The 288,358-nt window shown below is 37.5% G+C and overlaps 1 long non-coding RNA gene, 1 other non-coding gene and 1 pseudogene across 2 annotated transcripts; 1 reads left to right on the top strand and 2 right to left on the bottom strand.

Moving 5' to 3' along the window:
* Positions 1-14,891: 14,891 nt before the first annotated feature.
* LOC111172926 (heat shock cognate 71 kDa protein pseudogene) lies at positions 14,892-17,304 on the bottom strand (annotated as a pseudogene).
* Positions 17,305-62,633: 45,329 nt separating this feature from the next.
* Positions 62,634-207,356, top strand: LOC149748556 (uncharacterized). Its single transcript, XR_016394117.1, has 2 exons — positions 62,634-63,533; positions 198,796-207,356. It is a non-coding gene; the product is annotated as an uncharacterized LOC149748556 (long non-coding RNA).
* LOC115802191 (U6 spliceosomal RNA) lies at positions 122,724-122,831 on the bottom strand. Its single transcript, XR_004022590.1, has one exon. It is a non-coding gene; the product is annotated as a U6 spliceosomal RNA (small nuclear RNA).
* Positions 207,357-288,358: the final 81,002 nt, after the last annotated feature.

The following is a 288,358-nucleotide window of genomic DNA, read 5'->3' as shown; positions in this document are numbered from 1 at the left end:
ATTCCCCTCTATGAAGGACAATTTTTATTTTCTTGGTATTTTTTTTTCTCTTAGAGAAGTCAGAGACAATTGAGGGTAGTGAATGGGGCTGTTATTGAGGCACAGACTCAAGGGAGAAAGGAATCCAGAAGACCCATGAATATTTGTGCAGATCAACACAGCACATGGCTTCACATGGGCATCATAGCACAGCCATGATGTCACTCCAGAAACTTCTGAGACATTCTTTACATTTCCCAGGAAACTCCTCAGGTCTTTCAGTCAACTTAAACTGGATATTTGTTTGAAGCCATTTGACATCATTTTCTCCCAGTTCTCATACTTGGCCCTCAACTTGCCACTAGGAGAAGTTGAGCAGTCACTTCTTTTAAAGCAATTTTTGAAGCCAAAGATGGCTCATAATTGAGGCTCTAGAGTCTAATTAACTGCAATTACACATTGCTTTGGCTTTCAGATCTATTTACCTTCCCTAATACTACCAAGAATTTAATGTTGTCTTTGTATGGTTTAGCTTTTCACAGTTAGCAGGGATGCTTCATAAGGCAGGATTTTGGCTGTTTGGTTATGAGTATCCCCAACATCTAGAACAGTGTCTGTCATACAGTAGGTGCTTAATAAATATTTGCTGAACAAATAAGTAGTTACAGTACATTGTCTTTTTAAAATTTTATTAACTAAAACTGCTATTGGTATTACAAATAATGAGAAATTTTATGTCCAGTGGGTTTCCTTTTAATGCTGATACTAAAAATCTAGAGTATATTATAGGAAAAGGAGTTAAGATTGACTTTCTTCTGAATATTTTTCAAGATCATACATAAAGTCACCTTTAAAAGTTATTAAATTATGGTGAGCACATTATAAGAATTTCTCATCAAAGGAAGTTACACTGAAGACAGTATTACAAAGTGGTTGGTAGTAAGTAGGGTAAAAATGATTTAGGTTCCAATCTCAGTTCTACCATTTACTGACTTTTCATGTTTTCCCTGATCCTCAGCCTTGCTCTGCTACCAACCCTCTTACAAGGCAAGTTTTTCTGCACCTGTTAACTCGTCTCCACTGAGAGATCAACTGGTAGTCCTCTCAGTCTCCTCATCTGTGAAATGGGAATAGCAATGCCCCAGAGCTGCTTAGTGTAATTAGTTTCAGTTGCATAGTCAAACACCATCATATATTTCTAGGTACATGACTAGCCCTAAATAAATACTGGGTATTATTAGTAAGTAGACATGAATACCACATATTGGACCCATGTCTAATCTTTATAAACGAGGTCACTTTCCATATGTTATTCTGATTCTCAAATAGAGATTATTGAAATCATCACATCAACATTCTAAATGTAAGAAAAAGTTTGGGAAAGGTATTTATTGAGGAAAAAAGAAATCTGAAATTCAATGAATATGAATTGTTTTTCCTCATATATGTTAATTTTAGGCCAAGGACCCTACAGGTTGTTGAATTTAGATACTTTTGGGGGACATTTCCCAGTAGAAGTAATAGATTTCTCTTCTTGTTCTTCTTTAACTCATATAAAATAAATTGCTCCTAAATCTAGTCAGCGTGACTGAGCCTTCCCTGGATATTATTGACATTCTTTGTTTGTGACCTTTGTCCAAAAACTATAAGATGTAAAATTATAACTTTCTTCCTATCAAAAATTCTGCCTATGTGGCGGGGATGTGTGGGGTGGTGGGTTGAATTGGGAGACTGGGATTGACATGTATACACTAATACATATAAAATAGATAACTAATAAAAACCTGGTGTACAAAAAAATAAATAAAATGAAATTCAAAAATTCTGCCTGTGGAACATAGGACATAGAAATATGGTAGCTTATGGGAAAAACTGTGAAGCAGACGAAATTTAGACTTGAGAGTCTTCTCTTTTCTAATCAGCCCATGCTGGTGTCTTTCACTGAAACCTGGTGCCCACCATGCCAAATTCATATACTGTTATCAGTTAATCCCCACTGAGGTGTTGGCTAACAACCACTCAAGGAGTTGTTCTCCAATGCAGTATTTGTGTGTAGCAGGGACTGTTGAATGCTCAAAAAAAAATCAAGACCCAAATAAATAAATCGGTAATTGTGTGCTTATAGGCCTCTGACAAACAATAGGGAAGATGATGGCAGTGTGGGAGTGCGGCAAGATTGCCACTTCAAGGTGCCCTTAAACATCCCTCGTAGTTAGCTTTCAAATAATAATGAATATTGTCCTGTAGTTTCCCATCTCTGTTTTGACATGCAATATTTCATGTGATCTCACACTCTTCCAGTGTAGTAATTAGGGAAATGTTATTCTCCTTATCTAACAAATAAAGAGTCTAAAATATAATGGAATTAAACTATTTTCTCAAATTCACCTATTTGAGAAAATGACTGATTTTGTAAAGTCTGTAAGCTTTTTACTCTACATTCTTGTAGCCATCATTGACCCTTTCTTTTTATCATAATCTTACAAGACCTACCATGAAAATATTGCCAGAACTCAAACATATAGTTTGAGTTCTGCTAACACCCTCATCTAAGTCACCGTCACTTTTCATCCAAATTGTGCTGTAGCTCGCTAACTGGCTTTCTGGCTTCTGCCATTATCCCTTATTCCCCACAAATCAGCCCAAAGGATTCTTGAAAAAAATAAGTCAGGTCATGCCACTGATTTACTCGACAGCTTCCAATGGCTTCCCATCTAACTCAGAGTAAAAACCAATGTCCTTATAATGATTTTCAAGTCCTGGGGTGCTCCATGTGGTTGATAGGCTCTACACTGCATATGAGCGCCCCAGACTGAAGCACCTAATAGGAGCTGAAATCCACTCATCAAACCATGTGTTCTGGCGTTGACTGATGTGTACCTTTTTCTAAGTCTCATAGAATTGCCATATGGGCCAGCAGAAGCCTTTCACCTAAATCTCCGAGACCTTATTAGTCATCGTGGACGCCCACTCCATGCTCAGCCAGTGCCAATCACTCCTGCCCGGCCACATTGACCTCCTTGCTCTTTCCTGAACATACTAATAACCAGGCATCATATGAGCAGTGTCCTTTGATTATACACATATAGGGGAGAATTTGGGGGAAAGTTTCATGGCTTTATCAAGATTGCCACTTCCTGAGACCCACATGCAACATTTATATCTTGCTGAGAGAAGATAGATCAATTTCCATAAATACCCTACAAATATAGTTTCTAGAGGGAAAGGAACCTGTAGGAGTACCTGTCCAGATAAACTAAAGTGGCCCCAACAAAGGCCCAGTGACAGGAAAGGCAACGCAGCCACTGAAACAAAATGATCTTGAGATTAATGAGGAGGACTTATTACAGTACAGTCTTCAAGACAACCACTTTGGCATGGTGTGGTATTCAGGGAAAAAAAGTACTGAGCAAGTGAATGTCACGTAAGACAACTGATAACCCTTGGAGCCCAAGCACACCATTATGACCCTTGCAAGAACTTGAGTCAGTTAGCAAGAAGACTGATAACAGAATGAATAGAGTCCACCTTGCTGTGCAAGAATCAGCTCCAACAGCAGCACCATGTGGCAGCAATGTGCAATCACATTAGTAGGCTAATTAGATCTTCATGTAGCTATGGGAAGTATCCCGAAATAGGAAATAAACCCCTTTGTATTGAACAAAGTACAAAGAACCTACTATTTGAAAGAGTCTCAAAGACTCATACCTGGACCTTACTAGTGAGCTCTGTTAGGGACTTTGCTACTCAGACCATTGTTTAAGAACTTCTTAGACTCCTAAGAGGGAAAAATATGGCAGAGACCCAGAAGATATATGTTTTAAAAACAATAAGTGTCTGTATACAAACATATACACACGTATATATAATTATATATAATAAACTAAAGGAAGTACATCTACATCTGCCTCTTGGTATAAAAAGTAACAAATTTTCTTAAGATTGTGGAGCGTGCATATGTGATCACATATTTTTCAAGGGCTTCATGGTCTACTGAAAGCCCTGCTATAACTCCTGTGATACCCACTAAGACATGATGTCCTCTTCCCCTCTGGTTGTTTCTGTGTCTCTGCACAGGGTATGAGAGGAATCAATTTTGAGATTTGATGATTTAAGGCAGGTTTTCCTGGTGTTAGGTGGTGAATAAGAGGACTGTCAAGCATATGATCCTATAGTTAAAGTAGTCAACAAGACCTTTGGAAAAGGTCTGCACAATTTTACTTTCTGAAATGTACCAAATTAACAAAATAAGAATGAAACTTAATTTCCATTGAAACAGATGGAGAGCTCCAACTTCAAATCACAGACCCCAAAGAATACTTTCTGACACAAGATAGCACTGTGAAGGAAGTTTAGTGAACTTACCTAGTTCACAAATTTTAACCATTTCCTGCCCAGACTCTGCTTACTATCTTCTACCCTAAAATAATCTTATGACTAACCCTGGCCCCAAAACATTATAAGTACCTTTCTCTAATCTTCTGCATATGATTTTCTACTGCGACTTTGTCGAGGTGGTACCTGCCCTTGCTCACCTATTTAATAGACCCAGCTTTGTGAGATCAGTACATATTCCCTGTGGTCGCTGCATGGGGGTTTCGATAAATTATCTTTGGATGGAGTTTGCCCTTTGTCCTAGTTCAGGCTGCTATAACAACAATACAATAGACTGGGAGGCTTAAACAACAAACATTTCTCACAGTTCTGGAGGTTGGAAAGTCCAAGATCAAAGTTGGCAGATTCGGTGTCTAATGAAGGCGCATTTCCTGGTTCATAGGAACCAGGTCCTCTAACTTTCTTTTCATATGCTGGAAAGAGGGCTAGAGAGCCCCCAAGGTCTCTTTTATAAGAGCTCTAATCCCTCATAACCTAATTACCTCCTCCTAACACCATTGTATTGGGGGTTAAGATTCCAACAGAGGATTGCAACATAAATGCTGGGGGGGTCACAAACATTCAGTCCATAACCATAATACCTTTTATATCTAAAGATTCATGCCTTCCTTAATTTCATAAAATTTGTTTCATTACATTTTTTTAATATTTTCCCTTTTTCTGTTTTCTTTCCAGTTATACTTCCGAGTTGAGTAGTAGTATCTTCATAAATGGCATCTTCTCACTACTTGCTCTTATTTTTGTCCATTTTTTATTTTTTACCATTAGTATAATTTTTATCATATTTTCCCTCCACGTTTGGTTTTTTGCAACGTTGATTCCACTCTTTGCACTTCCTAAAGCATTGAATTTAAAATGTTCTTCAATGCCTTGGAGAAATTTTTTCTCCAAGTGTATGTTTTGACTGTCTTTTGCGTGCCATATTCTCTCTTTACCTTGTGTTTGCAGAATTTTTTCATAGATAGCATACTGATTTTTTTCTCTTAGTTATTTTTAACATATTCAGTCCTACATGAGTTTCCTACTTGTGCCAAAAGAATCTGAGTGGGAACTTTGACTCTGCTGCATCTTTATCTGCTCTTTTAAAAGTTTTTCCCTTAAAGCTGAAGTTGAAAATTTGAATGTTGAATTTCTTTCTTCTCTGATAGGATTTTGGATGCCCAAGGAGAGTAGGGTGAAAGCAGGGACCATGAGTACTCTTAGTCTGGGAACTTTGTCCCTGTGTTCTTTGGGCTTGATGTTATGATTTGGCTCCAGCAAGGCAGATTAGCAAGAAGCCAGGTGAAAATTTTAAGCTCCCAGGTCTTTTCTTCGGTAAGTCAGTACATTTTTTTTTCAGTTGATAGTAATCTTCTGAAATTCAAAGTTGGCTGCAGGATATTGTTTCATATCTTTTCTTTGCCTCTTATAAGCTTTATTTTCAGCATGTGCTTAAGTGTTAGGATGCCAAGTCAGTGAAAATGCCACCGGTGATGCTGTTTCTACTTCAGTCCTGGCTGTCATTCCTGTTTGGCAGTAGACAGACACCACAGGTACAGTGTTTTCTATCACTGTCTTGTCTTCAAAAAACAGGAGCTGTGCACCATTACTGTTTTTTTTTTTTTTTAATTTATTTATTTTTGGCTGTGTTGGGTCTTTGTTTCTATGCGAGGGCTTTCTCTAGTTGCGGCAAGCGGGGGCCACTCTTCATTGCGGTGCGCAGGCCTCTCACTACCACAGCCTCTCTTGTTGCAGAGCACAGGCTCCAGACGCGCAGGCTCAGTAGTTGTGGCTCACGGGCCTAGTTGCTCCGCGGCATGTGGGATCTTCCCAGACCAGGGCTCGAACCTGTGTCCCCTGCATTGGCAGGCAGATTCTCAACCACTGCACCACCAGGGAAGCCCCACCATTACTGTTAATTCGGTTTGAGGTCTTCTCTCACAGCCTATTCAAACTATGAGCTGGAATGAGATGAAAATAAAGCCATTTAGCTTAGTTTGTGTTGCATATCAATATTAGGTCCATTTTATCTGTCTTAAAAGTCATAGTGTTTTCCGTTCCATTTTTCTGTATAAAGGAAACAGTTTAAGATATAATCTGGTAACCATTTTTAGTTAAATATTTTACTGAAGAAAGGAGCTTATAAGCATCCATAAGAAAAAGAAATGTGTCACCTATAAAGGGGAAAATGTTACAATCGTCTTTGAATAGTAGATGTTAGTATAAATGGAGCATTTTGTACATTATTTGGAAGAAGAAAAAAGTGTGATTCAATAATTTCTCTACCCAGACAAATTCATGAACATAAAGTTCATGAGTCAAAGCAATAAAATGATACTTAAATATACAAAATTTTATGAAATGTGCAACTCAAGCATGCTTCTTAAAAATGGCTGTGTCTTGTATTCCAGACAGTTGAAAGACAAATCAAAATAAAGAACTCATATGGGGAAGTTACAAAAGGATAGGGAAAAAAAATACCTGTTTTGCAAGAGAGAGATAAATAGAGAGTGAGTGAGCAAGAATGAGAGAGAGGGAGAGATAGAGAAGAAAACATAAACCAAGTGAGTTGTTACTTTTAAAATAGTTTACTATCTTTAATTTTTAAATGGAATTTGTCAGGCAGAGGGAAGATAGCTTGTAAAGTTCTTTGTTCAGGTCAGAAAAGACCAATAGGAGGTACTTAAACAATAAACATTTGCCTATTGAAGGATTACTAGAACCTGCTCTATGATCAGAATATGAAAAAAAAATCTTCCTGAAAAGTTTATTTATTCCCCTAAAAACATAGTATCCACTTATAGAATTATAACACTCAATTCATGAAACATCTCCCCAGTGGCAAATGATTGTTTTTATATCTTATAGTCAACAGAAAAGAGCAATGAAATGTGATGTCTCCAGATGCCCTGCTGGCTTTATGCTTGTATAAAGTTCTCATTTGCCTTCTTTGGCAGCTGTATTTCTTTCCTGAGAGACATTGCTCCTGTCAGATTGGCTCAGTTTTTTCCATCCTTCTTTGAAGTGTTAGTGGTACTCACCAGGGGAAAAGAGGACAGACTAGAAAGTTCTCAAGTGTGAAATTGAACTCATAGCCAAACGCTGAAAATACTCTCTTTGTGGCTCAACGAAAGTTCCATTAACTTTTGTTTATTTCTGGGTAACACAGTATTTCTTCTTGATTATATCCAGCCCCAGCTGTGGAAGTAATAGAAATGTCTTCTGAATCAATTAGTACACGGGAAACTGTTGTGCTATAAAAAATGTACAAGCACCTGAGCTTGGGAATGTTTTTCTCATCTGTACCTTAAATTATACAAATTCAACCATCCTTATTGAAGATTAGCTTATTTTCTAAGAACTTGTAGAAGCTAGGCCTCAGAACTAATGAACTGAGATTTTGTTACTATCTGTTTTCTCCTACAAAACAAAATTTCCCATGGAATGGCACAGAAATGGCTGTTTGAAGGAACTCTTTTTCATTTACAAAGAGCTTTTTGGGTGTATTTGTTCATTATATTAAAACCCATGTCCCCCAATACTATTTCTGTTTGCAATCCTGATTTTCAGTACTTAAAACTGATCATAATCTTTGATATGGTGTTTCTAAGATGGAAGAACTATCCTTGTTAGGCAAATCATCTGAGAAAGTGTCTGGCACAGTTTTTGACACGTAGTTCATTAGTTTCTTTTAGTTTTAGATTTTTTTCAACTTAAAATATTTTCTCTCCTTGACAAATATTGTGTCTAATGCAGCTACTGTCCCTCTTTAAAACAGATTGTGCTACATCAACAACTCATAAAATAGAGATAGATTATTTCACATATTAAAGAAAGTTTGGTTTAAGGGCAATGTACAACTGGACAGAGAAAGCTTAACTCTTTTCCAGGTAGTCAGAATTTTCAATAAGTCCCACATAAGCAGTGAAGTATAATATAAATGTTTCAGTATCAAGAAGGATGAAACCTCAGTTAGTGGAAATGAAGTATATAAACCAGTTATGATTAGTGTTGTTCATCTGACCTTTCTGGAGTATGGTCCATTCTCCTGTATGCTGCATGACTTTAATTATAGGATGCCAGGCTCCTATATATACACACCCAACTTTTTAATTATAGGATGCCAGGCTCCTATATATACACACCCAACTTTCTGTGCAGAGTGATGTATAACACCTAGCACGCTGGTGGCCTTCATTAAATATTAAATAATAATAATGCATATGCCGCCTCACTTAAAAAGTAAATACTGCCTTATTTTAAAAGGTCGTTGCGATGGTAAATGGGAGTGTTTTCTTGATTTCACTTTCAGATTTTTCATCATTAGTGTATAGGAATGCCAGAGATTTCTGTACATTAATTTTGTATCCTGCTGCTTTACCAAATTCATTGATTAGCTCTAGTCGTTTTCTGGTAGCATCTTTAGGATTCTCTATATATAGTGTCATGTCATCTGCAAACAGTAACAGCTTTACTTCTTCTTTTCCGATTTGGATTCCTTTTATTTCCTTTTCTTCTCTGATTGCTGTGGCTAAAACTTCCAAAGCTATGTTGAATAAGAGTGGTGAGAGTGGGCAACCTTGTCTTGTTCCTGATCTTAATGGAAATGCTTTCAGTTTTTCACCATTGAGCACGATGTCGGCTGTTGGTTTGTCATATATAGCCTTTATTATGTTGAGGAAAGTTCCCTCTATGCCTACTTTCTGCAGGGTTTTTATCATAAATGGGTGTTGAATTTTGTCGAAAGCTTTCTCTGCATCTATTGAGATGATCATATGGTTTTTCTCCTTCAATTTGTTAATATGGTGTCTACCTAAGGAGACAAAAGACCTGTATGCAGAAAATTATAAGACACTGATGAAAGAAATTAAAGATGATACAAATAGATGGAGAGATATACCATGTTCTTGGATTGGAAGGATCAACATTGTGAAAATGACTCTACTACCCAAAGCAATCTACAGATTCAATGCAATCCTTATCAAACTACCACTGGCATTTTTCACAGAACTAGAACAAAAAATTTCACCATTTATATGGAAACACAAAAGACCCTGAATAGCCAAAGCAATCTTGAGAACGAAAATCAGAGCTGGAGGAATCAGGATCCCTGACTTTAGACTATACTACAAAGCTACAGTAATCAAGACAGTATGGTACTGGCACAAAAACAGAAAGATAGATCAATGGAACAGGATAGAAAGCCCAGAGATAAACCCATGCATATATGGTCACCATATCTTTGATAAATGAGGCAGGAGTGTACAGTGGAGAAAGAACAGCCTCTTCAATAAGTGGTGCTGGGAAAACTGTACAGGTACATGTAAAAGTATGAGATTAGATCACTCCCTAACACCATACACAAAAATAAGCTCAAAATGGATTAAAGACCTAAATGTAAGGCCAGAAACTATCAAACTCTTAGAGGAAAACATAGGCAGAACACTCTATGACATAAATCACAGCAAGATCCTTTTTGACCCACCTTGTAGAGAAATGGAAATAAAAACAAAAATAAACAAATGGGATCTAATGAAACTTCAGAGCTTTTGCACAGCAAAGGAAACCATAAACAAGACCAAAAGACAGCCCTCAGAATGGGAGGAAATATTTGCAAATGAAGCAACTGACAAAGGATTAATCTCCAAAATTTATAAGCAGCTCATGCAGCTCAATAACAAAAAAACAAACAACCCAATCCAAAAATGGGCAGAAGACCTAAATAGACATTTCTCCAAAGAAGATATACAGGCTGCCAACAAACACATGAAAGAATGCTCAACATCATTAATCATTAGAGAAATGCAAATCAAAACTACAATGAGATATCATCTCATACCAGTCAGAATGGCCGTCATCAAAAAAATCTAGAAACAATAAATGCTGGAGAGGGTGTGGAGAAAAGGGAACACTCTTGCACTGCTGGTGGGAATGTGAATTGGTACAGCCACTATGGAGAATAGTATGGAGGTTCCTTAAAAAACTAAAAATAGAACTACCATATGACCCCACAATCCCACTACTGGGCATATACCCTGAGAAAACCATAATTCAAAAAGAGTCATGTATCAAAATGTTCATTGCAGCTCTATTTACAATAGCCCAGAGATGGAAACAACCTAAGTGTCCATCATCGGATGAATGGATAAAGGAGATGTGGCACATATATACAATGGAATATTACTCAGCCATAAAAAGAAATGAAATTGAGCTATTTGTAATGAGGTGGATGGACCTAGAGTCTGTCATACAGAGTGAAGTAAGTCAGAAAGAGAAAGACAAATACCGTATGCTAACACATATATATGGAATTTAAGAAAAAAAAAATGTCATGAAGAACCTAGGGGTAAGACAGGATTAAAGACACAGACCTACTAGAGAATGGACTTGAGGATATGGGGAGGGGGAAGGGTAAGCTGTGACAAAGCGAGAGAGTTTGTCTCTCTCTCTCGCACTGTCCTACCAGAGGATATATATATACTACCAAACGTAAGGTAGATAGCTAGTGGGAAGCAGCCGCATAGCACAGGGAGATCAGCTCGGTGCTTTGTGACCACCTAGAGGGGTGGGATAGGGAGGGTGGGAGGAAGGGAGACGCAAGAGGGAAGAGATATGGGAACATATGTATATGTATAACTGATTCACTTTGTTATAAAGCAGAAACTAACACACCATTGTAAAGCAATTATACTCCAATAAAGATGTAAAAAAGATAAAAATAAGAATAAATAAAAGGTCGTAAGTTTTCATCTGTGTAAGGGAGTATACCCTGAATTTTTAGTGCTGCTTTTAAATGATTTTCTTTATGGTGCTAGTTTTATAAGTGAGCTAAATTGCCCAGGTTTTCAGTGTCCTATCAGAGCAGTGGTGGAAAAGCAACCTGGCCTATTCAGCATCAGTGTCACAAGGGGAATTTATGCAGGTGAGGCTCTTGGGATAGAGTCTTCTACAGGTGATGATATGATGGCTCATTCTTATTTTTCTCCTGAGGTTGATGATGTCAGAAGACATATAGGTTGATTTGATCACCTTCCTTTTCTCCCTCTGTGGTGTCCAGCATGAAAAAATTAAAACTAAAAAAGTGACCTCACTCTATGGAAAGAGATGATCCAGATATATTTCAATTGGCTCTACAGCAGCCTTCAGTAGTCAGAGGCCACTCAGGCACACATCTCATCACAGATGTCTCAAACTCTTTTTATTTTTCCTTTATTGTTAAGGACACATTCATACAGGTGATAGCCCCTTGTATGCAATTCTTGGTGTCTTAGCTTTAACTTCACACTTTCTCTCCCTCTTAAGAAAGTAGATATCATAACTCCAGTGGGGTGTTGACTCAGCATCACCACTACTCCCTTCTGACACTGGGGACTTGTTTCCCAGATCCCCTTTCCTGTCTGGTTTCAGACTAGCTTGCTGAAGAAATGTACTTGTGGAAGGTTTGGGAGGCAAAGGGAGAAAGGAAAGAGAAATCCATTATCCTGGGAAGCCACCAGATGAAGCAGCATCAGAGACTTTCCCACCAGCTCCCGCTTTGCAGGCCAGGTGGCCAGACAAGACATATTCTTGGACTGACCACAAGCCCAACTTTCCCAGCCATTCCAGGGCTTTGAAATCACTAGTGATTGTTTCTTTGTTCCAGTGCCTACAACTGTCCAGTTCCTGCCACATTTGTATAAACCTTAATTTCTATATTGAATCCTTTATTCCTAGAATAATTGCAGGGGCTCTGTTTTTCTGACTAAACTCAGACTGACCAAACCCAGAGAGAGCCATATTATAGGTATAACCTTGTATCTGCTCTGATCTAAGAAGGAAACTAAATTATTCAATTAAGTTTTAGTACTTTATTATTAGTAACAATACATGTGGTACATTCCATGAAAGAATATGGAAAACCTATGTGTTTTGACATTACAGTTAAAAATTATTCCTCTATTACTATTGTTATTATCACTCCTCTGTCATATATTAGCTATTGTAGTCCCCTCTTATTTGTGGTTTCTCTTTCTGCAGTTTGAGTTACCAGGTTTGGTCAACCAAGGTCTGAAAATATTGAATGGAAAGTACCAGAAATAAATGATTCATAAGTTTTAAATTGTGTGCTGTTCTTAGTAGTGTGATGATCTCTCGCACTGTCCTTATCCATCCCACCCAGACAAGAATCACCCCTTTATCCAGTATATCCTGCCTGTTGGTCACTTAGTAGCCATCTTGGTTATCGGATGGACTGTCACACAAATCCTCCTCAGGGGATACACTGCACACTCCTTAGTTCTCCACTTATTTTTGGTATCCAAGTACTTGTGTTCAAGTTATCATTATTTTACGAAATAATGGCCTCGAGAGTTGTGATGCTGGCAATTCAAATAAGCCGAGGAGAAGCCATAGTAAAGTGCTTCCTCTAAGTGAAAAGGTGAAAGTTCTAACCTTAATAAGGAAAGAAAAAAAATTGTTTGCGGAGGTTGCTAAGATCTACTGTAAGAATGAATTTTCTTGGGACTTCCCTGGTGGTCCAGTGGTAAAGAATCTGCTTTAATATGCAGGGGACGCAGATTCGATCCCTGGTCAGGGAACTAAGATCCCACATGCCGTGGAGCAACTAAGCCTGCGTGCCACAACTGCTGAGCTCGTGTGCCTCAACTAGAGCCCGTGTGCCATAAACTACAGAGCCCACGTGCCCTGGAGCCTGCATGCCACAACTAGAGAAGAGAAAACCTGCACGCCAGAACTAGAGAGACGCCTGAGCGTCTCAAGGAAAGATCCCGCATGCCTCAACAAAGGTCCCACATGCCACAACTAAGACCTGACACGGCCAAAAATAAATAAATAATATTAAAATAACAAAGAATCTTCTATCCATGAAATTGTGAAGAAGGGAAGAGAAATTCATGCTAGTTTTGCTGTTACAGCTCAAAATGCAAAAGTTATAGCCACAATGCGTGATGAGTACTTAGTTAAGATGGAAATAGCCTTAAATTTGTACACTCAAATATTTTGAGAGAGAGACCACATTGACACAACTTTTATTACAGTATATTATATTTTTTTCTATTTTATTATTAGTTATTGTTGTTAATCTCTTACTGTGCCTAATTTATAAATAAACTTGATCATAGGTATGTATAGGAAAAGACACAGTAAAATGTGGTTGGGTGCTATCCGCTGTTTCAGGCATCCACTGGGGGTCTTGGAACGTATCCCCTGCAGGTAAGTGGGACCACTATACTGTACTGTACTTAGTTAGTAAAGCAGTAGTGTAAGAGGATGCCTATTGTTCACTTAAGTGATACTATGCGTATATGCACACTTGCATGCTGGCGCACACACAGACACACATTATGCTCATTATACAAACCCCTACTCAGGGGCCAGCCACACTGCTCACTTCTTAAGTCTCTGTTTATTTTTGGTAACCTGAAAGCTGACACAGTGACCTGCCCTCTCTCTTGTCTGGCCAGTTACAAATAAGCAATACCCTTGCCCTCCCATCATCACTTTGTATTAATTCTTCCTCTTTTCTGTCAGGAGCCTGCTGGGTGAAAAGTGATTGTTGATATTCTACCAAGCGGTGGAACAAATATGGGCTTTGAGTGGAAAAACCTGTATTTGAATCCATTCCTTTCTGGTTACTAAACATAGAGTAATGCAAAGCCCCAGCGATGTGTCTACCACGTCACAGGTATTCAACACATGTTAGTTTACTAGACAAGAGTTGGCCCCTCTATGCTTTGGTTTCCTCAGTGGTAAAAGGAAGCACTAGTGATCTTAACCCACAGGGGTTTTGTGAGACTAAATGAGGTTATGCTTAGCACGGGGCACAGCGTAGTGAGAAGCTAGTCAGTGGGGTCTGCTTCTGTTGTTCTTGTTAATACCTCGCCAGAGATACAGTATATGAGATTCTCAAATGCAGCTCTCTTTTTAAAACCAATCCCAAGGTAGATCTGCCTTGCTTAAAATTACATTGTGTATCTAGAAAACACTCCTTTGCTCCTAGAGTCACCCTTGCCACTCTGCAGAGGCCTTAGTGTTCAACCTTGCTGACTTGTTATTCCAGCTCTGCTAAGGCTTTTTTATTTTTTTATTCACCGCACGTCGGTGATGGTGAGTTTTATGTGTCCACTTGGCTAGTTTTTCAATCAGACACTAATCTAGTTGTCCCCTGAAGGTATTCCTGTAGAGATGATTCATATCTTTAAATAGTTGACTTTAGGTAAAGGAGGTTATCCTGATCCTTTAATAACAAATAACTAGGGCTTCCTTGGTGGCGCAGTGGTTGGGAATCCGCCTTCCAGTGCAGGGGACACGGGTTCGAGCCCTGGTCCGGGAGGATCCTACGTGCCGTGGAGTAGCTGGGCCCGTGCTCCACAACTGCTGAGCCTGCGCTCTGGAGCCCGCAAGCCACAGCTGCTGGGCCCGCGTGCCACAACTACTGAAGCCTGGGCACCTGGAGCCCATGCTCCGCAACGAGGGAGGCCGCTGCAGTGAGAGGCCCGCGCACCGCAGCGAGGAGTGGCCCCTGCTCGCCACAACTAGTGAGAGCTCACATGCAGCGACGAAGGCCCAACGCAGCCAAAAAAGAAATTAAAGAAATTAAAAAAATAGAAAAACAAATAACTAATAGAGTTTGTTATTATTTAACAGGTAGCATGTTTACATAACTAATATTTATGAATTGCCCCCTTTTTTATGGTGCCAATTTTAAATACAGTTTTATTTAAGACATTGTATTTTCCACTTATAATACAGTGCTTATAAAGTGCAATGTTATTTCCTTTCCCTGTGTGCACATTCCATGTTCAAGTATCAAGAATGCCCAGTTTGCTATAGCAGCTCAACTTTAAAACTGCCATGGAATTTGCTACAAATTTGGGTCCTTCAGTGTTTTGTGGAACAATGCTAAACCTATGCTAGGCTGACTTAATCAACCTCTTCAATGGCGGGCCCAGAGGAGGCGCCACCAGATGGAGGAACTCCACCACCAGGGAAGCCCCCAGGCATTCCTCCTAGCATGCCTCCTGCACTCTGGTACAGCTTGGTAATGATGGGGTTGCAGACTTTTTCCAGCTCCTTCTGCTGATTGATGTTCAGATTCTTCCTTCTCTGCAGTCTGATTCTTATCCTTGAAGTTTCTCATCCTCAACAGTAGCTTTCACGTTGAAAGCATAGGATTCAAGAGAATTCTTCGAAGACACCTTACCCCGCTGCTTCTCATCTTCAGTTTTGTACTTCCCTGCTTCCTGAACCATGCGTTCAGTGTCTTCCTTGCTCAAATGGCCCTTGTCATTAGTGATGGTAATCTTGTTCTCTTTTCCTGTGCTCTTACCCACAGCAGAGACATTGAGGATGCCATTGGCATCATTATCAAAAGTGACTTCAATCTGAGGAACACCATGGGGGGAAGGAGGCACGCCTGTGAGTTCAAAGTTGCCAAGCAAGTTGTTATCCTTGGTCATGGCACGCTCACCTTCATAAACCTGAATGAGTGTACACTGAGCTGGTTGCCAGAGTAGGTTGTGAAGGTCTGCATCTGCGTCTGCTTGGTGGGAGTGGTGGTGTTGCGCTTGATGAGGACAGTCATGACTCCACCTGCAGTTTCAATTCCAAGGGAAAGAGGAGTGACATCCAACAGCAGCAAGTCTTGAACATTTTCGTATTTGTCTCCAGATAAAATGACTGCACCATAAGCAACAGCCTCATCAGTAGAAGGCTGTAGAAGTCTCAGAATCTTGGGGATGTGGGTTGAACCACCCACCAGTACAATATCATGGATGTGACACTTGTCTAGCTTGGCATCCTGAAGGGCTTTCTCGACAGGGTCCAGTGTGTCACGGAACAGGTCAGCATTCAGTTCTTCAAGTCGGGCACGGGTAATTGAGGTATAGAAGTCAGTTCCTTCACAGAGGGAATCAATCTCAGTACTGGCCTGGGTGCTGGAAGAGAGAGTGCACCTAGCATGCTCACAAGCAGTATGAAGGCGACGGACAGCCCTCTTGTTCTCACTGATGTCCTGCTTGTGCTTGTGCTTGAACTCTGCAATGAAATGGTTGACCATTTCGTTGTCAAAGTCTTCTCCACCTAAGTGGGTATATGTAGATTTGACCTCAAAGATTCCATCCTCAATAGTGAGAATTGACACATCAAAAGTGTCACCACATAAATCAAAGATCAGCACATTTCTTTCTGCTCCGACCTTTTTGTCTAAGCCGTAGGCAACAGCAGCAGCAGTTGGCTCATTGATGATTCTAAGTACATTGAGCCCAGCAATAGTTCCAGCACCTTTGGTAGCCTGACGTTGAGAATCATTAAAGCAAGCGGGTACTGTGACAACAGCATTGGTAACAGTCTTCCCAAGGTAGGCTTCTGCTATTTCCTTCATCTTGGTCAAAGCCATGGATGACACCTCCTCTGGATAGAAACTTTTTGTCTCTCCCTTGTATTCTACTCAAGCCTTAGGCCTGCCTGCATCATTCACCACCATGAAGGGCCAGTGCTTCGTATCAGACTGGACAACAGCATCGTCAAGTCTTCGTCCAGTGAGGCGTTTGACGTCAGAAACCGTGTTGGTGAGATTCATTGCGACTTGGTTCTTTGCAGCATCACCAATCAATCGTTCGGTATCAGTAAAGGCGACATAGCTTGGGGTAGCTCGGTTCCCCTGATCATTGGCAATTATTTCCACCTTTCCATGCTGGAAGGCACCCACACAAGAATAGGTGGTGCCAAGATTAATGCCAACTGCAGGTCCCTTAGGCGTGGTTGCTGGAGCGTAGGCCCAGGTCCGCTGCAGGAGAAAATGGCAATCTGGAAAGCTGCTGCCGCATTCAATGAGCCTGCCCCATATTAACAAGCATGACTGAGTGCCTACGTAATACGTCCTGAGGAGTACTAATTCTCTGATCTTCGAATCTTCATTAATTAACCTAATAATATTATGACTGTAGAGAGCAAGGATCTACAACTTGTGTGTGTGTGTGTGTGTGTGTGTGTGTGTGTGTGTGGTTCGTTCTGTTTGGTCATTTGCCCTCACATGCCTTCCTCCAGCATCTTTCTTCCTACATCTCAGGTCTCTTTACATTCTATCCTTGACCACATCTCCCTCTCTGTATTTCTTGGCATTCAAATTTCCTTCATTCCTTCCTACTTTTTTTTTTCTTTTCTGTTATTCCTTATTCTTCCTTGAGACAGTTTCACAAGCATCTTCACCATCTCTTCTCTAAGCAGATGACCAACCCCAGAGGGAAGATCCTATCACAAGCCATCATTTTCCCTGGGCTCTGGGCTACAGTTTGTCAGTTTGTACGACTGCATTTGTTGGTTCAGCATGGCACTTTGTGTGGCAAGCATTGTTGTCTTTTAATTCTGCCTAGCGCTGGAACTCATTTCCTGTTCCAGGAGAATCCCCGGCTCCCTGTTCATAGAGGTGGTGAGCGTATGAACTCAGCTCACCCACTGTCCACAACTTCAGGGCATTTAGACTCCTGAAGGCACTCAGACACTGAGAGAGTTTGGTTCTCCCTCTGTGATGGAGAGCAGGTAGAGGGCAGTGAAACAGCTATTGTAGAATTTACAGCTGGTGGCCCAAGCAGATCACGGCTGCAGTCTGAATCTGCTGTGTTCTCTTTTCAGAGTTTGGTTCTTCACACTTTTGATGAGTTCTGTGAGCTATGCAAGAGCTTTCCAACGTGTTCCTTTTCTGCTCAATTTAGCCAGTATTGTTTCTGTTGTTTGTAATCAGGAACTGTGACTGCCTAGAACACTTTAAATGGGTTATGTAGTTTTAACTGTGGTGTCTCTGCTAAGTGATGTGGGAGGATAAGGGTGGATGGGCAGGGACTATGTCTGCAGTTTGAAAAGGCCTCTTTACCCCTGGATATCCTGATCCAGAGACCGGTACCACTTGGCTTGCTTAATAAATGGTAGTAACTTGATAACTGATTGAGTTTCTAGAAACTTTGCCAGTGGTTTGCTGAGAGGATGATGGGCAAACATTCCTAGGACCACTCTGCCATGGGTTCCCTGATATATTATTATCAAGTTACTCTTTATGCCTATGAAGTGAGAATAAGTCAGTTCCCAACCTAGCTGAGAAGCGTGTCAAATTACAAATGAGTGAATATGTATGATGAACTTGCAACCCCATGAAAGAAGTGACATAGAAATGACAGATTCTTGTGCTGTTAGTCATTCATCAAAAAATTATAATTACTTTTTCATAAAATTAGTAAATATCTAGACCATAGAACTTAGAACATACAGAATATCATAAAGGAGAAATAATAATTTGTAATTCCAGGACTTAGAGTTAATATTTTGTATAGTCACTAAAAATTTTCCAAAGGCAGCAATATTTCTTTGCTGTTCTGATTACAGAATCATATGAAGGTTTGAGAATTAAGTTCATAGTTTTTAATTCACGTAGAAATTTCCTTGATGTATTAATCTAGAGGCTATTGGGGAAGGGAAAATTTCCCCCTTTGCTTCTTGGTTCTTTTGGCTAGTCTAATAATTAAATTGACACAAGGCATATTAACAGGAGAAAAAATTAGTTTCTTATGTATAAAGGCCTTATAGGTATATGATTCAAAGTAGTGACTAAAGCAGGTACCTTTTATACCAAGAAACAATAAATTTGTGAGGAATTGACAAGAAAAATAAGTTTGGGATTGCAAGAAACAAGGTTTGTTTATACAGCCTTCTCAGATTTGAATTCCCCATCTCTGGTGATAAGGATGTCTCTGTACCTCCTGGTACAGGGAAGTTACCTTTCACATGGGAGATTTATTTTCTCCTTTCAGGGGGGCAAAGGAGGGTCAGAGTATCCTTCTTGCATTGGCTGTTTCTCAAGTAACTTTAATTTAAACTAATCAGTACACCAAGTGGCATATTGGGGGTGGCCTGCTCTGATCCCCGTCATGGCCAGATTATGATTCTAGAGAATGAGTAGATATTAGTCAGTGTTCTTTGGTGAGTGTTTGGCGCTCCAAGCAAAGAGAAGGGCAGAAAGCCAAGGTCTGTGGATGTGGAGAAATGAGTTTTGTCCAGGGATGTGGACATAGTTCAGGGTGGCTGGAGGTCAGTGGAGAAGTGGATCAGTAGGCAGGTATTCCATCACAGATGGCTCAGACATTTAAATTTTATCCTGAAATTAGAGAAGATCTTTATAAGGACTCACAGCAGAAGAATGAGCTAATCAGATCTGCTTTCTTGAAATCTGATTCATCAGCAGTTTGATGCATCAGAGAGGACTGGGGATGAAGAGTAGGGCAAGACCACAAGCAGGCTACTCCGTTGCAATAGTCTAGCAGCAATGCCACGACTAGAAACAAAAACGGTGGTGGCATGGAGATAAGGAAAAGACTATAGCATCACTGAGTAAGGGAAACCAGACAACTCGCTGACTATTTGGGTATAAGGAGTGAGTATGAGGAGTGAAGAAGGCCACCTTACTAAGCTATGTGGTTGGTCACCATGTGCTTAATCACAGAAGTAAAAGAAAGACGCTTTCACATCTACTCTAAAATTTACTCCCTTAGCCACGTCTCTGAATAATGAGACTGGGAGGAAAAGGCAATGGTTAAGCTCACGTTCTCACCTACGCTGTTCTTTCTTGGTTCCATTCAGGAACTCTCAACTTTTCCCAGAGGAAAGTAATAAACCACGTTCATACTAAGATGTTGCAAAGAAGTTTCAGTCAATGTGGACCAAGGATTACCTGCATCAAAATCTCAAGGGGCAGGGCTGGATATCTGCATTTTAACAGGCATCCGAGATGATTTTTATGTCCAGTAAATTTTGGTAACCACCGTGACAGAGACTTAACATCTCAACTCTCCCAAGAGTATTTTAAGAGAGGAACACAAAACAAAATAGTCCAATTCAATAGGTTTTTATTCAGTATACCTAATGCCTTTGCTAAACAGTATCTGCTCTTCCAGATTATATCTATCTACAGGGAAACAGATGGGAAGGGAGGGAGCGAGGGACATAAAGATCTGCCCACAGGTCAAATAAGTAAATAACTAATGCTAGAATTTAGATATTCCTCTGCAGGTCAGGAGAAGAGATATTTTTACAGTACGAATGAGGTAATTCCTTTCAGGAAGCCTTAAATCCTAATCCTTGGGTGAATGCCTACTCTCTTTCCACCACTCATAAATGCTGTCTTTCCAGGAGAACTCAGAAAATAACTTTTTGTAATTTTTTAAAGTAAATCCTAGAGATTTCCCCCAACTATTGTTAGAGCCTCAAATAGGACCCACCCCAACCCTTCCATAAGCTGTTATTGCCTTTGTATTTGCAATTGTAAATGGTTTTATAGTGTTGTTCTAGATAGTCTAAACATAATTGATTTTTAACAAGGAATTGGCAATAAAGCTCATTTTAATCCTTTCGGTTTAAGTGGAAATTCATAAAAAGTGAACTAAGAGATATAAAAAATTGATTAAATCTTGCAAACCAATGTATAATCTAAAATAAAAATTCCATATCACAAAACAATTACCTCCAATGATTTAAAAGGGAAAATTTTAAAGTCTGATAATTTCATTCTCAGCTGGATGGGAAAAAGTTGTTGAACACACTGTATTGACAGTGATTAAACCAGAAAACATATTCAACATCTGTTTAACCTCAATTGGAAAGAGAGCTCCTTGAAAATATTTTTTATGCCTTTTAGATTGCTTTATATCATCGAGGGACTCCATTTCCACTATATATAACTACCTATTGAATGTGATGAACAGCTTTACAGGGGGATTGGGCTATAGCTGAAAATACAAAAAATTCAATAGGTATAAAAACCTGGCTTAGTTTTTATTGCTATTGTAATAGAGTAATGCTAGATCATTTTAGGTTAATAGAGCAAAGTATTTTTAGAAACCACTGGACCTTAAATAGATTCTAAAGCAGTAGAAATAAGATTTGAGAACTTTAAAAAAATGAGAAAAGATTCACATTTACAGCTTTGTCATAATGTGAAAGCAAGCATTAGAAAAAAATGTGGCTTATTATGATTTTTAAACAGTAAACACTTTATTGAGTGTAAGCTGAGCTCGACAAAGAAAACTTATTTCAAGAGTAATAGCTGATTTTCTGTAACATTAATATGAGCATCCATATCTAGCACCCTCCCTCACAGTTGACTAGTGAAATGGAAAATAGAATATTAGGATGGGGAAAGCCTTATCAAGTGGAAATTAGGAGGAAGAGATATTCATGCCCAGAAACTTTGAGCAACTTCTGCAAGGTAAGTACAGACATAATGTAGCTAAGAAAGGGAAGGACAATTTGTAGATCCCCACCTATGAAGTCATGATGTAAGTAAGAGATTCCAACATCCTCCTATCCCACCCCACCCCAGTGCCCATGGTCATCCCTAATTCGTAGGGGCAAAGGCTGGAGGCAAACTCCCATATGGCTGTGGGAAGCTGGGGAAGCCTTGGTGATGCTCACCCGTCCACCCCCCATACAAACACACTTGATGTGGACTACCAAGTCAGGCAGAGAGCTAGCATTTGGCCATGGTCACCTTGCATTAAGAGGAAGTGGACAAGGTTTAGCATACAGGAGAAATGAGGGTAGGAGCAGAATATTCCAGCACATTTCTGGCTGCCATACCTAAGAAGAGAAAGACACCTTCAACCAAAAGTAAAGTTTGCTGCTGCTGCTGCCTCAGCCTCAGGTGCCTTCCAGACTGTCCCAGAGAAGGGAGATTCTGAAATAGCAAAGTAACACTATAGCAATTCTGAATTTTCTTTCTCTTCTTTTATCTAGACCTGTCAGGTTAGAGTAGGAATCCAAGCACTCTTACGAAACCAGTCTCAGCTCCTGCCTAGACAGTAATGGAACTTCCTCTGTAGTAATTGTAATGATGCTGATTATGATGGTGATGAGAACAATGATTATAATGGCAACTACCATTCATTAAGCAATTACCATGTGCATGACACTGTGCTAAGCTCTTTCTGGTATTAAATCAGTTAATTATAACTGAAGTTAATAAATAATCATTTATTTTTAATTATCATAATCATAGTCTTTATAGCATGTGCCATTATTAGGAATATTTTATAAATGAGGACTCTGAGCTTAGAGAGACTTACTAACTTGCCCAAGCTTGTTTATCTAGAGAGAAACTGAGTTAGGATTTGAATTTAGGGTGAGAAAACAGAGAAACATTGATGAATTTAAGAGACGGTAGGTATCTACCCTGAGAAATCAGAGCAAACAAGAGAATGAAGAATACGGAAGTTTGAAAAATCTCTAACTCATGTTCTTTAAAGGATACTACGTTTATAAAGTTAGAGGAAGCAAACATGAAATGAGACTAATCTAAGATCTGAAAGGCCTGAATGTAGTTTAAAAGAAATAAAAAGATTGCTTCCATATGAATTAAAATATTCTTGTTCTAGTTCTGTGAAAAATGCCGTTGGTAATTTGATAGGGATTGCATTGAATTTGTAGATTGCCTTGGGTAGTATAGTCATTTTAACAATATTGATTCTTCCAATCCAAGAACATGGTATATCTCTCCATCTGTTTGCATCATCTTCAATTTCTTTCATCAGCGTCTTATAGTTTTTGGAGTACAGTTCTTTTGCCTCCTTAGGTAGGTTTATTCCTAGGTATTTCATTCTTTTTTGATGCAGTGGTAAATGGGATTGTTTCCTTAATTTCTCTTTCTGATATTTCATTGTTTGTGTATAGAAATGCAACAGATTTCTGTATATTAATTTTTTATCCTGCAACTTTACCAAATTCATTGATGGGCTCTAATAGTTTTCTTGTAGTCTTTAGGATTTTCTATGTATAGTAGTAATATGTCATCTGCAAATAGTGACAGTTTTACTTCTTTTCCAACTTGGATTCCCTTTATTTCTTTTTCTTCTCTGATTGCTATGGCTAGGACTTCCAAAACTATGTAGAATAAAAGTGGTGAGAGTGGGCATCCTTGTCTCGTTCCTGATCTTGGAGGAAGTGCTTTCAGCTTTTCACCATTGAGTATGATGTTAGTTGTGGGTTCATACATATGGCCTTTATTATGTTGAAGTATGTTCCCTCTATACCCGCTTTCTGAAGAGTTTTTATCATAAATTGATATTGAATTTTATGGAAACCTTTTCCTGCATCTATTGGGATGATCATATGGCCTTCTTCAGTTTGTTAATATGGTGTATCACATTGATTGATTTGTGGATATTGAAAAATCCTTGCATGCCCGGGATAAATCCCATTTGATCATGGTGTATGATTTTTTTTTAATGTACTGTTGGAGTCAGTTTGCTAGTATTTTGTTGAGGATTTTTGTGTCTGTGTTCATCAGTGATATATGCCTGTAATTTTCTTTTTCTGTGGTATCTTCATCTGGCTTTGGTATCAGGGTGATAGTGGCCTCATCGAATGAGTTTGCAAGTGTTCCTTCCTCTGCAATTTTTTTAGAATAGTTTTATGGTAGGTGTTAGCTCTTCTCTAAATTTTCGGTACAATTCACCTGTGAAGCCATCTGGTCCTGGACTTTTGCTTGTTGGGAGTTTTTTAATTACTTATTCAATTTCAGTACTGGTAATTGATCTATTCATATTTTCTATTTTTTGTTGGTTCAGTCTTGGGAGATTGTAAATGAAAACAGATTGCTAAATGAAAACACAATGGAGGCAGGACACATTAGGTTAGATAAAATTAAACCAATACTATAGAAAATAAGTGTAAGAATTCTCCCAAAATTTCGGAAAAGAAGTAAAATAATGAGAGAAAAGACAAGAGACCCAAAGAACAGATCTGAGGGATGTAACATACAAAATAGGAATCTAAGGAGTAAAGAACTGAGCAGATAGAGAAAACAACATAAATAATAAGAAGAAAGTTTTCCTTAAAAAAGATTTGTGTCTTCAAGGCAAAAGAATTAGAAAAGTTATAGACAGGAAACAAAGATTTCCTACCAAAAACAAACAAACAAAAAAGGATAGTCTAGCAGAGAGAAAGAGAGAGGGGAAAGATCATTAGTAACAATCTAGAGGGTGAAAGAAATAAATGATTGTGACTTGAACTGTCAAGTTGCTGTTTATGAACAGGGGTAACTGGAAGTTATTCTCATATATAGAAGGATCTAGAAAATCACACAAAAGGGCCCTTCCTAAAAAGAAAAAGAAAAAAACAAAAACTCTCAATCAGTTCTTTAGGCTAAGATTTTAATCAAAATAGAAAACACAGAAACAGGGAGCTAGTAAAATTAAGAAAATTATTAACGTACAGCAAAACCAGTGAAACATAAACGTTGTGATAACTATAATGCATTGATTTTTCTACTGCAGTAACAAATCACCACAAACTTAGTAGCTTAAACAACACAAATTTATTTTTTTACAATTCTGCAGGTTAAAGGTCTGACACGTGTCTCTTTGGGCTAATATCAAGGTGTCAGCAGTGCTGCATCCCTTTCAGAAGACTCTAGGGGAAGTTTGTTTCCTTGCCTTTTCCAGCTTTTAGAGGCTGTCAACATTCTTTATCTGATGGTCTCCTTCCTCCATCTTTAAAGCCAGCAACGTTGCATTGTTTGGACCATTCTTCTATAGTCACATCTCCCTCTAACTCTCTTCTTATGCCTCCCTCTTTTTAAGGACACTTGTGATTAGGTTGGGCCCACAAGAATAACCAGGAAAATCTTGCCATCTCAAGTTCCTTAACTAAATTACATCTACGAAGTCCCTTTTGCCATGTAAGGTAACATATTCACAGTTTCCAGGCATCTGTTCTAATTGGAGGGAAGGGGAATTTTCTGCCTATCACACGGTAATAAAACAATGTAAACATCAAACCTATTCTGAAATTACTGTAAAAATTAGTATTTTAACTCTTGTTCTAAGGTTTCATGATTATGTGTTTTCCTCATATATTTCTTTTGACTCTGGCCTTAAATGTTGCTATTCTTAATTTTGCAAACCGACTTCTAAATTCCTATCTTTGGCTTTTGAAACCTGACACTGATTTTAGTTTCTCCTTCTGAGTTGGAGTGAGTATAGGACCGCTCTATGGGAGCACATTATATAATATTACACTCCTGTGTAAAATCTACAGGTAGAGATAAAATTAAAATGCTTATTATCTCCACTGTTCCACCCTTGGATGGATGTGTGAAAGAAGGGAGATGGGGGTTGATATACTTACAGAAAAATGAAGACATTCAGGAGAGCCAAACTTTAGAATATGGGGAGAGTAATACAAACTCATATATAAAATATAAACTAAGTATAAATTACAAGATGATTCTTAAATTTTTTTTTGTTTGGTCTATATTTGAAGCATGAAGTCATGATTTTTAAAACTATAAAGTGATAGACAAAGTTTATATGCATATAAAATGTAGACATATACATATATATTTACACATATGTGTATGTAGATATGCATACAACATATCTGTAAGTTATCAAGGAATAAATAAGCTTTCACCTCAGAGAAGCTGTTACTTGAAGCAATTTTTACATGCTATTGGGCAAAGTGTAGAACTAAGAGGAATGTAAATATAAGTTACGCTTGAAAACCTGCTTTGGCTAAAACCCTGAATTCTTTTTAAATGATGAAAGACAAACGGGATTACAGTAGATATTTCCAATCCAGTTTTTTAAAAGTAGTGTTAATGTCTGCCTGTTAAAGGAGGTCATTATTTGTAACCTAAATCTGTTGATGTTTTTCTTGGACATTGATTCATTAGAAGAATATTCATAGGCAAGACATTCCTGCCAGTTGTCTGAAAAGCAGATTGAAATAAATTGGCAGGAGGGGTTTAGGCATGAATGAGAACTCTGCTTGCCTGCTTCCTTTCCAACATGTATAGGGAAAAATTTGCGACATTATTTCTAAACTGGAAATTTTGATCAGATTATACCCAGGCTTCTGAATTTTAAAAAAGTAACTATACAAGAAAAGTATTGGCAGGAATTTTAAGCTATTACATATATTTGAATGAAGTATATAACTAGATCTATTAAGTTCAAAACCACATTTTAAGAACGATATGAATGAACTCCCAGGTAGTTGTAATTGAGGTGGTGGGAACCATGCCATAAAACAAATGAGTGAATGAGTGGGAAAAGTATCATTTCAAAAAAATAAGTCCAAGAAGAACGTGGAGCAGAGTTATTCCATGTTGCCCTCTGGGTTAGGTACCTCCTAATTGCCACTTCAGACCCAGTCTCTACCTTTCTAGACCCTGGGGCCTACAATTCCTGCAATTTCTATACTCTACAATTTCAAGACCAGGGTCAGCAAACTTTCTATAAAGGACCAGATAGCAAATATTTAGGCTTTGTAGGCCATATGGCTTCTGTTACAAATACTCACCTCTGCTGCTGTAGCACAAAATCAGTTATAGGCCAACCTTATGTATTAAAAAAGGCTGTAAGCAAAAAAAAAAAAAAATCTGTGGGCCTGTTCTAGACTCCAGCCTTCAACTCCCTATAGGTACATGAGGCTGGGGGTTATGTGGTTTATAGACCACAAGTCTTGTGATATGAGGAGATCTTAGAAAATAGGATTCTTAGGGTGTGGGGAGAAAATATCACAAATAGTACAAAGATAGAGCTCTCTTTCAAATCATAAGAAAACTATCAGACCTGTGAAAGGACTCAGTTGTCTGGCAAAACAGGGAATCATTATGATGAATTATTTTTTAATGCCCCCCAAATAGAAGTTTATTTATGAAATAAGAAAAGAAAACATAGTAAGGGGCAGTATCATTGACAACCCTCCAATTCTAAGGCCAGGGACAGCCCTGCTTAAGAATGAAGCTGGAGCAGGACAACAGAGGATTCCCCTACCACTGTTGTCATAAGGTTAGAAAGTACCAAATAACAAGCAACACATATCTGTCCCTGAGAAAGAGCTAAGAAAATTGAGATACAAGCACAAAGGGAAGGCTGAGAGCTGAAGGTGGGACAAGAACATTGAGGAAAAACCTCTGGCTGCACAGCTCCCAAGATTAACACGAGATAACTCTGAAGGGGACAGTAGCAGCAGCAAAAATCAAACCAGCTCAGAGACTGCATAAAGTGATACAATCTCCCACACTACTGGTCTAACAGAAGAGGCATACCCATTCCCAGGCATAAATATTATGTGACTCAGTTCCTGCTTATGCTACACACAACGACTGGCATTCAAAAAAAAAAACTATGAGACACAAGCAAGAAAAAAGAACCCACTGTCAAGAGACAAAGCAAGTAACAGAACCAGACTCAGAAGTGACCCAATCATTGGAAATATCAAACAGGGAATTTTAAATACTATCATTTATAAATAATAAATTATTATTATAGTGGAAAACATAGTCAACAGGCCTGAACAGATATGGAATTTAACAAAAAAGATGCAAGCTATAAGAAGTAGTCAAATAGAAATTCTAGAAATACCTTCCAAAAATGAAATCGAATTTTTGAGACTAAAGAATGAGTGAATGAATGAAAATAAGAGAATTTAATATCAGCAGACCTACACCACAGGAAATTAAAAAAAACACAACAACAATCCACAGGTCTTTAGGCAAAAGGAATATGATACTGGACAGAAACATGGATCTATACAAATATGTGTAAATGAGGAATTCTAGGAGCAGTTAAAGTGCAGGTAAATATAAAAAACATTTTTCCTCACTTGTATTTGCTCCAGAAAATAATCGAATGTCTAAAGAAAAACTAGTAGTTATGCATTAGGGTTTATGGCATATATAAATGTATCATGGATGACATCATTGGCAGTATGCTGTTTTAAGAATTACACTCTAAGTAAGGCAGCATAACACTTGGGGTACACTGTTATTAATTAATGATGTACATTGAAAGCCCAGGGGCAACCACTACATTTTTTAAAAGAGGTATATATAATAAGCTAATCATGGAGATAAAATAGAATTGTGTAAATTAATCAAAAGTAAGCCATGAAAAAGAGACAAGGAAGAACAAAGAACAGATGGAACAAATGGAAAACAAATAGCAAGATGGTAGATTTTAATTAAACTGTATCAGTATTTAGTCTTTTAAAAAATGGCTTAAATACACCAATTAAAAGGCAGAGACTGTCAGATTGGATAATGTCTTAGTCTGTTCAGGCTGCTATAACAAAGTACCACAGACCAGGTGGCTTCTATAAAACAGAAATTTATTTCTCACCGTTCTGGAGACTGGGAGTTCAAGATCAAGGCACTGGCAGATTTAGTGTCTGGTGAGAGCCTGCTTCCTGGTTCCTAGACAGTTGTCTTCTCACTATGTCCTCACATGGCAGAAGGGGTGAGTGAGCTCTCTGGGGTCTCTTTTATGAGGGCACTAACCTTATTCAAGAGGGCTCTGCCCTCATGACCTAATCACCTAAGGCCCTGCCTCCTAATACCGTCACATTGAGGGTTAGTATTTCAACATAAGAATTAGAGGGTGGGAGGTGGCACATACAATTTATAGTAGATAAAAAGCAAGACCCAACTTTATTCTGTCTAGATGAAACCATTTAAATATAAAGAGATATGTAGATTAAAAGCAAAAGAATGCAAAAGTGTATGCTGTGCCAACACTAATCAAAAGAAAGCTGGAGTGACTATATTAATATCAGACAAAATAGACTTCAGATCAAGGAATACTACCAGGACCAAAAGAAGGACATTACATCATGATAAAGGGTGCAATTAAATAATAAGGCATAGCCTCCCTAAATGTGTATGCATTTAACAACAAAACCTCAAATTACATGACGCAAAAACTGATAGAATTAAAAGGAGAAATAGATAAATCCACAATTAGTTTTGGAGACTTCAATGCTTCTCTGTCAAAAGTCAATAGAAAAGTAGACAAAAAAACCGTAGATACAGAAGATTTGAAAAACACTATCACCTAACTTCATCTAATTAACATTTATAAAATGCTTAGCAATAACATTAGCAGAGTACACATTTGTTTCAAGTAAACATTCACCATATTCGATACATAAATCAAATATTAACAATTTTAAAAGAATTGAAATCATATAACATGTTATCCATAACAGAAGTCAACTAGAAATCAATAAAGACATTTGCAAAATATCCTAACGTCTAGAAATTAGATAATACACTGTTTTAAACAATTCATGAGGCAAAGAAGTCACAAGGGAGATCACAAAATACTTTGAATTGAATAAAAATCAAAACATCACATCAAATGTTGTGGCATGTTGCTTAAGTAGTGCTTAGAGAAAAATCTAGACATCAAATGCTAACATTAGGAAAGAGGGAAGGTCTTAAATCTATTATCTAGGTTTCTACCTTAAGAAATTATGAAAAGAAGAGCAAATTAAACCTAAGGAAAAAGGGGAGAAAATTACATTTAATCTGAAGCATAAAAACAGTAGAATGAAATTAAAAACTGGGTGTTTTTTGGACAGATCAATAAAAATGATAAAACTCGAGCCAGCCTGATCAGGAAAAAAAGAGAGAAGTCACAAATAACCAACACCTGGAATGAGTAAGGAACATCACTGTAGAACCTATAGATATTATAGGGATAATAACAGGCTATCAGTTTTATGTCCTTAAATTTGACAGCTTAAAAGAAATGAACAAATCCCTTACAAGACACAAACTACCAAAGCACACTGAAGAAGAAACAGATAATCTGATTAGTCTGACATCTATTAAAGAAATTAAATTTGTACTTAAGAAGTTTCTAAATAATAAGACTCCACACCTAGATGTTCTCACTTATAATTTCTATCATACATTTAAGGAAAAAATTACGACAATTCTACAAAACTTTTCAAAGAAATAGAAGTTAAAAGAACACTCTTTGTTTTATGAGGCCAGTATTACCCTGATATCAAACCAGTTAGAGTACAAGAAAACTATAGACTAGCCTTAATGAATATATATATATATATACACTTTTTTTTTTTAGGTGACAGGATCGAGTGAGATTTGCCCCAAGAATGCAAGCCTAATTCAACATTTCAAATTTAATCAAAAGGCAAAGCTATGTTGATGAAAAACCAATCAGTGGTTGCCAGGGGCTGGGCTGGGGCTTGGGGTAGAAACTGACTACAAAGGGGCCTGAAATAACTTTTAGTAGGGATGAAACTTTATATATATCTTGATGGTTGTGGCAGTTACATGAGTTTATACATTTGTCAAAACTCATAGATCTATACACTAAAAAAGGTGAATATTGTATGTAAATTATACCTCAGTGAATCTAACTTCAAAAAAAATTGTCACCCTACATTCAAGCAAAATAAGAACAAATTTTTTTATTTCCTCAAATATTTTTTGAATGTTTGCTATGTAAGTGACACTGTTTGAGGGCTACTATCTAGATATACCTTTTGCTTTTCATTTTCTTTTAAGTATAATGTGAGTTGTGTGTGACATATTGATTTTTTCCAGTAAATATTTTCATTGACATAAAATAGTACCTTAATGGCCCAATTGAAGTATTATTTAAGAAAGCTTTTTCTACTTTTTTTTAAAAATTCTGAATTCCCTTTCTTTTCATGATAAATCTGTAAGCAAGTAGGTGAAATCATGAACATAAAACAATTTTGTTTGTTTCAAAAACTATTTCAGGGGCTTCCCTGGTGGCGCAGTGGTTGAGAGTCCGCCTGCCGATGCAGGGGACGCAGGTTCGTGCCCCGGTCCGGGAAGATCCCACATGCCGCGGAGTAGCTGGGCCCGTGAGCCATGGCCGCTGAGCCTGCGCGTCCGGAGCCTGTGCTGTGCAAGGGGAGAGGCCACAACAGTGAGAGGCCCGCGTACCGCAAAAAAAAAAACAAAAAAAAAACTATTTCAGAAATTCACAGTGAAGTAAATGATGTTTTTGTTCTTGTTCTGTTACTTGGTAAGGACAATTGTTAGTCTAACCATCATTTTAAAATTAGGGTAAATAAAACTTTTTCTATACAATGCTTTTGACAGTTAGCATGCTGTTGTATGGAATGAGAAGGAGGAGTGAAGGAGTGTCAGGAATGATGCTGGGACTTTGAATTGCTTTTTTTTTTCATGAAGTACATTGATAAATCGCTTATCTCATACAATAACCCACAATCAATATGCTATAAAACTCATTACCATGAATTAGAGAGAAGTGAGAAATGTTAGCTTATCCTTTAAGTGTTAAGGCTGTAATACTTAGCATCATTTTAATGAGTTGCCTGTGATTTATTCACCATCTAGTATTAATTGAAAAAAAGACATCTCAGATAATACTGCTCATTGAAATAGATAAAGGAGCATTTTTGGAAATAAAGCAATACTTTGTATAGAATTTCTTTCTAGACACATATTTGGGGTAACAAATCATTGTAGAAATTTAGAGTTAAAATGTATTTCTAAGAGAATATATGTGTTCTCAGGCATGAAGCCCTCTATGCCATATGCTTTGGTTGATGCAGGCTGAAATCTGCTCAAAGGGAGGTAAATACATTTAATATTCACTAGTGTGAACTGGGCCATCTCACTATTTCAGAGTACGTAACTGATTTTGCTGTCCTGTTTATAATATTCCTGCTTTGCATGAACAGGAAGAAAAACTCTCTCCCCAAACTTTCACTTATTTTTATTTCTTATTATACAAATATTTTAGAAATTATAATTAAACACCAAATAAAAGGACAGCATTTGTTCACAATCTTGTCACCTCAACAATCAAATTTTAAGTTTTCTATTATCCTTTTGAAGCCTTGACAGTCTGTCTATAAAATTTTTTTTTTGAAATGTGTGTTAGGGGACAAAATCAATATAATTTTAATACTATAACCATGTATTCAACTTCACAATGTCTCTGGTGGTTAGGTTTCGGCACACGTGTTTTTTTTTTTTTTTTACATCTTTATTGGAGTATAATTGCTTTACAATGGTGTGTTAGTTTCTGCTTTATAACAAAGTGAATCAGTTATACATATACATATGTTCCCATATCTCTTCCCTCTTGCGTCTCCCTCCCTCCCACCCTCCCTATCCCACCCCTTTTTGACATAGTAGTAAACATAGCGACGAAACTGTTTATTCATTCATTCACCAAATATTTATTAAGTGCCAACATTATTTTAGGAGCTTAAGATATAGCAGACCAAAAAAAATCTCTGCTTTCTTGAAGATTAAATTCCAGGGGATTGAAGACAGATGATAAAAAAAAAAAGTACGTTATATTACTGTTAGAAAGTGATAAATACTTTGGTTAAAAAATAGAGAAGATATGGGGGGTGTCAGGAGTGCCAGGGCAGGGGGAGATGCATTGCCATGATAAATACTAGTATAAACTGAGTAGGTCTCCTTGAAAAGGCGACACTGGAACAAAGACTTAAAGGAGGTGAAGTGGTTAGCCTTGTGGATGTCCAGACTGGGGCCAGAGCCAGGCTGAGGCCCTAGGGAGAGCAGGAAGGGAGGCCAGCGTGGCTGGAGTGCAGGGACCAATGTGGAGAATGGTAGGGGATGAAGAGAGAGAGCTGGTGGGGGAGGGGCAGGGGAGGGCTTTGTGAGCCACTGCAAGGCCTTTAGCTTTTGGGTTGTATAATTATCTTGTATTCTTGTTGCTTATTTTTTCCCCACTTACCATCATATCAGAAACATTTTCCATATCATTTCATCCTCTTCTACATCAGGTATATGGCACAATAGAAAGTAATTCCCCCAGTGATGTTAGCCTGACCAATGGAGCATAAACAACCTTCTATGAAAAAGAAAACAGGGAAAGATACAAGTCAGTTAGATTTTATTTTTGGAATCTCTCATTTTTCTCACAATTTATTTCCATTTTCTTCTTTCTCATCCCCATTACCACATATAGGTGCCTAGAGGGAAAAAAACCTGTTCTAATATTTGTATATCTTAAAATATTAGAGACTTGATATATATATATATATATATTTTTTTTTTTTTTTGCTGACACTTCTTTATTTTGGATGTGGAAGAAGCAATGTTTAATACAAAAGGAAACTGCAAAGAAAGAATTTCAGGCATTGGAACCTTCTCCCATCATGTGTAAGGAAGACCTTGTTTCAGGGGTGGCTAGGATATCGACTCAGTAGTGGTTGATATAACAGATGAGTCCTTAATAAGCCAGTGTGTTTACCCTCCTGTGAATGCATGTGGCTAGAAATGGAATTTGGTCCAAAGATGACTATTTAAAACCATATAATTCTGAGGCACATATATCTTTAAGAAAGTCTGTCTTCTTCCCAGGAGATAGTGTTAGAATTGACCTGTCTTCACATCTCTGTGCTAGCTTTTCTGCGAGCCTTACTCATTTTCCCAAAACTCTTGTCAGTGTCCATTGTATATGAAATAAATAGAAACCAGAGCCTGCTCATTACTATGAGATACTGTCATGCACTCACATTATTATTTCTTTTTTGATGCAACTGCCTAAAATGTGTTCTTAAAATGTGGCAGTTAAACAACAGATTCAAATTTCTGTTTTTGCTTTCAAGTGACTAGCTAATTAGATGATTTATATTTAAATGCTATCCAACCTATGCAGTTGTTCATTATATTTATTTCCAGTGTAAATACAAACTTTAAAACAACAAAACTTAGAATAAATATTGGTTACCTAAAAATGAATGCACTCATTTCATTCTGTGTTATTCTGCCGATTTCACATTAGATTTGTTTCTATGTAGAAGCACATTGGTTAATAGAATTAATTCTCCCACGTGTTCACCATTTGTTCCTTACAGGAATAGTTAATCCTAAGACTTAAAATGAAATATTTCAGATGTTGTTTTGCTTGATTGCCATGTTATATTTAGGTAAGCATTTGCCTTTTAGCGCTCTCAAAGCTGTGTAATGTGATATACTATGAGTTTAATTTCTCTAAGTCCATACTTTATTTCATTGACATAAATGCATGGATTTCAGCAAACTGAAACTCCTATTTATAGGAGGCAGAATTAGTTTTAGTTATGTAGTGTAGGTATCCTCCTTTTTCCTCATTTTTGCTTTCAAACCATTTCTCCTCAGCACTGCCTGCTTCTTTGAAGTGCATTTTATCAGTTTTTCTTTTTTTTTATTATCAGTTTTTCTTTTTACTATCATCTACCAATGCCAGGAAACTGTCCTCCCCACGTGGATCGTATACTTACTGGTTACTTTAATACATGGGTCACTGTACTCTTCATTCTAGTGATTTATTGTCTACAACAGTGACCCCCACTCCTGGCATCCAGGTTCATTGGCACTTCCCCTGCAAAAGATGTTTTTCTCCTTATCTGCGCTGCCTTGAAAAATTTCAGTGTCAGCCATCTCCCTCTCTGACCTCCAGTCTTTTCAGTTCTGTGACTCTATACCACCTTAGGACCTCCAGTCCATTCACTCCACTGTTTTTCACCCTCAGTCACCTCCATGCCCCCACTTAAGCTTCTGGGTCTATCAAAATCAACACAACCTTCCCCTCAACACCTTTGCCTCTCTATAAATCCCCCAATTCTCTTATTCTTTACCTATATCCATGAATCTTAATGGCCACTCATATACTGCCAGGTAATAATATTATACCTCTCGAATAAACTGACTTCCCTAGTCTGTGAAATGAATACTTCAGACCTGTTCCTTTCTTCTTTGAGTTTCTAACACGTGTCCCTATACCCGTCTTGGCCAATTACTGTCTCATATTTAGAGAGAAAATTGATGCTATCAGATTAGAACTACTCCCCTTTCCCACAAACAAATTCACCAACCACCCTACATCTACATCCACATTGCCATCGAAATAGAAAAAAATATCTCTCTTCCTTTCTAAAGTTAACCCTCCATTAGTGTTCTGGATAACCTCCATTCGGTTCTGTAGGATAGTACCATGCAGTCACTAACAGTGAAGATAAGTTACTTGTGTGCCTTACTTTTTTCATCTATAACCTGGGGAATAATAAGAGTACCTCACTCAGTGTTAATGAGGTGTAATTAGTAAGTGCAGACTAACCAGATCAGAGCTTGGCATAGCAAGTGCTTTACAAAGTTTAACCATTTTTATTTTTTCTCCCTTTCTATTCCTGGAATTTCCCCCATTATCTCCTGTATCAATTTCTCACTCTCACCTAGATCACCCCCATCAGTACACAAGGATGACTTAAAACTTTCTCTAGACACCAGGAAGGTCTACCTCCAACTATGCCCTGTATTCACTGTATATATTCACTGTCTGTACTCACTGAATCTACTTCCTCATTTTCAGTTCTTTCTTCAACTCTCTTTAATCAAATTTTCAAACCCACCGCTGAAATAAATCTACTAAAGGTCATCACAGCTGCAGTTGACATGGTTGTCTTCTCCTTTTATCTTCAGACTCTTAATTTTATAGGATTTTCTTCTACTACACTCAGTAGTACTTACTACAAATTTACTCACTTCTTCTAATATACTTTTATTATTTATTTCCAGTTGGGAAACATTTTCCATGGGTCTCTTGCTATTTTCTGCACATCTTGCAGTCAGAGGCACTGTCTGTCTTTGGTCCATACCATCTTTTCAAGGCTTTTTGTGTAGCAGATAGCCTTGGAGGATATAGATAGTGTCCCTCCCCAGTACAAAGAGTAGGTTTGTTTACTGCCCAGTATAATAAAATAATGTGTCCCTCGGGGCAAAAGTGGAAAAGGCTAACTGTCCATTAGAAAGATTGAAGTTTCCTAGGTTCACAGTTCTTTAGGGTACAAACCCACTGCATGTACAGCATCTACCAGACTCCTCTGTGTCACCCACCATGGAAACTGGGATATAAGCGTGATGTAACATGCTGATGCTCACTTTACCTGTTATGCTATGAATACAATTCTTTGCCTCTGATCTAGGAGCCTGTCTTCTGCTAAGATTCATGAAACTTTAGCAAGCTAATTTGTTAGCTTGAAAGAAGGGCAAAATCTCAGACGTTTCACAATTCTTGCCACTTCTCAGTCGCCAGTTCTTCCTCTTAGAATGTTTTAAGCTTAACCCTTGTCATTTTCTTTTCTCTATCAGCATGTTCTTCCTTGGCAAGCTTATGCAATATCCTTATAACTCCCAAATGTGTAATTGTAGCCCTGGTCTCCCCACTGAGCTGCAAATTCTTAGATTCAATTTACCTTAAACTTTGACTTAGCTATCTAATAACCATCTCAAATTTAGTATAGTGAAAATAAAGTAATTAATATTCATCACTCCCTGTTCTACCCCAAATTTATTCATCCTCAAATATTTCTCCTACCTGTAAATAGCACTAGTATCTACCCAGTCGTTTAGTTTAAAAACCTAGGTCCTGTCATATTTAGCTTTAAAATATATCATAAATCCTATCACTTCTTATCACCCCACGCCATCACCCTGATCTGAATCCCTTAAAGCTTACATCTGCATTACAGCAGTAGATTCCTAATGATGTCCTTACCCCTTACTAATTACCTATTTGTCAACCAAAGTGTTGTTTTAATCATAATCAAACAGAGTCCCTGCTTAAAAATCTTAATTTTTTATTCTCAGAATAAAATCCGAATTTCTTACCATGAATCATACATAATCTCAAAATCCAGAGGCAAACATGTTTAATAATTGTTTCCTTCTAATCCTTTTAACAATTATGTTTCCTTCTAATCTTGTTTGAATTCCCTTATGCCATTAAAATGCTTTGTGATTCATATTTTTATTGGCAGCATGATATTCCATCACATGAATGGATCATAACTTACGTAACTAATGTGCTAGTGTTGGACATAATGATTTTCCTGAAGTCAAAGAATAGGATCTCAGTTTGGCTTATTGATAGAAGTCTCCTGGCAACTATGAGAGAATACATTTTCTAGCAGAGTTAGGAAAGGAAGGTATGGTTTAAGAATGAGCCACACCTAGATAATTAGTTCCCAACTAAGGCTCTGTAGGTAAAATAAATTTAGCCTATTTTATGCCTAAGTAAATGCGTAGAGTTACGTAGTTTTATTGCATTTAAACTAACTGGTCTGAAAATAAATTTTGGAAGAGTTAGCTTAAAAAAGAGGTAAAGTGATAAGAGGGGGCTGGATGGATCCATTTCTGAGACATAACCAATGTAAGACGTAAAGATCTTTTGGATTAGTGTCTAAAACAGCAGAGCTTGCTATTACACTCAAACTGAATCATGTCAAAATTGGGGTGATTTGGAGAGAAAGGATCTACCAAATATCTATGTATGCTGCAGGTAGTCTTCAAAATAAAGATGGATGATTCAATAATATTTACAAGGAATAAATAGTTACATTAGGATCATATGTATCCAGAATTTAGGTAATCAGTTTCAACAAGCAGTGGTATTTTATCTAGGACAAGATTTATTACCTCTTGGCAACATGGATTCCTTTCTTGATTTCGGATATAAAATTTAAAAAAATCTCTCCAGGAAATGCATATACGTATATAAGTATAAAGTTTTGTGTATACATTTGGGCAATTCCGAGATGCTCTGAAAAACACTGTTTCATTCTAGCTTAAGAATCACCAAGATGAGAATTAATAAAAAGTATTCAGAAGAATTCTCACTGACAGTATCAAGAAATGTAGCCTATTAACAAAGGAAGAGTTTAAAAAAAAGAAAAAAGTTACCAAATAATCACAAGATCTCAAAATACATGGGAATTTACTGCAGTGGCAAATGGCTCTATATATCTCATGTGAAAAATCCATAATTGTATAATTGGGTCTAAACAGATTGTTACGAAAGATGTTCACAGCACATTCTCTAAGTTATAAAGAATAGCTAAATCATCTTTAGAGTTTCTAAGAAGGCACTTAATTTAATAAGGGTTTCATCAAAAAAGACTTAGTATTAGAAATTTAAAAGGTGATATGTCCAGCAATTCTGCTAAAGAGACCATCTCATTCCCCAATGATGCCAAATAAGCAAGTTGCTATTATAACAATATCAGTCTTCTAACAGTCTTCCTCACATACTTGAAACTTTTCTTAGTTATAAGATCACTTCAGCTAAGAGGAGCATTCAGGGCATCACCTTCTAAAAACAATTTCTTTTTCTTCAAGTATAGTTGATTACAAATATTAGTTTCAGGCATATGGCATAGTGATTCAATATTTTTATAGATTATACTCCATTTAAAGTTACTGTAAAATATTGGCTATATTCCCTGTGCTGTACAATTTATCCATGTAATTTATTTATTTAAACATATCAGTTTGTACCTCTTACTCCTCTATCCCTAGTGGTAACAATTAGTTTGTTCTCTATATCTGTGGGTCTATTTCTGTTTTGTTATATTCTTTCATTTGCTTTATTTTTTAGATTCCACACATATGTGATAACATAGAGTAATTGTCTTTATTTGTCTGACTTATTTCACTAAGTGTAATACGCTCCAGGTCCGTCCATGTTGCTATAAATGGCAAAAGTTCGTTCTTTTTTACGGCCTAGTAATATTCCATTGTAGACAGAGATAAAGACAGAGATAGAGATAGAGATATAGAAGTGAGCACAGGGCACATCTTCCCTGGGGTGTGCTGGCAGCTGTTACCTTGGCGGGAGTTAGGGCTGGAAATGGAAGGGCTAGAGCCAGAGCCAGGTGTGAGCCTGGGCTTCTTCTGTGCTCAGTGGCCATCACTGCCTTATTGGCCATGGGGTTGGGGCCCAAGGTGCTAAAGCAGAAGTGCAAAGAGTCAGGTCTGAGCTGGTTTCCTTCTCTCGAAGTGTGCTCTCTCCCTCCAGCAGTGGCTCCTCCACACTGCTTGAGAACAGCACCAGAGCAAAAAGGGCTGGAGCAGGTCCCTGGCATGGGCTGGGGCACACTGGGATGGTCCTGACAAGTCAGTTACTGCCCCAGGCAGCTTTTAATCTGCTACCTCTGTACCTGCAATGGCGATGGCTGTTCAGATGCAGTGCCAGGTTTGAGCCGGTCAGTTCAAGTGTGCACACTCCCCTCAGCAGATGCAGCCTTCACCCTAGTGAAGAGCTCACCGGAGTAAGAGGGGCTGGTGCAAGTGCCTAGTGTGGGCTGAGGTACATGCTGGGATGGTCACAGGAAACTGGCCAAAGCCCCAGGCTGTTTTCAATCTTTTTCATCCACCTTGTTTCCAGGAGTAAGCAAGGGTATGCATGTGCTCTTCAGGAGTGGAGTTTCAGTTTCTTTAGCCCTCTGGTAAGTTCCACTGGTTTTCAAACCAGCTAAGGGGACTCATCTTCCTGGTGTCAGACCCCAAGGCTGAGTTGCCCAATATCTGGCTCAGACCCCTTACTTCCCAGGGAGGATCCCCAAGCCCTTGATATCCCCCTCCACTCTGTGTCCCCTGCTGGAGTTGTGGGTCCTGACCCAATTGCTTCCCCTCCCTGTCTGTCCAATCCCACATGGATCTTTCTAGGCTTGGTTGTAGAAGAGCCTTACTGTCAGTTTTCAGCAAGAGTTGCTCCACAGGTAGATGTATTTTTGATGTGTTTGTGAGGGAGGTGAGCTCAGCGTTCTCATATCCTGCCAATCTTGATCTCCCTCTCCAAAACTCCGTATCATTCTTTTTTTTTTGCCACGTAGCTCGGCTTGTGGGATCTTAGCTCCCCAACCAGGGATTGAACCCGGGCCCTCGGCAGTGAAAGTGCTGAGTCTGAACCACTGGACCGCCGGGGAGTTCCCCGTATCATTCTTTTTAAATGTGTCCAAGGGATATATTATGTTTTCATGATTGTTTGTTGTTTGGTCCCACCAGTGAAGCTTCTGCAAAAGTCCAGTGTTTTTTTGTTTGTTTGTTTTTGCCTTCTCCAGCAGGGAAGGCAGCCAGTGGGCCTGGGTGTCCCTGCTCAGAGAACTAGGTGGGCATCACCTGGCCTTGAATGTGCATGGTGTTCGGCTGGGGATCACTTTCTTATAGTTAAGAAACCTTTACAGTTTTGCCAAAATTGATTGTAATAGATTGTTAACAGATTGACATAATTTAAATGAACAAGAGAATTCATCATTTAAAGAAATCCTATGGTGAAAGATTTATTTAATGTGAATTTCTTTAAAACTCATTGACTTTACCACTTCACTCACATTAGGATGGCTGTAAGACAGACAACAAACAAGTTTTGGTGAGGATATGGAGAAATTGGAACTCTTGGGAATACAGAATGGTACAGCTACTTTGGAAAATGATTTTGCAGTTTCTTTTAAAAAGTTAAAACATAGTTACCCTATGACCCAATATTTCCACTCCTAGGTATATGTCCAGGAGAGCTGAAAACATATGTCCACATGAGAACATGTATGTGATTGTTCATAGAAGTCAAAACATGTTCATAATGGCCCAAACGTGGAAGCAACCCAAATGTCCATCAACTGATGGATGTGTAAGCAAATCATGTATGCTACATGTACACAATAGAATATCATTCAACCATAAAAAGATTGAAGTATTGATTCATGCTACAACAAGGATAAATTTTGAAAACATCATACTAAGTGAAAGAAGCCATACACGAAAGGACAAATATTATATGGTTCCATTTATATGATATATCCAGAATAGGCAAAAGTATAGAGACAGAAAGTAGGTTGGTGGTTCCCAGGGCCCGGAAGGAGGGGGGGATGGGGAGTAAGTGCTAAAGGGTATAGAGTTTCTTCAGGAGTGGTGAAAGCGTTCTGGAATTAAGGGTGAGAGTTGCACGCTTTGTGAATAGACTAAAGATTTCTGAACTTTACATTTTAAAGGGGTGAATATTATACAGGTGAATTATATCTCAATAAAAAAGTCATCCTCTTTATAAATTTGGATATTTTACGCATCAGCTCTTGAAGTGAGCCACACCCTGGATTTGATTTTCCTGGTGTGTGACACTTCTGTAACTGAGCCCAGATGCTTCCAAATAAAGGGATGGCTCTAATTAAGCAAAGTTATAAAATAAAAGGGACAGTGATTTTTAAGGACTAGGTAGCCCCTCTCTTCCCTCCTCCTTCTTTTTCCTCCCTCTCCCCCCACCAATTACAGACTCCTGAAGGATATTTCTATTGTAAAGTAAACATCTCTGTCAAGAAGTTGCAAGAGGGCGCTGAGTACTTTCTTTGGTACTCTATTTCCTTACTGATTTATACAGTTCAAAGTAAGTATTTGATCTTTCAGCTACAAAGCAGATGCAACCCAGCCTGGGGATGCTGAAAATTGTTAATTAGGAAAATGAAAGGGGGAAGGAGAAGAAATTTAGCAAATACACTTAAGCTTTACATGAAGGAAAGTAATAAACTTCTACATAAACATCTGTGGTTTATGAGAGCACCATATACTTTATTATTAAGCAGAAATCATGAGGTAGCAGAGAATACACCAATGATGGTATATATTTGCCAGAACTAGATAAATTGCCTGAGAGTATAAAGGTTACATTTGTTAATAATAGCACCATAAGGTTATTTTATTATTTTCCCTCGGGGAAGGATTTTTCAGTATTCTACTGAGTATGAAGGATTCCCTTTCTCCTTTCATGGTTTCAAAGATCTTGTATGTTTTTATCTAATGGAGAAATAACACTCAACAGTATAAACTATTCTATAAACTCTGAGGCTTTTTCCTGCTGGACCTTAGCATCTGAACCATACGTAATTTGTAGCCCTGTCATTAAGCTACTGAGATTTCCTCTCTTAATTCTCAGCTGACATGAGTAGACACAGAATCACAGAGTTCTGGGTAATTATTGCATTGAAATTTTGCTTCTTTCATAGAATATTTTGTTATTATGATGAAATGCTTGGTCAATGCCCAACCTATTTATTTTGAGTTTGACCAGGAGGCATTTCCTTTTAGAAGAAAAATAGTCTTTTGAATCTTTGCATCCATAAAATTTTGATGGTTGCTTATAACATGGCCAACATGATTCAGCAAGTTATGTAACAATGTTCAGTTTTCAGTTGTCTATATGGAATTGTAACAATGATTGACATGCTCAAGGCACTGAAATCGCAATATAGAACTAATTTCAAGCAGTAGGAAGAATTTATTTCAGAATGATGTGTTTCTTAGTATGGAGGATTAATGGAATAAAGAGGGTCTCTGGAGGGGATCAGTCAAATATCAGTATTTCATGTTAGTTCACACTAGTCATGTACAAGGAGAGAGTAGAATTGAGTTTACCAAATGATTAGGCTTGGCTCTAGAAAAGGCCAAGGATTTCATATCATAGAAATTAGATATCGTGGTAATAACAGATACAAGAACATTTAAAGTCGGTGATCAGGGGACTTCCCTGGTGGTGCAGTGGTTAAGAGTCCGCCTGCCAATGCAGGGGGCACAGGTAAGAGCCCTGGTCCGGGAAGATCCCACATGCCGCGGAGCAGCTAAGCCCGTGTGCCACAACTACTGAGCTTGTGCTCGAGAGCCTGCGAGCCACAACTACTGAGCCTGCGTGCCACAACTACTGAAGTCCACGTGCCTAGAGTGCATGCTCTGCAACAAAGAGAAGCCACCGCAATGAGAAGCCCATGCACCGCAACGAAGAGTAGCCCCCGCTCACTGCAACTAGAGAAAGCCTGCACGCAGCAATGAAGACTCAACACAGCCAAAAATAAATAAATTTAAAGATAAAGTAGGTGATCAGTGTATAGGTGGTGTATGGAGGCAACAGAAATATCTATCACGTGAATATAGAGATTCCAATAGTGCTTTATCCAATTTCTGAAACTCTTTCCACCCTGATTGCTTTAGTCATTTCTTTTCAGTCTCCATGTCTCTTGTATGGCTCCTTTTCGTTATCAGCGTAACCACCTCAGGCTAGTTCTACCAGCCCAGTCTTACTCTTCATGATAAGAATGTGACCACAAATCCTTCTGATGCTGTCGGAGAAGATCAGGCACTACCAGGTCTCAGTTCATGGAATTGATGTAATAACTTATGAAAAATGATGACAGTATAATACTTGTGTCAAATATTTTGTGAGCTAGTCACAGTTCTTTGAGCACCTAGGAAATAAGAGGGTATATTAATTCAAGATATTGATGATGTTATTATTTATATCATCATCACTAAATATTAGGCGACTTCTCAATACTTTGTGAAGTTTTGTCTTTTTAGGTATGACTGGTTCTATTATCTTTTAACTTGTGATTTTAATTTCACATCAAATTTGTGATCCTTTGAAAATAAGGAAGAATAAGCGAACTATATTCAAGAAAAATATCCCTAAAATAGAACACTATATTGTAGTATGGGAGATTTGAAGAAAATATTTCTTAACATTTTCTTCCACATTAAGATATTTAAATCTAGCCCAATTACAAGTTTTGTTTTGGTTTCTTTAATATTTTCTATTTAGTTCTCCTGTTCTTATTTGCTAATTTGCTTTAAGCCTCAAAGGTATATGAGTTTGTTTGTATTTTTAAGTAGATCTCCGGTGCAGAATTGAGCTTCTTACTCCCCAGATCTTTGCACATTGTCATCATTCATTCCAGTCAATTCAAGGCTTCAAACTTGTCTACTGTATTTTTTTTCCTTCTTCCCAGTACCCTTTCCCATTCCCCTCATGCTCATGGGCATCATCCTATCTGTGATACAGGTCTTAAATATGCACATATCCCTGTAGTATTGTTTTGTGGGAGGGTATTTTTAAAATTATATATAGGATATTTTGCTGTTAAGCTCTCTGTGTTCTACTTTTCATACTTTAACACATTTGAAATCTCACCACTCTGTGGTATGTACATTCACTTTCTTTTTTTTTTTTTCATTGTAGATGGTTATTCCATTATCTGCATGGTTTATATTTTACACATCCTTGGTTAGCAACAACCCAGGTTGTTTCTAGCTTCCTGCCGTCACTAACAGTGCTGCAGTGAACATTGTTATACATGTTTCCTTAGGAAGCTGTGTGAGAACGTCTCTGGTTATGTATATCTAGGATTGGAGCCCATGGGTTATAAGGCAAATGGATAATTTATCCCAGTGTATATAATAACAATTTTCTTTCAGAAATATCTATACCAATTTATAGTATTCTTAACAGCAGTAATGAGAGTTTCTCTTTTTTCTTATCTTTGTCAACATTCATTATTAAATGCTTTTCTTATTTTTGCCTTTCTGACTGATGTAAAGTGATATCTCATTATTGTCTAATTTTGCCTTTATCTGATTAATAGTAGCATTGAACATTCGTTCATGTATGTTCTTGTTAGCCATTGCATCTTCTCTTTCTGTAAATTGCTTATTCATCTATTTTGCTCATTTTTTTCTATTGAGATTCCTGTCTTTTTCTTGTCAATTTATGAATATTTTTCTTAGTATGCCATCTGTCTGTTGACTTTGTCTATGTTGTTTTTCATTAGATAGAAATTTTTTTTATTTTTTACTTATTTAAGAAATGTTTAATTTTAATGTAGTAAAATCCACTTTTAATTTTTATTTATTTATTTATTGCCTAATAGTTTGTATGTTTGGGGTTTTAATTAAGAAGTTTTTTTTCTATGCCTAGGTCACAAAAAAGTTTTTCTACATTTTTAAAAATCTTTTTAATTTTAACACATACATTTTTAATCTGTCTGCTATCTGTGCTATGGTAACATGAAAGTTTAGCTTTACTTTTCTTCATATAGTGAACCTGTTTTCCGAATACCATTTATAAACGGTCCTTTTCCCCATTGCTTTGTAGTGCTATATTTTCCTTCCATTTTCTATTCCGGTCCATTTGTTTGCTTTTCTGTTCCAGAGTTAATACAGTATCAAATTTTTTATCACTATAGTTTTGGTCCTGTCTTCATATCTGTTAGAGAAAGTCCCTCCCCTCCCACCCTTTTATGCACCCTTTATTTTCTCTTTCGAATCTGACTTAGCTATTTATGGACCTTTATTCTTCCATATAAATTTTAATATGAGTTTTCCAAGTTCCTCTTCAAAGATCTACTTGTAAATATGTCTCTTAATGACCATATATGGCAGCATATTGCTACATTTTGATTGTTATTTAAAATCAGGAAGCTATTTCCTTAAACCTTTTGAAAATGTTATTCTACTCTTTTCTACACACTCAGGTGTACTTTTATCAAGCCTGACTTTTTCCGGTGGTCCACTCTTCTCTCTAGAAACTTTCAAATTTTTTCTCTTTGTCTTCAATATCCATGCATTTTACCGTAATGTTTCTAGGCTTGGCTTTCTTATTCTCCATGCTTTATCACTCTGAAGTTTTCCATCCTCTTTCAGTTAGGGAAATTCTTGGACATCATTTCTTGAACTAGCTCCTCGCCTGTGCCTACCTACATATTTTCTCTCCAAATGGGACTTCTTTTTTATATATATTGATATTTCTATTGCTGATTCCATATATCTTGACCTGTTTACCCTTTCCCTTTCTTCTTTCCAATTGCTTTTTGGGAAAATATTGTAGGCTAGTTTCCAGTGCCCTATTTCATTCTTCTCCTGGATCCTTTTAGTTATTTATCCATTGCATTCATAATTTATTTAAACTCACATATTTTTCACACCAAGTATGCCTGCCTGGTTCTTGTTTAGAAGTGCTTGTTCTGCTTCATATTCCAACGTATTGTCTCTTAATTTGTTGAAAATTAGTTTTATTAGTTTTATTTTGAGTAACAAATAAGATAGTAAGTAAATAAATGATAAGAACTGGTAAACCCAGTATTTGCATTTGGGTTTGTTGTCTTTGTTTTGTAGCGGTTATTAACGCTCCTCGGATGTCTAGTTATTTTTGCCTTTGAGCTTGTTTCCCTCTGGCTGGTTTTGTAAACAGGAAGGCCCAGGTTCTAGCTTGCGCTGCTCCTGAGGGCTGAAGGTGGGTGGCGGGATGATGTTCTGGGGCAGAGAGCCCACCATGCTACACACTGGGCTTGGCCATCCTTTGCTCTCTCCTCACCAGATGATCTTTAATGCTTGGTTGTAGTAGGTTAATGCTGGGGATGGGTTTGGTGATGCTGTGGGGTTTGCTATAATCACCAGCCCTTTTGTTATCCATCTTAGCCTTTGTGAGTCTCCTGTGCATCCTGGGTGTTATCTGCTGATCCAGTGACCCTAGGTAGGCAGTGCTATTTTTCTGTCCCATGAGTTATCATGTGGCCAGTATAATTAAAAAAAAAAAAAAGAGCTTTACAGATGCATAGATATAGAGAACACAAACTAATGGTTACCAGTGGGGCAAGGGAAGGGAGGAGAAGCAATATAGGGGTAAGGGGGAAAAAGGGGGGTTATTATGGGATTATATAAAATAATATATGTGAAGTTTTTGAAAATTGTAAAGCACTATAAAATTTAAAGAATCATTTAATTTTAAAAAAGAATAAAAATAAATAAATAAAATTTTAAAATACAGCTTAAAAGCCCTCCCCATCTTATTCCCCCACTGTGGTACCTTGTTCCTCGGACACATCTGCCCAATTTTCAAGCACTTCTCTCCATCTTTGTCTGTTTTTTTCCTTCATATTCACTTTGTTTTTCCTCTAGGACAACTTCTGTGATAAAAGGAGAGGAGAATGCCAACATCTAGGCTAATGCTCAGTTTTGTTGAATCCCATCCATATTTGTTTTCAAATGATGGATATCAAAATAGTACCAAATTTAATTGAATGCTCTCTTTGTGCCAGGCCTGTGCTAAGTGTTTTTCCATGCATTGCATCATCTCATCCTCATAAACATTCTAAGAAATAGGTGCTTTTATTATCTTCATTTTACTGATGAGAGAATTGAAGTCTAGATAAACTACTTCACATAGGTAGTAACAGAACTAAGGTGCAAATTTAGGGTGTCAGATTCCAAAATCTTTTCCTTTTAGGCTATATTGTAATTTAGTGTTTTGGTTTAAATTATGTTTGTTCTGGGTGGATGGACTTCATGGTGTTCAAGAACCTTCTAAAAATGTGTCCAAAATTTGGTGTTTGTACATACAAGATATTTTTACCTTGGATTGAGTCCCTTGCTTTCATTGGAGTCTCAAAGGTGTCTATGAGTTCCCACAAGGTGAAGAACCACTTTAAGAGTCAAAACTTACATGAGGGCTTAGGTCCTAAAGGTAGCCAGTAATGCAAAACAGTGGTGTATAGTGATTTACCTCTGAAATTTGTTAAATGACCCCACATTTAGACTGAGCCGATAGAAGCTCAGAAGCCAAGAATTAACATTTTTTATTTCTCTTCACTTTTGGTGCGGGTATTTCTTTTCCTGGAGCAGTGGAGAACAAGTTAGTTTGAAAATATGATAGGGGTAGAGGAAGGAGGGTTAAATAAAGGATTTTATCTCAATAGCTTGTATAATTGCATTCATTTATTTCAGTGCTCAAACAATGGAAGTTAACTGCAAATTGAAAAAAAAAAAAATTTAAGACAATGTCAACCAGGTATGAAGAATAGGAGTTAAATAGCCATATGTTCAGTGACAGGTTCTCCATGCCCTAAAGCTGTGCAGTCATGTACCAGCCCCAGGAGCTGAGTGCCCCAGTGACCCTATTCACTCTAGTCAGAACCTGGTGGATTTTCCATTCATAGGCTCTCAGGAGGATGAGGGCTGTTGAAAAAACTTCTGACACGTCTTTCCGGCAAATAGAATCCTCTGTGATGAAGCTTAGATAACAACCTCTCCAAGGTGTCAGAGGCTTAACTTGGCTCACCTTCAGACCTGACCCGGCCTCTCAGGGCTCCTTTGTACCAGGGGTACCCCTGGTTCCCAAAGCCCTTTTTTTTTTTTTTTTTTTTTGCGGGCCTCTCACTGTTGTGGCCTCTCCCGTTGCGGAGCACAGGCTCCGGACGCGCAGGCTCAGCGGCCATGGCTCACGGGCCCAGCCGCTCCGCGGCATGTGGGATCTTCCCGGACCGGGGCACGAACCCGCGTCCCCTGCATCAGCAGGCGGACTCTCAACCACTGCGCCACCAGGGAAGCCCCCAAAGCCCTTTTTACAGCAGCCAGATTATCCATGCTCAAGGGAAGCCTGAACTGAATTGGCCTCTGGAAACAGATAAATAAATTGGGGAATTAGATCAACCTTTGCTCTTCTGAAGTAAGCTCTAAAGCATAAACATATTTCATAGAAAAATACTTATATGATAGACATGTAAGACTTTTAAAAATGTATGTCCTATCAGAGTTAGAGTACAGTGCTAAGTAAAATGAGAGACGATCTAGTTTCTGTATCTATATCAGAAAATGAGAGGTTAGAAAATGTCAACATGTGCCATATGCTACTTTCATAGTTCAGTCATTCACTTAAAACAATGGTGATTTATAATACTGAAACTTTTTAAAAGTCTGCCAGTTTCAGCCTTGAGATGTTCTGTGTTCTCTAGAAAGTGTCAGTTTACTGGGGTTTCTGGTCTCACATGGACCTTAAATAAAACTCCTCTGTGAAGTGTTAGCTGGTAGCTTGTAGAAAATGTTTTCTTGCCAAAGACACAGAACGTGGATCTCGAGTTGCCCCCAAATGAGTAACTGACTCTGAAGATGTCAGGAGTAAAATGACTCCATTTTACAATCTCTCCTAGCGGCAAGGAGCTTCTCACTTCCAGAATAAATTTATGGCAAGATCTGTTCTTTTAGCTGGTAGGATGTTGATCAGCAAAGCTTTCCTTCCAGCTCGCTGACAAGGGGAAAGGCCCGTCCCAGTTGCGAGGTGTATGTGACTTGTGAAATGCAAGTCTGTATAACTGGGCATGCATGATGGTTCCACTGAAAGTCTTTGGATGTTACAAGCACAACTATTTGTCGATTGCACTCACGTGGGGATACCACACCTCCCTCCTGTATGTGGGGTTTTGATTCTTCCTTCTTGCAATTCCCCAATATGATACTCTATTTGATAGTCCCTAAGCATCTCATTTCATTTAAAACCCCAGTCTGGTATTCTCATGTGTAAACCATAGTGCAGCTTTACATAAACTGTAAAAGGCTTTCACATTTGTTTTCTGTATCCATTTAATTCTGAGCAAATATCACCATCTTATTTTACAGCTGAAAACTCAGAGACACAAGATAGGAACAACTACTACGCAATCTGGGCTCCCTATATTTCTACTATTTTCACTCTTTTCCTTGGACTGGAATTCTCAAACTTCAGTGTATGTAAGACTCATTCAGGTTGCTTGCTAAAAATAATAGGAATGATAGTTAATGTAGTACTTAATATGTACCAGGCATTCTTTTAAGCACCTCACATATATCAACTGATTTTTTCCTCAGAACAACTCTAAATTAAATATTATGGTTATGCCATTTCACAGGAAAGAATATGGAACTACAAAGAGGTTTTGTCAGTCGTTCAAAGTTTAACACTTAGTAAAAAGCCTGGAACTAGAATTCAGATGAAGGGAGCCTGGTTCCAGGGTCTGTGCTTTTACCCATTCTGCTGGTCCCTAGAAGATTCTTTTTTCCCTTTCCCTGAGATTTTGGAGTCAGAGAGTCTGGGGTGGGGCCCGTGAATCCTAACTTTCAACGTGCAATTCCCCCAGTTCCCAGATGGCTCTTGTGCTGGAGGTTCTCACATCATACTATGAAAAGCATTGACTTTGGGATTCAAAGACATAGTTGGTCTTCAGTAGTCATACATTGCAATGAGAATTCCTCTAAGGGACATTATAAACGAACAGTTTATAATCAGTAGAGAAAAATATAGAGGGGATGTGACTGGAGATAGTGCTTAATGGTTAGAAAAAGGTAAATGGTATCAAAGGAGAAGACTGATGGTGAGAAAAGCCACAGAACTACAATAGACATCATCTACCTTATTAACTTTCCTTGGAGCTAGATTTACACCAGACTGCTCAATACCAAATTTGATATTAGAATGTAAGTTTCTTTCTCAAGTGGTTTTGAGAAAAGTCAGTGGAAATAATGGCAGAGGGCTTGGGTTAGAGGTATTTACTAAATGATAACAATTCAAGGTTCCTAACTTGTAGGATCTGTAGCTTCACTGTCCGAAATGGTAACCGCTAGTCACATTATTTAAATTAATTAAAATTAAATAAAATTTAAAATTTAGTTTCTCAGTCATCCTGGTCATATCTCAAGTGTTTAATAGCCATAGTGGCTACAGTATTGGACAGCACACAGATCTAGAATCTTGCCATCTTTGCAGAAAATTCTATTGGGCAGTGCTGATCTGAGGACTTTTCCCAACTCTTATCATAATTTTTTTTTCTTACCATTAGCAAAATCTACCCTGTTAAAGTAATTAAATGACAGAATTTAGCATTCATAGTTAGGCCTCGTTCAAGAACACCCGAATGTTCAATGTGTAATTTTGCAGTGCTGGTCACTTAGCATCACATCTCAGTAAGGATTTGTTATTTTCCCACTGTTTTATACGGGGTTATGTGGGTTGGAGGGAGGGTGGTCTGTGAATTATAAACCATGATAGTCTTTCCTCAAATGTTAATAGGCTATCTCCCATGCAAATATCGCAAGGAGTTTCAGATGAACTTGTATCCCTGGATGAATGCACCAGGAGGGCCAGGAACCATATCAACATCACAAATATGACCTCTTATATTTCATATTTAGCTTGGTTATGACTTTACCTTCCATTACTATTGTAACTCATGGGTGGCAGATTTTTAAGGCTTTCTGCCCTGATAAAGGTCAGGAGTGATTTTATTAGATTTACGTACACAACCCATTGTCCCACAAACTAAAACGTGTGCTGCACACACCGTGTCGGGGCTCAGTGCGTCTTCAAAGACTCCCGAGCAGCCAGTTGTCTCAGTTCCAGTCCCCTTTCTCCAGCAGGAGAATGTGATGTTGGCCATGATTCAGTATCCCATAGATGGACTGCTCTGGCCTGCAACTGGACCCCAGAGCTGTGAAATTGTTACAGTTCTGGCCTGGCGTTCCAGGGTCAGATTCCTAGAGTTATTTTAGACATTTTCCTAGAAGTGTGGTTCACAACATAGATATCCATTCCCTGGAGTGAGTTTTATAAGAGATCCAGTTAGCTTGAATCAAGTGGGCTCTGTTCGGTGATCTAAGTGCCAAATAATCAGAATAGACTTTGGTAAAGAATAGCTCTTAGCCTTCCTGTTAGCTAAGTCATTATAAAGTGGTTTTCCTTTCAGCTTCAGATATGAATTATTATATTACACATGCAGTTATTAGCTATTAGCAGTCATACTAACCCTCCCTCTCTCATACTGAATAGAACTCTAAACAAAAAATCAAGATCATTGAAACTGAGAGCTGAAAGGGAATTGTGAGATTACCTACTCTAACCTCTTTTATTTTCCCATACGAGGAACTGTGTCTCAGAAAGGTTAGGAAAATTACCCAAGATCCCCAGGCTAATTAAGGGTATCAGTACTGCCAACACATATCTCCTAATTCCTTGTTCAGTACTATTTCTACTGTGTCATCCTTTTCTGTAGGAGTAAAGATGTGTACTGCCACATGATAGTATGAAAATCTTTTCCTCCTACTGAGAGAAGATGCTTGGACTCCAGTTCCAGAAAAGGCACAACTTAACAATAGCTAATGCACATATGGCACTAAGTGTAATATATGCTAGGCACTGTCCTGAGCCCCAGTGATCTATGATGTCATTTAGTCTTCATGGCAACACTTTGAGATCCTATCATTATTCCCATTTTACAGATGAGTGAGCTGAATCGCAGTGAGGTTAAGTAACTTGCCTGAGAGCACACAGCTAACACTTGGCAGAATCTCAATTCAGAGTCAGGAAATACAGTTCCAGACTCCACATTCTAACGACACTGCTTTGCTACATATAAGGCTCTTATCTGGAGCCACCAACCAGGATGAGTAAATGTATACAGATGATGTTGGAAAAACTTGTGTGTGTGTAGACTGCTTAGTTCTAAGGCAAGATTTTAACAATATTTTCTAATTAGCATTTATGAAAACCAAAACTGTTATTTTCATTAAAGCATTCATTATTAAAGGCACTGTTTTTGTTGTTGTTGTTTTTTAACTAAAACCTTTCAGTGATCTTAATGAGTCCAGCAACCAAGTAGCAAGTAGGCATAGCAGTAAAACCTGCTCCTTTGGTGGCAACACTGAGCAGTCATTTCTCACTGGTAACAGCAGCGCTGGCAGGCTAATGCCATTCTCTTGCTCTCTGGGGTGCAGCCCTTCTGAACAGAGACAAGGCACATAATCAGGAGGGATTTCCATTTGAAACAGTGAAATGGCCAGGGGTTGTTAGTCTGGGAAATATTATTCCTGCTTTCTATGGATAAGTGTTGATATCACAATGAAAAGGGAAAAAGTGTTCTGATGAAAACAGACTCACTTATTTTAATATAAACATGCTGGCTTATATACAGAGCAAGTCCCTGGGCCCATCACAGAATAAGTTATTGAGCAGAGGTTAAGGAAAAGCGATTCCCAGAAATGAGCCCTCACCCTGTGTGGGGTATGTCATGTTCATAACAGTGATAACATGACATATTGAACTAAATAAATACAAAATTTGGAAAGAACAGTCTGTCTAGATTGTGAGCTCCTTGTCGGTGAGTACGCGTGTTATGTTTCTGTTTTCTGCCTGGAGCCCCGCACAGTCCCAGGCTTAGGTAGGTGAGATGGACACATGGGTAGGTGAATGGGATTGGAACCAGAGATGGAGACCCTGCGAGGAGGGAAGTCATAAGAATGGTTCTTCCTGGCTTCATCTTGGCTATTAGTGCAGAAGGAAGCTTTGACCCATAGTCTCATCATTGATTAGCTCTCCAAGATTTAGCCAGATGTTAACTTCTCTGAATCATAGTGCTTTTAATTAAAATCCTTATCATACTGGGTGGTGGTAAAGATAAAATTAGATATTTGTAAAATTCTTTATAAAATCAAAAGCTACATATAAGTGTAAGTTATGAATAAATCATTTCATAATCAGATAATTAGTGATGAACAAAATTGACTAAGAAAAACATATCTATCCTTAAGCCCCATCATAACTTTTCTATCTCTGAGTACTTCCTTTTTCCACTACCACTGAGGGTTAATTGTAGCCCAAGTTTCTTCTTCCTCACACCTGTCTCAGACTTCCCTCTGTCTACTCCATCCTCCAAATAAGTTATTTATGTTCTTCTAATGTATATGTATTTTTAATCAAAACGTCACAGAGAATAAATCCTATTCAAAATTCCCTGGAGTAACCAAATGTCTGTCATTGGACTTCAGTCACTTCTAGTTATAGCATAAATTATTGCCATTCAGAATACTTAAGAGAGGTACTAAAAAGTCTTGATAATATGGATGAAAAAAAATCTCTGGGTAGTGAATTGTCAACCACACAAGTACCTGTGAAACTTTAATGTTCATACAAATCCCCTGAGATCTTACGGAAAGGCAGATACTGAATGAGTGACCTGGGGTGGAGTCTGAGTTTCTGCACTGCCCAGGTGATGTCGACACCGCTGGTCTGTGATGTATACTTTGAGTGACCGGAGCCTACACTGTGATTCCTAATATTTCCAAGTATGAGGACACTCTTAAAATTTTAAGTATTGGCATTATTCTGATAATAAATTTTAAAATACATGTAAGCAAAAAATCATCTCACCAACCAAAGACAACTAAACTGATTTATACATGGTACATATAGATACCAAATCAAACTTGGGGTCCTTCTATCCACATTGGTTTGTTTGTTTGTTTTTTAGTTGAAGTATAGTTGTTGTACAGTCTATCCACATTGTTTTAAAGCTGCCTTTAAATAACTTTAAAACAAATCAAGTAACACATATTAATTTTAGAAAATTCATAGAATAAAAGCAAGCAAAAAGAAGATAATTTCATACCTGGGTACAAGGCACAAACAATGTGAGCACATCCGTCTATTCTGGCCTGCTGAAGGTCAACATGGGTTTCCCCTTTATCCCTTCCCAGAAGTTCATGATAATTGTGAAAACTAGCAATAGGTATCACAATAAGACATTCTCTCACTAATTCTAATTACTTTAAATAGAGGTGAAACAGCCATATCTCTGCAGTTTTCCAATTGAATCAATGTCAGTCAGGAAGCGGGAGGCCAAGAGGGCAAATTTTCCTGAGTGCTAATAGTTGAATCACCGTCTGTTTCCTCATATGAATTGATTACCTTTAATGCTCGTTATTGTCAAGTTGCTCTGAACTGGAAATAGGGGTTTGTGTGCATGAATGGAGGTGTTGATATATAAATCAAATTCTTACAAATCACAAAAGACACACACACACACACTTACACTCACACCTACGTGCTCACTCTTGTACGAAGGATATTAGAGCCTTTCCTTGGCACCAGAGATTTGTATGCAGCGTTTGTGTTCTTGTGAGCATCAGAGGGATAGAACAAAAAGGGCCTTGAACTAGGAGTCTGATGGCCCAAGTTCTAGTTTCTTTTTTTTTTTTTTCATTTAGTATGTCACCATAATTTTTTGAAATTTCTAAGTAATATGCTTCTGGGTCTCAAAGGCTACAAAGTGTCATGTGGGGCTGCAGTCTTATTCATGTGAGGGTCAACGGGGACGTCTCCACTTCGAAGCTAACATGGTTGTTGGCAACACTCAGTTCCTTGTAGATTGGCAGACTGAGGCCCTCAGTTTCTTATTGGCCGTCCGTCAGAGGTTGCTCTCAGTTCCTTGCTAGGTGGGCTTTCCCATCACAGCCATTTGCTTCCTCAAAGTCAGCAAGAGAGAGACTCTCTCAATAAGACTGTAATCTTATGTAATATAATTATATGTATATATAGTATATACATATAATATGTATGCAATGACATATATCCCATCACCTCTGTTAGTTACAAGTGTCAGATCCTGCTTACATTCAAGGGGGCAGGATCACAAAAGGGTGAGAATACCATCTACATATACTGTATATGTATATATATATAAATATTATATATATATGTATGTGTGTATATACACACACACATATATGATTTATTTTAAGGAATTGGCTCATGCAGCGGGTGGGGTTGGAAACAGGGTAGGCTGACAGGCTGGCAACTCAGGCAGGAGTTGATGGTGTAGTTTTTTATTTTTTGCTTCCAGTTTTATTGAGATATAATTAACATGCAGCACTGTGTAAGTTTAAGGTGTACAGCAAAATGACTTGACTTATATACATTATGGAATGATTATCACAATAAGTTTAGTGAACATTCATCACCTCATATTTTATATCTACAGAATTAAAGAAAGAGAAAAAAGTTTGTGATGAGAAGTTTTAGGATTTACCCCCTTAACAGCCTTTATATATAATGTACAGCAGTGTTAATTATATTTATCACGTAGTACATTACATCCCTAGTACTTACTTACCTGATAACTAGAATTTTGTACCTTTTGACTGCCTTTATCCCATTTCCCCTCCCCCTCCCCATGGCCTCTGGGTGGTGATCTCTTTCTCTATGAGTTTGTTTGTATATTTGTTTGTTTCGAAGTACAAGATGGTATAGTTTTGAGGCAGAAACTCTTCCTCTCTCGGAAACTTCAGTTTTTGCTCTTAAGGCATTCAACTAATTAGGTGAATTCACCCCTGTTATTAAAGGAAATCTCCTTTGCTTAAAGTTAACCACATCTACAAAATACCTTCACAGCAACACCTAGATTAGTGTGACTAATAACTGGTACTATAGTCCAACCAAACTGACTGTACTAGTTTCCTAGGGCTGTTGTAATAAAGCATCGCAAACTGGATGGCTTAAAACAACTGAAATTTCACACTTCTGGAAGCTATAAGGCTGAAATCAAGGTGTTAGCAGGGCCATATTCCCTCCAAAGATTCTAGGGGAGGATCCTTCCTTGCCTTTTCCAGTTTCTGGCAGCCTCAGCTGTTCTTTGGCTTATGATAACATTACTCCATTCTCTGCCTCTGTCTTTGCATGGCCATCTTCCGCCTTTGTCTGTTGGTATCCAAAATTTCTTCTTATGAGGATACTAGTCACATTGCATTAGAGCCCACCCTAATCCAGTGTGACTTAATTTTAACCTGATTACAGCTGCAAAGACCTCATTTCCAAAATAAGGGCACATTCACAGGTACTGGGGGTTAGGACTTAAGCGTATCTTTTGCAGGGGACACAATTCAACCCATAACACTGACCATAACGGGCGTTTATGCACCATCTCCTGTTTCGCATCAGTTGAGGGCTGCTCCAAGGGCTGTTAACTGTCTGGAAATTCAGCCTGGCTTGAGAGTGGGCCAAGAACACTGAGGCCAGACAAAACCCTCAAGCAGAACTTGCTGAGAAAAACCATAGCATGTGTGAGAACAGCGAGTGTGGAGGGGTTACGGGAATGTGGGTGGGGTGTGGACACCATTCACTGCACAGCACTAGCCAGGGGACATCTAGAGATGACATTTACCTAAGAATTCATGCTGTGTCCCCAGAAAGTTTATCAGTCTCACAGTAACTAAACAAGGGTACAGAGTGCATTATACCCTGATGCCCAAGTGACTGGAAAGAAGACAAGCTGCTATTTCACACCTCTTTTCTGAAGTGATAAGCAGAATTCAACCTTAGAAAGAAAACTTTTTTTTTTAAATTTTGGGTAAATGCTTCATAGGCATCTTTGGTTATGCAAAGGTAAAGCCGAACATTATCCTATAATGGTGAGGTTTGAGACAACTTCTCTCATTGTGATTAGAATTACATCTCAGCAGAACTCATTTTGATCTTGACTGTGAAACAGACCTTATGCAAACTGTAGAGAAATAATATTTACTTTCTTTTAATCTTTCAGAGGGGACACAAGAAGGTTGGTTGTCGGGTAGGCGGTAGGTAAGGAGAGCCCAACATCCCTTCCACAGAGAGTTACATGTTTATCTGTAGGTGATCTGGGTCTGCAGTGTGGCAGCAGGTGGGGGCCTAAGATGAAGCAGGACCCATGCAGGGGCCTAGTCTGAAGTTTGAAGGAGCTGCTGTAACAAAGTACCATAAACTAAGTGGTTTAAACAAGAGAAGTTTACTGTCTCACAGTTCTGTAAGCTAGAAGTCCAAGGTCAAGTTGCCAACAGGGCCATGCACCCTCTGAAAGTGCTAGGGGAAGATCTGTTCCAGGCCTCTACCCTAGCTTCTTATAGTTCCCTGGCTTGAGGAACCCCAGTCTTCAGGTGGCATTCTCCCTGTGTGTGTGCCTTTCTGTCCAAAGTTCCCCTTTGTATAAGGACACCAATCATATCGGATTAGGGGCCCACCCTACTCATATGTAACTTCATTTTAACTTAACTAATTACATCTGCAACAGCCCTATTTCCACATCAGGTCACATTCTGCTTTACTGGGGACTAGACCTTCAACAATTTATAACAATACTTTCATCTAATAGCAACGCCTTTGTCCAATTTTAAGAATTTTTTTTTTTTTTGGTAGTTACTCTTTTTTATAAGCCCACATCTTTAGTGAAGTAAACTAGGTTTGTTTTCAAGCCTATGCCAGGTCTGTGGTGACACTATATAGGAAAACTACCGAAGTATGGTAACACTGGTTAGGACATGCAAAAAGCAACTGGCAAAGAAATCTGCTGGTGGGGAGGAAGACAGTTGACAGAGATGTTAAATGACAACCAGGATGGGTTTTAGGACTTGTAGATATTCCTAAGAAACTGAGAAATACTCAGAGAGGTGAAAAGACAGGATTCCGTACTAATCAAGCAGGAGAGAGCCTGGAACTTTTGTTACTTACATTTTGAAAAGAGTGAATCTCAAAACAAACGAATAAATATAACAAAACAGAAATAGACTCAAAGATACAGAGAAAAAACTAGTGGTTATCTGTGGGGAGAGGGGTGGGGGGTAGGGACAAGATAGGGGAAGGAGGATTAAGAGTAACAAACTACTAGGTGTAAAACAAATAAACTATAAGGATATATTGTACAGAGAAAGAAATATAGCCGGTGTTTTATAATAACTTTAAATGGAGCATAATCTATAAAAATATCGAATCACTATGTTATATACCTGAAACTAATCTAACACTGTAAGCCAACAATACTTCAGTAGGAATAAACAAACTATAAAAGTTGGCAATTTCATATGGTTCAATCTAAAAAAAGAAAAAGAGAGTGAATCCCAGGTCCAGAATACTTGGGGATATGTGGCTTTAAACCTCATCTTGTCAGAATCTTTAGAAAAGAGTCATCTCCCAGGGACAGATTCCCATTAATAAATCTCAGTGAGATTGGTATATTTCCACTACAATGTCAATTAATCAATTAATTTAGAATGGGAAGTACAATTATTAGGTAAACTAGAACATTTGAATGGTCCAGTTGATATATATATCCCCTGAGGTCCGTTTCTCATAGAAATTCCATCAGAATGCAGATTTATTTATTTCCAGCAAGAAACATATCACCACAGGCAAATTGGATATCGATGTCAGTCTTCCCAGTGCATTCCCTCCCTGTGAGCCAAAGGCCGCCTCTGAAGTGCAGAATCAGATCGAGGCAAGTGAGTATTAGCCCGTTGAAACACTCAGGTGCATCAAGCTCTGGAGCTCTGGTTTTCCCATCTCCACAGAGGGAATGCCTCTCACGCACACTCTCAGACTCAGAGCTGGATAGGTAAGGAAATCATACATAAAAATACATCTATTGGGGCTTTCCTTTTCCGTTTTCCAGGGCGACTGCGCATCCTCCATTTACATTATCCTTCTCCAAAAAAAGTAAACACACGTGTTTAGATGTCATCATACTCAGACATCTCCATGTTGCGTTTCTGGGCTCCTGAGTTGCGTGTGTTCCCAAGCCCTTTGATCACAGAGTCACATGCATTTTCCCAGTTAATTCCCCCTAATGCCTGGGCCCAGCCATAGTGTGTGAATTTTACTTCTTTATCTACCAGGGAGCGTGATGTCCCTCCCCTCCAAGTTTTGTGGAAGGGAGCACCTTCCTGTGACTCACATATTCTAATAAGGCTCTAGACACTGGAATTCTCTGACATATGTGCGGGTTGAAAAAGATCTTGTACAGACTGAAAAATGATCTTGTGATCTTAACTGAACCCTCTCGTTTTATAAATTATTGCTTGGAAAAGCCCTGTGAGATACTCACATACACAGAGGTAGTGAGTGCAGGGTTGAAACCCAGCCTGGCCTTTCAGACTCTCACTTGCTGCCCCTGGCTGCTGGGTTTTCCAGGTTTTGGTTGCTTCTGCCCAAGAGTGCTCACTGATAATCATCTTTCCTTTTCCTTATTCCTTTCTCCCTTTTTTCCCCTCACAGAGGATGGACTGTCACAGAACCGAATCACTGAAATGTAAAAACATTTAGAGGGTTTAGATTTTTTTTTTTTTTTTTTCATTTCTTGTCAAGGGAAGAACACACCTCTGTGTCATCAAGACAAAGTAGATTCTTTAAGAGAATTGTTTTCAACAGGGCTGCTCTGTAGTGGGTACTGGCCATGACCTGCTAGAAAGTGAATGGAGCCATTCAAATGTGTTAGTAGTCTACTACTTAAAATTTATTTTCTCATTCTAATGAAAGGTGATGGCGTCTTCAATCATAAACTTAGTCTGGTTTTATTTAAATATTGTGTCATCAGCTTAGGATCTATTATGCTGGGCTTCTGAAGAGAGAAGCAAATAGTCACTTACTAAGCTTGATTAGACTTGATGTGCTATGACATGCAGGATAATTTATTCTTGCTTTAAGTCCAATTAAGGCGAAAGAATCCCCAGGACAGCAGAGATTTTGGTGGCCTGTGTTTATATGGATTACAAAGATGACTTTTGGAAGGGAAATTTACTTTTCAACGGTCTATTCCACTGTTTATATTGGAAAAACTATTTTTTCTTAGAAAATGTACTGTTACTGATAAATATCAGAAGCCAGTGCCTATCTTTGAGTTAGTCACAGCAACTCTACGGCTGAATGCTCACCCATCTTTTTCTGTTCCACAGGCGTACATGTGAGAGGAGAGTGTGGTACAGAGAAAGGGGGAGAGCACAGGCTCTGAGGTCACCTCCTTCACTTCTTAGCTCTGTGACTTGGGCAAGGTACTTGACCTCTCTGGACCTCAATTTCCTCATCCTTAAAATAAGAATGATGATGAACAGTGTTCACATTCAGAGTTTGTGTAAGGGTTGAATATTTTAATACCTGTAATATGTAAGAAGAGTGCCTGCTGCTAATCAAACTAAATAAATATTAGCTAGTGTAATTGTTATCACATCACATTTTACAGACAACATTCAGTATAGAGCCCAAAGTCTACTATCACTCAGAATGGCCAGATATGAATTATATATCTACCTTTAACATTATTGAAGCAACTTAAAATCACTTCAGGTTTTTATTTACATCAACTATGGACTTACATACGTGTAATAGACAGAAAATGTGTCTTGGAGCCTTGTAGTTCAAGAGTTAAATCATGGCTCTGCCATTTACCATCTCAGTAAACAAAGGATTAGCATCATCATCGTGTCTCATGTTCTTGTCTACAGAATGGAATAATAATACTTATTCGTAGCTAATATTTATCCAGAGTATCAGTAAGCTGATACTTGCTACATATCAGGCACTGATTTAAACACTTCTGATGTAAGAATTCATTTTGTCTTAACAACCACCCTGTGAGGAATAAGTCCTTGGCCCAGTTCATACAGTTAATGAATAGCCAAACTAGGGTGGAAATCCAGGCAGCTTGATTCCAAAGCCCAAGCTCTTCATTACTGCATGTATAATGCATTCATTCACTCCACAGATATTTATTTCATGCTTCACATGTGTCTAGGTGGTTTGGATGCAGCAATGTATAAAATAGAGAAAACAAACAAATGCCTCCTGACAAATTTAACTCTCTGTGATAACAGGTGAATTAATATAGAGAACAGTATGGTCCATCTGAAATATAACTCAAGCCACGGATGCAAACCACAGGTACAATTTCAAATTTTCTGGTAGCCACATTATGAAAAGAAACAAGTAAAATGAATTTTAATAATATATTTTATTTAACCCACATACTTAAAATATTATCACTTCAGCACATGGCCAGTAAAAATTAGCAACCAAGTCATTCTTTTTTTTATATACTGAATTTTCAAAATGCAATGTGTATTTAACATAGCACTGCTTAATTCACACTAGCCACATTTTAAGTGTTTGATAGCACATGAGCTAGTGGCTACTGTACTGCACAGAGCACTTCTCCAGGATAAGCATGTGCCCTTGAGAAGAGCCCAGTGTGAACGCTCTGAGTGGAGAAGGGCTTGGTACTCCACCTGGAGCAGAGTGACGAAGAAGTAGAGTGGTCAAGATGAAGTTTGATGGGAAGGCAGGGCCCAGGTCACGTAGGACCTTGTAGGCAATGATTGTAGGTGAGTCATCTGGGAAAAGGCAGGGATTTCTTTGCCCTGTTACTTTAAAGCACAGCTCCCTTTATCTTTCAAAGTCTGAGTCCTAATTCAATGAGTGCATAACGAGTAACTAAGTCACCCCCAAATCTTGTTAGCAAAAAATTGCTTGTGTTAGTGATCTTTTCAGTGCGGCTTATTTATCAGAGCAAACTAATGCCTCTTGTCATCTGAAATACAAGTGGCTGTAATACTGACTTACAACACAGCTTTCAGTGTGTGAGCCATTTGAATTTCACCATTGCAAACAGCATACATGCATAATCAGCTTTGGGAGTTGAAGTAAAATGAAGAATTTTCATCCAAGGTTGGTTTAGTTCATTTAAAACTGGCTTTGATTTAAATTCCAAGTGATGCTTTTAGCTCACGCAACAGTTAAAATGGAATGAAGTTATCTAATTCCAAATCATAATCCCTTCCCTTCAGTAACCTTAGAATCCAGTGTGTGGCATTGGGTCATACAAAGCGTGAGTGTTGGTACAAGAACGGCATGATTCGTGTATGGTTTTTCTTTCGAATTTACACAGCATGTTCAAGTTGAAGGGTGACTTTGAAATTTTATAAGCTGAAGAATCTGGAAGCACTGGAGTCCACACAATCTTTTAACTCTAATAGTAAGCCTTAACTAACTGCTAGACACAATTACAGGGACCTCTCCAGAGACAGGCAAGAAGGAGTCTTTATAAGCTGTATATAAATTTTAAAAGATCCTTACGTCTGTTTTGTTAAAACTTTGTATCCTTCACAATCTACTACCAAGTTATGTTACATTATAAATTTGGAAACATTTCCACATGGAAATATTATTTTGATCTTGGTAGATAAGTTTAATGATGTTGCATTATATATCAACAATACCCAAAGACCTATTCTCTTCTCTGAAAATGCTGATTCTTGGATTTCCCTGCTTTAATAAAATCCTGCCTACACGCTCCACTCCTGTTACACAGAGCAGAAGGCTTTATATGTAATTATCAGAAGACCAAGTTCAAGTCTGTATTCAGTAAGTGAAACTATTTGGAAATCTAGTTTTTGCAAATTGAAAAGTTTCTGTCTTTCTTATCCTCATCCTTGCATTCTCCATGGTTCGTTCATTCACTTGTTCATTTATCTGATATACATTTATTGAGCTTTTTAAGGACACTAAGCTAGGTGCTCTGGAGTGGATTTTTTTTAATGTAAGTGGCTCCTCATTGAAAATGTTACGTATGTGATTATAACATGATTTACAATGTGCTGAATATACCAAAAGGCATATACAAAATGATATGGGAATTTAGAGAAAGGAGGAACTATGGGTGAGATTCAGAGATGTAGTTAGTTATTGAGGTTGGTTCTCAAAAATGTGTGGAATTTCAACAGGAAGATCTTAGAGGGAGTAAGCATTTAAGAGAGGGAACCTGTTCAAAAGAATGGTCACGTTATTCTGTTCTTAAGTCAAAGTCTTCAAAAAAGAGCAAGAAGAGAGTAAGAATGGGAGACAAGGCAAACTGGGGTCCAGGGCAAGAAAGCTTTTAGTGGCAGCCTGAGTATAAACCTTATTCTGTGGAAAATAAGAAGACTTAGAAATTTTTTCAGCAGAGAAACCATTATTCTTTAGACTTCTTTTTTCCTGGCAAAACATTTAGGACGAATTGTAAGGGAAGTGGACAGGAAATAGGGAGACCAATTGCAAAGTAATTGCAACAGTCCAGTGGTAAAGTAATAGGGGTTGAAGCCACCAATCTTAGTGACATTGTGGAATTTTAATCTCAAGGCCCAGATCTTTGAGACAAGCAAGTGGAAAATGTTGATGACACTTAAATTTTTAATCTGACCGGTGTGAGGAATAGGAGGGTGAGTGAGCAGCTGGTTTGTGGGGAGGATGATGTGTTTTGGACAAATTAAATTAGGCATTCTATCCATTATCCTCTCTAGATGGCTGAACTAAAAACCAAGCTGACGTGAAAAATGGAGCCAGGAGGCGGGATAGCGACAGGACGTTCTAGAGGTAAAATGTAAAGATCCATGACACTCAAGCTCTTTCTCTCTACATAAGACTAAGCCGGTTCTAACAAAATCCATACGGGCCAAGTTCAGATTGTAGCTATTGGTTTTCTTCTTCCTTGTGATATTGCGACTTATAATAAGAAATATATATTTGGTCTTTGTCGCTGTTTCCGCCACAGAGACCCCCCCCAAAACCTTGGAATTTCCTAAATGTTGAGAGTGATAAAGGTGCCTTTTGTCATGTTAATGACTTTGGGAAAGCAGCTGAGGATACGGGCTGTTGCCTGGAGCCAACCCTGCTTGAGGGGTTGGAGTTTTCATTCCCACCCTGACCTTGGGGAGGAAAGAAGAGCTGGAGACGGAATTCAGGCACCAATGGTCAGTGATTTAATCAGCCATGCCTATGTGATGAGGCTTCCATAAAAACCCAAAAGGACAGGGTTCGGAGAATTTCTAGGTTGGTAAACAGGTGGAGATTTAGGGAGAGTGATGTACTCAGAGAGCATAGAAGTGCCATGCCCTTTCCCCATGCCTTGCTCTATGCACCTCTTCTTTCTGGCTGTTCCTAAGTTATATCCTTTTATTATAAACCAGTAATCTAGTAAGTAAGTTGTTTCTCTGAGTTCTGTGAGCCTCTCTAGCAAATTAATCAAACCCTAGGAAGGGACTGTATAAACGTCTGATATATAAGTCAGTCAGAAGCACAGGTAAGAACCTGGACTTGTGCCTTGCACCTAAAGTCCAAGGAGGCGGTCGTTGGAACCCCCAATTGATAGGCAGTCAGTCAGAAGCCCTTTTGACTGGCATCTGAAGGTTGGGGAAACATTCTCATTGGACTGAACCCTTAACTGGTAGAATCTGATTGTTACTACCCCTGGTTATGGAGTTGAGTTCTTGGACACCCTGCTGGTGTCTGAGAATTGCTTGGTAGTGTGTGGAGAAGCCCCCACACCCACACACCCACACCCCCACACACACCCACACCGACACACACACACACACACTTTGGGATTGTTCTCAGAACACCAATAGGCATTCCTTATTAAAAAATGAAATCATAGTTTTATTGCTTCCTGAAAAATTAAATGTACAATTTGATGTTTGTGGAAGATTTGGACATTGAAATGCTTGGCCTTAATTTTCTTCTTTAAGAGAGAATTTTCATTAGTGACTAGAAAGACGCTCTGGGTGTTTGTCCAGAGAATGGTCAGTGTACCGACTCTAGAATAGAGAAAGACCCTACATTTCTCAGAAGTGATTTTAAGACTGTCCCACTGTTTTATCTATCCAGGGCAACAAATTACTTCCCACCACCTTTGCTCTGCCTCTCCAAAATCCATCCACCCATCCAAATTATGTCTAAACACACCTCATCCATTAAGCTTCCCCTTGTCTACACTCATATGTTTTCAGTTCTTTAAATTCCCTTAGCAATACATTTATGACCATTATTGACTTCTAGTTAGTGATGTGCGAGCCTCCTCGTTAGAGTGTAATACCTTTGAGAACATAGAGTGTTGCTCATTTTGCCAGCCTGCAGGTACCTTTCACGTGGCTGAGGGTTGACAACTGATTGGGGAATGAATGTGTGTGCAATCACCTAGTTTGCTGAGGACGTCCTATACACCAGGCAGTGTTCTAAGCACTTTACATATGCTACTTCATCTAATCTTTGCCACGACCCGAGACAGAGACTGTTCTTTTGCCTAAGAGAAGGTGAGGGTAAGGACTTGCTGGCCGCTTAAGTAGCAGAGCCAGGACATGAACCCAGGAAGCCTAGCTCCAGAGCTTACGATCTTAGTTACCCGCTTCCAGATACTATATATTGCCCCTTCCAAGTACTATAGTACATGTCCCAATTTGCTTACCATATACAGTAAAGAGGAGAAAGGAGGAAAATAAAGTTTAGAGGACTGCCTTTCTAATTACGGATATATGACTTTGTACAAGACATGGGTCAATTTATCAGGTTCCTCACATAATGTGGATTAACAGCAGTATGTATTTTATGAAATTTTGGTGGTGATTAAATGAGACAATGTACATAAAATGTACATAGTGAAAATGAACTTTTGTGTTGATGGGGACGGAATTCCTAAGGTGTGTAATTCACATTATCTCCTTCTAGATCACCATGTTACCTTCCATCTGGGAGTGATATCTTGGCATCTGCCCTTTTGTGTTTGGTGCTACAACATTATTTTTCCTGAGAGCAATGATTTCTAGCCAGTCTGAAGCTACCCAATAACAGTTGTGAAAATACAGAAAATAGCAATCATGCACTGTAGAGAGAATATGCAGCAGGACAAAAAGAAAATTAAAGGCCTTATAACTTTAAAACCAAAAATTGAGTCTCCCGCGAATGTTAAATTGTAGGCATTTCTTAGTATTTTATTATACTTTACTCTGTGTGGTAGCATATTTATGCATTTTTCTTTTTCAACCAACCTATCATGTTGTACGTTGTCTGTAGCACTTGGAGTGCATAGTTAAATAAACATAGGGGTAGAAAAGAAAGGTCATTTAAAAAAGATATTGTTTTAGTTTATTTTAAAAGAGATCTTTTTTTAGTTCTTTGGGATTTTTCTGAAAAAGAAGTACTTAATCTCACAATTACAATAAGAAACAAAAAAATGCTAACTCCACTGAAGAGAAGAGATAAAAGTGGTTGAAGAAGAAATATATGCTTTTAACTCCCTTTTATTCCTCAGATAAAATAATTCACCTAATGCTACTATACAAGCCAGGCAATGACAAGAGAAAATGATCATTTTATTGCAGTGGATCTTTGTGTACAGAATTTAAGGACAGGACCTGTTCTTATCCTTGGGGGGGAGAGGGGGAGGAGTATTTGATTTACAATACCTACTTATCTCCTTAGAAGAATGTCTAGCATAACATTCGCAAGACTTCATGTAGCATTAATAAATTGAGTGAGGATTTATCAAAAGGTCTGGGATTCATATTAGTTTTTCTTTAACTTTTTTCTTACCTCTTTTGAATTACGGACATGGGAGCAATTTTTTAAACTATTTGGTGGGTCTGTCCCTTTTAGCAGTAGCATTGGCAGTGTATGCCTTGAATTTGAATGTGTATATATGACAGCTACAACCAAATGGCCTATAAGATATTATTCATTTCTTTATACTGTATCTGCTAAGATATGACAGTTAAAAATTTTACAGTATTAAATACAAACTTTCCAAACATTAATTGAAACTCAATAGGAAGTGAAGTAGCATAAAAGAAGTCTAGTTTACTGCTTTGAATTGTGGTCTTAATAAATCTCACTCTGCTAAAATGATGACTCTTGTATTTTGCCTGCATTAAAATCATTTTAGGAGGTAATTGGTTTAGCTTATTGTAATACTGCCTGATAATATTTCTTTTGCTTTTCAAGCAGAGAATAAGGTATCATTAAATTATTGTTGCACAGGGAAGTCATGTATTACAAATGTAGAGTACAGAATATAAAATGGACTCAAGAGAAATAAATACCCTTCACAGAGGAGACTCACTACAGGTTTCACTGGATTATTTAACTCACTCAATGGTGCTTCTACCTGATAGGCTAGAATTACTTGGTAACTCTTTTTAGTTATTTTTATTATTTTAAATTTATTGATTGAAAATATATACAAATACATAAAATAAAGCATTAAAAGGCATATTTTGGAAAAGTTACCTGATTCTACTTTAGTACTAAATGAGATGTGTTGTTATTGTTTTGAACATTTAAAAAATGTTCATTTGATAAAGTATATCAAAGTTTAATTTTTGTTGAACCTGCATTTAGAGAGAGAATGCCTAGGTTTTTATAACCTTATTGTGATTTTTTGAACATTAGAATTCCCATAACCAGAAAAATTAAACTTTTTTTAAAACAAAGATTCTCACAAAGTATATATAAGTATCAGTATATAAATACATATGTATATATACATATATGTATGTGTGTATATATGTACACATATGTAACTGTATTTTCCAGTGGTGATTCTTTTTAAATGACTTAAAACATGCTATTTAACTAAATTGAGTATATTTTTAACTAATTCATCCAATCAGCTAAACGTTTTCCTCCCATAAAAGAAAAAAGTCAATAGCCTATAGGTTTTCTTCCAGGCTGAGGTGAATTGGCTGAACTGACCAGTTCTGGGGAAGCAGGTGGTTCATGAAGTTACAACCAAGGAGTCTAAAGTTTCCCTGGCATCTGGCTTGATGTCATGTGTACCAGTTGTATCCAGTCTTTTTAACAGTCCTACCTTGTGCTTTGCACTTACTGAGCTTGGTATTTTACCACAGTACCCAACTGTAGGTTGGGGGCCTAGTGCCTTGTGAACTATTGGCAAAGTCTCAATCAGCTGAGCACACACAGTGTGTAAATATGTCGGAAGAGAAAATGGACGCATTGATAGATGCCTCCCCAGCAAGAAAAGCAGAGACTGTCATTCAGCCTGCCGCAAGAAAGGAATGGAAAGGAGCAGGCTGACAGCACTGAGCAGGGAAGAGAGAGGTGGACTAGCTGAAGCAAGGAGGCCGGGGTTAACAGCCCTGGAGGTAGTTAATGGTCGGCTGCTCTATAGCTCCCAGGACATAAATCTAAGCAATTCACCAGCTGGAGATGCTTGAGAAGGGAAAGGAATAAACTCACCGTACTTTTATTGCAACCTGGGTAAAATGAATGTTTAATTTTGAGAGCCAGTAGAAGACTATTCTCTAACTACCAGCATCTGCTATAATAAAATGATTTTATATGTAAGTATCCTACTCTATAGTTTGGTTGGTTTGTTGGTTGGCTGTCAGGTTGTGGAATATGTGGGTTGAGTTTTTGTTCTTGGTTTTTTTTTTGAGGTATAGTTGATATAGAGTAGTATATAAGTTTCAGGTATACACATAGTGATTCACAATTTTCAAAGGTTATATTCCATTTATAGTTGTTATAAAATATTGGCTATATTCCCAGTGTTGTACAATAACTCCCTGTGGTTTATTTATTTTGTACATAGTAGTTTGTACCTCTTAATCTCCTACCCCTATCTTGCCCTTCCTGTCTTCTCTCTTCCCACTGGTAACCACTAGATTGTTCTCTATATCTGTGAGTCTGTTTCTGTTCTGTTATATTCACTGGTTTGTTGCAGTCATTAGATTCCACGTATAAGTGATATCATACAGTATTTGTCTTTCTCTGTCTGACTCATTTTGCTTCACATAATATCCTCCAAGTCCATCCATGTTGTTGCAAATGGCAAAATTTTGTTCTTTTTATGGCTGAGTAGTATTCCATTGTATGTGTATTTACCACATCTTCTTTATCCTTTCATCTGTTGATGGACACTTAGGTAGCTCCCATATCTTGGCAATTGTAAGTAACGCTACTGTGAACATTAGCGTGCATGTATCTTTTCGAATTAGTGTTTTCCTCTTTTTTTCGGATATGTACCCAGGAGTGGGATTGCTGGGTCATATGGTAGTTCTATTTTTAGTTTTTTGAGAAACCTCTGTATTGTTTGCCACAGCGGCTGCACCAATTTACATTCCCGCCAACAGTGTACCAGTGTTTCCTTTTCTCCACATCCTCGCCAACATTTCTTATTTGTGTTCTTTTTGATGATAGCCATTCTGATAGGTGTGAGGCGATGACTAATTGTGGTTTTAATTTACACGTCTCTGATGATTAACGATGTTGAGCATCTTTTCATGTGCCTGTTGGCCATCTGTATGTCTTCCTGGGCTGGGTTTTATGAAATTAAGTGGACTTTAAGATTGAAGAAACTAAACATCTTAGTACATGGAAATTTCAAAGCTAATTCATTTGTGACAAGCAACAGTCAATACCTCAGTCAAGAACAGGAGGAAAATGTCAAAAAAACCTGAAATATAAACATGAGAAGCATGTGCAGATATAGTAAGCTTTAAAGGAGTTGGCCATTTCAGTTGGTAAGACAGGAAAGATTATAGAAGCCAAGTCAGCTTAAAGCAAAAAGTTCAAGTACCAATTAAAATAGGGCCTAATAGAAACTATTTGTCAGCTCTTGACTCTGCAGACATGGAAAGTCTTTTTGCTATGGACCTGTCTTTAACTATATTTAAGTAAGAATTTTAAATATATTCTGGTTTCAGCTTAGAAGAATTATTAGAGGTTAGAAGAAAAAAATTGCTATCATTAAATTTAATAGATTGTCTAGGCCTTTGATTTCTTTTCTTATTTCCACAGTTTTGATTTTCTTTCTGCTTTAGGATTCAGTTCTTTTATCTGTGGAAATTATTGCTTGTGGGAAATTCTAAATGCTATCTTTCTTAATTATTATTTCTAATGAATGGAAGTAGTGACAGTGATGTAACTGGATAAAAATAAACCAGAAATATTTGATTTTGACATATATTATGTGGTATTTTTAGAAAATTTTCCCGATTTTTTTGGTACACATATACTGCATATCTATAGCAAAAATATTTGGTTGCACATTGTGTTTTGTTGCCATCTCTCTCTCTACATATATAGCTCACCATGAAAATTGTAAAACACCATGTTGACCCTGACAGATAAGCCTTGAACTAGAAACAGGTATCCCAGCTTTTCATATAACTCCTTGTCTTATTACACACATGGTCTTGAACAAGGCATGTACTTCTCTGAGTCTCAGTTTCCTCGTTCACAGAAATGAGGAATATCTTTCTTGTTAATCTTGCTATGGGAAGCAAGTCAAATAAGGTATGTTACTCTCCTTCGATAAACATATGAATTAAAAACTCAACAGGCTACAGACAAATGAGCTTGGTCTCCATCTTAAATAAAATCCTAGAATGAAATAGACAGTACAGTTTGCTTAGCATAAGAGGTATCTAATCTCTTTTCCTTGTTTCAGAGAATTCTTTTATTTCTTGGTCAGGAAAATATAAAAGATAATATTTTATCTAAGCTTAGACTCATTTAATAGATCTCTTTTGACCTCTTTGTGGACAAGTTTTATAAATACAGAGTGAATTCAAGAAAAAAAATAACTAAAATTTGCTGAGCATCTCTCTGTGTCAGTCACCGTGCTTGGTGTTAATGTACTTTATCTTGTTTAGTTCTCCCAACCTTGTAACCAACCTCTGGGGAGAAGTATAACATGGGTGGATGAAAGTGCATGCTCTGGAACTAGCATACTTGCTTTAAATTCCAACTCCTTCACTTTCAAGCTGTGTGACCTCAAAGAAGCTATTTAACTTCAGTGTGGCTTAGTTTTTTCACCTGAGGCACACTAAGGTTGTAAATAGAATAGTTTATACCTTCATAGAGTTATCCTGAGGATTAAATAAATAAATACCTGTAAAACCCCATAGAATACTGCCTGGCACTTGGTTAGCAGTTAATAAATAATAATTGCTAGCAGTTTTTTGAAAAGCAATTATTAAACGTTAACTCAAAAAACTGCAGCTCGTTAAGAAATTTGCCCAAGGTGCCAGAGGAATGGAAAAAGTGGAGCAATGAATCAGACCCACTGCCCTTTATGGCTCCAACACTTTATTTTTTAAACACCTCCATACTATGCTGTATGGACTATTGGATTCTGCTGAAGGTATGAGGTGATGGAGCAGGTGTGTATCATAGCATTGCAACCAACTAAGAATGCAGTATTTGGTATTTCTGTGCTTAAAATTGCTTTGGCCTCCCCACCCCTGGAAACTTCCCACTGGGCATGATTTTCTCCAATCCTGGCTTTCTGCCATATACTCTAATATTTCTGTCTTTATCTCCTTCTTTTCTCTCTCTTTCTCCTCTATTCTTAATATCCCTCCTCTCTTTTGTGATCTCCCCCACATTTACATTCTTGATAACTTCTTATGCAGAGTGGATTTGCTTCTACTTTGCTTACTTATCCTTTTTCAGCACATTTCTTACATAAAAGAAACTTTGATACCAACTGTTAAGGTATGTTCCCAGCTATTCATCTGACCGTTTTGCTTCCCTGCTTTAAAAACCTGGGATATTTTCCTGTTACCCCCAGGATAAAATTTTAACTCTTTCATATGGCGTTAAAGGCTCTTTTCAATCTGTGCTTTAGCTATTTTTGTAGTGTGACCTTCATTATCATAAAAAAGTAAAAAAATAAGTAAAGAAAAAAATTTCTCATACCACTTATAATATCCACCACCAAGAGATGACATGTTACTCTTTTAATGTCTGTCTTACAACTACATCTTATGTATCTTATACTACATCATACGTATCTACATCTTATAACTACGTTATAAAAATTTAAACTCATTTTGTGTTCTTTCTTATAACCTGTTTTTAAGAAATGAGCAATACATTGTTTTCCAATATCAATAAAGTCATCTATAATATTGTTCTTAATGGCTGAAGAGAATGTTGATAGAAACCCCCAATATTAATTTTATAAATAATATACCTAAATATTTAGGCTTTTCCCAATTTTTGAAATTATGAGCAAGAATGTTATAAATGTCTTTGTAGCCAAAGCATTGCATATCTCTTTATAATTTTCAGTAGTTTACAAATGCGGGATTGGTGGATTAGTATATTGCTGTAAAAATTGTGTTGCACTCAAACCTTGGGTAGGACATGTTATCAAATTGTAAATATTTGTCAATTTTTGGTGAAAATTATATTTTACGGCTATACCTAATGTTGCATAACTTTTTCCAGCACTTAGCATATTTGGGTAGTTATCATATTTAAAACTATTAAATATTTAAATTATTACATATATTTAAATATCTCACTTTAGGGCAATGAAAATATTCTTCTTATACATAACATGTAAGAAGTCCAGTGAATGAATGCGGCCAGTATTTTATAATGACAATAAATGGAGTATAACCTTTAAAAATTGTGGATCACGGGGCTTCCCTGGTGGCGTAGTGGTTGAGAGTCCGCCTGCCGATGCAGGGGACACGGGTTCGTGCCCCGGTCCAGGAAGATCCCACATGCCGCGGAGCAACTAAGCCCGTGAGCCATGGCCGCTGAGCCTGTGCGTCCGGAGCCTGTGCTCCGCAACGGGAGAGGCCACAACAGTGAGAGGCCCGCGTACCGCAATAAAAAAAAAAAATTGTGGCTCACTATATTGTACATCTGTAACTTACATAAATTGTACATCAATTATACTCCAGTTTAAGAAAATTTTAAAAAGAAGTCCAGTGATCACACTCTTGAGAGAACAACTTATAGCTGACCACAACTACAGATATCAGAAAGTAAAAACTGATTTTATTAAAAAGTCTGTCTTTGTGACAGTTTCAGAAGAATTCAATTAGAATTCTTATACATACTCGTGTGATATTAAGTTAAAAATAGAGGAATTTTTAAAATGTTATACCTTGTTTTCATGCTGAGATCAGTTTTAGAAAGAATAAAGAAAGAAATACTAAGAAACACATACATTCTCATTAGTCACAATCAAAAGGCCTTGGCTTATTGCCATTGACTATAAATTAAGAGTAGGTGATGGCTGCATAATCATTAGATGATGGCAAGTTATAACTTGCAAATAATATTCTGTTGATCCTTAGAGAGCCAGTGTTTTATAAGATGGAAGCATATTATATATCTGGATAGAAGGTAGTGCTCTGGGCCCTGTATTTGACTTCATCCTGACCTCCCTAGGATGCCTGGAGTACTGGGACTGGTCAGTCAGACTGGGTGATGCACAGTTTACAGTGGTCTGTTGGCCACCGGAAGCTCTAGAATGGTTTATCTCTCTAGGAAAGCTGGTATGTTGAGAGTTGTGATTGTGACCAGCATGTTAGGAAACTCCAAAGCAGTCAGGTTGTGTCTAGTGTGTCTAGAGTGCCCATGTGTCTAGAGTAGTTCCTGCATTAGTGTCCAGACCGGTCCTCCTCTGAGCCATCAGTGTCCATAGTAGCTTGCATGTCCTGTAGCCAGTATGTCAGTCTCTGTTCACGTGCCTGGGGCTGTTCAGGAGTCCCAGGACAAGCTCTAACTGTCTCTAGAGTACTCAGTATATCTTGGCTGTCGAGTTTGGAGAACTCTCCAGGAAGTAAGGGTGTCACCCACATCTTTCTTTTACTCCCACACCTCCTCTCAGGTGTATGCAGAAACTGATTTCTCTAGTTGGGAATGCAACTGTTGTCCAAGGGAGGATACTAGAAATGGATTCATCTCCCCTTTCATGTTTCTAGGAGGTGAGCAGGGAGTGAGGTTCTATCCATAGCCTGACCTCTGCTAAATGTGAGTCCTGAAAATGCTATGGAAAAATGTCCTCCCAACACTTTAATTATACTGCTAACACAGCACTTTAAATTGTATTTTGATAGACTTTAGACTCTTTAGTATGGCTTATTAGGATTTTTATTGCGTGACCCTGTCTTAGAGTGGGTTCCGCAGAAGTAGACACTGAAATAAGGATCTGAGCAGTTCATTTGGTGAGTGAAGACAGCACTGGAAGAGAAGTGGGGAAATATACATAGAAGAGAAGTCAGTAAGGGCTATCTCATCAAGGCAGTTACCACTAAAGGCAACTAAAGCTTAGTCCGCTGAGGAAAATTCTGGGGGCCATTTTAGAGCATGTGCTACAGAACTATCCTACTAGAGGGGCAAGGGAGCTGAGGTACTTATATACCAACTCTCGTTGGTCTTTGGTTGAGGGCTTCTCTTGTGGGAGAAGGGAGGGTTGATTTCCCAGCACTTCTGATCTGCTTCAGGAACAGGCAAAGTGGCTTCAGCACTGTTTGCCAAAGAAAGATCTACAGGGGTTATCCTAAAGGGACGTGGGTGGTTCTCACAGTATCTGCCGCAGGTCCCTTTTTATGCCGTAGCCTCACTTTTTCTATGCCACACGCTCTAGGAATTCTTACCTGTTTGCTGTTCCTCTCATTATTCAGAGTATTTGCAGAATACATACTATATGCTAAGCACTTCGCTAGGTACTGGGGACTCACAAGGGAGCAAGATAAAAATGGTCTCTGCCTCCAGGAGCATAACACTCTCCCTTCTTTCTTTCCTTTCTCACCGAATGTGCTTGAATACAAATGGCTCTTTAACCTGTCTTTATTCCCCACAAAAATGAAAGCTCAGTGAAGGCAAAAACTCTTCCTGCCTGGCTCACTGCTGAATTTCCAGCCCATGGCAAGGAGTGTGCCATAGAGTATGTTCAATATATGTTCAGCATTTCAGTTGACAGTGTTGTACTATAGTCATAAAAATAAAGGTTGGCTTGACTAGTATAGGAGCTCCTTGAGGGCACTCATTGTATCTCCGGTACTAGCACTTCTCTGACACTAGCAGATATGTAATACTTCTTAATAGAATTGAATTCAGTTTACTCAAACTGAATTATTGTTTGGTATAGCGACCCAGATATACCAGTAACTTGAAATCAGGTCTCGTGAAGAATTGTTGAAAGAATTGGAAACACTTTATATGAAAAAGGCAAGACTTGGGGAGGACTTGTCTTCAAATATCATAGAGACTGATAAAGAAAAGAGACACTGGGCTTGATGTGTCTGTCCTGAAAAAAAAAAAAAAAAGATTTTAGCACTGAATTAGAGAGAACCATCAGATTTAGTATGTTAGTGTCAGGAGCAGTGAGCTGCCCATCATTGGAGGCACCCAAGCAAAGTCTGGGAGTGTAGGAGACAAAATTTAACAATAATATGCATGGTTGATATAAGTGCCTGAGAACCGAGATTCTATGAGTTTTCTAGATAAGTGCAAAGAAATATATTTCTTCAGTCCCTTATAATTTTACAGAGTTTTCTGTAGGAAAATTAACTCTACCTTTCTCACAAGGAGGTTGTGCTTTCAACTAAGAGTTTGATTGCTTTATACCTTACAGGTTGTTTTTACATAATCCTTGCAGAGATCCTTTGAATAGGCAGACCAAGTATTATTATTACTGTTTTACATGAAAGAAGACAGATGCTTATAGAGGTTTACTCATTTGCCAAAGGTCACACATGTACTAACTGATGTAAATAGACCTCGAATCCAGGTCTTTGTGCCTCTTTCTCCAGAGCTGTCCACCGCACCATGCCACTTCTGTTATTACTGAGATGAGAGGGGAAAAACACAACCTCCTTTGAAAATACTAATGCAGACCCTCCCTTGCAGAAGAATGCTGCCAAGCCCTCTGTAATTTATACTTGAGAACAAATTTAAGTGGTATGATCAAGAAGAGCACATGGACAGTGAGAAACAGGATCCGGTTAAGAACGCAGCGCTCTGGTATCCCATGATGCTATTTACCCCACAGAATCTGACTGCTTTTCCTGGGAAGGAATTATAATGATGCTTTTATGTTCCTGGCCAGGAAATGTTTATAAATCGTAATGTACCATTTGCAAGTGATGTTACCTTATGAATATTAAAAGATTAGGAAATGACATTGGCTTTTGTTGAAAACCTTGAGTGACCCTGTAACAGACACAATAAATGATTGCTTTTATTGCAGTGCCCTCTAAATATTATTAAAACTCTTTATAGTAGGCAATAAATAATGGCAAATGAATGCTTGATTTATAGCAATTACAGTACAGATGAGTTGGATTCATGTGCCGCACTGTAATGAAGATAATAGCTCAAAACACACGAGAAACAGTCAGTGAGTGAAATATGAGCTGATTTACATGATCCATGTCCCTTGAGTAACCTGTAATTGGCTATTATGAAAGGGACTCAGAATGATTTGGTCTGCAAATAAGAGAAGTAGTACAAAATTACCATATAATCTGTGTGAATATTTTTTTTATTTTCAACACAAAACTATTTTTGTGGCATATAGGATCTGTGCCCCATATATAACATGTGAGTACTCAACAGCTAAGGACCATTCTTGTCTAACTCCTTTGAAAATGTTTTCTTTGAAACTGGTATCACTTTACCTTTATTCATAGTAAACATACAAAAGTGCTTTCTTTTAGCTCCAAGGTATACTACATTCTTTCATAGTCACCCTTTTAAGAATAGATTTTGTGGGTGAGGCTGGAAAAACATGGAATTTCCAAACAAAGGAATTCAAAGGATATGTGTAACTTATTTTATTCATCAAAGCAAATTTAGGTAATTCATATTAATATTTTAGATTTCAGGAAATTTCTAATGAAAACTTAGCTTTCTCAATTTTTGTAATGTTTGCCTAAGTCTCCTTTTGACTCTCCCCAATAGAAAACCACACCAAAACAATAATAATCCACATGAAACTTCTTTTTTTGGTGGAATAAGCTGCTATTTTTGAAAGGCAACGAAGGGAGCTGTGCCAGTACAGTATTTCATGCCTAGACCGTCTGTCATGCTCCTGAAATCTCATTCTCATTATCACACAAATAACCCAAGGGATAGAGCTAGTCCCACTGGCAAGAGGGATCTTCAGTGTTTATCCTAAGCTACTATTACAGTGTCCATAATGGGAAAAGGTATACCATAATTAAGAGCTATAGCCAACTAATTAAGTCAAATTACATCTAATTATAAATCCGATAATCTATGCCAAAACTAGTTGTTGATAGCTAAGGGAAAAATAATGTTTTAATTAACCTCTATTATGAATCACTGTTTGAATGTTTTTCTATTAAAAATATTTTTATAAGGTAAATACTGTAGCTCTCTTCTATCTAATTTTGGTTTAGGAATGGACAAATCAAAAATCAAAAACTATTTTAATAAAACTTTGCCTTTAAAGGTTATAACATAATTATGTTAATTATTAAATATTCCTAGAAAATTTGAAAGGAAAATATGAGCTAATACTAGTGCTGAAGAATTATGTAATGAACTATAATAAAATATTCTTGAAATAGATTAAGAAGGATAAGTAAAAACTGGAAATGGTCAACAGTGGACTTATTAAATAATAAGGTGGAAAATAAGGTACACATAATGAGAAAATTTGAAGCTATGTAATCTCCACGTAAGTTAACTAGGGACAAATTAATAACTGTCTCCAAATAATCGAAAAATGGAAATAAGCAAAGTGCTGACATGTAGTTTTGAATATTTACCATGGATTTGAGCAAAATTACATAAAAACATTAGTTTAACACAAGGAGCTTACTAATCATAAAGGTGGTTAATAGTACATAATTTCCTGCAGAAAGCTGTGAAATTTTTATCTCTAGATATCTTTAAAAATAATATATATGTAAATAAAACATTGGCATGAAACATCTGGAGCCCCCAAGCATGAATAACAGCTCTAAATGCCTCTTTCCCTCTAGTGTTGCTTGATAATTTAAAGAAAATAAAAACCTAATTTTGACTTAATGGTATATTTATTTAGATATAAATCCAATGTGAAATATAAGTACATGAACCTATCTTCTTCTAGGTAAGAAATGTGATAAGCTATATATAATGTAATCATAGAAATCTAAAAGAATGTGAGATTCTCAAAATTTGTGCATCACTGCTCCTAGGATATGACAAGGCTATTATCCCAGGACCTGGGATTTCACAACTGATTTGTTACAACAACTGATGTCTGAGCTTAATGACACATTCATGTATTTATTAAATAAGCACTTATCTACTTATCTACTATGTGTCAGCCTTTGTGCTAGACAGATGTGTAGAATATAAAATATAAAAAAGACTTAGCTCTTGGCCTCAAGGAAGTTATGAAACAGAAGGAAAGGTAAGACTTGTACATAAATTACTAAATTAAAAAGAAAATAGAAGTATCACAACAGATACCAACAAGGTACTGTGATTTTAAGGACTAAGTAACCATTTCTTGGAAGTGATATATCATGAGATTTCATAACAATTATGCTATGTAATAATCACGAACAGTAGCTAAGACTCGGATAGGAAAAGAGGTTGTTGGTGGTAATTCTCTGCAAACCAAGTGAGAATGATAGATTTTTTGTTTTTAACATCTTTACTGGAGTATAATTGCTTTAAAATGGTGCATTAGTTTCTGCTGTATAACAAAGTGAATCAGCTATACATATACATATATCCCCATGTCTCCTCCCTCCTGTGTCTCCCTCCCACCCTCCCTATCCCACCCCTCTAGGTGGTCACAAAGCACCGAGCTGATCTCCCTGTGCTATGCGGCTGCTTCCCACTAGCTATCTGACCTAGAATGATGAATTTTAAAGAGCTTTACGATTAGTAATTGTTGTCTTTGTTGTTTTTGTTGTTCAGTTCATTCACATATGCTGAATTATGTGCCAGGCTCTATAGTAGAGACGAGAAGTTTATACTCTTATCCTTATATAGAGTTAACCTTTATTGAATTACAAGTTTTGCACTGGTGAGCCTTTCTTCTTGAAGAGTATAGGCATCTTCTCTCTTCACTCTCTCCTCTCTTCTGAGGTGACTCAAACCATACCCATGACTTTTATTATCATCCACATAGCTTGTAAATTTGTTTCTCCAACCTAGAACTCTCTTCAGAGGTCCAGGCCATATTTCAGCTGCCTACTTGATATCTCATGCACCAAATGAAAACTGTCTAAAACAGAATTTGTAATCTTTCCCCCAAAACCTTGCCTTCCTCCTGTATTTCCTATCTCAATAGATGGCACTAATACCCATCTAGCCTTGCAAATCTGAAACCGAGGAATCATCTTGAATACCTACCTCTCATTACATGCCATAATAAATTTACCAACAATTCCAATAATCCAACTTTACTATTAAAAATCTGTGATATATATTTATCCATTTCTCCTCATGTTGCCTGATCACCAACCCTCATTACCATTTCTTTCATATGGACCACTGCAATACATTATTTTTTGTGCGTCAATTTTTGTCTCTTTCCAATTTATTCCCCATACTTCAATGGGAGTGATTTCTCTAAACTGAATCTTATCATGTAACTTCCTTGTGTAAACCTTCCAAAGGCCATCAGAATTAAGTCCACATTTCTAAATAAGTGTCCAAAGTCTTTCATAATACGACCTCTGCCTAGTTCTGCAACCTGGTCTCGGAGTGGACTTTCCTCACTGCCTTGGGTGAAGCTTTCATTCAAGTTCTCAAATGTGCCATTCTCCCTCTAGCTTCATAGATTCTCTGCATATGCTTCTCCCTGGCCTGGATGGAGTGCTTTCTGCCATGTCCACTGCCTTACTTTCAATTGATTTACTTCTACTTATTTATCAGATCTCAGCTCAAATACCACTCCATTAAGAACACTGTCTATCACCACCAGTATTTTTCCTTTGTGATCTTTTTTACCTACTCATGTACAATTCAATGGTGAAAAATCAAGTTAAATAACATGAAGATGGATTCATAGTTTAAAACAGTGAAAAGCATATGCATGTATCTCTTCTCCAGCTCCCAGAATTCTCATTCAAAATGTATAAACACACAGGAACAAAGAGAATAGGACATAAATCAACAGTAGTCTAGAGAGTTAAACCAAGCATTTGGGGATCAAAAGTAAACTGAATGAGTAGAATCAGTTTGAGGGATTTCTATCACCTAAGTTCTGTGAGAGGAATACCAAAGAAAGTATGCTAATTTGCACCTGCAGAAATCCAGAAAGTCTGAAAATTGGAGGTACCAAGTATCATGGGGCAGGTGAGGGTCTGAAAATAGTGGGATTATCAAAAATCTGTATAAAAAAGATGTTGGACAACCCAGATACCACTTCTCTACCCCATGCACGTTGAACTACCAGATGATGAAGCCTCTCTCTACCTTCAGATTAAACCACAGGGATATTATCTGGATAAATCAAATCAGAAAGTTTCTAGACTCAGAAATACCAAACAGGAAAGATCAGAGATGAGGCACTGCACTGATAATGGAAGGAGTAAGTAAGAATCTACATATGGAATTTTGAGAACCCTATGCCTCTTTGTTATATTCAGCTCCCAGAGTGAATATAACAGAAGTGGATAGAATAGAATACCCACCAGGCAAAAGATGGGAGTGTTCTATTCTAGAGAAACTGATGAGCTCCACGCAAAAAGCCTGCATAGATGGACCTGTGTGGATTCCTGAAAAAAAGAGCTTTGTCTCTACACAGTCATGCTGCTGAAAGCTCGGGAGCCAAGAATTCACATTCATGAATACGTAGATTCTAATCAGCTTTTTGATGCCTTACTCTTAAATTTGATGGATAAACAAGAATAAGCAAATAATCAAGGAACGTCTATAAAATGAAAGACAAAGAACAAAGGCATTCATAGGAAACAAACAAAGCAGGCAACATAAGAAAATGTTTTAGAAAATTCTCTAGTTAATTCAAAGGGAGAATATGATGGGTTTTTTTTGTTTTTTGTTTTTTGTTTTTTTTTTGGTATGCGGGCCTCTCACTGTTGTGGCCTCTCCCGTTGCAGAGCACAGGCTCTGGACGTGCAGGCTCAGTGGCCATGGCTCACGGACCCAGCTGCTCTGCGGCATGTGGGATCTTCCCGGACCGGGGCACAAACCCATGTCCCCTGCATCGGCAGGCAGACTCTCAACCACCGTGCCACCAGGGAAGCCCATGATGGGTTTTTTTAATTTGAATTTTATTTTATTTATTTTTATGCAGCAGGTTCTTATTAGTTGTCTATTTTATACATATTAGTGTGTATATGTCAATCCCAATCTCCCAATTCATCCCACCACCAGGGAGAATATGATGTTGCATATAGGAAATGAGAAAAGAATTCAAGGAACATCAGTGCATCAGGTAATGAAAAGCATGATATCCAAACTGAAAAATTCAATAAAACTTTTGGAAAATAAAGTCAAAGAAATCTCCCCAACTCTAGAGTAAGAAGACAAGCCTATGGACAATACATAAGAAAAGATTAATTTAGAGAAGTAATCCAAGAAAGACTAACATCTGTCCAAGAGGAGTTCCAGAAAGAGAGAACAGAGAAATTGGAAGGGCAGAAATTATCAAAGAAATAATACAATACTGTAAAACTGTCTTTTGAAACAAAAGAACATGAGCTGCCAAGGTGAAGTGGTACACCAAATGCTGGGGGGCGGGGGGAGGGGGGTCTAGGAGTGGGGGGTAGGTTTTAAAATAAAATTCTTTGGAATTTCATAATACTAGGAATAAGAAAAGTTCATAAAAGCCAGATCACAAAGGATTGGTCCAGCTTGCCAAGAATGATGACTCATGATTTAAGGTTACCCTCACTTTATTTCTTGAACTAACCAATAAACAAGCAGTGCAAACATATAAAAGACGAGGATAGATAGGCCAGGTAGATGGTGGCATAGAAAGACCCTGCGCTCACCTCCTGTCAGGAGTACACCAAAATCAAAACTATTTACAGGACAACCATTGATGAAAAAGACTGGAACCTACCAGAAAAGATTTTCTACAACTAAAGAAATAAGGAACCACAGCAAGATGGGTAGGGAGGGTGGACTCATGATATCGTCAAGTCTTATACGCTGCAGAGGGCAACACATAAAGTCCTATACCCCAGGGTGGGCAGCCCACAAACTGGAAAATAATTACATTGCAGAGGTTCTCCCACAGGAGTGAGAGTTCTGAGCCCCACATCGCACTTTCCAGCCCAGGGCTCCTGCACTCGGAAAACAAGCTCCCAGAACATTTGGCTTTGAAGTCAGAGAGGCTTAATTTTGAGAGTCCCACGAGACTGGGGGAAATAGAGACTTCACTCTTAAAGGCTTCACACAAAACCTCACATGATCCAGGACCCAGGGAAAAAGCAGTAATTTGGTAAGAGCCTGGGCAAGACCTACCTGCTGGTCTTGGAGAGGTTCCTGGAGAGACAGGAAGGAACTGCAGCTCACCTTGGGGACATACACACTGGTGACACCCATTCTTAGATGCTCCTTCTGCCACATGGACACACTGGTGTTGGTGCGTGCCATTGTTGAATCCTCCCTCTAGATCATTAGTGCCAAGACCTGGATCCACCCAGCAGCCTGTAGGTGCTAGTGCCGAGCAACTAACTGGGTGGGGACACAGCACACAGGCTACCTAAAGACATCCTGAGCCCACAGCCACCTCTAGACAGGGCCTGCCCACCAGAGGGCCTAGGATCCAGTGCCACCCACCAGTGGGCAGGCACCAGCCCGAGAATCCCCTGGGCCCTGGCCCTCCAGGAAGCCTGCTCTAGCCTCTGAACCAGCCTCCCCAACCAAGAGGCAGATACCAGATGTAGGAAAACCAGAATCCCACAGCCTGTGGACCCATCCTACCCACAGCAATCCAGACCCTTTCCTGAAACCAGCTATGCCCTGGCCCTGCCCACTAGCAGGTCAGCACAAGTTTCAGGATACCCTGGACCAACTATGTCAGGAGCTGACCCCCACATCCAGTGATCTGACACCAGCTCTGGTATCCCTGAACCCTGCAACCAGACTCCAGGACCCAGTTCTGTCTGCCAGTAGTCTGACAGTAACCCCAGGGCCCGGATTCAACCACCAGAGAGCAGGCAACAGCCCCAAGTCTTCTGGAACCTGACTTTGCCCGCTAGTGAGCCAGCACTAGCCCCGGGGCCACCTGGGCTTCTCTGACCCTGCCAAGCAGCAGCTGGTAGCCTCTGCACAAGACGGGCCTGGCGAACAAATGGATCAGGGGCCAACCAAGTCTACCAGACTGCCCACATAGTCAGCCCACCACAATGGAAGGATGTATGCAGCCCTCATAGGCAGAGCATATAGCCTGGGTAATGAGAGGAAAGTTCACTGCTGGGATGCATAGGACATCTCCTACAGAAGGCCACTTCTCCAAGGTGGAGAAACATAACCAACCTACTAGTGAAATAAAAATACGAACAGCAACTTGGGCAAAATGATACAACAGAGGAACATGTTCCAGATGAAGGAACAAGATAAAACTCCAGAAGAAGAACTAAGTCAAGTGGAGATAGGCAGTCTACCTAAGAAAGAGTTCAGGATAGTGATTATAAAGATGATCCAAGAACTCAGGAGAAGAATGGATGCACAGAGCAAGAAGTTACAGGTTTTAAACACAGATTTAGAAAATATAAAGAACAACCAAACAGAGATGAAGAATACAATGACTGAAATTAAAAATACACTAGAAGGAATCAACAGTAGACTAAATAATATAGAGGAATGGATCAGTGAGCTGGAAGACAGAGTAGTGGAAATCACTGATGGTGAACAGAAGAAAGAAGATGAAGGAAAAAAATGAAGACAGGTTAAGAGACCTCTGGGACAACATCAAGCACACTAATATTTGCACTATAGCGGTCCCAGAAGGAGAAGAGAGAGAGAGAAAGGGGCTGAGAATATATTTGAAGACCTAACAGCTGAAAGCATCCCTAACCTGGGAAAGGAAACAGTTGTGCAAGTCCAGGAAGCACAGAGAGTCCCATACAGTATGAACTCAAAAGGTACACACCAACACACACTGTAGTTAAAATGACAAAAAATAGAGATAAAGAGAGAATATTAGAAACAGCAAGGGAAAAGCAACAAATAACATGCAAGGGAACTCTCATAAGGCTATGAGCTGATTTTTCAGCAAAACCTCTGCAGGCCAGCAGGGAATGGCACCATATATGTAAAGTGATGGAAGGGAAAAATCTACAACCAAGAATATCCAGCAAGGCTCTTGTTCAGATTTTACAGAGAAATCAAAAGCTTTACAGACAAGCAAAAGCTAAAATATTCAGCACCACCAAACCAGCTTTACAACAAATGTTAAAAGAACTTCTGCAGGTGAAATAGAAAAGGCCACAACTAGAAAGAAGAAAATTACAGCGTGAAAAATCTCATCAGTAAAGTATAACATGCAGTAAATATAGGAAATCATCCACACAGAAAACTAGTAGGAAGTTTAAAGGACAAAAGTAGTAAAATCATCTATATCCACAACAAGCAGTTAAGGGATAAATAAAACAATTAGATGTAAAATGTGATATTAAAAACAGTAATTGTGAGGGGAGGAGACTACAAATGCAGGGTTGTAAAAATGCATGTGAAATTAAGAGATCAACAACTTAAAACAATAGAGTATATATGTATATATGTATGTGTGTGTGTATATATAGCTATATAAAAACCTCATGGTAACCATAAACCAAAAATCTATAATAGATATACACACAAAACAAGAAAAAGGAATCCAAAAATAACACTAAAGATAGTCATCAAATCACACACACAAGAAAAGAGAACAAAAGAAAAAGAGGAACAAAAAAAGACCTACAAAAGCAATCCCAAAACAATTAACAAAACAGCAATAAGAACGTACATCTCAATAATTACCTCAAGAGTAAATGGAATAAATGCTCCAATCAAAAGTCAAAGAGTGACTGAATGGATGCAAAAACAATACATGTAGGTATGCTGCCTACAAGAGACTCACTTCAGATATATAGACACACACAGACTGAAAGTGAGAAGATGGACAAAAGGTATTCCATGCAAATGGAAATCAAAAGAAAGCTGGGTGAGATATGTACATAAAACAAAATTGACTTTAAAGTAAAAACTACTACAAGAGACAAAGAAGGACACTTCATAATGATCAAGGGATCAATCCAAGAAGAAGACATACCAATTGTAAATATATGTGCACCCAACATATGAGCATCTAAAAACATGAAGCAAATATTAAGAGACCTGAAGGGAGAAATTGACAGTAACACAATAGTAGTAGGAGACTTTAACACCCCACTTACATCACTGGACAGATCATCCGAACAGAAAATCAATAAAGAAACACTGGCCTTAAATGATTTAATTGAAATGTGTAGAGCAACCCATGTGGAAGCTTCAGAATACATTCTTTTAAAGTGTGCATGGGCTTCCCTGGTGGCGCAGTGGTTGAGAGTCCACCTGCCGTTGCAGGGGACACGGGATCGTGCCCCGGTCTGGGAAGATCCCACATGCCGCGGAGCGGCTGGGCCTGTGAGCCATGGCCACTGAGCCTGCGCGTCCGGAGCCTGTGCTCTGCAATGGGAGAGGCCACAACAGTGAGAGGCCCGTGTACCACAAAAATAAATAAATAAATAAAGTGTGCATGGAACATTCACATGCTAGGTCACAAAACAAGCCTCAGTAAATTTAAGAAAATTGACATCATATCAAACATCTTTTCCAACCACAACACTATGAGACTAGACATCAACTCCAAGAAAAAAACTAAAAAACACAAACACATGGAGGCTAAACAGTATGCTCCAAAACAACCAGTGGGTCACTGAAGACATCAAAGAGCAAATCAAAGAACACTTAGAGACAAATGAAAAAATGAAAACACGATGATCCAAAACCTATGGGACACAGCAAAAGCAGTTATAAGAGGGAAGTTTACAGCAATACAAGCTTACCTCAGGAAACAAGAAAAATCTCAAACAACCTAAACTTAGACCTAAAGGAACTAGAGAAAGAACAAACAAAACCCAAAGTTAGTAGAAGAAAAGAAATCGTAAAGATCAGTGTAGAAATAAATCAAATGGAGACTAAATAGAAACAGAAAAGATCAATGAAACTAAAACCTGGTTCTTTAAAAAGATAAACAAAATTGATAAACATTTAGCCAGACTCATCAAGAAAAAAAAGAGAGGGTCCAAATAAATAAAATCAGATTATGGAAAACAGAGACACCACAGAAATACAAAAGATCATAAGAGACTACTACAAACAGCAATATGCCAATAAAATGGACAGCGTAGAAGAAATGAAAAAATTTTTAGAAATGTACAACTTCCCAGTACCAGACCAGAAAGAAATTTTAAAAATGTAAACAGACCTATTACCAATAATTAAATTGAATCAGTAATTTAAAATCTCCCGAGAAAGAAAAGTCCAGGACCAGATGGCTTTACACGTGAATTCTACCAAACATTTAGAGAAGAGTTAACACCTATTCTTCTGAAACTATTCCAAAAAATTGCAGAGGAAGGAACACTTCTGAACTCATTCTGTGAGGCCAGCATCACTTTGAAATCAAAAGCAGGCAAAGACATCACAAACAAAGAAAATTACAGGCCAATATTACTGATGAACATACATGCAAACATCATCAACAAAATAGTAACACACTAAATCCAGCTATACAATAAAGGGATGATACACCATGATCAAGTGAGGTTTATCCTAGGGATGCAAGGATTTTTCAGTATTCGCAAATCAATCAATGTGCTACACCACATTAACAAATTAAAGAATAAAAAATCATATCATCTCAATAGATGAAGAAAAACTTGTCATAAAATTCAACATCCATTTATGATAAAAAAAAAAAAAACTCCAGAAAATGGGCATAGAGGGAACATATCTTAACATAATAAAGGACATAAATGACAAATCCACAGCTAACATCATTTTCAATGGTGAAAAGCTGAAAGCATTTCCTCTAAGATCAGGAACAGGACAGGATGCCCACTCTCACCACTTCCATTCAACATAGTTTTGGAAGTCCTAGCCATGGCAATCAGAGAAGAAAAAGGAATAAAAGGAATCCAAATTGGAAAGAAAGAAGTAAAACTGTCACTGTTTGCAGATGACATGATACTATACATAGAAAATCCTAATGATACCACCTGGAAACTGCTAGAGCTCATCAATGAATTTGGTAAAGTTGCAGGATACAAAAGTAACATACAGAAATCTGTTGCATTTCTTTACACTAACAATGAAACAGCAGACAGAGAAATTAAGGAAACAGTCAAAAAGAATGAAACACCTAGGAATAAACCCACCTAAGGCAGTAAAAGACTGTACTCAGGAAACTGTAATACACTGATGAAAGAAATTGAAGATGATACAAACAGATGGACAATCCATTTTCTTGGATTGGAAGAATCAATATTATTAAAATGGTCCTACTACCCAAGGCAATCTACACATTCAATGCAATCTCTATCAAAATATCAATGACATTTTTCACAGAACTGGAACAAATAATTTTAAAAATTTGTATGGAAACACAAAAGACCCTGAGTAGCTGAAACAATCGTGAGAAAGGAGAACAGAGCTGGAGGAATCACACTCCCTGACTTCATACTATACTAAAAACCTACAGTAATCAAAACAGTATGGTACTGGCACAAAAACAGACACATAGACCAGTGAAACAGAATAGAGAGCCCAGAAATAAACCCATGAACTTATGGTCAATTAGTCTACAACAAAGTAGGCAAGAATATACGATGGAGAAAAGACAATCTCTTCGGTAAGTGGTGCTGAGAAAATTGGACAGCCAGATTGTGTAAAAGAATGAAATTAGAACATTCTCTAACACCATATACAAAAATAAAGTCACAGAGGATTAAAGACCTATATGTAAGACCAGAAACCATAAAACTCCTATAGAAAAATGTAGGCAGAACACTCTTTGACATACGTTGTAGCAATATTTTTTTGTACCTGTCTCCTAAAGCAAAGAAAATACAAGCAAAAATAAACAAATGGGGCCTAATTAAACTTAAAAGCTTTTGCACAGCAAAGGAAACCATCTACAAAACAAACAGAAAACCTATTAAATGGGAGAAAATATTTGTAAATGATATGACCAATAAGGGGTTAATATCCAAAATATATAAACAGCTCATACAACTCAACATAACATCAAAAAAAAAAAACGAACAACCTGATTTTAAAAATTGGCAGAACTGAATACTAGATATTTTTCCAAAGAGGAAATGCAGATGGCCAACAGGCACATGAAAAGATGCTCAACATCATTAATCATCAGAAAAATGCAAATCAAAACCACAGTGAGATATCATCTCACACCTGTCAGTTTGGCTATTATCAAAAAGAGCACAAACAACAAATGTGGGCAAGGTTATGGAGAAAAGGGAACCCATTTACACGTGGGAATGTAAATTAGTGCAGCCACTGTGGAAAACAGTATGAAGGGTTCTCAAAAAACTGACGATAGAACTACCATATGATCCAGCAATTCCACCCCTGGGTATGTATCTGAGAAAAATGAAAACACTAATTTGAAAAGAAATAGTAACCCTAATGTTCATAGCAGTATTATTTACAATTGCCAAGATATAGAACTAACTTAAGTGTCCATCAACAGATGAATAAATCAAGAAGCTGTGGCATATATATATATATATATATATACATACACACATACACACACATACATACATACACGTGTATAATGGAATACTACTCAGCCATAAAAGGAATGAAATTTTGCCATTTGCCACAACATGGATGGACTTGGAAGATATTTTACTAAATAAAATAAGTCATATAGAGAAAGAAAAATACTGTATGATACCACTGGCATGTGGAATCTAAAGAATTAACTAATGAATATAACGAAGAAAGAAACAGACTCATGGATATAGAAAACAAACTAGTGGTTACCAGTAGGGAAAGGGAAGAGAGGCAGGAGGTAAGATAGGGGTAGGGGATTAAGGTGTATAAACTATTATATGAAAAATAACTTCAAGAAAGTATTGTACAATACAGGGAATATAGCCAATATTTTATAATAACTATAATAATCTAAAAATTATGAATCACTATGTTGTACACTTGTAAGTTATATAATTTTGTACATCAACTATACTTCAGTAAAAAAGAAAAATATTAATATAGGCCCCCCCAAAATACATGGATACAAGTAAACAAATATGGCTTCTTGGCTCTTCACAGGGGTGTACTGGAAGTTACATGGTCAAGGCAGTTCATGAGGAGTAAGGAGTAAGCAGGTGAGAGGAGGTCAAAAAGTACAGGCTCATTGATTTTGCAACACCAGGTAGAATAGGGCTACATTAGCACTCAAAGCTTTATAATTAATAACTAATAACACATGATGGAAGCCTTGCTGTGCCACAGTCCCATACTTCTGTGTTCTATTTCTTGTTCCTCATTAAGCCAGCATCTGATCTGGTCATGGTCTTCCAAACAAATGAAGACACAGGAACTCAAAAAGCATCATACATCTCAAAAACAGTGTTGGAAAGAAAGAGGAATTGAAATAAAATCTTCAAAGTTCTGAGGGAGATTGCCTCTGACCTAAGTTTTATATCCAGTGTGACAGGCAATAAAGTGTGAGAGTAGAAGAAAAAGACATTTTCAGACGTGTAAGTCCTCAAAAATTTTACCTTACATGAACCCTTTCTCAGGAAGCTGGACGATATACTCCAAGAAAGAACAAGTTTCAGGATCTAAGTAACAGAGGTTCCTACACAACAAAAACCAAAGGGATTTTCCAGGAAATGACAAGGGAAAACCTTAGGGCAAGAGCTGTGCATAGATTCAAGAATGAGGACAGAGGGATCCAGGATTAAAGCAGGACTGATTGATTATCTAACTAATTTGGCCTTGTGGAAAACAATATAATTGAAAATAATGAAAAGACATTTTTAATTTCAGAAAAAATAAAATGAAATACAACAAAGGAAATGTAATCATGTCATTTTGCTAAGCTGTCATATTATTGATATTGTCATAATATTATAAACATTGGGATAATTGGGCAAGAGGATGTAAAGTGTAAGAAAGCCAAATTTTTATCTTGTAAAATATGCATTTATCCTTTGACCTTGCATTGTCAATTCTAGGAATCTATCTCAAAAAATATATTGCAAAATTTAAAAAATTACTCATACTCAAGGTTATTTACTCTGATTTTATTTATAATAGCAAAAAAGTGGATATGATTCCATTGTTCTTCCATAGAAAATTCATTCAATAAACTATGGTACATTATCACAATAAAATATAATGCAGCCACAGAAAAGGAATAAGGAAGATCTCCTAGGCATCGTTAAATGACAAAAATCAAGGTAGAGTATTATTATTTAACAGAACAGTTATGACTAAAAAATGCAAAGCAAATAACTGAATCACCATTTGATAATTCCTCAAGAAAATGATTCAGACTAAAATCATCATTGCATGAAACCATTAGAATAAGGTTTAATACTGAATTCTACAGTTGAAAGATCAGGGTGTCATCCCCTGCATCCACCTTTCAACCATAGCATCTACTAAGTGTGGGAGGACCAGATTTTATCCAGATATTATATACCTTTGGAGGTCTGGAGGGAAAACTTAAGCCAACATCTTAAATTCAATTTTTTAAACTCTTATTATTTATCTTAAATTTTTTACATAATTAGTACATTCTACTCTTAATATATGCCCTTTTTAAATAGAGCACTCTCACTGTTTTATTTACATGCCACTGAGCAAAACAGATGCTCCAGAAATATGCACCTTATCTCTTCTGTATTTTTGCATACTTTCTGCCTTTCTAGCTTAAAGTTTTTCATCATAACCTCTTTAGCATGTGTGAGTAAATGTGTGCGTGTGTGTGTGTGTGTGTGTGTGTGTGTGTGTGTGTATGTATGTATGAGAGAGAGAGAGAAATCAGCCAGTGTAACTAACATTTCTGAGATGCTTGGTGGTAAAAACATAATTGAGGAGAGAATATGATACTAGGAATGGCTTTTTGTTAGGTTGGTGAATTTTAAGATAAATAAGATATCATTAGGATTTTTATCAAATAAGAAAAGGTAAGTGCCAGAGTAGGGATAGAAGATGACAGAAAGCTGGAATGTTTAACGGGGCGGTACGGGAAGGAGAGAATTAGAAAACACAGGAAAGGTTGCTGAAAATATAGTAGCTCAGTAAGCTGGCTATGGAATGCAAATATTTGGTCAAATTATCACCAAATCAAAATATGTGGGACTCACTTCTATCTCCAACTCCCAAATTCTAATTTACCCTCTGGATTTACCTTTCTAGACTGTCTCAATGCTTGATGCTTGAATGCTTAATCAACTGTAATATGAGCAGTCAGTTTTGATACCTTTTGAATTATCATTGTTAAAGCTTTAAGATAATATTCTTTTTTCTGACTTCTAACACATCTTTAAAGCAACGGCAAACTGAAGCAACTTGAGTAGATAGAATGAACAAGGAGTCGAAGGAAAATCGTTTTTTAAAAGAAAAATATTTTTTAAAACTTCTTTCTTAATGTAGAATATGCCGTTCTTAATAGAAAAACAATACTATTCATGTGTGGTAATTTCCTAATATAAATATAACTGGTTAATCTCAGAGTTATACAAGATGACTGGTCAAGGTCCTAAATGATCCATGGAAAATTAGTTTCACGTATAAATTCAGTTGTGTTAATAGTGGTCATTAATCAGTGTCAGCAATGGAAAATGGAATAAAATTGTGACTTCTATTAATAAGTAAACAAAACTGGTATTTTCTATTACTGAACAAAGATTATGCTAAACATTAAATTGAAAAACCGATTTTAGTCATTATATGCAGAGTTTTTCATCCGGTTAGCCCTAATATATAATGATAAAAGGGCTAATATTTATCACTAAATATGTGCTGGATATAGTAAATATCCTGCTCTAAAAACATTATTCAAGAGAAATTGTTTAATTGCATTTTAGACATTTTTCTTATTTGTAGAAAAAAATATTTTTTACTTCCTTTTTTTCTTAGTATACATACTAAAAACTAACTTAATTGCTTGAAGAAAGCACAGGAACGTATGATTTCCTTTTAAATAGAATAAAATGTTCATATGTTCTACTTATGGTGCTATCAACTAAATCTCTTAAGAATAATATAATTGAACTGACATTTAACTTGGCAATTAAGGAAATTATCTTAGCTTCATGTCCGATTTACGTTAGGAAGTTGATGTTTTTAGGTTAACTGAGAGTTGGTATTTTAAATGATGGCAGATTTCCAGAGACAAATGGATTCTCTCATGGAAGACTTCTGCTTCAAGCTGGAGTAGACTAGCTGGGGAAGACAATATGTCTACCAAAATCACCAGAATAGCTAGATTTATCTGCCTATAAATTTATATATTTGAGGCATCGCAGGGCTGCTGAGGCAACCAGGTCTTGAAAAACTGAGATCCCAGAAGGAGGAGAACCACGGAAAGGTGAACCAATATTCTGTGAGTTACTTCTTCCCCATAAGCATCTGTGTATCTTGGCTTTGATTCAGAGACTGAATCCAGGCAGAAGGTCATGGTGAAGGGGTAGAGATGCCAGCAGAGCACAATCTCACAAGACTAGAGAGACAAATGTCAGGGGTCAGGACCCTGTGATTAAAGGGACCAAGATCCATGTGAGATGGGAAGACACAGAGCAATAACTCCAGCTCTCAGCGCTTTTCTCCTCTAGACATTTATCCTATTTTTAAGCTTCTCAGAGAAAGTGGCTAAGAAGCTAAGCAGAAAACCACTGAAAAGCAGAATGGAGTTAGAAATAATAAAATTAGCAACTTGCGGGGTACAAGGTTTATCAATGAATTCTTAGATTATGGGATGAATTGTGTCCCCCACCAAATTCATGTGTTGTAGTGCTACCCCCCCAGTACCTCAGAATGTGACTTTATTTGGAGATGGAGTCTTTAAAGAGGTAATTGAGTTGAAATTATGTCATTAAGGTCAGTCCTAATCCAATATGACTGGTATCCTTATAAGAAGAGATTAGGACACAGAGACACACACAGGGAAGACCATGTGAAGACATAGTGAGAAGCCAGCCAACTACAAGTCAAGGAGAGAAACCTCAGAAGAAACCAACCCTGTGACACCTCAGTATCATACTTCTAGCTTCCAGAATTGTGAGAAAATACTTTTTTGTTGTTTAAGCCAGCCAGTCTTTACGACTTTGCTATGGCATCCCTAGCAAACTAATACATTCTGTATGCCAACAATGAATTAAAAGTGTACACTTTCAAACAATGACATTTCAATAACCCCCCAAATCATTAAAACCTAGGAAAAATTATTAAACCATTATTTCCTATGTATGAGCTGTATCCCATTAGCCAAAAAATACTTCCTTGAATCCTGCTTTTTGGGGGGTATTTCATAGTTCTAGTAGCAGTCCTACATCACATATTGCCATTAATTCACTAAGCCTTCATTCTTCCAGAAGTTCTGAGTCATGGAAAACTGAAATTGTCCCTATAAAGGTCAGAGGTTTCAGCTTCTTTTCCCTAAACAGTGATGATTATAAAATTCTCCAATGTTACTGTAATCAAAACGGCCATTAAACAATGTACTGTTCTTAAGAAGACTGAAAAACAAAAATAATAAAAGTATTGAAAGAAAATACAGAAAAACATGTTCACAATTTTCATATAGGAACAATCTTCCTAAATGAAAAATGAAGCACAAGCCATCATGGAAAATATTGGCAGATTTGTCATCATGAATATTAACATTTTCTGTACAGCAAGAAACACCCAAAACAAATGAAACATCAAGAGAAAACATTTGCAATATGTACAAAGAGTTCCAGTGAATAAATAAGGAAACTCTCAGTTCTCTATTTCACACACGACTTATGTAGACAAGGTATCAGTATACAGAGAAGAAATGTGTTATGCACTGGAAATACAAAGAAAAATAGGGCAGAATTACTGCCATCCAGAGACCCGTAATCCAATAGTGGAATGTTTGAATAAGCAAACAGTTAAAAGATAAAGTGAATTATTACAATGAAATTGTGAACAGATTTTTATGGTTACATAGAAATGGGAGGGCCAAATCTGAATAGGGGTCAGTGAGATGTGGTGTGGAGAAGAAAGCAAAAGGTGAGGGATGATATTGCCCAGAAAGGAAAACATCAGTGATCTCCCAAAGGGAAAGGAAGAAGAAACTGAGCAGACAAGAAGTTGGAAGGAGTTTGGGGCAAGGCAATGGAGTAAGGAAAGACATGTCAAGCAGAGAGAATAACTTATAAAATACCGTGTGTTTGGGAATGTTTTGGAGGGAAATTAAGAAAAACATGCATAGATTTTAAAATACCCTCTATGAGGAAACAAAGCACATTTCCATAATCTGGATGTAGGAGTATGGGCATTCTTCATTGTACGCCACTCATGTTAAAGAGGTAGGATCTGGGTGCTAACTTATTTCTGTGATGGGCAGAACCATAAAGGCCTTAAATTGATGAGTACTAAGTTCTGACATGACTTCAGGTTCATTAAGTTGTTATTTCTCATATTACATTTCTTCAAGTGCTGACCCATTTCTCCTCTCCTTAAACCTTTAGTTCCAGCCCTGTTTTCAAAATTCAGTCTCAGGGCTTCCCTGGTGGCGCAGTGGTTGAGAGTCCGCCTGCCGATGCAGGCGACACGGGTTTGTGACCCGGTCCGGGAAGATCCCACATGCCGCGGAGCGGCTGGGCCCGTGAGCCATGGCCGCTGAGCCTGCGCATCCGGAGCCTGTGCTCCGCAACGGGAGAGGCCACAACAGTGAGAGGCCTGCGTACCGCAAAAAAAAAAAAAAGAAAAAAAAATTAAGTCTCAAATACTATGCCACTTACTATATACCCGGAATCTACATCCCTGGCAGAGTAGGTAATTCTTTCAATCACAGCAATTCCTAGGGTGTTTACTTTAAATGTGTCTATATAAACACAAGCTGCATTAGAAAAATAAGAATAATGGCAATTATAGAAACATCTTTTCATTTTGTTTCAAAATGATTCATCCTATCTGATAAGTGGACCTCAGAGAAGCAGATTGTGTCACTGGTTACTATCCAACTGAGTCTATTAAATTACCATTCTCTGTTGACACAATGTTTACTAAAGTTAAATTTCATCATGGTTGAGTTCCAAACAATTCTTTGTGAGATCTAATCATAAGCACTTATCAATAGATAAACAACCACTGGAGACATCCACAAACATAGGTAAATTATGGCTTTTTCCAATTTTTTTTGTATTAAATTATCTAGGATATTTCCTAAAGTTTGCATTCTATAGTCTATGCTATTTATAATTCCCCAAAATTATAATACAGAGAAATAGGAATTGGAAGATCCTCATAAAACCCTAATAATGACCTAAATTATTAATGAAATGTAAAGCCCTAAAATTGATTGAGTTAACAGTTCTTTGTTAGTTATCTTCAATTCAATTGTCATTGGAAAATAAATCCCCTAGAAGAGACATTTCCTTCAAGAATAGTAAACATAGTTTATATGCAGTTTCTTTTCTACAAACACAAACATAATCAATTTCTTAACACTATATCTGTGAAGAATTCAAATTGCCTAATTTTAAAATGTGAAGATCAACTATAAGAAAGAAAAATGCTTATAATATGGTTATATTTTTTATTCTTTCATTCTGATGCATAATCAAAATATTGCATGTACTCAAGCATGTGTTTTCTGTAAGAATACAGTGTACAATTAACATAATGAAAATCTGAATTGACCAAATGTTAACATTATTCTACCTTTACTTTGTAAATGGAGCTGAATATTATCAAACTAAAAGTATTATCAAAGTATTATCAAATTAAAAGTAATTTTACCATGATTAAAAGTTAAAAGTGGCATGCCAATTTAGCTGATTATCACCTATCAAAAATGAATAATGAATGTCAGTTGTTAAAACATCCTAACTTATTTGCATAATACTGTGTTTAGTTTCTCTTAGTTTGTGATTTTATGTCCACTAGAGCTATAAATTTTGTTAAAGGTCTAGATATGGATTTGATGGATTTAGTAATCTAATCTTTAACAAGTCAGTTTCCAAGTCAAATTAACTCCAACATGTTGGAGTACATACAATTTACATACATTTAAAGAGTGGTCATATTGACAAAAACAAAAGCATTTTGTTGCTTCAAATCCATGTTTGTTGTTAGCATCAGTGAATTTAAACTCACATAAACACATGGTCAAATAAATCAATTTACCAAATATTACAAAAATAAACGTATTTATATCAATGTACTGTAAATGAATTCATTAAGAGGGTTTTGGACATTTAAAATTCATTTTCAAATTGAATGAGTTACCATTTTTGCCTGGGGAAATGTAAGTCTCTAGGGACACGTAGGCAAACAAGTCTATTTCATTTGTGCCCAGCATAAATGGCAGAGCTGGTGTTTTTCTAATTCATCTTGTTTCTGTAGCTGTGAAGCAAAAATTTTTAGGATGGTACCCTCATCATCCTTACAAAACAAAGTAGATGTATTTTTCTATAAATTAATAATGACCAATCTCAAATGGGCCTTCAGTACTGTTCAATTACTCTTATATCCTAGTCAACTTTTTCCCTTTTTGTATCAGCTATTTGAACTGATTGCCCTTTCCTCAAACATCCAACCCCTGTCTCACCTTTCTCTATTATCTTAGCAAATAATCTCACCACCTCTTTTACAAAGACCATATTGAGCTACTTGATGGGTATTCATTCCTTCATTTTCAAACATATAATCTAACTACATCAGCACCTATTTTATTTCCCTTCCTCCTATTACAGTTAAGGACATTTCCCTCCAGCTACCTAAGGCCAATGACTCCATCTGTGCTTAGACCTCTGCCACTCTGCTTTTTCAAGGATCCACACTGTTGGTTTTCCCTTCTCTCTGTGGAACGTTCAACTCCCACTCTGAACCCAATCCTTTCAAGTTTTTGGACATTTTCCTATTAAAAAACTAAACTAAGCAAAATTAAAACCTTCCCTGGACCCCACATTCCCTTTTCCCCCATCACAGCCAGCTTTCCCAGAAGAGTTGTCTACGCTCATATCACTTTATTGCCTCCTATCCCACACCCTTCTCAACCACTCCAATTCCACTCCCTCATCTATCACTCCATCAAAAGAGTAATGGCAAAATTCACTCATAACCTCGTAGTTGAATCCAAAAGAGACTTTTTGGTCTTAATCTTACTTTATTCAACATTTGATAATTATTTATTGAGCACCTACTATGTTCTAGGGACGTTCTGAACACTTGGGCCATATTAGAGAAGAAAACAGATCCCTGCCCAGTGAAACTTATGTTCTTAGACATGACTCAGCAGCAATAATGTTCTTGACCACTCACTCCTACATGAAGCACTTTCTTACCTTTGTTTCCTTGAAAAAGCAATCTGCTGGTTTTTCTTCTACACTGCTGGGCATTTCTCCTCTAGTTCATTCTATTTGAACGGATCATTAAAGGTGAAATTCTTCAATTTTCAATCCTAGGCTATCTCCTCACTTTTATGATACTCTCTCCTCTGAAATCTGGAACCATATATCCAACTGTCTAATTGACATCTCCTCTTGGACTGTCAAAATTACCTCATATTCAACAAATCTCAAATTGAATTGATATTTCCTCTCAAATCAGCGTTTCCTAGCTCAGAGAATGTCACCACCATTTATCTATTTATACAATCTTGTCATCTTCTTTTCTGATCCAGTATCAAGTCCTGTCATTTTTATATCTTAAATGTCTCTCTTTGCCCATCTCTACTGCCATCAGTCTAGTCCTGGCTTAATGACTCTCATCTGGATCAATATCTGTAACATTGTGATTTATAATAAGAAATGTATATATTCTGGCACAGACCTCCTACAACGCTTAGGATTTTCTAGGTGATAAAAGCAATACAGGTGTCTTGGTATTCATAATAAACCCCTGTCAGCTACACCTGAGTTTATGTTAATGAGGCGACTTCTGTAAAGCACCTAAGGATGGGGGCTGGATGCCAGGGAAACCAGCCAAACTTTCAGTCCCACCCTTCTGACATCTGGGAGGAGGAGGGGGGCTGGAGGTTGAATCACTCGCCAGTGGCCAGTGATTTAATCAGCCGTGCTGTGTAATGAAGCCTCATAAAAACGTAAAAGGCCAGGGTTCAGAGCGCTTCCAGGTTGGTGAACATGTGGAGATGTGGGGAGAGTTGTTCTCTCAGAGAGGGCATGGAAGCTCTGTGCCCCTTCCCGTATACCTTGCCCTATGCATCTCTTTCATTTGACTGTTCCTGAGTTCTATCCTTTTATAATAAGCCAGTAATCTAGTAAGTAAGATGTTTCTCTGAGTTCTGTGAGCTGCTCTGGAAAATTAAACTGGGGGAGGAAATCACGGCAACCTCCAACCTCTGGCCAGTCAGTCAGTAGCACAGGTGACAATCTGGACTTTCAATTGGCATCTGAAGCACTGGGCGTAGGGTGAGGGTGGGGGGTATGGGGGATTCAGTCTAGTAGAACTGAGCCCTTACCCTGTGGGATCTGATGCTCTCTCTAGGTAGGTAGCATCAGGATGGAGTTAATTGCCTGGTGGTGTGGAAACACACACACACACACACACACACACACACACACATTAAAACTGGTGTCAGAACTGGAATACCATACTCTTACTTCAGGTCTTCTTGTGTCCTCCCTTATACCCGTTCCTACTGAAGTCAGAGAAATCATTTTGAAATAACAAATGACCATGTTTAAGATCCCTTATTAGGATGAAAAACATGCAAGGTTTTATGTGGTCTGCTCGCCCCTCCCTTCCCATCTCCAGCATTATCTCACACCATCATCAACCTCATTCTCTCCCACCTACACTGGCTTCTAGTTAGGCTTCTGTGCTCACTGTGTTCCAGATCATCACAAAGCATTTATACATGCTTCTTCTTTAATCTGAAAAATACTTAGATGCTCATGGATATTGTCTCAATGCAAGCCACTTTCTCAAGGAAACCATCCCCTGAACTTTCTGATTATATAAAATTCACCTGTATCAGTTAGGGGTCAGGGTTCTCCATATATATACATATATATCTCCTAATCCAATATAACTAGTATCCTCATAAAAACGGAGAATGTGGACACAGAGAGACATGCATAGAAGGAAGATGATGTGAAGAGACACCGGGAGAAGATGGCCATCTGCAAGCCAAGGAGAGAAGCCTGGAACAGATCCTTACCTTTGAGCCCTCAGAAGCAGCCAACCCAGCTGACACCTTGATTTTGGACTTCTAAACTGCAGAACTGTGAGACAATTCCTGTTGTTTAAGCCACCCAGTCTGTGGTATTTTGTTATGGCAGCCCTAGCAAACTAATATAAATATGTACTAGTTTTCAAAGCATTGTGCATATGTCACCCTAAGGATTAAGACTGCAAAATTTTATGTATATATGCATATGTGGGCTAAATATGTGAAACATCTTCTAGACTTCTACCTACGTTTTAAGAGCGACTTAATCTTTTTCTCCGATCCATATATTTGAGCTTACCTAATGACTATTCCAAATTTATAAATAAGCCCACTTCCATCTAATGTTTATTTTAAACATCCTTGGTGCAATTTATCTCTTACTCTGAAGTATAAGAAGTATTTCACTAGTTTGAAAGCTAAGCATATGCATTATCCTTTAAGATTTAAATTTTATTTGGTGATGCTCTATCATCTGAAGATGTGACCATGTCACCACCACCTTCTACAATCCTCTTAGCAAGAGAAGAAAGGGCTGTCGAGCACCAGCAATTAAATGCTTTGACCCTGAAGTGATGTAGGTCACTTTTGCCCGCGTTTCATTAGCTGCGACTAGTCATGTAGTCGCATGGCTGTATCTGATGTCTAGGAGGTAGGGAGGCTTAATTCTCCAAGTACCCACAAAGAGAGCATTGGACCTTGGTAAACGTTAACAATGCTTAGTACAAACCCCACTGTGAGAGTCAAAATTAGGAAAGCTGCCAGGGGAGATGAAGTAGCACTTAAGTTCTGGTGTCAAGAAGGGGATTCGAGGTTGGTGGTGGGTTCAATACTAACATGATGGGTCTGGGGAAAGAAATGGTTCTAACAAGACAAATGACTGAGGTTGGAACTCCCTCCCAATTCAGTCACCTTAGCTTTATAATCTTTCTGTGGGAAGGATACTCAAGTATATGAATACAAGGTAAAAGAGAGCCATGATCTTGGAGCATAGGCATGGGGTGTCACTGTGGTGCCAGCAGGGACCTAGTCTAGCAATCACCTCACCACAAGAGTAGACCAGCACCCATCGGTTATTCACTCAACAAATATCTAGTAAGTGCCTACTCTCAGCCATGTACCTTCTGGAGAATTGATACAGCCATAGACACAGTCCCTGCTACCGTGGAGCTTAGAGTCCAGTAGAGGATTCAGCCAAAATTACACCAACAGATGAATAATTGAAAACATGATAAATACTCTGAAGGAGCAACTCCACAATGACCTTTTACAAAGAACTTGACCTCTACAAGCTTAGACCTGCACCTAATCTTGCAGGACTCAGGACAAAAGTACAAAAACAGACCCGTGTACCATATGTCTAAACACTTATTACACAAACTATAGAATATATTCTGTTCTCGTATATTGACAAATATACTTTCATTAAGACAAAATTGGAGATTCTTTGTAAAGTTTTTGGGTTTTTATATGACTCAGAGATGACTAGGCTTATTACTGCACATGTCTAGATGTTTTGTTGAGGTTTAGATAGACTTCACTCAAAATCTGGTTCAGGTATCTAGACCTATGGTGTCAGACACATCAGGAGGGTCTCTAAAGGTTTATTAATCACTATAATGTGGCTCTCTGCAGGGAACAGGAGAGAGTCCCAAGCTGGTCAAAAAAATGGCTTGAGAGTATAGGGAAAGGAGACTGGCTTGGGGTTTCAATGGCGGTTAACTCCTAACCCTTAACCCACCTTGGGGGGTTAGTGTTTTCAGGCACACACTAAGGCTGGGGCTTGCATAACCTGAACTTCCCCGCAATGCCAAAGGAGTGAGCGCTGGCCTTTCTCATAAGATTGCCCGGATGTGGGACAGAAGGGGAAGGGAGAGTGGTGGGGCTGGAAAACTCTTGGTAAAACATGTTAAATGAAGTGAGGCTCTTTATTACAAATGTTAACAAATTATTAGAACTCTACATAAATTAACATGAATAAATCTCAAAACAAGGGTAACAAAAAGTTAATTGAGGAGTGATATATACACAGATAAATGTGGTATTTCCAGCAAAATATTTTTAATGCTTAAAAAACACAGTTTTAAGCATTAAAAACAATATTATATATTATTTATGAAGACAAATGCATAGTACAAAATGTAAAAATATAGGGGAATGACAAACATGGGGAAAAGAGGAAGGAATGGAATTAGGGATGGTTTCAAAGGAGGCTTGAAATATGTGGGTAATGACTTAAGGAATATTGCATCAAAACGCTGTGAATGTTAGTTTGATAAATCTGGGTGGTGGGTAAACAGGCATTTATTCTATTTTTTCTTCTCTATATGTTTGAAATATTTAAGTTAAAAAACTAAGAAAGAAACTTTTCATACTTATTAGAGTGGAGGCTTTTATAGTCCATAGGGCAGCAGGTCAATCTAGCTTCCACACCTAAGTGAAGCTATAAAAGGGGAGTCTGATCCGTGTACCATTGCTGCTCGGTGCCACCTGACCTTGACACAAAATCTGGTCCTGCTGGTGGACTGGTGCAGTCATGTCTTGATGGTGTAGGTACCTGCATAGGCCTCTTCCATCAGGAGCCAACTCACCTTGTGACAGTGCTCTGATTTCTAAATTTGCAAACTTCAGCTTGCATTTCTTTTGTTTCTCATACACAGTCACTCTCATGGACACCAGTTTGCTTCAGGAGCACTAAGCAGGGAATTCTAGTATCCTCCATCTCAGGGACTTGAAACTGTCATCGGTCTATCTTCCCATGGGACCTATCTAAGACAAATTTCCTGTTAAACCCTCAAAACACTAAGGCTCTAGTGATACTCCCTTTAATTCCTCCTAAAGTAAGTGACCTTCAGTAATTCTGGTAGCACTCCCATCAACTCTCTGAGAGTATTTTCAATGGATCTAAAGTGATTTGCTTTCTGAGGAAAAGTCCCCAGGAAGTTTCAGGATCTCTAGACCCACCGCTCTAGGGAAGGAAATGACAGCTGCTTGCATTTATTCTAAAGTGTCTCTTCTGCTGCAGAGGAGAAAAGAATACATATTTAATTACTAGCAGGGCGTTGTGAAAATTATTTTAATAATCATGAAAGTAAACTTCTCTCTTTGTTTTTGGATTAAATGTATTTTGTTTAATTTTAATTTTTTAGCCTCCTAGGGCTCTTATTAAGAATAGATGCATCTATCGAAATTGGTACTACTTTCTTTTTCTGTTGCTTTTTTTAACATCTTTATTGGAGTATAATTGCTTTACAATGGTGTGTTAGTTTCTGCTGTATCACAAAGTGAATCAGCTATACATATACATATATCCCCATATCCCCTCCCTCTTGCATCTCCCTCCCACCTTCCCTATCCCACCCCTCTAGGTGGTCACAAAGCACCGAGCTGATCTCCCTGTGCTATGCGGATGGTTCCCACTAGCTATCTGTTTTACATTTAGTAGTGTATATATGTTCATGCCACTCTCTCACTTCGTCCCAGCTTACCCTTCCCCCTTCCCGTGTCCTAAAGTCCCTTCTCTACATCTGCATCTTTATTCCTGTCCTGCCGCTAGGTTCTTCAGAACCATTTTTTTTCCTTTTTAGATTCCATGTATATGTGTTACCATACAATATTTGTTTTTCTCTTTCTGACTTACTTCACTCTGTATGACAGACTCTAGGTCCATCCACCTCACTACAAATAACTCAATTTTGTTTCTTTTTGTGGCTGAGTAATATTCCATTTTATATATGTGCCACATCTTCTTTATCCATTCATCTGTCGATGGACACTTAGGTTGCTTCCATGTCCTGACTATTGTAAATAGAGCTGCAATGAACATTGTGGTACATGGCTGTTTTTGACTTATGGTTTTCTCAGGGTATATGCCCAGTAGTGGGATTGCTGGGTCGTATGGTAATTCTATTTTTAGTTTTTAAAGGAACCTCCATACTGTTCTCCATAGTGGCTGTATCAATGTACGTTCCCACCAACAGTGCAAGAGGGTTCCCTTTCTCCAAACCCTCTCCAGCATTTATCATTTGTAGACTTCTCAATGATGGCCATTCTGACCAGTGTGAGGTGATACCTCATTGTGGCTTTGATTTGCATTTCTCTAATGATTACTGATGTTGAGCCTGCTTTCATGTGTTTGTTGGCCATCTGTATGTCTTCTTTGGAGAAAAGTCTATTTAGGTCTTCTGCCCATTTTGGGATTGGGTTGTTTGTCTTTTTCATATTGAGCTGCATGAGCTCTTTGTATATTTTGAAGATTAATCCTTTGTCAGTTGCTTCTTTTGCAGATATTTTCTCTCATCCTGAAGGTTGTTTTTCTGTCTTGTTTAAGGTTTCCTTTGCTATGCAAAAGCGTTGAAGTTTCATTAGGTCCCATTAGTTTATTTTTGTTTTTATTTCCATTTCTCTAGGAGGTGGGTCAAAAAGGATCTTGCTGTGATTTATGTCATAGAGTGTTCTGCCTATGTTTTCCTCTAAGAGTTTGATAGTGTCTGGCCATACATTTAGGTCTTTAATCCATTTTGAATTTATTTTTGAAGAGGCTGTCTTTTCTCCATTGTATATTCTTGCCTCCTTTGTCAAGCATAAGGTGAATTTTTGTGTGTGGGTTTATCTCTGGGCTTTCTATCCTGTTCCATTGATCTGTATTTCTGTTTTGGGGCCAGTACCATACTGTCTTGATTACTCTAGCTTTGTAGTATAGTATGAAGTCAGGGAGCCTGATTCCTCCAGCTCCGTTTTCGTTCTCAAGATTGCTTTGGCTATTCGGGGTCTTTTGAGTTTCCATACGAATTGTGAAACTTTTTGTTCTAGTTCTGTGAAAAATGCCATTGGTAGTTTGATAGGAATTGCATTGAATCTGTAGATTGCTTTAGGTAGTATAGTCATTTTCACAATGTTGATTCTTCCAATCCAGGAACATGGTATATCTCTCCATCTGTTTGTATCATCTTTAATTTCTTTCATCAGTGTCTTATAGTTTTCTGCATACAGGTCTTTATCTCCTTAGGTAGGTTTATCCCTAGGTATTTTATTCTTTGTGTTGCAGTGGTAAATAAGAGTGTTTCCTTAATTTCTCTTTCAGATTTTTCATCATTAGTGTATAGGAATGCAAGAGATTTTTGTGCATTAACTTTCTATCCTGCTACCAAATTCATTGATTAGCTCTAGTAGTTTTCTGTTAGCATCTTTAGGATTCTCTATGTATAGTACCATGTCATCTGCAAGCAGTGACAGTTCTACTTCTTCTTTTCCGATTTGGATTCCTGTTATTTCTTTTTCTTCTCTGATTGCTGTGGCTAAAACTTCCAAAACTACATTGAATAACAGTGGTGAGAGTGGGCAACCTTGTCTTGTTCCTGATCTTAGTGGAAACGGTTTCAGTTTTTCACCATTGAGAACAATTTTGGCTGTGGGTTTGTCATATATGGCCTTTATTATGTTGAGGTAAGTGCCCTCTATGCCTACTTTCTGGAAGGTTTTTATCATAAATGGGTGTTGAATTTTGTTGAAAGCTTCTGCATCTCTTAAGATGATGATATGGTTTTTATCCTTCAATTTGTTAGTATGGTGTATCACATTGTTTGATTTGCATATAGTGAAGAACCCTTGCATACCTGGGATAAACCCCACTTGATCATGGTTTATGATCCTTTTAATGTGCTGTTGGATTCTGTTTGATAGTAGTTTGTTGAGGAGTTTTGCATCTATGTTCATCAGTGATATTGGCCTTTAGTTTTCTTTCTTTGTGACATCTTTGTCTGTTTTTAGTGTCAGGGTGATGGTGGCCACGTAGAATGAGTTTGGGAGTGTTCCTCCCTCTGCTATATTTTGGAAGAGTTTGAGAAGGGTAGGTGTTAGCTCTTCTCTAAATGTTTGATAGAATTCACCTGTGGAGCCATCTGGTCCTGGGCTTTCATTTATTGGAAGATTTTTAATCACAGTTTCAATTTCAGTGCTTGTGATTGGTCTGTTTATATTTTCTATTTCTTCCTGGTTCAGTCTCTGAAGGTTGTACTTCTAAGAATTTGTCCATTTCTTCCAAGTTATCCATTGTAAGGCATATAGTTGCTTGTAGTAGTCTCTTATGGTGCTTTGTATATTCAGTTGTTACTTCTTCTTTTTCATTTCTAATTCTATTGTTTTGAGTCTTCTCCCCTTTTTTCTTGATGAGTCTGGCTAATGGTTTATGAATTTTGTTTATCTTCTCAAAGAACCAGCTTTTAGTTTTATTGATCTTTGCTATCGTTTCCTTCATTTCTTTTTCATTTATTTCTGATCTGATCTTTATGATTTCTTTCCTTCTGCTAACTTTGGGGTTTCTTGTTGTTCTTTCTCTAATTGCTTTAGGTGTAAGGTTAGGTCGTTTACTTGAGATGTTTCTTGTTTCTTGAGGTAGGATTGTATTGCTATAAACTTCCCTCTTAGAACTGGTTTTGCTGCATCCCATAGGTTTTGGGTCGTCGTGTTTTCATTGTCATTTGTTTCTAGGTATTTTTTGATTTCCTCTTTGATTTCTTCAGTGATCTCTTGGTTATTTAGTAGTATATTGTTTAGCCTCCATGTGTTTGTATTTTTTACAGATTTTTTCCTGTAATTGGTATCTAGTCTTATAGCGTTGTGGTTGGAAAAGATACTTGATATGATTTTAGTTTTCTTAAATTTACCAAGGCTTGATTTGTGACCCAAGATGTGATGTATCCTGGAGAATGTTCCATGAGCACTTGAGAAGACAGTGTATTCTGTTATTTTTGGATGGAATCTCCTATAAATATCAGTTAAGTCCATCTTGTTTAATATGTCGTTTAAAGCTTGTGTTTCCTTATTTATTTTCATTTTGGCTGATTTGTCCTTTGGTGAAAGTGTGGCATTAAAGTCCCCTACTATTATTGTGTTACTGTCGATTTCCCCTTTTATAGCTGTTAACATTTGCCTTATGTATTGAGGTGCTCCTATGTTGGGTGCATAAATATTTACTGTTGTTATATCTTCTTCTTGGATTGATCCCTTGATCATTATGTAGTGTTCTTCTTTGCCTCTTGTAATAGTCTTTATTTTAAATTCTATTTTGTCTGATACGAGAATTGCTACTCCAGCTTTCTTTTGATTTCCATTTACATGGAATAGCTTTTTCCATTCCCTCACTTTCAATGTGTATGTGTCCCTCGGTCTGAAGTGGGTCTCTTGTAGGCAACATATATGTGGGTCTTGTTGTATCCATTCAGCCAGTCTATGTCTTTTGGTGGGAGCATTTAATCCATTTACATTTAAGGTAATTATCGATATGCATGTTCCTATTACCATTTCTTAATTGTTTGGGGTTTGTTATTGTAGGTCTTTTCCTTCTCTTGTGTTTCCTACCTACAGAAGTTCCTTTAGCATTTGTTGTAAAGCTGGTTTGTTGGTGCTGAATTGTCTTAGCTTTTGCTTGTCTGTAAAAGTTTTAATTTCTCCATCGAATCTGAATGAGATCCTTGCTGGGTAGAGTAATCTTGGTTGTAGGTTTTTCCCTTTCATCACTTTAAATATGTCCTGCCACTCCCTTCTGGCTTGCAGAGTTTCTGCTGAAAGATCTGCTGTTAACCTTATGGGGATTCCCTTGTATGTTATTTGTTGCTTTACCCTTGCTGCTTTTAATATTTTTTCTTTATATTTAATTTTTGATAGTTTGATTAATATGTTTCTTGGCATGTTTCTCCTTGGTTTTATCCAAGGATGTGACTCTCTGCACTTCCTGGACTTGATTATTTCCTTTCCTATATTAGGGAAATTTTCAAAGATAATCTCTTCAAATATTTTCTCAGTCCCTTTCTTTTTCTCTTCTTCTAGGACCCATATAATTGGAATGTTGGTGTGTTTAATGTTGTCCCAGAGGTCTCTGAGACTGTCCTCATTTCTTTTTATTCATTTTTCTTTATTCTGCTCTGTGATAGTTATTTCCACTATTTTATCTTCCAGGTCACTTATCCATTCTTCTGCCTCGGTTATTCTGCTATTGACTCCTTCTAGAGAATTTTTAATTTCATTTATTGTGTTGGTCATCATTGTGTTTGCTCTTTAGTTCTTCTAGGTCCTTGTTAAACGTTTCTTGTGTTTTCAACATTCTGTTTCCAAGATTTTGGATCATAATGACTATCATTACTCTGAATTCTTTTCCAGGTAGACTGCCTATTTCCTCCTCATTTTTTTGGTCTGGTGGGTTTTTACCTTGCTCCTTCATCTGCTGTGTATTTCTCTATCTTCCCATTTTGCTTAATTTACTGTGTTTGGGGTCTCCTTTTTACAGGCTACAGGTTTGTAGGTCCCATTGTTTTTGGTGTCTGCCCCCAGTGGTTAAGTTTCGTTCAGTGGATTGTGTAGGCTTCCTGGTGGAGGGGACTGGTGCCTGTGTTCTGATGGATGAGGCTGCATCTTGTCCTTCTGGTGGGCAGGACTGTGGCCAGTGGTTTGTTTTGGGGTATCTGTGAATTTATTATGATTTTAGGTGGCCTCTCTGCTAATGGGTGGGATTGTGTTCCTGTCTTGCTAGTTGTTTGGCATAGGGTGTCCAGCACTGTAGCTTGCTGGTCGTTGAGTGGAGCTGTGTCTTAGCATTGAGATGGAGATTCTGGGAGAACTCTTGCTGTTTGATATTACGAGGGGCTAGGAGGCCTCTGGTGGTCCAGTGTCCTGAACTCGGCTCTCCCGCCTCACAGGCTCAGGCCTGACACCTGACCAGAGCACCAAGACCCTGTCAGGCACACGGCTGGGTCATCCTGGAGAAGATGGACTGAAGCTAGGAGAAAGCTAGAGGATGGGAGACCTGTCAGAATGCTTGTTTGATGAAGTCAGGCAAAGGGTGGTGACATTCTGTACCCAGGCTCTACTCACGAAGGGGAAAGGGGTGCCTCTGGAAGTTGAGCGCGCGCTTCTGTGGCTGAGGCACACGTGGGCACAGATTCGAAATTGGTACTACTTTGATTAATATCTTTCTCAATCTGTCATCCCTGGCAAAACTGCAGGTTCCGCCTGGCTTGACCAGTTCTTCCTCTGACTACTGGTGCTGATGCTAATTCTGTGTCTTTAATCCAGAGTTGCTGGAATTCCAAAATCAAGAGTGTGTAGTACCAAGATTTGAGCAGGAGGCCCAAGAAAATGGTAATATGATCATATGTCTCAAACTGAGATTACAGGGGAAAAAAATTAAAATCTAGGGTAAAACTCCGAAAAGAGAGAAGGGGTCAGGAAATACGGGCTAGAAGCAGGAAATGTGAAGATGACCAGAAAGAGGATTTTGAGTAGCATTTCAGGGCTACATCTGCTGCTTGGATTTTAAATCCTTAACATCTTCAGAGCACTGGCTGGCTGGCCATACCCATCATGGTCAGGCTGAAGTGTTAAGTTGTAACTGTGACTCTTCCCTGGAAAATAAAACAGGGACACTCTGAATGTATGAGACTCTGAAGATTAAGACAGGCCAACTCCCAAAGGTGGTCTTCCCATTTACTTCCTAATATTAAACCAAACTGGGGGAAGATACTTGGGCACTAGTCAGAAAACCAGAAAGCCCACAGAAGGGCATCTTGGGGGTACTTAGAGCAACACTGTAACCACCACACCAAGGTGTTACTTTGTTTGTTTGTTTATGGTGATCCTTCCTACTATCAGATTACTTAACCTTGCTATGTAGTTCTGAGCAGCAAGCTGCAGGGTCCTCAGTAAAAAAAGATTTACAATCCAGACGTCTCATGTGAACAGCTGTTTTATGTGAGGCCAGATGCTGACAGAGAAAAATATGCACAGGGACAGAAAGAAAGATTAAAGACATCAAAAATAAAACCTGTTTCTCTGCCTTCCAGTGGTAAAGGTGTTTTTTGTTTGTTTTGTTCTTTTAGAATTGTTTTTCTCTTATAAATTCCAGAAATCTCTACCCCATCACCTCTTTTTAAGCTTTACGATGAGGTGGGTTTCCTTTTTAACATGGATCCTTTATGAGATCTTTCTATTCAGATCTATGACCTTTCTCAGTAAGTTTTGAGATTGTCAGTATCTCTCTGTGTCTTTTGAAGGTCTCAGGTCTCTGTCTCCTTCTGCTTGGCCCACAGCCTTTCTGGATCTTATATCCCACGCTACACTGTTGACTCCTGCTACTGCAGAGAACTCGGCTGCTCCTTGACTAATGCCGGAGCTTAGGCTCATGCTCTGATTACTGGTGCTGATGGTAATGTTGGTCCCATCCTTCATTCTCATCGCACACTCTCCACAACAGGACTGTTAGGTCCTTCTTTATATTTATTCTCTCCTTCCCTCTGCCTCTCTCTATCACTATCTCCATCTCTATCTCTGTATCTCTTTCACGTAGGATTTGGAACAGACACCTGAAAGAGTTTCTGTCTCAATTCATCAGTCCAGATATATACCTTCTGTCTATAAATGTTCGCATCATCTTGTTGTAATGGTGTCCTCTAGTACATAGATAGGCACCTTGCTTCCAAAACAATGCATTCCCATGTCTGCTCAAACAAATTGCTGTTCTCACCTTAACTGACTCATGTGGCACAAAAATAAGCTTTCTTGCCAAAGTATGGGCAGACCCAAATAAATCTATTGACTAAAAAGAAAAAGAGAGAAAAAAATAACATGTATCGCTGTGTTTTCTAAGCTGTTTCTTTTCTCATTTTTTGGGCAGTGTACGTAGACCTAATCTGATGCTCTGTTTAATGCACGCATGGCAGAGAGTGCAATGCTATAAAGGATGAGTGATGTCAGCCCCAATTACACAAACCACTAGAGATACAATGGGCAGGGCACAGCAAAAAGGGAAAGGAGCGAGGAACATTTGACAACTTGGAGTTCTCATTCTCTATGCTACCATTTTACTCTCTCCCTCTCCTTCAATCTCTACGTGGTATCTTTTTTCAAAGGCCTTTCGCCCCACATTGTGCCTATAAACACTGCATATACCATAGCATGGCAGAATAATGTGTTGGACTATTGATGCCTTTATTTGATCCCTCTCACAGTTCTAGAGGCTGGGAAGTCCCAGATCAAGGCGCTGGCAGATTTGGTGTCTGGTGAGGACCTGCTTTCTGCTTCATAGATTACTGAGTTCTCACTGTATCCTCACATGGAGGAAGGAACGGTTTTCTAGGAGCTATTTAATAAGGGCACTAATCCCATTCATAAGGGCTCCACTCTCATGACCAAATCACCTCCCAAAGGCCCCAACTCCAAATACCATCACATTGGGCATTAGGATTTCAACATGTAGACTTTCAGTCCATAGTGGTCCCTGCTGTCTTCCCATTTCCCTTCCCTGTACAGAAACAGCAGTTTGGTCTTGAATCAGTTACCTGCAGGGCAGACTGTGGCCAGCAGGAGTCAGACATCCAGGGAGTTCCTCAGGCTAAGTCCAGAGGAAGAAGATTTAAGGATAAGGCAATAATATCTTGGTTAGAAGTAGGAGCAAAGGAGTAAGAGGTGATTCTTTCTCCTCAAAAATAATAATAATAATGATAATTTAAATCTCATGTATAAGAGAGGAGTGGGGACCAAAAGGTAAACTTCCTCTCAGTTTGAAGAAATTTGAAGGTAGAGACAAGACCCTTTCAGGTTTGCTAAAAAAAAGCGTATGTGTAAAAATTTTATAGCAGTAGCAGTAGTAGTAGTATTTGTGAGAAGTGCTCTGTGTTCATTTTACCTTGCCTACATCTCTTCCATACTGAGGGTAGGAGCAAAAATCAGACCAATCATAGTTTTCTTAGTTCAAAATATTTATTTTTCTTTAATTATAATCTTATAACATGAAGTAAGATCATCATGAACTATCAATGAATGTTCTGAGCTCTTCAAGCCATGAGGTATTATAATTAATTCAGTACCTTTGATTTCAGAAGTTCTTATACTTATGGCAACAAATCATTAGTTTTTAGAATGGCAACATCCCCTTTTCTTCATTATACTCGTTTTTTCCATGACCTCCAAATGTTCCAGCATGCACCTGACTAAAAACAGTGTGCATTTGACTCTTTGATTTCTAATCGAACTCACATATTCCCAGATGGTTTGAGATACAGGAATAAACCATTAAGCATTTGAAAGAAAATCCAAATTATGGAGTAGTAGAAATTATTCCAATTATTTAGTGTGGCCTAATACGTACAGTTGTTTCCTTCATTTATTTTAGATAACTCCTTTATTAATACCCAAGAAGCCCTACCTTTTTCTGTCAGAAAGCACATGATGTAGTGAGCTGCTTCTCTTTTTGAGGTTATAATAGTGTTTTCTCTGCACCCAACTGAACTTACACACCTTCTCATAAACGTCCTGCTAGGATGATGCCTGACTTCCACACCTGCAAAAACAGGTAATTAATTACACACACCTTGCAGAGAGCCCCTTCCTTACCTATAGATAATTAATTCCCCAGGCTTTGTGATACTTGGCTCTTCTCTACATTCCTGAAATATACTTGCTCAAGACCCCGTTGAAAACCACCTGACCTATTAAGCCTGGTGATGTAGCGGCTCTATACCTATAAACCCACATATCTAGGTTTCTTCTCATATTCCTGTTGATTTATCATACATTTGAATCTTTGGGCCTCATTCCTTCCCAATGATACAGGGCTGTTCTTTTGCAAATATTAAATGAATCTATTTTTATTTCCCCTGTGTATCGTGTTCCATTGTTGCCTTCTATCTCTCATGCTGGGCCGTGATGTGTATTTCCCCAGGGATGGCACCAACGAGTACCTACAGAACGAAGAATTTACTGTCAAGTGTAGCAAGACAGTAGTCTTGAAAAAAGCCAAGCTTTATGGAATTAGGAAAGACATTTCTCAATTTCAAGGCTCTTCCTTCTACGTAACAAGTGCTGAACCTCGAGGACTCGGTCATTAAGTTTTGTCTAAGCAAAGGTCCAGCCATATAAGAAGAAGTGGAAAGCCTCCCCTTCTTTCTTTGATGGAAAGTAGAAGGGAGACAGCACAGTTAAAGATAGCAGCAGCGAGAACCATTGCTTTTCCCTTCTCTTTGAATAGAACTGTCTATATATACTGTGTGAGAAGTTAAAAAAGAAATCCACACCCTCCTTTTTCCCTCCCCACACCACACTGGAGGAAGGGGGATTAGCTAGCGGCACACTTTCTTGTATTACCAGAGAAACTCTGCAAGCGACCACTTACAATATGGCGCAGGGAAACGGTGCAGCAGTGGCAGCAGGAGTTGAGTGAGCAGCAAGCCTGAGGCAGCACCTTTGGCTCTGCATGATGCATGTTGCACACAAGGAATTCAGAAGTGCTCTAGCAGTGGCCTGCAAAGGTGCTGAAAAGTTCAGTGGATTGCACAGGGACTTTTTTCACTGGAGAATATAGCCCTGGACCACCCAATGCCCCCCTGAAAGTTGCGCTTATACCAGGGTAATCCACTTTGTCTACAGATCCTGGAACTTGGAGACATAGCCTCCAGCCCAAATCACTTGGCTGCTCAGCAGAGGGGTATCCATCCCACCTTGCACTCATGCCAACACCCTAGACTTCCAGCATGGAAGGAATAAATGTGGGAGGATGTCCTTCATTCCCCTAGAAAGGCAGATCATGGGTTTCTCACACTACGTGGAGGTAATAGTGCACTCTCGGGCCTCAGATGGCTTTGAAGAACCAGGAGCTATTCTGACAAATCCAGCTTTTTGCCTTATCTTAGCTCACAGAGAAGTGCTAGTTAGAAGGCCTTGTAACCCATGAGGCCTCCCACATCGAGCAGCACAATGAGTATATATCAAAAGGCTTTTTGTTAACAGAAAGCAATTGTTAATGACAGTTACTGACCTGGCTCCCTGAGTGGAAGCCCATAACACAGCTCTCTTTTGGAAAACTCATTTTTGCTCCCTACACTGACTGTACCCCAATTGCCACTTCTGAGCCCACATAAATATACCCATTAACAGATGATTCTAGACATAGAAACAGAAAGGCAGAATTTATGACTCAGGAATAACCATAAGATTGGCCTGGGGTTCAGGGCCTAGATTCCTGCCAAACATCTTTAATTCCTTTGGGAACCAGGAAGGCTTCTTAAGATGTTTTTTCCTCCCCCCGCTCTTCCTACTGTTTCCATATGACTTAATTCTCAAGACTCAAGACAAGTGTCATCTCCTCTAGGAACTCTTGTCCAGTAACCTACACCAGGGGCGAATCGGGTGCCAACCTCTCTTCACTCTGTGCTTATTTCTATAGGAGCACTTAATCATGTCTTCAACCTTATCTATCTTTCTTCAAGATTTAGAGAGAATGGGCCTTTTACTTCTGTATCTATATATATTAGCACAAGTGCCTTAATATTGTTATAAAGTCTCAATATATATTGTTATATGACTGAATGAATGATTATATAAATGAATGAATGTGCAACAGTGCTGCCAATTCAAATATTGGGGATTCAAAATGCTATCTATGTAAATTTGGAAGAAGTTTTGGTTTAAAGTACGAAAGGATGTGATCATGCAAAAGACTCCACTATGCACATTATTTTGCTTGAAGAGAGTTTGAGGCAAAGTTGGAGATTTTAAAAAGAAATAAATAAAGTAACCATGAATGAGCTTCAGATACATGGTAGTAATGCAAAACATGTAGACTAAGACTGTATGTATCTTGTTAGAACAAATCAAGAGGTAATTTAATGGTCTACTGAGTTGTATGTCATCTTCCCCTGGTGAGGTCCCCTTTGTGGTGTCATTTCATTACCCTTACCTGTTCACTCTTTAATCAATTGTCACAAAGCTCCAGGGCTCTATGGAGTGAATATAAAGCTATCAAACTAATTCTGGAGTCTGAGCTTATCCAAGTAGACCCTGCTTAACACTGCAGTTAAGACGCAAAGCACAAGGCTTTGAAAATTGGGGTTTGGAGGTGAGAAGAGAAGGCCACAGTTATTACTTCAAAGATTATATATAAAGAGGTCTCCCTATAAATCAGTGGGTTATCTTGGTAGCAGTTCATTATAAAAGAAGCATTGTTTTAGGTTGTTTCTTAGGATGTAAAGTCATGACACTAAAAAGAACACCTAATGGAAATCCTTTCTATTATGAACTATATATACTGTATAGATATGTGACTATGCATGAACAATTTCTATTTTAAGCTGTCCAAAAAACTATTTTTAATCTATTATTTAAAAATTTAAACTAATTCTATTTAAAATGTCAGTATAGCTAACTTTCATCCTCTCCTGACACTATACATCTGATGTCTGTTTCTTTCTCCACTGGAATTTCAGCTCTATGATATTTTGTTAAGTGCTTAGGGATAGTAATTTCTCAATAAGTGGTTGTTAAGTGAATGGTACTTTTAAAATAACACATATTAACCTCATCTTTCTCATTATGGCACTTTCTTCCTCCCATCCCTCTACATTCCTTACATTACTTTCCTTGTGTTCAATTTTCTATCTTCTGTTAACTTCCAGAATTTTCAGTTATGCCAATAAGAAACATGTTTTTAAGCAATTTTTTACTTAATACCAAAAATTCTAAATATGAGGCACTTTTATATATTGTATGTTTTCAACGTCAAACAACCAGTTTCATAGAAAATAAACTGGTTATGTGACATATGTAGAAAAATTCTGCTTCAGCCTAAGCACACATATGCATACATGCCTACTCCCCTCCAATTATTTGATGTTTTTCTTTCACTTTTTTGAAAACAAACTGTATTGATATTTGTAAATAATAATTCACTTTATCAGCATTAGCAATTTGATTTCCTATTTAAGGAAATAATTGAGGCTTCTGAGCCTTTATCCAGTTAAGTCTTCTTTCCATAAGATATTAGCATTAGGACTTTCATATGCAGTACTTATAGAAATGATGGCTTCTTGAACTCTTACTACTACCTAAATTCAAACAATATAGTGAGGTAGGTACTAGTCCTCAGGACGTACTAGGTTCCTAGACACTTAACACTTATAACACTTGAAGAGTTGACAGGATATTTAAGCAGCTGGTTACAAGCTGACATGAGAAGTGCTTAACTTGCAAGAGTGTCTAGTGGAAAGTTGAAGTCTGCTGAATTGGATATCAGAAATCTAGAGAGCCAAGAATCCTATTTTAGCTCTGGTTCACACCGCAACAAGCTGCAGAGCCCTAGGCAACTTGGCTCTTTTCTTCACCAGTAGCAGAAATGATGCCTGCTGGCCTCAGATGTGTGGAGAGAATTAATATTGCAGAAATATCTTGAGATCTAGACATATACAACATTTTTCCCTGCAAGATATTCTTATTTGTTTATCAATCTAGGACTTTCAGTCAGACATCTTTAAATTAAGAAATGTATTCTTTTATTTGTACTTTCCCCTCCCTCTCCTGCATTTTCTCCCAATAGTCTTAATGTACTCATAGACCTATTGGCTTTTTTTTTTTTTTTTTTGCCTGCCAAGAAAATTCCTGAAAGGCATTCTAATGAACTTCAGAAGCAACTGGTCAGCATATCTCAATCCTAGTTCACCACTGTTACTTGTTGTCTTTCCAGAAGCCTTAAAATATTTACAAACTTGGGCTTCACTGGTGGAGCAGTGGTTGAGAGTCCGCCTGCCGATGCGGGGGACACGGGTTTGTGCCCCGGTCCGGGAGGATCCCACGTGCCACGGAGCGGCTGGGCCCATGAGCCGTGGCCACTGAGCCTGCGCGTCCGGAGCCTGTGCTCCGCAATGGGAGAGACCACAACAGTGAGAGGCCCGCGTACCGAAGGAAAAAAAAAAAATATATATATATATATATATATATATATATTTTTTTTTTTTTTACAAACTTGACATGGGGTCTTGGAGTACCTATTGAATGAATAAGCATTTTACATTTAAAATGAAGGGATATTCAGAGAGGGAGAGCTCTATCAGCTCTTATACACTGAAAGTTCTTGGGAATGGGACCTGTACTTGGATCATCTCTGTATACTACTTGAGGCCGAGCACTGAGTTTTGCACTAGGATCATGCTTCAAATGTTCAGATTCACTTGATTTAAATGAATGCACACAATTTGCTTTATTTTATGATCCATTAAAAATTTTCAAACATGGTTTTGAGACTTTTGGAAATACTAGCACAGATTATGAATGAGTCTGACTGTGTACGTACAATGTAGTTGATTGTTCTACCACTGGAACTGATATATGAGGCTTTCCTGCCTTTTAAACAATTATAATGTCCCTTGGAAGTTCTACATTCTGCTCTTTAGGTATTGTTTTGGAAATAAGACTGTTTCTGTGTCCCCTGATTTTCTCTGAGAAGGGAGTAGGTTTCCTGCCCATCGATTTAGTAAAATGACAGCTGTATGCTAGAGGGAGGTAAAGCTGATTTGGGGATTCAGAGACAAAGATTGGAATTAGAGTTAGCGGAAATGTCACATTTCTTATAGAAAGTTGAAGTTGATCTAAGATCAGCCCAGGAAATTACTATTGAAGATTCTTACGGACATTTTAATTTTGTTCTAAGTCACTCATCCACATCTGGTCAATATAAAGTGTTCAAAAATTGCTGTATATAGTCCATTTTACCAAACTAGCCATGCTGATATGTTAGAATCAGTTGATTATTTACCTTTATTCTAGACTTAAAAGAAAAATTTTAAATATTATTTTTAAACGTCTATGTCAAAAAAAGTTTGGTATATCTGCCCTATGGATTTTTGAGGTAATCAACTTTTTAAAATTATAATAAATAGGACTAGTATAATTGTCCTAAACCTTCAAAAAAATTTCCCCAAGTATGACAAATTTGACTGGGTATCCCAGACTGAGTGATTTGGGCAACACTGCCCAATAGGAACTTGGCTGGAGTATGCTGTTAGAAATCATGAAACTGAACCTTTAAAGACCTGATACTCATTGACATGCATTCATACCTTCCCCTCACTAGCTTGTAACCAGGTAGAAGTCCCCTTTTCCATCTTCTTTCTTTATCTCCCAGGCCACACTACTTCTCGTCCCCAAACACGTTAGCCTCTTTCCCAACACTGGACATTCACATGGCTTTCCCATTTACTCAGAATGCTTTCTATACTTTCATCACACTTAAGTCCCATTGGTCTTTCAAGGGCACTGGTCATAACCCTCAAGGGCATTGGTCATAACCCTCAGAGAATCCCTCCCTGACTCACCTAGTGTAGATTAGGTGCCTTTCTTATCGCAGTGCTCGACACTTAATACCCTGTATTGTGAAGATTTATTTTCTTGTCTTCAGAGTTAGGGACCGTGCCATTTATCTTGCCTTTCATGGCACATAGTGACTAATTGGTAAATGTGTACTGAATGCCTCTCTGAATGAATGGATACCTTTTCATTTCAAGGCTGCCCTTGACATCCATTTTCTCCAGAATTGATATTATCAACATGAATAATATAAATAGTGGTGGTTACCCCCACCTTTTCACAGCTGGGGCAGTCAAGAGGGACATGGACAAATGGTTATGGATTCTTGTCCCTTGTCCATTTAATGTTTGCCACTTACTTCATGGGACCATGACAACGCTTATTTCACAAACAAGTACTGAGTCTCTGCTATTAGCCTGGCACAGAGGAAACAAATATAAACATGTCTTTGTTTTCAAGGAGTTTAGCGCTGAGTTGAGATGACCATTAAAACAAATAATCAGTGTTCTAATATAAGTCTGTTCAGTGAAGATACGTAATGAAAGAACAGAAGAGGGAGGAGTATTTTCTACATTAGAGAGGTCAGAAGAAACTTCACCCAGAAGGTTACATTTAAGCTGGGTTCTCCAACCAGAGAGAAGTGGTATTTCGAGGCAAAGAAAACATCATGTGCAAAGGCATGAAAGAGTGAAATTGCCATCGTGCTCATAGCTTGACTAAGATTCAACCATTTTTTTGCAGCTCAGACAAATACCTTATAAAGCTGGAATAATTCCCTTCTTACAGCAGTGCTCTTCCATGGGGCTGTTACTTATTGTAAGGTAAATTGCATTTAGTGAAGATTCAATGTTGTACTATCATGGCTTCAAAGACAAAATCTCCACTGCATTCAGAGGCAGAATCTCTTTGTGGTGAGGAACTTTTCTACTCATTCATTGAGTAAAATACTGTTTGCAGCTAATGAGGAAGCTGGTGCCGATGGCTAATCCATTAGTCATGTGTAGTTGTTATGGGTCACTGGAAGGCATCACACCAGTCTTCACTCATTTCTCTTCCATTAGGCAGCATGGTAGGTAGCAGCTGCTAGGTCCTGCATCCTCCCGTCTCCACACCTATCCCCACCATTCCATGCCCAAACTTGAAATGGCATGAGGTCCATGGTGAGGGACTTGGTAGCTCCTTCTGACTGTACTAACAGTGAAAGGGAGTCTCTAAACAAAATTTAGTGCTCTTAGAATGTAAGGAGGTGGCAAACAAAACAAGATGCCTTGACATAGTGATAAATAAAATAATACTGCAAGTGCACAGTGACCTTGATAAATAATTTTCAGGACCAGGCATGATATGTCTTTGGATCATCAGTCCCCAGAAATCACCTCTAACATCAAGGGTACTATATAAATTTTGTTAAGTAAACATATCAAGGGGTGCTGGGTTGGAGGGATTATAAAGGTGAAATTGGTTCAAGATAAAGTTTTTGCTTCGTAAGTAACTTAGTTGTAGCTTGAAACCAGTAGGAAAACAGAGGCAGCACAAAAGTGATTCAGTAACATCACAAAACTACTCTGTGATTTGTCCTGCAGTGACGAGACTACCTCCTAGGAATCATTGAGCTCCCTTAGGTGAGGAAGAGCAGCACGTGTGAGTTTTCCTCCAGTGGGGAAAAGCGTGCCCAAGAGCACATTATAAAGGGATTCCAACAAGCCACATGTATATTCTTTCTAGGTTTCTGAGATAACCGTGACAAAATTTACGGACAAAATGTGATTTTATGATTGCCCCCAGTTATATGATAATCCTAAACATCACCATGACGAAACATACTCTTTATGTTTCTCTTACCCCTGGGACCTTGCTTCCCTTACTCTAATACCAGAGCTGCCCTAGCCAATGATACGGTGCTCTATGCGTCAGGTAAAGCAAAGAGTCACCATATTGTCCTTGATTTGAAAACATGAACAGATTTTCCTCTTGATTTATAAATTCCACAGGTTGTATTTGGGAAAGTGGCTGTCAGACATTAAATTTGAAACATTAGATTGTCGTTTTTTATCATTGCTTTTCTAGCTGTAGACACGTTAATTAGTGTGGTGACAGGTTGCATGTTGACAGGCTGCCAAAAATGGTCCACACTGTTTTGGTGGAAGAAGAATAATGAGAGACAGGAGGTGTTAGGTGTATGAGAACCAAGTGTTCTTCATGATTTGTTGGTCCTGAATTTCTCCACATATTCCTTTTGGGTAGAAGAGATTCAAATTTGCACAAAAGACCAGAATGAGATCTTTTTTTTTTTAAAGGATCTGACCATGTCACCTGAGAAGTGGTTCATTCATTCTGACATTTCACTTTTTTGTGCCTACTCTTGCCCCTCTGAAGGTTTTCTCTGTCTTGCTCTTTCGCTTTGCACTTCTTCAAATCCTCTCTGATTACTCAGTTACTATCTAGTATGTCATTATTCCAGTTTACACTGATTATTTTCTTCTTTAAGCAGCTGTTCCACTTCTTGCTTATAGTATATAGTATTTAATTTGTAGTAGTATATTCTTAATTAGTTGAAGTGTTTTAAGGTCACCTTTTATAACCGAAAAACACTGCATTATACATGTTTCATATCTTCCATAGTATCTAATAAGGTCCTGTTGATTTCTAGACGTTTAGTTTAATAAGGTGAACCTTTAGAGATCAACAAGTAGTATCTCTTATTTGTAAAGTTACTTTTCTATTTCAAAACATTTCCACATAAAAGAACACTTCCACATATGTTTCATTTGATCCTTAAAGTAACCTTGTGATGTGTGAAGACCACATAATTTAATTTCCACATAAAAATACACAAAGAAACTAATAGCAATGGGACAAATAGACAAAAGTTCCAAAGTTTGTATGTGGTAGAGCCAAGGCTAAATGATAGACCTTCTGACACATAATATTCAGGGAGAAATATATTTGCCTCAACTTGTAGAGTGGCTTATTGAACTAATGTTAGAATGCTACCATTAAACTTGACTTTTGGACATTTAAAAAGACATTTCTTGACAATGAAAAATGGGTGAGAAAGTTTTATGTAGCTCTAAGAAGGAAATGCTTATAGAAGTTCTTGTTCAGTCCACCCAACTGGGAGAAACTTAAAAGCTAATTTGAACATACTCCCAATTTGTCATGTTATTATTTTTTCCCAAGAAATTAAGGAAGGAACTATATGTAATTGCCAGGTCAAAATAGCACCAGATGTGTGTGACCTAAAACAGCAAATTGTGGAAAGGGCTTTCCAAGTACTACACATAAGGACATATGTCTTATTAAATCCATATTACCCGAGAAGGATTAGACATACATGGCACACAGTAAAACTATTTTAAGGAGGAGACAAATGGGAAACAGACGTCTGTTTTTTATAGAGATTAACTGGAAAGTGGCATTTGAAACAGAAATCTGTGTTAATTTTCATTGATTTTTTAAAAAATCATTTCAATATTTTGAGGTTATTTGAACTCCTAGTAGATTATAGAAGTTTTTATATATAAAATTCAACACAATTATTGTCTACAGTACTCACCAAAGAAAATGTGGACTAATTCTCCATCCCGAATGTTTTATTGACATTAAACCTTATTCTTTGAGCAAAGAGGATGCCTTTTGTCAGATTTTGCCCTATCTTTACACTGAAGAGTACAATAGCTTTAATCTACTTCCTGGCAATAAGTAGCAAAATTTCCTAATGTAGATTTTATGGTTTCCATTTCCCATATTACCACTCAAATGAAGGGAGTAATTAGCAATTAGGTTAGCAGCAAAGAGAGAAGGGACAGCAGTGGGTCCTGGAGAAATCACAAACAATATTCTCAAATTTCTAAACATTTTAGTTAGAGTTATTTAATCATACAATATATAACTAGAAAAGTCACTGAAATGTCAATGAGTTAAAACTTCTCATTTTTGGATGAGAAGACAGAGGTTAAGAATCTTCCTCAAAGACAATTCTTTGAACATTGTTTCTCAACGATGTCCCAATAATGTTTCTCAACCTCAGCTATACACTTAATACAGCATTTCATCCTCCCTGCCCAAAAAAAACTTTCCCTGAAAAATGAGCAGTTATCAAATTATGTTTGTAAACAGTATATACTTTGCCCTCCTTAGATATTCACAATTCTCATTGGAATTTTATTACAAACTCTCATGCATTTCTCTTGTTTGCAAGTTTACATTTATTTACATAATCACGTCTATAGATGTTGGTCTCCCTTCAGTGGGCTGAAAACTACATGAGGGCAAACATTGTTTCTATTTTTGTCCACCATCGGATCCCCATGTAATTTATCCAGCATGAAATAATTGATAAATTAACACATACCAATCAGTTAATCTTATAGTTTTACATATGAAAGGCTGTGAGAAGTTGTACAATAAGGAAAAAAAATTGATTAACTTTGTTTAACTCAGAAGTTCCCAAAGCTATTTAGTCAAACACCCATTTGTTTTTTAATTTAGCATCTATCAGTGTCTTGCTTTTATCACAAATGAACTCAACTCTTTGAGTTACATGGAAAACTTAGGGAATCTACATTTATAATGCATTTTTAATGTTACTTTTTCTTCCTTTCCCTACTCTAATTCACATACACCCTCCTTATACAAAAGCAAATAAAGTTTAAATATAAAATAGAATCCCTTTTAAGACTGAGTCTGGGGAAGTCATTAACACCCCAATACTTGATTGTGTTGGTCTTAAAATTTTTGAATGCATTAGATGTAGTCACATAATTGGTAAATGCTAAATCTGATACTGTAAGATATTGGCCAATGTCATTTTGAGTTTTTACTGGAATGTTAAGTTTGTATACCAAAGTACATTCCCTTAGCCTGGGTTACCTAGAAAGCAGGCTTCAGTGCCTTAGTTAGAGAGTGCAAATCCAGAGGAAAGAAGTGAGAGATACAAGGGTGGTGAAACAGGGAGAAGAGAGAATGGATAAGAGGATATCTAAACAGACTGGACAGACCACCTGATCCAGGAGACCTAGCCCCAAAGAGCCGTATCATCTGTATCTCAGGACCTTCCCTGTGGACTGGGGAGGGAGGCAGATAAATAAGTTTGTAGTAACTTCCATTTCCCCCTTCTGAGTTGTGCATGCTTGTTTCTTTGAGGGCTTCCCCATCCACAGCAGTAGGGAAGCCAGTTAAGAGAGAGAACATCGGGTACCCTGCCCAGTGCTGTCCTCAGATTGCGCCTGTGTGAGGTTGGCTGGAGCCCACTCAGAGCTGGGCCCTGCAGTGGTTCCAGGACAAGAGACAGTGGTGGCCAAGAGAATGGAGAGGTACAAAGAAGACAGATAATGGGGCAGTCAGAAGTTAAAATGTGAAATCTCTTATCTAGTCTTCCTGGATTTTTTGATGGCTCATCTTTACTGCAAAGCTGGACATTTTGATGGAGACACTTTAGTAGGGATATTGAAATGTCCTGTCAAGATGTAAAACCTTTGACAAAGCTTACAAAGTGATATAAGCAATAGCTATTCTTGATTCCCTTCATTATTCCTTGCGCAGGGGCTATGCTAATCTTCTCTGTATCATTCCAGTTTTAGGATATGTGCTGCCGAAGCAAGCACCCCTTCATTATTCCTGACTCTGTACTATCTTATGGCTCAGGAATGGGGAGGAGTAGAGGGATACAGTGCAAGGAGGAGAGTCAGGGATGGTTTAGAAAAAGGAGGTAAAATCAGAGAAGGGGAAGCTCATGGAGAAAGAGGAAGGTGTGATACTCAAAGAGGAAATGAGGATGGGGATCAGGTGGGAGTCGGGCACACTATGACAGGGATCACTTGCTTCATCTTTTTAAGTATGAAGGCAGTGAAAATGTCATTGGTGTCAAAATGTGATCATTTCCTTTAATAGCCAAGGATACTGTGTCTAACCAGCTGTGTGTCCTTGGGATAAGTCTTTTTACCTTAATTGGTCGTCCCCTTACCTGGAAACTGAGGGATTTGGATCTCATCAGAGAATTTCTGAGGTCCTGTCCAACTGTAGAATAACAGTTATAGCTAATATTAATTGAGGGTTTCTGTTCAAGTACAGATTCATTTAGTGATGTTTGTAGTTTAAACTCAGTTAGTAATGCTTACAGCCTAGGTAATGTTTGGAACACAGCCATGCTGTCCCTCTAACTATTCCTTGATCCTGGGCCAGAGGCATTAACAGTCCCCAGCAGTGGGGGAACGTAACTCAGCTGCAGGCTGAGAAGCTCGGCCCCAGGGACCAGCCCTGCTTGTTATCTGCGGACCTGTTTCCATTTGTGTTTTGCTCCAGAAGCTCATGGGAAAAGGCCTTTGGCTCCAGTCCTTAAAGCTTACTTTAACAAAGTTCTCCTTGGAACAAAGATTTTTACCTTTTTTGTACCCTCCTTATTGTTGTTTGGAAGAAGAAAATTCAGAACAGGAAATATGTGAGAACTAAGAAAAGAGTGGTCAGGTAGACCCTTCCTTAGCTGTTTAGTTTTGTCCTTCTCTCTTTGGAGAAATTTGACACAGATATGATGCTGTGGGTTTACTGTGTATGCGTTTCACACCCTCACTCTACATCCCATACACTGTGAAACTATATATAATCTTACAGGAGTCATTTTCATTAGAATGAGCTCTCCAAGTTAGAATTAGTTCATACTTACCTAAAACTTAAATCATGTGAGAAAAAAACTTAAGCAGAACCAAATAAAGTTATAGTGATATCAAAGCATAGACCAACGTAGCAATTGTTAAAACAAAAAGTTTGTAAGAAAACTGCAAGTAAGTAATGTGCCTATAAAATAGAGGTAATCAGATGAAATTGTCAGGATTAGTCACAAGTATTGTTCTGCATATTGTTACCTACTTAATATTTGAGAGATTCTGTCTTGGATTCCCCTAATGTGTTGCATGGTTAAAACTGTTGTGTACAAGAAGATGGTGATGTTCTTAAAGTAGTAGATGCTTTAAAATCCAATTAAGTAATAGATACAACAGAGATGAAGCCCCAGCTGCATATACCAGTTTGAAAGGAGCTTTGGCGTCTTGTGTGGTATTAACAGCTCCTCAATTTTTCTTGAACTCTTTACTGGTCAATGGCATACACTTGCAGGGCAGCTGATCAAGGTGCGGTCTGTAACCAGAGAATGATTTTCCTCTTATGTGGGTATCAAACCTGCAACCTTGGCTGCATTGGCACTCTTCTTTAACAGAAGTAAGCCGTAGAGCCCAATAGGAAAGTCCTGAGAGCTGTCCTGATCCTTTACTCTTACATAATGAAAATGTACAAATGAAATGCTGTCCTTCAGGGGTCTCCCTCCACTCCTAAATAGAGTTCTTGGTTGATTTTTGTGTCTCTGTTCCAGAAGAATAAACATCGACATCCTTAGTATTTATTTGGCAGTATTCTGTGGAAGCTGTACTGCAAATTTTTCAAGTATGGAAAAAAGTACATAATCCAATATTTTAGACCACAGCCTTGGAAACAGCTGGGACTGTAGTGCAACTGCTCTAAAAATCACCTTAATTTAATTCTCACTAAGAAAAAAGATATCCTCTTTTGGATTTCCCTTGGATGCGCGTTCTCCACAGTGCCTGATTTCATCCATGGCATTAATCCCTGCACATTGTATACGGCCACAAATATATATTCATAAACTCCTCTCTTCTCTCTGAATAACTGCTTGGATCAAGGAAGCAACATTCTCCAAGCAATACCATTTTGTGCCCTCGCTATTTTGAGATGGTGCATGTGAAGGAACTTTTAAAAGTGTACAAGTGCCATATGAACATATGGGAACATTATCATTACAAAGCTATCTGTTCATATTTTTAACTGAGAGAAGGCCTTGAAATCTCCATGTAAGAAGTTCGGGAAATGGATATAATATACAGGCTAAAAGTGCTGTATCAATTGTGTATAAGGCAATAGTAGTTCTTTAAATTTCTTACAGAAGCAATGGCAGGATCATCTGGGGATTCTTATTAAAATATTGACTCTTGGGCTCTATACCTTAGACCGTCTGCGTCAGAACCCCTTAGGCTTGAATATCTGTATTTTACATGACCCTGTGTTTCCCTGCACAGCCCAAAGCCAGGGAATCACTGCTCCAAGGGGAGTCATGCTCTTAGTTTTCTTATTCGTCACTCAAAGGTTAGAAGTGCTGCTCGCGTAATAGTCAAACCCCAGGACATTTTGCTGGGCAGGTTATGGAGTTCTCTGTAGCGTTATAAGCTAGTGGAGGTAAATGTTTCTAAAATGTTTCCCTCTGATGGGAGCGGCAAGAGGGCTCAGACTGCTGTCTCAGAGGAGATCTTGGCCATCCCTCCAACTCTCCTGTGACTCCTTCCAGGAATGTAGGGACAATGGAAATAGCCTCGGGTTCGCAGTGAGAGCCCCAGCTAGTAATGGCTATCTGTGTCTCTTTGTTCTGCATTGTCCTTGCCGCCAGTATTTCTGTCTCTGGGATCAGAAGAAATACAATGGGCATGAATGTCAGAATTGGGACCTAATGCCACAGTCTAGGCTCAGAGGACTCTTATGTTAGAAGAGATCATTAGTGTTTAGGGCGGTGGTTCTCATACATCAGAAATCAGTGGCAGGGCTTGTTAAACACAGTTTGCTGGGCTCTACCTGCAAAGCTTCTGATTCAGTAGGTCTGGGAGGGGCTTAAGAATCTGTATGTCTAACAAGCTTCCAGGTGATGCTGCTGGTCCTTAGAATTAGAATCAGAACCAATGCTTTAGAGTAAGCCTCCAGTTGCCAGCACAGCTGAAATTGATATTCCAGGCAAACTAAGAAATACAAAATTCCCCCACTAACCTGGTGAAGCTTGCTGCAAAACAAGCACAGCTGTATAGTGTAAGTTTATTTTCTGTTTTGTTTTTGCAATTCTAGTGTCAAACACTGGAAGTTACTACCTGGTTGGTTGCCCTAGATTCTGTCATTCTTTACCTTTCTCTGGGCTCTTTTACCATTTTTGGTCAGAGGCAACCATACCAGATTCTCCTCAGGGGACTCTCAGGGATTTTTTTTTTTCAGCCAACCTGAATCACTCCAACCATGTGTTCTCAATTTATTCATTATATAAATCATTGTCTGCAGAAGGTTGCATATAGGAGACTTGAAGTGAAACTAAAAGAGAGCGCGCGCGCACACACACACACACACACACACATACATGCACGCACACACACACACACACATTCTTTTTTTTTTTTTTATTATTCAACAAAACATTTATAGCTTTTAATCAGTGTTCCTAGCCCTTAGAATTTTTCTTGTGAAAATATTTCAAAATATACAATGATATTTACTAACATATTTATTCTAACACTCCAGAGTTTGTCAAATACAAATCTCAAAAACAGAAAAGTACTTTAAGTTATAGCAACTAAAGAGGAAAACAAATATCATATATTAACGCATATATGTGGAATCTACAAAAATGGTATAGGTGAACCTATATGCAAAGCAGAAATAAAGACACAGATGTAGAGAACAAATATATGGACACCAAGGGGGGAAATGAAGGGTGGGATGAATTGGGAGATTGGTATTGTCATATATACACTACTATGTATAAAATAGATAACTAATGAGAACCTACTGTATAGCACAGGGAACTCTACTCAGTGCTCTGTGGTGAGCTAAATGGGAAGGAAATCCAAAAAAGAGGGGATATATGTATACGTATAGCTGATTCACCCTGCTGTACAGCAGAAACAGAACATTGTAAAGCAACTATACCCCAACAAAAAAAATAATAATAAATAATGAAAAGAGATATCAACAAAAGTAATAGGAAGCTATTGATATTATAAACACTATATAATGTTACATAAAATTATATATATGCATAGTTTTGTATTATATGTACAAAGATAATAAAGATTGTTTACTTTGTTAAAGTACAGAAGATTGGAATATTTAATTCCTTATTTGATTTCCAACAGTATTAGTACAGTGTTAAATTTTCCAACCACAACTTTAAAAAATTTTTTTACAAAAATTTACAAACAAAATGGGAAATATATGTTTTAGTGAGATGTGTTTTGGGTTTGGGTATTTTTTAATACAATATTTTATTCTATGCATTTTTTAGCAGCTTCTTTTATTACTTAACAATACGTCTGGAAAATACCTCCATTTCCTACATATGTATGTGTATAAGTATATAGCTTTTGTTTTAACCACAATATAAGTATTTCATAATACAGATTTACTACTATTCATTTGTTCAGTAAAATGGTTAGGGACACTAGGATCTTTTTTTTTTTTTAATTCCTATTGCAAAACAATCCCATAATGAAAGTCTTTGTTTATGGCTCTTTATGAACAAATGCTTTCTAGGCTAGAAACCAAGAATTACATTGTGGGGTTATCAACGGTTTTAATGTTAACAGTAAATGTATATTGCACTTTCAAAGGCAGGACTCCCTTGAACAAAAAGAAAATTTACGTCCAACAAATTCATTCGTGTGTACGTGTGTGTGTGTGTATACATACAATCTGATGGGTGAATTAAAATCTCGCTATTTATTTATTTTATTTATTTATTTATTTTTGGCGGTACGCGGGCCTGTCACTGCTGTGGCCTCTCCCGTTGCAGAGCACAGGCTCCGGACGCGCAGGCTCAGCGGCCATGGCTCACGGGCCCAGCCGCTCCGCGGTATGTGGGATCCTCCCAGACCGGGGCACGAACCCGTGTCCCCTGCATCGGCAGGCGGACTCTCAACCACTGCGCCACCAGGGAAGCCCAAAATCTCACTATTTTAATTTGCACTTCTCTGATTACTTATAACATATATGTGTATTTTTTAATGTAAATTTCTCAATTGTATCTATTCTGTGTGTTTGAAAATCATTTTTTTAATGTGGTAAAATGTACATAAAATTTACTATTTTATCATTTTCAAGTGCACAGTTTGGTAGTGTAAAGTACATTTACATTATTGGCGATCATCACCACCATCTGCCTTTTTCACCTTTCCAAACTGTACCCATGAAACAAGAACTCTCCTTCCGCCCCTGCAACCACCGCAGCCCCTGACAACCACCATTCTACTTTCTACCTCTATGAATTTGACTACTGTAGATCCCTGAGTAGGAAAAACCTACAGTACTCCTGTGTTTCTCCTTTACCACACACACATTCTTATGTCGCTTTCTTCCTGATCAGGGACCTCGAGACCACTAGCTAAATTCTTTATTGTATTTGTGGACTTCAGAAACCTATAGTGTGGCAGAGTTAAATATTGAACAAATAAGGGGGATAAGGCCCTTATTATGCTGAGTATGAATCATAAACTTGGATGGAAATGGAAGTAGGTCTCAGTGGAATTACCCTGTACTCAAAGATTTAGGAGGAAATCAAAAGATCCATGCCTGGAACACATTTGACTCCAAGCACCAGGTTTGCACAAAAGGAGAGGGAGTAGCTTAGTAAAGGTGAAAAGCCTTCTGAATTTGTCGTATGAACTGACAACTATTGTTGGGGCTTTGAAAGAAAAATCTCAAGCTCAGTGAGGAGTGAAATCAGTTTAAAATTCGGTTTTTGATCTTTCAGTTAGAGTAGGAATTTTGGGAAAAAGTAAGAAAAGGGAGCAAAAGAAGTAGCAGCTTTAATCCTTCGTACTGTAGAAAAGAAACCAACCTCAGATGCAGGCCAAGTTTAAAAAATTCAGCCGGACAGAAAGAAGTAGGGATATACCAGAGAGAATAGTAAGGGAACATCAGACAACAGTCCCTTCTCCCATGGAACTCTCTCGGTCAACCCAGGGTGACGTTCCCCTGGCCCAGAGATGTCTGGGGAACGTTTTGTTCTCTTCCCCAGGCATAGTGGTAAAACTCTAGGGATCTTCTTTCTCTTCTTCATGACCAGTCATCCCTGGCCTTTGCTCTTTTTAGTTAGAACCTGGATTGTTGGTTGAGATAAAGACCATAATCCTAATTCTTAAAACAGCAAGGAAGAGTGTGTGTATGTGTGATGTGTGGGCTGAGTAGAACCTAGAGTAGGGAGCAAGCCCATGTGCTGTTTGATAGAGTTCCAAGGCAGTATCTTTGAGCAACATGATAGTATATTTTGAACTGTACTAACAGCATAGACGGTTCAATGCCCACATTCACGTGACAAAGTGTGTGTGAATATTTGAATATTTAGTAGAGAAGGACTGTTAACACCATTCTTGAAGATTGAGTTTAGAGTTCTATTTGGAACTATTTTAATATACTAACTGCATTTGGGGCCTCCTTAGTTTATGGATTATCCTATCCAATAATAAGAGATCACTTGTTTGAATTTCACACGTATTTCATAGGAAGCTTTAGGTTCAGTCCATATTTTCACATGACAGTTATCAACGCATAAGGGTGTAGAAAGATTACCTATCACAATAAGACTGTAACTAGGAGCTTAATTTAAGTGAATGTGCTAATAATTCTTTTCTAATTATGGCCATTAGTTGCTAATCACCTTTAAAAATTCATAATAGAGTCCTCACTGGATTTCTCCATCTAACCAACCACCCTTGCATTTGTATGAGAAACTCCAGAATTGAGACTTAATAGTACTTAAGTTGGAATCCTGCCTCTCTGCATAAAGGGGAAAATCTTCCCTTAGTTGTTAATGTTCTTGGTACTCCAAGCCAAGGCAGGCCCTGGAGTTAGAGTAAGTTTTCCAAAAAAGAAGACGGGATTTAACAGATATGGAATGTCACTCCCAATCAAAGCCAGACAAGACAAAAGCTCCTTAACCTCAGCTGTGTTGTGTGAAAAGACATCTGTGTATCACAGAAACTTTCTTTGGTTCCTGAGTTTATTTATGTGATATTCAGTGTATTTAAATGAACTGTAAAATCTCGTAACATCTAGGCCTCTTTTTTATGTTGTTAGATTGCATCCTAAATAGATTTATTAGATGTATACAACTTCAAATATCCTATTTTTCATCTCAGATAAAACCTTACTTTTACCTGCAGTTTAGACAGTTTATTCTATTTAATTTTTAAAATCTTTTTAATTTGATAGTGTTTTATGATGCACATAAACTAGAAAAAAACGAACATGCAATATTTCTCAGTCGGACATGAGAAGAAAGATGGGATATTTTCAGACATAAAAACTTCATTCCTCTAAATTATGACACCTGTACTTTAAGCTCCTCTGAAAAGAGGACAGTCTTCTGGGGAAGAGAGTTCATAGGAGGGAAACAGGATCCATCAGAAAAGCTGTTTACAATAAAACATTTTGACAGCTCAAGTAATTAAATGGGTTTCCCAGGTGCAAAGCAGTATCTTTAATGCCCCTCTGGCTATAATAGTACACAGATTTATCCTTCAGAAAAAAAAAAAAATTGTCTACTGTGAAAACAAGTTAATGAAAGGAAAGGAAAACTAAAATAATTTTCTAAAGATATTAGCAATTTAGTTATTAAGACACATCTACGTAGAATAAACTGATAGTTTGCTTACCTTAACACTGAAAAATCTAGTGTCTGTTCCTTTTTATGCATTTGGGGGGCAAAAGAGATGTCAGTTTAAACCATAGATTTCTTGCTAGGCAAGCATCTACTTGCCTATGTGCAGCCATGAATAATCTGCCAAACCATTTGCTTCTTCTGCATAACTGAAGTTAGTAGACTGACTATGCACCTGCACTAAAGGTAAGAATCACAAAAGGGAAAAAAAGAAAAAGGTAAAATTCAACTACACATAGACAATTGAATTGATTGGTTAGAATTCTACTGCTTTTAGCCAAAGGCTGTTGTATAGCTCATCTAATAAAGGATTTGTTGCTAGCTGTGCAACAGACGTTCAATAATTTTGTAATGAGTGCAGGAACAGAGCGAAAATATGTTAGGGATTCCCAAGGAATTGTGGTTTTCTTCGTATTCTCATCTTTCTCTGTCTCATTAATGGGGGATTTGTGGAAATAATCACTTTACTCAGTCATGTCATGTTTGAGACATGCTTTTGTGTTTTTAAAATATATTGTGCATAAGAGTTATTCCTTCAACAAATGTTTATTAAATGTTGTAATATATGCATTTAGATAGTGTGTGTGGTAATCCCTTTGACAAACATGTCTTTTACTTCCGTGGGTGTGCACGTATAGAGAGAGGAGTTTGGCCTGTTTTATTTCATGATTAACCATAGATAATATATTTTTTAACATCTTTATTGGAGTATAATTGCTTTACAATGGTATGTTAGTTTCTGCTGTACAACAAAGTGAATCAGCTATACGTATACATATATCCCCACATCTCCTCCCTCTTGCATCTCCCTCCCACCCTCCCTATCCCACCCCTCTTGGTTGTCACAGAGCACCCAGCTGATCTCCCTGTGCTATGCAGCTGCTTCCCACTAGGGCAGGGACCAGAGTAAGCATTTTAAAAACATTGTCTCATCTAGTCCTCCAGAAAATACTATAAAAGAGTTTATATAATTATCCTGTTTTAAAGATGAGAAAACTGAGGCTTAGAAAAAGAAAGCAAGTTGCCCAGGGTGACACCATGCTGGCGCTAGGATCTATATCTAGTCATACTGTCTCCAGAGCCCAGGGTCTTCATCACCACGAGACAGTGCTTCACGAGAGGGCTTATTTAATGATAATAATAGCACAACAAATGTAGAAGAGTTTGTATCATAATTACGACAGGTTTATAGAAGAAGACCAGGGAGTCATAAAAGAGGCAAGTTGGGGAGCACAGTGAAACTCTTGAGATGATTACATTGGTGCTTGATTTTTGCACAGCACTGTAGTAACTGCTGTGAAAAACAACCTGCTAGTGCATGGAGTACAGGATTTGAAATAGCAGATAATTGACCTGAATCCTAAAGTACAAATATGTGTTTGTCAATAGACAGTGGCAGTTTCTGCATTCTGATAGATCAATGGAACAGGATAGGAAGTCCAGAGATAAACCCACTCACCTATGATCACCAAATCTATAACAAAGGAGGCAAGAATATACAATGGAGAGAAGACAGCCTCTTCGATAAGTGGTGCAGGGAAAACTGGACAGCTACATGTAAAAGAATGAAATTAGAACATTCTCTAACACCATACACAAAAATAAACTCAAAATGAATTAAAGGCCTGAATGTAAGGCCGGATACTATAAAACTCCTAGAGGAAAACATAGGTGGAACACTCTCTGACAAAAAATTGCAGCAAGATCTTTTTTGATCCACCTCCTAGAATAATGAAAATAAAACCAAAAATAAACAAATGGGACCTAATGAAACTTAAAAGCTTTTGCACAGCAAAGGAAACCATAAACAAATGAAAAAACCCACAGAATGGGAGAAAATATTTGCAGATGAAGCAACTGACAAAGGATTAATCTCCAAAATATACAAACAGCTCACGCAGCTCAATATCAAAAAACAAACAACCCAATCCAAAAAATGGGCAGATGATCTAAATAGACATTTCTCTAAAGAAGACATACAGATGGCCAAGAGGCACATGAAAGGATGCTCAACATCACTAATTATTAGAGAAATGCAAATCAAAACTACAATGAGGTAACACCTCACACCGGTCAAAATGACCATCATCAAAAAATCTACAAACAACAAATGCTGGAAAGGGTGTGGAGAAAAGGGAACCCTCCTACACTGTTGGTGGGAATGTAAATTGGTACAGCCACTATGGAGAACAGTATGGAGGTTCCTTAAAAATAGAGCTACTGGGCTTATCTGGTGGCGCAGTGGTTGAGAGTCCGCCTGACGATGCAGGGGACACGGGTTCGTGTCCCAGTCCGGGAGGATCCCACGTGCCACGGAGTGGCTGGGCCCGTGAGCCATGGCCGCTGAGCCTGCGCGTCCAGAGCCTGTGCTCCACAACGGGAGAGGCCACAACAGTGAGAGGCCCGCGTACTGCAAAAAAAAAATAGAGCTACCATATGATCCGGCAATCCCACTCCTGGGCATATATCTGGAGAAAACCATAATTTGAAAAGATACAGGTACCCCAGTGTTCATTGCAGCACTATGGCGAAGACATGGAAGCAACCTAAATGCCCATCAACGGAGGAATGCATAAAGAAGATGTGGTACATACATACAATGCAATATTACTCAGCCATGATAAAGAATGAAATAATGCCATTTGCAACAACATGCACGGACCTAGAGATTGTCATACTGAGTGAAGTAAGTCAGACAGAAAGATAAATATCATATGATACTGCTTATACGTGGAATCTAAAAAAAAGGTACAAATGAACCTATTTACAGAACAGAAATGGAGTCACAGATGTAGAAAACAAACTTATGGTTACCAAGGGGGAACCGGGAGGAGGGATAAATTGGGAGATTGGGATTGACATATACACACTGCTATATATAAAATAGATAACTAATAAGAACCTACTGTATAGCACAGGGAACTCTACTCAGTATTCTGTAATGACCTATATGGGAATAGAATTTTAAAAAGTGGATATATGTATATGTATAACTGATTCACTTTGGTGTACAGCAGAAACTAACACAACATTGTAAATCAACTATATCCAATAAAAATTAATTTAAAAAAAAGAGCCCACTGTATGCAGTTGGAAATCACCTGAGTTGTTTGGACAACACAAGTCAGACATGTCTTACATCAATGAGAGATGAAAAGGAAGGGAGAATCATGAAGGTGCTACAAGATATGTTAAGAATTCTGGACTCTTCTAGCCAAACAATAAATGAGAGGATGGATGCAAAGGCTGTGAGATATAAGAGCCCAATAAATAGAGCTATTGTCATCATTGTTGTAGTTGTTATGATGAATGTTAAGCGCCAGGCAAAAAAACTGAAAGGATTTTAAAGGAAGAAACAACAAAAGGGAGTAACATCAACACAAAATTTCCAAAAAAAAAGAATCAAAATAGAAATAGATGTGTATACTTTTTAAAGTTGTCAACAAATGTATGCTGAACACCTACTATGTGCCATGCATTGTTCTGAGTGCTTTACATGAATTAGCTATTTCAGTGTTATCAAGAACCTTATGAACAAGGTACTATTATTATTTTACAGATGGGAAAAATGAGGCAGAGAATTCACACAGCTAAAAAGTGATAGAATCAGTATTTGATCTCAGGTAGCCACTCCAGTCCTTCATGTTTAACAACAACTTGCTACCTTTCAAGCATCTCTATCTCTTTGAGGGCATAAAAATATGTAGTGACACAGTGAAAGCTTAAGTTGCAGATATCAGTACTTGAAAGTGTCTTCTATCTGAACAGAATGCCCCAAAGTTGAGAATACTCATAAAGTTCATGTCTACTTTTTCTAGTATATACTAGATATTTTCCTTTGACCTCTCTGCCTTGTCCACTGTGAAGTTAATATTTTAGCCAAAGAAACCATTCTGACCCTGGCCTTATGGTAAAGTATCTAAACCCTCTTGACAGTTGAGCCTCAAATATCTGTCATCAGATTCCCTCTAGATCCTTTCAGCTGCTTATTTGATTGCCCAGCTGACCCAAAGTTCGACATTTTAAATCTCTTAAATCTGTTTTTACCTAAGGGCATAGAGAAGCACTGCTTTAATTTATTCCTCTTCCTTCTACTGCGTCCTCATAAGATGCTCTCCTACCTGCACATGATCATTTCATCTTCTCATTGAAAGTCAAGGAGGCTGCAAAGCCATTTCGCTTACCAGGAGCAGGTGGTACCAGGTGTTGGAATACATGACTCCATTACTTTAGGAGAAGATACAGATCACCCAGGAAGGTTCTTGGGTCTACAAAGTAGCTGGGCAAATAAGGGATAGAGGTCTCAATAAGGGTAGCAATTTTTGTTTTCAGAATGAATAATCTTTCTCACATACATAAGATTTCTTGAAGCATCTGCTTCAAGGGGCTGAGGTTCTATCACCTCCTTAGTGTTAATCATGCAGTTTTTTAAAAATGATCTTTGACTCAAGTTTAATATTCCTTGCCCCAGATAATATAAGCTTCAAACACCATGAAGCTCACTATTTAAAGTCCACACTTATATTTCTGATATATTTCAAGGAAGGGTAGTGACTCCTAATTATATGAAGTAGGAAGGTACATAGGTCCCCATTAGCAGGTCTGGCACGTAGGTGGCACCAAATGAATGGGCATTATAAATTTTAATAGTAATAGCTACTAAAGAAGTACCTGTAATGAGCCAGGTGATACACACAAATGTGTTTTCTATAAACCTCCTGACACACACTTTACTTCCCTGTTTATAGATGAGTAGATTGAGCTTCAGAGAAATTAACTGACAGCCAGTTAAGTCTAAGCCACATCATTCTGATTCCCATGGTCTTGGTTGCATGGCACAAATTCCTCTAAGATACGCAGTAACACATAGCATCCAGTGATCAGCCTCTTCAGGTAGAATAGGAGCTTTTTTATCCCTAATGGAAGAGTTTTAGACCCGTAAGTCCCATTTTGGAAGATAAGTCCACTTTCCATCCCATGACACAGAAAACTCCCCTCATTAACGTTCAGTGTGATACCGGTTGTTGATCCTTAGCTAGCAAAGTTAAATTAAAAAGAAACAAACATAAGTGGGGAGAAATTGGTTTTGATCACCTAGTATATACAAGGCACTATGCTAGATTCAGGGACAGAGGAGGGCATCGAGGACAAAGTACTCTTCTCTGCATCTGGCATTAAAAGAGACAGGTGACATGCTGATTATCTATAAAAGCATGACTGAGGATAAGCAATAAAATAGAGAACAAGTAAAGTTCTATAGGAGGTACAAAGATAGGGGACACATTTGATTCTGTTGAATTGGGTCACGGAGGACTTGCAAAGGAAATGATGTTTGAGTTAAAACTTTAAGGATAAATAGAAATTTGACAGGGTAACGAAGGTGAAAAAAGGATCAGGTCTTATACATTCAAAACATATTCAAGCACTAGAAACACAATGATGACTAAAGACATGGTCTTGTCTTGGTGAGAGATATTTAGATGATACGGTGCCTCTCATGGTCTCGCGGGAGATGAATATTTAGATGGTCTGGTGTATGTCAAAATGTTAAAATGGAACTCTTTCTAAGTCAGTCTCCTCTAAGGTCCAAAGGCCAAGACTGAGTACCTCTACATTTTAAAGTGAGCTATTGTACCATCCATGCAGGAAATGATCTAAGAGTCTGTCGGCAAAAAGGATCAACGACCTTCCATACATTAAACCTTGCATCCCAAGGGGTGGGTAGGGGGTCGGGGTGAAGGCAGAAACTTTTATTTGAATGAAGTTTGGAGTTCTGATTATTGGTATAGATTGGACATTTTCAATCCCAAAGCGAGTCAGTCTTCATGAAATGAATTTTCAGGAAGAAAAATAGTTCACAGAGCTTTAATCAAAAACACAATTTAGAATATCTGGTTTCTAGACTCATGTTTAGAAACCCTGGATACATGAAAAAGGACCTCGGAAGGTTTGACAAAATCCCAGTGCCCCCCAGTGAATAAACTACAATTTTTCAGTAAATTTTTTCCTGAGTTTTGATCCATAATGTGGAGCAGTGAATTCAAGAGTTCTCTTCTGACAGAGAGCAGATATGCTGTTCTCAATGTGGTCATGAGGTGATGTTGTGTGGTTGTGTGGTTCAGGCTTCAGTCTTCCCAGTCTTTAATGTGCACAGGAATCATCTGGGGACATTGCTACCCTGAAGATTCTGATTCTGGGTCTGGGTGGGGCCAGAGAATCTGCATTTCTCCCAGGTGAAGCCAAAGCTGAAAGGTTTAGAACACAGATATGGGAGCCAGACAGTTGGAGCTGGATCAAAATTCCAGCCTGCTGTTTATTAGATCTGTGTCCCTGGGCAAGGTACTTAACTTCTGTGTGCCTTTGTTCCCTGTTCTGTAAAATGGGGTTATGGCATTAGTATATACATCATAGGGGTGCTGTGAAGATTAAGTTGGCTAGAAAATGTAAAGCAATTCAGGAAGAGAACGCTGTTCGCCATTTCTTTATGGCTAAAACTCATTCCTCCCCTAGGAAGTTTACTTTTAATTTAATCTTTATTTTTTTTGTTGGGATAGTATATTCACATACATCAAGATTCAGAATACCCTGGGGCTTCCCTGGTGGCGCAGTGGTTAAAAATCCACCTACCAATGCAGGGGACATGGGTTCGAGCCCTGGTCCTGGGCGATCCCACTTGCTGCGGAGCAACTAAGCCCGCGCACCACAACTGCTAAGCCTGCGCTCTAGAGCCCACGAGCCACAACTACTGAAGCCCGTGAGCCTAGAGCCCGTGCTCCGCAACAAGAGAAGCCACCACAATGAGAAGCCCACGCACTGCAACGAGGAGTAGCCCCCACTCGCTGCAACTAGAGAAAGCCCGCGTGCAGCAATGAAGACCCAACACAGCAATCAGTCAATCAATATTTATTTTAAAAAGATTCAGAACACCCTAAAATGAAGTCCTCTTACCACTCTGTCTTATCTCCCAGTTCTCCTCCAAACATTTAACAAACATTACCAATTTTAAAGGATTTTTAGAGATGACCTCAGGTAATGGCTTTTCTGAGTTTTTTCCTCATTTGCCAGGATCCTTATTGTGTAGAGTTATAGGACTTCTAGCACTATAAGAACCTAACCTCCCCACCTACTAACTCCACTCCATTAAAAAAATAATAATGGTAAGTTGATTTTGGTCTCTCTCTGTTTACCTGAAAAAAAATCTAAGTACACAGGGCAGCAACCAAAGCTGGGGTTTTCTATCTCTTCAAAAGAGAACCAAGGCTATTAAAATCACTCTAGGACAACTTAACTGACTTGCAGACTGAGTCCACGATGTTGGTTCCAAACTTTTATAGTGTTCTCCCTGATCCAAAAGGACCTGCCCCAATCCATCTGCTCTCATCTTCCACCAAGTAGAAGCAGCATTGCCTTTGATCATGGAATTCCTTTGGCCATGGTCCAACTCCAGTTACCCTAGGATGGTCCACAATTATTCTTTTTTTTCTTTTTTTTTTTTGTGGTACACGGGCCTCTCACTGTTGTGGCCTCTCCCGTTGTGGAGCACAGGCTCTGGACGCTCAGGCTCAGCGGCCGTGGCTCACGGGCCCAGCCGCTCCGCGGCATGTGGGATCCTCCCGGACCGGGGCACGAACCCGTGTCCCCTGCATCGGCAGGCGGACTCTCAACCACTGCGCCACCAGGGAAGCCCCACAATTATTCTTATTCCACTCTCGAATTTAATAATGAGCTCTACGCCCGGGCGGTAGGCTTAATGCTGGAAGCCAGCAGGCTCCCCTGCTCCTAGAAAATGATGGGGCATTCCTTACTTGGGCATGGCTGAAATGATGAGGTGATTCAGGGGACAAGCTACATAACCGGAAGCAGGGCTTTTTACCAATGCCAAGGACACACACACACACACACACACACAATACTTTGGCTATATTGTTTTATTTCTGAATGATTGAGAAGCCTCCTCTAAAATATGGGAGGTTGAGATCATTAAGCTAAAAATTCAACATGTTGGGTGAATGAGCCTTTTTAACATGTCTGGAAGAGATCTACGTTCTAAAAATTCATTTCCTTATGTTCAAGGTTACAGACTTCTTGTTCTTGTTGTAGCCCTAACAACAAGACATTTTTGGCTGAGAAATGCGTGAGTGGGCCACACCTTTTTCTGTCAGCCTTAGGGAAACCTGCTCCAAGTTCCTCAGCTCCGATAATAGGAATCTGTTTCCTCTAGTTGGGACTCAGGCCCCTACTAAATTGGATGTGATTTGCCTTAACATGTCCATAACCTGCTGTCAGAGTGCATGCTACCTGTTTGGATGTCTGGTCACATTTTGAATATCTTTTAACTTTTATTTGTTCTGTCAAGTTATTTCTGGGGAGCTAAATGCCAAGACTGGCAGAGGTTCTAGTAGGACATGACCTGGAGCTAGTGAGAAGTAAAAGAATTGCTTTCCTCTAGGGATGAAATGTAGTGCAAGGGTAGAATGTGGAGGAAACTTTATATATATTTCTAACATGGCAGGCCACACCACCGATTGAATAATAGTTTGCCCTTCTGCCTTAGGTTGGCTATCTTGAGCTTGGTAAAAAAAAATAAATAATCCTTTTCGTCAAACTTTAGCCTTTAGCACAGACTTTCTGAGCCATTTTCGACTCCTAGCTCTCTTCTGACATTAAGGATATGAAAGAAAATGAAAGGAAGCAAAAAGCTTTCAAATCTTAGTAAGGGCCTTTGGTTATCCAAGGATATTTTATCATCTTTATGCTATACACAAGTTTACTTTATTCAAGAAATTCTGGGTGAACATTTGTTTTGTGTAAAAAGCTCATGTTTTTTATATAATTTGTTGCTTATATTTATTTTTAAAGGGTTTGTGATGATACATATTTAAAAATGAAAGTATGCCTAGTAAAATTTGTTCATTTGGCATTATATTTTGTTTTGTTTTATGTTAGCCACAAATGAATTATAACACAGAACTCTAATATGTAACTTCCCCGGTAGAAAGAGGGGTGTGGGAGAAGTTCGGCACCCATCCAATATTCCTTTCCTTGCTCCCCACTCCTGGGGCAACCTCTAAGGCAATTCTTCTGTGCATCCTTCCCCAGAGGCTCTGTAGAACACAAGTTGGAAAACCATTGCCCCATATAAGTATATTATGATTCAGTTTCCCCAAATCATTTCTGCATAGGGTTACAGGAACACGTCTGTTGGTGAAGTTAGACAAATTTGTATTGTTACGTGTAAGTTGCAGTAACTCAATGAGCAAAAAAGGTGGTTCCGGAGTACGTCATTTTTAGAGTTTGTCAGTTTTTGCATTTGACACGTTGCAAGCTAATGAAAATTGCTGATACTGTGGGAGACATAATCAATGAGGAATGTTTATTACAGTGACACAATGCAGGGAACACATTAAAGCAAGCTATTTCTCACATTTCCATCCTTTCAAAATGCATTGCTTTATCGTGCATCTGCTCTTATTTCTAGAGAAACTGAGTTAAACTTGCAAAATAATAAATATTCATCTCATATGGGTTCTTAAAGGTGACTGATTTGTAAAAATCAATAACTGTCTTTTGCCAGCTTGTGGACTGACATGATTGCCTTCATTTTCAAACATAAAATGACTGCATTAAAATAACATTAAGAGAGAAACATTGGCTAACACAGGAAGAGAAATTCTTAAATGAAAACTGCTCCAGCCAGCTTTAATCAGTTCCTATCGTGCTTTTTATTATAGTGCAAATGGGCTCTATTAAAAGAAAGCCAATTCCAGATGATGATATAAATAATTATAGCTGCCTTTAGCCTCTAGTTAGTGTTATTAACTAAAGGTTTCAAAATATGTGATTTATTTCAGAAAGAACATTTTCCTTTAACAATGAAACAGAAAATTGGACTTTATCTAATGTCACATATGCAGATAAAATAATTAGTCTATTTTTTGGATATTTAAAAAAATTGGAATGATGAACTAAATTACTTCATATGGATAAACTTCAAGTTCATTAGTGCAGCAATTCCCAAACTAGTTTTTCTCCTACATTCCGTTAAGTGTGAGAAATTCCGTATACACTATTTACCCTGCCCCTTCTACCATTTGAGATTATAGTGTATATTTGCACATCAAAGTCCTTGAGAGATTTTGCAGTCAAGATCTGTGTCTATCTTGTTTATCCCATTTTCCCCTAATGAGTTTGAAAATGGAAAATAATTTTAATACATATAGGTTAATATTCTGTGTTACTGCCATCCATGCAATTCCCTTTTGAGAGATTATGAATGAATTTATATTTTTTATATAACCCAACAACAACATGTTAAGTCAATCATCCAGCCACTCAGTCAAAAAATTACATTTATGGAATCAGAAGTTTAAGGTTTAAGAACAGTAATTTAAAAATTTTTAAAATTGCCTCTAAGAAAATGCAGATCATTGAACCATCCTCTTGAACTACTTGATTTTTCACTCTTGGAAGTTCTAATGAGATGCAAATTGACTTGTGCTCAGTGCTATATTTCTTAGCATTGATTCATTAATTTAACTTATATATAGTTCTATTATTTTATATGGCACAGGAATTGTACGTTTTTCTTTTTTTTTTTGCCTGTGTCTCCATCTTCCATGGATGCTATGGAAGTCTGCTGCTCAGTTGTTCCTGCAAGAAAAACTTACTCAGCGGTAAGGAGTGTAGTGAGCTGACAGCCTTCAGCTGTTACAACTTCAGGATCTGCCTGAGCTTTCAAGGAAGGCCAGGCCTTTCCTGGGCAGCACCTAGTGATCTAGCTCTGCAGGGGTACGGGGGCCTGGCTGTTTCTGCCCATGCAGGATTTCTCTCACAGACGTTTGCTCTGGAGCTCCCCAATGCACTGACCAAGATTTTGTCACATCTGGGTCGTGACTTGAAAGCTCTCCCCGCTCAGTCCTCTTCCTCCTGCTTTTTTTTATCACCTACAGCCCTTACTTCCAATAAACCTTCTCTGTTCCTAACTCTGTCTTGGCATCTGCTTCCAAACGGACCCTACTGACACTCGCCTATGAGTCTTCAAGATACTTTAGAGGTAGGGTCATGTCTTTACCATTGCATTTTAAATATCTATCATACAAGAGTTAAATAATAAACAGTCAGGTAAATTTTCAATATAACTTAGATAAAAAAGAAGCATAAATATAGGTACAGAGTTTGCTGGAGATGCCACATTTGAATCATTTTTGTTACCTGGGTTGTGTGTGTGCAAGTGCATGAATGAATGCTGTGTAGAAATTAGTAGAACGTTTATGTGAAAGAGTTAAATTTATTATGGTTCAAGGTAAACTTTACCCGTATTTCTGGATGACTCCAACAGAGAAAACTTTGTCCCAATGCCATCTATAGATTCAGGTCATTAGAATATTATATCCCATCTGCACAACTGGAAATCATTTAGTAATCATTTTAATTCAGGGGACAGATTTTGAAAAAGATATCACAGGAAGATTAACATTTGTGTGCATAACAGATGAAAAGGGAGAAGACTAAAAGCAAAATCATTCTAGGAGACATTTACAGCAACAGTTATTTTGGGTTATCATCATCAAAGAGATACTGGCTGATGCCTATAACATGCCAGACATTTTACATACATTTACATGTTTAATCCTCAGAAAAAGCCTAAAGTATATGTATTAAGATTGAGGGAAGAAAGGCTCAAAAGAAACTTTGTTCTAGGTCAAGTTCAAGTTCACCTTTCTCAAACTGCCTCCTATGTGGGAATAGGGATTCTTTTAAGATTAGCATTGTTTACAATAACTTCGTCTAAGTTAAAAAAAATATATATGTGTGTATGTGTGTGGCGGGTGATCATTGCTCTGGGGCTTGGACTCCAAAACAGATAGGTAAAGAAATATAAGGCATGATCTGACAGGTAATATGAATACAGGTAAACAAGAGGTCAAGAAGTCTGGAAATCTAGAAAAATCAAAGTCCATATAGGGAGGTATATCATGGTACTTGGAGAAGGCAACAGATGGGTTAAAAAATGCCATAAATAAACTGAGTCCAGAGAGACCCAAGCAATAATATAATAAGGAATCAAGTTCAGAGGTCAAGTTCAGATGTAAGAGCAGTCTTCTAGAACAGGGGTGGGCAAATTGTGACCATAGGCCAAATCCGGCCTGCTGTCTGTTTTTGCAAATAAAATTTTAGTGGAACACAGTCACACTTATTCATTTACTTATTGTCTATGGCTGCTTTCACGTCATAACAGTAGAATTGAGTAGTTAGTTTTAATAAAGACCATATGGCCCAGAACACCTAAAATATTTACTCTTTGACCTTTTGCAGAAAAAGTCTGTTGACACCTGTTCTAGAAGGCTCTTATAATTGGGCTTGTGATCATAGATCTAAAGCAGGGGTTGGCTAAACATTTTCTGTAAAGGGCAGGATAGCAAACAGCTTAGACTTCGGGGGCCACAAATGGTCTCTGATGCATAATCTTTTTTGTTTATTTCCTCTCATTTAAAAACGTAAAACTGTTCTTAGGTCACAAGCAGTACAAAACAGGTATATCTCCTAGGCAGTTAAAGAATCTTGGGGTATACAGGGTGACCACCTGTCCTGGTTTTCTAAGAACTGAGGTGTTCCCCAGACATGGGACTTTTAGAGCTAAAACCAGGAAAGTCCTGGGCAACCTGGGACATTTGGTCCCACTAAAAATGCCCCAGTGTGACACTGAAAGGACATGCTGCACCCTCTTCACCGTATGCCTTATGCCTAGAGAACTTTCCTTAACTGTGAGTTTGCAATAATTATTTTCTCTTGTTAGTGACCTTGATAAAGCTTAAACTATTCATTTTGGGTGGTTACCTTAATTTGCATTACACTCATGAAAAATAAAACTTTATTTTTAGTTATTTACGAAAATGCTGTTGCTCAGGATAACAAGGTGCGTAAGAAGCACCATCATAGGTTTCTACCATAACATGTGAGCATAGTCACAATTTAGTCACCAGTGAAGCACAGCACATAACAACCCTTCTCACACTTGATGTCTGTCTTCTCACACTTTGTATTTGTGTTCATCTACAACGCAAAGTTTTTGTGTTATACAGTGATCATCTGTGATTTAGTTACTTTCCTGAGTTCAGTGGGAGAAACTGGCCCAAGTTAAACTTTGAGACTTTTCAGTTTTGTTTTGTTTTTTTTCTTTTTTGAAAGGGTAAAGGAGGAAAGCCTAAGAGAAATTCTTTAAAGCCACCAAATTCTAGAATATTGCATATCCACAGTCACCAGAAACTACTGCCTCAATGCATTTTCTCCCTCTTGTGGCTCATTCAAATGTGCTCAGTGTTGGGCTTCTCAGGGTGTCATCCTGGAGACTGCAGCCTCCCTAGGGAATCCTGGGCAGTAGATGAGGAATGACTGAGGCAGGTAACCAGGCAGATGGACCTTCTGAGAGCCACTCAGACGGCAGAATCCAAAGACCCAGAATGGTATAGGAAATGCAGCTGAGTGTTTCTGAGATCCCCAAGAAAATGGAAGTCTCTGTAAGGGCTGAGAGCTGGCTGACAGAGGCTCAGCCATGCTGGCTCTCTCTCAAGTACAGAAATTCTTCTCTACTCTCCACCAAACTTGCATACCCCACAGGTTCTGGTAACGGTCCCACCACTAATAGAAACCACCCCTGTTAGAAGGCCATCTACGGTCATCTATTTTTACTTGTGCCTGCCCATTGCCGTCTCACCTCCTTATCCCAAATTGCTCATCAAACATTTCTTCCAAGCCCCCTCAACAACTTTTTGGAGTGTGATTCTAGTAATATAAATGTATTCAGCCCGTTGCATAATACAATTTAGATCAAATTACAGGATGAAATCAGTTCTTGATAGAACAATGCAAGAAAGGGGAAGACGATAGGGGAGAGTGGAAGTAATTCAGGAAAAAAATCTTTCTAATATCCTCTAGTTGGAGAGTGGAGCTGCGGAAGGGTGGCCTGCGTCCACCATTCCTTGGAGTTACTTTTCTAACCACAGAAAAGTAATATTAATGATCCTAAGACCAGAGAAGGGGAACTAGGGTTGCTGTTACCCAGCGATTTTGTTTTATTTACCTTTTTTTTTTTTTTTTTTCTGATCTAGCACCAGCAGGAGGGAAAAATAATAATCTCCTAAGAGCCATTGTTATTACTGAGGACCAAGAACAACCGAAAAAGGTATCTGTTCAGATACCTTTTAAGAACTCTGAGGCATCTCTGCAACCCAACTCATCAGTCTATTCCAAAGCCAGGGAAACTATTGAAAATCTGAAAAACACCCAGCTTATTTCCACTGTCCAGATCTAGACCTTCCTTTAGTGCCTAACCCACCCTTCAAACCTCCAGAGAATCTTCTCAAATATCACCATGCTATTATTTTTAATTTCAAAAGCTATTTAATTTACGTTATTTCACCTAGACCATCTTATATGGCACACACAAATACACGTACAGATAATTTACACCCCAAAATATGGAATACTTCTTGAAAAAGGGATCCATTCTTTGATTTTACTTTACATTCCTAAAAATACCCCTTAAAACAATACATTATTTTTCCCATATTTGTGGAATAATGTGTTCAAAATAAATAGACTTTCCAGATAACTTGAGTTTTCATTTGGAATTTCCAAATAAGAAATATGGTTGAAAATGGAGAGATGATAGGCATGTCCAGGGAGGTTACTTAATTCGACAGGGTGCTGTTCATTTGACTAATCCCTCTCCTTCCCTCATTTGAAGTGTACCTTTACTTTAGGATTATTTGCTTGAGTTTGTGGTTTTACTCTTAAAGCAAAGTTGAGGAGATTTATGAGACTTGAAACCAGATTGCAACTTACAGATTTTCAGTTGAGCATGATGCCCACAGCAAAAGAGAAGTCAGAAGTAAGAATGTGGCAATGGAGGCAAGGAAAGCAGGGTAAATCATAGAGGCTCTGCCATGGCCTTTAAAAAGAAACAAAAGGAAAGAAAATTACCATGGGAAAGGGTAGACAGAGGGAGGAGACAATGGTATGGGAACCGACCAAGGAAAAGAATAGATTTCACATTGTCTTAAATGTTGTTTTGCTAGACAGAAAAGAGAAATCAAGATAGATAATGGTTCAACCCAAGAAAAATGGATGAATAAATTATGGTAAGCCATGTATCTATCTGCTGTCTTGAGATTTCTCCTGGACTACCTAGTCTTGGCTTTCATTATTTTCTCTTACCTAGTAACTTCCAAAATCTCAGGGACAAATTCTAATCCTCTGTCTCCAAGTCTCAAATATAAACATAATTACTCTGGATTTAGAAATCAGGAGATTTGTGTTGGAATTTTAGTTCTGCAACTTATAAGCTGCTCGTCTACAGATATTTCATTCAAATTATTTGAACTTCAGTTTATTATTTGTAAAATAGGCCTAATAATAGTGCCTAAAGTTGTTAGGATCTAACAAAATAACATGAGAAAATACCTTGAAAATACAAATCCTTATGCAAATGTAAAGGTTTTTACTTAGTTTTTATTTAATGTGGGTGTTTCATTGTTACCTACAATTTCATAAGTCTGAAAGCACATTTAATAGCTTACCACCCAGAACTGGTTTTTTTCCCTTGTATTACATATACTAGTAGTTTTCCATTATTGTCTTACCTAGGTATGATAAAAACTTAGGGTTATCTTAGAATCTTTCCCATCTTTAAATATTCCCTAAGTCCTGCTATTCGTTCTTTGCAACATTGGAGGGGTGAATCCCTTTCCATTTTTACTGTTTCTATGTCTCTGTTCCTCTAGGAAACTACCGTTCACTCCTGGTTTGGAGCCCATCTTGCATACCACTGTTCAGCTCATATACTTAAACCACTGCTCTTAACCATCTTACCTCTCTTTGTGGATTCTTTCAGTAGTTTCCCCATTTAAAGTCAAATTCCTTGCCAGGTCTTACGACCAGCCACAATCTTGCCCTTCCTTAACCTTTCAGAAGATGTTCAGGGTATGAGTACTCTGGGCCTCCCAAATATTCTCTTTCAGTCTTGAATAGCATGAACGTTAGTAATGGTAGTTTGGGGAAGGACTGGGATTAGGACCATGAGACGATTGAAATGGTTACATTAGTAGCTGAGATGGTAGCATAAAATATTATGGGATCAGGCCTTCCTAAGGATACCTGTGCTTTTGCCTACTTTTCCCGTTTTGTTCATACATATAAATGGTCTATATAATTTTCATTTATTTCAAAAAATCATTTCTAGCTAAAACAATAGACTTATGTCCAGAAACAATACAGGAACTTCAGTATTAAGGATTAAAACTCATCCAAATCAAGTAATAAGAGTTTTCAATACAAGAGTCCTTACACAAAGCCATCCCCCAAACACAGAGTCTCTTAACATTATCATTTTGTTTCTGAGTAATAGTGAAAAGAACATATAGCAGCCTTGTTGCAACACATTAAATCTTAATTTTTACATCGCTAACCAATATCAATTTGTGCCAAAGGAATAGTTATAGCTGATGAAAGAATTAAATAGGTGGATGTAAGTCTGATTTTATCACAAAAACAATTTTCGTCCCTCTAATGCAACATTCATATCTTTGTCAAATACCTCACTGAACTCTATTTATTGTTATGGGTCTGTGGGCTTTTTTTTTTTTTTAAGCATATTGTCCTGCCATATAGCATTGGTAAAGCTATTTCATTCCAGTCCGCCACTTTCTGTTCCTTCTCTAACTGGCCCCCGGATTGTGTCAAGTCTACCTCAGAGATGGTTTCAGAATAATGGCTAGCTGTCTAGAAAGAGAGGCCACAAGAATGTCTCTAAAGCATCTGTAAGTTTCTCAGAAAATGGCACTACCCACCTTCAGCTTGTGAAAAAGGTCTTAAAGGTTTTTGTAGACAGGATGATTATTACCTAGAAAATTTTCAAATCAGAAATAATCAACAGCCCAAGAGAACCTAAAATTGTCCTAAAACCCCCTCTATTGGTAATGTCATAACTAGGATATAACATGCTTTTGTTAAACCATGTTCTGTATTTAAAGGTCTTTCTGTAGTAAGTTCTGATCTGAACAGCTGTCTACATACCTGGCTTTGATGGAGGTAGTAGATACAGTCTGACCCCCGTGGTGGAGACAGCAAAAGATGGTCTCTTCTCTCAGTTGCCTCAGAGTCATATAGGAAGACTCAGAGCACAAGGGTGTAAAAGGACATCAAAGTTAGTGAAATATACCAATTGTGTGATACAGATAGCTAAGTGATTGTGCATGGCTAACTACTGAACAAATAGAACATTGATCAAGGAGGGTTGCAGTACGACTCACCAGCCACAGGAAAGGGGACGTTGGGGCTCAGTCAACCTTAAAGTCACATTCAACACTTTTTATTTGACGCCAAAATGTAATTGAACATTGTTTATTATGATTTATGAAACTAACCAAAATGTTATCTCTGGGTTCTTTGATTTTATGAATGAAGTTTAACTTGGTAAGAAAATACAATCTCTTTTCTTCCCTCCCTCCCTCCCTTCCTTCCTTCCTAAGTATATATAGAAGGGCATTCTGGCCATGAGTTATTTGTAAAAGTACATAGTCCCTGGATCATAGATTGTTTATGGGTATTCACACAGCTTGTACTTATTTATCTTTAATCATTAGGCCCTCGGGAAGTGATACAACATAAGATGTTGATATGAGACAGACAGTTGTTTTCTCCTCTGTGGTGTGTGTGTGTCTGTATTATTTATAGAAAGGATAGTTTGCTTCTGTGTTTCAAGTCATCAGGTATGGTGCTTGTAGGTATTTTATATAACATTTCAAAATGTGGGCCAGCAGCTGAGGAAAGTATTCGCTGTTATGATACTACTGCTTAACAGTAAACCACTAACAGTCTCCGAACCCCCGGGTGGCGCTGGGACTAAGTCAAAACACATGGGCTATGGGCAGTACATTTAGATGGAGCTCTATTGGATTTCAGCCCCTTGTTTCTCGCTGACTCCAAGGGGAAGCAAATCAACGGCAAAGATATTGCTTTTCAGTGGATCATTTAGAGTCCTCAGGGTGGGCTTCCCCTCAACTGCGTGAGGATATAAATTAGTCACAGGAGTGCCCCGAATCACCACTGGTTGGACTAGTTTCTTCTGCGGGAACCCCACGCAGGCTGTGTGGCAAAAACTCCTGATTAGGTGATTGAAAGCTGCTTGAGGAAGAAAGAGGATACGTCTTTGCCCAATTCTATTATTCCTTAACTACTACAAGGGTGTTCTGCATACAGTAAGGGCCTATGAAATGTTCCTGTAATAAATAACTGTGCTAGCTTTTCAAAAGATGGTTACCAGGAATTTGGAACTTGTGCCTTTCTGTATTTTTTTTTCTCCCAAAAAGAGTATTCACTAATGAAACTCTGACCTAGTAAAAAGTCTGAGTAGAAGTCTAGGAAACAGGGCTGACTGTGTAGATGCTGGTGAGAATCTCTCAATGCACATTAGAGGCTTGGGAAGTCACCACCTCATTGCTGTTTCATTGTATTTGTTTTTGTTGTTGTTGTTTATATTTGGTTTATGACATGTAAATTTTTATCTTAAGTCCATTGGGCAATGTTGGTAGTATCTCTCTTGCATACGGTAAATTCCTATGAATATTTGTTATCCAACCATTTTTATTTTATACCACAGTAAATTCTCAAAACAGAATAATGATTTAATAATAGCTGTACTTTGTGCTCTAAGACTGTCAGTTATTCTGTAATACATTTGTACTATGTTGAGGAGAAAAGAAAAAGAAAAGGAAAATGACCAAAAGTTTAGCAGAGGCCACCCAAGATGATTTGTTCATTGCAACACAGTGGGAGCTAGTTTTGCCACAGTCTATATAACTGCTAAGGGAGATACAGGAATAGGTAAAAGCATGAGTTTGGGAATCAAAAGATCTCTGTCCTAGTCTCACTGAGCTGTGCAATTTGGAGAAATTACAGAACTTCTCTATGCCTTAGTGTTCTCCTCCTAAAACACTTTTTAAAACTTTCTTAGTTACAACACAACCAGTTTCTTGAACACATTTTTTTCTTCACAAAGCACTAAAAAGTAAACTAGTTAAGCCATTCTCTGTGCACATCTTGGAACAAGAAAGTTCTGTTAACAGAGTAATCTCTTTAATTTCTTGTTATATTCATTTATGGGATGACACATCTCAGAAACCTCAAAGACAGAAGGCAGAAAAATAAAGCTGAGAAATAAACAGGTTATTTAGCTCATGAGTAAGACGGCAAGCAAACGCTAGCACATTGTAAAACTTCTAGAATTTGTTGACTTGTGTGAATAGTAGAGCTCATTATTGGATTTTTTAAATGAAACTTTTTATTGCAAGCTGCCAAGCAGAAGCGTTTGCGTCCTAGACAAATAAAAGGGTACTAAATGGCCTTGTCATTGGCAGATTACGGGCTGTGATATAGAGATGAGAGAGACTTGATTCTTACAGATATTGTATCTGCTGCTGTGATTACCTCATTCTGAAGATGATGTAACATGATATAACTGATCATAAAAAATATTATCTGGTTGATCGCCCATACTTTGTTGAGCTGCCTTGAAAGACATATATTTAGATGTTTTCCCCGTTTAAGTTTCTTTTCTTTGAGAATTGCAATAAGTAATCTTTTTAGGCAAAAACAGATCTTAAAAGGTCAGCCAGTTTTAACTTCTTCATGCAGAAGAACATTTCAGTTGCTATCAAAATGGAAAATAATTCAACTCGCCTTTATTTCACAAATAAAAATAATAATTTTGGGACTAAGAAAAGGTAGAAACAATTCCTGATAAATTTTTCACAGGAATAAGTGTAAAATTATCAGGGTAGAACTGATGACACACGTTTGAACTCAAGAAATAAAATAAATTTGCAAAACATTATTTTAAGACTTCTTTTTCTAAATGTATTGTTAAGTAATATTTTCAGTTAGATGCAAATTTTTTTTTTGTTTACAATGTGTTCATCTTTTATGACTTTTCTCCAAAATTTTATTGGCCCTAAAAAGATTTTTACATTTTGTCAGAGACTATTGAGGTTAAAGTTTGCAGCTATTAAACATGTACAGTGTTAGCATTATTCTTTGTTCACTGAACATCCACAGCTCTCCCTGTGACAGACTGTCAAAAAATGTGTCTCTGAAAAGACAGGTTAGCTTTTAGAGACAATCAGTGATGCAATTCTCAGTGATGTGCTACACCCCGCCAGAGTGCCCCTGAGTGTTCCTGTGTGCAGTGATGTGATGTCTGAACTATTTGTGTGCTCTGCTATAAGATAGCATTAGCAGATGTAATGGGAACAGATCACTCATTTGCAGAAATATTTATGGCAGTGCCTTCAAAGGACCGTTCAATCCACAGTTGCAACTGATGAAGCATGTAGCAAGGACTGTTTCTAAAACCATGTGGGCTAAAATGTCATCCTACAAGGCAGTTAAAATGTGTTAACTTAATATGTGTATGACCAGAGATTAGAAAACACTGGCTGTCATATCTGAGCAGATTCAATGCATGTGCATTTTCAGTACAAGTGAAGTAAGAAATCATATTATGTTGAAAGGGCCAGGATAAATTGCTTTAATAGAAGAGGAAGGCTTCCCTCTCGCATATTTTATACTGCCCAGCAAGGAACCTCTTCATATCCAAAATGCACCTTTTTTTGCTGGGCAAAGCTTTTTTTTTTTTAATATTATAGATACTGTTTTCTGAGTGATACTTAAAATCACACTTCACAGCACTCGAATGCAACACATTTAGATGTGAAACTGAACCAGTCTTACTCTTTTAAGCTGCTGACAAATTCTCTATCAAAAAGCCATAGAAGACGAATTAATTTAACAGATGGACATAAGTGTGATGTTGGCCACAAACAATAGCTTTCATCTCTCATAGGCACCATTGCATTCTTTTGTTAAGCACCTCACTGTGCTCTAATTATCGAATGTCTTTTAGTCCCAAAGCTACCTAGAAGTAGGTCATAAAATATTATGCCCAGCCAATGGATGCTGCAAATCTTTGTCAAAAGTTTGCCAGAAGTATTGAGAAATTCCTGAAAGGACAAGGAGAGAGAAGGCTAAATGCATTCAGCTAAAAGCTCAGGAATACCACAGGGATGTAACTTTTGGACATTTTTTAATACTATCATTACTTTGGGCTACTTAGTGCAGTGATAATTTACTAAATAGGAGCAATTTACTAAAGAGACTCCAGAAATGTAAAAGAATTATTGCACCTCTGAAAAAAGTACACAGCATTTGCGCCGAAAAGATGAGACCCAGCGTTTTCCAATAAAGTTGATTTACTACTTAATGCACATCTGAAACAGCGTAGTGTTGGTTCAGAGAGCAGTTTGTAGCAATTTGATTTACACTAATCAAATGAAATGGTGCATTTTCCTGACACGTAAATGAAGTACACATTTTTTAAAAACTTACTTAAGAAAATAGCTATTCGAGATATTTCGTCATGATGGAAGCTAGCAGACATCTCACACTTACATTAAATTGATGAACTTTAGTTGTCTCTAAAGATACATCTTTGTAATCATCCATCTTGTAAGTTTACTTTAAGAAATTAAAAGTTCATCCTTCTAATTTTATTTAACTTTACATCAAAAATATTTTTAAATATATAAGCGACATGGAGGGTAGAATGAGAAAGTCCAGCCAAATACAAGTTCTAAAAGGCAAGAAAATATTATATAAGAAATGATGCCATTAAATGTTTTTCTTAAAAAGATGGACTGGGCGTGTGTGTGAGGGCAGAAATTTTATAAAGTTTATGTCCCACACACGGGTACTGAGCACTTGCTATATGCCAAGCACAGTGCTAGGTGCTTGAAATGCGAAACTGCGTACAACGTGGTCCTTTAATTTAACAAATTCATCTTTATTATTGGAGATAACTTGGCATTACAGAGTCATCTAAGAGGGCATCCAAACCAGATCTGGCAGTTTAGAGAGATCTCCCAAAGCCTGAGTTGAGCTGGAAGAACAAATAGTTAGTTGTTTTTCAGGTTAATAGTAGTGTGTATCTGTTTAGGGCCAAGGAGCAATGTGTCTAGAGGGTATTCCAGGCAGGAAATACGGCTTAGGAAAAAAGCATGGGTATATGAGCATGTCCTCCAGATGAGGTAGGACCTAGGGCGGTGGGAGAGTAGAGAGCAGATGGGGAGAGGTGAGACAGAGCAGGGTGGGAGTGGGTAAGCAGATGTCACAGCATGAAGGACTCACAGGCTTTACCAAAGAACCCAGGACTAATTCTGAGGGTCCTGAGGAACTATAGAAGGCTCCCAAGCAAGGCAGCAACATGATTATATTTGTCTTTTGGGAAGAGAAGTGAAGAATTGAGATGGGTAAAAAAAAAAAAGAAAAAAAAATGGAGGCAGGGAGATACATTAGAAGGGGTTGTAGTAAAAGTGAAGATGTAAACTAAGTCATTCACAGTAGAAGAGAGAGATTTGACAGATATTAAAGTGGTAGAATCAAGTTCAACTCAAGGTGCGTTCTATGTGACAGATGAGTGAGAGGTAGGACTTAAGTACAAAGTCCAGTTTGGGCCGTGTATGTGTGTTAGAGATAACTAGAGGGTAACATTGACAGTAACCGAAAAATAAGGAAGAGGAGGGACAAGTTTGGGGAGAAAGAAGATACTTATATTGTGTTTAATGCAAATCTGGAGATCATTGGAGAGATTTGGGCTGGGATATAGATTTTTAAGTCATTGGAATAAAGAAGGTCATTAAACTTATGTATGTGCAAGATATTTCGCGAAAATACACAGAGAAGAAAAACAGCTCAAGGCAGGACTATTAGGGGAAAATAAAAACATAGGTACTATTGAAGGAATGCAAATCTATAGAGCAAACTTTAAAAAAGACATCCAGAAAAGCCCAGGAAAAGGAAAAATTCTTTAAAGAAGACCAGAAGAAATAATTTCAAGAAAGTCAAAGTCATTTAATTATTTAAGATTTGAAGTGAAGTAAATTAACATAAAGATTGAAGAAAGTTCATTGGAATAAAGAAGAAGTTTCAAGAGAGGATGGGGTTGGGGAGACCTGATGGCAATGGGCTGGAGAAGGAAAAGGAGAAGAGAAAATTATACCAGTAAGTGTAAGCAAGCAAGAGGGGGAAAGTGTAGCAGTTACAGAAGGAGGTAGGACCAAGGGATGTTTCTGTTTTTAAGAAGGGAGAGGTTTGAACAAGTTTATATTTTGAGAATAAAAATGAAATGAAATGAAAACATGAGAGGTTGAAGACAGAACCAAAAGAGAAGATGGTGATGGCTCAGTCTCTGAGTAGGCAGGTAATGGTGCTACCCAGGGAAGGAAGAGGCAGAGCTGCCACTGCAAGGAACAAAGGGGGAAGAAGAGATTTGGATGCAGACAAGTTTAAAAGTTAGGAGGATTGAGGCATTGGGTGGGGGTGGGATGAGGCAAATCACACAGTAGTGAATAGATCGGTGTTATTGCAAGTGAATGGCCTCTAACTCCAGCCAGATCTCAGCACTGCCTGAAAATCCACGTGTGTGTCTTCACTCAGGTCCCTTAACCCCTGAGTGGAATAACTCTGAGGATAATATTCTGCACTGACTTAGATTTTTCCATTTTACCCAGATTTTACCTACAGTGGTAACTTGTTTGATAGCGCATGCTTTAATGCATGTGTCCCCTTTCCTGTGTCACTTTCCCACTCCCCACTAATGTTTCCTGGAATCATATTCCAAATAAACACTTTTTATTCAAATCCTTTTTGCAGGTTTGGTTTCTGGGGAAGCTCAAACTAAAACAAATAAGGCACATAAAATAATGCCTGGCAAATAATAAGCACTCGATAAATTTTTTATATGTAAATCATAAGGGATAATAAGGGGAATAAATTATATTGTCTGTATAAGGTGCTTAGTTAGTTCCTGGCACATAGAATGTGCTCCCTAAGTAGCCATGTTGTTGGGAACTGGGAAAGGCTATTTAGTTTCTAGGATCTGTGCCATGTCGAGTTTAGGAGAATGACCAGCTTCTACCTGGAATGAATCGAGAAGCAGATGCCACCAGAAAGAGCCAGGCAAAGAAATGGAGGCAGTATTCAGAGTGGTTGAGGAATGAAAGGTAGTTCCACATGAAACAAGGCTTTTTTAGGTTGCTGTGGGCACATTTGGGAGGTCAGTAGGGAAAGGGCAGAGAATGTACATGTGAGCAGAGGAAGATATAGAGAGATAAGTAGAGGTTTTCATTTGGGATGGGTGATCAAGGATGACTGAAATGAGGCAGAGTGGGATGAACTGACCCCATGGTACCACATAAAGTTGCTTCACTCTATCCCAGGCTGAGATTGTAAACCTAATGGAGCTAGCAGTTGACAGAAGGAGCTGGAGTTTGGAAGCTGAGCCCATTAGTCAGACATAGCGTTACTGAATCCAAGCCCATATACTGCTTCCTTCACAACAGGCCAATAAATTAAGAAACTGGGTTCTGGGGCAAGGAATAGTGACTTTATTTGGAAAGCCAGCAGACTGAGAAGATGGTGGACTAGTGTCCCAAAGAACCATCTTACTCAACTTAGAATTCACACTTCTTTTATACTGAAAGGGAGAGGGTGTGGATGGTTCCTGGTGTGGGCCAGACCCCAGAGGGGATATGATAATCCTTCTTGCAGCTGTCCACCTAGACCTGGTCAAGATGTTCCTGTAAACCTCCAGCAAAACAAAGGTTATTCTCTGTTCTGCAACTTTTTATCTCTATATGAATGAAAAGTGTTATGCCTTTAAAGGTCAAGTCTGGAAGGCAGAGCCTTGAGAAAGGGCTATTATGTATATTTCAGGCTATAGGCAACATTCTTTTACTGTTTGAGACAAAGGCACAGAGCCAGCAAGACTAAGCACAGGCAACAGAGCACAAAGGTTAGGGCTAAAGGAATGTTTCCAATGTGGAGTCAGGTTTGTTCTTCTCTATTACAGTTGTAATATACATTGACAGATGGGTGTCTGCAGGTTTAACCAGGACAAGCAGTGATAACCTAAAGGAAGAAAAACAGAGCATGTTCATTAACCTGAGTCTTCTCTTGGTTCTATTGTACATAATAATCATTCCTAGGCTGATGTAACTTCCTGTGCCTTGAGAGTAATTGTCTGTAATTACAAGCAAATATGTACCAAGTTCCTAGTATTGCAAAACCAATTATGTGCAGTGATTCCTTAAATACTCCATTAGAGAAATTTGAACACAGACATGGGGATAAAGGGGAGAATTTAGTCCCTACCAGTAGAATATAAATTCAAGCCTATGAAATAAGCCCTGTGTGCTGCCTTGGTGAGCTGCAGTGAAATGATGATTCATCAAGCATTTATTTTGCACCTATCACATGCTGGGAGCTTCACTTACATTGTTGCATTTATGAAATGTCTTCAGATGGGAAACCGTGCAGGTGTTGCAGTTTTAGCTGCAGTTTTGCAATCTGGATTTCTTTTGGTCGTGCAGCATTGCAGCAGTCAGGAAGAGAAGATAAAGCCCCACTGCTTCCTCAAGGCAGTGACAATTAGAGGATATTGCTACCTCCCTCTATCTAGCTGTGACAATCTCCCATTCCACCCTGAAGTCCTCTCAACCCCTCATCACATATCGTATGCCTCTGAGGTGACAAATTGTAGAAATAAGGGAAAACAGAGGGAAAAGGCTGAAATAAGATTTTAAAGAGAGAAAAAATGTGAGACAAGAAAAGTAAAAATAAAAATGGAGACCCAGGAGTGACAAAAACATTATATAGAAAATAAGAAAAAGATGGTGTTTGAAAATGAGCTCTTTGCTTATGTCAGGATGCTTATTTCTACACCTAAAGCACGCATTTGACCTAGATGACAAAATAGCATGTAATCTAGTCACATGGCGGAAAGGAAGTTGCAGATATTTTTCCAAAGCCATTATGTAAGGCAGAGGCCTTACATTTCTACTCCTATTCAGAATAATCTTTCAAGTCAGAGAAGGTGGAAACAATGTTCAGTGTTTGTAAAACTGTGGTTGAAGAAAGCTAGGTTCTGATTTCAGAATCCAAATCACAAGCTCTTTGCATTTAATTGTGACAAAAATGGAGGGTTTTTATTAGGTAGGTGTTCACAGTGAAAAATTCAAATAAGCATTAGGGGATTTTAAACCCCTGATGAGGTAGTTACCTGCTGCATTATTTAGAACACTTGGGACTCCAACTGCTGCCCTTTTGTGTGCCAAGCTGCCACTGACTGATGTAAGAGCCTCAGAATTTCTCCCTTAGGAGGTATAATCAATGAAAATCCTTTACGAAGACTGGTCCCTGAGGTGTGTCCTCCCCCTGCTAGACATCTAAGGGATGATCTTTTTCACAAATCGTATTAACTCACTACCACAATAACAGTAATGCTCATTGTAAATTGCTAAATTTTACAAATTAATGAATGACAAGATGACGGCATAGGTCAATGGTACATGCTTATGTTTCAGAATTATGCTTAATTCTGATTAAGAGTTTGATTTGCATGTTGCACCTCCACCTGTCTGAATAAAAAGGCGATGAGAGTGGAGGCACCAAACATTATTAGAACTCCACAATTATATTACATTTTTTGCACAAAATGGAATGAAAATTTCTGATGTTTCATAATTACTACAGTGTATTAGCAAAATTTTATTATGCAATTAAAATATTAGCTACAACAAACATAAATATTTCTATGTGTTCTTGATTAGAGCACTTTCATAATCACTGTTCACTTGTGTATAGTTTACATACAACCAGAAGCACTTTATATGAATTAAATTAATATAAAAGTGGGTGTTCAAACTTTTAAGTTTGCTTTTTCTACAAATGGAAATTATTATATGGACAGTAAAAGGGATATAAAACTGACATTGCACCGCAGTATAACCTGGTGTCTCTAAGTGCCTTGACCTGGGTTCAAGTCCTTGCCCTGCCACCTATTAGCCATGACACCAGGAACAAGTTGCTTCGCCTGTCTGTCCCTCAGTTTTCATATCAATAAAATAGGAGTGCCAACTATAATGAAAACACTTTCTAGGCTTGTTGTACAAATGAAATGCATTGATAGATCATGCCACTTAGAACAGCACCTGACACATAATAAGCACGGCATGAATGGTGGTGATTAATACCACTACTATTGCTTGATTGTCAGAGGAGCTATTAATCTAAATCATCAAGATTAGGGTCTTTAATAAGCTTTCTCCAAAGATCCCAAAGAACTCTAGGTAGGCAAAGCAAGTAATCAACAGAAAAAATTTTTTTTCCCTTAGTAGCAGCCTGCTGACACAATTATATCAGGTCAGTGCTAAAGGCCTGACTCCGATTCAGATAGCGTAATGAAACAATGGTCGTAGTAGAAGAAGCAGAAGAAGTCTTCCAAAGAAGGAAAACTGTTCATCCCTCTCCTCCCTGAGGAAGTCTTCCACCCCTTCCTCACTCCTCTTCTAGAAAGAAATCTAAGGGCTCAGAGTTGAGGAGTTTACTGAGGCCATCTTTATCAGTGGGGGAAGGGGAAATGGGACCACTGCTCATTGGCTTCCTCTTGTAGCACAAGGAAGGGGCTGGTCCAGAACCTATTTTCTTGAAGCAAAACCATCACTTGCATTCTCTTCTTCAGTCCCTGCTTTTTTTTTTCTGCCTATTTTTATTTTATTTTATATTTTTGAAGTATAGTTGATTTACAATCTTTCAGGTGTTATATATTTTTAATATATATTCTTTTTCAGATTCTTTTCCATTATAGGTTATTACAAGATATTGAATATAGTCCCCTGTGCTATACAGTAGGTCCTTGTTCTTTATCTATTTTATATATAGTAGTCAGTATCTGTTAATCCCAAATTCCAGATTTATCCCTCCCCTGCTCCTTTCTTCTTTGGTAACTGTAAGTCTGTTTTCTATGTCTGTGAGTCTGTTTCTGTTTTGTAAATATGTTCTTTTGTATAATATTTTTTAGATTCCACATATAAGTGATATCATATGATATTTGTCTTTGACTTACTTCACTTAGTATGATAATCTCTAGGTCCATATAATAATCTCTAGGTCCATATACATATGATATATACATATATCATATGTATACATATACCGGGGAGTATTACTCAACCATAAGAAAGAATGAAATGACGCCATTTGCAGCAACATGGATGGACCTAGAGATTCTTCTGTCCTTTCTGCAGCCAACCAAAATATGGTGAAATCCTGCTTCAGGGCTTTAGGCATAGCGAGAATAAAGGCCCTTGGGCTATGTGCTACAGTCCAGTTACCAGAGCATTGCTTGCACTTCAGGATAGGAGCCCAGCTAACAGTAAAGTGATAATCTGCTTCCTTGGACTATCATTCCTTGCTTGTAGCTACATCTTCCATTTGGTTGTGGTCTGGAGTAGGATTTGGACACTCCTAAATCCTTTCACAGATCCCATCTAAAAACACCCCAGGGCTTCCCTGGTGGCTCAGTGGTTGAGAGTCCGCCTGCCGATGCAGGGGACACGGGTTCGTGCCCCGGTCTGGGAAGATCCCACATGCTGCGGAGCGGCTGGGCCCGTGAGCCACGGCCGCTGAGCCTGCGCGTCCAGAGCCTGTGCTCCGCAATGCCAGAGGCCACAACAGTGAGAGGCCCGTGTACCGCAAAAAATAAAAAAAAAAAGTAAAAACACCCCAATCCCAACACAATCCCTAACATCACCTAATGATGTTGGGAAATAGGTCCATTGAGAACAAGTAACCTGCCCAAGGTTACATGGTAGTTAGTGGTAGCCCTGTGGCTTGAAGTCAAGTTTCCTGATTCCCATTTTAGTATTCAAAAATTTGATTAAATAGTTATAATAAGATGGACAAAATACAGAAAACTTCCAACAACTTGAAATATACAGGCCTACCTCAGAGATATTGTGAGTTCAGTTCTAGACCATGGCAATAAAGCAAATATTGCAATAAAGGGACTCATACAAATTTTCGGTTTTCTAGTACATATAAAAGTTATGTTTTACACTATGCTATAGTCTGTTAAGTGTATAATAGCATTATGTCTAAAAAGCCAAATGTACATACCTTCATTCAAAATACTTTATTACTACAAAATGCTAACCATCATCTGAGCCTCCAGTGAGTTGTAATCCTTTTGCGGGTGAACGGTCTTGCCTCGATTTTTATGCCTGCTGACTGCTCAGGGGGGTGTGTCCTGAGGGTTGGACTGGCTGTGGCCATTTCTTAAAATGGGACAGCAATGAAGTTTGCCACATCTATCGACCCTTCCTTTTACAAATAATCTTTCTGTAGCGAGTAATGCTTTTTGATAGCATTTTACCCACAGTAAAACTTCCTTCACAACTGGAGTAAATCTTCTCAAACACTGCCACTGCTTTATCAACTAAGTTTATGCAATATTTTAAATCCTTTGTTGTCATTTTAACAGCCTTCACAGCATCTTCACCAGGAGTAGATTCCATCTTAAGAAAACACTTTCTTTACTCATCCATAATTAGAAACTCCTTGTTTGTTCAAGTTTTATCATGAGATTGCAGCAATTCAGTCACATCTTCAGGCTCCACTTCTAATTCTAGTTCTCTTACTATTTCCACCACATCTGCACTTACTTCCTTCCACTGAAGCCTTCAACCCCTCAGTCATCCATAAGGTTTGGAATCACCTTCTTCAAAACTCCTGTTAATATTTTGACTTCTTCCCATGAATCATAAATGTTCTAAATGACATCTAGAAAGGTGAATCCTTTCCAGAAGATTTTCAGTTTAGTTTGCCCAGGTGCATCGGAGGAATCACTATCTTTGGCAGCTATATCCTTACAAAATGCATTTCTTAAAGAATAAAACTTGAAAGTCAGAATTACTCTTTAATTCATGGGTTGTGGGTTGGATGTTGTGTTAGCAGGCAAGAACGTAACATTAATCTTCTTGTACATCTCCATCAGAGCTCTCGGGTGACCAGGTGCATTGCCAGTGAGCACTAATATTTTGAAAGAAATCTTTTTGAGCAGTGGGTCTCAACAGTGGGCTTAAAATATCCAGTAAACCATGTTATAAACAGATGTACTGTCATCCAGGCTTTGCTGTTCTATTTATAGAGCAAGGCAGAGTAGATTTAGCATCATTCTGAAGGGCCCTAGGATATTCCAAGTGGTAAAGGCGCATTGGCTTCAACTTTAAGTTACCCCTAAAAAGAGAGTCAGCCTGTCCTTTGCAGCCAGACATTGACTTCTCCTCTCTAGCTATGAAAGGCCTAGATGGCATCTTCTTCAAGTGGAAGGCTGTTCCGTAAACATCAAAAATATGTTGCTTGGGCTTCCCTGGTGGCACAGTGGTTGAGAGTCCGCCTGCCGATGCAGGGGACACGGGTTCGTGCCCCGGTCTGGGAAGATCCCACATGCCGCGGAGCGGCTGGGCCCGTGAGCCATGGCCGCTGAGCCTGCACGTCCACAAGGGGAGAGGCCACAACAGTGAGAGGCCCGCATACCGCAAAAAAAATAAAAATAAAAAAATAATGTGTTGCTTATTGTAGCCACCTTCATTGATTGTCTTAGCTAGATCTTCTGGATAACTGGCTGCAGCTTACACATCAGCGCTTGCTGCTTCACCTTGCGCTTTGATGTTATAGAGACAGCTTCTTTTCTTAAATGTCATGAACCAATCTCTGCTAGCTTCAGACTTTTCTTCTGCACCTTCCTAACCTCTCTTAGTCTTCATAGAATTGAATAGAGTTAGGGCCTTGCTCTGGATTAGGCTTTGGCTTAAGGGAATGTTGCAGCTGGTTTGATCTTCTATCCAGACTACTAGAACTTTCTCCATATCAGCAATAAGGCTGTTTCACTTTCTTATCATTCATGTGTTCACTGGAGTAGCACTTTTAATTTCCTTCCAGAACCTTTTCTTTGCATTCACAACTTGGCTAACTGTTTGGCTGAAGAGGCCTTTCAGCCTATCTAAGTTTTCAATATGCCTTCCTCAGATATTTCTCAAAGCTTAAACATTTCTTGCTTTTGATTTAAAGTGAGAGACGTATGACTCTTCCTTTCGCTTGAACACTCAAAGCCCATTGTGGGGTTATTAATTGGCTTAATTTCATTATTGTTTTGTCTCAGAGAATCGGAAGCCCTGAGGAAAGGGAGAGAGACAGGGGAATGGCTGGTTGGTGAAGCAGACAGAATACAAACAACACTTATAAATGAAGTTTGCCATCTTACATGGGCACTGTTTGTGGTACCCCAAAACATTTACAATAGTAACATCAAAGATCACTGATCACAGATCACCAAAACAAATATGATAATAATGAAAAAGTTTGAAATGTGGGGAGAATTACCAACGTGTGACATGGAGATATGAAGCGAGCAAATTCTGTTGGAAAAATGGCACCAATAGACTTGGTCTACACAGGCTTGTCACAAACCTTCAGTGTGTAAAAAAAACACATTATCTGCAAAGCACAATAAAACAAGATAGTCCTGTAATTTTTACAGTGCACAAGCATACAGTCTGCTTTTATATGGAACAGAAGTCTTAGCCAAGCTTTACTTTTTTCTTCCAAAATCCTTTTCATGTTCTTAGCCAGATTCCCACTTAAGCAATTACATCCTGTTCATATAAACTGTCTTTATATCTCATTTGGACAGAGCACACTTCCATCTAATTTGTCTTGCTCTCCTAACTGGCTTTGCAGGCTTTTTGTGTGAGCTTGGAATTTCTGTGCTTCTCTGCACTCCAGTGCATCCTTAGGGAGCCATCAAATAAATTAGTTTTTTTAGTGTGCTAAATGGTACCCTGGTGCCCTGAAAGAGTTAATTCACCTCGGATAGGTGAGCAGTTATTAACTCAAGAACCACGACTGTGACTGACCCAAAGGGAGCGGTAACAATCCAGGCATATGGCCAATTAACCACATGCTGGCTTAGCAGACAGTCAGTAGGTAGGGACCCAACCATTGTGTATGCCCCATTGGAAGTGACTCAACCATGGAGAACATGTGACTGGTTCAACTGAGTCCCAGATCACCCTAGGTGTAGAGGTGAGAAGTAGTTCTGCCTAAGAACACCTATTTAGATTTACATCTGACTTCTGAGAGATGAGGAGGGCTCTGTTTTTGTTTACAACCAGCCCTCGGGACTCCTGAGTATACACATTGGTTCTGCAATGGCCCTGCCCAGATAGGATATCGTATTCCACAAAGGAGCATCTCAGGGGTTCCAACTGAAGGAAAAAATAAGTAATTATGGGGTGTTATTCCATCCTCTAGTACTATTCAATAGAAATATAATGTAAACCACATATAAAATTTAAAATTTTCTAGTACTATATTAAGAAAATAGAAAATAAATAGGTAAAATTAATTTTAATCATATATTTTATTTATACCCACAATATTGTCATTTCAACATGAAATACATATTATTAATGAGATATTTTACATTCTTTTGTTTGTACAAAGTCCTTGAAATATGGTGTGCTTTACAGTTAAAGCACATCTCATTTCAGTACCAGTCACCTTTCAAGTGGTCCATAGTCACATGTGGTGATGGCTGCCATACTGGCAGCACAGCTCTAAACGTGGTCTGAATTGGTACAGTCTTGGAAAGGACCACATTTTGCTCTCTTCCCTACCTGTTTCTTTTTTTTTTTTTTTTTGGCCAGGAAAATCCAAATCCCCTGAGCTTGCTCAATTCTTTGTAAGTTTGGTCCTGCATCTTCAGAATGTTCTACAGACTTGACCAGTTTTCATAAATGTTTGCACTGTGGGACATTTGTATGCTTTTTATCTCAATTCCTGGCATAAAAGCCAGGCTGGAATATGATGAAAGTAGAGCTATAGCATTTCCAGACATGTAGAAACTAAGAGGAAAAGAATCTGTTTTTCTTTCTTTTTCCTTGAGGTAGAGGGAAGGTGAGAAATATTGGGAAAATTAAAATAGAGTTCAACAGTTTCATGGAACATTAAGAATCCACTATGAGCCAGGCCCTTAGGGCACAAAGATGAAAAAAGCCATAATTATAGCAATTGAGAAGATTGTAGTCTAGTGGAGAAGACTGTCCCAAGAATGATTTGATATGCTATAGGTCAATGAGAGGTAAGCACAAATTTTATTTGCGCAAACTGTGTGGTATTTAACCTAGCCTGGGTTACAAAGACACCTTCTTGGAAGAAACAGGAATAACAATAGTGAGAGCTTGGATGCCCCAGATGAGAATAACTAGAAGTAGAGCACCACCTGAAACCTAAAGCTTCTAAGTCATGCTATGAGCTGACTTTTTTTCTGTAAGTGATGGGAAGCCATGGGACTTTCTAGGGGAGTTACCGAATTAGGTTTGTGTTTTAGATGGATTACTCTGACTGCTTTATGGAGGGTGGATACAAGGGGTGGGAGAGGGGGCATAGGAGCAGAATAGAGGAAAGAAGACAAAGTAGGGGGCTGATACAAAAGTGCAGTCACTGACCAAGGGGGAGGGGCCAGCCTAAGGCAATCGTAGATACACAGGAAGTAAAATCAGTAGGTCTGGGTAATTGGTTAGATCCAGGAGATAAGATTAAAGCAACTAGGCAGAGATTTCAGGAAGAAAGTCAGCGTAGAAGTGAAGATGGTTACTTGTATTTTTGAAAAGCCTGAATGTGCGTCTGCAACATTGCCATGGACTTTACCAATAGGAAGTTACATACAGGTCTGATGCTCACTCATGTAGATAGTAAATAATACCTACTATTTACAGATCATTCAGTGAGGTCAAGGACTTTACATTTGTAACTCTGTTTAATGGCCAAAGTGACCTTATGAGGCATAAATTATTATGATCAATTTTACAGATGTAGAACATCAGGCCTAAGTGTCACGGTTAGTAAGTTAATTGGATCACACAGGAGCCAGGACTAAAACTCCAGGCAGTCTGAACCCATAGCCTCCAATTGTACTCAAAATTTTATCCTAGTCATAATACCATAGACTAAAATTCATGAGTGGCGATGATATGGCCCAAGATGGGGATGAAAAGAGATCAGTGGGTCAAGGACTAAACATTTTATCACTTACAGTAAATTTGAAAGTGCATTGCTTTTCACATTTAAATATATGATAAATAACTTATTTGCTTACAAATTTACCATGTTTGGTTTGAAAGCTTGAAAGAATAGATTGTTAATAAATTATAACTTTATAAATTAAATGTTGCCCTTCTAACAATTTCTAGTTATGAAGTAAGGTATAACTAATTACAGTAATTTGATTTTAAATATTTTATATTAGTTTGTAACAAATGGTTCAATATTTACAGTATCTAGGTTCTCTTTGTTTTTGCCAATTTATGAAGAAGCCAAATTTTAAGAAGAAAGGAAACTAATAATACTAAAAATTAAAACTTAAGACAATTTTAAGACCTGATAACTTCCATAGTGTTAAGTGGTCACAAAAAACTATCACTGTCCGGAAAGAAACCTCTTCTGCCCACTGTCTGCCACCAATTTCCCCATCCTACCTCCCGCCATTTTTATCTTTTCAGTGGTAAGAAAATTAATGATTATGTTAAAAATCATTTAATGTAACTTTCCCATAGGATGATTATCTATGTCTATTTATTTTTATTGTCTTACTGTCATTATCAGAGCTTTTTGCTTGGTGTCCCACTTGAACATGGGTTCCAAAACCCAATGGTTTATAGGGCCCAAGGTCCCCACTCCTCCTCATGGCCTCCATTTCTGTTTTCTGTACCAGGAGTCTATTTAGATACTGTTAGATAGTTGCTGTTTGTATACAAATCAAGACACCACTTAGGACCCCAACACTGTCACCCACTCACCTGAGCATTAATGATCACCCCCTTACACTAACGCTACCCTCACCCACTGAAGATGGCCTGGCTAGAGCCCATTTGATATGACCTTTGAATGTTACAATTGGGTGACTCTCAAAGTCTAGCTCTTACAACCTGATTAGGTCTCTGAGAAATGTTATCACGTATTTCTAGCTTCCCTCTTTTGGTACCAGCCTGCCATGGAGTGCCCAACATGGCTCTTGGCAAAAGGTGTTTATACTTTTATTGTAATTGCTTTTAGTGTACAGGGACTGTAATCACACAGTAGCATGTCTGTTATAGAAAATCTTCCTATTTGTAGGCATTTCAGAAAGTGTTTTGAAGAAGTAAATTCTAGATGACAAAATAAATGAACCTTTTCTATCTGCTTAAAACTCATAAAGCAAAATGATTTCTTTTTTCGTTAAAGAAACTGAAATATCCTTAATAATTCTACAGCTAGACTCTCTCCTAAAATTCAACTAAGTAGGTTACAATTAAGTTGTTACAAGACTGATAACTATATATAGAATGATAAATTCATCAGCTAGGCTTTATTTAACACAACTGTCAAGACTCAGTCTTTTTTTTTGTTCCTCTCAGCTGTGCCAATTAGCCTCATCAATACCTCATATCTAATCTTAGGCAGGTTTGGAGCCTTTCTATTCATGAAGCTGGTCAGGTAGCTGCCCAGCTGACATTTTCTGAAGAAGCCCAGGTCTTACTAAAATCCTCTCATATGCCAGCCTTACAATGTATCTACAGTCATCATTAAGTAATGTTGGGAATAAAAATCAATGACTTAGTTAGCCAGTAGAGCTGCGATCCATTTGCATGAGTAACCACATTTGTTTACCCTGATTACAACCTATTGTCACCATAACAAAAAGTATAGTCTTTCATTTATTTTTAGAATAAACAAATACTTATTGAGTGATTATTGCCCACGCTCTAGGCACTGTGAAGGCCCTGAAGGTACATAAGAGAACATCACAACATGGATTAAGTCTCTACTCTTAATGAGTCTGTATTTTCAGGTATACTGATGAGGGGGGAGAAGTATTAGATGGTGTATTAGTCAGGGTATAGGCTAGGTTATGCTATGGAAAAATATATCCCCCAAACTTACTGGCTTCGGAAAACAACGCTTTATCTCTCACTGTCACTTCTTGCCCTTTGCAAGTGAGCCAGGGCTTTGCTCCACATGTCTTCATTCTGGGATTAGGCTAATAGAGAAGCCACTATCTCCCAGGGTAAAAAACATTCTAGAGGGTCTTGCACTATTCATTGATCCAGAAGAGATGTTGTTTCTTCTACTCCCAGCTTGATGATCAGAATTTGTCATGGGAATTTATTCAAGTGCAAGGAGACAGACACGGCTGGGAGGCAGAGAACTGGAATATCTGAAGAGCTTTAATGACTTCCAGGGACATGCAAGTTCTGAAGTTGAGGGGAAGATAGGTAGGGGCCTTCAGTGTGGCGAGTATCCTAGGTCCCCCAGAATAACATCTTTGGAGCTCTGGGCATCCGAGATGAAGCCTGAAAGATAAAAGTACTGGAAAAAGGGATAAAGGAGCAGAGGAAGAAGGAATTACAGTTATTGATTATCTACCCTGTTTCAGTCATTTTCATTTCATTATATTGTGTAAACATTTAAATTTGAGGGATTGAGGAGGAAAGCAAAATGTTAGCAGTGAACAAGGAGCTAGAGGTATCCCAGAGGTAAACTAGACTCACTGAGCCATCTGATTTAGATTTAGTAACATGGTACCAGATATAACATGGTACATGCAAACTGATACCTGTGACAACTAACTAGGTAAATGCATTTGTTAGAAAGCTATGAAATTTAAATTTTTAGAGAAATTTGGGGAATAATACACAATTACAGTCAATACTTGATTATCAGAAATAATTTTGGAGAATGGAAATAAAGTAGGTTACAGGTAACCCAAAACCACACACAGTTCAAATAAAACCACAGTCAATGCTTCATGACCTCAAAGCAGGTAACCCAGTTTGCAGATCGATCAAACGCTGAATAAACTAGAGTCGGGATCTAGGAAGATTTCATTTCTTAGTGAGGCTGAACAATTAGGTAATGAAGAAATTGGAGTTGAAGGGCAGCTCTCCCAGATGCAGAAACTAAAGAGCCAGACTCTGGGTAGGGTTGTTAATAGAGTGGATCAAGTGTGCCAGACTTCAGGACTCCAGACCTGGAATCCTGTCCCCCCCCCCACTGCAGAGCTGATAATCAGGGCTGATGCCCCAGGGCTTGATTACATGCCCGGCAAGCAGAGGGACCTAATCCCAAATCTCTGCTGCACCTTAAAAACCTCCACCTGAAAACGTGCTAATCCACAAACCCATTCCTCCACAGACCAGTTTATCCACCCTCAGATAATCAGGAATTAATTGTATGTGCACGTGTGTGTGTGCATTTTAATGCATTATAATTAGAAACAAAGGAGCAATTTTCCACACTTGAAGGCCTAGAAATTCTATTTAGGATATAACAGAAACATTTCTTGATCCTCATCTTTTAATCCACATGTAAAAATACAAAGTGGGGCTTCCCTGGTGGTGCAGTGGTTGAGAGTCCGCCTGCCGATGCAGGGGACACGGGTTCGTGCCCCGGTCCGGGAAGATCCCACATGCTGCGGAGCGGCTGGGCCCGTGAGCCATGGCCGCTGAGCCTGCGCGTCCGGAGCCTGTGCTCCGCAACGGGAGAGGCCCCAACAGTGAAAGGCCCGCGTACCACAAAAACAAACAAACAAAAAAAACCCAAAGTGTATTGAAAAGTACCCCTACTAGCTGCTTTCTGTACTCCCAAAGTTGACATTTTTAAGCCTTCTGAACCTGGTGATTATTTTCTAAGTGAACAAAAATTTACTTTTCAATGGATATTTTATCATTATCATTAATTGACTCAAATAACATGTACCGAGCGCCTGTTATACATCAAGCCAAAAACCATCTACTATATAATGGGTTATGGCTTTGTAATAAGAAATCTATATTCTTAATACCAAGTGTTCAGGACATTATAACCAAAAACTGACAAGTGCAACACAAAACATACTAGGCATATAGCATTTAGAATAAGAACAATGCAGGGTAATGAATCAAAAGTTTATTTTCTAAAACAGCATGCTATAAGAACAGATTTTACAATAAAGGGCAATTTGATCAATGTGCCAAATTTTCAGTCTTATTGAAATAGAGCTTTTCTGTTTGTGATAAAACAGTGAACTGATTGATAGCATCAGCCAGGACTTTTCAGTTTCTTTTGCAGGCTGAAGCTTCTCTCCTCTTATCTAACCAAAGGGAGGTGTCTTCATCTAGAACATGGGTTGGCACAAATGGTGGCCTGTGAGCCAAATCCATGCCTCTAGCTAAGAATGGCTTTTACATTTTTTAAAGATTATAAAAAGCAAAGACTATACAACGGAGACTGTATGTGACTCACAGACTCTAAAATATTTACTAGCTAGCCCATTATAGAAAAAACTCACTGACCCCTAGTCTAGAATATTCCTAGACTCCTCTCTCCTCTTCATTCCTCAAATCTAATTTAGTGTCTGCCTCCTAATATCTCTGCAACAAGTGCTCTTTCTCCATTCCCCTTGCTAACTGCCCTAGATTATGACTCCATTGCCTCTTGGCTAATGTGGTTCTCTGCCTCCATTCTCACCCTTTTCCAACCATCCACTATAATGTCACCTGAATAATCTTTTAAAGAATAGAAGTCACCATGTCCTTCTCAGTAAATCTTTTCTTGACATCCCACCACCACTACAACGTACGTACTTGCTTCTACTTCCCTGCATTTGTTCAGGTGTCCATGCAACACACTTAACATCAAGGATTTATTTACAGATTGGCTTTCCCTTTAAGCTGGGAGCTCCCGTCAGGGTAGATACAGATATAACATCTGCCACGAAGAAGATGTGTGTCAAAGACTAAGTGAATGAATGAGTTTAATTCAGTGTTTTTTTGAGTGTAGAAAAAGTTCCTAGGGTTCTGGATATCTTTGGAAGAGAGGAGGATAGGTATGTGCCACCAAGAGAACGTTTGGCAAAAAAGTAGTAAAACTAGGAGAACTGAAAACCAACTTCTCATCTGCCTTTCATGCTAATGTTTCCTTTCATGAATGCATTTGAATATATAAAATTTTTAAATGTTTAAATTATGCGCAACACTAAGATGTGTACTTTACATGTTTTTCCAGTTATTTTTGTTTTATAAAGTGGGCATATGTGTGAATATAGAACTGAAAATTGACAGAATGGGTGCATTGTGTATGTGTGGAGAATAAGGATTGGAGGAAGCCAGGAAAACAGAAGGAAGATAGAAGAGCTTACCATTAGCTGCTTCCCTGCTTCTAATTTCTTTCCCCTAGCTCCAGAAAGAAGGCAATCTCCTTGCCTTCTCAGCATCCTTTTTTATTAGTTGGGGTAGACAATGCTATGCTGCAATAAAAACTCACTCTGAAATCCCATGGCCTTAACATAGCTAAAGCTTACTCTTTGCTTATGTTACATTTTCATTTTTGAGCCCATATGAGAACATGGGCTCTCCACCATGTGGTTACTCAGAATCCCTGGCTGATGGCAGCTCCATTGACCAGACCTGTATAATTTGGGATATGTGATCTTCTTCTTTTAAGAGAAGAAAGTACATAAAGACTTTCTATCTTCATTCCATTACTCAGAGCTAGTCACATGACCCTACCTAACTGCAAGGCAGGTACAGTCTCTCCTGTAATAGGAATGAAAGAAGAATCAGATATTGGAACACTAGAAAGGTCTACCACACCCTTTCAGATGAACTAGTTATCTTTAGTAAGACAAAACTATCCACTTTGTAGCACAGAATTCGAACTTCTGTTTCTTTAGTTTGGAAGGTGTCTTTCTCAGGGATTATTGATGTCATACACATTTGGCCAGCAATCCAGTGAACTCTGGTTATGGTTCCAGTCCCATCTTCCTTACATCTTCAGTTTATATTGAGATTTTTTTTTCCCCCTCAGTACCTCCTTAGCCAGTCAAGAAAATAGAGCAGAATATTTACTCCTGGAATAAGTACCTTCTCTGATCATCTAAACAATAGCTCTCTAATAGTTCCCCAATTCTCCTGATTTCCCTAGGATGAATGGAACCAGAGCAATAGTCCACAAATTAGAAATCCAGGCAATAGCTCAGACCCTAAATACTTTGTGTATATGGTGAAGACTGAGGTAGTCTTCACCATATACACAAGACTGGGATAGGAGATAGGGTGGGAATGGATTATTGGGGGCCAGGCATACATGAGCTAGATCTCTAGCCTTCCTGACTACTATGAACGCAAAAGAGGGAACCACCAATTGACAACCCGAAGGTTTTATGTTAACCATCTTAGAGTCTTCCTTTTCCTTTCTCGGCTGCCTCGGAGATTCATTTCAGCAAGCTCCTACCTGCAAATGTTGAGAAGAAGGCCATGTATCAGTGATCCTCTGTACCCTGTTCAGATATCTGAAAAATGTAAAGAGGAATGAATATGTGTTGGATAAGAGATTAATACAGTTTAGATGAGCCCATGTTGCAAGCATATATAAACCTAATTCTTGAATCAAATGGACTCTTAGTCATTGCCTTAGTGACTTAGTCACTCTTAGTCATCCCTTCTTGGGATTTTAAGGTTAATTCAGTACTTGCTTGAGGCCAGATGTCTGGCTAATCACGTCTCCTGAAGAGAAAGAAGCCAGAAGACCCTACCAGCTTTAAAAAGAGAAATGTAAGGAAATGGGTGCATGGAGACTGTTTGCAACACTACCTAATTTCTGGGAAAAAAATAAAGGCTTCCTTTGGTCAAAAGGTAAACTTCCAGTTATAAGGTAAATAACTACTAGGGATGTAATGTACACCATGATTAATATAATGAACACTGCTGTATGTTATGTATGAAAATTGTTAAGAGAGGAAATCCTAAGAGTTCTCATCACAGGGAAAGAATATTTTTTTCTTGCTCTTTTGTTTTCTGTCTATATGAGATGATGCATGTTCACTAAACTCACTGTGATAATCATTTCATGATATATGTAAGTCAAATTATTATGCTATACACCTTAAACTTATATACTGCTCTCTGTCAATTATATCTCAATAAAAACTGGAAGAAAAACACAACAAGACAAAATCAATAATTCATCTCCTCAACTCCAAGCAGCACTTTATTTTCATAGATAAATTTTTTCTCTAATTGGGAACCATATTAGAATCAATGCATTCTCTAAAAGTTTTATTAAATCATTTTTTACTAGCAATGGTGCTTTAGAATTGAGGGACTAATAAGAATAAATATTTCTGTTTTGCCAATAAAAGAGAGAGAAAAATAAATAAATACCAAAACAAAAACAAAACAAAATAAAGACTTCCTGTCCCCTGAGAGGAGGAAGAACTCATGTGAGTTAAGATCATAACACACTCATAAGGAGCCCAAATGCCAGTCACCAGCTAGTTTATGGATAAAGTGAAGATATTTCTCTTCTGCTTGTCATTTTTGGTTATGGATCTTTTCTCTTTCTTCTCTTCTATGTGTCTGTAGATGGGCCTGGGGCAATCTCCTGTTTGTGAAAGTCTCCCCAATAACTCTCCCCTCTGCCACCTCTTGGGAGGTCTACCATGGAGATGACAAGGTGTACACATAGTTTGGTCCTCAGCGTGTCAGCCTGTGCAGCCTGTTTCAAAAACTTGAATCGGTTGCTAACGTTTAATGTTCAGGAGACTTCATATAGAATTCAGGATGCCTGACTGCTCTGGGAATCCTGGGTCTGCGTTTCCCCCATGGCAACTTTTGGCTGGAGCTGAGTAGCAGCTGCTCCCTTTAAAGGAGGCAAGAGCACAAGAATTCTCTAGTCTCTCTGCTCCCCATTGTCTTATTAACAATGAGGCTGGGCATTTAATATCAGGTTAGCCTTGATGTTTTCCTTGGACTCCCAGCCTGTTTTACTTAATCAGTTTTTTATGCCTGGCCCCTTTAGATATTTTAATTTGTAGCCTCTGGCTAGTAGAATCAAGTTTTAGTCAAAGCATCAAAGTTAGATAGGGTATTCTTGGGCATATTTTGCATGTCCTAGAAGGCCAAGATCCAGGTATCAGTTTATAGGAAAGAAATCTAGGAGGCTGCTTACCTTGCCTCAACCTTGGACAAAAAGAATCCTGAAGGGCCACATGTGGTCTAATCCAATGTGTCAAATGCAAGGGGTGGAATTAAGACCTAGCTAGTGTGCATTTGACAAAAGAATTGCACATGTATTATCTGATTTGTTATAGCCTTTAGTGGCATGTAACAAAAACACACATAATCGAAAATGGTCAAACCAAAAAGAGGTTGTGTTGGTTCCATAACTGAAAAGTATAGGAGTGAGTCTGGCTTTAGGTGTAGCTAGACCGGAGCCTCAGATGACACCATGGGCATGAGACTTCTGTCTGCATCTTTTGGTTCTGCTTCCCCTGGCTCCCCTCTCACATAGCCACCTTGTATCACCGTCACAAAACGGCTGCCAGCATTGCCAGAGCTACATCCTTGCAGGTCCATATCTAACAGGAGACATCTTTGTCCTCGCATTCCAGGGAAAGCCTAAATACTTCACATCAATTCTGATGGGGACAGATTGGTCCCAGTCTCTGTAGCCAGGGGAATGTCAGTCAGGCACCAGGGACAGGTCAGGTGCTCCACCAGAGAAGCAGAAGTGGAATGGGGGGCAGGTATAGTCCCCCAAATGGAAATCCATCTATGGTTACCAGGAGAAAAATGAATGAATGATGGATAGCATCAGTAGCTGATTTCAGCTATGTCTGGGCCACTTGTTAAAAAGCAAATTCCCACTGCTCAGATATTCTGATTCATGAGGCCCAGAAACCTTCTTCTTTAATAAGATCCCGAGGGATTCTGATGCAAGAAGTTATTAATTCAAACTTTGAGAAACACTTTGAGACTGCAGTGTCTTATTAAAACTAAAAATAAATTCATAATTACATGCCAGGAACCGTATTAAGTATTTTACAGCCATTATTTCAGATAATCCTTAAACAACTCTATGAAGTAGGACCATTATTATCTTCATTTTTGGATGAGGAAGTGAAGCTTAAGAAGTTTAATAATTTTCCGAATGACGCCTAGATAATAATAAGTGACAGAGCCAGGATTCAAACCCACAGCTACCTGACTGTAAAGTTAATGTTGTTACTACTTTGTTATAATATCTATATCCCTTTAGATATCTGTGCTTGCCATAGATTGAAGGATGATTCATGAGTCACAGTGTCTGATCTTGCCATTCTTTGACATGGAGAACAACTTACTGATATTCACCAGAGTGAGCCACTGAGTTAGACAAAGTTATATCTAACATCAATGTGTTGCTCCTACACTGCAGTGTACTATATGTGGCCTTAGGAAAGTTACATCCACTTTCTGAACCTCAGTTTCCCTTTCTATAAAGGATTATTGATATCACTTCATAAGGTTGACATAGGAATTAAATGAATAAGTAAAAGTGCCAAGACCATACCTATCCTCAATAAATACAGGGTATTTCTTTTTTCCATCTGTGGGTTTAATCACAAATGACCAGATGATGATTTCTTTTCCTGTCACTTTGTTGTGGCTGCTGATTCATTGAGAAGTTTCACTGTAGGCTCCTCATTACCCTTAGCATAGGCGCCAACCAATTCTGGCCAATTTGTAATCTTCAGATGTTTGTGATGCCCATGACAGCTGGTATGTCAGTTTGAGAGAGGTGCTCAGGGATTGGAAAGAGAGGAAGGAACAAATAATTATTAAGTGCCTATTATATAGCAGGCATATTTCAGAAAATAGTTCGTTAAGTTTTTATATTATTGTTGAGGTATAACTGACATATAACATTATGTTAATTTCAGGTGGGCAATATAATGATTTGATATTTGTATATTTTTCAAAATGATCACCACAATAAGACTCATTAATGTCTGTCACTATAAATAGTTAAAAAAGTTTTTCTTGTGATAAGAACTTTTAAGATCTACTCTCTTAGCAACTTTCAAATATGCAATACAGTACTATTAACTATAGTCACCATGCTGTACCTTACATCCCCAGGACTCATTTATCTTATAACTGGAAGTTTGTACCATTTGACCACCTTCACCCATTTTACCCACCCCCATCCCCCACCTCTGGCAACCACCAATCTTTTTTCTGTGTCTATGAACTTGGTTTTTGTTTTAGAATCCATATATAAGTGATACCATGTGATACCACAATAGTATTTGTCTTTCTCTATATGACTTATTTCACTTAGCATAATGCCCTTAGGGTCCATATCTGCTGTAGCAAATGGCAAGATTTTCTTCTTTTTTATGGTTAAATAGTATTCACACACACACACACACACACACTCACACACACACACACACACACATTGTTTTTATCCATTTATCCACTGATGGACACTTAGGTTGTTTCCATATCTTGGCTATTGTAACTAATGCTGCAATGAACATGGGACCACATAAATCTTTTCCAGTTAGTGTTTTCATGTTTTTCAGACAAATACCCAGAGATGGAATTGCTGGATCATATGGTAGTCAATTTTTAATGTTTTGAGGAACCCTCCATACTGTTTTCCATAGTGGCTGCACCAATTAACATTCCCACTAATGGTGCACAAATGTTCCCTTTTCTCCACATCCTCGCCAACACTTGTCATCTCTTGTCTTTTTGATAATAGCCATTCTAACAGGTATGAGGTGATATCTCATTGTGGTTTTGATTTGCACTTCCTTGATGATTAGTGATGTTGAGTACCTTTTCAGTACCTGTTGGCCATTTGAGTATCTTCTTTGAAAAAATTCTGTTCAGATCCTCTGCCCATTTCTTAAGGGGATTGTTTGCTTTCTGCTACTGAGTTGTGTGAATTCTTTATATATTTTGGATATTAACCCCTCATCAGATATATGATTTGCAGATATCTTCCTCAGATATATGATTTGCAAATATTTTTTGCAGCTATTTCTATAGGTTACCTTCTCACTGTGTTGAGGTTTCCTTTGCTGTGCAGAAGCTGTTTAGTTTCATGTAATCTCACTTGTTTATTTTTGCTTTTGGTGTCAAGTCAAAAAAATCATTACCAATACCAATATCAGTGAGTTTACCACCTATGTTTTCTCTTAGGAGTTTTATGGTTTCAGGTGTTATTTTAACTCTTTAATCCATTTTGAGTTAATTTTTGTGTATGCTGTAAGATAGTGGTTCAGTTTCATTCTTTTGCATGTGGATATCCAGTTTTCCCAACACTGTTTATTGAACAGACTGTCCCTTCCCCCATTGTATATTCTTGGCTCCTTTGTCATAAATTGACCATATACGTGTGAGGTTTTTTCCCTGGGTTTTCTTTTCTTTTCCATTCATCTATGTCTGTTTTTATGCCAATACCATGCTGTTTTAATTACTGTAGCTTTGTACCATAGTTTGAAATAAGGGAGCATGATGCTTCCAGCATTGTTCTTCTTTCTCAAGATTGCTTTGGCTATCTGAGGTATTTTGTGGTTCCATACAAATTTTAGGATTGTTTGTTCTGTTTCTGTGAAAAGTACCTTTGTAATTTTGATAGGGATTGCACTGAATCCGTAGATTGCTTTGGGTAGTATGGACATTTTAATAATATTCTTCTCATCTGCGAGCATGAAATATCTTTCCATTTATTTGTGTTTTCTTCAGTTTCTTTCATCAGTGTCTTATAGTTTTCAGTGTACAGGTCTTTTACCTCCTTGATTAAATTTATTCCTAGGTATTTTATGCCTTTGTTATACAGTTGTAAATAGGATTATTTTCTTAATTTCTCTTTCTGATAGTTCATTTTTAGTGTACAGAAATGCAACAGATTTTTGTATATTGGCTTTGTATACTGCAACTTTACTGATTTCATTGATTAGTTCTAATAGTTTTTTGGTGGCATCTTTAGGGTTTTGTATATATAATATCATGTCACCTGCAAATAGTGACAGGCTTCTTCCCTTCTGTTTTGGACTCCTTTTATTTATTTTTCTTGCCTGATTACTGTGTCCTGGACTTCCAATACTATGTTGAATAAAAGTGGTGAGAGTGGGCATTCTTGTCTTGTTCCTGATCTTATAACCATTGAGTATGATGTTAGCTGTGAGCTTGTTATATATGGCCTTTATTATGTTGAGGTATGTTCCCTCCATACCCACTTTATTGAGAGTTTTTATCGTAAATAGATATTGAATTTTGTCAAATGCCTTTTCTGCATCTATTGAGATGATCATATGATTTTTGTCCTTTATCACGTTAGTGTGGTAGGTATATCACATTGATTGATTTGCAGATGTTGAACTACCTTGCTAAGTTTTAACAACAATGCTACATTATTTAGATGAGGACTCTGAAGCTTGGAGAAGTTATTTGCCCAGGGTCACTCCCCCAGGCAAGTGGGGGAGCCAGAATTTGAACCCACACCTCATCCTAGTGACTCCACAACCTGTGGGCTTTTCTGCATGTGTTACTTCCCTATGAAAGTGAAGCCCTCATCATGGATGTAAACTATTAATCTGGTGCTGACTCTACTTGAGTAGACTTTATTAGTAAAAACTTCAGTTTTCTTGGCATGTTAATGCTCAAAAGCAGAATGGAAAGGAATCATCAAATGTGAAGAAGGAATACTGACAGTTTTACTGATGAGTTTTATAGTACTGGAGACGTATTGATTATGACAATAATAAACATACCATCTTTTAAATACAGTCTTAGCTTACCTTTTTTTAGTCTATGGTAGAAATTAAAAGTTGAAACTAGTCAAATGCTAATGTAAATATGTTCTCTAATAAAGAAAACACCATGGTTTTGCATACATATCAAGTTTTTCTCTTTTCTTTTCCCTGAGAAGAAAAAATCTTTTGAAATCCTCAGTTGAGTTAGAGGAGGTTCTTATTAGGTAAATGTAATAAATTTATGATGAAGAGAGGACTTTGTAAAGTTGCCTTTCTTATTTGTTTTGCATTCAATTCCTTTAGTAGAATGGCATAAAAATTCAACTGAATAGGAAAAAAATTCACTGCAGTTCCAGAACTTGATCAGTTATCTAACAATATTATGAAACTGAATATATTATCTAATGCAATCCATTTTATCTTTCCAAGTCAGTTATCATTATTCTTTCTGAGACTCAAGAAGAGAATTCTTTGGGTTTTTCTAAAACTTCCTAAAGTTCAGATACTCTATTCCTTCTCTCCATTGGCCATCAATACTCTGAAAATGACAATAATTCTCTTTCTAACCTATAGAAGCCACTGTCACCAAGTACTTGAAAGCAACATTAACATCTTTTTCAAATAATGGATTTCAAATATTGATTCAAAAAATGTTTCCATTATTTTAAAATGTTGAGTAGCTAGGTGTAAGTTGCACATTCTCAAAATGACTAAAAATTAGTTCCAAGATTTTAGCAAAGGTATTATAGGATGGTACAAACAACGTGAATGCTATGCTCTTTCTTCACAGCTCAATCTCAGATTTTGAGGAGTATGTACCCAACATAAAACATACATATATACATTTTCCGAATTCCTCTAAAAGGCAAGATTACTAGCCTACAGAAGCCTAGTCATTAATATCCAGTATGCAAATGCTAGAAGCTGGAAGGAGAGAGAAGAGAACAAGTGATTCCTTCTTAGGCACAAACCTACCTTTATATAAAGTTGTTGTTTAGGCAGAGATTTCTTGTGACATTGCTAGTTCTTTTTTTCTCATTGCCTCAACCACATCCTAGTTCTCCTCTGTCCAGACACCTAGAGACTCTATGCCCACATTCTGCCTCACATGGGATCCTGCCAGGACTTGTCTTGGACCCCAATAATTTGGGGCTCAGGTAGTCACACACTCCAAAATCATAATCTTCATTCTTCTAATAAAACTGATCTGTGGCATAATGTCCCTTTAATCTTCCTAAAAAAATATATGCACCTTAAGTCCAAACCAAACTCTAATGTGTTGGTTCTTAAATGTTACTATGTTTAAGAATCATTTGGAGAAATTGTCCAAAATCAGATTCCCAGGATTCCCCCACAGACACTGTGAGTCAGTAGGTCTGAAGGAGGGTCCAAGAATTCACCTTTTCGACACAGACCACAGATACTCATGATGTAGTAGTTCAGTAGAGTAAACTTTGAGAAAAACTCTTTTTATCAATGACAGTAGAAGGAAAATAAAATAAAATAAGACATTCAGATAGAATAGACGAAGAAGTCTTCTCACATGCCCTCTCCACCTCACCCCTGTTCTCCTTCTTCTGAAGATTTGGCACCAGAGCTTCCTAGCCAAGGACTCTGCCCCGTGAATTTTAGCTGTACTTGCTTTAACCAAATTGTTCTTTAAGTCTCTTTGAAATCAGATGGAGGACCCCCTTACTCCACTTACGCATACTCTACTCTTGAGGGCTACTGTATCTGGCAGTGAGAGAAGGTATTCTAGTGTTTCGAAAAAAACAATTGAAAAGGTGTGAAAGACGTTGTTTAGTGAATTGTGTCTGAGAGGTATTCAGGTATTGTTCATGCCTTTGTAACAGTTTTTGAAAGCTATAATCTGCCTTAGTCAATATTTTCCCCAGTCTACCTGGATAGAATGGTTTCCCCCCAAATTCCTGTCTGCGTAGAACCTCAGAATGAGACTTTATTTGGAAGTAAGGTACTTACAGATTTAATTAGTTAAAATGAGGTCACAGGTCTTACCATATCAGAGTGGGCTCCAATCCAATGACTAATGTCCTTATAAGAAGAGAAAATCGAAGCATAGAGATGAGATGCACACACAAAGGGAGAAAGCCGTGCGATGATGGAAGTAGATATATCGTGATGCATCTACAGGACAAGGAATACTAAGAACTGCTGGCCTCCTTTGAAGCTAGGAAGAGACATGAGGTGGATCCTCCCTCGTAGTCTCTACCATTAGGAACTAACCATGTTGACTCCTTGACTTTGGACTTCTGGCTTCTAGAACTGTGAAAGAATAAATTTCTGTTGTTTTAAGCTACCTAGTTTGTGGTAACTTGTTACAGTAGCCCTAGAAAAATAGTATACTACCTTTCCAATCTTACTTCCCTTTACTCCCTTATCCTTACTGTCTCCTCAGGAAGCAGCCTCCACATTTTGCCTTCCTCTGTTCACCCTCTTGGAAGTGCCTTCCCCTTTCCTTCAGCCAGTTCACATCCAAGTCATCCCTCAAGGTCCAGTTTAAATAGGACTTTTTCTGTAAAACCGCCTCGTCACTCAGCTCAAAGTCAGATTTTTCAGGTATTTTCTCTGAATATCTATAGTAAGCACTATTTGAACAAACTATTAATTATGTAAACATGTCTTAGCATTATGACACTCTTTGTTGACTTGAACTATGAGTTAAATCATAATATGGTTATTTAAATGTTATGCCTTTATAATATTATCTCCTCAATTAGTTTATAAATTGTGCAGTAGAGATTAACCTTGCCAAATAGAGGTTTGGCCTTTGCCCTTGGCTCCTGGGAGGTAACCTCTAAACCTTTGGAATATCCTGCTTGATTAAAGTGTTTTCGTTTACCTGGGACCTTGGACTAAACCTGATAATCTATGCTAATAGTGTGATGTATGGTGAGGGGCCTAGGGCCACATGGTTTCAGCTCAACCTCTGGAGGCACTGGAGACTAAGTTCAGCTACGTGGGTGATGACCAGACCTCAGTAAAAACTGCAGACACCAAGGCTCACGTGAGCTTCCCTGGTTGGCAGTATTCCATGTGTATTTTCACATGCTGTTGCTGGGAGAAATAGGTACGTGACTCTATGGGGGAAGACAACTAGACGTCCCACCCCCTTGGTGTCTCCTGGGCTCAGCCCTACGTACCTCTTCCCTCTGCTGATTTTAATCTATATCGTTTGGTTTTATTGCAGTAATAAACTGTAATCATGAGTTTAACTGCTACCTGAGTTCAGTGAATTCTGCTAGTAAATTATCCAACTTGAGAGTGGTCTTGGGGACCCTGAACTTCCCACTAGTGTGAGAAGTAAGGATAGTCTAGGGGACTCTGGATTTGCTAATAAAGGGATAGGACTGGACTGTGTCATATTTATACACATACATAACCATAGCACCTAACAGAGTTTAGTACACATAGTTTAATTATTTAATTCTAGTAGCAATTTATTGTTTAATCTCTTCCTTAAACTTCACTTCCATAGCACATCATATAAAAATAACTACTTAAGCACAGGGCAGTGAAGAGTGAAAAGGAAAAATGATTTGAGTAAATGTGCTAAGTAAAGGGAATTCTACGTGATAATAACTGTGACCATTTACTGAGAATATATGAAGCACTAAGTATGGTGCTACTCCTTCACCTGCAAAACCTCTTAATTCTCATAGCGACCACTGGAAGTTTTATTGTTACTTTTGCATCCTTGGCAGATGAGAAAACAGATACAAAACTTTTAACAGATATGTGTAACTAATCCATTAATGATTAACTTTTAAACAATCCTTGAATCCCTTATCTTTTTCTAGCCACCAACCTATTTTTCTATGCTGCCTCACAGCTAACTTCACAGAAAAATTTCTCCAGGTTGACTACATCCCTCATCTCTACCTCCTCGCTTCTCACACGTTCCTTTGCCCACTCTAACTTACTTAACTACACCTTTCTGTCAAAATGGTTCTTGTCAAGGTCTCCAACTGTCTTCATGTTGCCAAATCCAGCAACAGTGCTTCCGTTTTCATTATACTCCATCTCACAGTTTATCATGTCCTCCTTCTTTAAATAGTTTTTTCTCTTCTGATTTTTTTATGCTACTTGCTGATCCTAATTGGTCTCTTTTGATGATATCTGTTGCTTTACCTAAACTTACTTTTTTAAAAAAAATTTTTATTTATTTATTTTTGGCTGTGTTGGGTCTTCGTTTTCTGGGCAAGGCCTTTCTCTAGTTGCGACAAGTGGGGGCCTCTCTTCATCGCGGTGCGCGGGCCTCTCACTATCGCGGCCTCTCTTGTTGCGGAGCACAAGCTCCAGATGCGCAGGCTCAGTAGTTGTGGCTCACGGGCCCAGTTGCTCCGCGGCATGTGGGATCTTCCCAGACCGGGGCTCGAACCCGTGTCCCCTGCATTGGCAGGCAGATTCTCAACCACTGCACCACCAGGGAAGCCCTAAACTTACTTTTAAATGTCAGAATGACCCAGGGCTCCCTTTGGGGCCCTATTCCATGTATACTGTCTCCTTCAATGATTTCATTCCTTTGATTTGCAAGCATCTATATGATGATGATGCCCAAATCTAGAATACCAACCCTGACATCGCCGTGGTGCTCCAGGCTCAGAAATGTATGTTTCATGTTTATCATCTGGTCAACACCATCATGTAGAGGAGATTTTTGGTATGGAAAAGGCAAAAATTTACTCTCCTGGTGCTTCTGCTTAGTATGGTATCAAAGGAAACTTTGCTTTTCTTACTCTAATCATTATCCAGGATATTCATGTTCAGCTAGAGGGGATAAGAAAATTGTGAATGAGCACAACTGTTTTTTAATAATTCATGTATAGCGCATCTAAGTACATGCATAATATACTGGGATTTTATGCAACATTTCATAAATTTTGAATATTTACATTCAATTCAATTTTCTACAAATCTGTGTGACAGCTAAATCAAGTCATCTGTTTTGATCTCAGTATTAGAATAAAACCCAAACCCCTTTAATAGTCTTCAGTGTTATCAAGTATAGCCTCTGCTCCCCACTCCCCCATCCCATATTCTGGTCACACTGCCCTTTCTAGTCACTGAATGTTGTTTCCTACTCAGGACACCAGTACTTGCTTTTCCTTCTGACTGGTGTACACTTTTTTCCCCTGATCTTGCACAGCTGACTCCTCTATCTTCAGGTCTCAACTCAAATATCATCCCCTAGCCCAACTGAAGTAGGAGCCCCCAGTTAACTCTGTGTCATGTGACTTTGCTTACTTCCTTACAGAACTTATCACAATCTATACTATTTTTAGTTGTCCGCCCATGTCCCACTCTCTTCCACCACTGTTAGAATGTGAGCTTGAAAAGAATGGGTTTCTTGTCCGTCTTACTTACTACTGTACCTCAGCACCTATAATAGCATCTGGCCCACAGCTGGCCCTCATAATTAATTTGTTCAATTAATTTGTTTTACTAAGCACCTGTGCCAGGATTTGAACTTGAGTTGAACTTGGCTCCAGAACTCAAGCTCTTAAATACTCTGCTTTACTAACATTTCAACTAAAGCAAGTGACAGTAGATAGTTAAAGAGGATGAGGTTTGGCATCAGTCAAGGAAGACTTCTTGGAGAAGAAGTGAATGATTTGTATACAGGCAGAAGTTTAAAAGAAAACATTCCAGACCAGGTGTACACACAGAACTAGAAAGAAGCTGGATTTATGAAGTGGAGGACAAGGAAAGCTTACTTATGATTATAATGGAATTGATATTGAACAGGCAAAACATAACCCTTTGGTGGGAAATTTTAATTCAGTCCTAGTTTTACCCAGTTTTCATGCCAAATTTAAGTTCTTTGGAGGGCTGATGAATGCACTTACACATAGACCCAAAACCCCAGTAATTCGGACTCTTACTCTTTATTCATGTTTGCTTTATGCTGTGCCGTAATATTCAGCATGGCGGATACCTGGTGGAAAGAGCAGTAGGAATTAGGTGCAAGAGTAGGGGCAAGAATTGAAGAAACAAGATGTTTTCATTTTGCAAATACATTGATTTAAGCATTCTCCAAAATGTTGTACCCTATATATTTTCATCTTGTTTCCAAGAATATGCCACTTTCATTTTGAAATCTTGTGTTGTTAAATAAGAAAGCCTAATTAATATGTAGGAAAGAGTATTATTCACCTCACACAAATGCTTAGGAAAATATACTTAGCTATACAACCCATGATTCACAAAGGAAGCTGAGGGCCAACTGCAAACTATAACTCCCACTCAGAGATAATGAAGCATGAAATGGCACTTTAGAATTACAATTACATTGAGGGAAAGTGCCTTTCCAAACTCAAGAAAAAAAAGAAAGTATTGAAATGTTAAACAAAACTACATAGAGTATACTCTTACAGGTTATTAGCCAATAAATAGTATGTTGTTTGCAGGGGTTATTTTCCTTCCAGTTTATGTGAGTCTTTGCTTTTCCTAAAGGTTGTAATATTTCTTAATAATTTCTTATGAGGACAATTTATTAATATATGTGATTTAAAATTATTTTCAGAAAGAAATATACCTGAGCCTAGCGTTTCATTATATCAGGTAGCTATTGTGGTCAAATTCTAAACGTATGTTCCTTTGAGTTAACCCTCATAAAACATTTCAGACATCTCTGCTTCTTGAATTGTTATGTGTTTTTTACTTTTTCGTTTGAATTTATTTTCTATCCTATCAATAACCTGAAAACTTCAGCTGTTCCTTAACTTTTTCCAAATATTAAGAAATTTGCTCATGATCCAATAAGTAAACAATTCATTTATACAAAGCCCAAAGGAACTATTCATAGCCCTCCGATATTAAGTGTTATTCAAGAAAGAATAAAAGTATCTTTATACAAATATTTTATTTAACTCCTAAGTATATCATATTAAGCCTACAAACTAATTTTATTCTTATTCTTTTTGATTTTGCTGTTATAATTATATAAAAATTACATATATCCATTCATGAATTTTGCTGATTTAAAAAAAATGCATGAGAATAATGCATTGTGTAAAATAGGATATAAAAAAATTAATAGTGATTTTATTTTTCTCCCTAAATAACAGGAAATGTTTCCAATTATTTTTTAGAGCAGGACATTTGGTACAGATAATGTTGCTATAGCAACTTTAGAACAGGCTTAATTTGGGCCACAGTGAGTGCACCCACTTGTTTTAAATTCATCATTCAGTCTAATCTAGCATTTACGTGAAGAGCTGCGTTTACAAATACTGTATCAGGAGTGCCTGTGTGGCAAGTTGTTTAGGGATACTATGCCTCAAATTTCCACTTGCAGTCATGGCATTTATTAAGAGCTTATATCACAGTACCAAGAGCTCTAATGTTTATTAAGGAAAAATAAAACATAACTCCAATTTAACTTGAGATTAAAAGCTTTGAAGATCTATTTAGCCTTAACAGATCTCTGAAAATATTTTGACACTAAAATACACTTTACGGGGCTTCCCTGGTGGCTCAGTGGTTGAGAGTCCGCCTGCCGATGCAGGGGACGCGGGTTCGTGCCCCGGTGCAGGAAGATCCCACATGCCGCGGAGCGGCTGGGCTCGTGAGCCATGGGCTCTGAGCCTGCGCGTCCGGAGCCTGTGCTCCGCGACAGGGGAGGCCACAACAGTGAGAGGCCCGTGTACCAGAAAAAAAATTAAAAATAAATAAAATAAAATAAAATACACTTTACTTTCTAGTGTTAAGCCTTACAAAATCTTAGAAAAGATTTTATTGTGTTTGCCTGGAGAAAGATATTTTAGGTTATTCTGCATTAGCTTATTTCCACTATAACAATACCATGTACCTGTAAGAATTTTCACAGGGTTTACACACATTTAGGATCAAGCTGGTTTCAGATGAGGATACAGTGGCTTCCCAATTCTAGGAAAGCATGCTAAATGCACTGGTCTTTAGGTTTCAATCTCATAAAAGCTAAAATCTTTTACAATTCTAAGATTCATTCTTTGTTACAAATGAGGTATGGCCTTTGAGGCAACAGATATCTTCACACCCTTTACCTCTGCCTGGAATTTATTTCCTGTGCCATTATGTTAGGATTCAACTCAAACGTTAGGTCATCTACCAGACCTTCCCTGATTTGCACCACAGAACTGCCCTCTTCTCCAGAACATTGGGTCTAGACTGGGCTCTGCTATTTCACATGCATATTTGCATATTTCTCACTACTAGGCAGAGAATTCCACAAGGAACACTTGCTTAAGCTTAATGTCTTCTTTCCCCCAAAGCAAAACAAATTCAACAAACATTTGTTTTAATGAATCAACACATAACTATTGACCACCAACCACGAACCATAATAATAAGTGTTCTGGACTTACTAATTTTAATTTGGGCCACTATATCCTGAAATGACACCTGAGAGTATAAGGCAGAAAATGTCATTTGTAAAATAACTAAAACCAACAATAAGAACAGTAAGCTATATGAGAGTCTAGGAGACAGTCAACTAGGAGATCAGAGAAGGTTTTAAAGAAACAGGAGGATTGAACTAAATCATAAGTATAACTGGGAATTGGGGAATTAGCCAGAGAGTGTGGAAGGTTTTTTTCAGAGAAGAGCAAAAGCCAAAAGAAGTGGAAACAGGATAATTGATTCAGGGAGAGTAAATACTCAAATGTTGCTGTGTCTAACGCTAGATGAAGGAGAGGGATTCCTTGCACTTCGGAAGAGTGTTTAAAACAATCTTCCTTTAAAAAAAAAAAATGACTGTGGAAATTATATAGAAAGGTTTTGAATTATGCACTACTAAGTCCCAATGTCCAGACCTAGAACTGGTTTTGATATTTATTGTTAACTGTTACTTTCCCCCAGAACATTTTTAGAATAACAATAAATAAAAGAGTTGTGACAAAGTGAAATATGAAATACCAAATTCTTTCTCAAATTAACTGTTTCCCAATAAGATTGTACTTAATAGATATTTCACTCAAGACAGAAATGCCATGAAACAGTAGAATTTAGGAAAAGGTACATTTAGTTGATATCTCATCTGTCCTAAGATATTAGTTCCATACTTTTCATTTCAATTTTTTAATCTCTTCATTGACATGAGAGAAATAACTAAAACAGAAATAAAAAATAGCTGTTTATATAAAAAAGAATTGAGCTAATGATGGAGAAGAGATCTAAAGATCATCCTCATGGTTCAAGAAATATAACAAAGGGAGGCTCTTAAACTTTGCATTATATAACTGTTATATCCAAGAAAATAAATTTTCTAGAATAAAAGAATGGGCTGTTGACAATTGTTATCTAAAGTAGTTATTATATATGTTCAAAAGTAGTAGAAAGCACGTAAAACTTAAATCATTAAAAGGAAAAAATGTGGAAGGTTGTAAATCTAATTTAATGAGACGTCAAGATGTAACTTTGCATAAAAGACATTCTGAAGAGAAACATTAAATAAACGTATGTGAGAGTCAACTATTACAACAAATGAAGATTGGATTTAGAAAACAGTAAGGAATACGGGTATAGATGTGACAAATGAAACAAATATAAAACCCTAATGTTTAACCTTTAAATCGGTGATCTGGGAGGCTGAAACATACTATGACAGGTATGAAAAGCACAAATAAAATAGCATAAAAAGCCATGTAGCAAACTAACAAAATATGATTCAGGATCAAAAATTGCTAGTCTGTTGCTAGCAATAAGAAAAATAAAAGGTAAGGACTTGGTTTTGACAACATGATATTAAACCAATTATGAGAAGTAAAGGCAATATAAAATGGAATGGATAATTCTATACTTTTGCCTCCTAAGAGCACTGAGGATTAATGAGATGACAACACAGTTCCATCTGATACAAAAGGAAGGTGATGAAGCTTCAATGGAAAAGTTCCTTTATTAATGGGGAAATATGTTTTGTTTGAACATTGAAAATTATAAGCTTGGAATTTCCCTTACTGGAGTCCCAGAAAAATAGTCTTGCTGCTATTTTAGGAGCTTACACTTCTATTTCAAAAAATAATCCCAGGTCAGGATTCTCCCTAACCTACCCTATATGAGGCAAATAAGAAGTAATCGTCTTTTTTTTTTTAGTTCTACAGAGAATGGAAGATAGTTTCTCATCTTTCTGTACATTATTCATTGCTTCACATCTCTATACAAATAAATATAATAAAACTAGAATGTGTGATATATAAAAAATATAATAATTGTATAACATATATTAATCACTTACCATGTTCCAGGCACTATGCTAAATATGTTCAATGTTAACATATTAAGCCTGTTCATTACAGTAATTCATGTGACTCTGTGTGATTGTGTTTTTTATCAATTCATTGCCTCTCGACTCCAAATCTACCCTTCATTCCCTGTTCTGAAAAAATAGAGCTGAACCCTTTAAATATTTTTCCTTTGCAAAGTGGCACAAGGTTAAGCATCATCCATAAAGGGTGTTGGGGGGCACTGAGGGAAGAAGGGCTGTTTCTCTTCCTGAGTCTGGTGTGCTCCCCTTGCCATGCTCCTGCAGTGAGCATACTTTCTCCTGGCTCCTGCCGCATGCAGCAGCTCGCAGAACCAGTGGCCAGAATCTTCCCGCAAGGCCCCCTAAGTCATCTTCACAGCCAAGCGCCATGGTAGAAGCATCTCCCTAGAGATTACTTCCCGTGGTATCTTCTCAGGCCACTTTGCAGCCAGCACATTCCATTGTTCTGCCCTGGGTGCTGTATCTCCGCCTCCAGGTAGTAACTGCTCCTTAGGAACTGCTATTGCTGCATTCTGTGGAGTTCTCTTTACTTCTTGCTAGCCCTCTGTTACCTCCAGTAACGGGTAACAGGTAATCAGTCCTCTGTTGCCTCCAACCCCCTGTTAAGGCTAATAATTCTTATTCAAATAATTATGAGGTTTCTGTCTCCTCCCTGGAATCTCACTGACAAAGTGCCTTCATGAGGTAGCAATTAGTAAGCCCATTTTATTGATAGAAAACAGGCTGAGAGAATAACTTTTCCAATATCATATAGCTAATATGTGGAAGAACTGGGATTGAATCTTGTTTTCTCTAACTTTGCAGCTCAAGTACTTAGCCATTTATGACCAAGTATAATTAAAAATAGCTCCCCCTTTTATTCTCAGAAGTGTCCCAGTTTGTTTGATAAATTACATGGCTACCCTAATTTTATTAGACTATTTCTCATTTTGCTTAAACAAGCAATTCTCAAGCCTTTACTTCATGACATAAATGAGAATGAAAGTCACATGCATGTCACATTCTCTGTCCAGTTCCTTTAACCCCTTTCTCTCACACTCAAGAAAGCATATGCCAAGACAAATTTGAGAATGTTAATGTGGAGATAACCTTGAATCAACTGTAATTTATTATAAAGGCAAGTCTTCCACATATTTTGGTATTTTGCCTACTATCAGTAATTAATTACTTATGATACCTTACAGCTGATTGAGATGCAATATGTCTCAAAACAATGGTTATTCTTACCCATTCACTAAGGAAACATCCTCATATGTAAGCTAAAGCTTTTCAGTTGCTTTATGTAATATACAATTTATTGTGTGCAATATAATATATGAATTGTTATTATCCAATGTATGCTTTATTAAAGTACAAAGTATATAGCTTTATTAGCATACTTTATAAAGAGTTGATTATTCCAAGGGTGCCAAGTTATATCTCAAGCAGGACAATTGCTTTGATACTTTATCACTATACTGAATATTAACTTTTTACGTGTAAATAGCTCAGAGTAGGGACTCTAGATAGCAAAGACACACACAAAACTGTGCATCTCACCAAGAACACCCTACAATAAATTAATAGAAATGTGACAGGACCTTTTCCATCTTCAGATAAACTGCTAACATTTTTTCCCAACAAGCCAGAAATGAAGATTCTTTATCTAAGAATTTCCAAAGCTTTCCTAGGTTTATAAAGTACAGTTTTTTTCTAGACTTACATCTGATGACAAGGAATTGAACACCACTGAAGTTGTAGTTCCCCTCCGCAAAGTTTAGAAACCAGAAGACTCAGAAGAGGGATTGAATGTATGGTAATTTGGGAATGAGACAGTGGCACGTTGGATGCTCAATAAATAAATAACAAATCAGTGTGTTAAGTGGATAGATGAATACTGTTTCCTCATACGAGTATCATGTGCACTTACCCACCCAATATGCTTACCTCAATATTGTGTAGCCTAAGCATCTGAAATGTGCAAGGCATTGACAATTTCAGACTCCCATTTGGAGTTAGGGTAAGTACTTGGGAATCCAACCTCGTCATCTTAAGGATTGTGTGGCCCGTGTGTTTGAGTGGGGATACAAGGCTAACATTGCACCCTACTTTCACTAAGAGTCTATCCTCAGACAGCAGCTATGACCCATCATTCTTGAGGCTTTGCCTGCAGGTTTCTCAACAGGGCTTTGGCTTATGTGAGCCACTGCATCCGCTTGCTGCATACTAGTGAGATCTGTCTCCCTTAAGGTATTTAATATCTATCACAGAGGCACCAGATGCCTGACAGCAAAAGAATACTAATGAATGCTGCAGAAGCAGGTTCAGGAAAGATTACGGAAATTGTTTACAGAAGGCTTAAAATGGATGTTAAACTAACTGCTCGCCTGGGTTTCTTTCCATTGCTTCTAGAAATCAGGTGTCGTTTATGTGGTTATTTAGTATCATTTGGCGATTTGGGTTCTCTCCAGATATTATAGATATTCCTTATTCTTTCCTAGAATCACAAAACAACTGGTTGATAAGACTGACTACTGCTTGAATGCTTAGCAGTATATCTAGTTCTCGAGCTCCAGTTCTCAGCTGGAATATTCATTTGAAAAATTCTTTGCGTGTTTCGCCTTAGTGAATGTTTGTGCTGATTATAATGCGAGAGTTTACTTGTATGGTTATACAATCTCATTTCTGCAATATGTGTTTTTGAACACAAGGCCATGATATACTCATAATAAAAATAAATAGGCATGCAGTGACAAAACATTATATGTACCTTTTAGAGATGTTTCTTGCTGGTGAAGTGTTTATTCATAAAGATCTTTGCATATTTAGAGCCATTATTTCTGCAAATTACAATCAACAGTTTTAAAAGAGAAAATTGGAAATCCATCTTATAGACTATATAGAGAATAATAAGTTTAACAGCATAACAAGAGCTACTGAACTTACCCCAAGGCAGTTGGGAGGTATTAAAATAAAACTTTAGCTAGATTTGATATTTTGAAAAAAGCCATTTGCCTTTTATTCCTCTGTAAGTTAATGGATTCTTTCTTGATTATAGAAGAAATAAATCTAGGGAAACCCGCTGTATGTGCTTCTCTTCTCCCACACTTTTACTGAGGTGACAAGAGAGTCGCTTCCAGCCCATTTTTGATCCCTCAGTCTGGCCCTCGGGTGGTACCAGGTTTTGTTGGTTCGATATTTCAACGTCAAAGCCATGCCTGGATGCTCCAAGCCTTTCAGCCAGTAGCAAGGCACAAGGAAAGGATGAAGGAAAATTTTGGGAATGTACGATATCAACAGCACGGGTGTGGGTTTGGGGGCTCTGAGGTGTGAATACTTAAGCTGTTCAAGGAGCTGAAAAAAGCAACAGGCAATTGTTAAGTAATGAAAACTTTCAGTAATTACCAGTCCCACTGTCTTGACTGTAACATACAGAATATTCTGCATCCCGTTATATATCCTGTGATTCATCCCATCCCCCATGAGACAGAGATTAATGCTGCAGTACCAAAGAAGGAAAATGTGGTTACACCAGATTTTATTGTAATACCATTATCGATTTGTTGCCATAATAATGTAGGATGCACATTGCCTTACTTCAGTAAGTTTTTATTTTTCTACATCTTCCTCGAGAGATTTGAGAGCCTATATGTCTATAAACTTGCAACCTTGAGTCTGCAATTGGAAAAGCCTGTCTATTGTTCTAAAGTTACCTTTATTCTGACTATACAGGTAGGCATAAACTATCATAGTAAAAAAGTGTTGATCCTTAGTACTATAAATTTGCCCTAAATAGTCCCAATTTATACTTGTATCCAAGGTGTAGTTATTAATACAATTCCTTTTCACTCTTAAAAGTGTCTCAATTTAGACCAAAATGTTATGGTCATATAGGGGGATGGAAGGGGAGAAAAGGTAGAATGGACCGCTGAGAATGAAGAAATAAGTGTGGGAAGAGCAGAGATAGATGTTTGATTACTTAAACACAGTTTATGTTGTCAGTTTAACATTGAAAGCATATTAATATTTTATATTAAATGTTAAATGAAATCAATAAAGCTAAAGGTATGTTTATTAGGTAGCATAACTATACAGAAACAATTTAGAATGACATAAAAATGCAAGAATAGTTTCTTAGTGGGACAAGAAGGAAGAAGAATCGCAAACATGCCAAACTTTTCACAAATTACATTGTTGTATTGTTGATACTATTGGTATTATTCTAAGATAGCTTTGTATGTAGTACAGAATAAAGCAAATGAATAATTGCACTTATGTCGTTAAGCACCAGAATTTTCAGCACGAGAGAAAAGACGATAGAGATGTAAGCTTCAGTAAATATTTAATAGCTCTCAGTTTCAATAAAAAGCTCCAGTGTGAACTCAGGATATATGTTATATATATGTATATATGTATATAATGTGTATGTGTATATATATATGTATATATATATATGTATGTGTATATATGTATATATATTTAAAGGACTTTATTTTTTTTAGAGCAACTCTAGGTTCATAGCAAAATTGAGAGGAAAATACAGAGATTTCCCATATACTCCCTGCCTCCACACATGCACACCCTCCACTATTATCAACATCACTCACCAGAGTGAATATTGGCTATAATTGATGAACCCGCATTGACAAATCGTAATCACCCAAACCCATAGTTTATACTAGGGTTCACTCTTGGTGTTATCCATTCTGTGAGTTGAGACAAATGTATTGTACAATGACATGTTTTTGTCATTATAGTATCATATAGAGTATTTTCACTGCTCTAAAAATTCTCTGTTCTCTACCTATACATCCCTCCCAACCCCACACCTGGCAACCACTGATCTTTTTACTGTCTCCATAGCTTTGCTATTTCCAGAATGTCAAATAGCTGGAATTATATGTTATGTAGCCTTCTCATATTGGCTTATTTCACATAGTAATATGTATTTAACATTGCTTCATGTCCTTTAGTGTCTTGTTAGCTCATTTCTTTTAAGCACTGAATAATTTTCTGTTGTTTGGATGTACCACTGTTTATTTACCATTAACCTACTGAAGGGCATCTTGATTGCTTCCAAGTTTTGGCAATTATAAATAAAGAGCTATAAATGTCTGTGTGCAGGTTTTTATGTGGACATAGGTTTTCAGCTTCCTTGGGTAAATACAAGGAGTACCCATTGCTGGATCATATAATAAGGGTATATTTAGTTTTGTAAGAAACTGTCAAACTGTCTTCCACAGTGGCTGTACCATTCTCTATTCCTACCAGCAGTGAATGAGAGTTCCTGTGGCTCCACATCCTTGCCAGCATTTGGTGTTGTCAGTATTCCAGATTTTGGCCATTTTAATAGGTGTGTAGATGCTGTTTCCATCTGTATTTCTTTGGTTAGGTTTCTGTTAAGGTCTCTGGTCCATTTTTTAATCAGGTCGTTTTTTGTTTTTTTTTTTGAATCTCAAGAGTTCTTTGCATATTTTGAATAATAGTCCTTTATTCAGATGTACCTTTTGTAAATATTATCTGCCAATCTGTGGTTTGTTTTCTCATTCTCTTGATATTGTCTTTTGCAGAGCAAATAGTTTTGTGAAGTCTAACTTATCAATTATTTATTTCATGGATTGTGCCTTTAAAGTTGTGCCAGAACCATTTACTGAAAAACTATCTATACTCCATTGTATTGCCTTTGCTCCTTTATCCAAGATCAGTCGACCATATTTATGTGAGTCTATTTCTGGGCTCTCTATTCTATTCCATTGATCTGTTTATCTGTTCTTTTGCCACACTTTCATGATTACTATAGATTTATAGTAAGTCTTGAAATTGGGTATTATCCATCCCCCCAACTTTGTTCTTCTCTTTCAATATTGTGTTGGCTATTCTGGGTCTTTCACGTCTCCATACAAACTTTAGGATCAATATGTTGACACCTACAAATTAACTTACTGAGATTTTGATTTGAATTGTGCTGAATCTATAGATCAAGTTGGGAAGAACTGACATCTTGTCAGTATTGAGTTTTCCTATCCATGAACATGTAATATTTCTCCATTTTTCTGGTTCTTTGATTTCACTTATCAGTTTTGTGGTTTTCCTCAAATAGATCTTATACATATTTTGTTAGATATATACCAAAGTATTTACTCTTCTTGGGTGCTAACGTAAATGGCATTGTGTTTTTTATTTCCAATTCCACTTGTTCATTGCTGGTATATAAGAAAGTGGTTGATATTTTTATATTAACCTTTTTTTTTTTTTTTGTGCGGTATGCGGGCCTCTCACTGTTGTGGTCTCTCCCATTGCGGAGCACAGGCTCCGGACGCGCAGGTTCAGCGGCCGTGGCTCATGGGCCTAGCCACTCCACGGCATGTGGGATCTTCCCGGACCGGGGCACAAACCCGTGTCCCCTGCATCGGCAGGCGGACTCTCAACCACTGCACCACCAGGGAAGCCCTATATTAACCTTTTATCCTGCAATCTTGCTCTATTTGCTTATTAGTTCTAGAAGTTTTTCGTTGATTCTTTCAGATTTTCTACATAAATGATTATGTCATCAGTGAACAATGACAAGTTATATGTCTTCCTTCCCAATCTGTATACCTTTTCTTACTTATTACATTAAACTAGAACTTCCAATTCATTGTTGAGAAGGAGTGGTGAGAGGGGACATCCTTGCCTTGTACATAATCTAGTGGGATTGCTTCTAGTCTCTCATTATTAAGTATAATGTTAGATGCGGGGTTTTTGAAGATAGTCTGTTGAGTTGAGAAAGTTCTCCTTGATTTCTAAATTATCATTAATGGATATTGGATTTTGTCAAGTGCTTTTTCTTCATCTATTGGTATGATTATGTGATTTTTCTTTTTTGTCCGTTTATGTGATGGGTTACATTAGTTGATTTTCAAATGTTGAACCAGCCTTGCACATCTGGGGTAAATCCCACTTGGTCATGGTGTATAATTATTCTTATGCTTTTGGGGATTCCGTTTGCTAATATTTCTTTGAGGATTTTAGCATCTCTGTTCATAGGAGGTGATAGCCTGTCATTTTGCTTTATTGTAACGTCTTTGTCTGGTTTTGGTATCAGGGTAATTTTGGTCTCATGAATTAGGAAGTATTCTTTCTGCTTCTATCTTCTGAAAGAGATTGTAGAGAACTGGCATAATTTCTTCCGTAAATGTTTGGTGAAATTTAACAGAAACCCATCTGGGCCTAGTGCTTTCTTTTTTGGAAGATTATTAATTAATGATTCTATTTCATTAATAGATATAGGCTTGTTCAGATGGTCTCTTTCTTCTTTTGAGAGTTTTGGCAAATGGTGTCTTTCAAGGAATTGGTCCATTTCACCTAGGTTATTAAATTTGTGGACATAGAGTTGTTCAGAGTATTCCCTTATTATCCTCTTAACATCCATGGGATCTGTAGTGATGTCCACACTTTCATTTCTGATATTAGTAATTTGTGTCCTCTCCCTTTTTTCTTAGTTAGTCTGGCTAGAGATTTATCAATTTTTAAATTTTTTTCAAAGAACTATATTTTGGTTTTCTTGATTTTTCTCTATTGATTTAGTTTTCAGTTTTGTTGATTTCCACTCTAATTCTTAGTACTTCTTTTCTTTTGCTTACTTTGGGTTTAAATTTCTCTTATTTTTCTAGTCTCCTGATATGTTATATCTTGAAAACCAACAAAGAAAAACATACTTCCTAATTCTGTACACTGAAAAAACCTAGAGACAATGACCAATTCAGTAGCTCTGAGCATCCCTATTGTCCACATTGTGGTCACTACTATGAATTCTTTCTAAAAGGAGCCAAGGATCCTTGGAGAAATAGATGCCTCCAGGTCCAGGGCAGGAAACGCCAAGGTAGCCTGGACTTCTTGTTATACCAGCAAGTAAAGAAGCTCTCAATGACTACTAAGTCCAGTAAAAGGATTCAGGGGACAACTTGAATAGTCTCCCACTGGCAAAGAGGGGTGGAGAGGAGGGAATCATACATTTATTCTGCCTTTCTTTAACTGTACCTCAGTGTAAGCAGTTACTTTATGTTGGGAAACTTCTCTTTATGGAAGTGTTCTTACTAATAAATAAAGCTTTTAGAACTAGAATATTACTCTTTTACATTCCTAATTAATCAATCTGGAAAATGATCATCAATAGCTAAGATTATGGGCTTCCCTGGTGGCGCAGTGGTTGAGGGTCCGCCTGCCAATGCAGGGGACGCAGGTTCGTGCCCCGGTCTGGGAAAATCCCACATGCCGCGGAGCGGCTGGGCCCGTGAGCCATGGCCGCTGAGCCTGCGCGTCTGGAGCCTGTGCTCCGCAACGGGAGAAGCCACAACAGTGAGAGGCCCGCGTACCACAAAATAAATAAATAAATAAAAATAAATAATTTTTTTCTTCTATGGAGCACATGCCTCTTGGCCTTGCCACATTTTCTCCTGTAGTATCGCATCTCGACAGTCAGACCCAGAAGGACTGATGCCAGAAACCAAAGCTTTAAACTCTAGGAAGACTGAGCACAGAATGGTTGTGGTGTTACCTTGCAAATAACGACCAGAGAAAACTCCAGAATATCTGAGAGTAGTAGGTCCAGATTGCCATTGGGATATAGGAAAATCACTTTACATACCAGAATGGGGTGGTTACAAAGAGGAGGAAAGTTGGAACAGGTGCTGAGAAGCTAAGTTTAGCTGAGTAATAAGAATGGAATCCAGGTTAAAGATAGAGTCAGGAGAACAGATGGAACAAAAGTTGAGCGGTAAGCAGTGGTGAATAACCAGACAGGAACAGTATCACAACCAGAACCAAGAAAAACACAGAAATCAATTCTCTGAAGAAGCAACAGACATCAGAATCTCACAGGCTTGTTGTGAATAAAACTTCCCTGGAGGCACAGGGTAATTTTTGAAGAACATTGGCCAGAGGCTTTTCTTCAAAACTTCACTTGCCTTAAGAGAACTGTGGTTCTGGGTGGCTAGGAAACTGTACGCTGTTCACTACCACAATTATACATTATTCATTGTACATATTAACTGTAAAAAAAATGTAATGACACGATGTCATAGAGTTTAGGTTAAGGATTAAATAAAATTAACTTTTTAAAGCACTTAGCACAGTGCTCCTTAAAGGTTAGCTTCAAAACAATAACAACTAATGTTGAAGGGAGGCTCTGTTTGTAAATTATATCTTATTAAAGGAGGTCACTAAATCCTGTCACTTCTACTCCTTTAAGGTCTTTAAAGTTACTCCCCCTTGACATCTCTGCTAACATGACCTTAGTTTAAGGCAGTGGCCCTCAAAGTATAATCCAGGGATCCCTGGGAGTCCCCAAGACTCTTTCAAGGGGTCCATGCAGTCAAAATAATTTCATTATAATATTAAGATATCATTTACCTGTCTCACTGTTTCCCAAATATTTAGCAGAATTTTCTGGAAGCTACATGACATGTAACGACATCTTTGATGACTAAAATATGTGTTTGCTCCTGTGCTTTAAAATTTCCTCACTTTTTGTTTCTAATATGGTAAAGATCAATAGATAGAACCTATATAACCATAAGTTCTTTGAGGTCCTCTAGGATTTTTAAGAGTATAAAATGGCCCTAAAACCAAAAAGATTGAGAACTGCTGCTTTAAACCATCATTTGTTGCTTTAACTTTTACAACTGTTTTCTTTTTCTAATTTCTCCAAAGTGCCCTTTTTATAATTTCTCCAAAGTGCTTATTCAAAAATGCAAATCTGATAATATTGCATCTCTGCTTAAAATTTTTATATCTCGGGCTTCCCTGGTGGCGCAGTGGTTGGGAGTCCGCTTGCCGATGTGGGGGACATGGGTTCGTGCCCCGGTCCGGGAGGATCCCACATGCCGTGGAGTGGCTGGGCCCATGAGCCGTGGCCACTCAGCCTGCGCGTCTGGAGTCTGTGCTCCACAATGGGATAGGCCACAGCGGTGAGAGACCCGCGTACTGCAAAAAAATTTAAAAAAAATTTTTTTATACCTCTTATAACCTAGAAGATGGAGAAATAGCAAAGCACAGTGGAACAAACAAGTGAGCCTTTGGTTTCACCTAGGGCTTAATTCAAATTCCATGTGTGTCCAGACTCTACTAATTGTCCCCCAGTAACCATTTATCTTTCTTCATCTTTGTAATAAAACTCCTGAGTTTTAGCTTAGCACATGGTATTACCACTAGAAATTACTCCCTTGAGGATGAGTATGGCTGTATGATGTTGGGCATTGGGAGATGAGCAGAAGTGATATATATGCAACTTCTGGGTCAAGTTGTCCAAAAGAATAAGCTGGTTGCCTCCCATTTCTTTCCTCTTTCCTGCAAGCTTCAAAGGGAACTAGAGAATGCTGAGACAGCTTCAGTCATGTGGACCAAGATCATACCTGTGTACTTCAGATTATCTGCCTAAGACCGTATTGTTTCATGGAAAAAATTAGCCTTTCTCTTGAGTCAGTTTTGACCAAGCAGGCAAAGATTTGCGTTTAACCTCAACCAAGTGCCTGCATGACCTGAATCCCTTAGGTAAATTTGTATAAAGGGCTCTTTCTAGATATTTCAAGTTCCTACTCTGGGTTCCCATTAACCTGGGTCAGCTCCAAACAACCTTTTTTTTTTTTTTCATTTATTCTTTCATTTAATATGAATGAAGTATGCTAGGCACTGTGCACAATAGTATAGCAATATTTAGTCACTATTCAATACATCCATCAACACCATGGGATTCAAAAGGAAAAAACAAAACAAAAACCAGAAAAAAACCCATGTCCTGATAGGCAAGCAGAGCAAAATGACGGTTGCTGAGGTCCCGCTACTTGTAGACAGACCCAGAAACCATGTGATGCTCAATAAGTGACAGGGTTCCAGATTTATTAGAGAAGGCACTAAAGAAAAAAGTGGGACACTAGTCCCTGGCTCAGAATGTGAAGCGCAGAGTGGGATCTGTGCAGAGGGGTACCTGTGTGTGACTGAAAAGTAACAGAAACACATCTTTTGTCAAGCCTGGGCTATTCTAGAATCCAGGTGAGACTGAACATGAAAGTAGGGGATGAATGATCCAAGCTCATCAAGAGCTGGGGAAGCCAAATAAGGAGAAGTGCTTCTGCACTAACAGGGGATATGTGTAGAATGTTGGAATTATACCTTTCATAGACATACTTCTCCATGTGGAAAAGGCACATACTTTCCCGGCCCATTTTTTGTTTAAAATGGGAATGTGACCCATTTGGGTGATTGACAGTGTTTTTACATTTTTACTAAAAATATTTTCAAATTTTATATTGTTTTTAGGTTGAGCCATATGAAATTGCTGCTTTGTGGATCAAACACAGAGATAAAGATTCATACAACTGTGACAAGGTAGGAGTGAAGGCCAGGAAGGCCTCTTTTGAGAAATCTGAATATGCAAAATTGTAGGTAAGCCAACACCAAAGATCTTTGATACCTGCAGCATCGAAGTGGCTGATACTCAGGAGGATATCAGAATGCCAAAGGTAAAACTTTACCTCTACCATCTACCTAAGGTCTGTCTAAAGCTAAAGCATTAATGGCTTTTCCTTTTCATCTCCTTACAAATCTAATGCAAGTGACTTTCATTGATAGTTTCTAACTAGAATCCTGCTGGTAAGGGAATCTGTAGAGCAGTTTCTAGATGTTACTCCCTGCGGTACAGTGGGGAACCTAGAAGAACTTTAACCTATGTTAATGTCATTTTTTATTAACTAGACTATGGGTAGATTTCCTGGAGTAGAATAAATAAGAGTTCATAGCAGAAAGAAAAGGTAAGGGAGGTGTGTGTCAGCTCAGACTCTTTGTGTTTCCCTTTGTTCCCTCTTCCTTTCCAGCTCCCCTTCTACTGTGGATGAATAGAGATAAATGCTAACACTCATACCCCAGATGTGTGTGTGTGTGTGCATGTGTGTGTACTTCCTTTGGATCTACAAAAGGAAGATTTAGAGTTATTTTTCTGTTAGTCTCTGCAACTTCCTTCATTCAAGGAATAAAGGTCACATCTATAATTTTTAAATTGTGGGAATTGGAATCGTTTCAAAATATATAACATATTAACCAGGAAAGAGAGATATCTGAGGTTCTATGCTGTAACATTAAATACATATTTTATTCATTAATGTCCATTTAAAACAGGAACTGATGTGTTATTGTTAATGAAAATGTAATTTTTCATTTGGTAAAGATGTCCCCAGACTCACCGTTTCAGCTTTTCAGATTGACTATTTAAGAAACCCGTGGCAGATCTAAGCCATGGGACTTTCACTGTAATTACATCTGATTCTTGTATATTATATTAATGCTGGACTATTAGTATAATAATGGCCACCGATGTACTTTTCATTTGTATTTTCACAATAGTATCTATCTATGGAAAGCAGCTAATTTGTCATAATGGAAAGTTGGTTTTTTTAAGGTGCATTTTAAAAGGGTAATTCCTTATGACTTGACCATAATAGTTCATGTTGGGAAATTGTATTATTTTTTTCAATATGTCAGTGTTAATCCATTTTGCAATCTCTTTAAGCCTGGTTTGGTGCTCAGTCGTTAAAGCTGTAATTGTCAAATGTCTTACACATTGTCATACATATAAAGACATTGAGGGGAATTATCTGTGAGAATGGCATTTCTTGGAATTACAGAATTGTTTATATTGACATTTGAAATAATTTTCAAGATTCAAAAAAAATGAGTAAAATTACTTAGGGGAAATAACAATGCATCTCTCTCTTCAGATTACTTTCTTTTACTTTATACCTAGATCTAAATATTCAGGCCCATTGTAGAAAGTATATTTTAAAATGAAAACACAATCCACATGTAATTCTACTACCTAAAAACACCACCATTTTAAAAATGTGGCCTTTTTTTTCTTTTTTTTAATCTGTGTGTGGAAGTAGATATGTGTGTTGGGGTGTGCACACGTGAATATGTATGTTTGTGTTTTCTGTAAGAATTCAAATTAGGAACATAATATCTTTTATTTACCATTTAAATGTAAGAGAATTCATCATTTAGTGTTGGAAAGTAAAATCTGAGGGCAGATAGATTTTCACTGCTTTGTAGATAACCTAAAAGTTTTATAAGATCTAGGATTTTGTTGATATGAGTGGATTATATTAATAGATTTTCAATGTTAAGCCAGCCTTGCATCCTACTTGGTCGTGGGGTGTAATACTTTTTAGATAATTATGAATTCTATTTGCTAATATTTTGTTAAGGATTTTTGTCTCTAAGGGACATTGGTCTATAGTTTTGCTTTGTTTTGTTTTGTATGGTCTTCCACTGATTTGGTATGAGTTTAATTAACACTGGCCTCGTAAAACAAGTTGGGAAGTGTTCCCTACTCTTCCGTATTCTGAAAGAGGGTTGTGTAGAATTTATGTTAATTCTTCTTTCAGTATCTAATAGAATTCTCCAGTGAAACCATCTTGTCCTGAAGATGTCTTCTTTAGGAGCTCTTAAATTATGAATTCAATTTCTTGGATGGTTATATGGCTATTCAGATTATTTTGTATTAGTTGAATTTTGGCAGTTTGTGGTTTTCAAGGAAGTGGTCCATTTCTTCTACATTGTTTAACAAACAAGCACAAAATTGTTCACGGTATTTCCTTATTATCTTTTTATTGGCTGCAGAAATCTGTAGTGATTCTTTTTAAACAGGTAAACTTTGCAAAAGTTAAATGCACAGATCTGGGCAGCACATTTTGATGAGCTTTGACAAATATATACACCCATCTAACCATTGCCCAAATGAAAATGAAGAATATTTTCCCTCACTCTTGATAGTTCACTTGACTTCCTTGTCAGTCAGAAAGCAGGACACCTTCGGAATGCATTGTGAAGGTTTCTATCATGCTAGAACAGGGTTGGCAAACCACAACTCAGACCCGTTAAATCTGGCCTACCACTTGTTTGTGTACATAAGGTTTTAATGGAACAGAGCCACACCCATTTTTAATGTGCTGCTGCTTTCCCATCACAAGGGCAAGGTTGAGTACTTGAGGCTGAGACATTATGGCCCACACTGGGGAAGTCAGTCTATTCTGGATTTTTCAGTGTTCCTGCAGAGACCCAGCCACCTGAGCTGTAAAAATTGACACGTCATAAGATAGAGAATGCTTCCATTTGTCTCCTAGAAACATTTGTACTTCACATTTGAAGGGTATGAATTTACATTTCAAAGGGGGACGAAACTGGGAACCATTTGTTTTCATTTCAAAGGAATGTAAAATAGGGGCCTTCTTCTTTTTCTTCCCCAGTGAAGATTTATTTACATTAGAGAGATAAGATACAGGTCCTTTTCTCAGGAGAAGTGAAGGGCAACTGAATAGCAGTTCCCATATAAACTCCCAGATTCATAATTCTGGGGTCCCTCTCCTGTGGTACAAAACTTCCTTTTTGTACTGCAGGCCTGCACTTCTGGCTTTTATCCCATTGCCCTGAAGGGAGAGAACACGGAGTAGGGAACCTATGCAATGACTGCTGTAAGCAATAATAGTCTGCCTTTATTCAGAAACTTATTGTTTGCTTTCAGGACAAAACAAATGAATATAGATACTAAAAATTTATCTCCACAAAGCCTGAAATATTTATTATCTGGCCCTTTACAGAAGAAGTTTGCCAGTCCTTGCCCTAGAGTGGTATTACTGTTCTTGAACTGAAATACAGGGAATCATAAGTTTATACTCCATCTGGTTTCTTTTGTTCAACATAATGTTTTAGAGATATATCCATATTGTTGTGTATATCAATAGTTCTTTTAATTACTAAGTAAATCCCATTATGTGACTATTCTACACTTTGGTTATTCATTTTCTGTTGATGAACATTTGAGCTGTTTTCAGTTTTTGGTTATTAGGGACAAAGTTATTATGAACGTTCTTGTACAATTCTTTGTAGACATGTGCTTTTCCTTTTTTGGAGTATAACTCCTGAGTCATGGCGAAGATATATGTTTAACTGTATTTTAAAAATCTCATTTGCCAAAACTGATTGTATCATTTTACATTGTCAGTGTCAATGCACTAGAGTTCTAGTTGATCCAAATCGTTATCAATACTTAATATGATCAGTCTTTTTAATCTAAGCCATTCTATACCCATAGAAGTGGGTATCTTCTTGAAGGTTTAATAACATTTTTCTAAATAGTAATGATGCTGGGCTCGTTTTTATGTGCTTATTAACCAATCATATGCCTTTTGTGAAGTGTATGTTTATTGTTAGTCCTTTTAAATTCTATTTTTAGCAGTTCACTTTATATTTTGGGTGAAAGTCATTTGTCAGATACATGTATTGTGAATATATTCCCCAATCTGTGACTTGCCTTTACATTTTCTTAAGAGTATTTTTGGATGAGAAGATTTTTTAATTTTGATAAAATCCTATTTATCAATTTATTTTTTTGTGGTTGATGATTTCTGTACCCTAAGAAATTGTTGCCTATTCTATTGTGAGGAAGATATCCTCTTATCTTTTCTTCCAGAAGCTATATCCTTTTAGGTTTTACATTTAGGTCTATGAGCTACTTTGAATTAACTTTTATATATGGTGTTAGGAAAGGTGTCGAGGTTTGGGTTTTGTCTTTTATAGAACATCCAGTTTTTCCAGCAACATTTGTTGAAAATATTTTCCTTTCTTGCTTCATTTCTTTGGTACCTTTACTGAAACTCAGTTTGCCATATGTGGGTGAATCTATTTCTGAACTCTATTCTGTCTGCTGATTTGTGTATTTTTATGTTAATACTACACTAATTTAATGTTTGTGGCTTCATTGTTTATCTCAAAATTTAGTTGTCTTCCAACTATTTCTCTTCTTCAAGATTTCCTTTACTATTCTAGTTCTTTTGAATTTCCATATGAATTTTAGAATGAGCTTGTCTTCTGCAAAACAGTCTGCTAGGATTTAGAATGAATAAATTTGGGGATAATTAACATCTAAAAATACAGAGCTTTTTCAATCTATGAATATAATATATCTCTTCACTTATTTAGATCTTCTTTAATTTCTCTAAGTAACATTTAGCAATTTTCAATGTACAAGTCTTATAAACTTTTCATTAAATTTATTCCTAAGAGTTTGATGGAGGTTTTTTTAATGCTGTTGTTTTTTTTAATCTTAAATCGACCAATGCGAGAAGATAAAATACTATTTATTTTTGTAAATGGACCTTGTCTCATACAACCTTACTAAACTCACTTATTAGTTCTCATAGCTTGCTTATAGATTCATCCAGACTTTCTCTGTACATAATCAAATCTTCTTCCACAAATAAAGACAGTTTTATGTTCCTTTCCAAACGAGACACATATGCAGTCTGGATTCAGCTCACCGCTTACTAATTGACACCCTTAAGAATCTAAACTCTTCAATGTGCAAGTAAAAAAACTGAGGTCCAAGAAATGACATACTTAGTAAGTGCTTGGCTGAGCAAGTACACAGTCCACTGATTCATAGGCCAGGAGTCCCTTTGTGACCAAACTGCCATCCTGTGACTATAGGATAGCTCTCAGAGTAAATGTCCCACTTCTATGCCTGACAAGTTAAGTTTAGCTACCTTTCCAAAGCAGGTCCAATCCTAGGATGGTCTTCTGCAGTGTCCTTCTGTATAGGCAAGTTGTAAAAAGGATGCATTTTTGAAATACTTATATAAATATTTTTTATTCTTGGAATTAAGAGAAAATCCTGGTATATCTGTAGGCGTGAGTCTCCTGATTTTGGATCACACTAGCATATAGCTTTCCATCCACATCCGTAAAGTTTACTTTAGCCCAAGAACTTTTCTTTGCTTGATTTTAATTTTCCTTCAGTGTTCCTCCAATTATTGGATTTCAGTTCTTACTAGCTACATCTGTTCATTCATTCAAAAATTATTCAGTCTATATATTCCTATCACTGTATTAGGTCCTGGATTATGAAGTGTCGGCAAAAACAGGTCCATTTCCTACTCTTATGGTACTTAAAGTTGAGTGAGGAGACTGTTATTCAGCTTTGTACATGGTTCAAATTCTCAATTCATGGGCTTCCCTGGTGGTGCAGCGGTTGAGAGTCCGCTTGCCGATGCAGGGGACACAGGTTCGTGCCCCGGTCCAGGAAGATCCCACATGCCACGGAGCGGCTGGGCCCGTGAGCCATGGCCGCTGAGCCTGCGCGTCCGGAGCCTGTGCTCCGCAACGGGAGAGGCCACAACAGTGAGAGGCCCGCGTACCGCAAAAAAAAAAAAAAAAAAAAAAAAATTCTCAATTCATAAGCTATAGGTCAGAGAATAAGGAATAAATAAAATGCCAGCCCCCTGCCACTTTTTTTCCAAGCAGGTGACTCTGCTGGGTCACACAAGGCAGATAGAGGCTAGCCATTAATCTCATGCCTGGTGGATCTTATCCCCAAGTTCCATTAACAGCATGTCAGACAGCTGTGGTTTTTAGTATTATTGAGTTTCCATCTCTTTTTAATGGGAAATCAGAAGATGTGTCAAAACCTGTAAGAGGGACATTCTTTTAAGACAGAATTTCAAATGACTTTTTAATATAATCAATTCATTTTCCTAAATATTGTTCTTAATTTCTAATGCTTTCTGAGATTTTTCATTAGATTTTATTTTAACTTGCCTGGAAATAAGCATTTTATTGTTCAAACGAGTTACCCTTTCTGAACAATTGGGGAATGCATTGTTTTAAAAATATAATCCACTCTTCTATAACAATGACTATCACTATTTCTAAAATGTATTCCTTGTTTTGAATCATAACACACACGAATGTCTCTTTAGAGGAAAATAGCCCAAACTAAGACACATTATCTGCGGAAGAGATTAGTTACAAACGTCAGAAGAAAAACTCTTCATACAGTCAGTCAGCATCCGATTTTCTGCTTGTTCTCTTTAGTAGAGTACCCATTTCCTGTGGATAAGTTTTATACTTATTTTTTTAAATCACAGAATAATTGCTGCTACTCCAGCTGATGTTGAACTCTAGGTGAAAATGTTTTGTGCATCCATTTCAAGCCTTTTCTGGCAGCCTTCTCTTCATTTTGGTACTAAAACGGATATATTATTTGCAGAAGAATTATATGCAGATTACCGCATGTAGTGTCATTTTTTCATTTTCAGATTACACATTTCTCTATCAGTTCTGGAATCATTTACATTATAAAAGATATGTACAGGAAGGGATAATTAATTTGCTTTCATTCTAAGCACCAGAATCCTCTGTCCTAATGTTATGTCAGTTCTTTATCCATGTCTGACCTCGACCTCATCAGCAGAGATGATAAGGTCAAGGGAATTTCCTCTGTCAAAGACCTACAGTTCTGGAAGGTCAGCTAGATGCGATAGAGCAGTATTTTGAATTTTAGTTAGCAGGAGAAAAACAGTGAAGTAGAGAATAGTTTAATGTATAGTTTGATGCTAAAGATCGCTGTGTCTGAGAATCTGCTCTCAGTGGAAGAACGGATTGTATATTTCAGCATTTAAAGAAAGAATTTTCAGTTACATGCCTCTCTCCCCACAAAACAAACTCATGGTGTTTTGGGTTTCTCTATTTATTATTTCTTTCTGCTAACTGACTTCTGATTTGCCTGAAGAAAAGAAGCATAATCTAATGTGCTGTTCCTTACCAGTGAGGCTGGATGTTCGTATGTGTTAAGAAAGAATTGATGTCTCAGAATATTGATGTTTTTTTAAAATTTTTCCTTGCTGACTCATTTCAGGGATACAGAGTTATATGCTTACACGGCCCAAGCAGGTAGTAAAAAGTCATGATTCTAGCTTGGTATAAAACACTAGAGATTGATGGGCCCTAGAAATCCTAATTTTTAAACATTGTTTTAGCTAAACCAAACACTTTAGGGAGGATGAAGGGGGATATGGAAGTTTCAGCCATGAAGACAATAGTTTCTTGGTCTAATCTAAGAGGCTGGCACTAAATACCTTCTCTCTTTAATTCTATCAATGGCACTAAGAAGGGAGTAGCACTGTCCCCACTTGATCGATGAACAGAGAGACCAAGGAGGTGTACATGCGCTTAAAATATGTGAAAATAAACGTGTTTGTACTTATATAGATGATTATTATATGTGTAGCTACGTGAAAGGTAGATTACATAGCAAAAGTAGCATCAAATCTAGAGACAGTCAAACTGGACTTCAATATCACCTCTGCCACCAATTCATGTACAATATGGCAGAGTCACTTAGCCTCTCTTTGCCTCTTTTCCATCTGTAAAATGAGGATTTGTCATACTTTTCTTTTAAGAATCAAGAAAGGCAGTATGTGTGAAAATACTTGATAAACATAAAAAAGCAAAAGTAAACCCAGGTATGAATTAACCTTCACATAGTATGAATATCCGTGGCTATATAGAGGCAACATGGCAGTGGATGAGGACACGGGTGGCTATAGAACTATGTTAAGCAGAATAAAGATCTCCCAAAGAGGTCCCCATCCTAATCCCAGGGTTTATGAACATGTTAGGGTACATGGCATGGGGGAATTAAGATGCAGATGGAATTAGAGTTGCTTACCAGCAACTCTTATGTCCTTCACATAAGGAGTTTATACCGGATTTTTCTGTGTAGGCCCCTGGAATCACACGGGTCTTTAAAAGTGGAAGAGAGAGGGCTTCTCTGGTGGTGCAGTGGTTGAGAGTCCGCCTGCCGATGCGGGGGACACGGGTTCGTGCCCCAGTCTGGGAAGATCCCACATGCCGCGGAGCGGCTGGGCCCGTGAGCCATGGCCGTTGAGCCTGCGCGTCCGGAGCCTGTGCTCCGCAACGGGAGAGGCCACAGCAGTGAGAGGCCCGCGTACCGCAAAAAAAAAAAAAAAAAAAAAAAAAAAAAAGAAAAAGTGGAAGAGAGGGAAGAGACAGAAGCCAAGTCAGAGTCAGAGAAGGAGATGTGATGACAGAAGAGGAGAGTGGGATATTGCGATATGAGAAGTGCTCAACCTGCCACTGCTGACTCTAATGCCAATGATTGCCGGCAGCCTCCAGAAGCTGAAAATGAGGAGGAATGGATTCTCCCTCCCTTAAAGCCTCCAGAAAGGAATGCAGCCCAGCTGACAACTTGATTTCAGCCCAGTGCAACTCATTTCCAAGCTTTGACCTCCAGAACTGTGACATAATAAATTTACGTTGTTTAAGCCACCAAGGTTGTGGTAGTTTGTTACAGCAGCAATAGGAAACTAATACAAGAGCAGAATGACAGAGAGGGCCAGTGTGATGGTCTCTGCTATGTGATTCCCAGCAATTCACAGGAAAGTCAGAGTCTGAGTACAATTGGGCTAAGCCTTTTCCATAGAGTCTGGTGGCTTTCTGGCTACTTTGCTAGGGCTATTTCACCACTGAGACGTGCACTACAGAGATCGGAGAGAATTCTCTGGACAGGAATTCATGAAATGAGAACACTTTTGAGGGTGATAAATATGTCACTCTCTTAATCATGTCGATGGTTCCAGGAATGTATACATTTGTTGAAAGATATCAGTGGTACACTTTAAATATTTCCCATTTATTATATATCAGTTATACTTCAATCAAGCTGCTTTTAAAAAATGACATGTGGACTCTTCTGATTTTCAAGTGTCTCACGCTGAGCCAAGTGCAGCAGTGGACTGAGAATTATCGATGGTGCTGTCCTGTGATATGGGCCATGAATTTTATGTGATTTGCAGCTTGCTTCCTAGCATGAGTCCTGAACTGTAACTTCTTGGCAGCTATAAAAATGAGATTTGGGGTTTCAGTTGGCACCTTATTATTTATTTATTTATTTTCCCGTTGTGGAGCACAAGCTCCAGACGTGCAGGCTCAGCGGCCGTGGCTCACGGGCCCAGCCGCTCCGCGGCATGTGGGATCTTCCCGGACCGGGGCACGAACCCGCGTCCCCTGCATCGGCAGGCGGACTCGCAACCACTGCGCCACCAGGGAAGCCCCACAAGTTCCTTTTAAAGCTGCGATTAAGCCTGAGCCTCATTAATGAAAGTGCCTAATCCACTCGATCACACAACCTCTCTGAGAGTCTGATAATAGTAGTGCTTCTTTTGGTTTCTTTGCTTAATCTGGATACCCCCAAATTCATTTAGGATTTTCACAAAAATAGTTCTATGCAGCCCAATGTTTTTCTCTTTTTATTATTATTTTCCCCCGAATATAAACATTAATTTAAACACTCTTGTATCTGTAATGATGGACTCGCTGTGATATTTCAAAATTATATTTTGTATTAGTAAGTATATTACAAAATTGTCTTTCTAGTCCCTCTTTAGAGGGAGACAAGGCTATGAGTGAAACCTTGCTTTCTCTCTCTCTGATAGACACAAATGCACAGGCACACGTGCCAACACAGACACAAACACCCCACTCCCAGTGTTAGGTGGCTGTATATTGAACTTGAAGAAAACCTCAGCTACCACTCACTCTTTGGAATCTTTTGTGTTTGCTTATGCCTTTAGAATTCAGTGTTGTTTTTTATCTGCTCCCCTTCCAGATAATGAAAGAGATACGTACAACAATCTGTATATTAATGCCATAAATGTCTGCCTCTGGCAAAACCTTAATGTATGAACAAAGAAGGGAATTGTTCACACAGCAAAACATACAATGAGAAATGAATATCAGTGGTGGAAACCTCTCTGTTAGAGGGAATTTCAGATCATTTCAATGTTTACATTTGCAACTCAAGCATATTGACAGAGCAATGCAAATAGATGTATACTAGGGGATGCGGGAAGAAAATTATTTGCACAGATACTGCAAAGATTTTCTAGCTATGTGAGAAATGAGAATGTGTTTTTGCCATATTTGGTAAACTGAATGTTATTAAGAGGACAAACCTTATGTAAAAGGGAGATAAGCAGAAACTGATTTGAATATTATTGCAGGGTAAAGTAAACAATCGTGATGTATTCAACCTTTATAAATGTGCAAAACCGGATTAATTTTCCCAATTACAAACTTTAATAATATTGAATTATTTTTAAAATGTAAAATAGGATAAGCGATTGATGGTAATGATAATCCACATATGTGTTCTAAAGGATATTGATAAATGTTTGGTCAAACAAAGTAAGGAGGGGATAGGGAAGAGAGGGAAAATGCTGTGTTAAATAAAGTTAAAGAGGTATCCTTCTTCTAGAATTTTAAAACGCTAATATATATACATTCTGAATCTCTAAATAGAAATAGAATGTGTGATGTTTCCAAACTTTTAGACCTGGAAACTCACAAAGCACTTTGATGGAATAAGAATTCTGAGGAACACAGAAGTAATTAATTGGATGTCTTCTCAACTGATTTAGACTTAGCGTTAAACTGAACTGCACATTCTATTCTAGACCTTACTACAGTGGCCACTGTTGAAATCTGATTTTCTACAAATGAATAAAGGGTTTATAGAAATTCAAGTAGAGACATCGTTGTTCTGCAGTTTGGTTCCTGAAACCAGGTCTCCATTGCTGAGAGTTATAGAGGTTATGCCAGAGAAATGCTGACCAGATAGTCCCACAGAGGCTAACGCCAGGAGGTCTCACAATATATTGATGGAGTCACCATGATACAGGCCCAGAAACTTGACTTTGTCATGACCAGTATCATACTATCAATCCCAAAGGTCAGGATCAGATTAGTTCTTAAAAATTCACTTCTTTGTAATGAAAAACACAATTGTCAGGCATCCATATCCTCTGCCTAGTACCTCTTCTCTTTGGAGTGCAGTCTATCTGGGAAGCCAGATTAAACTCAGAATGTTATTTGGTGAGCATGGATTAGAGCAAAAGGAGCTCGCAATTTGACCTGCATCATTACTGGCAGAAATTCCAGCCTCAGTCAAGGTAGAGTATCACGGGAGCACTGCCAACTACTTCTCCTTCCACACTGTGCTTCAATTCTCTTGTGTGCTAACCACCTCAGTTTGACTGATTCCATGCTTCCTTAGGTATGATAATGCAGTTTAACCTGCATCAGCAGGCTTAGCCGTGATGTGAGTTAGACTTCACCTCAAGCCACACCCTAGTAAATGGATTGGACGAACCTATTATTGCCCACTATAATTTTCCATAATATCATCCTCACAGCCACTTTATTCCCACATTCTGAGACTATCTTGCTATCGTATTGTTTTGTTGCTACGGGTAGAACCTGGTAAATACAGACATCCCCATTGCACTGTCGCTCGTCTAAAGGTGTTAATTCATCAGACACTGCCACATACACACGTGTGTAGTACAACCAAGCATGTGCCACCCACATCCATTAGGATTTTCTCTAGTCACAGCCAAGAGGAGGGAAGTCCAGAAATGCTGAGGAGCTAATAACTCTGGGAGCAGCTCACGGCCAATGACAAACAAACTCCAGCTCCCCCATCCCCAGATATGACAACCTCATCCCCCGAAAGTCTCCAGTGGGATTGAGTCACAATTGACCACAGCGGTAACCTGCTTATTAAGCACATCATAGATTGTCTTGCTTTCCCTGTCTCACTTACCCACTTCTGGACTGATGCTTCCTAGGATCACTTCCCAGATAAGCTACCTGCACCTCAAATTCTAGTCTCAGAGTTCCAGCAGAACCCAACTAAGACCATAGGTAACTATACAGCGGAATTAGAAATCTCATCTGGACCCAGAAAGGCTTACTTTCTTCCTGGCAGCTCAATTCATTTTAAGTCATTTTAATTACCTATACCTGGACTTACGTAACTCTGTAGAATTTGTACTTGCTTATATGTTATTCACTAATCCATGACATGTAGTGACTACTCAACCTTCTTGAAAAAATCATTCCTATATCAAATAAGTCAACATCCTACCTGTGGTTTGGTCCATGTAGAACCTACTGCTTATTTGGCTTATGAAGGAAAGACAAATGACAGTATTCAGAACAGCTTGGCTGACCAACAGTGTTGGCAATATAGCAATAAAATAACTCGATAAAGCTCAGTCTCTCTTTCCCCTCTCTCTTGCCTATGGACCTAGTTTTCCATAAATATAGTTCAGTTTCTAATCATAGTGCATTTTTGTCAGTAGAATATAATTTTTATCGTGTTATTCATGCTGAAGGATTAATTACACTTTTGGAAATTGAGCAAAAGGTAAATAAATGACTGAAACATGGAATAAGTCGAGATCCAGGCACTGCCCGTACTGCCTGCAACTCTCTTACCTTGCTTATCACAGAGGAAGGTTGCATTTAGTATTTTTTAAGGAATCTCTCTAACCCTAAAATTTTAATTTCTGTGACTCTACCAAAAAGTATTGACAGTTATTGTACAATTTATATAAATTATTATTATTAAGATCAAAGAGAAAGATTTGCTTCTAGATTCTAAAAACTAGAATATGCAAGCTTATTTGCACTTTTTTTGCATTTAAAAATTAGCTTTAGGTTAATTTTAGGCTAACAGTGTTTTAAAAATAACTTCTCATTTAGGTCAGGATAGAATATCAGAAAGAATGTGTGTATTTCTATTATATTTTAGGTTTTAAACTTAAATATCCAGCTTGGAAAGTGTATTGCAGTGATTACTAATGTTGATATAATAAGAAATGCAGTAAAGTCCCGTTTTGATTTAAAAGAATTGCTAATTTGCTTGAAGCACTATTCTTTTATTGGAAGGCAAGGAGCTGGACCCTGGGAGTAACATAGTTGGTTGATGTGTTAAGATACATCTTTCCCTCTTTGGCATGAGAGTTAAGGTTGGACTAATTTATAGGATGAAACAGACTTTACAATGAAAAAACAACCTGTCAGAATTCTTAAAAGGTCCTTAAAAGTCTTTAAACTTTACATGGCTATGAATTCCTTTATGTAAATTAATCAGAAATACATGAATTTTGTTATTTTAAACTATACTTTTATTTTTTAAATGAAGAAGAACTACGCCTTCCACTTTTCTTAAGTTAGCTTCTTTAAAAATAAGCACAACAACAACAACTTCATGATGTTTAAGAAGCTACAGGCACAGCAAGGAGCTACTCAACTAACAGAATTCATCCTTTCAAAGGTGTTGTCACTGAACATGGGAGACTGTGGCATTTTATTTTGTAAGCTTCAGTCTTCCTTGGAAAATGAAAGTTCAGCTTTGAAGTTGATATTTTCCCATACCCTGTGAGCAGAAGATGGATAAGTAAAAGAAGAACCCAGTATGCCTACTTTCTGGAGGGTTTTTATCATAAATGGGTGTTGAATTTTGTTGAAAGCTTTTTCTGCATCTATTGAGATGATCATATGGTTTTTATCCTTCAGTTTGTTAATATGGTGTATCACATTGATTGATTTGTGTATATTGAAGAATCCTTGCTTTCCTGGGATAAAACCCACTTGATCATGGTGTATGACCCTTTTAATGTGCTGTTGGATTCTGTTTGCTACTATTTTGTTGAGGATTTTTGCATCTATGTTCATCAGTGACATTGGCCTGTAGTTTTCTTTCTTTGTGACATCTTTGTCTGGTTTTGGTATCAGGGTGATGGTGACCTCATAGAATGAGTTAGGGAGTGTTCCTCCCTCTGCTATATTTTGGAAGAGTTTGAGAAGGATAGGTGTTAGCTCTTCTCTAAATGTTTGATAGAATTCGCCTGTGAAGCCATCTGTTCCTGGGCTTTTGTTTGTTGGAAGATTTTTAATCACAGTCTCAATTTAATAAAGGCCATATATGACAAACCCACAGCCAACATCATTCTCAATGGTAAAAAACTGGAAACATTTCCACTAAGATCAGGAACAAGACAAGGTTGTCCACTCTTACCACTATTATTCAACATAGTTTTAGGAGTTTTAGCCACAGCAATCAGAGAAGAAAAAGAAATGAAAGGAATCCAAATCAGAAAAGAAGAAGTAAAGCTGTCACTGTTTGCAGTAGATATGATACTATACATAGAGAATCCTAAAGATGCTACCAGAAAACTACTAGAGCTAATCCATGAATTTGGTAAAGTAGCAGGATACAAAGTTAATGCACAGAAATCTCTTGCATTCCTATACACTAATGATGAAGTATCTGACAGAGAAATTAAGGAAACACTCCCATTTAACATTGCAACAAAAAGAATAAAATAACTAGGAATAAACCTACCTAAGGAGACAAAAGACCTGCATGCAGAAAACTATAAGACACTGATGAAAGAAATTAAAGATGATACAAACAGATGGAGAGATACACCATGTTCTTGGATTGGAAGAATCAACATTGTGAAAATGATTCTACTACCCAAAGCAATCTACACATTCAATGCAATCCCTATCAAACTACCAAAGGCATTTTTCACAGAACTAGAAAAAAAATTTTCACAATTTGTGTGGAAACGCAAAAGACCCCAAATAGCCTAAGCAATCTTGAGAAAGAGAAATGGAGCTGGAGGAATCAGGCTCCCAGACTTCAGACTATACTACAAAGATACAGTAATCAAGACAGTATGATACTGGCCCAAAAACAGAAATATAGATCAATGGAACAGGATAGAAAGCCCAGAGATAAACCCACGCTCCTATGGTCACCTTATTTTTGATAAAGGAGGCAAGAGTATACACTGGAGAAAAGACAGCCTCTTCAATTAGTGGTGCTGGGAAAACTGGACAGCTACATGTAAAAGAATGAAATTAGAACACTCCTTAACACCATACACAAAAATAAACTCAAAGTGGATTAAAGACCTAAATGTAAGGCCAGACACTATCAAAGTCTTAGAGGAAAACATAGGCAGAACACTCTATGACATATATCACAGCAAGATCCTTTTTGATCCACCTCCTAGCAAAATGGAAATAAAAACAAAAATAAACAAATGGGATTTAATGAGACCTGAAATCTTTTGCATAGCAAAGGAAACCATAAACAAGACCAAAAGACAACCCTCAGAATGGGAGAAAATATTTTCAAGTGAAACAACTGACAAAGAGTTAATCTCCAAAATTTACAGGCAGCTCATGTAGCTCAATATCAAAAAAACAAACAACCCAATCCAAAACTGGGCAGGAGACCTAAATAGACATTTCTCCAAAGAAGATACCCAGATTGCCAACAAACACATGAAAGAATGGTCAACATCACTAATCATTAGAGAAATGCAAATCAAACCTACACTGAGGTATCACCTCACACCAGTCAGAATGGCCGTCATCAAAAAATCTACAAACAATAAATGCTGGAGAGGGTGTGGAGAAAAGGGAACCCTCTTGCACTGTTGATGGGAATGTAAATTGATAGAGCCACTATGGAGAACAGTATGAAGGTTCCTTAAAAAACTAAAAATAGAACTACCATATGACCCAGCAATCCCACTACTGGGCATATACCCTCAGAAAACCATAATTCAAAGAGTCATGTACCACAATGTTCATTGCAGCTCTATTTACAATAGCCAGGACATGGAAGCAACCTAAGTGTCCATCGACAGATGAATGGATAAAGAAGTTGTGGCACACATATACAATAGAATATTACTCAGCCATAAAAAGAAATGAAATTAAGTTATTTGTACTGTGGTGGATGGACCTAGAGTCTGTCATACAGAGTGAAGTAAGTCAGAAAGAGGAAAACAAATACCGTATGGTAACACATATATATGGAATCTAAAAAAAAATAATGGTTCTGAAGAACCTAGGGACAGGATAGGAATAATGACACAGATGTAGAGAATGGACTTGAGGACATGGGGAGTGGGAAGGGTAAGCTGGGACGAAGTGAGAGAGTGGCATGGACTTATATATACTACCAAATGTAAAATAGATAGCTAGTGGGAAGCAGCCATATAGCACAGGGAGATCAGCTCACTGCTTTGTGACCACCTAGAGGGGTGGGAGGGAGAGGCAAGAGGGAGGATGTATGGGGATATATGTATATGTATAGCTGATTCACTTTGTTATAAAGCAGAAACTAACACACCATTGTAAAGCAATTATACTGCAATAAAGATGTTTAAAAAAAAAAAAAAGCTAGCAGTCAGTGACCTGAGAGAGGACTCTATCGCATCTAGAGTGTAAACAAAGCTTATCCTTGGGCCAGTCTTATACCTGCTGGAATGACCAGTGATCTTGGTGGGCACTTCCCATTGTGTTCAACTCTCCATCGTGTTGCTGTCCATAGTGGGTTTCTGGACCCTAGTTATGTCATGCTTAGCCCCTCTTCTCTCAAAAGAACCTGTTTATCCTACTTCATTTTCTCAAGTATTCCAAGTCCTTACCCTGTATTTCAACATGTCTTTGCAAAAGAACCCTGTTCTTCAGAAACATCTGTTTTTGTTCCTAGGCTTTTTCATGTATGAAATACGGAACTACTTTCTGAATACTTATGGATGCAGGAAACAGATACCTGCCAAATGGATTCAACAGTTAGTCAATAATGAAAAGCAATAATTATTCTTACATTCTTCATTTTGTTTCACATAATTGTGAAACTGCCATGGCCTTTCCTCACTGCTTAGGATATATGGAAACGTTGCAGGGAAGAACTGAAAGAACAGATGTATGTGCCTGGGCTCTCATAAATCCTAGATTAAATGATAGATGTCTTTTATACAAAATAATTTTTGTTTATGTGTTTTTCTTTCTCAGACTGTGTCCTAATAGTTGCTCATCATTACTCTGTTAATTTAACGTTCTTGGGACCTGTGACATCCTGAATTTGGTCATCATATGATGTCAGAATGATATTTATATTTTCTTTACCTCGTGAGCATTTAAATATCTGAATGTAGTCAAACTAGGCTGAATAATAGCAGGTTACATTTGTTGAGCGTTTATTATTTGCAGGTACTGTGCTGAGTCCTTTCCATGTATGATTTTCCTTAATCTTCTCAGTATCCCTGTAAGGTAGGTCTTAATTAACCACATCTTACAAAAATGAAAGCTACGGCCTAGATTCTAAGTATCAGGCCCAAGGGTACACAGCTAGTCCCTTGTAGAACTAGAACTCAAACTCACATTGAGTGCAAAGCTCTAAATAGGGAATTTTATCTAACTACTCAGTTCCTCCTAAACAAATAATTTTCAAAGATATACTTGGAAAATATTAACAAGCTGGAAATAAATTACCAGCTGTCACGATCCTCTCGTAGCTCACAGATTGCACCCTTCTACCATATAAAAACACATTGACAACAAACACTTGGATATGCTCCAGTGTCAATTAAAAGAAATTGCAGCATAGAGAACTCTACGGGAGCATTTCAGATTCAAAATTGTGTTTCATTATTGCCCCCACCAATGTCTTTTCCTCCTCCAAACCTGTGTCAGCTAGTGGTTACTTGTTCACTTTTCTTTTCTTTTCTTTTCTTTCTTTCTTTCTTTCTTTCTTTCTTTTTCTTTCTTTCTTTCTTTTTCTTTCTTTCTTTCTTTTCCTTCTTTCTTTTCTTTCTTTCTTTCTTTCTTTCTTTCTTTCTTTCTTTCTTTCTTTTTCTTTCTTTCTTTCTTTTCCTTCTTTCTTCTCTTTCTTTCCTTTCTTTCTTTCCTTTCTTTCTTTTCTTTCTTTCCTTTCTTTCTTTCTTAACTACATTTCAGGTCCTATTTGTCAAACATTTTTGTTTGCCTCTTATGTGACTGAAATGATCAAATGAATAAGTTGCCCTCCACTGGCATGCTGGGGCATTTGGGGATGTACCACAAATGTTTCCTGAGTGTGCTGCCAAATTTTCAGCAATGTGTAAAAGGTATAATGTGTTTGGTTACAGCTAAGGATGCATATGGTCCCTGAGATGTCTGTCAGATGGAATATGGAACAAAGAAGGTTCTATACTTTGCTCTGGAGCAGGTTAGGACTTTCTGAGGGGAGGGGAAGAAATAAAAGCTGGTCAGTGTTTTCAAACTGGCTTCAAAGTAACATGGGGTGTTCCTTAGTAAATTCCAGATTTTTGTCACTTGGGGTTTTAAGAAAGCATTTATCTGCAATTATCAGTTATTCTCAAGCAGAGACTCAGTGCTAAAGGTCAACCTCTTGAATCCCGGGATGACTATGGCTGCATTTATAGACTGGGAAATGTTGTTACACTGTGAATGTGATCATGTGGTAATCACTCTAAGTAGTGAAATAAATCCAAAAAGTTCAAGACCTGCTGAAATAGACTGACTTTTTTGCATATAGGCCTGACTTTAGAAAAAATTATCTTCCATCCTTTTCCTTCCAGTGACTTCCTTATCCTTCAGAAAACCAGTGCACTCTTGCTACCCTGGACTTTTCCACGTTCCCACTACTCTACCACCCTTGAGCCTGAGCTCCGACATAGTAATCTTCATTGTCATACTAGTTCCTGGTTATGTCTCAGCAACCCAAGCCCATTTAACTGCTTGCAATAATTGACTACCTAATAGTCTGCTAGCATTAGTAATCTAAATATCTGAGGTCTGTGGGTTTCATAATCAATTCTAATTTGTCACTTAGACAAAATAGTCAAACTGATTTTGCATGCCTACACACTACCGTTGATTAAAAGATGCCTACCCATCCAAGTGACAAAAATGATCAATCCATAAATAACCATGTGTATATCACACAGGTATATTCAGTCATCTACTATTCTGGGGAAAAAACAATCAATCTCTATATTTTTATGAAGAAAGCATGATTCTTACCTAAATTATTAAATGTTGAATGATTGAATAATATTTTCTCAAGTATTAGGAAAGATCCTAAACACTATTTGAAATATCAAAAAATCATGAAGCACATGCTCCACTTTTTTGGGATCACATTTTGACAAACTTATACACCGGCCATCCACCTATTTTCATAGGAGCTTTCACTTTCATTTTTTTAATCAAGTACAGAAACTGCTCTGCAAATGTGAGCCTATATTTGCCTATAAATGTGACATTCCTAGCCAAAAGCATAAATTCATATTTGTAAGGCTCATCTCCAAATCCCACTAGTTGCCCTCAGTGAATGTGCTAATTGCATTTCTTAGCTCTCCATTTTCTTATCTTAGCCTTTGTGGTTTTATGCACATTTTACTAGATGTTACACTTTCTTGTGTTTAGGTTTTATTTGCATGACACCAAAGTGTGAGTCAGTTGGCTCATTGCATTTTGCATACATCGTGCATAATGAATACCAAAATGAAGATTATCTTTTCACAGAGCAAAACTGAAAACATGTGTTTCTCTGCCAGATCTGCTTTGATGAAAAACAGAGAAACCTAAAATGTTGGGCAGTATATGGTAATCTTTCTACAATCCAGTCTTCTGAGCCATGGGAGGCTTTGTTTCTTGCCTTTTTTATGTTACACATACCTCAATATTCTTTAAATTTGACAAGTGACATCTAAGAAAACCCTACTTAAATTCTTTAATCAAACTGTAAGGTGTAACATTTGTGTATGTATGTTCGTGATGTGTGTAGATATGGTTGCCATATGATTTTGCACTTTGATAAAGTATGCTATATATGTTACGTTATAATTCAGATTTATTCTTAAAAATATAGAAAGGAGAAACAATCATAAAGGAAGAAAATTGAAATAGGCCCAAATCTTAATAGTGTTAGCACAGTTTTTTTTAAACATACCATTTTTCTTATGCCGAATTCTTGTCGGCCTTCTGACTATTCTCGCCTCCTTCCATGTCTTGTTTTCACTCTTTTAAGTTTACAATATGTTTTAATATCTAATATTGCAGATACATCCCTCATTACTTTAAATGGAATTGCATTGCATCTCTGGAAAAATTCATGAGAGAACTTTGTGCCACCATCCAATATGGGAAAAAACCCTTCCTGGGTTTTTTCTGTTCCTTCAACTTCCCACTTCAGAAAGACACTCAGCCTGTGCAGGGTTTCTTCTTGGAGAAACACCTGCCATTGTGTTTTTTCATTTGTTTGCTGACTTGCTTGTTGTGGCCCCTGCTCAATGACTTTGCCCTCCCCTCACCAAATTATGGGCTGTTCGGGTTTCCTCAAATTATTTCCCAAGCACCCCCACATTTTCACAAGAAGGAGAACATAAACCTCTTTAATCTGGGTGCCCCTGCATAGCTCTAGCAGAAAGTCCCTGAAGTTTAGGGTCTGAAGATAGTAACCTTCAGTCTTTTCAGCATGCATGTAGGTCATGGTTGGCAGAATAATGGTCCCTCAAAGGTGTTCAGGTACCAGGAACCTGTGATTATGTTCTCTTGCATGGCAAAAGACACTTTGAAGATCTGATTAAGTTTGGAACTTTGAGATTGGGAAATTAGCCTGGATTATCCGGGTGGCTCCAATTTAATCACATGGGCGCTTAAAAGTAAAGAAGCTGTTGTTACAGAACTCAGGTTTGGCTGCTCACTGCTCAAAAGCCAATAATTCAAGAGGCAAGTGTCAGTAGGAAGGAAAGGTGCTTTAATCAGAAAAGTCAGAAAAAGGCAAGGAATTGAATTCTCTCAGAGTCTCCAGGAAGAAATGCAGCCCTGCCAACATCTTGATTTTAACTCAGTGAAACCTGTGTTAGATTTCTGATTTGCAGAACTGTGGATAATTAAGTTTATGTTATTTTAAGCCACTTAAGTTTGTGCTAATTTGTTACAGCAACAATGGAAACTAATACCCAGGTTTCCCCACTTTTTTCCTTGCTTGTTTCTTTGTTTGTTTTTATTATTCTATCGGACATTTCCCTGGGATTGCTGGATCGAAGAGGAGGTGCAAGGGAGTTAGATACCTGTGCTCTTTCACCACAGTACCAAAAATTTCTGTAGCGGGAGTGTTCAGGAAGGGAGGGAGGGAGGGAAGAAGGAAGGAATGAAGGAAGAAAAAGAAAGGAAAGAAGAAGGAGCGAGGGAGGGAGAAAGGAAGAGAGGGAAGTTGGTTCTTCTAATATTATGGGTATATTCCAGTTTTAAATTTTGCACCCAAGAAATGGAAATTTGCCAAATAATCTTTTTAGTTTTTAGGGAGTCTTAGTCTGATACATGGCAGTAGAGTGGTCTTTACAATGGTATTTGTATCACTGGCAGAAAACTGGAAGGATCGTGTTCTACATTATCGTGTATACAGACTTGACTGCTAGTTTTATCAACACTTATAAATGAAAGGATTCCCGAATTCTTTCTTTTATGATATTGAAATATAAAGAATTCTGTTTTCCAAGGTCATCAGCTTCAGTAAAAACTTACCTCATAAATTACAAAATGAACTTATTTAATCTCTCAAGAGATCCCAAAGAAATAATCTATGGCTTTTTATTATAATAAAGTGTTCTACTTAAAAAAAAATTCTAAAATGTAATACTTCCTTTCTGTTAAAAAAAAAAAAAAAGTATCCAAAACTTGAGAATAAGAAAAAGAATGGCTGCATGTCCTTTCAATGGCATCCAAGGACTATTTAATTCTGTAGGGCAGTGCTCCCCAACCTTTTTGGCACCAGGGACTGGTTTTGTGGAAGACAGTTTTTCCACAGACGGGGGTGGGGGGGTGGGGGGGATTGGTTCAGGCGGTAATGGGAGCATTGGGGAGTGATGGGGAGCGGCAGATGAAGCTTCACTCGCTCATCCACCTGCCGCTCACCTCCTGCTGTGCGGCCCAGTTCCTAACCTTGCAGCCTGGAGGTTGGGGACCCCTGCTGTAGGGGATGTACTTTTGTTGCACTTACTATTTACTATTGATTAAGGCCCAGCTTTGTAAGTTAACGTGAAATTGTATATTTTTGTCCGAGAGAGATGCAAATCAAATATTATGTTTTATTGTTCTCTAGGACATTAATCAGTTTTGTCTCTAACTTATCCAACTTATTTCACTTACTTCAGAGCTCCTTTCCTTACTGATGATTTAAACTGCTGTTCATAAAGTTCACCACTTAATCAGCTTACTGTTCTGCTGTTTTACTCTTTAATGGGTTAAAAAATCTTTGACATGTGTTCATTTTATATTTGTATGAGTCATGTTTTTAAATTTTTGAAAATTATATTTTGGCATTCCAAAATATTTTAGCCATGTGTATGTGTGTATATGTGTGCACATGAAATGACTAATGATGTCATTTAAGCAATATTAATAAAGGGATTCTATGTTGGTCTTAATTATATATGTAATTATGTGTGTGTATATATATGTACATAATATTAAGAAATATTAGAGAAAGTCTAGACAATACTTAATGTCTGAAATTCAGTTGCCAAAAAACTGCTAAACATAATAAATTACATAATTATATACTATTTCTTATTCTGGGATAAAAATATTTATAGAAATATTTTTGAAAAGATAAAATGTAGAATCTAGCTTTCGAGTTTGGGGTCTGAGAAAATTATTTCTTGTTCTTTTTTACCCTCCATATAGAGTATATGCAATAATGTTTCATCAATTTTTAATTTATAATTTAAATACTAAGCAATGAAGAGATTTACATAAAAGATTTTATAACTAGTCATTTGCACGGTAAAAATGTGGTTTCTTATTATTTCTAGCTCTTAAAATGTTAATGTAATACATAGCTGTATAATTTTATAGGGCAGTTTAATTCCCTTGAAAATACAGAGCTCAGTGAAGAGTCCAAATTAAAAAGAAATTAATATGTTTTAAATATAAAGTTATAGTTCTGGTCTTCTGAGTTCTCTTATATGTTGGCCTGGTGAAAATTTTACTTAAAGGAAGTTAGCAACAACCAATCCTAGCTGGGGATTTTTCACATTACCAGAAAATAAAAATGCTTTTAGAATGGGTATTCCATATTTGTTTCATTATTTTAATTACCATCAAATATCACAATAATCAAAATTCTGTTGGCTTGGAAACTAGTAGAAACATATCCTTCAAATACACTAGTTGTTTCCCAGCTTTTTCTATGTAGAATAAAAATCTTCATCATTTGCTCTGTCCAGAATCTTTCTAGTTTGGGACCAGATGCTAGTTAAAAGGTGAAGTTAATCCATATGTGTGAAAAGTTTACTTGGTAAGTTTTAATAATAGATAATATTTGAACTTCAAGTTTGATACCCATTTTATAGACGCAAGAGTTATGTTGAAATTATAAAAACAGATTATGGCTTTAATAACAAATTTGAAAACCTAAGATTCTTGGCCTGCACTGTCCAAAATACTAAACCCTAGTCAACATGTAATATTTGTACATAAGATTAAGTTAATTAAAATGAATTAAAATGTAAAATGCAGTCCTTTATTATACTACTTTATTGTAAAATGCAGTCCTTTATTATACTACTACTACCACATTTCTAGTGCTCAATATTTTCATGTCGTTGGCGGCTCTCGTATTGGACAGGGCAGATATAGAACATTTCCATCACTGCAGAAAATTCTAGTTGACAGCGCTGTTCTAGATTTCTGTCATGTTGGTCGTACTTCTTCCTCTTTTCAAATATTAAAGATAAATTTGATCTTATCCAGAGCTTAAGCAATATTAGATTGGACAGATATCATACAAGAGAGCAAGCTCAACACCCTTAATTCACGGAGCAGAGAATTTCAGTATGCTTCACATTTACCTATGTTTTAAGTATGTAAAACATTCTCTACTTATTCTTTAGATTAAGATGCGTAGAATGTGCTTTATTCGTCCCTAAGATTTCGTAAAATTGTTTTGATTTTGAGTGAGAATTATTTATAATATTAATGATATTAGAAAATAAATGGTATTTTATCAATTCACAATTCACTACTCTTGACCAAAGCCCAATAAAAATCAGAATATGGATAATTTTATCTCATGATGCTTTGTTTTGCAGACTGCAAAACTATTTACTAATTTTCTTTACTACATCTATGATTTCCATTTCTTGGGCCAAATTCAGTAGTCATTACTCATATAATTCAGCAAGAATAAAAGTTGAAATCAGTGATGGTTCCAGGCATCTTTTTTCCTATTCATTCTAATCATAGGCCGATGATTCATACTGATAGTAATAATGCTTGCTTTAAAGTAATTTAATTTAAATAATTTCTGATACTGTAAAATAAGGGTAAAATGGAATATCTACTATTTTACACTTAGGGATTTTACATGACATTGATCACTTCTTAATATTAATCCTGTGTTTTAATCTTTCTGTAGATCAAATTATATTTTTGTTCAACTTAATAGAAAGAACGTATTTAGAAATGCTACAGAATCCTGAAGGAAACCTCCCTTTATAAAGATTTATAAACTTATTGTTTAGAATTTTAATAACAGGGATTTGCACTAAAATTAATGCAGCTTCGTAAACTCTGGAAAACTGTTTATATATTTTTAATTTTCAAGCAGTCAAAGGAAAACCTCTGTGCCATTTTATTGAGAAAAACATGAGAAGAGAGGAATATTACTGACATCCTGCTTCTCCCAGGATCTAGATAACCCAACATTATATATGAAGAAAGAGTTAACTTGAGTCTTGAGCTAGAGATTCTGATGTTATTGTAGCAGACAAGGTAGATAGTAAAATTACAATAAATTATATTTAAATATTGTGTATGTGTATGTGTGTTTAATGCAATCTCCTATATAAAAAGAGCCTAATTGAGTAATTTAAAACCAAATATTAGCAATAGGGGAAACATTTAACCTAAACTAAAATTAAAATATGTGTTTTTCATTAAATTATATTGATTTAAATAAAACCACTTTCATTCAAATCACTGATGTAACAGTGAAAGTTTCATAATCTTGCCTAATTACAGCAATCAAAAAGTTCTGAGCCTGAGAAAATGATTATATCTCTTGTAGAACACATGAAATGCACATAATCTTGAGTTAAAAGCACTCTAATTTCCAACCATGTATTTAAAACAAAACAAAGTGCTGCTGGCATGAAAGAATGGTTAGCTATCAGAAGATTTATCAATGGAATTAACCGCATTAACAGATCAAGGAGAAAAATTGTGTTAGCATTTCATAAGATGCAGAAAAAAGGATTTGGTATAACAGATATTCAACTATGATTTTAAAAATAAAATCAAGAAAACAAGAAATAGAAGAAAATTGCCCTAACCTTATAAAGTATATTTAGCAAAAACCTATAGTAAACTCCATAGTAAACAGTAAAATTTTAGAAGCAGTCCTATCAAAGTCAAGAGGAAGACAACTATGTTAGGTCCAGTACAATATGTATTGTACCGGAGGTTCTTACAATAAGACAAGATAAGGAGATAAAAAGTGTAAAAAAAAATAAAAGAGGCAAAAATTTTGTGTTCAGGCAACATGATTGAATGAAGAAAAAAAATCAAAAGGCATACATAAACTCTTATTAATAAGAGAGGACAATAATGTTCTTGGATGCAAGACCAACTTTCAAAAATTAATAGCTTTCCAGTACACAAGTAGAAATTAATTAGAAAATAATAGTAACAACAATCAAAAGGAACCTACCAGAAATGAGCAAGACTTTTGTTGAGAAAATTGCACCCATTGTTGAAGGACATAAAAGAAGATCTGACTAAATGTCAAGATGTACTAAGTTCACTAATGGGGTGAATCCATATTGAAATTAAGTTAATTCTACACTAACTCATATAGAAATCTAATGCAATAAATTAAAAATCCCACAGAATTCTATATGCAACCAGGTAAATTGAGTCTAAAATTCATATGAAAGACTAAAGTTCCAAGAATTGGCCAAACAATTTTGTGGAAAATGAAAAGAGAAAACTTGCTTTGCCAGACATCAAACCTATAATAAAAGTATAATAAAGAAAACAGCATGTATTATTTATCAGGGCAAAGATGGACAAATAATCTAATGAGCAAGATAGAAAGCCCAGAAAGGCACATGCATGTGCAGAAGTTCGGCACATGACCAAGTTAATAACTGACCATCATACAGGAGAAAAAAATAGGTACTCATCTTATAGCATATCAAAAATAAGTTGCCAGTGCATTAAAACTATACTTTTTTGCAGCAAAAGCTAAAACTTCTAGACGACATCAAGATAAGAAAGAATTTCTTAAGACAGGAAGACCATGACCATAACAGAAAATATTTGCACATTTATCTATATTCAAATTTTAATAAAAGTAAGCCACATTACGGGGATATATTGTAAGACAACCTGCAGTATGGGAGAAGGTATTAAAATGTGACTTTTGATAAAGTTAAGTGCCTGGAATCCATAAAAAGTTCTTCCAAATCAGTAAGTTAACAGCAAATGACTGAATGGCCTGTAAATATACAAAAAGATGCTCAGCCTCACCAGTAATCAACAAAATGCACATTAATACAATGAAATACCATTTTATAACCATGAAATTGGCAACATTTAAGAAGCTTTACGATACCAAGTTTTGTCAAAGATTAAGGAAGAGAGTGAACTCTGCTATACTGCTTTGGAAATGTAAATTAGTTAAAATCACTTTGGGGAGCAATTTTAAAGTATCTAATAAATGTCAAGACGTACAAACATTGTAATCCAATAATTCTACTTCTAGGGATATAGAGCTCTCTCAGTATGTGGAAACTCTCTCTTATGCACATAAGGAGAAATAAGTAAGGATAATTGTTTAGGTATTATTCATAATACTTTAAAACTTAGAAACAACTTTGACATCCATCAATAGGAAAATAAATAACCAAATTTTATGTTGATACCAAGGAATACTATTGAGCAATAAAGTTAATGATTTGGAAGTATATGCATAAACATGACTACAACTCAGAAAAATTATTTTTAAGTAAAATTTTTCAAAATTTTAAGGTTCTTCAAGGAAGAGTTTTCAGACTCTTTAACAAAAATGAAAGAAAAAGTCTTGTAATTCCTCCCCTGCAGTAGGCAACAGCAGGCTGAAACTTGGAAGTGGCTCCCTTTTAGAGAGAACACATGCTTTCACGTTCACCTTGGTCCCCATCCTACCCTTCTGTATCTCCAAAATGAAGGCCAAATATCAGTTGCTATTTTATGTCATTTTGGTAGAGTTTTTCTTATAATATACGAGTGTTTTTCTTTATCCATGCCTCCATCAAAAGATATATGGAGAAGGCTTTTGATATAAAGTTTTAAAACACAAAAACTAACACAACATATTATCTGTAAACATTTACACAAATTATTATATTACACAAATTGTAAAATTGTTGAAAACATGGATAGGAAGGATATATATTTTAAGGAAATTGTATATATTTCTGAAGGAGGAGGGAGTGAATTTGATTAGAGTGGACTAAAACCTTACCTGAACATTTGATTAAATGTAGAAGATCAGCAAATCTGGCCAAACATTGACATTAGTTAAATGTAGATGATGGATATACATGTGTTCATGATACTATTCTTGTTTGTACATGTTGAATTAGTGTGAAATGGTTAAAGAATAATTTAAAAAGCATTCTGTGCAAACAGAAAAATAGTAGAGAAATAGAGAGCAGGTTTTTGAAAAGTTCAATAAAGTTGACGAATCTCTAGCAAGACTGTCAAAAGAGAAAGACAGAGAGAGAAAGAGATAGAAGACTGAAATTACGAACATCTGGAATCAAATAGGCAATATCACTGTGGACCCCCCAGATATCAAAAAAATAATAAAGAAAGACTGCAAACAAGTCTCGACACATACATTTGACCACTTAGACAAAATTGACCAACCCCTTAAATAACACAAACAGCTACAACTCATCCAATATACAGGAGATTGTCTGAATAGCCATGTAACTATTAAGGAAATTGAATTTATAGTTTTATAAGCCCCCCCCAAAAAAATTCCCATGCCCAGATAGTTTTGCCGAGAAATTCTACCAAACATTTAAAGAAGTAACACCAATTCGACACAATCTCTTCCAAAAAATAGAAGAGAAGGAAATATTTCCTAACTCATTTTTTGAATCTTATCTAACCTGATACCAAAACCAGCTAAAGAGAGTACAACAAAAACAAAAACAAAACCTGTAGACCAATATCCTTCATGATTATAGATATAAAACTATAAAACTCCTAGAAGATAACATAGGAGAAAACCTAGAAAACTTTGGGTATGGCAATGCCTTTTTAGATACAACACCAAAGACATGATCTATAAAAGAAATAATTGATAAGCTGGACTTCATTAAAATAAAAAAATTCTGTTCTATGAAGGACTCTGTCAAGATAGTGAGAAGACAAGCCACAGACTAGGAGAAAATATTTGCAAAAAACCTATCTGATAAAGGACTGTTAGTCAAAATACACAAAGAACTCTTAAAACTTGACAATAAGAAAGCAAATGACCCAATTAAAAAATGGGCCAAAGACCTTAACAGACACCTCATCAAAGAAGAAATAGAGGTGGCAAATAAGCATGTGAAAAGATGTTCCACATCAAATGTCATCAGGGAAATGCGAATTAAAACAACAATGAGATACCACTACACACCTATTAGAATGGCCAAAATCTGGAACACTGACAACAGCAAATGCTGGAGAAGATGTGGAGCCAGAAATGTCATGCATTGTTGGTGGAAATGCAAAATGGTACAGCCATTTTGGAAGACAGTTTGTCAGTTTCTTATAAAACTAAACATACTCTTGCCATAGGATCCAGCTCCCACATTTTCTGGTATATATCTAAAGGAGAAGAAAATGCGTGTGCACACAAAAACCTACACACAGGACTTCCCTGGTGGCGCAGTGGTTAAGAATCCACCTGCCAATACAGGGAACATGGGTTCGAGCCCTGGTCTGGGAAGATGCCACGTGCTGCGGAATAACTAAGCCCGTGCGCCACAACTACTGAGCCCGTGTGCCTAAAGCCCATGCTCCACAGCAAGAGAAGCCACCACAATGAGAAGCCTGCGCACCACAGCAAAGAGTAGCTCCCGCTTGCCACAACTAGAGAAAGCCTGTGTGCAGCAATGAAGACCCAGTGCAGCCATAAATAAATAAATAAATAAATAAATTTTAAAAACCTACACACAGATGCTTATGGCAGCTTTATTCATAATTGCCAAAACTTGGAAACAACTAAGATGTCCTTCAGTAGGTGGATGGATAAATAAACTATGGTATATCCAGACAATGGGATATTATTCCACACTCAAAGGAAGTAAGCATCAAGTCATGAAAGACATGGAGGAATCTTTAGTGCATACTACTAAGTGAAAGAAGCTAATCTGAAAAGGCTATATACTGTGTAATTCCAACTATATGACATTCTGGAAATGGCAAAACTATGGAAACAGTAAAAAGATCAGTGGTTGCTAGAGGTTAGGGGGAAAATGTGGAGCACAGAAGATTTTATGGCAATGGAAATACTCTGTGAGATTCTATAATGGTAGATACATGTCATTATACATTTGTTTAAACACATAGAATGTACAACACCCAGAGTGAACTGTAATATAAAGTACAGACTTAGGGTCATTATGATGTGTCAAGTTAGGTTCATCAGTTGTAACGAATGTACCATTCTGGTGGGGGATGCTGATAATGAGGGAGGCTGTGCATTGTGGCGGGGGGGAGGCAGAGACAATATGGGGTATATGTATACCTTTCTCAGTTTTGCTGTGAACCTAAAACTTCTCTAAAAAATTGTCTTTTGAAAAACTTAGTACAATGCCCAAGCATTGAATAAATATTTGAACTCAAACATATTCTAACTTATAACATCTTCTCCTTGCTTGTCATCCAGTTGCAAACTCCCTAGGCTGATCTTTAAGACTGTCAGTAATAAGAATCTGGCTTACCTACCACTGCTTTCCCATACATCCAGCCCTTATTGTCCACCCCAACTGAGCTACTGATCTTGTTACCGAGTCCAAGCTTGTACTGGCTCACCCAACGACAGGCCAGTAAATCGAGAGACGAGGTATTGGGGCAAGGAATAGCAACTTTATTCAGAAAGCCAGCAGAAAGAGAAGATGGTGGGCTAGGGTCCCAAAGAACCTTCTTACCCGAGTTAGAATTCAGGCTTCTTTTATATTAAAAGGGGAAGGGTGTAGTTGGTTGTTGCTAACCTTTTGGTGTCAGAAGGCTTTGTTCTTGCAGCTGTCAGGGTAGGTAAAATCACAGTATTCCTGTAAACCTCCAGCAAGACGACCGTTATTCTCTGTTCTGCAACTTTATCTCTGTACAAATGGGAAAGTGTTATACCTTTAAAAGTCAGAGCCTTGAGAACGGGCTATCCTGTATATTTCGGACTATAGTCACTTTCTTAACCTGTAGCAGAAGCAAGAGAGTACAAAGGTTAAAGTACAAGAAACAGATCCAATATGGAGTCAGATTTGTTTTTCCATATTACATGCTTATAGTTCCTGCCTCTGTGCTTTACCCAGTGGAACCTCCTCCACTAGGACCCTAGTTCCCCATCATCTCTACCTGTCAGGTGTTTGTCCATTCTTCACCTGGTTCTTTCTCTCTGAGGTATTTCTCTCCTTATAAACTAAAAGTTGTCACCCCTTTCTCTAAAAACGCTCCCACCACCGCTGAACCTCTTTTATGGCACCAAGAGATTAGACACCCCTGTGTGTGATTGTGTGTGTGTTCAGCTGATATTTGTCCATTTTTTATCTCCTCAGAGATTTCCTGGCACAGAGTGAGCAATAAATAAATTTATTAAATTAAGTAGCATTTTTTTTAACTGTTTAATGCATGATTTTTTATTCTGGATCATCATTTTCTGCAGAGAAATAACAATTTCTTGGACTTTTTAAAAGGACTTAAAATATGGCATTGCAAATGGTATGGAAATGCTGCAATGTAAAAATAGTCACCTATTTCATACAACTGTAATGAACATAGCAAAAGGAGGTGCCCAGCTTTATATCATCTGGAATATTTTCATAAAATTAAAACATTTAAGAAATACTTGGTGACAGCTTTGGAATGCTAATCCTTGGCAATGTTAAGTATAATTTTTCTTGGGTAATATGACGGAAAATACAAATAAAATAGTTTGCTGTGACTACTAACCTAGAGTGATTATATGTGTTAGATAACAAGTAAATCAGTATATCTGTTATCTGCATTATCCCAATATGATTGTCATCATTCGTGTCAGTTACTCTGCTCCATTTATTTGGCTTCTCTCTGTAAAGTAGATCAGTCAATTGTTGTTTTGTTGGAACAATGCACATGCTATATGTGTTTTGCTCATCATATAGCACAGAGTTAATTAAGATTTAAAATAAAAATATTTCTTCCACTTTATAGCTACTCCAATTGCCAGTCACTTATTATAAGTTATAATAATATTTAGATACACTCAAGCATGTACATTATTGAGAACAAGATATTTATCTATTATATTCAGTAATACAATATTTTAATCACCTAGAAAGTTTATAGTCTTACTTTATTCCTCATTAGTACTTTAATTTTATAAGTCAACATAACAGTATAAATATTATAACAGTGTGGATCCTCTTGGTCAGGAATGTTAAGGAATATTATAACATTTTATTTTTGGAGAAGGGTTCTTCAGGTTATATGGAAGGATCCAGAAGTGTTACCATCTGAATTGTTACTGAAAATACATCCACAGCTCTGGGAATTAATGCCTAGCAAACAGAAAGTACCCCTAGTTGTCAGGGTAATTGGCTTCACTTTAGTATGCCTGAGAAGTCTTAGTTACGTTCAACGGTCTGTCTGAGTAAAATGCTTGTTATTTTTTAAAAAACTGGCACCAAGTAAAGCCAACATAACATTAAGTTCTACCTTATTAACATCAACAGTTTAAGTGTTTCTCAGAGCAACAGTGCCACTATGACATCTAACTTATTAGGCTTGAATCCTTCTCCTATCCAAGTGCTTCATTCAATCATTCATTCATTCATGGAACAGATATTTATTATTATTATATCTAATATATCCCAGGCACTGTGATATAGAAAGGTACTAGTATTTAAGAAATTCAATCTAGTGGGGGGTCTATATTATCAGAAAAATTATAATACAATATGGTATGTATAACTCATTAAACCATTCAACAAAATTATATTGAACACTCACTGTGTATGCCTGGTAGTGGGTATTCAAAGAACTAGAAGTAACATCACAAGTAAGCACACACGGTCATTGTCTTTAGGGAGTTTGTAGTCTCGAAAGTTCTTTAACAAATAAATAGAAGACAAAATTGATAGTTATTGGTAGTTATCAATAGCTGGGTTATATAATCGATGAGTGAGAGTTTAAAGTTGAAGAACACACAAACAATGGCTTTCCAGGTTCTAACATGGGTTTGTTTATTTGGTTATTCATTTATTTATATTTAATACATGCTAGGCTCTGTTATAAGCACTTATTAATTCATTGAATCCTCCATAACCACCCTACTGCTGTTTTATCCCTGTTTGTGAATGAGAGGTCAAGTAACTCCCCCAAGGTCACAGAGCTATTAAGTGTTAATACTGGAACTCCACCCAGGCAAACTGGCTCATGAATCCATATTTCTAACCACTAATCTAGGCTGCCTTTCACAAGTCACAGGTGACAATAGGCGTGTCCCATGGCCTGTTGCCATGGAAAATGAAAAAGGATAGCTCTGATGGGGAAGACGTCGTCTCTAAGCTGACACTTAGAGAATGTAACTCTCGGTAGGTGGCTTGCTGGATGTGAGTCTTAAATTTAAGAAACAGGGCCGGGCTAAAGATAAAGATTCAGTAGTTGCTAATTTATAGAAATTAGTGAAAGCCTTAAAAGTAGGTGAGCTCACTTAGTGGTGATCCACAGACCGTTTGGGGTCTATGTTGAAACTTAGCAGGTCTTAGCAAAGTAGAGAAATAAGGATTGTTGAAGGCTTTAGTACCTGTGATGGTTAGTATTATGTGTCAACTGGACTGGGCTGAGGGATGCCCCCAGATAGCTGGTTATTGACAAGACATGGAAAATTAAATAAATAAAATAAATACAGTTATTAATCTCATAGAAAATACAGTTGTTATGCAGCAAATGTAATCATAATATATTACATGGTCCAGCTTTTAAAGATGCAATAATGTAAATAATGCATATTTTATAACCAAAATTACTCTCTAACCACCTTGATGGGATGGGGATAGAAAATGTGTGTTGAAGAGGGAAGGGTTATGGGACAGAAGGGTAAAAGAGCACTAAACTTTTATCTTCCAAATTGTCAAGTCGATAGACAATGCCTAAAACTCAAAATAAAAGCTGACGCATTTTATTTAGAAATACAGAGATAAGTACAAATAATCAGTTAAGAATTGAGTGTGGAAGTTTCCAGTAAGGAAGAAAGAAGGCTTGGGGACTACTGTTTTTCATAACAGAATCTGTGGGGCTATTGAATTCTACTTAACTGTGTATACATGTAATTTTTATTTTAAAGCTAAATAATATGTACACTTGAAGAAGGAAAACACAATGAAAGCCATAGATAGCAGAATTTGTATTGGCAAATATCGAAATAGTAAGCTCCTGGAAGATGGGGTTGAAAAATTCCACCAGAGACAGAAAGTTCTAATATTTGGAAAATAGGAGTTTCCAGAGAAGAAGGGAAAAAAATAAAGTTTAAAAAAGATTGAATGGATTCTTAGGATGACAAAAAAATAATAGATAACAAATATCCTGTTTCTGACTCATTATAGTGAAATTCAGGATTATCAAAGACAAAGAAAAATTTCTAAAAGCTTCCAAAGAGAAAGAGCAGATCACTCATCAAGAAAAGAATGTTAATCAGATTGACATCTGACTCCCCAACAAAACTGCTGGAAATAAGACAATGGAGGAATATTTTCAAAATATAGAAGAAAAAGAACTCTGATTTTAGAATATATCTTCCTAGACTGTCATTTAAATGTAAAAGTGAAATTAAGACATTCTCATGCATTCAAGGTATCAGAGGTTTTGTGTAACAGTGATCCTCTAAAAATACTCTTTGAGGAAGTGCTACAATAAAAAGTAGAATATTACTAGAAATATGAAAAGAATTGGTGAACAAGTAACTTAGTAATGTTATTGTGGCATGGAATAGCAAGAACCAAAATTAAAAAAGCAAGCAAGAAAAAAAAATAGAACTCAAAAAAAGAGGAAAAGGAAATCCATTTCAACACAAAACTAACATTCTGGAACTTATATGCTACCAATACAGTAGCAGAACCAAAAGGTGGAGAGGTGAAAAGGTATAAAATATTTATCCTGTGTGAAGGAATATATAGATATTGGTAAATTCATAAAATTGGCAAGAAAAATTAACCTTACGTGTGCCTTAAAATGTTAGTGACAATGGACAAAGAGAAATAAATATGTATATTGCATTTTAATCAGTGAAAAATTTGGTTTATCTAATGCAAAACAGGAAAGAATGAAAAACAAAAATGTGTACAGTAAAGAGAAAATATAAAATAAGATAGAATTTTAAAAATCTCAACATAGAAGCAAGTATAATAACTATAAATAAATTCAAATCTCCAATAAAAAGCCAGAGATGATCAGATTAGATTTAAAAAGCAGTATCCAGCAATACCTTGTCAGAGTAATGCAAGATAAACTTACAAATTCTATGGCACTTTTTACAAACAGCAAATAGAAAGCATACCATTTTCAATAACACCCAACACTCTACACTACAGAGGAATTAAAGAATTTACAAGACCTCATGAAGAAAATTGCAAAACTCAATCAAAAATCATAAAATTCTAAGTTTCTAAGTGAAAAGATACCCTGACTGAATATTATTAAGATGTCTTTTCTCCACAAGTAATGTGTAAAAGCAATGCAATCACAATTAAAATCTAGCCAGAATTTTTCTGAAGGATACAACATGTTTATTACAAAACCAAAATAACAGATTACAGATCAGTGAATAACTATGTTAACTTTTTTTAAAAAATCTGCAAAACTGGGAAGAGAGGTTTGGCATCTAGCCTACCAACATTCAACCATACTAATAGTCTTAAAAGAGAGAACAGAAGCATAATCATTTTTATTTTTTTAATACATCTTTATTGAAGTATAATTGCTTCACAATGGTGTGTTAGTTTCTGTTGTACAACAAAGTGAATCATCCATATGCATACATACATCCCCACATCCCCTCCCTCTTGAGCCTTCCTCCCACTCTCCCTATCCCACCCCTCTAGGTTGTCGCAAAGAAGCATAATCTTTAAGTAAAAGCATATAAATTAATGGGTTTGAATGCACCAAAATAAGGATATTTGTTCAAAAAAAGAATATCCTAGACAAAGCTAATGAACAATGACACTATAGGAGAAGAACTTTGCAACACCTAAAACTGACAAAGGAATGATATACAGTAGGGGTTAGGAGGAACTAATACTTCAGGAAAATAAGAAAAAGAGAAGAAACCCAAACTTGATAAATACGCATTTAAGAAAGGGGGAAGCACAAATGTTAAATAATTATACGAAGAAATACTCAATTTCAATTTGTAATGAGACTAAAGTAAATCAAAACAAATGGATCCCACTTTAAACCTTAAAAGACTGAAAAAAATTAGAAAATGGACAAGGATATGGGGAAACAGAAACCACCACAGTTCAACTGGTGCTTCCTAGAGTAGTGTAGCTACTCTGGAGAGCAATGTGGCAGTTATTAGTAATATTAAAGAAAAGAACACCCTATGCCCAGCAACCCTTCTACCGGAATTTCCTCTCCAGAGAAAGTCTCAACTAGGGTACATGCCAGAGTATGCATATTGCAGGGGGACTTGAGAGCATCTAGCCGTCCCTCACTGAGGGGAAATGGGCAGGGTAAAGGGGGTGGATGCGTACTATGGAATATTATTCAGATTAGAAGTATTAAGCTTCTTAAGATGTGCCCTAAGGACAAAGATGTATCTTGAAAACATAGTGTAGAAAAAAGTGAAAACCAAAATGGGATCTATGATGAAATTAACTTTATGTAAATTTAAAATATATGCCAAATTTTACTGTATATTTTATATATTAAAATCATTGTCCATACAGGGGAGAGCAACTGAAGGATAATAACATGAGAAGAAATATGTTAACAAAACAAGAGAGGAGTCTTGTGGGACAATGCTGATACCAGAACCTGAACTGAAAAGAACAACTCCATGCTCTTTAGCTGAGAAGGAAGGAAAGGGAAGAAGGAGAGAGGAAGAGAGAGAAAAGAAAAAGTAAAAATTTTAAAGTTCAGACCTTTAAATATCTATCATTTTCTAATTAAGTTAGTCCAGTTATTATCAATTTATAACATAACTTGTGCATAAATTTGTTTTCTCTCTTAAATCTACGGAGTTCCCAGAACATCCAAGTTCTGCCATATGACAGTCATTCTACACTCTCCTGTTTTGATCCAAACAAGTGGGCAAAAACCTAACAATAGACTGCGGACATTTCCCTCCCAGGCCCCAGGACTCAGGGGCTGCCACTTATGTGAAGTCCAGCAACCTTGAAGCAGATGTGTTGAGAGTGCCCCAAACAATGAGCCTCTGGACTAATTTAAGTGGTAGAATCTCTGATCTTCGGGGGCATCACCGTAGTTCTATCTTACTACTAAACAAGGCAGTAGTTTCCTAAAATATGCTTTTGTTCAAAACCTTAATTCTTAATTCCTACATGAGACTATCTTTTTGGATTCCAGTAGTATAAAATGTTGCCAACACCCTTAAGATAATAAACTGTGTTCAATAATCATTATTTCAGGGAATGCTTTGATGATGGAGATTTTAGATTCCAAAGTAAGTGGTGTGACTTCATGAAGAGATTTCCAATCTCATACAAGAGCTAGTGTGGAGCATTTAAAATAAGGAATAGAGACAGGAAAATTCCAGAAAGCCAGGGAAATTTTTGAAAGTGACAGCAAGCAGGCAATAAGGTGAACATTGGCAAAAAGTAGTAAATGCAGTGAGAAGACAGGAAAAGATAAGCATTAGGAAATAATGACAACAACAAAAATAGAATAGGGAAATGGAAAACCAGTAAAATATTTGCTTAGGTGATGTTGTGCTCATTCATCCAACAACATTTATTGATTGCCCACTCTGTGACTGTCTCTGTGGGAAAACAGCTGTGAATAAAATGTTACCTCAGAACCAACACTCTAAAGTGGAAGACAGGCTAAACAATAATGAAGATACAATATGTTAAGTACTATAATAAGGGTATAAAAATGCTGTGGGAAGACAATGGAGAGAGTAATTAATTCTTACCACAGGGATTAAGAAAAGATTCACAGGATGGCATTTGACCCTCAATCAAGAATAAAGAGCAAAGATTGTTTGAGGATAATCACTGAGTAAATAATATATTCTCGTAATTTATTAGTATTTTATACTTACCAAAGACTCCTTATTCTAGAACGATCTCTGCCTGGTATGAATATGAAAATTATTTTTTAAAAAACAAGTCTTGTGGGCTAACACTGATTGTTTTGATGGAAACACAGTTTTGAAAGATGAGTTTCACAATATAATTCTTAACAAGGTGTTTGCCCAGATTTTCCCTAAATTGGCCTAAAAATCACTCACTTCTCTTTTATGAATTAAAAAATGTATTCTTTTCAAAAATAAGATTAGTTTTATTTGAATTTAACAACTCCTAGAGCATGACTCCAATCAATCCAGTATAATTTTAATTAATGCAATTTGAATGTAAAATGAATAACACCGTAGTATTATCTCAGTTTAGCTTTGAAGATAATAGAGTAATTTATCAAAATACTAAATGATAAAGAAGTTATCATATAGGTTAATGCCTACCCCAGTGCCTGGCAGGCCATAAATGTTTTCTGATTAAATAAATAAACTATAATATATCAACATGAAGAAGTTAATCATTTTAAATGAATTTACTAAATTAATTGAGAATGAGATTGGTCAAACTACTTACTGAAATGAATTGGCCATTTGTCTGAGTAACTCAAAAAGCTAGTCAGATCCTGTAGTCAAAACAATTTTCCACGTAGATGAAGATTTAGTCTCCATCTCCATGTGGAAAATAAGCACTGGCAATAATGAACATTAATGGAGTCTTCAGTACAGGAAGAAGGAAAGGTCAAATCCTTTCTAAAAAACAGCAGTCTTTGGTTCTCTAGTCCTCACTGGTTCTTTACTGGTTTAAAAACTATTGAATTTACGTCATCCAACTTAGATGTAAATAACAGTAGTAGGCAATATGCTGAATTTTCCCCATGATAAGAGAAGAACAAAAGAAAAATGCACAGGAGTTCTTGGGAAAACAAAACTAACACAGAACAGAAAGTATAATATATGAGGATGATGAAAGATGCTAGCATATCTCTTTGTATAATTCAATGCCTGTTTTCATTTCAAAAGAAGATATTATGACAAATTCAGAACTCCCTTTGAAATCAAAACCTAAATGCTCAACCGGAACTTAAAAATTTGTTGTTCCAAGTTCCTTTTAGAGACAGAAAATTGAGTCTTAAGCTGTCATTTGTTTCCAAATTGTATTTCAGTTTCCCAGAAGACAAAGGAAAAAAGAAAAAAAAATCCATTTTGCAGAAACCACGGCAGTTTGATTTTGCTGTTGTTTATAATGAAAGATTGTTTAAAAGATAACACAAGTATGGAGAGGAGACCGAGAATTGAAAGTCACCTGTCTTAATACTATCCTCATATAAGATAGTTCCTTCAGAACACAGAAATATAACATAACAATATACATGTTTGGTGACAGGGACCATAGTTCCTTCTGAACTTTAGTAATAGAGGTTTGTTTCATCGGTGATTTCAAAACCGTCGGAATCTTTTGAAATTTTAGAAATAGATTTGTAACAAATATTTACATATCTATTTTGTTTGATCATGGTACTCAAGGGCTGGAGAAGGAGGGAGTGGAATTTTATTCTTTGTTCTGACGAGAATCAGATATACGACCCACACAAAGCAGGTCAGTCAGATTTCCACAGTGCCGTATTAGCTGCTTTCCCATAGATGCAGGTTAAGGGTTGTAAGGCTCTTGGTGCAAGCGACAGAACCAACTAGCTGTCAGGAGTGAAAAGGGAATTATTAGAAAAATACAGAGTCTGCAAATTGGAGGGACTTATTCTGGACAATGTGTGAGACCCAAAGGGTTTCTGGAAGTTAGGCAGCATGGATTTTCTGGCCAAGATACTAACACTGCACACAACAATTGGACACTCATTGCTACAGCTCACCACACCTTCATTCAAAGCTCTAGAATGCTTAGTTCTGTCTGCCAAGAGGTAGGGAGAGAGAGGAATTTTCCCATTTAGGCTCTATAACAGAAGTGGGGCACCAGATCCCACTGATACTACACCCAATAACAGTCTTCCTAAAAAGAAAGGCAGATACTAGATGCCGAACAGAAACAAAAAGAAGAAAGTAAGAGAAGAATATTTATGGCATTCCTGTTCCCTCTTCTTCTCTAAAAGATATAAAAGATGAAGACAAGAGCAAGAGATAGAAAAGCTTCCTCTTTTAGGCTCACCTGATTACGTTCTGAGCCCTGGACCCTGTGTGCATTTTAAAGGCTAATTTAAATGACTGTAATGCATTGGAATGTCTTAGATGAAAGACAGTTTTCAAAATAGCATTTCAGTCAACTGGAATTTCAATGAAACCTCAAACATAATCTATTTATACACGTTTTATAAATGACATGACACAAAACTGCTGGTTAAAATGTGAAAGAAGCAATAAACTAACAGATGTTCTGTTAACATGGTATCTATATTTTTGGAAAGGTACAGAATGACTTTAAATTTAAGAACGATACCTTACTTAGGGAAAATCGTAGTCATTGAAATAAATCTCTGATTTGTAGACAGAGATGGCAACATGAAGAGGTTAAAATTGCAGGCCAAATACATTATAATAAATAACATAGCTGTCAAAATTGCTTTATGACGGGTAAAAGAAAACAAAAATCTAGTACAGCTAGAGTCCTTTGGAATTAAACAAAAAGGAAATCAACCCATAGAAACAATTTTCAACTTTTTTTTTTCTAATGGCTCCTGAAAAGTGCTTTAGATGCCTAAGTTTGAAAATCTCAGCCCAGAATATAAAATCTATGTCCAAATCCATTTTTCACATGGGAACCAAAGTGAACTTTCTAAAACACAAATTGGATCATGTACTTCCCCTTTCTTAAACCTTCCAGTGTCTTCTTATGCCACTTAGAACATAATTTAAACAGCACACCAGAACCTTCAGTCCTCTCTGCCTTCTGCCCCTGAAACCTCACCTCTAGCCAATTCTGCCCTTTGTTTTCTGTTTCCTGGACTCACTGACATTTCAGGTTCTTGAGCAAGCCCAAGCTCTTTCCCACCTCAGGATCTTTGCACACCCTGTTTTCTTGGCTTAGAATGTCCTTGCTCTTCCCTTCCTTCCCTTCTCATGGCTAGTTACTTCTCAACCATCAAATCTCAGCCTACATGAGCACTCCCCCCCCTCAATATTTAGCAAAATGTAAAACCTTTATTTATTTAATGTCTGTCACCCTCACCACAGGACTATATACATCTTGAGAGTAGTGGACAGGTCTTTCCCTCCCTGCACATTTCATAGTATCTGGCATGTAGCAAGTAGTCCATTAATATTGGTTGTACAAATTAATGTTTTGAATAAATATTTTATTCTATCATTTTCAACTTTTCAAAAAAGTCAAGTATATTTTATATGAAATATTTTGTTTCATGATTCATATGAATTCTTTTTCAGCAGATGAGATAAAAGTATAAATTATCAAGTTCACTAAGGCAAACTAATTGGCTGCAGTTTCAGAGTAAGGAGATACCCTGTAATTAAGACAGAACTCTTAATGACCCAGTAGCTAAGAGTGGAGCCCAGGGAGACAGGCTGATTAGGTTGGAATCCAGGCTGACCTATGTATTAGCTGTATGACCCTAAAAAAGTTAGTTTCAGAAACTCAACTTTCTCATCTGAAAATTGGGAAAAATAATCCCCTCATTGGGTTGAGGTGAGAATTAAATAAGACACCATAAAGGAAGCATTTGAAATAACACCTGACATATTGTGAGCAATTATTATTATTACCCAAGTAAAACCTCCAAGTTCAGTGGACCTTAGTACATTGAAAATTGCAACACTTTTCATAATCATTGACCCTTCCTAGTTACTTGCCAGTTGCCATAAGTGATGAAGATCATTTTAGAGTTTGTGTTATGCTATCTTTCTAACCTCATGCCAAAAAAGCTCTGGTTATATGGAGCTTCATCAGTTACTTCGGAGTATCTGCCTTAGCCAGCTATTCTGATCTGTTTCCAACTTTAACATAGTTTGGTGATTTGAAATGTTGGTGTCAACATTTTTAAAAAGAAATTGAACCTGATCTGCACCTGGCATTATTTATTACTCCAAATCATTTAAATCTTGTGCAACTTCAAGCCCCCATCTGTAAAAAGTGCTGGCAAGCAGAGAAAAAATATATGAAACTATTACTTGTTATAATATGCTTTCTCTTCCCCCAACCTCTTATCCCCATGACTCATGGAATAATTTTGAAGTTATGTGGAACATAGCATCAGTCTAATAATCACCTACTCACTGTTATCAAATGGTTTTCAGGAAAGAACAATACTTGTATAATAACAAAAAAATGAAGGAAAACAGATTTAAAGGTGCTTTTTTTATGAAAAATGAAATGGCTCCTTACCTGAACTCATAGCAGATGGTCATGGTCATTAAAGACATATATAGAACAACATGTGCATATTAAAAACCCCTTGTAATCCTTGTCAGTCAGAGTTCTATAATTATCGCATCTTCCTTTCAAACACTCTGGAGCCCTCCTCCAGCTTACATTTAGTCTTATTCTATATACTCAACTGTTCCTACCAGGAATTTATGAGCAATATTGTTAAACAAAACACTGTTAACCAGTGTCCTTAGACTCGAAAAATATCTACACATAATTTTTACTTGTGTGTAGGGAAAGAAAATTGTAGAATCATAAAATACAGACTTCAATGGGGCCTTGAAAATATTCTAGCTCAGCCTTCTAGAGACTTTTGTACAAAGCACTCACAACTTACATCACTCACTCTATTTGTACACATCTTTGCTAATGGAATTGTTTGGATTTAATTAGGTTCAAATGTGCCTTCCTGAAACTTTTGGATCTGCCCCAGAGAGCTTCGCAGAATACATCTAATCCTTTTCCTACATGGCATTCCATAAAAATGAGAAGATAGCAATTGTATCACCCCTTCCCTGAAAAATAATTTAGTCAGTTTTTGAAATATTGAACTTATTATCTTCACAAAGAAGTTGGACTCAGTCTACACCCCTAAGTTTCCAGTTTTCATTTCCAGGGTCTGAAGCTCTTCAGGTCTTTTTGTTAGTGGGTGGTTCATTCGTAATTAAGAGTTTATTCTTGGCCTCTCCCTTAAGAAATGGAGTTACAGAAGTCAAATCTATTTGGGTTAATTTTGTTCCTCCTTTATTTTCAGAATTCAATAATATTAGACCCTGTATTGGGTTAAATGGTGGCCCCCCAAAAGATTGGTACTCATCCTAACTCCTGAAACCTGTGAACGTGTCTCCTTTGGAAAAGGGGGGTTTGCAGATGTAATTAAGTTAAGGATCTTGAGTTGAGAGCAGCCAGAATTTAGAGTGGGCCCTAAATCTAATGACCAGTGTCCTTATTAGGGACACACAGAGGAGAGACACATGGAGAGAAGAGAAGACACAGAGAACGCCATGAGAAGACAGGGGCAGAAATTAGGGAGAGGCAGCCACAAGCCAAGGAAAGCCTGGAGCCACCAGAAGCTGGAAGAGGCAAGAAAGATTTCTCCCCTAAAACCCTCAGAGGGAATGTAATTTTATTTCAGACTTCTGGACTCCAGGACTGTGAGAGATTAAATTTCTGTTGTTGTAAGCCACCCAGTTTGTGGTAATTTATTATGGCAAACCTAGGAAACTGATACAGAGTTCTCTCTCATTCTGCATTTCCAAATCTGTAAAACAGAGCAGCTGCCAAGGGGTAGCCTGTTCTCCTTTTGTCTCAGAATAACGTTACCTCACCTTCCTTGGTTTTCATTTAAGATTGATTTATTTGTCATTTTTAATCACATTTTTAATGCTTACTATGGGGAAAGATCCAAGAGATACCCTTGGATTCAAGATGCTGACTAAAGAAAGCTCAGATGAATCTGGAAAATCAAAGTTTGCATACTCTGTGTCATAAGATGATAAACATTCATGAGCTGAAGATATCATGAGAACCCTCAAATTAAAATAGGGATAAATGTCACATTGGAGGCTCATTTTTTCCATCTCTCTTGATTATGCGCCTGCCACTAATCATGAAAAGTGGGTTGTTAGAAGAGGAAATTGTGAAATTGTGCAAAAGAGAAAAAAAAATGTGTACCAATAGATGCAAACACACACAATTTTACATACAATTTTATGGATCCACCATTGACCACACAAGAGTCAGTAGCCCTGTATTAGTTTGCTAGGGCTGTCATAACAAAGTCCTACAAACTGGGTGGCTTAAATAACAGAAATTTATTTTCTCATAGTCTGGAAACTAGAAGTCCAAGATCAAAGTGTCAGCAGGATTAATTCCTTTGAAAGCTGTGAGGGAGAAACTATTGCATGCCTCTCGCCTAGCTTCTAGTGGTTTGCTGGCAATCGTTTGGCATTTCTTGGCATGTAGAAGCACCACCCAATCTCTTCCTTCATGTTCACATGGCGTTTTTCTTATATGCTGTCTATCTCCAAATTTCCCCTTTTTATGACACCAGTCATAATGGATTAGAGGCCCACCTACTTCACTAAGACCTCATCTTAACTAATTCCTTCTGCAATGACCCTATTTCCAAATAAGGTCACATTCTGAAATACTAGGGGTTAGAACTTTAACATATGACTTTAAGGGGGGGGACGCAATTTAATCCATAATAACCCCCCAAATTAATTACCCTTGAGGTATGTACTACATGTTCAGAATTGTGCCCATTGTCATGTAAAGTAGAAAGAATTGTGTCATGATCTCTGCTCTCAGAGAATCTCCCTAAATGGGCATGTGAAACAATGACTGAAAAAAAATAAGATTATTTACTATGTGTGACATGAAGAGAAATACTGTATGATTCCACTTATATCAGGTATCTAGTCAAATTTATATATATAATAGAAAGTAGAATGGTGGTTCCCAGGACTGGAAGTGGGGATGGGTAGTAAAAAGGGGAGCTGTTTTATTGTTTAATGGGTATAGAGTTTCAGTTTTACAAGGTGAAAAAGCTCTGCAGATCCGTTTCACAGCGATGTAAATATATTTAACACTACTGAACTGTACACTTAAAAATGGTTAAGATGATAAATTTTATGTTATATATCTTCTACAACAATAAAAAATAAAATAACTGAAGCAAAAAACTGAGTAGATGGGTGCATGAACAAATGAGATTCTAAAGTATGAAGAAAAAGTAGTAAGAGTGACAAAAAATAAGATTTCGTGAAAGTCATGAAAGACAAGAAAAGATTGAGGAAATATTAAAGGCCAGAGACAAGTGAGGAGAAATCACTCCCAACTTCAAGGGAGATTCTGGATTAGAAAAAGGACATTAGTGAAAAGCTGGTAAATATAATCAATTAATTAATTTTTAAAAATAAAATTTAGTTTAGTTAATAATATTGTCCCAAAGTTCCATTCCTGTTCTTGATAATTGTACTTGATAAATGTACTATGTACTATGGTAAGGTAACATTAGAGGAAAGGGTGATTAGAGTTATAAGTTTCTCCTTTGACCTATTTTTGCACTTTTTTTGTGAGTCTAAAATGTGTTCATAATGTTTTAAAAATAGCCTTCCAGCACAGTATAAATTGCTGTGTTCCAATTCGTTCAATTGTGTTCAAATCCTTACTAGCTGTGTGAATTTGAGAAAGTTACTTAACCTCTCTGGTATCATATTCCTTATATGTAAGCTGGGAATGCTATAGGCATATACTTCCCTTGGTTGTTATGAAGGTTAAATGAGTTAATATTAGTAAAGTGACTGGCACATAACAAATACTATAAAAGTGATAGATAAAAAATAAATTATTGCTAAAAAGATGTGTTGACTAGTTAAGAATGTAATTAAATAGACTTGCAATTGGTTAATAAAATATCCAGAGTCTCTGAGAGAAAGCAAGGAGAAACAAGTCATTGAGAAGAGGCTCGGCTTTGGACAACATAAAGGATACTTCTTCCACTGAGGCTGGAGGAAATATTGTGGGATGGGTATATACTAACGTTTATCATTGAAAACAGGAAGTCAAAGGACTTTCCTACCTAAAAGATGCTTTCTAATTGATAAAATAGAAAGGAGGATTCTTGACTAAATATGAGATGGCAGAAGGAGTTAGAGCAGTTGGCCTGTGTGTATTTGTAGTTGGGGATGGAGGAACCTTCTGGGGAAGGAAAAAAATTAGGAGATCCGTGTAGACATGTTGATAGTTGAACACCCTGTAAATAGACTGATGATATTTGCTAGAAGGAGAGCCCTTATCTTTGGAATTCTTTTAACAGGATGTTCCTATTTTAGGATTGCTCATGATAAACAGACCTAGGTCATAAGGTTTCATGGTGCACGGCTCTCTGGAAAATGTCACACAAGCTAAGTGACTATTTGGGGTCCAAAATGGAGATATTTCATAACCTAAATGCTCCTGCTTTATAAAGTAATAACCCATCAGCCTTGCTTAGAGACCTCATCTATTACTCTGGACCACACAGTGCATGGCTAATGTGGGAATGATGGACCATGAGAGCTTTGCAAGATGTCTTAGACCTCTCCAGGCTTCCCCTGTGCCTCTTGATTGCTTGTATTCTTGAATGTTTTAGTAAAGCTTGGTACTGGAGAAGATCTCTCATTTATGTGAGCCATTTTGATAATCAAATTCTTTAGGTTAGCTCAGTGACTAGGAAATAATGGAGCAGGAGGTATAAGGAAAAAAATTTGGAACAGAGAAGGGAGGTGACAAAGGACACATAGCTAAAGTGCTCAAGACCCAGCTGGACTAGAGACAATGAATGGGTAGTGTCACCAGTCCTCGTGGACATGTGATCTCTCCAGTAGTTCCCGACAACCCGAATACAGGAACAGAGAAGGTGGATGATTCATCTAATGGAATCAGAGAGAGAGAGAGGTTGAAGTGAGGTGTTAGGAGGTAAAGTTTGAATATGGAAGCGTAAGAGCTGTATGGGGTGGGCTATGGAGCAACTAGACCTGAATTTGAATCACTGTCCTCCCCCTGCCCTTAAGCCTCAATTTCCTCATGTGTGAAGTGGGATAATAATTCCTACTTCATAAGCTTGCCATATGGTTTATGTGAGATAATGTGGTAAAGCTCTTTGGACAATATATAAGTACACAGTAAATTGTAATTTTTATTGAATAAGATGGTTGAAAGAAAATGGAGAGGTCAAGGAGATCAAAGCTCTGATGAAGTTAAGACATGCTTGGCAGGAACATAACTGAGAGGATTGAAAGAATCTGAAGTTGCTCAGAGAATGGAATGTTAGAGTTTACGATTTCAAGGATGGAACAGTCCCAGGGAATAAAAAGGTGCAGAATGGGGACCCAGGGTTCCATGGGTAGCTAACATGCATGACTACGGTGGTCACTGACGTTCATGGAATCCCAGAACTGTGAGGCTTCTGGGACAGGTCCCAAAAGAGTCAGTTTCAACATGTTTGCTTTTCACTAATGTAAGCATCATGCAGCTACAACTTAACTCCACCTTATATCAGTAAATTCTTAAATAACACTCTGAAGTTTGTGTTGAAAATAGATTGATTTGGTTTTTATTATTTCCTATGTAATGAAAACACTGGTGAGGACAGTTGTGCCTCTCTTATCCTGTTAATCTTAGTGCATCTGGTTCTGCTGTTTCCCCATGAACAACACATTACCTGAGGTCCATGAAGCAATGAAGCAAGAAACTATGTAATGGCAGTTTTCATTTAAATTATAAACAGCATTCCATTTGGCTAATTTATAAGATCAAAGCATAATTATTCTAGCATAGTTTCTAAAGAACAAATTAGTTCAAATCACTAACAGATTTGCTGAAATTGGTTATGTAATATAGTATTTTAGCAGAATAAATGATTTAAACTAACATAACTTGTTGAGGTTAATAGTAACAAACTTGAGAATAATTCATAGACAAGGTTAGAAATATACTAATATTAATGTTAATGACATTAACATGATTCTTCTATATTTTAGTGATGTAACTAGTCCAGAAAACATAGTAAGTAACAACAAGAAAAAATTAGAACGTCCAATAGTGACCAATGCTGTTGAATATAATTATAAGAAATTATAAATTGGCAGGTAAAACTCTAATCCTAAATATTATATCCATGTGATATCCCTGTAATTTGTTTGAAGTGTAGATTAGGATCCTATTCAGAAGAATAATTTTATTTCTATTTTGAGTTTACAAAAATGTTATGTTATATTTACAAATAATTTTTTTTTTTTTTTTTGCGGTACGCGGGCCTCTCACTGTTGTGGCCTCTCCCGTTGCGGAGCACAGGCTCCGGACGCGCAGACTCAGCGGCCATGGCTCACGGGCCCAGCCGCTCCGCGGCATGTGGGATCTTCCCGGATGGGGGCACGAACCTGCATCCCTGCATTGGCAGGCGGACTCTCAACCACTGCGCCACCAGGGAAGCCCACAAATAATTTTTTTTCAATTTAATCTATTCTACAAAATATCAAGCATTCAAATATTTAGGGACATTGGTATGACTGATTTTTTGGTGTAATAGAGTAGTAAAGTATAATAGAGTATATACATAAACATAGTAATATAATAATACTACAGTTTTATGTTTTATAAAATTTTAGTTGGTGGATTTTGCCATAAATTTTCATCAGAATAGTTTCTTCTTTCCAAGTGAAAAAAGGAACGGTCTGACAGCTATTTCTACTATCATTGTAGACCAGTAGCCAAATCCATTCTAAAGTTACAGTGAAGATAAGATTTCTGGTGTTTAAATCCGTCAAAAGAGTAATATGCTGTTGTATAACATTCATCTTAAAGGTTTAAATGCACTTTATCTTCTTTTTCTTGCTTCTTTTCTCACATCTGCGCCTTTAATGCAAGATTTGGCCAAGTTCCTATTCTCTGGCCTCTTCTATTTTCTCTCCTGTAAAATAAATTATTGCAATCAAAATAATGCATGCTTATTACAGCTACTCAAGTACTACCAAAAAATGTGATGGCAAACAACAGTATCCCTCTCCTTTTCTACCAATCCCACTTCTATTCCTTAGAAACAACTCTTAACAATTGCAGTTTTAATAACTAAATAGTACACGTCTATATACTTCAGTTTATTGATTTGACGACCCGATACTATTGATTCAGCACTATGCATTTTGAGATTTAGCATATCTATACCTTCTCTTTTTCCCACCTCTGCTTCCTTCTCCCAATGTTTATAGTTAGATCGTTATCTTTAATACTTCTATTGCTTACATTTATCATATTAAGTAAAATATCCTTAAACTTCTCTCTTGTTCTATTCATTTTAAGGCAGGATCCCTTAACTCTCCACTTAAAAAATTAAGATATTTGGCTTCATACCCTTCCTTCCACTTTTCTTCCATCTCCATATCCCTTCCACATCCCACCTTCTACCACTTACCTCTTATTTTTGTGTTTTCAAGGCTGTTAACATTCACCTTCTTTCGTGCAACCACAGCCCAACTTTCTATTCTTTTCCACAGATTAACTCTAAATGTAGTGACCCAGAAACAGCATTTACATTATCATTATTATATAAATGTTGTTCACAGTTGGACCAAGTACTATACTAAAATTGTATTACTTTTTTCTGTAGTTCTAAAGTTACAACCTCCAGGGACACTCAGAGGAGATTGTGGTGGCTTTGTAATGTCAATGTGTAATGTGATCAGCTAGGCTGAACTACATTTCCCAGGATTGCCTTCCGCACATGATTCAAGTTAGAGTGGGCCCGGAAATTTTGTAGGCCAAAGTGAAGAAGTAGTCCTGTTGTTTTTAAGCCCAGCAGTTTGAGGCAGGGGCAACAGGAGGTGTCAAACTCTCGCACGTTTTTGCTTATTTACTGGTTCATCTTGTTGGCAAGCAGCAAAGCTCAGCCTGCAGTGGCTGCGTCTCTCCCTAGATTTTTCAGTTTCTTTGACTTCTGGGCCAGGTGGATGTTTAGTTCCATGACAAAAGGAGCCAGCTTATCCTGCAGAACACACACATCATCCAAGTTGGAGGTGGTGAGAAATTGGCACAGATTTCAGTCTGCTCTTGTAGATCTCAGCTAGTGTTCATTGGTTCTGATATGCTTACTCCTCGCTATTTTATTTATCTTTCCTTCTCCATTGAATGTCCTGCAGACTTCTTAAAGCCTCAGACATCAGATGCCCGTTGCCTTGTGTAAACAGCTTCTACAACTGCGTGTGTGTATACGACTGATATAAATATTGTTTCCAACATTCATTTCAAAGGAATTTTCTTTTTTTTTAAACATTCTACAATTGCTTAAAATTGTATCACATCTTAGCTTGCTTCATATTTTATCCTGAAATTTCTCATTGCATTTCTTTGTTCCTTGAATTTGTGACTTTACCATACTCACATTCTTCTACCTCCTCGATCGTATTGTCCACAAAGTTCCTTTTTCCCTTCCCAGAAATCTACTTCCTAGAGTCCTTTCTTTTCAGTGCGAATCCAGAATTGTGCAGAGGTGTAGTTCTGAGATTTCACTGACTTTTTTACCAAGTTAGATTGACTGTTTCCTGGATCCCCTATCTCCTTTCTTTGTGTACATTCCTGTATTGCTGGAGTATATCCTGTAGTCACTTAGAGAAAGGTTTGATGAAGAATGAGTCTTTTGAATCTTTGCATGTCTATATATGTCTTCAAACACCCCTGATTTTTGTTGAACATAAGATATTTTTTTCCCCTCAGAACTTTGAAGAACTTCTTTATATAAGTTTTTAGTGCCTTTTATCCTTGGTGCTCTATAAAATTTCATTACAGTATATCTTTGTGGGGGTCTTTTATGGAGTTCTGGACAGTTGGCGAGTCTTAATATAAAGGCTCATGTCTTTTTCAGTTTGGGATAATTTCCTTCTTTTTTGTTTGATAATTCTCCCTCTTCCACTACCACCAACAAACACGTGCACACACACACACAATTTTTTGTCCTGTCTTTCTAAAACTCTAATTAACCAAAATTTAAACATTCCATATTTGAATCCCCTGCCTGCCTCATCTTTTCACTAACATTTACATTACTTCCTAACTTTGGTCACGTTTCTGGAAGTTTTTTTTTTTTTTTTTAATCCGCTTGTAATTCCTTTGCATTGCTTTTCTGTTCTTGGATTAAGAATGTAATATCTTTTTGAATCTCTCTGAATATATTAGGTACTTTAGATAGAATAGAAAACACACGTGGACCTTAGTTATTTAACTAGCTAAACAAGGATAATAATAACTATTCTGTGGGATTATTGTTAAGTATTGAGAAACTATATGAAAAATGACTTGTAAATTATAAAATATATAAGTATAATATAGAAAAAAGATCTGTAATTATATACTCCTACATGATAATATTTCAGAGCATGGCAAATAAATGTTCATATTTATTTCTTTTTATTATTTTTTTAAAATTTATCTATTTATTTGTTTTTATTTTTGGCTGTGTTGGGTCTTCGTTGCTGTGCGCAGACTTTCTCTAGTTGTGGCCAGCGGGGGCTACCCTTCGTTGCAGTGTGCGGGCTTCTCATTGTCGTGGCTTCTCTTGCTGCAGAGCACAGGCTCTAGGCACGTGGGCTTCAGTAGTTGTGGCACATGAGCTCAGTAGTTGTGGTTCGCGGGCTCTAGAGCACAGGCTCAGTAGTTGTGGTGCACGGGCTTAGTTGCTCCGTGACACGTGGCATCTTCCTGGGCCAGGATCAAACCTGTGTCCCCTGCATTGGCAGGCAGATTCTTAACCACTGCGCCACCAGGGAAGCCCTAAATGTTTTTATTAACCTTGCTTTATAGTCGTATTCCCTTCTATATTGTTCCATACACGTAAAATTCCAGCCAAATCACGCAACAAAATTTTCCAAGTTATTTTTCTGAATCCTTTGCTGTGATACCTCCTTGCCTTTTTTCTTGTGGCATATATCCCCAATACTCATTTTCCACATCTTCTTCAGTAATAAAATCTTTAATTTTCAGCAAGACACATCATTTTTCCCCCTTTCCGCCTCTCTGTGGTTGATTATGAAAATAAGCAAAATCAGTGTATCCAACTTTTGGTAAATGTCCAGAAATAAAGGGGGCATGCTCTTCTTCTCTACTACCTCCTCCCTTACTTAGTTCTGGCTGGAATGCAGATAAGATGGCTGGAAATCAAGCAGCCATCTTAGAGCCTGAACTGGAAGCTACGTGCAGGAGATAGGCAGAAAACAACAGTGAGGGAGCACCCTGGATTCCTATCCCCGAGCACTATACTAGCGCTAGGCTAATTATATCCGGATTACTTTCATGGGAGAGGGAGACAATTTCCTAGCTCGTTGGACCAATGTTATTTGGGGTTTTTTAGTACTCAGAGATGAATCTAATCCTAATACACTAATATACTCCCCATGGTAATACACTCCTTATCAGTGCATGACATTATTTACTCATCTTTTGAGACTCAGTTAAAATATCACTCTCTCCAGTAAGCTCTGCCTTATTAGGCATCCCCAGTCAAATTTAATGTCTCACCTCTAGAGTATATTTTTCATGAGACCAAGGACCCTGTTTATTTTGTTCACTACTCTATACCTAGTGCCTAGAACATCATGTAGGTCATATTAGGCACTCTTTAAATATGTTGACTATGCATAACTCTATGACCCTTAGGACTTAGTGGCTACCTACTATAACATATATGATTTTCACTAAGTTTCTCCCCCAACTCAAATTGTAACCTCACTCATAACCATAGGTGGGTAAAACCATGTATGTCATATCACTGTTTTGCTCATTTATATATCGTACATTCTGACAGTGCTGATGAATTGAATGCTTTAAAATGAGAATAAACTTAATATATAAACAATTAAATTTTAAAGAAAATCTAAACAAAAGTATTAAAATTTGGGGTGAAATACATCAAGACTGCCATCAAAAAGTAGTGTTTCCGGGCTTCCCTGGTGGCGCAGTGATTGAGAGTCCGCCTGCCGATGCAGGGGACACGGGTTCGTGCCCCGGTACGGGAAGATCCCGCATGCCGCAGAGCAGCTGGGCCCGTGAGCCATGGCCGCTGAGCCTGCGCGTCCGGAGCCTGTGCTCCACAACGGGAGAGGCCACAACAGTGAGAGGCCTGCGTACCGCAAAAAAAAAAAAAAAAAAAAAAAAAAAGCATATATGCATTATGGTCTCTTATATTTAAAATTATACCCATTTATATAAATTATTATATATATACATATATTCACAAGTATTGATTTTTAATAAAATAAAATATTATAAAAGTTGGACTTGCTCACCTAAAAATATAATTAAGAGGTGATTATGTCTTAAAAAATTAATAACAGAATTTGTTTAAATAGAAAATATGATACATATGGAATGATTTGTTTTAAAAATCCAGGGAAGCCCTGCATATATGCTTTTAACACATATATTTTTCGAATATTAGGTGGTAGCACTATTCTAAATAATAACATGTTCCATTTGAAGCAAGAGACTGAATATACATAAAAGTCACTTATTTAACAGTCTATTTATATTTTTAATATGTTCAAATTTAACATATTTTTAAGAGTAAGTAAGTTACTGAGTTTTTCTCTTAAAATCATGGTAATATTGCTAAAGTCCTTCTAACTTGCTTCCCTTTGTTATAACACCAAGCATCTTTCAAATGTTTAGAAATCTACTGTGAACATGTTTTTTTTCAAATGTAAGAGAAGCCAATTGATTTTTTTAGCAACAAAAATCAGGTCGTAGGAGAAAGAGGAAGAAGACTGATGCATTCATCCTAAAATGGCAAGGCTAGTGTAAAGGAGAAGTAGAAGTTAATGTAAATGAAGGAGGTTAAGACCCAAAAGGTTATGACACAGTTGGATCATTCTCATTACAGAGACATTAACATAGATGAGTACAATCTGCAGACCAGCTAAATCCAAATTGCACAACTGCACCCAAGGGAACTGAACAATTTCAATAGTTTCCTTAAACATAGAGCTAAACAGTTTGAGTTTGAAAGGGTTGCTAAGTTATTTAGAAGAACTGTTTAATCTTTAACAGTAAAATATTAAGCCAAAGAGATTTTTTGATCTATGACTTATTTCTAGAGAGCAATAAATTTATTATTCACATATTCTGAATGAGCTTGCATCAATCACTACAAGACATTCAATCAAATTCATCTTGAAAAATGAAAGGGCAAATGCATTTAAATTCAAGAAAGCCAATTTGGGGCAACTGACTATAATTAAGACTGTTCACTGGGATGAGGTCTACTAGATTCATGAATATATAAGGAAGAGCCTTGAAAACACTAAAATACCGGAGTTGGGATTTTAATCACCAACTGTAAAGAATAAGATTGGAAAGAAGGTTTGCCTGAGTGAGTGACCAAGTGACCAAGTGAGTGATGAGTACGTATGAGTGTGTTTTGGGGTGTGTGTGTGTGTGTGTGTGTGTGTGTATGCACACGTACAGAAGCACAGTTAAAGTTACCAAAAGGAAAAATTGTAATTCTTCTTCCTCCCAGCCCCCAAGCCTCACCACTCTCAGAGAGTAATATAGTCTCTATCTTTAGTCCTCCTATAAAATAAAGCCTTGAATTCTTGTGAGTTTCTACTTAAATAATGAAAAATTGACAGGACAAGTTTTGGAGTGTATAATTTAAGAAGAGTATGCCCTGGTGGTATAGTATCAGACAAATTCACTTTCTGAAACCAAGCTTTTAGGGAGAAGCAGGAGGTTCCTGCCACCTTCTTGAGTAGGTACTAATTGAGCAATATCCAAAGTTATTATCCCTTCAGGCACAAGACAGTCAGTCCCAGATCACAGAGCCAACTGTGCCTGCTTATGAATCAGGTCTTTTCACCATTAGTTTGCAGCTTTAAAATATGGTACTTCCTTAAGTGCAGTTAAATTTGATGCCCTGAGCTCACTCTAGTCCCTGTAACACCTTCAACTGGCTCCTCCCCAAGAAGCACCATATTGATGTCACTGGCAGGCACTGTTGTCAATTTAATTAATACTTTTGACTACACAATCTCCAAAAGAGTAGTTCTCAGTTTAACCAAAGCACTTTCCATGATGCCAAAAATTAACATGTTTGGTTGCCTTCACTCTTCCAGCAAAAGTACTTGGACAACTGCCAAATGCAGACCGCTCGGGTGGGTACCTCAGGAATACACAGATGCAGGCAAGAGCTGGGTGTGGTTAAAAAGAAAACGTAAGCAATTACGCTCCAATGAAGATGTTAAAAAAAAATACTATCAGCTAAAACACGACAGATTGTAGTGAATGCCAAAGTTAGATTCAAAGGCTGTAGGTGTTCAGTAAAGGCAGAGAACGTATTTTTACTTCTCTTTCACCCAGTGCAGTAATAATCTGCATCCAGTGACCTGCTCTGTCCCCCACCACCCCCCAGTCCAGGACTCATTCCTTTCCTGCCCAGCATCGATCCCAGCACAGACTTCAGTTTCTCTGTACCATCAATTTTTTTTACCTTTTAATCTCATTATTATGTCCAGTCTGCAAATTCTCAACTAGAGAACATTCTAAACTTCCAGTGCCTCTATTATTAAAAATAGGTAATCTTTTTCTGTTGATTGAAGTATAGTTGATGTACAACATTACAAGTTACAGGTATACAATATAGTGATTCATAATTTTTAAAAGTAATGCTCCGCGTATAGTTATTATAAAGTATTGGCTATATTCCCTGTGTTGTACAATATATCCTCATAACTTACTTTGCATAATAAGTTAAACTTACTATGCATAATGAACTATGCATAGTAGTTTATACCTCTTCATGCCCTCAATAGGTACTAACTATTATGTATAAAATAAGCTACCCCTTTCTTGCCCCTCCCCCTTCCCTCCCCCACTGGTAACCACTAGTTCTCTTTATCTGTGAGTCTGCTTCTTTTATGTTATATTCATGTGCTTGTTGTATAAAAATAGGCACTCTTGGTGGAGAAATGCACATAATTGCAGGGAATGATGCCACCATTACAAAGTTAAGATATCTGACCTCAAAGAAGCCTTCAAGACAACTTGTTAATTCTTTGATTTTCCTCAGCAACCTCTCCCCTCTTATTTTCTTCAGCAAATATCCAGAACCACCAGTAGTCTCTGTAAATCTACTATTCAACTCCTCACCCTCAGCAAGCGTTGCCTGAAAACACAGAAAGAAAATCAAGGTCATAGAGTACAAAGTCCCTCAGGTTCTGGCCCTCATCCTTGCTTCCTAAGGCTTTTTATTTATTCCTCATACTTTCCTATTCAGGCCTAATTTCCCCATCAGTGCTCTAGAGCTCAACCAGTCTCCTCCAAGACCTTTCCTCAGCAATTTTTAGCCCTTTTCCTCTTCAGTTGGTTCTTCTCCACTGCCTCTTTCCTTTCAGCCTGCAAACCCGTGTAAATCTCTCCCTCTTTGCAAACAACCTTCCACAACACTGTGTGCCTCTAGATCTTTTGACTTCACGTCAGTCCTTCTTTCAGGTTCTCTACAGAATATTTGAAAGTTTCAGAAATGTATAATGAAATAAAATTTGTCCAGAAATAATCATTTTAGTTAACTGTTTAATGTATTGGTATATTCCTTTGAGTATTTTATTCTGTGCATTTGTACATCTGGGTTGTTTTATTTTTTAACACAATTTTACCTTAATTTTAATGTAGCTTAAATCCTAATGTGTTCACTTTATTATATCAAGAATATTTGTCACCAAATATTTCTTGAAAAATAATTTTAATGGCAGCATATTTGTCCATTTATTACTGTAGCATGCATTTTTTCCCCATACTGTGGCATTAACAAATATTTTATAATATTTGTCAGTTTAATTGACAAATGTATATTTATATTTAAATGTGTATTAATTTGATAACTGGAAATTTGGGTATTATCTGTGGCTGTTTTATCTTTTTTTATGAAATATCTGTTGTTTTTGCTCACTTTTCTATTTATTTATGAAACTGTTGTTTTTTTTTTTACTTTTATAGTATTAACCCTTTTTCATATGTTTACTAATATTTTTCTCACTTTGTTATGTGTCTTAATTTTGTATGGTGTTATTTTACATTTAAATTATCAAAGGTTTTTTCAGATTTTTTCCGTTGCTTTTATGCACAATAAATCATCCCCCTTCTAAAAATCTTTCTTTCTTATAGAGCTTCAATTGTTTACATTTAACTCTTTCACACCCCTGTAATTTATTTGGAGCTACAGTAGGAGATGAAAACCCAATTTAGCTTGATATTTTTCATAATATAGGTAACAATGATGCCAGTAGCACTTACTAAATCATCATTGCTGTCCCCTCTGGTTTGTGATGTCATTTTCGTCATATATTCTATTTGCCGTTCTGTTAGCCCTTTCTTGTCCTGCTGCTGCTCTGCTCTGTGTATCCTGAGCAGGCCGACCTTCATAGCTTTTTTCTGCACTCCCTTATTAACAGGTAAGAGGCACTGATGGGAGGAAGTGAGGCGCTAAAGTATTTCTCCCCTCTTTCTGCTTCAGGTGGTGTCTTGGGCAGAGGTTGCACTTCTCTGGCACTTTGTCCCTGCTTGGACAGGCACCTCGTGATTCTACCTAGTTCCCTAGTTGACCCCGCCCCTGAGCTCCGGGAACTTCACTCCCTATCTTTGTTCCTCCAGCCTAGGTGTACAGCAGCTGCAGCTGTAGTATTAATCTTTGGGTGGCTTCTCAGTCTTTTCTCTCATCTATGTAACCCATTATATGCATTAAGTTCCCTCTGCTTTAAATATTCAGTTTGGTTCCTGTTTGGAACCTAACTGATGTAGCTATCTTTCTTGTTCATCGATGTATGTGTACTAGGGCTACAGTTTTAATGATGATCTTTTTAACAATGTTATTGCCTAATTTTGCATTGAGAAAACTAATTTTTCCAAGTGAACTTTAAAATTATTTTGTCAACTTTCTTTTTCATTTTATCCCATTGACATGCTTAACGATACACTCACATGAGTAAATAAAAATACCTATGAAATGTTTATTGAAGGACTGCTGTGCTACCAAAAATAAAAAAACTGAAAGCAACCAAATTTACAATATATTTATACCATGCGATACTCCAGGGCTTTAAAAAGAATATGTTACACACACTGCTATAGGAGTATAAATTGCTATCATTATTTTGAAAACTCTTTGGCAGCATCTGCTAAAACTAAATATATGAACACCCTATCACCCAGCTGTTCCAATTCTAGGTGTATACCCAACAGAAATATGTACATATGTTCACAAATAGACGTGCACAAGAATGTTCCCACAGCCCCTATTCATAATATTCTTTGTCTCAGAACAACCCAAATGTCCACTAAAAGAGGAATGCACAAATTGTATCATATTCGTGTAACGTAATATAGCAATGAAAAGCCAAATTACAGAATGACTCACATGTAATGTTGAGTATAAGAAGCCAGACACAATAATAACATACTGCTTGATTCCATTTGTATGAAGTTCAAAAATGAGTAATATTAACCAATTCTGAAAAAAAATCACAATAGTATTTACCTTTGGGGAATTATGATTGGAAAGGGATATGAGGGAGGAATGATTTCTGCACTCTTTTGTATGTGTGGTAACTTTCCATTTTAGAAGTTTAAAAATGTATAAGGTAGATCCATATGTATTGACGTAGAAAGATATCCAAGTTATGCTGCTAAGTTAAATAAAATAGTTGCTGGAGTGTACATAAAGAAAGAGTCCATGTGTGTTAAAAAAAAAGACTATTATGTATATGTATGTGTGTATAAACATATATTCATGTGTGAATACATACACACACACAGGAGAAAGTAAGAGAATGAGAGACTTGATTTTTCCCCACAAACATGAACTATTTTGATAATAAAAAATTATTAATAAAAAATTCAATGAAATATCTGCACTACATTGCACTGAAACTATAAATTAATTTAGAAAAATAATTCTATCTAATAATATTGTTTTCCTAGCCAGAAATATGATACATCTCACCATGTGTTCACCTCTTAGCTTATACCCTCCAGTCAAGATTCTTCACTTTCTTCCTGTATGCCCTGCACGAATCTTGAGAGGTTATTCCTCTGTGATATTTATTTATCATTGCTCTTATGAATTAAATTGTTTAATAACTAAGTTTCTCAAAAGGGAAGTCTAACCTCTGTTTCCTTGTTTCCCTTCCTTTCTTACCTGCTCAACCCTAATGAAGCTGTCCTGGCAGAGATTACCAGTTGCAAAGTACAACAGATGGCTTCCATTTTTTAGCATGATACTGTTAGACAGTTATTAATTCCTTAATTCAGTAAGTATTTGTTGATCACTTGATGTATGCTGGACATAGTGCTGTACACTGTAGGTTCAGAGTAAATACAAGCCCTACCCTCAAATTGCTTATACCTCAAAGGAGCAAACAGTAGATGGGTACTTAACAACAGAATATGGTATGTGCTGAAGTAGAGATAAACACAAGATTCTGGGGACAAACTTCAAAGGCCCCTACCCAGGTTTTGAGTTATTAGAAACCACTCATTGTGTCAGATGTTGTATAAGCTGAATGCTAACTTATGAAGTAAAGATGAGAATGATGAACATTTTAGACATAGGTTAGATTATTTCATGATCTGCAGAAGGTCAGGATCAAGAGAAAGAACAGCATATTTCAGCAAATTTAAGAAAATGCTAGTAATTCAATATGGCTGGATTACAGAGTTTCGGGGGGTAATTGTAGAAAGTTAGACTCAAACAGTAAGCAGAAGGCAGGTCATAAGGCCTTTCATGGCATCATAAGGAGTTTGGAGGTCTGTGACAAGCCACAAAAGGTATTAAAGACAGGGATTGATATGATCAAACTTGCACTTTAGAAAATGCAGTTAAGGTACAGTATGAAGAGCAGATTAGAATGGCAGAGGCACTGGAAGCAGAGAACCCCAACTTGTTTTATAATCTGGACAGTGGAAATGAAGGGAAGTAATTAGATTCCGGAAGTCAAACAAGTAAAAGTAAGGAGACTTGGTAATTAACTAGATAAAAGAGGTAAGGATTGAGGGGAGTCAAGGATGAAAATAAGGTTAGGAAGAAGATCAAGGAAAATGTAATGTCACCTAGGCTAAGGGAGGGATGGGGAGGGAAGGAAAGAGCATTTCAAGAAGAAAAAGTAGACAACAGTCTAAAATGCAGTGATAGAGGCAAGTAAATAGGGACTCATTTAGCATCAAACTATCTTAATAAGCACAGATTCATTGGTGTTCTAGAAACAAAAGCCAGATTACATTAGGCTGAGGAATGAATAGAAGTTGAGAAAAGTGAAGTCACTGAGTGTAAAAAGAGAAAGATGATAGAGAAAGATAGATGGAGGAAGAAGGATGGCTGGCTATAAATAAAATAATAGAGACTTGCCCATGTAAATGCTGGTGGGAAGAAACCTTGTGTGTGAGGGTGGTTGTAGCTATTGAAGAGAAAAGATAGCTGATAGTAAAGAGTTAAAGATGAAGTGGGAGAAAGTGGATCCAGTACAGAAGCAGGAAGGTCCTGGATCAGAAGGAGGCGCATCTACTCCACAGTGACTGGAGGGAAGGAAGGCAAGAGAAAGTGGCAGGAGCTGGGAGGTTTGCAAATTCAGTGGGAGGAATTGGAGGAAAGTTCCCTCTGATATTGTCTAGTTTCTCTGTAAAGTGTCCGCTTTGAGTGAAGAGTGAGACAGAGAGATCAGAGCTTTGAGGAGAAGGAAAAGTTGGAAAAAGTACTATGGAAATTAAAAGAGGGAACCAACTAGAGGAACTCAGAAAGTGATCTAGGTAGATTTCAGGACCCAGTTCTTCTTGAAACTTAATTTGTCAGATCATCAATCTATTGTTTGTGCTAATTTGCCCCAGCAGTACTTAGTAGCCCAGGAAGGAGAATGGAGAAAGTAGGCGATTAAATAGGCTGAAACTTTGGTTTTGCCTGTGGATACAGGGGAAAGGAAAGTGGCAAGAGTTGAGAGAAATGGCAAGAAAGTGTTGCTAAAAACTGGATTTGCCTCTTGGTGGGTGTCAAGCCAAAAGACACAACCAAGCCAAAGCATGGGAGAGGAAAGGATTTATTATTTGCAGCAAGTAAGCAGTGCCTCTCAGAACAGCAAAGTTGGGGAAGTTTTAAGCTAAGGGTGCATGCATATTCATGCAGGGGCTTGGGCAGACAACAGAGTCCAAGCTTTAGTTGATTGACATCACGAGAGTCAGAAAAGGTCAACATCATCCCTTAGGTTCCAGTTGATCTGGTGGTTGAGCACTTCAGGCTAATCTTTACCACTGAAACAGAACTGGGAGTCTTTACAACCAACGTAATATCTTTGCTATTGTTACTTCTCTTGCCTGACAACAGTCATCTGTTTCTGCATTCTTTTGTTCCCTTAAGATTGTTAATTACTGAGACCTGTTCACGGGCAAGTATTGTGGCCAGGCTTAGATCACAAAATGACTTAGGCCAAAAAATGGCTTCTCTTACGTCAAGAAAGCCATGTCTGTTCTCTGTTTCCGGAGACCCCTTACCCTATCTGGTTACCAAAAGGGTTCAAATGTTGGCGCATGGACAGAGAAGAAAGTGAGGAAAGGAGGGAACCCTGGATAAAAATAAAGGGAGCAAGAAATTGTAGATCCTGACGAGGTTGTGAAAAAGTGGTGAGAAGGACCAGAGGGCTAAGAGTTCGTGATATGAGAGCAAGTTGTGAATGTTTCAGAAATGGAGCACTGTCTGATGAAGCATGGTCTGAGTCGGGGGCATGGAATATATGTGAGGATCATTGGCATAGAAAAAAACTATCTAACAAGAAGTGAGGCTGTCCTCTGAAAGACCCAGTGATCACTGCAGTTAACCCAGGTAACGACAGGAATAGGATTAGAAAGAACGATGCATCGGGTGCCAACATACATAATAAATGAAAGGTAGTGACTGGAAAGTTTATGAGAGCATAATATATACTGTAAAAGCGTCATGAACCTCCAAGGAGGAGGGAGATGAAGAATCATAAAAAGTCTGGATGTGGCATTAAGGCATGAGAATTTTGAGTCTACACCCACCTCCCCATCTTGACATGGGAAGATAGGTGGCATCCATTTGAGACAGATGCTGGAGAAGCCACTTTTCAGTGAAGGTCAGGGAGTAGGGTCAGCTGTCTACGTAGATGGTAAAGATGTGGGAGATGTAGCTTACATAAGTTAGGCATCGCAGAGGGTGGTGTGGGAAAGTCTGGGAAGTGGGGGAGGGGAATGGTGGGTCAGAGAAGCCCCTTCAACATGAGGTGAGAATACGGAAAACAACACACGGTGGAAGGCTTTAAATTAGGGGCAATGACCATAAATGACACTGACCTGAGGCATGGTGGGATTCACCGACTCTAATTTTAAACATTTCATGCCTAAACTATTGTAATAAACTCCTGCGTGGCCACTCTGCTTCCAGCTTTGCTCTTTTAAATTTATTTTTTATTTTTTGGATGCATCTGGATTAGATTATATAAAATACAGTTCCAATCCTGTCATTCATCTCCCTGATTAAAATCCTCCAATCTCCAGTGCTAATTGCAAACTCCTAAAGTTAGGAGTTTGTATACACATCTCTATAGTTGTCTGGCTCCAGTCCTCCTTCCCAGCTTTATCTCCTCAGAGGCCCTCAAATGGACCCTGTTGCTCGGTTTCAATGAACCACATGAAACTTCCCCAAATGCCGCACGTGCTAAATGGAGATGTGAGAAAAAAAAAAAATTCCAGGTGGAATAAACAGTCTGAAGAGAGATGTAGAGATGAAGGCATTGGGAAAAGTCAAGAGATACAATTTAACTGGACTCCAAAGCAGAAGTACATGGTAAGACATGAAAAATAAGGATTGCTCACAGCTATGATTCTTGAAAAAAGTACTACCTCTTTGAAATGCATTAGAATATAGGTGCTTTTAATTTTTCTCAAGGAGTTTAATTTTATGCACCTACCAGGCTAAATATTTTTGGTTAAGATACACTTGTGTGATGCTGCTATTAATAATTATGGTACACATGACCTTTTCCTCATCTTTCCAGTTTTTATACCGTCAAATTTTTTGATGTTGAGAGGCATATTGGTTAAGAGGTACTCTTCACAGCATGTAACTCATAACAGACACCTTGCAAAAATGTGTGAGTTTGTATATTTTTCAAAGATAATGAGGAGAAAGATTTAAAATCTGTTCAAACATTTTCTGGCAAAATGTCCATGAATCGTGCCAAAAGGAATTGCATATTGCATGCCCTCATCTGTTTTTGAAATATTTGTAGATACAGGCAACATCTGTTCCACTGGACAGGGATATACTACTAGTACTAATAACTTTGGAAAGCCCTGATTTTAAAAGTTTGGACTTGAAAATTAAATATTTTTTAAACAGGTACATGCTGAAGTTCTCAAAGTGAGCTTAAAAAAAGTTTTTTTAATCACAGAAATTATAAAGAAAATATTTTACAGGGTAAACCGAAGTCTAAAACTTAAGGAACTTTCTGAATGGTTTCATCACGTGTTAAATACACCTACTGGCAAAATATAATATTGCAACGAAGCTCTATTAAGCATAGATGGTGAGGGCCGAGGGAGAGAACTGAGGGAACTATCTACAAATATGTAAAAGAGATTCCAGTTTGGGGCAAAAGCAAAAGCTATGTAGTCTTGAGAGAACATGAATGTGAGTAAAAAAAAACCAAAATCCAAGTGTAAAGAAAATGATGAAAAAGTATCACTGGACTGGAAAAAAAAAAGAAAAGAAAAGTGGGGGTGAGGGCAGGGAGTGATTTGGTGGAGATTTCTGCTCTCACCAGCACAGGTAAAGACTGGAACTGGTTTAGGATTAGTAAATACTGGAACTGCTGGTACACCAGCAGTGACCAGATTGTCAACTGGAGTAATATTATTCCAGAAAAGTATAGGTATGAATTAAATAATTGAAAACAAGATTCACTTTATAAAAAATCTATTTTGCAGTAGATTACATGAAATGGTAGACATTTCTCTTTTATGGCTACAGAAGGAACATCTTTGACAATGTACGGATTGTCATTATACAGTAGTTTTCAAATTTCAGGAAGCCTTAACATTAGTGGATCGTGAAATCCATTTGCATGGATCATAACATTTTTTAAATGAAAAATAATGGAAAATAGGACATTGCATCACAGAGAGTAAGGGTAAGAATTGTTAAAATTTTGTTTCAAATGTGTATGTGTGAGAAAGATAGGAAATGTACTTCTTATTGTAGATCACAGTCTTAAAAAAACACTTGAAACCCACTGCAAAAGGAACACCTCCATGGAACCTCTTTGGAGGCTGACCTAGTTACACTTTGGTCTTAAGAGCAGATCTTAATCAGAGAAGATCCTGGGCCAGATTAAGTCTTGGGTATTACAGACTCCTCTGAGGGCCAGAAGTACAGAGAGGCCACATCAACCAGGAAGGATTCTAGGGAAGGTGACAGGGAGTTGGGTGGGGATTGCAACAATTACCCTACTCCTTCCCTTACAACTGGGGGAGCCCAGACTGGGCTTTGGAGAAAGAGGGGTACTTCTGCACTACACTATGAAACATTCATCCCATTTCTTTAGAGTATGTAAGGAAATGATAGCAAGGGAATACATGGCTGGTTTTATAATCCACAAGAAAAGTGTACCTTATTAACTATTATAGTTGTGGAATCAGTATTCAAGGGTCCATGGGTATTGGTCAACAAATACTAAATATCTCATGTGATTTAGGAATTCAAATGCCTAAAGCAGGACATAAAACCCTGCATATGTAGTGAGTTGAAAAGTTGTTGTTGTGTAATTGAATGACGAATATAGTAATACTTTTGTTATCTAGCCTGATCAAAAAATGAGGAGTTGAAAGACTGGTAAGGAGGTTGATCTGGGGAGGTGAACTAGGTGGCCAGGTGGTTAGGAAATAGGTTAGGAGGGACACACTTTTCACTGCACATACTTTTGCAACTCTTGAATTTTAAATCATGTGCGTTTTATCAGTTTAAAAAAATCATTTTATGCATTTAGGAAAATAAAATAAATATCAAACATTAGTGAAAGTTTCAGATAAAACTAACTTTATATGGGACACCTTGTAGGTTATTTAGCCAGCATTCTCCTGGATCCTTTTTGTTAAAAATCCCTGATTTTCTTCTGGTGGTAACATATCCAAGCCCCAGAAGATGAATCAAGGTTAGGCTACATCAAGCCAGTGATGGCAGGAAAAATCAAACCAGAGAAGGGTGCTGCTCCAAACATAGAAGCATCGATAGCCAGCCCAAGAGAGGAAGGCAAGGCCATTATGAAGATGTAAAGATGCCTGTCAGGGTGATGCCTTCCGCCTACCCCTCTTGTGCTAGGCCATAAGAGAAAAGGTATTTATCCACAGCTAAAGCAATAAATCTGGACGTGCGCACGTGCGCACGTGCGCGCGCGCGCGCACACACACACACACACACCTCTACTTCTAAATGCAGGCAATGGTAATCAACATTAATTTCACAGACAGGTCTTCCCAAATACACAGATGTGAATACTATAAAAAAAATCACAAAACATTTGAAGGAAAATCATTATAAAAGGAAGCCACAAATAGTTTAAAGGAACAAAAATATTTTCAGGGGGCTATCTCATCCATGAAAAAAAAAAATTAGAGAGCTAGCCTGTTACAGCAGTCGCTTTGCCTGCAACACAGCACAAAGAGACAGACAGACTTGGGCAGGTGGCAGGGAGAGAAACATGGAAGAGAGACCCAGAAGGTCCAACATTCAACCAATGAGAGTTTTTGAAAGGACTGATAGAAGGAAATAGTCAAAAAATAAAATGGAGTAGGGGATTCTCAAAGCTGAAGAAAAGTATAGGTGTTTTTCTGTTTAGAACAGACCATCCAGTGCTAAGCAGGATAAATCAAAAGGACAACCACCCGGAAACACTTGGAAAACTGCAAAAGAGAAAAGATAATTTGAAAATCCTTGAAACTTAAAGAGACAGAAGTAAAAAATTTAATTACAAGGGAATGAGATTAATATAAAAGATTTCTCTTTGGTAAAAATAGATATTAAAAGACAATGGAACAATTCTGAAAAGTAAAGCCATAGGCCAAGTTTACATATAAGTATAGCTGCAAAACTTCTATAAAAAGTTAATAGGTTAAATACAGCAGTGTATAAAAAGTTGCTTGATAATGTATAGCTGATTCACTTTGTTATAAAGCAGAAACTAACACACCATTGTAAAGCAATTATGCTACAATAAAGATGTTAAAAAAAGAGTTGCTTGATAATAGTAGTGCAAGGAAGATTCAACACTATAAAATGTTTTAATGGAATTTATTTTTTAAACGATTAAAGAGAAAAAACAAAATCATTTCAATAAATGCAAAAAACTCATTTATTAAAAGTGACACCTATTTATGATATTTTTTTTGTTTTTTTATGGGTAAATTCTATAATAATTTTATTTCATTGCATTTTTTTATTTCTGAGATGTACATTTTAAAGTAATAACCAGAATTATGACATAACGTTATACCAGAACATATAAGATTTTTAGAAATTTCATGTAATGTCTGAAACATTTATATTAACATATTTCCATACAAGTAACCCAAAGAAAGTTTAGTTGTTTTTGTTTGTTTGTTTGATTTTATTTTTTTATACTGCAGGTTCTTATTAGTCATCAATTTTATACACATCAGTGTATACATGTCAGTCCCAATGGCCCAATTCAGCACACCACCATCCCCACCCCACCACGGTTTTCCCTCCTTAGTGTCCATACGTTTGTTCTCTACATCTGTGTCTCAACTTCTGCCCTGCAAACCGGTTAATCTGTACCATTTTTCTAGGTTCCACATACATGCGTTAATATACGATATTTGTTTTGCTCTTTCGGACTTACTTCACTCTGTATGACAGTCTCTGGATCCAACCACGTCTCAACAAATGACTCAATTTCATTCTTTTTTATGGCTGAGTAATATTCCATTCCATATATGTACCACATCTTCTTTATCCATTCGTCTGTCGATGGGCATTTAGGTTGCTTCCATGACCTGGCTATTGTAAATAGTGCTGCAATGAACATTGGGGTGCATGTGTCTTTTCGAATTATGGTTTTCTCTGGGTATATGCCCAGTAGTGGGATTGCTGGATCATATGGTAATTCGATTTTTAGTTTTTTACGGAACCTCCATACTGTTCTCCATAGTGACTGTATCAGTTTACATTCCCACCAACAGTGCAAGAGGGTTCCCTTTTCTCCACACCCTCTCCAGAATTTGCTGTTTGTAGATTTTATGATGATGCCCATTCTAACTGGTGTGAGGTGATACCTCATTGTAGTTTTGATTTGCATTTCCCTAATAATTAGTGATGTTGAGCAGTTTTTCATGTGCTTCTTGGCCATCTATATGTCTTCTTTGGAGAAATGTCTATTTAGGTCTTCTGCCCATTTTTGGATTGGGTTGTTTGTTTCTTTAATATTGAGCTGCATAAGCTGTTTATATATTTTGGAGATTAATCCTTTGTCCGTTGATTCGTTTGCGAATATTTTCTCCCATTCTGAGGGTTGTCTTTTTGTCTTGTTTATGGTTTCCTTTGCTGTGCAAAAGCTTTCAAGTTTCATTAGGTCCCCTTTGTTTATTTTTGTTTTTATTTCATTTACTCTAGGAGGTAGATCAAAAAAGATCTTGCTGTGATTTATGTCAAAGAGTGTTCTTCCTATGTTTTCCTCTAAGAGTTTTATAGTGTCCAGTCTTACATTTAGGTCTTTAATCCATTTTGAGTTTATTTTGGTGTATGGTGTTAGGGAGTGTTCTAATTTCATTCTTTTACATGTAGCTGTCCAGTTTTCCCGGCACCATTTATTGGAGAGACTGTCTTTTGTCCATCGTATATCCTTGCCTCCTTTGTCATAGATTAATTGACCATAGGTGCGTGGGTTTACCTCTGGGCCTCTATCTTGTTCCATTGATCTATGTTTCTGTTTTTGTGCCAGTAATTGTCTTGATTACTGGAGCTTTGTAGTATACTCTGAACTCAGGGAGTCTGATTCCTCCAGCTCCGTTTTTTTCCCCTCAAGACTGCTTTGGCTATTTGGGGTCTTTTGTGTATCGATACAAAATTTAAGATGATTTGTCCTAGTTCTGTAAAAAATGCCAGTGGTAGTGTGATAGGGATTGCATTGAATCTGTAGATTACTTTGGGTAGTGTAGTCAATTTCACAATATTGATTCTTCCAATCCAAGGACATGGTATATCTCTCCATCTGTCGGTATCATCTTTAATTTCTTTCATCAGTGTCTTATAGTTTTCTGCATAGAGGTCTTTTGTCTCCCTAGGTAGGTTTATTCCTAGGTATTTTATTCTTTTTGTTGCAATGGTAAATGCGAGTGTTTCCATAATTTCTCTTTCAGATTTTTCATCATTAGTGTATAGGAATGCAAGAGATTTCTCTGCATTAATTTTGTATCCTGCAACTTTACCAAATTCATTGATTAGCTCTAGTAGTTTTCTGGTGGCATTTTTAGGATTCTCTATGTATAGTATCTTGGCATCTGCAAACAGTGATAGTTTTACTTCTTCTTTTCCAATTTGTATTTCTTTTTCTTCTCTGATTGCCATGGCTAGGACTTCCAAAGCTATGTCGAATAATAGTGGTGAGAGTGGACATCCTTGTCTCATTCCTGATCTTAGAGGAAATGCTTTCAGTTTTTCACCATTGAGAATGATGTTTGTTGTGGGTTTGTCATATATGGCCTTTATTATGTTGAGGTAGGTTCCCCCTATGCCCACTTTCTGGAGAGTTTTGATAAATGGGTGTTGAATTTTGTCAAAAGCTTTTTCTGGATCTATTGAGATGATCATATGTTTTTTATTCTTCAGTTTGTTAGTATGGTGTATCACACTGCTTGATTTGTGTATATTGAAGAATGCTTGCATCCCTGGGATAAATCCCACTTGATCATGGTGTATGATCCTTTTAATGTGTTGTTGGATTCTGTTTGCTAGTATTTTGTTGAGGATTTTTGCACCTGTATTCATCAGTGATATTGGTCTGTAATTTTCTTTTTTTGGGGTGTCTTTGTCTTGTTTTGGTATCAGGGTGATGGTGGCCTCATAGAATGAGTTTGGGAGTGTTCCTTCCTCTGCAAAGTTTTGGAAGGGTTTGAGAAGAATGGGTGTTAGCTCTTCTCTGAATGTTTGATAGAATTCACCTGTGAAGCCATCTGGTCCTGGGCTTTTGTTTGTTGGAAGATTTTTTTTGTTTGTTTGTTTGTTTGTTTGTTTGTTTTTGTTTTTTTTTTTTGTGGTATGCGGGCCTCTCACTGCTGTGGCCCCTCCCGCCGTGGAGCACAGGCCCTGGACGCGCAGGCCCAGCAGCCACAGCTCATGGGCCCAGCCGCTCCACAGCATGTGGGATCCTCCCGGACCGGGGCACGAACCCGTGTCCCCTGCATCGGCAGGCGGACTCTCAACCACTGCGCCACCAGGGAAGCCCAGTTGGAAGATTTTTAATCACAGTTTCAATTTAATTACTTGTGACTGGTCTGTTCATATTTTTTGTTTCTTCTTGGTTCAGTCTTGGAAGGTTATACCTTTCTAAGAATTTGTCCATTTCTTCCAGGTTGTCCATTTTACTGGCATAGAGTTGCTTGTAGTAGTCTCTTAGGATGCTTTGCATTTCTTCAGTGTCTGTTGTAACTTCTCCTTTTTCATTTCTAATTTTATTGATTTGAGTCCTCTGCCTCTTTTTCTTGATGAGTGTGGCTAATGGTTTATCAATTTTGTTTATCTTCTCAAAGAACCAGCTTTTGGTTTTATTGATCTCTGCTATTGTTTTCTTTGTTTCTATTTCATTTATTTCTGCTCTGATCTTTATGATTTGTTTCCTTCTGCCAACTTTGGGTTCTGTTTGTTCTTCTTTCTCTAGTTCTTTTAGGTGTAAGGTTAGATTGTTTACTTGAGATTTTTCTTGTTTCTTGAGGTAGGCTTGTATAGCTATAAACGTCTGTCTTAGAACTGCTTTCGCTGCATCCCATAGGTTTTGGATTGTCGTGTTTTCATTGTCATTTGTCTCTAGATATTTTTTGATTTCCTGTTTGATTTCTTCAGTGATCTCTTGGTTACTTAGTAACGTATTGTTTAGCCCCATGTGTTTGTGTTTTTTTTCCCTGTAATTGATTTCTAATCTCATAGCATTGTGGTCAGAAAAGATGCTTGATATGATTTCAATTTTCTTAAATTTACTGAGGCTTGATTTGTGACCCAAGATGTAATCTATCCTATCAAGTTCCATGCGCACTTGAGTAGAAAGTGTAATCTGCTGGTTTTGGATGGATGTCCTATAAATATCAATTAAATTTATCTGGTCTATTGTGTCATTTAAAGCTTCTGTTTCCTTATTTATTTTCATTTTGGATGATCTGTCCATTGGTGTAAGTGAGGTGTTAAAGTCCCCCACTGTTATTGTGTTACTGTCGATTTCCTCTTTTATAGCTGTTAGCAGTTGCCTTATGTATTGAGGTGCTCCTATGTTGGGTGCATGTACATTTATAATTGTTATATCTTCTTCTTGGACTGATCCCTTGATCATTATGTAGTGTCCTTCCTTGTCTCTTGTAACATTCTTTATTTTAAAGTCTATTTTATCTGATATGAGTATTGCTACTCCAGCTTTCTTTTGATTTCCATTTGCATGGAATATCTTTTTCCATCCCCTCACTTTCAGTCTGTATGTGTCCCTAGGTCTGAAGTTGGTCTCTTGTAGACAGCATATAGATGGGTCTTGTTTTTGTATCCATTCAGCAAGCCTGTGTCTTTTGGTTGGAGCATTTAATCCATTCAGGTTTAAGGTAATTATCGATACGTATGTTCCTATGACCATTTTCTTAATTGTTTTGGGTTTGTTTTTGTAGATCCTTTCCTTCTCTTGTGTTTCTCACTTAGGGAAGTTCCTTTAGCATTTGTTGTAGAGCTGGTTTGGTGGTGCTGAATTCTCTTAGCTTTTGCTTGTCTGTAAAGCTTTTGATTTCTCCATCGAGTCTGAATGAGATCCTTGCTGGGTAGAGTAATCTTGGTTGTAGGTTCTTCCCTTTCATCACTTTAAGTATATCATGCCACTCCCTTCTGGCTTGTAGAGTTTCTGCTGAGAAATCAGCTGTTAGCCTTATGGGAGTTCCCTTGTATGTTATATGTCGTTTTCCCTTGCTGCTTTCAATAATTTTTCTTTGTCTTTAACTTTTGCCAATTTGATTACTATGTGTCTTGGCGTATTTCTCCTTGGGTTTATCCTGTATGGGACTCGCTGCACTTCCTGGACTTGGGTGGCTCTTTCCTTTCCCATGTTAGAGAAGTTTTCGACTATAATCTCTTCAGATATTTTCTCTGTTCCTTTCTCTCTCTCTTCTCCTTCTGGGACCCCTGTAATGCAAACGTTGTTACGTTTAATGTGGTCAAAGAGGTCTCTTAGGCTGTGTTCATTTCCTTTCATTCTTTTTTCTTTATTCTGTTCCACAGCAGTGAATTCCACCATTCTGTCTTCCAGGTCACTTATCCGTTCTTCTGCCTCAGTTATTCAGCTACTGATTCCTTCTAGTGTATTTTTCATTTCAGTTATTGTATTGTTCATCTCTGTTTTTTTGTTCTTTAATTCTTCTAGGTCTTTGTTAAACATTTCTTGCATCTTCTCAGTCTTTGCTTCCATCCTTTTTCCGAGGTCCTGGATCATCTTCACTATCATTGTTCTGAATTCTTTTTCTGGAATGTTGCGTATCTCCACTTCATTTAATTGTTTTTCTGGTGTTTTATCTTGTTCCTTCATGTGGTACGTAGCCCTCTGCCTTTTCATCTTGTCTATCTTTCTGTAAATGTGGTTTTTGTTCCATAGGCTGCAGGATTATAGTTCTTCTTGCTTCTGCTCTCTGCCCTCTGGTGGATGAGGCTATCTAAGAGGCTTGATGGGAGGGACTGGTGGTGGGTAGAGCTGACTGTTGCTCTGGTGGGCAGAGCTCAGTAAAACTTTATTCCACTTGACTGTTGATGGGTGGGGCTGGGTTCCCTCCCTGTGGGTTGTTTGGCCTGAGGTGACCCAACACTGTAGCCAACCTGGGCTCTTTGGTGGGGCTAATGACAGACGCTGGGAGGGCTCACGCCAAGGTGTACTTCCCAGAACTTCTGCTGTCAGTGTCCTTGTCCCCACAGTGAGCCACAGCTCACTGACACCCCCGCCTCTGCAGGAGACCCTCCAACACTAGCAGGTAGGTCTGTTTCAGTCTCCCCTGGCGTCACTGCTCCGTCCCCTGAGTCCCGATGCGCAGGCTACTTTGTGTGTGCCCTCCAAGAGCGGAGTCTCTGTTTCCCCCAGTCCTGTTGACGTCCGGCAATCAAATCTCACTAGGCTACAAAGTCTGTTTCTCTAGGAATTCCTCCTCCCATTGCTGGACCCCCAGGTTGGGAAGCCTGATGTGGGGCTCAGAACCTTCACTCCAGTGGGTGGACTTCTGTGGTATAAGTGTTCTTCAGTCTGTGAGTCACCCACCCAGCAGTTATGGGATTTGATTTTACTGTGATTGCGCCCCTCCTGCCATCTCACTGGGGCTTCTCCTTTGTCTTTGGATGTGGGGTATCTTTTTTGGTGAGTTCCAGTGTCTTCCTGTTGATGATTTCCAGCAGCTAGTTGTGATTCTGGTGTTCTTGCAAGAGGGAGTGAGAGCAAGTCCTTCTACTCTGCCATCTTGGTTCCTCTCCTATTTATGATACTTTTTATTTGGCAGGTATGTAGTACAAGAAGAAACTTTCCTCACTTGATGAGGCATATCTATCAAAATATCAGCAATGGAAAATTAGAAAATGTAAATTTAAAAAAGCTCTAGTCATAAATGAAAACGACAGAAAATTAAAGAAATTATCTAGGAATAAAGCTATTGCAAATGTGCAATATCTATAATAAAATCATTATCATAGGTCATAAAAGAAAATATAATTAGATTAATTAATCAATTATTTAATTCCAAACAGAAATAAAATATAGTAAAGATAGACATTCTCCACTAAATAAGTTGCAAAATAAATGCAATCCCAATTCAAAGCCTTACAAGATTTTTTTTTAACATCTTTATTGGAATATAATTGCTTTACAATGGTGTGTGAGTTCCTGCTTTATAACAAAGTGAATTAGTTATACATATACATATGTCCCCATATCTCTTCCCTCTTGCGTCTCCCTCCCTCCTACCCTCCCTATCCCACCCCTCTAGTTGGTCTCAAAGCAGCAAGCTGATCTCCCTGTGCTATGCAGCTGCTTCCCACTAGCTATCTATTTTACGTTTGGTAGTGTATATATGTCCATGCCACTCTCTCACTTTGTCACAGCTTACCCTTCCCCCTCCCCGTATCCTCAAGTCCATTCTCTAGTAGGTCTGTGTCTTTATTCCTGTCTTGCCCCTAGGTTCTTCATGACCACTATTTTTTTTTTTTTTTTAGATTCCATATATATGTGTTAGCATACGGTGTTTGTTTTTCTCTTTTTGACTTACTTCACTCTGTATGGCAGACTCTGTGTCCATCCACCTCACTGCAAATAACTCAATTTCATTTCCTTTTATGGCTGAGTAATATTCCATTGTATATATGTGCCACATCTTCTTTATCCATCCATCTGTCGATGGAGATTTAGGTTGCTTCCATGTCCTGGCTATTGTAAATAGAGCTGCAATGGACATTGTGGTACATGACTCTTTTTAAATTACGGTTTTTTTCAGGGTATATGCCCAGTAGTGGGATAGCTGGGTCATATGGTAGTTTTATTTTTAGTTTTTTAAGGAACCTCCATACTGTTCTCCATAGTGGCTGTATCAATTTACATTCCCACCAACAGTGCAAGAGGGTTCCCTTTTCTCCACACCCTCTCCAGCATTTATTGTTTGTACATTTTTTGATGATGGCCATTCTGACCGGTGTGAGATGATATCTCATTGTAGTTTTGATTTGCATTTCTCTAATGATTAATGATGTTGAGAGTTCTTTCATGTGTTTGTTGGCAATCTGTATATCTACTTTGGAGAAATGTGTATTTGGGTCTTCTGCCCATTTTTGAGAAATAGAAATAAAAACAAAAATAAACAAATGGGACCTAATGAAGCTTAAAAGCTTTTGCACAGCAAAGGAAATCATAAACAAGATGGAAAGACAACCCTCAGAATGGGAGAAAATATTTGCAAATGAAGCAGCTGACAAAGGATTAATCTCCAAAATTTACAAGCAGCTCATGCAGCTCAATATCAAAAAAACTAACAAGATTTTTAAATGAAACTTGACAGTCCAATTGTCAGAAAAGATGCAGAAGTAGCCAAAAAAATTTAACGAAAGAAGGAAAAAGATGGAGAATTTATGCTATCAGATTTCAGAGTATGCTATAAATATATAACAGTTAGAATTGTATGACACTGATACATTCATATACATACGGAAATGGAGGAGAACAGAATCCATGGTGTGGGGCATGCCAAACTATTGAGAATAGGACTGAACAAATGGAGGTGAAAAAAAAAACCAAATTAGATTCCTAATTTGGTGCCAAGACAAAAACAACATATATTCGAGGTGGATTAAAGATATAAATGTCTAAAATAAAACTATAAGAGCATTCAAAAAATATATGTATAATCTTGGAGAAGTTTGTAAGATACAAAGTATATACGCCATAAAAGAAACTATTGATAGATTTGACATTAATGTTTAAAACGTGTGCACGAAAAAGATAGTATTCCTACCAATATTATTAATCTTAACCATTAAGAAATTTAGAATCTTCAGAAGAAATGACTGAAAACTCAGGAAATTGAGGAACTACCAATTGTTCAAGGCCTACTCAGTAATTGACTCCATGCTGGCGTCTTGACAGACTATCTCATTTAATCTCAGGGAATCCTCATCAAACTTAAAAGGATGTATTACTATCATCGTGTTGCTGAAGAGGAAACTTGCCTTTAATCACATGTCAAGCAATTGGCTGGAGTGGAATTCTAACCCAATGCTTTCAGCACCATCTTGACTCCCTGTTAATATGAAAACATAAGGAATTATACAGGAAATTGCATGAGTGCTGAATAGCCTGCAAAAATAGTGAATCAGTTAGGATTGGTAGATTAAGATAGAAATAATCAATTACAATGCACTCAAAGTTAACAGCTAGTTAGTATATTGTATGGAGGAAACAAAGGATAAGAAGGAAGCAGAGGACTTACTGAGAGGCTGTTGAAATGATTTAGTAAAACACAGAGAGCCTGGACCAGTTAGTCTTCCAAGGCATGAATCTGTAAAATGTTACCAGGTGCTAAATAACAGCACATTAGAGCCAGATTCAGCTGTGAGAAAAATCATTTTAGTCTACTTCCAAGGTTTTAACGAGGTGGCTGGTGTGCTGACAGCACTGATACTGTTTGTTAGTTAAGAGTAGTGGTGGCCAGCTGAAAATGTGATCGGGGACTACCTCTTGTGACGTCATGTCAGTTGTCACTAACCTCCTTAAACTTGTGTTCTTGATACTAGGTGTAGTGATCTTGTGTCTTGGGAAGTTTCTGGACCACTAAGCAGAGGCAGTAGAAAGCTAATCAAAAGGGTTCCCTGAGAGAAATTTGGGATCTCCAGAGTGTTTGCTGATTTGAAAAGGACAGAATCTACTTAAAAGAAGATAAGATCCTATTATTCATGTTAGCAGATGATGGGAGGATTTCTTCAGTGTGGATTTTTTCTTTTTTTCTATTGATAGGAATAATTCTGATGTATTTATATTATTTTTTTACCTTTTTTTACAAACTTATTTTTGACTGCGCTGGGTCTTTGTTGCTGTGTGCGGGCTTTCTCTAATTGTGGCGAGCGGGGGCTACTCTTCATTGCGGTACGCGGGCTTCTCATTGCAGTGGCTTCTCTTGTTGTGGAGCACGGGCTCTAGGCGCACGGCTTCAGTAATTGTGGCACACGGGCTCAGTAGTTGTGGCTCATGGGCTGTAGAGCACAGGCTCAGTAGTTGTGGTGCATGGGCTTAGTTGCTCCACGGCATGTTGGATCTTCCCGGACCAGGGCTCGAACCCATGTCCCCTGCACTGGCAGGCAGATTCTTAACCACTGTGCCACCAGAGAAGTCCCCTATATTATTTTAAGTAGTGTCAATCCCTACTCTGTGTCAATCTACTAGGTTAACACTACCACATCCCGAAGTCCTTCAATCCATTAGGTCCTTTCAAAGTCCTGCAGTGGTTTAAGAACACTGGTGAGCTTTGCAATGAATATGGCCATTCAAATGATAGGATTTGGGACACCAAGAGTAAGGTCCTGGCCCCCAGCATGCCAACTAAAATATGAAACCTCGCCTAGTAATCTCTCCCCATATGCCCAATTTATGTGACTTGATGTCTGCCTCAATTTTTGTTTGCTTGCATTCAGTAAAAATGGCACTACCCATCTGGCCTAAGCCTGATAAGTACATGGCTCTTCCCAGCCTCTTAGGAGGCTTAGTTCTACATCTGGACCCACAGACAGCAGTTGGATTGACTTTAACATGAACCAACAGCCTGCTCGTCCCCAAATGTTTCCATGTTTGCTGAGCTCCCATGGTTAGTGAGACCTAGAATGATAGTCCAACTCTTTGAAAAGGAATATGCTTCACACATGTGAGCAACTCCCCATCAATATATTAGGAGGAAATATAAAACATTGCCTGAATTAAACAAAAAGGGGAAATTAAAATGTCGCTGTCTGGTTATTATGGTGTATAATATCACCAAATAAGCAGGTTAAAATGTTTATTTTGATGGGTGGTTAAAAATCTTTTTTTTCAATTTATATTGTTTGTTATGGCCGATAAAATTCTTAGCTGTTTCCCCTTTGGACACTTGAGTTAGAATGTTAACATTTGGGGGTAAATATTATTTGGGTCCGATGAAGACTGCTGCCTTGTATAAGTTGAAACAGTTTTCCACTAGAAAAAAATTGGAAGGTAAATGTAAAGCAATGTGCCAATATATTTATGAGATTTAAGCCACCTAAAAAAGTGAGAAAAGAACGTCTAAGATTTTCTCCTCCAATGAAAAAAAACCTATAAACTAGAGATGCCTTTGTTTTACTTTTTGAAAATACAGTCTGGTGCCTTGAGTGGTTTCTTTCTCAACACATAATTGATTCTTGGAATGACATTCACTTTGAGTGTGGACAGTTGTGCCTTTGGGACAGAAGCAGTTGTTTCTACCTTTGTCATTTTGTACAACAGCTATAGTAGGAGAACTGTTTTCTCCCCCAAATTACCACTTAAGAGACCTAGAAAGCTAAACAATGTCATTTTGTATGTTTGTGAAAGAGAAAATGTCCTTCTACTCTAAACCAAGGAGAGGAAAAAAGCAATTGAACTAATGGTATCTTCATCACTGGGAATATACCACAAGTCATTAAAAATAAAGACATGTAGAATATTTAAGGATACAGTTAAAACAGTGGTGTATTGAAATTTTTGAAAAGGATTTTAAAAATAGGAAAGAGTTTTTTCAGACTAGCAAAAAAAATAATGAAATTTTTTTAAAAGACTACAGATATAAAAATTTTTTCAATGTATTTTTCTTATCTCTTTCCCTTCTGAGAAGAGACCTTGGGAACAAAATGTGCCCCACATGACTAGTGAATACTGGAACAGATAGATTATGCATTTGTTACTAAGTAACTTTTTCTCTTAGCTGTAATAATAGATCACCATTGTTCTTTATATTCGATTCATAACTCTAAGGAGCCAAATGGTGTATTTATCCAGCTGTAGATAAAACTTCAAAGTCATATAACTTGAGTGAACCAAGTGTGAACTATATAAACATCATATGGAAAAAAAATCAGAAACTAAGGATAAGTTAAGTATAATTTAAGTATAAATATATACCTAGTGTTGTACATATATTATTTCTTTCTTTTTCTTCCTCAGGGTTTGCAGGTAGATTTAGTGATTATGAAAAGAATATTACTGAGAATGACCTAAATCAACAAGTATATTACAGTGAAATGGCAATAAATGACTACAGAGCACTGATGAGAATGTGTTCCATTTTGCTTCAACTGACCTTCCATTAAACACAAAATTTGATAGTATTGTATTTGTTAAACAAGCTACAAATAGTAAAGTGCTGTTATTTTTTAGTGTTTATTAATATTTTACCAAATCTCTTGCTAAGAACATTTTATCATTGCCTTCAAGTTAGAATTCTAATCTATATACTACAATTTATTTTAAATTGTCCCCTATTACTTTTTCTACCTCTTTATCAGTAATCCAAATCCTCAAAAACTTCCAAACTTAGTCTTTTAAAAACCTGAAATTTGTTTACCAAAGTACTTGACAAAAAATAAGAAAAAAAGGCCATTATTGTGTTGGCCAATTAACCAGATTTTTTACACAATTTAAAAATATTATTTATAAGAATTTAATTAGAATGTTGGCCTTCCTATAATTAAAAAGATTATGCCCAAAATTATTGTAGCTTTCTTTCAAAATATTTTCAGGGGATTGTTATATGGTCAAATATATTTTTCAATGAGAAAAATAATGGATTAAACTTTAACCTGAAGACATGAGGCATTAAGAAGTAACAACACCATCCATAAAAGAAGGCACTGTAAATTTCCTAAAAACATTTTTCCTATGGCATTTCTAATTCAACCTGAAAAAAATCGATTTGCACACAATTTTTATAAGTTCAGCTATTCAATGATGTATCATAAATATGTATTTTTCTCGTATCTCTCTCACAAAATGATTATGAGCCATTATATTCCCTCTCTGCATAAGAGAATATGGAAATTCAATGAGGTCATGTCTCTGCCTCATCATTTGGATACAAAACATCTTCATTGTCCATGTTTCCCAGTTTGTTGATATTTTCACTTCAAAGAAACTCATATTCACAGTTTTATACCTGAAATAATCATTATCTAGGAGAAAGTTTTAAGTTAAAATGAAAATGACCTTTAACATTGGTATTATACTTCCGATGATCACCATCATTAAGTGCATATCATCGGGACATATGTGTAGTTTACAAGCTGGCAAATATTTTTGTTGAAAGAAAAATATGTTAAACCTATAAAGAAGATATTATATGTTTTACTCAAAGTTTTTTCTCTATCTCTAGATTATTTTTAATAATAAAGCTTCAAGTATAGCACTGAACCCTACCTAATGTGTAACAATGTAAACATCTCTTGATATATGAATCAATTAGGAAAGGTAATGTTTGTGTAGGAGGGTGCCTGGTAAGCTAAACTTTTCCTTTTTAAGCAAAAAAGGGGAAAAAAGGCAAGTTTGAGTCAATTTTGAGGAGACACGTGAAGGAAAATGTTTGCAGAGGCTAAGTGGGTATGCATATGCGAATGGACTTGTTGAATGTAAGGTAACTGGAACATATAAGGAAAAATTAATGCATAGCCCACTTAAAAGCATTCAAGCACAAAAATTTCAAAATCCTGTGGTAGTCATTAACCCTTGTTTAGCTGAGATTTAGAAAACACACGTCACCTTGGAGCATTTAGTTCTTTGTTTTCAGAGTCACTGGACCAGCACCTCCTGTCTTACAAACGCCAGTTTTACACTTGTTACTCCTGGGGAAGAGTATAAAACAATTATTTTTTGATTTGACGAAGGCTGCTGCTTCTAATAACCTCTTGAAATGCAGGACATCACAGGGAGAAGGGAGAAAATTTCCTAGCGACAGAGAAGGCTACCAGAAAGAAAAGGATTTCGACATAATTTATTCTCTGTGCTCAGGACTTGAGATGGTCTGACTGGGGGTCATTGGTAGAAAGCAACACCAATTACTGCAAAGAGGATCTTGCCATGCTATAAGGGAGAATCTTAAGACCAGGACCACAAAGTTCATGAATGTGTATGGCTGAGACTAGAAGCCCCTTCAAACCTTTTTGCCTCATCATTTAGGTACAAAATAAGTGTTCAGCACATGAATGTGACTGACAACGCTATATCCTGGGTGCCAAATCAGATATCATGACTGAATGAAAAAGGGTAATCCTTGCTTGATGCAAAGGAACAACTTACAATAGCAGCACGGAGTGGTGAAAACAGAGGCAAGGGCATCCCTGAATCGGATCTACAAGTAACTGATTAGAATGTCCCACTGCTGCTCACCGCCTCATGCTTGAAATCACCTCCAACAGCTGTGGACCTTAGTAAGTAAGCCCCTGGAATCTTGGACAACTGGCCCAATGATGTCCTAAAAGGGAGATTCTGGTCTTCTGCCTTCTATGGCTAGTGAAGATAGAGTAGGGATCAAGTAATTAACTAAAGAAATAGAAAAGATATCATATTTGTAGTCCTGGCTGGAGAAGTGGGTCTTTCTGGTTGCATCTGGTTTATTAAGAAATCAAAGATTGATGAGTACATTTTTCAGGTAGAGAATTCAAATTCAAATTCTGATTTAGAGCTTATAGTGATATGGTTCCCTTTTTAAATAAAAATTTTAAAAACTACACATATTCAAAAAAGTATAGACATTTACCTTTAGAATATTTTAGCTATCTTTAATAAACAAAATCTAGTAATGAAGATATGATTTCACATTTGCATCGCATACCACTTTACATATGCTTTTTCATTTCAGCTTCACTGCACCACTGTGATTTAAGCCAAACTACAGTTTTGTTATTCACGACTCAGAGGATAGGTAATGTTTGAAAAGTTAGACCAAGCACCCAGGTCTTTTGGACCAAATGACGGTGCATACAATAGCAGAGAACCTCAAATAAATAGCCAAGTACACCTTAAAGGACCGTAGGATCAAAAGTATAAAGGGAGTTGATGTTTCTCTCCTTGCCCACCCAGTGCCCATTTCAGCTACCTACATCTTTGTATTTTGGGAGCAGAAAAGAGAAAGAGGAAGACGGCAATGCTACTTGCCAAAAGAGGAACCAGAAAGGAGATCCCCCTGACCCTCCTTCCCCACCTTTTATCCCCAAATGGGATAAAAGGGCCCTTGTGTAAGAGTCACATGGGGTCTTGTTACCAACAAAGAGCCCCAGGCTCACCTCCAGAACCTATGGCTGGGATCCCTCAGGTGACCTATGGGGATCTTCATTTTTAATGGCCTGAAGTGCTCAGTCTGCACACTAATGTATGTAAGGACCACTGCCTACTCCCTGCAAGAAGTGCCTTACATATTAGTTTAAAGTCCTAGTGTTAAAGCTGTTTGATTAACAGTATTTTCAATATCACATAATTTGTTTATAAAGTCTTAATGAGTGGGTCTGTGTTTAAGTCATTATGAATTCCAGAAAATTGCTCTTTGCATTTTTCCATCTCCTACCCGAAATGGATCAGCTTATGAATTGGCTTTTGAAATAAAAACCGTGTTGTTTTTAAATATTTCCCTTCTGTTTTCAACTAGTAAAATATCTTATGTCCTGAGGAAAATATATAAAACATTAAAAGAAAGGTCAATATTGAAATTGGGATCTTGTAATAAAATGATATAGAAAATTTGAATATGGTTTGTTTAGTCTCATGCTGCCAGAACTTCAGTTACTCCCTTCATTAAGTCTGACAGTTACCACAGGACTATTTCGATCTTACTCAATTCTGACAAAAGGCACTTGGCTTAAACAAGATGAGAAGATTTGAGTTTAGGTAAATTTCTGCTTTAGAAGAGACAATGCTTTGGGGAAAAAAGAAAAATTCTTTAGAAGCTATCTATAAATGAAAACTCATAAATGAATTAATATAAAAGTCAATATTTTTCTGTATAAAAGACCAATTTTCTTACTATCATTTATTTACTAATACGTTCTTTTTCCAACTGAATTCTAATGATTCTTCTATTATGTCCTAAGCTCCCATAGATGCTTGGCATTAGGTCTTTACTATTTTGTTTCATTTATTAGAATTGTCATAAGATATGCCAGGACAAGATTCCCCTCTTTGTTCTACTTTTTCAGAATTGTATTGGACCATGAACCCCTCATATAGATTTCAGATTCAGTTTGTCTGGTTATGTAAAATGCTGTTAAGAATTTTATTTTAATTGCACTACAGTTATGGACTAATAAAGCAGAAGTTTGACATATTTCTAGTTTTGAAACTTTTCATCCATAACCATGGCAAATTTTCACATTATTATATTTTTCAATAACATTTTATGTTTCTTTCATATAGTTATCACACATCTTTTGTGAAGCTTATTTCTGCATATTTGTATTTTTTGAGTAGTATCCGTTTCCTATAAGATTTCATTTTTGGTTTTTGCTGATACACAGATTTATTTTTGTGTGCTGATTTTTTTTGTAAATGGGAATCATTTTAGACTCTCTTTTTAGTTCCAACATTTGTCTGCATATTTTCTTGGACTTGATGTATATTCTGTCACCTACAAATGAAAATCACTTTGCCTCCTTCTTCCCTCTCATTATTCTACTTTTTAACATTTTTCTGGTTTTAATGCATCAGCCAGATTCTTCAGTAAAATAGTGAAAAACAGGCTGATAGCATACATTCTTGTCCTAACTTCAATCAAAATGTTTCTAAATGTTTGCCACTAAACGTTTGTAGGGGATGTTGGTAGTTGTCCTTTATCAAGTTAAGATAGTTCTCTTCTATCCCTAGCTTGCAAAGAGTTTATATGTAATAAATTTTATCAATTTCTTCTTTGGAAACTATTGAGATGTTCTCTTTAACCCTTTAGTCTGCTAATATGGTATATTGCTCTAATGTTTTTTCTGATGCTAATCTGTCTTTATACTTCTAGTATAAACCCCCTTTGTCATCATGCCTTATTTTTTAATACTGGTGGATTTGATATGGTAATGATTTATTTAGGATTTTTACATCAATGTCCATATTGCATAGCCTTTCTTTTTAGTCTTCCTACCCTTCTGTGTCTTCCTTAGAGCATATTTGCCCCACACCTGCTATTGATCCTTCTAAATCAGACCATGTTACTAAAACTAAAAACCAAAGTCCTTAACAGAGCTCACAACACACTATGTAAGCCACTCCCGCAACCTCCCAGACTGCATCTCCTGTCCCATTACCGTTGCTCACCCCTGTGCTTGCTGTTTCTTGAACCAACCACATATACCCTTGCCTCAGAGCATTTGTCCTCACTATTGTCTCTGCCTGGAGTGCTTTCCCTTAAATGTCTGCATGGCCACTCTCTAATCTTTTTAGGGCTGCTCAAATGTCACCTCTTAAGTGAAGCCGTCCCTAATGAAGCTACATAAAATGACACCCCCTTCTCTATTCCTATCCTACTCAACTTAATTTTTCTTCATAGCATTTGTCATTACATGACATATTTTGTATTTATCGTCATGCATTTATTTGTGGTTGGTTTTCAGACAACTAAAATATGAGTTTCATGAGAGCAAGGACTGTATTTATTTTGTGTTTCATTGTTTGTATCCCCATCAGTGAACACGTCTGGACCATGGTAGCTGCTCAAGAAAGTTGGAGGTAGTGTTGCGTGGGGTACCTGCCTGTGGTACCTGCATGAAGTAATAGTGTTCATTCATTCATCCAGTACATAATTGCTCACTTACAGTGTGCCTAGTCTTGTGCCAGACATTGGAGTGTCCATGCCCAGCGTTCTGGTTTCTGAGAGTGACTTGTCCACTCTCACCAAGAGAAGGCCAGCCACTCAGTCACTTGCCCATGTCAAGGCACACAGTGTTTCTGAGTATCACTTTCAGGCAAGGCAGTCATTTCCTAACCCTGGCTTTCTCCTAGTATTTCAACTCTAGCTCTCTGATTCCAAGGAGACTTCAAACAGGACTCCTTTTCCACTCAGCCACAAGACCAGTAATTCTTCCTCATCCTCCCCTCTTGCCCCGTCCTTCCACCTCAGCCTATGCTTTGTTTTGTTTTTATATCGCCTAACACTTCACTTCAGTTCCTGCTCGCTCTGACTTGAGGCTCTTTATTTTTGGCACATGGGGATTTCTGTTAGTGATAGGCTCTTTATTCAAAACATTTGTTAGCTTTTAACCAGCATGTCCATGTATTGGTGACAAGAGACACAGCCTTTTGCATTGGCTAAAATTTTGTTATGGGAACTGAAATTTTCTTAAATGTCTGAGAAACTGTGCTTACAACTCTGGATATTACGAGTAGTGAGTAATTGTGTACATTCATTTTTGTGGCAATGTGCCCTTAGTACTCTGGTGAAAAATGAAAATCCTAGTTCTTTCTATATTGATTTTTCACCTCATTGTTCTTAAAAATATGCTTTTAAATGCCCCATTCTAAATCTTCCATAACTATTCCGTGACTCTTTCTTTGAATGGTTGGTATTTCATAGCCCTATGAGTATAAATTATTATTCCAAAGATCCTATGTCATATTCAGTGCATCACACTGGAGTCTTAGGCCTGAGTTATCTTCCTGTATCTCAAGGTGCCAGTAAAATATGCTCAAAAAAGCTCTCACCAAAGATACCTTAGTATAGAATCTTTTAATATGAGCAAAGCTAAAAATACTCAGAGAAGGTTAAAATGCACAGGACAGCCCCAGATCAGAGAAAGAATGTATTTATAATTGAGTGATTTTTTTTTTACAAAACAATAAAATTTGAATAGAGGGATTGTCTCCCTGTCTCTGCCAGGCCAATTCTGTACTGCCACTGTAAGAAATCCTATCCCAAAGAGCCTACATCTCCCCATTTCATTAAACAGTTGGCTGAATGTATTCAACATTTATTAGATTAATTTAACCAACTTTCCTTGAAAGGGAATGCTCTCCCAAAGTTTTTTCTTCTTCTTCTTTGTCTTTTATTTTTTTTAGTTTCAGCAGATTTTTTTTAATGGCCTTATACCAAGAATAATAATTATGAGGGGAAATGTCCAGGCATTCTTTTCCAAATAGCACACTAATTACTTTGAACACAATGCTAAAACTAACATGTTTAGACTTAACAATCACTCACATGGCTTATGTCTACATAATACCAAAGTAATAAGTTAAACATGTTCTTCCCTAAAACTGATTCATGTTAATTAAAAAACCAGTTGAGGGGCTTCCCTGGTGGCGCAGTGGTTGAGAGTCCGCCTGCCAATGCAGGGGACACGGGTTCGTGCCCCGGTCCGGGAAGATCCCACATGCCGCGGAGCGGCTGGGCCCGTGAGCCATGGCCGCTGAGCCTGCGCGTCCGGAGCCTGTGCTCCGCAACGGGAGAGGCCACAGCAGTGAGAGGCCCGCGTACCGCAAAATAAATAAATAAATAACCAGTTGAAATTATCTTTGTCATTTGGTACAGGCAAAAGAACTGCTTAATTGGCTCAGTTTAATACAAGATCTAAAGATGGTCTACATTATTCTTTACAATTTGTACGGAAGACACGTTAGAGTATTCTCTTAGCTTCAAAAGTGAAATCATGATTTGAGGTACTAATCATTACTCTTAATGTATAACAGTAATTCAGAGCAAAAAGAATGCATTTGGGCATTCTCTGCTCAAGCTTAGTAAGAAGTAGGATCAAGTACTAGTTCAAAGCTCAAACTCCAAAGCCAGGCTCTCTAGGTTCAGTCCACTTACTAGCTGTGTGACCTTGAGAGAGTTACTTCATCTGTAAAAAATTTCTTCTTGATTATAGTGGTATAAGGTTGTTATAGGGTGAAGTAATTATAGTTACATATAAAATGCTTAAAACAGGGCTTGGCATATACAAGTACATTATAACTGTGAGCTCACTTGCTCTTTTTCTCTTATCCACAAATTATTGTCATAAAAAATTATGTTTCCCACAACAGTGCTACATACATACATAAACACAGTCATGAGATCACATTTATTTTATCTTTATTCACAGTTCCTTAGGAAGAGACATCTTTAGATTTAAGTTGTATTAATCTGATAAAAGACCAGATTGGACCCAGGCTTGTCTAATATTGTGCTTTCTAGATTAGAGTATCAATAATCCAACCTTATAGTGGTTACCAATTTGAGTACATCTTATTTTTGAGGTGGTAGGCAGCAGATTAACAGAACTATCCAGAATTCACATATTCCAGTTATCCTCCAACCACTCCTTCTCCCAAAAAGATAAACCAAAAAATGTCTTGACTAAATAGGAAAAAAATAATAGATCTTGAACAGAAAGAGTTCCTATTCATTTTCAAAGCCTCATTATCAACTTCTCTTTCTTTTCCCTCCAAATACACAGTATGGAGTCTACATTTCTAAAAACTGGAAATGGTATTATTGCTAGTAGGTGGAGTTAATAACATTAAATGCTAGCATCGTTTGAGAAGTCAAGACTTCTTTATTAGTGTAAAATTCATTATACCTATAATTTTTTCATTTTTATAACATGAATAAAAAATACTTTAGATAGTAATGAAATGACTTAGTTTAATGCCCATAAATTTAAATACATCAGTCTTGGATACCAAGTAGTGTAAACAGGTTAAAAATTCTCCAACATATGGCAAGGATGTGGAGAACAGGCAAGCCTAGTACACTGTTGGTGAGAATGTAAATTGGTGCAGCCACTATGGAAAGCAGTATGGAGTGTCATCAAAAAACTAAAAATAGAACAACTGTATGATCTGGGAATTCCACCCCTGGGTCTATATCCAAAGAAAATGAAAACACTAATTCAGAAAGGTACATGTACCCCAATGTTCATAGCAGCATTATTTACAGTAGCCAAGATATGGAAACAACCTAAGTGCCCATCAACAGATGAATGGATAAAGAAGAAGTGATAAATAAATAAATAAATATATACACGCGTGCGCGCGCGCGCGCGCACACACACACACACACACACACACGGAATATTACTCAGCCATAGAAAAGAATGAAATTTTGCAACCACATGGATGGACCTGGAGGGTATTATGCTTAGTGAAATAAGTTAGACAGATAAAGACAAATACTGTATGTTACCACTAATATGTGGAATCTAAAAACTGAACAAACAAATGAATATAACAAAAAGTAAACAAATTTACAGATATAGTGAACAAACTAGTGGTTACCAGTGGGGATAGGGTAGGGAGGAGAGGTTAGATAAGGGTAGGAGATTAAGAGATACAAAATACTATGCATAGAATAGATAAACCACAAGGATACATTGTATAGCACAGGGAAAATAGAGCCATTATTTTGTAATAACTTTAAATGGAATATAATCCATAAAAATACTGAGTTACTATGCTGTACACCTGAAACTAATATATGTAAATCAACTATACTTCAATAAAATTTTTAAAATTTATCCAACATAAAATATGCTGAATACTTCATTTCTACCATTTTCCAAGACAGCATAAAAATAGTTTTCTAGCTCAAGATAGATAGTTATAGAAATAAAATATATTCAGAATATATTCTTAACCCATTTAAGCTTTGTTACTTCTGATCAAGTATATATCAAGTATATATATTACATAGAGCAGATAGGTAGATTCAATTTATACTTCTGCATAAATCCTCAAAATAGATTCTCTGGAATTTATATCATTGAAAATTTTTATACATATGAAAATATTTTTACACAATCCAAACTCTGAAGGAAATATTCTTCCTATATATTTAGAAAAGTTTATTTCCCCCTTTCTTCATGCAGGATATCTTTCATTTGTCCCTGTAAATACCCTTTCCACTCTTCTCCACCCTGCTCTCTGCTCTGGGAGAACATTTGTGGACTATAATGGCTCTCTTGCCCACTGGCTTCCTGTTGAGTTTAGTTAATGAAGAGCACTGGCATGAGATCAAAAGGAAAAAAGAGAGTGAAGTCATGGTATTTATGCCACAGGCTGACTGATCCCTCAACCAAAAGCCACAGCTGCTGTCAGGCACACCTCACCACTAGCCTCTGTGTCTCTGGTTTTCAAGTACTGTTCTCTTCCCCATGTCTCTTCTTGCCTGGGTGATAATCTGGGCTCCCCATGCTGTCCCCTCCCTTTGTCCCTTCTTGCCTGGGGTGGTAACAGCTGTTACTAGCCCTGATTCCTACAGTATCCCTTGTAGTTTTCCTACACTCTGCCCACAGTAAACACTCCCTTTGTTAAACTGTTGTCAAATTATAATATGAGTATGCCATCATCACACTCAAGACACTCAGCTAAATTTTCCTGCCAGCACCATGACTGATACCCTTACCTAAAAGTCCTGTGAGACCACCCAAGATAGAAGCTTTATTTTGTTCTAGAAAACAGAGCTTACCCTAAGCAGCATATTTGAGTTTTGGTCATTTTTAGTGCCTCTTAATGGTTCATGTTGCCACCTTTCTTTCCCTTAGTTGTCCCAAGGTATTCAATGCTGGGCCCCTCTATTGCCCTACACCCTTTACTGAATCAGCCATCCAGTAGTGCTTCACATCTAGAGCTTGTCTTCTGTTTCCACAGCATCTACATTTGCCTATCTTAGTTCCATTTCCTTAAGTACCTGCTTACAGGTAAAAGCTACCGAACTGTGATGACATGATAATTGGTTGGTTAGCATATTTTCAGGTTGATGGATCTTTTCTCAAAGCAATGTCTTAATTCAAAGAATTGTAGTAGATTTCTGGAGAAAATATTTTGGGATGAGCAGGCTTTGCACTGCTTCAAAATCATTCCCTAGAGGTGACCATTTACTTTGCCTAAAAATGGAGTCAGATATGTTATAGTCATTAGATATCAGTTTTTAACAAAAATTTGAGAATTATAAAAGTGAATGCAACAATAGTATTAAACGTGTTCTAATAGGAAATTGAAAGGATTTTTGCCTTTGAAAATAAATTAAGACATGCATTGTCTAACAACAGCATTCCACGAGTAACTGTTGAAAATCCATTATCTATAATATATGAGGAACAAACTTCATATTCATTATTTTCATAATATTAAAAGATTGAAAAAGGATTCAATTTAAAGATATGTAAAACTTACACCTTATTTTTATATAACTGGATTCTGTTGGTGGTTGTTTGGTGGAGATAATTTTTCTTTAGTAGGCAGTCAATTTTTAAAAATCCAAAGTGGATTCTCTTGGTACCATTAAGAGGCACTAAAAATGAACAAAACTCAAATATGCTGCTTAGGGTAAGCTCTGTTTTCTAGAACAAAATAAAGCTTCTATTTTGGGTGGTCTCATAGGACTTTTAGGTAAGGGTATCAGTCATGGTGCTGGCAGGAAAATTTAGCTGAGTGTCTGTTGGTAGTTGTTTGGTGGAGATAATTTTTCTTTAGTAGGCAGTCAATTTTTAAAAATCCAAAGTTATTTTCTCATGTTTAAAGACATTCCAAAAATATACTCTGGTAGCATCATTTGTCTTCTCACAAGTAGTAGAATATCACAAGCTATTTAAGTCACACTGAAGGTAAAGTTTCCATCTCTTTACATAAAATTGCCTTCAGTTTTTCATGATCACAATTATAAAATGATAGATCTCTCATATTAGCTTAATAGATGAGCTGCATCTAAGTGTACAGTTTTAAGTCATTGCAATTCAATTCCTACCTCTATTTATCAGGATCGATGTTTATGTGATGGTGAATAATGAGAGTCCCAACTGAGTGATGAGAAGTGGCTTTGATAAAATGTCACAAATCAAAACTCAGCATTGGTTGGTTAAAAAAAAACCAAAAAAAACTACATCCTTTAATAATTAAATATGTATAGTAGTTATGTGATGCCAATATTTTGGAAATTATTGTGAAAAAGTAAAACTGATTAATAAAGCCAATTAAAATGATAGTTATTAATGGTAATAATGATATTATATTTCTCTCAGTCATTTTTCTCATCGAGTTTCAAATAATATTCCAATCCACAGAAGCAATATCTATGTCTTGATACGTGGGGATCAACCATGCTTACAATGAAAACAGAGCACAGAGGCATTTGAAAAGAAA

The sequence above is a fragment of the Delphinapterus leucas genome, chromosome 8, assembly GCF_059928025.1.
Source record: "Delphinapterus leucas isolate spDelLeu-1000000601 "Yukka" chromosome 8, BTC_Dleu_Yukka2, whole genome shotgun sequence".
Taxonomy (NCBI): Eukaryota; Metazoa; Chordata; class Mammalia; order Artiodactyla; family Monodontidae; genus Delphinapterus; species Delphinapterus leucas.
This window is presented reverse-complemented; position numbering and strand designations above follow the sequence as displayed.